The sequence below is a fragment of the Papio anubis genome, chromosome 6, assembly GCF_008728515.1.
Source record: "Papio anubis isolate 15944 chromosome 6, Panubis1.0, whole genome shotgun sequence".
In the NCBI taxonomy this organism is placed as follows: Eukaryota; Metazoa; Chordata; class Mammalia; order Primates; family Cercopithecidae; genus Papio; species Papio anubis.
Window position 1 is genome coordinate 6,931,348 of NC_044981.1, and position 282,271 is coordinate 7,213,618.

The following is a 282,271-nucleotide window of genomic DNA, read 5'->3' on the forward strand; positions in this document are numbered from 1 at the left end:
GGAGCATGGAGATCGCCCTCAAATGAAGTTTGACCAGATAATGAGCAAAGCAACAGAGCAGCCTGACCGCTCAGCAGGAAGAAAAGATAACAGCACTGTGGGGTTTTGTTGGGTGTTTTTTTTTTTTTTTTTTTTGCCCTTGCAGGGGAACTCCCTTCATAGGCAACAGAACAGAGAGAGCAGTTCAAGATAAATGTGTCTCTCTTGGTAAATGCTGAGGAGTGTACATTTCTATCACTTCATCAATCAGGAGGTAGAAGAGAGAGGGTTCTGGTGACCAGTGATGATTTGGGAACAGCAAAAAAAACAAACAAACTCCAAACATAATCCAGTGAAAACCCAACAAATTACATGACATTTCAAACCCAGCAGGAGACAAAACACAGACCCCCAGAGAGGAAGTGATGTATTCACCCCAGCCAAACAAAGAGGGCGACACTTTGAAGAGGAAAAAGAAAAATCAACCTAAATTCCTTAAAAGAGCATGGAGGTTGTGACTGAGATCCCATTCCTGGCCTCTGAATCCCATCTCCCACAACCAGGCAAGCCTGGGGTGACCCATGGACTACCATGTTCTGGAATGAACCAAGAGAAATTAAAGCCTCCTCTTTTCAGAGACAAAACTTCATGCAAATGACATCACCTGAAGTCACCATGGAAAAGAATAGATGGAGTGAGGAGGGGACATCATGGAATGAATAGTGGGAAAGGTGACCAAAAGACCTTGAATGATATTCATTCAAAGATAGGCCTCAAGTTGACAATAAAGATGGAATCTTCCATGTAATGCTGCTTTGCAGTAATCAGATCTCTAATCCCAGTTATCAAGAAGAAATGCAAACATTAATGAGGTATTCCCAATGCCTCTAGGGGAATTCCATTTTCATCCTTCATTTAACTGAGAAACTGAGGTGCAAAGAAATGAAGGAAATCGCCTAAAGGATGACAGTGTGAGTCAGCAGCCCGACCAGGAAGCCGGGGCTGCGACTCCTCGCTTCCTGATTTTCTCTGCAAATATGAAGAGCACATTCCCTTCCTCTCAGAATCAGTTTGTGGCAGCAATTCTCTAGCTTAGAAAGGCAACTTTCCAGGAGAGAAGGCACGGGCATTTGGCTCCTGCTGGGGAGGGGCGAGGTAACCTGACATCAGGTCCACAGGTCCACAGAAACTGAAATTTCTTCCAAGATGAGGCTTTCCCCTTCCTTCGCCTGGAAAACCAATTTGTGCTGATGCCCTGACTCCCTCTCCTTAGAGGAGCGTCCTCCCTGCTCACCATTCTAAAGCAGCAGCTGCACAAATTAGCCACACTCTTTGTCCCTGGAGCTCCAGAATCCGATTGTGTCCCAGTGTGCGCCGCAAGCCTCGATGTGTGCCGTGCATTGTAAAACACTGGCACGTGCTTCTGCAAAGAATTTTCTTCTTCTTAACGGCCACCAGAAAGTTTGTTTGGCCATCCATCCCACTGAAGCAAAAAAGGAGAAGAAAGAGAAGAAAAGGCTGTGCACCGCTTGTTAGAAGCTTCCAAAGCTGAGTGGAAGTTTAACCAATTTCAAGGAAAGCACACACACACTAAACCCCCCACTGTTTGAGGACTTTCCACTTTTGCATACGCTGGAGCTGGACTCCAGAGCAAAGGGCGGCAGTGATTATTCTAGAGGTTATGTCATAGATGGTGTAACATTATCTTCTGCCCACTGGGATCTTATCAGCCATGTGTGCCTGGTCTATTTTGAGACCCATCTGAGCCTGCTACCTGGGACATGGGTAGTGTTAACAAATCAACATATGGCTGACAAGAGTTTAACCTGCCTCGTCTGGTGAGAAACAGTCAGAGCAAACTGTCAGCAGCAGCAACTGAATTTGTGATATGAAATATCGCTTTCGTGCCTAAAAGCAGGACAGAGAAAGAAAAAGAAAAGAGAAGTAAAGAAATACTGCTTTTTCTTCCAAATAAAATTTAGAGGCACAGTATAAACTGCAACTGTGACCCAAATCAACCAAGTAGGTAAAACACATACACACAAAGACACACGCACATCCTTTTACTTAGATAGCTTTGTTATTCAGCAAGAAGACAAATTATTAAAAAGTTACTGGGAACAGTGGCTCACCGTGCTGTAATCCCAGCACTTTGGGAGGCCAAGGTGGGCAGATCACCTGAGGTCAGGAGTTCGAGACCAGCCTAGCCAATATGGCAAAACCCCGTCTCTACTAAAAATATAAAAATTAGCTTGGCGTGGTGGCTGGCGCCTGTAGTCCCAGCTACTCGGGAGGCTGAGGCAGGAGAATCGCTTGAACCCAGGAGGCAGAGGTTGCAATGAGATCCCGCCACTGTACTCCAGTGTGGCAACAGCGTGAGACTCCATCTCAAAATAATAATAATAACAATAATAAAAAGTTGAGCTCTTTCCACGAGTCAGGGCTGATAGCTGGCATCCTGGGCAGGCAGGCCAGACCCAGGCTGTGCAAAGGCCCTGTTTGTTGCCTTGGTCTTATGTATGGAAGACTTTGGCTTCTCTCTTTGCCATTAGCAGGAATCGAATTCTCAGGGCCTAACCTCACGTTCTATTTTCAGCTATTTCCACAAAGCATGCAGTTTCTTAGTCTGCCTGTCTTCCTGCTGTCCCTCATCCTCCAGGCCGGCAGCAGTGCCGGCCACCTGCCTGTAGCACCTGCTCCCTGCCCTGCTGCCTTACTGCTTCCTTGGGTCCAGAAAGCCGTCCCTTCCTCCCAACTCTCAAATAAACATAAGTGGCTTCCAGGCAGGCACAGTGGCTCATACCTGTAATCCCAGCACTTTGGGAAGCCAAAGCAGGAGGATCACTTGAGGCCAGGAGTTCAAGACCAGCCTGGGCAACATAACAAGACCTCATTTCTACTTTTTGAATAACTTTTTCTACTTTTTGAAAACCTTTTTAAGTGTCTTCCTTTTATTTCTCTACCCAGCGAGTGGTGACGATTTACGTAGTGTAGGGGAGATCTCAGAAGCTGTCAGCCTGAAACTCTTGGCTTTTGTCTTCCTAAAGAGAGGGGTTTATTTCTGGCAGACAATCCTACTGGATTTAAAGCTGGGGTGGTTAGAGAGGCTGCTTCTTCATCCATCTCGAAGCGGACATGCTGAGGAAAAAATACACTGAGGAAAATGGCCAAATAAAGACTTCATTATTGGCCAGGCACAGTGGCTCACGCCTGTAATCCCAGCACTTTGGGAGGCCGAGGTGGGCCGAGATCACCCGAGCTCCGGAGTTCAAGATAACCCTGGCCAACATGGTGAAACCCCGTCTCTACTAAAAATACAAAAATTAGCCGGACATGGTGGCAGACACCTGTAATCCCAGCTACTTGGGAGGCTGAGGCCAGAGAATCACTTGTACCGGGAGGCGGAGGTTGCACTGAGCTGAGATTGTGCCACTGCACTCCAACCTGGGCGACAGAGTGAGACTCTGTCCTAAGAAATAAAAATAAATAAAGACTTTAGCTGATGGTAATATGGCTCAGGGTCCTAAAAAGCTCACAGAAAGTGAGAGGTGAGTTCTCTTCAAAGTGCCTAAGAAAGGCTGGGTGGGAAGAGAAACCAAGAAGATTCTCCACTTTTTTAGCCACCATACATGCCAAATAGTGGAATCTTCCAGGGTCCACATGTTACGTATGACTTAAAAGCTATTGTGTGCAATGGCCTCTTCATCGACTGCTCCTCAGACAAGTCATAAATAAATAATCGTCCTTTCTTTCAGGAAAGTTAGAAATTCATTTGCCTTGAAAATAATTTCCTCTTCTTTCAGGTAGAGAGACCTATGTAAGTCTTTCAAAGTCTCCCTTTTTTTGATGACTACTTCTAGAAGTAAAAGCCAGAAAGGGCAGAATAATTAGGTTAAGTCACATCTAGCCCCGTGCCATCTGTGCATGGAGTGTGAGGATGATCTCGGTAGCGGTTAAGCCACTTACTAACCTCCTATCCACTGGGAAGTGATGAAGGAAGAAGTGACTAACGATACTAAGGAGACAGCTGTCCTTATTCGGGCTCAGTTTACAGCAATTCTTGCCTCTGCAAAGATAACCAGGGGTTCAAAGCATTAGTCCTAAGAGCTGGTGAGGAAGCCCCATCTGTGCTAGTTAGGGCTTTGGCGTCACAGACTTGGGTTCTAATTCTAATTCTGTCACTCACTGGATGCATGACCTCAAATTACTTAACCTTGTTAAGTGTCAGATTCCTCATCTGTAAAATATGGAAGAAGAAGATTTGTCTCTTAGGGTTGTTGTGAAGATTAGCATAAAATGCCAGGTGCAGAGTAAGGGCTTAGTAAGTGGCAAATTATTATTGGGGAATAAAATAAATGAAGAGGATTTCATTAATAAACAAGATTCTTCCAACTAATCCCACCTTCAATTATGATTTGGGAGCTCAGTGTATCATCCTTCGCACTAGAACCCTGCTCAGCAATGATGCCATCTGCTTGTTTGCTTGCTGCAATAATCCACGACTAAAGACCCCTAAAAAAAAAAACAGATACCCTGCTGAAGGGAAAATTACACAGGGCAAGTAGAGAAATTCAGAGTAAAAATTTACTTTGTAGTAAAACCTTCTGAGTCACTATGAACACCATTTGTATTTCTGACAAGTACCACTCGATTTTGTTTTCATGACAGTAAAAAGTTCCAGCAGAGACGTATATCTTGAGTATTTCAGGTCTGATAGTGTGCATGGATTGTAAAATCTTTTCTTGGCTTGGGCACCAAAGTAGATTAGGTAATAAAGAAGTTGCAAAGAAGAGATGTTTGGAGCTTCTAGTTTTGATAGCCAAATGATAAAACAAATGTGATGAGAGCATAGAGTTATCCCCAACACCATTATATCCCATAAAGTCAATCAAAAAATTATGTGTTACATAAAATAAGGATAGAAAGAGAAAGAGAGAGAGAGAGACAGAGAATGTCTGCTTTACTAAATTGATTTTCTCTCTCATCAGAGTTGGATCTCCTTTTTTGACCCCCACCATATATATAAAACAATAGTTGTACTTTACTATTCATTAATTTAAAAGATATGTAAAAATTAGCTGGGCGTGATGGCATGCACCTGTAATCCCAGCAACTCAGGAAGCTGAGGCAGAAGAATCACTCGAACCTAGGAGGCAGGGGTTGCAGTGAGCCGAGATCACACCACTGCGCTCCAGCCTGGGTGACAGAGGGAGGCTCTGTTTCAAAAAAATAAATACATAAACAAAAGATACATAACAAAATAATAATGTAAAAATGTATAAATGTAAAAATGCTTCTAAATGAATTTGTGGTTTATTAATTAATGACAAAGACATACATTTGGACAGAGTGCCTTTTTATGCCAGTACTATTATTCCATTTGCAGGAAGTGCTGGGTGCACATAAAGCACCGTTGACCCTTTGCAGTAACTCGGTGTCCCTGAGGGAGTATTTAGCCACCAACTGGGAACCACTGACTTACAGCAGAAATATGATGCGAAAGCAGGAAGGGATGCTCAACACATCCTTAAAGTGTTTTTCTGTAATTTAAGCAAGGTGAAATAAAAATATTTTTCCCCTAAGCATCTGAGTACGTGAAGTTAGTCTCATCTTGCCATTAGTTTCATTTCCATGTGCTTTAGAAACCCCGCCCACGTTACAGTTTTCCAGCTCCCTACAAAACCAGAAGTTTTGCCAATCAAATATTTATTGAATGATAGCGATCTTGCTTATAACCTCAGTGGTGTCTATCCCTTAAATTAACCACATTCATTGTGTTGTCTTTGTGAGATTTTGATCATTTCCAGATGCAGATACACCTTATATGAACAGAAAGGGAAAAAAATCCAAAGTCATTCCAAATAGAACCAGAACTGTAGCTACCACATGTGTTTTAAATATATTACCCATACAATTAAGAATACAGTATTATAAACCAGCTCTATAAATCTTATAATAAAAACAGAAATGCACCAACTCTTCTTAGCCACAAAGAGGCCCTTAATGATACTATAGATTCCATGATGATGTGGCATTGGGACTAACTTAATATTCCATAGGAAGAATGTTAGCTGGCTGAAATAAATAGAGCGTATCCCTTTCTGTGCATAACTAAAATGAAGGGAAAGCATTTTTCTTTCATATAGACAAAAAAGAAGGCCTTTTTATTTTAGAAATTCTTAAAGATACACAAAAGTAGACATAATAGTATAATGAATTCTCACATGCCTACCACACAGTTTCAGCAGATGGCATCTTATTTCATTCATATTTTTCATTTTCTACCCCCAACAACAACAACAACAAAAAAAGCTGTATTATTTTAATACCAGACATCACATCATTTTGGTGTAAATATTTCATGATGGATGTCTAAGACATGAGAACTCTTTGAAAAATATGGTATGATCACAAATTCAGTAATACTCAAACCAGTAACAATAATTCCTTAATAGTCTTTAATATATAGTATTCAAATTTCCCCAAACATCCCATGTTTGTTTACTTTTTAAAATCAACTGTATCTTCAACTTCTAAGGATGGTGGCTGTTTTTAAGGAACTCACACAGCTGAAATCCCCTTACAGTTCCTCTGAGAAATATGTCTTTAAATAAGTGCTTAGTCATGGGATATTTTATCACTGATTCAACAATCACTCTAGGCCTTTATTGAGATGGGCCCAAACACTGCGCAGCAGTGGAAACAGGCTCTATTAAGACTTCTTCTCACTGTCTCTTACTGTAGGGCAGTGCCTTAAAGTGCACAGAGCTGGGGGTGGGGAAGCCTTGATTCTAATCCTAATGTGGTTGTTATATAACTGTATAACCTTGAGAGTATCTCTCTTCTTTGTCTCAGTTTCCAGGCCTGTAAAATGAGTGGGTTAGCCTATGTAATTTCTAAATTTCTTTCTGGCTTTTAAGATTCAACATGTTTGGTTTTATGTCTATGTCAAAAGCTATATCTGCATGGTGTTATTTGCCAAAATGAGAGAATGTCTATTGTGGAAGAGAGTGGGTCTTATGAAATCTTAAGACTAGTTGAATCCTGACTCTAGGTCCCTTGGGTAAGTCATTAACCTTTCTAAGCCTTCATGTCACACTGTATTACAATTATTTATTTTACATATCATCTCTCCTATCAAAACTGAATTTCTAGAGAGTCGGGTTTTCTCATATTTGTCTTTCTGTCATCAAAGTCCGGGGTCCTGTCTGGAGCCTGGTAAGTTCTCAATAAGTGCTTGTTACATAAATGAATGGGAGGGTATGCAATCTGAGGGTAAGTATGGTGGCTCCATCTACCTTACAGGATTACTGTACCGTGAAATGAGCCAATGTACATAAATTCACATTTTATATTTGTATCTTAAACATTCTAAGTAGGATATGTTATTTGCTTATAAAAATCTCTGCTTTACTTCTTACCTTTAGTAAGGGATCAGTGAGGTAGATTTTTCTTTCCTATGCTCAATTTTTTTTTTTTTTTTTTCCAGAGACAAGGTCTCACTCCGTCACTCAGACTGGACTGCAGTGGTGTGATCACAGCTCACTGCAGCCTCAAACTCCTGGGCTTAAGCAATCCTCCCACCTCAGTCTCCTGAGTAGCTGGGACCACAGGCACATGAAAACATGCTCAGCTAATTTTTTGTTTTAAGTTTTTTGTAGAGATGGGTTCTTACATTGTTGCCCCAGGTTGGTCTTATCCTGTCCTCAAGAGATCCTCCTGCCTTGGCCTCCCAAAGTGCTGGGGTTACATGTGTGAACCACCACATCTGGCCCTCTATCTCCAATTTTATTTGTCTTTAGAAAATTGTACCTGCTTCTTGCTCTTTCTTTCTTTTTAATTAGAGTACACTTTTTTTTTTTTTCCTTTTTGAGATGGAGTTTCGCTCTTATTGCCCAGGCTGGAGTGCAATGGTGGGATCTTGGCTCACTGCAACCTCCACCTCCCAGGTTCAAGCGATTCTCCTGCCTCAGCCCTCCAAGTAGCTGGGATTACAGGCATGCGCCACCACGCCTGGCTAATTTTTTCTATTTTTAGTAGAGATGGGGTTCTCCATGTTGGTCAGGCTGGTCTCGAACTCCCTACCTCAGGTGATCCTCCCGCTTTGGCCTCCCAAAGTGCTGGGATTATAGGTGTGAGCCACCGCGCCCAGCCTACAGTACACTTTTATGTGCTCACCAGCCTTTCTTATTTTTCTATAACAATGTTTTGGGGGACTTTTTGTAAGTAATTGGGGAGTAGCTTAGTGCCAGTCTAATTTAAATAAGATATTTTTATTAACTCCTACAAATTAAAATAATGCAGGAGGTAGTGTAACATGGATTAGATATATCAGATACGTGAAATTTCTGACTTACTAAATGTTCCCTGGAACCAATTCCCTAAAGATGGTCCTGATTCAGTTTCTATTACAGCCAAATGTGAACAGTTCTGCCTTTAAATGTTTCCTCAAACGGTCTGTCTCTTTTCGGTAATTATACTAAATTTGGTTTATCAGTTGATGATTCCTAATGACATCATTTTGAAATGTGAACATTTCTCTCAACCCTGTTCAAATCTGCCACAATTCCTAGAAGAGCAGAGCAGCAACACCCAAAAGGAATACGAACCCTAGGCAAAATCCTCACCAAAAACCAAAAACAAAAACGGTGACTGAACAAATATACTTAGGAAAGTTTTCATATTATAAGCGCTTCGTGGTGATTCACAAACACCTTAGCACATCAAAGATTCTGAAAGGCCTTACGCTGCTGTATTTATTTTCTTGTGTAACAAGTACACTTGATTTAACTTGTTTAAGTCAGCATTTCTCAAACTTCCTTATTTTACGGACCACTAAGAAAGAAAATTATTGCCAATTAAACTATGACCCAATGCGAAGACAGCACCAAATATAAGACGTGAGAGATGTTAATATTCAAAACTGTTTGTATCTGGGAATAAATGTGTTGTGATATATGACCTCGGAGCCCTTTTTTCAAATATAACTTAAGGACATACTGAAGATTTAGTTCTTTGGCATGATATTCGGGAAAACTATGCTCTAGCCTAGACTTTCATAATTATTTCAGAGGAAAAAGGTAGAAGGTGATTTTTTTTTTTTTTCATTAAGAAGTAGGAGAAAATAATGTCATGGGATTAGAGAAAAGAGAAAAAGAAGTAAAAGAACCAAAAATGTTGAACAAAAAAGAGAAATACTGTTCACCCGTTCGTGGTGTGAAATTAATTGACCTTATCCAGTTAAAAAGTAATTTCCAGGTACACATCACAAGGTAACTGTCCAGCTGACCTCATGAGCATGCAAATCTCTTTAAATTAAGATGGCATGTAATTAAATCATTCAGCTGGTTGCCAGGCTTCTTCGTGCAGGTAGTTTACTTTCACTTGAAATAACCCCTTTGCATCTGAAGATCCCCACACCCTGAAGTGACTCAACTTTAAAATACCACCATTGAACAACCTCTAGCTTTACAGGCAATAGGCTTGGCCAGAGAGCATCAGTAACTCGGCAGTGAGTCAGATGGTGTGTGAGCTCTGGGAGGAAGGTTGGAGGCTAAGTTTGCTTGCAGGGAATGGGTGCGGTTGAGCGCAGGGGCCTGGCCAGAACCTCCCGGTTTACATCCTGCTTCCCAGTTGCCAATCAGACTCCCGGCAGCCGCCCTGAAAAGGTGTGGGCACGAGTTCGGGGACATCGGGTGCCATCCCAGGTCGTCCCAGGTTCCCAGTCTTTCCCTGTACTCCTGGGTTTAGCCCCACTGAAGCTTCTGAATGTCTGAACTACCTGAATCCACCTTCCGGGACGCGCACCTGGGGTTTCCAGGCTCTCGGGACCAGCGAGACCGGCCAGGGCTTTGCGCAGTCCTTAGGACCCGGAACAAACAGCTGATGACCCCGGGGTCACCTTCACACTCTCCTCTGCCCCACACCTCGTAGCCCTCGCCGGCGGCCTGCTTCCCGGTTGGGGCCTGCCTCTCCAGGCGGCGCCCCCCGAGGGCGGCTGAGGCGCGGAGCCGGGCGGGAGGGCAGAAGCCCTGCGGCGGCTCGGGAAGAACAACTTGTGCAAGCTGGGCCGCGGTTCCCCCGGGCGCTGCATCCGCCCTCCGAGATGCTGGCAGCCCGGGACGGCCTAGCGCGGCCCTCTCCTTATTTATCCACCCAACACAGTTTCCATGGTTCCGCCGCCATCCTTCCGCCCTCTTCCTTGCGCTGAGCCCAGCGGCAGTCGAGGGCCTGGCTGGTGGGGGCCCGGGCGCACTTTCCAAGCCCCGGGGCCGGTGGCTGCGCCCCCCAACTCCTGCCCCCCGAGAGGCTGTGCCACTTCCGCAGCCCCAGCCCAGTCCCCTGCCCACTGGCCCGCACCTCCAGTCTGCCCCCGAAGGCGCCGCGCAGCCCCCGGCCCGGTCCGGTGGCGCGGGGGAGGGGCGCGCGGGGCCGGCAAAGTTGCTGAGTTGCTCTGCACGCTCAGAAGTTGCAGCTGCGACGGCAGCTTCCCTCCCCCTTCCTGCACCGGGCTACCCGGAACGCACACCCACCCGTCACCACCCGCTCGCTACCTGCCCTCGCCCCTGCGGCCCCAGCCCGGACTCCACAGCATCCCCACCCTGCGAGAGCGAGGAGCCCAGGTTTCCAGAGGATTTGGGCTAGGGGCGGGCGCACCCCATCTCCCCGCTCCGCCTCGGGGGAGGCGGGTGATGGGGGGGTTAGTATCCCCTCCACCCAGTCGCCGCTTGGCTCCGGCGCTTTTGCACTTTGCTAAGTTGAACAGCTGTGCAGACGTTGCCCGCCGGCCCCTGCGCCCTCCTAGCAAAGCGGGGTTTGCAGAACGGGAACTGGGCAGTGTTCCCATTCCCTCCCACAGGGGACTTTGCCGTGAGGGTGGAGAGGGGGCGGGGGGGGGGGGCTCGGCTTGGGGCTGAGGTCGCCAACAGGTGCCCGCGGGTCCACGCCACCGAGGAGGGAGCGCGCAGGGAAGCCGGCGGTGGGGGTGGGGGCAGGCTCCCTCGGGGTCCTCCCGGTAGTGCCCGACGCCGGGTGCACCCAGCCGGCAGCGGTCTAGGGAGTGCTCGCGGGTGGCTTCTCGGAGTGCTGGCGCCCTCGCGGCTGGCCGGGGAGCAGGAGGAAGAGGAGGGGGAGGGAGGGGACGCGAAAGTGGGTCAGGAATGTAACTGGATGCTGCACACCCCCAACGCACACCCCGCTGTGGCCGACCGAGGCGGCCAGCTCCTGCCTTGGAAAGCGAGTCATTTGCTGTTGTGGTTCCCCAGCATTATCGGTGGACGGTTACCAGGGGATCCCGAGGGATGTGTTTCCCTGTGACCCTTTGGGAAGGAAAACTTAGTTGCCTCAGTAACTGAGTTTGGCTTGGATGCAATGATGCAGTGAATGTTCTAGGTGAGCCTGGCCGAGAAGGAGGCTGCAGTTGCACTAGGGGGTGGATTAACTTTTCTTATTACCGAACCAAGACGTGAAAGGAAAGCTGGGGAGGAGGTGGAGTTTTGCTCTGTGTTTGTTCTTTACTATTTCAGAGAATACGAACTAAACGTTTTTGCGTTAGGGGTTGAGTCTTCCAGAGGCATGCCCGGGCTGCCATACATTTACCGAAGTTTTACTACTCACCACTTAGTTCATACAAAGGTTTGAAGTTGATATCCTAGTGTTGGAAGGAGCAGGGTACAGTGACAGTTTTGTATTTGAGGAAGGCCTGAGAAACAAACGTGAAAAGGCCTTTATTAAAAGGAAAAGAAAAAAAAACCCGACCCTCCTCAAAGCAGAAGAAGGAGAGCAGCCCAGTTCCCTCATGAGCACAGGGGCACCTCACACGCCAGGCACCTGATGAGGGAAGGGAGGAATGGAGATTTAAAAGGGATGGGCTTGGGTTTGAATGCTAGTGAAACAAGCGAAGTCAAGAAAAAAAAGATGAGACTGCAAAGGGAAATTTCGCTATGTGAGTTTATAGCCCAAACTCTTCTTGAGCACCCTACCTGGGTTTTATCCCATTTTTTTGCATCTGGTTTTGTCCAATGGACCTTAGTCACAAGATGTAGGCAGGGCTGCTGACCCAAGGCCCAAAGAGCAGTGAAGCTGCAAACCCAGAAGCAATGTGCAACTGCTGGGACTTTTTATCCAGAAGCAAAAAAAAGGGTGTGTTGTCCTCTTAAGGGTTATCTGAAAAGCTGACTTAGGAATTAAATTTCTGTATCCAAGGCACTCTAAAATAAAGAAACATACATTGAGATGTGTTTTACTTTAAGGAGTATATAGTATATTCTTAGGAGACAAAAACTGGTCAATTGAATTATATTCTAAATATATAAAAGTAGAAGTTATTTTGTTGTGAAAACTTTTGTGGAGATGTAATTATCCCCAGTCTACTTTATTTTATTTTATTTTTATTGTTTTGGTAACTAGGTAAACCTTGCTGAAGTTGTCGCACTAGTAGAATGAGAATAATAATAACAGTTGGCCTTATTGGCCGGGCACGGTGGCTCATGCCTGTAATCCCAGCGCTTTGGGAGGCCGAGGCAGGTGGATCACGAGGTCAGGAAATGGAGACCATCCTGGCTAACACGGTGAAACTCTGTCTCTACTACAAATAAAAAAAATTAGCCGCGTGTGGTGGCATGCGCCTGTGATCCCAGCTACTCAGGAGGCTGAGGCAGGAGAATCGCTTGAACCTGGAAGGCGGAGGTTACGGTGAGCCGAGACTGCGCTGCTGCACTCCAGCCTAGGCGACAGAGCGAGCCTCCGTCTTTAAAAAAAAACCCCAAAAAACCAGTTTACCTTCTTTGGGGAGGTAGATTGGACTTTTTTAGGTTTTTTTTTTGTTGTTGTTGTTTTAATTTTGTAGCGATGAGGTCTCACCATGTTGCCCAGCTTGGCCTCGAACTCACGGGTGGGCTCAAGCCATCCTCGTCTCCCAATCTCTCAAAGTGCTGGGATTACAGGCGTGAGCCACCGCACCTGGCCTGGATTTTCTACATTATTTTCTGGATAGATAATCTTCAGTTCAATTGGCAAAAGTCATTCTTTTCATTTACGGTGTTTGCTTAAACTGCAGAACAGCTGTCGTTGAAAGATGACAAATTCTATACTTTGAATAGTCTTGCATTCTGAGTGAAAATAGCCGAGTTATACAAAAGTTTTTTTGGAACTTGAAAAGAATTAACACATTCATGATCTCAGGTTGTATCACCCTGTTAAGGAGCAGGATTTCCTTCTATGTAAGATAATTAGACTTTAAAATTTTGGTTCAAACCGAATTGTTGCTATACAAATAAATTAAACATTTAAGTAAAATGAAGTGGCAAACTTCATTTTTCCTCTCATCCTTTTTCCCTTCCCCCATATTTCATCTCTGAATTCATGTGACATTTATATATAGGGTGATGTGCATTTTAGCTATAAATCAGATCAATAAAGCAAGTTAAAGAATGAGCATCTGTTAAGAAAACATTACCAATAGGATTCTTAATATTATGAATGTTCTTGTATATTTAGAATGCTTTATATATACATTTTGGGGCACTTTTCAGGAAATCATCTATGTATAGCAGGTTTTCACATAGATTACTGTGGGCAATGTACTTGGAACCATTTACTCACTGACACCCCCAAAATACTTTTTGAATGTATGTTTTAAACATCAGAGCCACCTACTGTGTGTTCAGATCTATGTCTAACACTTTGAGAGTTACAGAGAAGTAAGTATATGCATGTTCCCTTAACAGTCAAAGGGTGCAACAGCTAGATGACAAATATAAGAAGTTTAACTGTTGAAGAGTTAAATAAAAACACTAGTAAGGCCGGGCACAGTGGCTCACACCTATAATCCCAGCACTCTGGGAGGCTGAGGTGGGTGGATCACTTGAGCTTAGGAGTTGGAGACCAGCCTGGCCAACATGGTGAAACCTCATCTCTCTACTAAAACTACAAAAATTAGCCCAGTGTGGTGGCACAAGCCTGTAATCCCAGGTACTCTGGAGGCTGAGGCAGGAGGATCACTTGAACCTGGGAGGCGGAGGTTGCAGTGAGTGGAGATTGCACCACTGCCCTCCAGCCTGGGCAACAGAGCCAGATCCTGCCTCAGAAAAAAAAAAAAAAAAAAAGGCAGAAAAAAAAAAAGTGCATGAAAAGAGATGATGGGTTTGCATACGAAAGTTTCAATGAGTTAGAAGTGGAATAATAAGAGTTTTTTTAAAGTTTTTTCTTCTTACTTCTATTTAGTCTCTAAAATGTTAGTAATGAACCTGTACTGCTTCTGTATAAGAGATTTGCTCCTTTTAGGGAGACATTGCCAGGAAGCCAGGATATGAATGACTGTCAACAAGGGGTCAGACAAAAAGTGTCCAGGAACTTCCAGAAAGGGCAGAGAGCAAAGCGGGCTGGGCCAAGAGGACTGTGTGGGGTGCTAGGAACCAAGTTCAGCTTTGTCAAAGGTAGAACACAGAGGGAATGAGGGAAGGGAGAGGGGGAGGGGGAAAGGTTCAGGTTCAGATGTTGCGGGGTGCTGGGTGTGTTCTGGGAGGGTGGCTGTTAGGTGGCAGCCATCAGGAAGTGCTTCAAAGGGAGATGGTAGGACTTGAACTTAGGCCATAAAGGCTGTACATGCTTTTATACCTAGCAAGAGAGAGGCATTCCTAGTGGCATGAGCCTAGCGAGGTAAGCCAAGAGGCAGGAAGTTGCGGGGCATTTGGGGAATTTGAGTAGGTCAGCTTTGCTAGAAGAGATGGATCAAGTACGAAATCTGTCATTTAATGATAGATTATAGTGTTAGGCCCTTATATTGCGGGTAACAGGGATTGTGAAAGGATTCTGAGCAGGGGAAATACGTGGTCAAAGTTGGATTTGGGGAAGGTTAATCTTGTAGGTCCAATTGGAGTGGGAGTTTAGGGACCATGAATGGCTATTGCAGGGAACCAAGGGGACCTGGATAAGGATAGTATCAATGGAAATTGCTTGGAACACAATGCTTTGTGAGTTGTTAGGAAAGAAAAATTGTCATCATTTTATAGTGTTTAGATGTGGAATGCAGGAAACTTGAAGAGTACAAGATGACAGAGGATTTAAATCCAGAGAGACCTTGAGAGGTGGGACTATCAACAGAAATGAGAACGGAAGCCCATGTTCAAGGGAGGTTGAAGGGTTGATTTGCATTAAAGGCTAGGAGGGGTAGCTGGGTTTAGGTGAGTTAGGGGCAACAAACGGGTCAGGGCTGAAGGTAGAGCTGTGAGTCCTCTATATAGAGGTGATTATCATTCACAGACGTGAATGAGCACCTACATTTGAACTTGGTGGCAAACGACTAGTTTTAGGGAATATTCACAATCAGAACTTGCCTCAAAATATAATTTTGCAGGCTGGGAGCAGTGGCACATGCTTGTAATCCCAGCACTTTGGGAGGCTGAGGCGGATGGATCAGTTGAGGCCAGGAGTTTGAGACCAGACCTGGGTGATAGAGCGAGACTCTGTCAAAATAATTTTTAAAATATATATATATATAAATTAATATTAATAAATTTACATTTATTAATAAAATTACATATATGTAATTTTGCAGATTGTCCTCCTTCCTCATAGAGTGTAAGTTAGTCATTCCTGTGGCTTTCGTTAGAGCTGATATGCTGACTCAGCACTGTTCCAACCAAAGTGCTTTAACCCAGTGGCTCCCTAACCTGCCTCATCAAATTAAGAGGCTACACCACATAGTTGTTGCACCAGAATCTCCTGGCCAGTAGTCCACTTTTTTTTTTTTTTTTTGAGACGGAGTATCACTCTTTAGCCAGACTGGAGTGCAGTGGCGTGATCTTGGCTCACTGCAACCTCCGCCTCCCACGTTCAAGCGATTCTTCTGCCTCAGCCTCCCGAGTAGCTGGGAGTACAGGCACGTGCCACCATGCCCAGCTAATTTTTGTGTTTTTAGTTTTGTATTTTAGAGACAGGGTTTCGCCATGTTGGCCAGGCTGGTCTTGATCTCTTGACCTCAAGTGATCCGCCCACCTGGGCCTCTCAAAGTGCTACAATTACGGGCGTGAGCCACAGTGTCTGGCCGGTCCGTAGTTTTAATAAGCTTTACAGGTCGCTCTGGTATGGATCATTTTGGGGAACCAATTCCTTAACTAGTTCGTTGTGCAGCCTGAGACCTCCCCATGAGACCTCCTGTGTCTCTCCCAGGGAGAGAAAGAGTTCAAACTTTTTATGAGTTTGTTTCAACCTGTTCATTTGCTTTTGTATGTGATGGACGGTCACTGATAGTGGTGCTCAAAGTTGTTTTTATCCAGATGACCTGCTGCTTTCCAAATTTAGCACTGGTCTCAAAGAGTGGAGGGATGTGTCAGAAGTCCTGTGCCCTGCTGCTAGGCTGGAAGGAGACTCGGGTTGAAGAGCTATGTGGAGAGCGGAGAGTGACTCAAACTTTGTACATTGAAGCTTGTTAGAATGATGCAATCACCCAGGCATTGGACAGACCACTTCCTGTACCTTTGGATATGCAGACCCAGGGTGTGGTATTTGGCAGTACGCTCAGGAGTAGGCTGGCTGATCCTCTTCAAGGGAGCTGAGTAGTCAGAGGTAAGGCCAGGCACGCTGCAGGCTCTAAACCCACAAATGTTTCTAGTTTAGGGATAGATGGATTGTCAGAAACTTGGAGGGGGATTTCTAAAAGGTGATGAGTATGAACACCTTTCTCAAGGGATACCTGGCTCTCTAGCTGTATGTTTCTTTATTGTCAGAAAACAGATGTCTGTCCTGTGGAGCAGCAGTTATACATGTTGTCACAGCCAGCTTTGAGTTAGTTTGATGCTGATGATCTGCCTACAAATTATCATTTGCTCTTCATTTTCCCATTTGGTTTATAAGCTGTAAAGAGACAAATTCACATGTCTATATTATTACATGCCTGGTGAATGAGCAGGCAGAAATGAATGTTTAAAATTGATGATGGAGGGTTTGAGGGGCAGGATCACACCACACCCCACACCCCACACCCCACACGTGACTCCAGCATCACACACACATAACTCAAGCTGTCCACGTTTCTAAGTCTCTAACTGTTGAAGCTAAGCGTGGGTCATTTTGTTATTGCTCCACCCCTACCCAATAAACAGTGGAAGTTGATAGAGTCTAGTGGGGGTTTTTTTGGTTTGTTTTTGTTGTTGTTTGTTTGTTTTGAGGTGGAGTCTCGCTCTGTTGCCCAGTCTGGAGTGCAGTGGTGCGATGTCGGCTCACTGCAAACTCTGCCTCCTGGGTTCATGCCATTCTCCTGCCTCCGCCTCCCAGGTAGCTGGGACTATGGGCGCCTGCCACCATGGCCGGCTAATTTTTTGTATTTTTAGTAGAGACGGGGTTCCACCATGTTAGCCAGGATGGTCTTGATCTCCTGACCTTGTGATCCTCCCGCCTCGGCCTCCCAAAGTGCTGGGGATTATACAGGCGTGAGCCACCGTGCCCAGCTAGTGGGGTTTTTTTAAATTGTGGGAAAATACACATGTAAAATTTATTATCATGCCTTGAAGTCGGGAAGTACAGGTCACAGTGAGACAAGATCACGCCACTGTACTCCAGCCTGGGTGACAAAGCGTGACTCCATCTCAAAAAATAAAATAAAGTAAAGTAAAATAAAATAAAATAATTTACCATCTTAACCATTTTTAAGCACACAGTTCAGTAGTATTAAGTGTATTCACATTGTTGTGCAAGAGAATCTAGATTTTAAAAATCCATTTAGAATATTAAGAAAGTATTCTAAAAATGTCAGAAAATGAAACCTGGGGTAAAAACAAAACAAAACAAAAAAACACTATACATGAAAGAGAATAGTTTTATGTGCAAACACAGCATTTGTATTCTGTCCTAAGAGAAGGCACACAGAATGATTTTCTTATAGGACAGGCTTGCCTGAGTCTGTCCTTTCACAGTAACTCATTGTAATCAGTACAGAGAAAAAGACAATTTGGTCCTTGAGATGGCTTTAAGAAGCCAGAAATAGGCCAGGTGCGGTGGCTAATGCCTATAATCCCAGCACTTTGGGAGGCCAAGGCAGGCAGATCATGAGGTCAGGAGTTCGAGACCAGTCTGCCCAACATGGTGAAAACCTGTCTCTACTAAAAATACAAAAATGAGCCGGGAGTGGTGGTGTGTACCTGTAACCCCAGCTACTGGGGAGGCTGAGGCAGGATAATCGCTTGAACCCGAAAAGTGGAGGTTGCAGTGAGCCGAGATTGCATCACTGCACTCCAACCTGGGCAACAGAGCAAGACTCTGTCAAAAAAAAAAAAAAAAAAAAAAAAAAGCCTGGGCGCAGTGTCTCACACCTGTAATGCCAGCACTTTGAGAGATCAAAGTCTTTAAAAAAAAGCTACAAATAGTGCTAGCATCTTGTTTTGTTGTTGTTTGTTTTTGAGACAGAGTCTTGCTCTGTCACCCAGGCTAGAGTGCAGTGGCATGATCTTGGCTCACTGCAACCTCTGCCTCCCGGGTTCAAGCAATTCTCCTGCCTCAGCCACCTGAGTAGTTGAGATTACAGGCGCCCGCCACCATGCCCAGCTAATTTTTGTACTTTTAGTAGAGATGGGGTTTCACCATGTTGGCCAAGCTGGTCTCAAACGCCTGACCTCAAGTGATCCACCTGCCTTGGCCTCCTGAAGTGCTAGGATTACAGGTGTGAGCCACCAGGTCCAGCTTAGTGCTAGCATCTTGATACAGATGTTCAAGTTTTCTTAAACCTGGGAGTATACAATGAGAGGAGACATCCAGTCAACTGTGAATTTACAGATTTTAATTTACACAATTTAAGAGTTTCCACTTTGTTTTTCTATACTGTAAGAAAATATTTTCTTGACAGACACTGAAAGTAGGTGATATTTGCCAATGTCTTCCTAGTGAAAGACAGCTTATTATTATATTTGAAAATATGGATATCAATGGCCAAAAAAATCCAAATGAGCAGGAATCTTTAAATCTATTATCAGGTAAATGACCACATTGTTAAATGAAACAATTTTTAAAGTTAAATAAATCTTACTTAAGATTCACAAGAAAGATTGGAAACATTATTGCCGTTTGCTGAAGTTCTTAGTCAACCCAAACTGTATTAACAGTTCATTCTTTTTTTTTAATTCACATTAGAAAATTTATTTTCACAACCACTTACTGTTTGCACTCAGTTATTCATAATACCTACAAAACAGGTTTGAAGGCAGTCAGTCCAACAGGATGTGAGCTACAGTTCCAAAGAAGGTGTAGGTTTGTGTTTTACCAAAGGAGAAATGCTTTCCCATATGTATATGTCTCATGGCTTTGGAAATTTATAGCTTATTTAGCAACCCTCCATTTAAAAAGTGCTGCTAGATTTGGGAAAATTTATAGAATAATTCCGAGTTTATCTTATTCAAAACTGCTTCAGTAAACTTTTGCTTATCAGTCTTGAAAAGATGTGTTAAAACCAGTTTGGCAACTTTTTAAATATAGCATGCTGGAAGGCCTTGGGAGAAGAGTTTTGAAGCAATATCAGTGTTGGAACTAAAAGGGAACACATTTATTTATTTATTTATTTATTTATTTATTTATTTATTTATTTTTGAGACGGAGTCTTGCTCTGTCGCCCAGGCTGGGGTGCAGTGGCGCGATCTGGGCTCACTGCAGCCTCTGCCTTCTGGCTTCATGCGATTTTCCTGCCTCAGCCTCCTGAGTATCTGGAACTACAGGCATGCGCCACCACACCCAGCTAATTTTTGTATTTTTAGTAGAGATGGGATTTCACTATGTTGGCCGGGCTGGTCTTGAACCCCTGACCTCAGGTGATCTGCCCACCTTGGCCTCCCAAAGTGTTGGGATTACGGGCGTGAGCCACCTTGCCCGGCCTAAAATGGAACACTTTTAAACAAGAATATCCATGATACACATGTCTCTGTATTTGGAGGGCTCATCTTTTAAAAACCAAGGTTTTGTGATAGGACTGAATTACCAGTGGAAGAGTTCTCAATGGTAGAACCATACCCACCCAGCATAGGCAATTCTAGAGCTTTGTTAAGAACTCAGGAGATTGTTTATTTTGTATGATACTTACATATTCACAACCTTGCCTTCCACTCCATTCCATAAAGCTTACTGGAATCTGTTTAGAAGCAGACTTACCCATGTATTTGAATACTTTGTACTGTAATAGCATAGACATACAGTATTTCAAATGACAGCTCTCTCTAAATGCTTCATTTGGATGCCATAGTTATTTTTAATAAGGCTGGGCATGGAGGCTCACGCCTGTAATCTCAGCACTTTTGGAGGCCAAAATGGGAGGATAACTTGAAGCCAGGAGTTCGAGACCAGCCTGGTCAACATAGTGAGACCCTGTCTCAATTTTTAAAAAAAAGTTTTTTAAAAAATAAGGTACAGTCACTCTAGCAATTTGAAGGGTATGAATCAACTTTTTTGTGTTGCAGTTCTAGAATGTGTTTGTCCTTCCCAGTGCAGTATAGTCACGAGTTTCAGTGGAATTGCTGAAGGAAACGGGCAGCTGGTTCATATTTCCGCATCACAAATCTATACAGAAAAGGCAAGTTGAGATGGCTCTGAGAGTCCAGCATGTCTTAATTTTAACCTTTATTATAAAGCCAAGATCTTACATTTTAATTGAAAATGCTCTCGTTTAAAATCAAAATATTCATCAATCTATGGAAGCCCTATTTTTACAGTGAAATTCTGTGATCACAAACAGGAAATTTAAGTATTGCATGCTGGTACAGAAATACGTCGTTCTAGAGCGACGGCCCTTTGCTTTGTCATGGCTGTGTTTAACAGGACTTTCTGCCTCCTGAAATGTCAGCTTAGCCCTCAAACTCATGTCTATTCTACTTTTGATTACCTTGGTCCTCAGCCAGCCTCATATTTGACACTTTCAGCACGGGCAGTCTAGGTCCTTCTTGATGTTGAGCTGTTAATCTTTTTATTATTTCCTGTCACTTTTCGCCATGATTGATGCTCTTGAGCCAGAGGAGGGAAAAGTGATGAAAATGACTTTGAAAACAGTTTTGAAAAGGAGTATTTTAAATTGGACTTGGGTCTTACCTGAGACCATAAAATGATTGAAAAAGCGCACGGCATGTTTTGTAAGGCACTGCATAGTTCCTTGCAGTGAGGGAGCAAGTGTGCTAATAATGAGTTCTTGGGACTAGGAGTGCTGAGGGCTTTCCTGGTGTTCGTGCAGTGATTCTGGTGGCTCAGGTCTCTGGGTCTGTGGTGTGAGGGATGCTGAGACCTTCCAGATGGGCTGTATTTAGCTCTGCGGAAAGGTTACAGAAAAGGGTCCTCTTTCCTTTACACCTAAAAATAGGATTCTTTTTCAGTTTGAGGCATTACCAAGGCTCAGACATTTTTATCTTCTCCAGTATTCCCTCTACCCCACATCTAATTCATTAATTTGGGGTTTGGCTTTGGAAACTTCCCCTCATCTCCTTGCCCCACATCATGCAGGGTGACCCACTGGAATGTGAGAAGAAAATATTATAACCGCTATTTGTATTTTTACTTTGTCCTTTCTAAAAAACTATTTTATTGTGGCAAAATATATATAACAACATTTGCCATTGTAATCATGGTTTTTTGTTTGTTTGTTTGTTTTGTTTGTTTTTGTTTGTTTTGAGACAGAGTTTCGCTCTTATTGCCCAGGCTGGAGTCCAGTGGCACAATCTCGGCTCACTGCACCCTCTGCCTCCCGGGTCCAAGAGAGTCTTCTGCCTCAGCCTCCCAAGTAGCTGGGATTACAGACACCCGCCACCACGCCTGGCCAATTTTTTGTATTTTTAGTAAAGATGGGGTTTCACCATGTTGGCTAGTCTGGTCTCGAACTCTAGACCTCAGGTGACCCACCCACCTCAGCCTCCCAAAGTGCTGCGATTACAGGTGTGAGCCACTGCGCCCAGCCCCATTTTTTACATATATAATTCAGTGGCACTAATTACATTCACAGTATTGTACAACTATCACCACTATTTCCAAAATTTGTCGTCACTCCAAATAGAAACCCCATACTCATAAAGCAGTAACTTCCTATTTCCTATTCCCCCAGTCCCTGGTAACCTCTAATCTTTCTTTTCTTTTTAAATTTTTTACATAAAAAAGAGACAGGGTTTTGTCATGTTGGCCAGGTTGGTCTCCAGCGATCTACCCGCCTCAGCCTCTCGAAGTGCTGGGATTACAGATGTGAGCCACCATACCCGGCCTTCCGTGTTTAATTTCTTAGGCTCCTCCGTGCTGTTTTCCACAGTGGCTACACTATTTACATTCCCACCAGCAACGAATTAGGGTTCCAGTTTCTCTATACATTGACCAATATTTGTTATTTTTAAATATTTTCCAGTTTTAAAAAATTTTAGCCATCCTATTGGATGTGAATCACATTGTGGTTTTGATTTTCATTTCCTTGATGGCTAATGATGTTGAGCATCTTTTCATGTGCTTACTGGCCATTTGTATATCTTCTTTGGAGAAATGTCTGTTAAGTCCTTTGCATTGGGCTGGGCACAATAGCTCACGCCTGTAATCCAGCACTTTGGGAGGTTGAGAAGGGTGGATCACTTGAGGTCGGAGTTCAAGACCAGGCTAGCCAAGATGGCAAAACCCCCCTCCACTAAAAATACAAAAATTAGCCGAGTGTGGTGGTGCGTGCCTATAGTCACAGCTACTTGGGAGGCTGAGGCAGGAGAATCCCTTGAATGTGGGAGGTAGAGATCGAGGTGAGCTGAGGAAGTGCCACTGCACTCCAGCCTGGGCAACAGCGAGACTCCATCTCAAAAAAAGTCCTTTGCATTGTCCATTTTTGCAGGTTTTATAATATATATGTAACAGCAGGGTGTAATTGTATGCATTACATATAAATAATAAAAACAGGGATATGCTTCAGTATATGCAAATGTTTTGTTTGTTTGTTTTTGTTTGTTTTTTGAGATGGAGTCTCACTCTGTCGCCCAGGCTGGAGTGCAGTGGCGTGACCTCAGCTCACTGCAAACTTCGCCTCCCGGGTTCACGCCATTCTCTTGCCTCAGCCTCCTGAGTAGCTGGGACTACAGGCCCTCCACCACACCCAGCTAATTTTTTGTATTTTTAGTAGAGGCATGGTTTCACTGTGTTAGCCAGGATGGTCTCGATCTCCTGACCTCATGATCTGCCCGCCTTGGCCTCCCAAAGTGCTGGGATTACAGGCATGAGTCACTGCGCCAGGCCGCAAATGTTTTCTAAAGATAGGAGGAATAATTTTTAAAAGTTAGAGACGGAGTCTCACGCCGTTGCCCAGGTTGGAGTGCAATGGCACAATCTCAGCTCACTGCAACCTCCACCTCCCAGGTTCAAGCGATTCTTCTGCCTCAGCCTTCCAAGTAGCTGGGACTACAGGTGCGTGCCACCATGCCCGGCTAATTTTTGTATTTTTTTAAATAGAGACGGGGTTTCACCATCTCGGCCAGGCTGGTCTCGAACTCCTGACCTTGTGATCCACCCGCCTCGGCATCCCAAAGTGCTGGGGTTACAGGCATGAGCCACCGCGCCCGGCCGATCCATGTTATTTCTTAGTGCCTAACATTAGCAAGAAACTATTGATAAGAATCCTTAAGCTTTATCAGGAGAATCTTATTTGGTTAAATATAACACGTTTCTTGGAGCCACCATATGAAATTAACCCTAGGGTCCCAAGGCTGTCTTTTATGATGTTTCCTTTTGGTAGTTAAGAAAGTGAATCTCGGCCGAGCGTGGTAGCTCACGCCTGTAATCCCAGCACTTTGGGAGGCCAAGGCAGGCAGATCACGAGGTCAGGAGATCAAGACCATCCTGGCTAACACAGTAAAACCCATCTCTACTAAAAAAACACACAAAACAATTAGCTGGGCGTGGCGGCAGGCACCTGTAGTCCCAGCTACTCAGGAGGCTGAGGCAGGAGAATGGCGTGAACCTGGAAGGCGGAGCTTGCAGTGGGCTCAGATCACGCCACTGTACTCCAGGCTGGGCGACAGAGCAAGACTCCATCTCAAAAAAATAAAAATAAAAATAAAAATAAAGTGAATCTCCTTGGATGGGTTTTAACATAGACTTGCCACATGCTCAATCGCGTTTTATGGTTAACGGTGGCGTTCCAGGGTGCTAGTATATCTTATTAAGAGATAGAAATGGTTTTTTGTACCGTGTTAAATACGAGAACCAGTAGGTACAGATTAGGGCCAGGCATGGTTGCTCACGCCTGTAGTCCCAGCACTTTGGGAGGCCTAGGCAGGTGGATCACCTGAGGTCAGGAGTTTGAGACCAGCCTGGCCAACATGGTGAAACCCTGTCTCTACTAAAAATACAAAAATTAGCCAGGCATGATGGTGGGTGACTGTAATTCCAGCTACTTCGGAGGCTGAGGCAGGAGAATCGCTTTAACCTGGGGAGGCAGAGGATGCAGTGAGCCAAGATCGTGCAATTACACTCCAGCCTGGGCAACAAGAGCGAAACTCCGTCTCAAAAAATAAAACAAAAACAAGAACAGAAGGCACAGATTAAATATAAAGGAAGAGACTTGATTCTAAAATTATTATTATTGTTATTATTATTATTTTTGAAACAAAATCTCACTCTGTTGCCCAACCTGGAGTACAGTGGTTCGATCTTGGCTCACTGCAAGCTCCACCTCCTGGGTTCAAGAGATTCTCCTGCCTCAGCCTCCCAAGTAGCTGAAACTACAGGCAGGCGCCACCATGCCCGGCTAATTTGTGTATTTTTAGTAGAGACAGGGTTTCACTATGTTGGCCAAGGCTGGTCTTGAACTCCTGACCTCGTGATCCGCCCATGTCGGCCTCCCAAAGTGCTGGGATTACGGGCATAAGCCACCGTGCCCGGCCTCTAAAATAATTATTATTAGAATATCATTTATAAAACTAATTTGATTATATAAAGAATTTAGCTGTGAAGGTATGGAACCAGCTTACCTAATGACCCAGTAAGAGCATTTTAGGCCTTTGAGGTTTAATTTTAATTTTTTTGAGGCAGGGTCTCACTCTGTCACCCAGGCTGGAGTCCAGTGGCTTGAACATGACTCATTGCAGCTTCCACCTTCTGGACTTATGCAATCTTCCCACCTCAGCTTCCCAAGTAGCTGGGACTACAGGCATGTGCCACCATGCCCTGGTTTGTTTTTTTTTTTTTAATTTTTTGTACAGACAGGTCTTGTCATGTTGCCCAGGCTGATCTCGAACTCCTGAGTTCAAGCAGTCCTCCTGCGGGGGCCTCCCAAAGTGCTGGGATTACAGTGCCTGGCCAGGGGTTGAATTTTTTTTTTTTTTTTTGAGACCCGAGTTTCGCACTTGTCCAGGCTGGAGTGCAGTGGCGCACTCTTGGCTCACTGCAACCTCGGCCTCCCGGGTTCAAGTGATTCTCCTACCTCGGCCTCCGGAGTAGCTGGGATTACAGGCATGTGCCACCACGCCCAGTTTATTTTTTGTTTTTAGTAGAGACAAAGTTTCAACATGTTAGCCAGGATGATCTCCCGACCTCCCAGAGTGCTGGGATTACAGGCGTGAGCCACCACGCCCGGCCCAGGGGGTTGAGTTTTTAACAGCTTGATTTTTCCATTGTTGTCCTAGGTCTCTGAAAGAAAACTTTGTGAAGTTGCCCTAAAATGCTAGCTTCTATCAAGGGCGTGACATCACTATCCTGGTATATCCTGGTGTGTTTCTTGGAAAGTGTTCACACTGGCAGGCATTTTCCAAATAAAACATTTGTTTCAGTAAACAAGTGTTTTATCCAGCAGCCCAAGTGGAGAATTTTAAAACCAGTGTTTGTTTTGCCAGCAAACATTTTGTTTCAATCCTTGCAGCTAAACAAGTGGGTAAGATTTAAGTGGCCTCCTAGTAAAAACAAATGTAAAACCATTTTCAGAAAACTCAGGGCTGAGCAGAAATCTATTTGCTGTTACAGGGTGAGTTTAGACCTTCAGGGATATAATTTGTACTTTCTGTATAGTTCTGCGCTTAGCTGCAGTCAGAGTGAAAAGTCTTAGGTTTGGGGAAGAGAACTTAATTATTTTTTTGAGGCAAGAAAGGAAGAACTAGAAAAGAATTATTAAATAAAATGTATTGGCTAAGTGTGGTGGCTCACACTTGGAATCCCAGCACTTTGGGAGGCTGAGGCAGGAGGATCACTTAAGCCCAGGAGTTTGAGACCAGCCTGGCCAACATAAGGAGACCCCTATCTCTATAAATAAAAAATAAAAGTAAGGTATCATCATATTGCCATATTTAAGTTTCATAGCCTACCTTTAAAATATAACTAAAACATCACCAGTTATTTTCTCTGCTCTGAATTTCCTACCTCTTTTCTAATTATTTTTGTGATAATTCCTCCAATGCATAATAGAAGTCAATATCCATGCTAATTTTCAGCCTTCATCTTCTAACTTTTATACAAACAGTAAAATCAAATTTTGGTCAGCTGTTGTTGCTTATATTTAGGGTTTCTTGTCATTGAACATTCTTGCTGTCTTGAATAAAATTTGATTGCGACATACTTCTCTTTTCTTTTTCTTCTTTTGAGACAGAATCTCGCGCTATTACCCAGGCTAGAGTGCAGTGGTGTGATCATGGCTCACTACAGCCTCTGCCTCCCAGGCTCAAGTGATCCTCCCACCTCAGCCTCTCAAGTAGCTGGGTCCACAGGCGTACACCGTCATGCCCAGTTAAGTTTTGTATTTTTTGTAAAGACAAAGTTTTGCTATGTTGCCCAGGCTGGTCTCAAACTTCTGGGCTGAAGCAATCCACCAGCCTCAGCCTCCGAAAGTGCTGGGATTACAGATGTGACCCACCATGTCCAGCCTCTTTTTCTTTGTCTCGTTATTTATTTTTAATTAATTTTTTTTTTTTTTTTTTTTTTTTTTTTGAGATTTGCTCTTTTTGAGTCTTGCTCTTGTCACCCAGGCTGGAGTGCAACGGTACGATCTCAGCTCACTGCAACCTCCACCTCCCGGTTTCAAGCAATTCTCCTGCCTCAGCCTTCTAAGTTGCTGGGATTACAAGTGCCTGCCAGCATGCCCGGCTAATTTTTTGTATTTTTAGTAGAGACGGGGTTTCACCATGTTGCCCAGGCTGGTTTCAAACTCCCGAGCTCAGGCAATCTGCCCGCCTTGGTCTTCCAAAATGCTGGGATTACAGGTGTGAGCCACCACGCCCGGCCTACATCATCGATTTTTGCAATTTTGAACTTCATATAAATTAGAACAGTATCTATTACTTTTTATATGTTTGCTTTTGTCGACAATATGATTGTGAGTCTGGGCCACACTGATGCCAATAGCTATCACTTGTTCATCTTCATTGTTTAGTATTCCTATGTACTACAGCAATGCATTTATCCGTTTTACTATCAATGGACGTTGAACTGTGTCCAACTTTTGACTCTTACGAAAATGGCTGTGAAGGACGTTGTTGTATGCATCTCCTGGTACAGTTACACAAAATTTTGTCCAGAGTATAGGTGAAAGATGGATTGTTGGATTGTAAGATATTTGTATTTTTAGCTTTGTGCTATAACTCCAAACTGTTTTCCAAAGGGTTGGTTCCAGTTTGTACTCCCTCTAACAGTGAATAAGAGACTGGGTTTTTTTGTTGTTTCTTTTTTTAGATGGAGTTTCACTCAGTCATCCAGATTGGAGTGCAGTGGAGCAATCTCAGCTCACTGCAATCTCTGCCTCCTGGGTTCAAGCGATTCTCCTGCCTCAGCCTCCCGAGTAGCCAGCACTACAGGCACGTGCCACCATGCCCGGCTAATTTTTGTATTTTTACTAGAGATGGGGTTTCTCGTTAGTTAGGCTGATCTTGAACTCCTGACCTCAGGTGATTCACCTGCCTCAGCCTCCCACAGTGTTGGGATTAAAGGCCTGAGCCACCTTGCCTGGCCAAGGTTGGGTTTTTAAGAAGGGTTTTTTCTTTTCAGCTTTATTGAAGTATAATTGACAAATAAAATGTTAATGCATATTTAAAATATACAACAGGGGCTGGGCGCGGTGGCTCATGCCTAAAATCCCAGCACTTTTGGGAGGCCGAGGAGGGCGGATCACTTGAGCTTAGGAGTTCGAGACCAGTCTGGGCAACATGATGTAACTGTATCTCTACCAAAAGTACAAAAACTAGCCAGGCGTGGTGGCGCATGCCTGTGGTCCCAGCTACTTGGGAGGCTGAGGTGGGAGGATAGCTTGAGCCTGGGAGGCAGAGGATGCAGTGAGCAGAGATTGTGCCATTGCACTCCAGCCTGGGTGACAGAGTGAGACCCCATCTCAAAGACAGGCAAATAAAATAAAATAAAATATACAACAGGATGATTTTATAAATGCATACACTGTGAAATGATTACCAAAATCAATTTAACACATCTGTCACCTTACATAATTATCTTTAAAAAAAAAAAATTCTTTTGGCTGTGTAGGGTGACTCATGCCTTTAATCCTAGCACTTTAGGAGGTTGAAGTGGGAGGATCACTTGAGGCCAGGAGTTTGAGACTAGCCTAGGCAACATAACAAGACCCCATCTCTACAAAAAATGTTTAAAGATATTAGCTGGGCATGGTGGTTCTTGCCTGTAGTGCTAGCTAGTTGAGAGGCTAAAGTGGGAAGATCTCTTGAGTCCAATCGTTTAAGGTTGCAGTGAGCTATGATTGCACCAATGCACGTCAGCCTGGAAAACAGAGAAACTTTGTCTCTTAAAAGAAAAAAATAGGATGAGCATTTTTATTATTCCTAATTTTCACCAAAACTTGGTATTGTTAGATTTTTATATTTTTGCCAAAGTGGTGACTATGAAATGGTATCTTATTGTGGTTTTAATTTGCTTTTCCCTGATTACTAATAGGTTTGTGGGCCATTTGTATACCTTTCTTTTTTGAGTGTTTATTCAAACTTTTTGCCCATTTTTCTATGGGTTGTCTCTTTTTAAAAAAAACTAATTTGTTACTGATTTGTACGACTCCTTAATATATTCCGGTATGAATCTCTTTTTTTCTTTTTATTTTTCAGTGCCCAGCATCCAAAAATATAGTATGACTCTTTTTGTTGAGTATGTGTGTTGCATATATCTTCTCCGACTTTGTGATTTGTCTCTTTACTCGTTTCTCTTTTTACTTTTTACTGATAGATTCAACAATATTAAAATTAAGAATGTGTATGCATTCAAAGGCATACACTTTTTTTTTTTTTTTTTTTTTTGAGACAGAGTCTCGCTCTGTCACCCAGGCTGGAATGCAGTGGCACAATCTCAGCTCACTGCAGCCTCTGCCTTCTGGGTTCAAGTGATTCTCCTGCCTCAGCCTCCCGAGTAGCTGGGATTATAGGTGTGCGCCACGACGCCAGCCAGTTTTTGTATTTTTAGTAGAGATGGGGTTTCACCATGTTGGCCAGGCTGGTCTCGAACTCCTGACCTCAAGTGATCCACCCACCTCGGCCTCCCAAAGTGCTGAGATTATAGGTGTGAGTCACTGTGCCTGGCTGGCATACACATTCTTAATTTTAATATTGTTAAATGTATCAGTCATTTTCTTTATGGTTAATAATTTTATATCTTAAGAAATTCTTCCCTATTTATGAAGTTGTTCTCCTGTATTCTTCATAGTTTTTTTGAAGATATTCTCCTCTACCTTTATTGTTTTTTTTTCCCCTTTCACATTTTCTTGTATGGTATTTCACTCATCTGGAGTTGATTTTTATGAATGTTGGAAAGTAGAGGTCCATTCTCAGTTTTCATCTAAATAGATACGTGTTTGTCCAGGCACAGCTTATTGCAGCTTCCATCTTTCCCGCACACTCTGGAATGCCACCTGTGTCATGCGTGTGCTCCATCTGTTTCTGTGCTCTCTATGTGCCATCCGGCTCTTTGTCAACCTTAGACCCAGCTCTACATTGTCTTAGTTATGGCAGCCTTTAAGGAGTCATGCTATCTGGGAGGGCATGTTCTTCCACCTTGTTCTTCTTCAAGGATGTCTTGGTGTTATTGGTCTTTTGTGCTTCTATATAAATTTTAGAAACAGTTCAAATTCCTTTACAGAACCTGTTGGAGTTACTAGGACTGCGCTGAATCTGTAGACCAATGTGGGGAGAACCGGCATGTTTACAGTAGGGTGTCTACCACATTGAAAGGCAGTGTGCAGAATCGCTGAAAGGATGGAGCCAGACCTCCTGGGTGCAGATCGTAGCTCCGCTCCTCATTGGCCATGTGACCCTGGAGAATTTGACCTTAGAGTGTCTCAGTTATCTCACTTGTGTAATAGGGATCGTAGTAGTACCTACCTTATAGAGTCATAATAGTACTTACTGTATAGGGTAATTGAGAGGATTAGATGATTACGTCTTGCATACAATATGTGCAAAGTGCTCAGAATAGTGTCAGGCACATAGTAAAATAATATAAGTGCCTGAACACCAATTAAGTATATCTTCTGCAATGCCCCAAGAACATTGTGGTTTTCTTTATAAAACTCTATCTATAGAATATACAACCCGGTCATGTGTCACTTAACAAAGGGGCTGCATCCTGAGAAATGCATCATTAGGTGATTTTGTCATTGTGTGAACACAAACCTAGATGATATAACCCACTACACACCTAGGCTATATGGTATAAAGCTATGGGTCTTAGGCTACAAACCTGTACAGCATGTTATTGTACAGAATACTGTAGGCAACTGTAACACAACAGAAATTATTCGTGTCCTTAAACATATGTAAACATAGAAAAGGTACAGTGAAAATACGGTGTTATAAGGAATGTGTATATACTATCCCTTATGGGACCGCTGTCATATATGCGGTCCATTGTTGACTGAAATGTTGTAACTGTGTATATCCCTACATCTCCCTACATATGTAGAATATATTATATTACGTATGTATTAGTGTATAGTATATATTCCTACATATTGTATAACATATAGGAATATATATAACTTTTAAAATATATTAAAATACTTTAAAACTTTTGATGCTCTTATAAGTGGTATTTTTAAAGTGTTACAGTGTTGTTGTGTTTAGGTAGTGTGTTTTAAGAGCTGATTATGACCATCTTTGATAAATACTTAAGTACTTGTGTTACATGAGATACTGCTTGGAGGCTGGGCACAGTGGCTTATGCTTGTAATCCCAGCACTTTGGAAAGCCGAGGTGGGCGGATCACTTGAGGTCAGGAGTTTGAGACCAGCCTGGCCAATGTGGTGAAACCCCCATCTCTACTAAAAATACAAAAATGAGCCAGGCGTGGTAGTGGGCACCTGTAATCCCAGCTATTAGGGAGGCTGAGGCACGAGAATTGCTTGAACCCGGGAGGCAGAGGTTAAAGTGAGCTGAGATCGTGCTATTGCAATCCAGCCTGGGCTATAAGAGCCAAACTCCATCTCAAAAAAAAAAAAGAGAGATAGAGGGAGAGAGAGAGAGAGAGAGACTGCCTGGGACCAGAAACATGGTCACGATTACTGCTCTATTCTCACGGGGTTGAACATTTTACTCACTTTACATGATTTTAAACCACTGTATCCCATTGACTTCTGTTGTTTAAACTTGCCAGAGGATTTTGGCAACCTGGTTCATTTTCTCTTGTATATCAGGTTGTTTAGGTTCATTGTTTTCTTTTTAATAAGATCATGGTATTTCAGTGTTTACTTATAGCTCACCCACCATTTAGGTTTTATTTTCAGTGCTCTCCTGCTTCCCTAAATCCTGTACAAAAGATGCTATGTCGGGAGGCACAGTGACTCAGGCCTGTTGTCCTGGCACATAAAATGGCGAGGTCAGGTGTTTGAGACCAGCCTGAGCAACATAGGAAGCACTCATCTATATTAAAAAAAAGAAAAAAAGATGCTATGTCCTTGGCTATTCGAGCCACAGCTTTGTGCATTGACACACATCCAGCATCAGCAAGCTTTCTCTAAATGAGAACAAGCGTCATTCATTTTCCCATTTGTCAGACATGTCACATATGTCTCTATGGGATTATAATTTTTTTAAAAAAGAAAAGAAAGTAAAGGGGGAAAGATCTGTAGGTTCCCCTTGCCTGTGTGTTCCTTTGGTTTCAGCTCTTCAGCACAGGCAGTCTCGGTCACATGGCCCTGCTCACGCAGGGCGCAGACCCACGCCGGGAAGCTCTGTATGATTGTGTTTTGGGTTGCAGGAGGCAGAAACTCAAAGTGAAACCAATGAAAAAAACCAATGTGTTCTTAATGGTTTTTACCCAAACCATAAATCCCTCTCTTCGAGGGAGAGGGGAATCACCCAAAATTTGGCCCAGTTCCCTCATTAAGTTCCAGGGCTATATCTGTCTGTATTTTTTCTTTTCTTTTTTTTTTTTGTTTTTGTTCATATGTGTCAGTTCGGTGACCACCTGTGTCCAACTCACTCAAGGAAGATACTTAAAATGCAGATTCCAGGGCCTGATCTAGACTAAGGGAGTAAGACAGTGGGAAGAGGAGGAAGTAGAAGGTTGAGTCTCCTGACTGCCTGGTGGTGCTGGCAGTCAAACGGGACTCACTAACAATGACGAAAGTGTTATGGGCTCAGGATTGTATTGATCACTACACTATCGCTACATTTTTTTTTTTTTTTTTTTTTTTTTTTTTGAGACCACGTCTTACTCTCTCACCCAGGCTGGAGTGCAGTGTGTGATCTTGGCTCACCGCAACCTCCGCCTCCTGGGCTCAAGTGATTCCCATGCCTCAGCCTCCCAAATAGCTGGGACTACAGGCATGAGCCACCACACCCGGCTAATTTTTCTGGGTTTTTTTCCTTTTCTTTTGAGATGGAGTCTCGCCGTGTCGCCAGGCTGGAGTGCAGTGGTGTGATCTCAGCTCACTGCAACCTCCGCCTCCCGGGTTCACGCCATTCTCCTGCCTCAGCCTCCTGAGTAGCTGGGACTACAGGCACGCACCACCGTGCCCAGCTAATTTTTGTATTTTTAGTAGAGACGGGGTTTCACCGTGTTGGCCAGGATAGTCTCGATCTCTTGACCTCGTGATCCGCCCACCTCAGCCTCCCAAAGTGCTGGGATTACAGGTGAGGGCCACTACGCCAGGCTTAATTTTTGTATTTTTAGTAGAGACAGGGTTTCACCATGTTGGCCAGGCTGGCCTTGAACTCCTGACCTCAAGTGATCCACCTGCCTCAGTCTCCCAAAGTGCTGGGATTACAGGCGTGAGCCACTGCGCCTGGCCTAATGGAAATTTTTTTACCAGTTTTAAAATAAGATATCTAATGTGAAATGCTGTGGCGCACACCTGTAGTCCCAGCTGCTTGGGAGGCTAAGGCAGGAGGTTTGCTTGAGTCCGGGAGTTTGAGACCTGCCTGGGCAACATAGTGAAACTGCATGTCTGTATGAATAAAATAAATACATAAATAAATGAAATGAAATAAGATAACTAACATTTATTAAGTGCCATGTGTCAGGCAGGTCCTTCACATGTAAACCTGTGTGTAGGCGCCTATTGTTAGTCCCACTTTACAGAAAAGGAAACTGAGGTACATAGAGGTTAAATGCTTTGCCCTGAATCAAACACCTGATGCAGAATTGTCATGTTCTTCGGCAATCTTCAAAGCAAATTCACGATATTTGTTAATTACAAAATAACGGAGTCTCTGGCACAAATGGGCCCAGAGAGTCTGCTTGCATCATAATCATGCCTTGGTGCTATATTAGGTCCCTTATAAATTAGTCATTCTTTTAGCAAGTCCTTACTGAGCATTTAGAGTCCCCATGGCTTGGGACAGGTATTCCACAAAAGGGAAGGATGTACAGGAAGTTATACAGACAAACTAGAAACTTCTTAGCAGATGCCTGTGCATGAATGAGAGGACTCGGGTTGGGGCTGGGGGTAGCGGTGCTGAGAGAACTACTGTCCAGAGAGCTGTTATCTTGTTATCTGTTAGCTTGGCTGTGTGCTAGATGTCGTAGGTGTATTTTTTTCATTAATTTTTCAAAAGAACCCCCCGGGTTAAATTCTATGAATCATCTATTGAACAGGAAACTGAGGCTTAGAGATGTAAGGAGACTTGCCTGTGGTCATATGGCTTCGGCCTCGTGGTTGTGATATGAAGGCAATGCGTATCTCTCTCTAGACTCTGGCTTTTATCCACTGGATTTTCTGCTTTCAGTCAAACAGGATTTTGTTTTCTAGAAGAGAATTGTCATCCCTCTGATAGTGACCCAGATGGCCCCATCACTAGGATCACTCTGGGCTTTAGAGAGATCGTTGCAGGGGCTTATGATGTCCGTCATTGTTGGCTTGGCCTCTCTATTTTGTCCTCTGGTTCTGGTGTCCTCACCTGGCCCCTAGGGAATCCTTCAGAAACATTAGTATCAAGGCCATGTCCATGGCCTATAACCAGATTGGCAGATGTCTATAGGCTGGAGGAAGCCAAGAACTGTTTTTGAAGGAGCATCATGGCTTCACCCATCCACATTTACTGCTGTGCAGAGGTGAGGGGCCCTCTGTCCCTACTCAGGCTTCTTCATTTTCACAAGAGGATGTTCAAAGTTTTGTATTGTTCCCTGTGCAGATGGATATTCAATATAATTTTTTTTTTTTTTTTGAGATGGAGTCTCGCTCTGTTGCCCAGGCTGGAGTGCAGTGGCACGATCTCGGCTCACAGCAAGCTCCACATCCTGAGTTCATGCCATTCTCCTGCCTCAGCCTCCCCAGCAGCTGGGACTACAGGTGCCCGCCGCCACGCCCAGCTAATTTTTTGTGTTTTCAGTAGAGATGGGGTTTCACCATGTTAGCCAGGATGGTCTCGATCTCCTGACCTCATGATCTGCCTGCCTCGGCCTCCCAAAGTGCTAGGATTACAGGCGTGAGCCACCGTGCCCAGCCTCAATATAATTGTTTTTGAGCCACTTCAGAAGGGTAAAATGGAGGAAACTTTAGAAATTTGATGTCTCCATTTTACTGAAAAAGGAAGGAAAAACCTACATATTAAGTGACTTATTCAAGGTAGCAACTAATTAGTGGCAAAACTGGAATCCAGTTCCTGACGCTCAGTTCAATACCTTCCTTTTACCCCTTTAATCTGATTTTACGCGAGGACTGTCCTAATCAGTCTGAATCTTGTCATGAATAAGCTGTAAAAAATTCAACTTCAAAATGATTCCTATGGTGGGGCTTTGTTTTTAGAGGCAGGTTTACCTTCCTAATTATGAATTATTTAGGTTAATGATAATAAAGTTACTTTACATTTCTAAATAAATGGTGGCAGATGATGGCAGAGGCGCTCCTAAAATAGTATCAGGTCAGCTGGAAAGTTTAATATCCAGTGAAGTAGAAAACCTACTTGTTGATATTACATTTGCTTATACATGTTTTTAATGAGAAAGAAGAAAATCTAACAAAAAGATAATAAAAGATGAGGTACATGTTGTTGTTACCATTATTATTGCATTTCGATCTATTTTCGGCCTGCTCCCTTACTGTGAAGGCCTCAAACACATAAGCACGGGTTATCACTATGTCATCCCTCTGACCCAGTGCAAACTTAATAAAGAATCCATTCATTAGATTTATTTCGTTCATAAAAATAATCCCACCGGCGTTGAATAGTTAAGACAGTAACATCAGCACCATGCCTCTACCTCACTATCGTTGGCCCTCTATGTCCATGGCTTTCCCATCTTAGGATTCAACCAATCAAGGACCCAAAATACTCTAAAACAGAGCTGGACATGGTGGTGTGTACCTGTAATCCCAGCTACTTGGGAGACTGAGGTGACTAGGAGTTCAAGACTGGCCTGGGCAACATAGTGAGACCCTGTCTCTAAAAAAAAAAAAAAAAAAAATGTAAAAATTTATTTGAAAAATAAAAACAACAATGAGACCCTGTCTCTAAAAAAAAAATAAATAATGTAAAAATTTATTTGAAAAATAAAAACAACAAAAATAATACAAATAAACAGCAATACAGTACAACAACTATTTACACAGAATTTACATTGCATTAGGTGTTAGAAGTAATGTAGAGCTGATTTGAAGTATATGAAAAGGCGGGGCACAGTGGCTCATGCCTGTAATCCCAGCATTTTGGGAGGCTAAGGCAGACTGGTCACTTGAGCTCAGGAGTTCAAGATCAACCTGGGCAACATAGACTCTGCCTCTACCAAAAAAAAAAAAAAAACAAAAACAATACACATGAACAAACTGACACTGGAAAAAAAAAAGTAAAAAGTATATGACAAAAAGTATATGAGAGATTGTGCATAGGTTATTTGCACATACTATGCCATTTGACATCAGGGACTTCAACACCCATGGATTTTGATATCAACGGGGGTCCTGGAACCAATCTGCTGGGGCTGCCAAGGGACATGTACCTTGTTCTTCTGCTCTACCTACATCCTTCACTTTCTCATGTTGGCATTGAATTGGGATACATCAGAAGAACCTTTTGACCTTTTTCTTTTCCCATTTTACAGCAGTGTAATGTTCACCCAGAAAAGTGCAGATCGTAAACGAACACTTCCTTGAACTTTCACACGATGAACACACTTTCATGAGCGTTTGAGTGCCAAAGACCTGATTTTCAAATTCTGCCTTTACCATCTGTGTAACTTTGGGAAAATTAACCTTTTGGGGCCTCCATTTTCTCACCTATCAAATGGGGAAGAAATAATAGCATTTCATAGGTGTTTGTGAGCAGTAAAAGATAATACATATCATTTACCTGGCATTTTTCTTCCTTTCCTCTGATTGCAAGAGAGCTTTTGAAAAGAGTCACCCTCAAAGTGCATTAGATGTGTGGTAGTTCAATGTTTGTAATGTTAAAAAACAGCTCATTTGTGTGTGGAAATGTAGTTAATAATATGGACTCTGGAAAACAAATGGCTAAAGGTTTTTCTACTTCCTACTTTACTACAACTGATTTTTGACCATTTATCTCAGGGACTTATCTGAGAACGTCGATTAAAGAAGTAAATTAGTCTGGGAGTGGTGGCTCATGCCTGTAATCCCGGCACTTTGGGAAGCTGAGATGGGAGGATCACTAGCCCAGGAGTTTGAGGCCAGCCTGAGCAACAGAGTGAGAGACACTGTATCAAAAAATGAATGAATGGGAGAAAGAAAAAAGGGAAGGAAGGAAGGAAGGAAAGAAGGAAGGAAGGAAGGAAAGAAGGAAGGAAGGAGGGAAAGAAGGAAGGGAGGGAAGGAAGGAGAAGGAAAGGAGGGAGAGAGGAAGGAAGGAGTAAGAGGGAGGGAGGAAGAGAAAGCGAGTAAAAGGGAAGGGAGGGAAAGAGGGAAGAAAGGATAGGAGAGAGGGAGGAGAGGGGAGGGGAGGGAGCGAGATTAAAATTAAAACTATAAGTAGTAGATTAAAGATTCATTCCAGCCGGGCTTGGTGCCTCATGTCTGTATTCCCAGCATTTTGGGCGGCCGAGACAGGCAGATCGCCTGAGGTCAGGAGTTTGAGACCAGCCTGGCCAACGTTGTGCAACCCCATCTCTACTAAAAACACAAAAATTAGCTGGGCGTGGTGGTGGGCGCCTGTAATTCCAGCTACTTGGGAGGCTGAGGCAGGAGAATCCCTTGAACCTGGGAGGCGGAGGTTACAGTGAGCCGAGATAGCGCCATTGCACTCCAGCCTGGGTGACAGGGCAAGACTCCATCTCAAAATAAATAAATAAATAAATAAATAATTCTACTTATTCATACATACCCTGCCTCATCCCAAAAAGGGATTGTAGAAATACACATACTAAGTATAATAGTATTTATTTCTCCACGGGGAAAAATACTGTAGAAATTAAAATAATGTTAAACTTACGAAGACTCTAATGTGTCTATTTTAACCTTAGCCAGTCTGTTTTAAATAGTGTCATGAATTTCTGGGTCCTGATTCTAGTCTTTTCAGATTTTGTTTGTTTGCTGAAAGTTTCTTTCATTATACCCACAGTTTTTTTCATGTTGTTCCTATTATTATTATTATTATTTTTGAGATAGAGTCTTGCTCTGCCACCCAGGCTAGAGTGTAGTGGTGCAATCTTGGCTCACTGCAACCTCCGCCTCCTGGGTTCAAGTGATTCTTGTGCCTCAGCCTCCTGAGTAGCTAGGATTACAGGCGTCTCCCGCCATGGTAATTTTTGTATTTTTAGTAGAGACAGCGTTTCTCCATGTTGGCCAGGCTGGTCTCAAACTCCTGACCTCAGGTGATCCACTGACCTTGGCATCCCAAAGTGCTGGGATTACAGGCATGAGCCACCGTGCCCGGCCTCATATTATTATTGTCAATTGACACAGAATAATTGTACATATTTTTGGCATTCAGTGTGATTTTCCATTCATGTGTACAATATGCAATGGTCAAATTATGGTAATTAGCATATCCATCACCTCTAACGTTTATCATTTCTTTGTGTTGGAAGCATTCAAAATCTGCTCTTCTAGCTATTTGAAAATATACAATAAATTATTGTTTTAGTGCTATAGAAATATATAATTGAACTATATATAATTGTTGTTACAGTGCTGTAGAACACTGGAACTTACTCCTCCTATCCAGCTAGTATAACAGTATTTAAAATAAGTAAGTGGGTGAACTGAGGCTAAACCTTGAGATACGGTTGATGCACAAAATGTACATCCTGAGATCCAGATCGTCTACTAGATGTGGTCTGCAGAGTTGGCTTTCAGCTTCCTAAAAGCACTCAAAGCAAAAAGGGGAAATGATTAATGATACAATTTGGAAGGTCCTTATAATATGAAAACAAACTGGTGGTGCAGGAGAAACTCAGTTTTTTTCTTGGCCCCAAGACCTTCCTTCCATGGGTCGTCACAAAGAGAATTTAATGTAAACTAGCAGGATTCCCTGTAATAAATAAGAGTATCTGATTTATTACACTGTGCCTCTGTGTAGACAGGTGACACAAAGCCAGTGCTTCATTTAATAAAAACAGTTTGATAAATGACCATAAATAGATTAAAGTATATTCTCTAATATTACAATGGTGCTATGAAAATTAGCACAGACTGGGCCGGGTACGGTGGCTCACACCTGTAATCCCAGCACTTTGGGAGGCCAAGGTGGGCAGATCACCTGAGGGCAGGAGTTGAGCCAGCCTGGCCAACCTGGCGAAACCCCGTCTCTACTAAAAATACAAAATTAGCCGGGTGTGGTGGCGGCCACTTGTAATCACAGCTACTCGGGAGGCTGAGGCAGGAGAATTGCTGGAACCCGGGAGGCAGAGGTTGCAGTGAGCTGAGACGTGCCATTGTACTCCAGCCTGGGTGACAAAGTGGGACTCCATCTCAAAAAAAAAAGAAAAAAGAAGAAAAAAAAAAAGAAAATCAACACAGACTGGTTACACGCAACCTATGACAAATTCATTTATGACATTTTAAACCTACCAAGCAGTGTCATGGTAAATGGAAATTCTATGTGTAGGCCAGATGGAGAAAGAAGCACTTTCTATGACTGTTCTAAAGAAGACCCCAGGGAGGAAGTATGGTCTTGAGGAAGCACTTAAGAAAAAGAGCTTAGGCCAGGCACAGTGGCTCATGCCTGTAATCCCAGCACTTTAGGAGGCCGAGGTGGGTGGATCACAAGGTCAGGAGATCAAGACCATCCTGGCTAACAAAGTGAAACCCTGTCTCTACTAAAAGTACAAAAATTAGTTGGGCGTGGTGGCAGGCGCCTGTAGTCCCAGCTACTCGGGAGGCTGAGGCAGGAGAATGGCATGAACCCGGGAGGCGGAACTTGCAGTGAGACGAGATCGCGCCACTGCACTCCAGCCTGGGCAACACAGCGAGACTCCGTCTCAAAAAAAAAAAAAGAAAGAAAAAGAGCTTAGCACTTTGGGAAGCCAAGGCAGGAGAATCGCTTGAGCCCAGGAGTTTGAGGCTGCAGTGAGCCTAATAAAAAACCTACACATAATAAAACAATTAGCCAAGCATGGTGGCACATACCTGTAGTCCCAGCTGCCCAGGAGGCTGAGGTAGGAGGATCACTTAAGCCCAGGTGGTTGAGGCTGCAGTGAGCCATGATTGCACCACTGCACTCTAGCCTGGGCAACAGAATATCTCAAAAAGAAATAAATAAATCTTTTTTTTTTTTAAAATAACAAGTTTGGGGAGTTAGGAGAAATTTAAAGTAAAAAAAAAAGAAAAAATAAAGGCCAGGCACGTGGCTTACGCCTGTAATCCCAGCACTTTGGGAGGCCGAGGTGGGCGGATCACTTGAGGTCAGGAGTTCAAGACCAGCCTGGCCAACATGGCAAAACCCCGTCTCTAATAAAAATACAAAAATTAGCGAGGTGTGGTCGTTGGCACCTGTCATCCCAGCTACTTGGGAGGCTGGGGCAAGAGAATCGCTTGAACCTGGGTAGCAGAGGTTGCAGTGAGCCAAGATTGCACCACTTCAACTTCACTCCAGCCTCAGCGACAGAGCAAAACTCTGTCTCAAAAAAAAAAAGGGGGGGTGGTGGTTTGGGGCCCTTAGTAATTTTAAGAGTGTAAGGGAGTCCTGAGACCAAAAAGTTTGAGAAGCCCCGTGTTAGGCATATGTATACCATAGACTGTGTTGGTACCGTGCACTAATTATGCTACACAAAGCAGCTGTGGTTCCTAAGATCAAAAACATACTCCCATCACCCACTGGATACACACCTACAAATAAATATCAACAATTATTCCAAAAAGTATTGACATCTCTGTTTATTAATGTGTTTGTACAACAGATACTTATTTAGCACTGAGATTAGGGCTGTTTGATAAAATAGAAAAGGTCTCTGCCCTTATGGAGCTTATTTCTAATAAAAGTGCATCACAAAATCAGAAAAGATCAGTAGATACAGTTGGTATTTGTGACTCTGGAATTGGTAGAAAGAGAGCCTCTGAGGGAATGAATCCTGTTCTTCACCATGGGCCAGGCACTGTGCTGAGTGCATGTGTGCGTTATTTAATGTATATAGTAATCCTGTCTAGTACACAAGGTCGTATATCTTTAAAGGTGAACAAATGGAAACCCATAGAAGTTAGATAATTGGTCTGGGTTGCCAGCTAATAAGAGATAGAACCAGGATTTGTGCATTTTTATAACACCCTTGTTCTAGGTAGCCTTTCTATTTTAAGGAAGCAAATTTCTCATTTAACTCTCCACCATCCATTTTTGAGACAGGGACTGGCCTTGCCATACTCACCTATTGCGAAGTAGCTTTTGGACCATGTTCTTGCAAAGGTGCAGAAACTTCCACATCCAGGTTGGGACTCTTCCATTGCAAAAGCAGCCAGGGGCATCTACAAATGTGTTGTTTATACTGAAGGCACAAGGAGTGTGGTTGGGAACAATGAAGAACCCAGTTAACTGGGAAAGCCCGCCTCCAGGGATGCTGACATGTTACTGAATGCCAAGAAAATATCCATAGCAAGATCTGTATTCTTCCACCATCTTTGTGCCACAACCAGTTAAGATTTCAGATTTTTTCTTTCATTGCCAGGGCAGATGACTGTGAATTATCTCCTAGAGGAGACCTCTCTGGACCTGTAAATGGTTTTGATTTGGACCTTTACAGGGATGGTAGATTCAATCTAAGAGAACCTTTGGATTCAAAGCCATCCAGTCTCCACTGCTTGGGGATTTGTGGATCCTGCCATGGCAGGTATTTCTGTTCCCATAGGAGCCTCTTCTGACCTGTCTGGGCACCACCTCCCCTCCCCTCCCCACCCTCCCAGATAACTTTCTCCATCAACTGCCAGAAAGACATTGTGACTTATGGCTGTGCTTAGTGGTGACAGCTTTGTGTATTAATCCCATCAAAAAACAGTACAATCCTGGAATCTTTCAGAAGTTTGAGGAACTGGAAATAAGTCCTTTTTCTTTTCTTTTCTTTTTTTTTTTTTTTTAGACAGAGTCTCTCTCTGGCACCAGGCTGGAGTGCAGTGACATGATCTCTGCTCACTGCAACTTGTGCCTTCCGGATTCAAGCGACTCTGCTGCCTCGGCCTCCTGAGTAGCTGGGATTACAGGTGCCCGCCACCACACCCGGCTACTTTTTTGTATTTTTAGTGGAGTCGAGGTTTCGCCATGTTGCCTAGGCTGGTTTCGAACTCTCGAACTTAGGCAATCTGCCTGCCTCGGCCTCCCAAAGTGCTGGGATTACAGGTGTGAGCCACCACGCCCAGCCAGAAATTAGTATTTCTAAGTGGAGAGCACACACATACACACTCACAAATAAATTTCATTTTAGGATGGAATTTGGTCCTCTGCTTGGCAGATTTTTGACTTACACCCTGCCTTGACCCATATCATTGTGTTGTTTGAAATACCCAAAATGCACGCAGTGGATGAAGCATAAACTACCTGTTTATGCTGGTGACGGCTGAATATGCAGGAAGGAGCACCATTTATCCTACATATGAGTTCGCAGCGTTCTGCTTCCTCAGCTTCCTCTGGGTGGTTTCTTCTGTTGAAAAGCCCCTTACTTGGCCGGGTGCGGTGGCTCATGCCTATAATCCCAGCACTTTTGGAGGCTGAGGCCTGTGGATCAAGAGGAGGTCAGGAGATCGAGACTGAGACCATCCTGGCTAACACGGTGAAACCCCGTCTCTACTAAAAATATAAAAAATTAGCCGGGTGTGGTGGCTCACGCCTGTAGTCCCAGCTCCTCGGCAGGCTGAGGCAGGAGAATCGCTTGAACCCAGGAGGCAGAGGTTGCAGTGAGCCGAGATCACCCCACTGCACTCCAGCCTGGGCAACAGAGCGAGACTTAGTCTCAAAAATAAAAAAGCCCCTTACTCTACCGGGCATGGTGGCTCACGCCTGTAATCCCAGCACTTTGGGAGGCCGCGGCGGGTGGATCACCTGAAGTCAAGAGTTTGAGACCAGCCTGGCCAACATGGTGAAACCCAGTCTCTACTGAAAATACAAAAATTAGCCAGACGTGGTGGCGGATCCCTCTAATCCCAGGTACTCGGGAGGCTGAAGCAGGAGAATCGCTTGAACCCGGGAGGCCGAGGTTGCAGTGAGCTGAGATCACGCCATTGCACTCCAGCCTGGGCAACAGAGTAAAACTCCATCTCAAAAAAAAAAAAAAAAGCAAAGCCCCTTACTCTAGTTAGCTTGTCACCTCAGCCCTGTCCCTGGGTACGTGATGTTTCTGCCTCTCTTCTTCCTGCATGTGGCTTTGCTTTACAGCATTCAGATAGCTATGGCAGGCTCGGCTGCAAATCTCTTTTCCAGTGATCATCCCCTCTTTCACCTTTGTCTTGTTAGCTGGGTGACATTTTTGTACGTTGGAGGGGCAGGCAGAAAAACAACAGCTCTGTTCTTAGAGCCATTTCTCCATTTCATCCCAAGGTGCTCTTTATCACTCTAGTTTTTGAATAAGAACCTTTCTCTGCCTTTTGCAAATCTAGTGTATTGATGTACATTTAGGAAAAAGAGGAATGGCACTTCCACAGTTTCTCGTGTCCAGCCTGGCGTTCCAGCTGCCCTCTTCTTCCCATCCTCAAGGTGGGGCCCACAGGGAGAGTGGGGTTCAGAGCTGTCTGACCAAATCAAGTTCGATTTGTTGGTCTGTTTTAACCACAACACCTTTTAAGAAAATTAAAATCACTATTTCAAGTAGGGACTAAGTTGGTAGCGGGACCCCTCACTGTTGTGATTTATGGGTGTTGGCAAATGCCACTGAGTCATTTCACTGTCCACAATGGGGACTTAGGATTGGTTCATTCTGGGACCTTGGGTGGTTTAACCTCTCTGAATCTCTTTTCTGTCAGTGGGGGCAGACTATCTGCCTCGAAGGGCAATTGCAAGGGTTAAATGAGGTCACTTGGGCAAACCAGTTGACTCAAAATTGAGTCAGGGCTCTCAGCACATGTTAACTTTTGTTTCCAACTTCATAATCCAGATTTACTGACAATGCAATGTTTTGTTGATCTGAAATTCACTATAAATGGGTTAAGGAAACTGAAGGAGACCAGGTCTACAAGGAGTATCCTTAGCTGCTTGGAAGACAGAAGGGAATGAGAACAGAGAGGTAAATAAAAGCAATGCTGCGAGCAACTTGAGATGCTAGAGCACCTAGAAAGACCCAAGGCGGGTGAAAAGCCCCAAGGGAGATGCAAGCCTGGGAGACCATCTGGGTGGTTTGCATCCTAGCCCGCTGGCCGTGGAGGGGCTTCCTGTCTTTCCCTGATTTCTTTCACTGCTGAAGAGGCTGCCCTCAAAGCTGGAGCACTTGGCAGCGTTCCAGGGATCTGTACCAATGCCACGCCTCCTGATGACAGAGCGGAGGCTGGTGATACTAGCTACAGCCATGTGGCCTTGGCCTTGTCCTGCCTCTCTCTGACAGATGCTAGCATCAGTGGATGCTTTTGGGTTTCACATAGAAGACTGCTGAACTCTCAATTCTTGGGGTCAGGAGGTCTGAATCTAAGTCTCATCTCTGCTTAGCTTCGCTGCTGTGAGTAGCATTGGATCTTCAGCAAGTCACACATCAGCTTTCAGAATCCCAGTTTCCCAATTTATTAAATGACTGTTAGACTCATTTAATAGGTGGGCTCTGGGTCATTCCCCCACTGGCTGGTATGCATTTTGAAGTCACCTCCCCAAGCCTCCTTCAAGGCAGCACCAGCTGTCAGGGTCAGTAACTAAGGCACAGTCCCTAACTACCAGCACCTCTCAGATTCTGATCTGATTTTGAAAAATTGTAGTTTTAGGAGCCTGATGTCCACAACCATGACCGAGGTTTCTCAAATGACTCTGATGAGTTTCCAGCACACCCTACACCCTGGCTGCACCCACAGCGACCCCCTCAGCCCAGCCTTCCTCAGCTTCCACCTGTGCGCCTGCACCGTCTGAGAATCAAAGGCGCATTCTTGAATCTTTCACTTTCAGTGTGTTCTTCCTGAATGAGTCGTAACTTCCATTTTTTTCTAGCTTCGGTCTCTGATCTCAAGGGCCACATCTAACAGAATTCACGTATTCAATACCAACAAACAAACAAAAAGAACGGGAGGTTTCCACATCTTATTAACCAGAATGACTTCAGTTTAAATTAAATGTCCCACACAGAATTCCTTTAGAAGACTAGAGCTGTTCATTAGAAAGTGAAAGTAGCTGATAATCCTTTTTTAAATATGAGGGGGAAAAAAAACTGGCAAGTCATTTAAACATTTTTCCCCCGGTAACTTAGAAAAAATAAGCAAAATACTTTAATTTTGTCACCTTTTCTTTTTCCCTCCTTTTGCCCACAATAAAGATGTCATAGAAGCTTTTCCATTCCACACTCCTGCTGGACTCCTTAGGTCGGAGAAATAATTGGCTTTTCCTTGAGAGAAGGGTAGTGACAGACTGTGTCTGAGCTATTCTCTTGCAAATCCCTGAGGGTACTGAATAACAAAGTCTGTCTAGCTTCCAGTCTGCAACTCTTCTCGCTTTCCTTTGAACAAGGGCAGTAAGTTGCTCTTTTTCTGCCCAGCTCTGGCACTGAAAAAATCCAGTAGGTGGCCAAAGAGCCTTTAGAAGACTAAAGGCAGCTTCAGAGAGCCATTGGACCAGATTTTAAAAAGAAAGTGTGCTTGTATCTTTGTATTGCAAACAATGCTGGAGGAGCTGAATGGTGCTTCAGACCTCGGGCTTAAAGACAGGTGACTTACTTAGGCCCCTTACAAATGGGCATGTTTGACTATAGCTAAATTAAGTTCTCAAAATAATCCCTGAAACTGGAGCTCAGACTGTTGAAGCAAGTACTCAGGGCAGACCTCTCAGGCATACTTCATTTTCACCTTTCATTTATGACATGGTGTCATCCTTCACAGCTCCACAGAAAAGCCCCCCCAGTTATCTGTGGGAACAGGAAAGAGCTCTGTCTGCACCAGATGAGCCAAACCCCTGGAATTCCATGGGCTGAGAACTTTGCCCTTCATAAATTACTTTTGTGAAAAGTTCTAAGCTGAGGAGATGGCAATAAAGAAATTGCTCTGCGTTGTTTTATGGTTCCAGCATTCGGTTTCCTGTGGCGTCCCTGGTCTTTGGTTTGAGTCATGAGAAGAAGGCTGAGAAGCAGGTATCACCCTGCTCTCAGCTAGGTCTGTAGAACTGGCTGTAGTGCCATGGACATCCCGTTTGCCCAGCCACAGCTGTGTGCTGTGTCATTGGGATGCTCTGAATGCAAGATGCATCTTTGAATAAAATACTGGATGTGACTGGTGCCTTCAGCAGTCATGTGGCAATTTTTTAAAAATTGTGGTAAAATATAAATTACATACAAATTGAGCATCTTAACAATTTTTAAGTATATGGTTCAGTGGCATTAAGTATATGCACAGTGTGATACAACCATCATCACCATCCATTTCCAGAACTTTCTCATCTTCCCAAACAAACTCTATACCCATTAGACACAAACTCCCCATTCCCCCACCCCCAGCCCCTGGCAGCTGCCATTCTACTTCCTGTCTTGTTAAATTGGAGTACTCTGGGTACATCATATAAGTAGCATCATACAATGTTTCTCCTCTTGTGACAGGCTTATTTCACTGAGCTAACGTCTTCAAGGTTCATCCACTTGCAGCATGTGTCAGAATTTCCTTTCTTTTTAGGGCTGAATAATACTGTATTGTATGGATAGGCCACATTTTTTGTTTATCCATTCATCTGTTGATGGACACTTGAGTTGCTTCTGCCTTTTGGCTATTGTGAATAGTGCTGCCATGAACATGGGTTTACAGATGTCTCTTCAAGTCCCTGCTTTCAGTTCTTTGGTGTATATATCTAGAAGTGGAATTGCTGAATCATATGGCAATTCTATTTTTAATTTTTGAAGACCTGCCATACTTTCCATAAAGTCTACACCATGTTACAATCCCACCAGCAGTGTTTAAAGGTTTATATTTCTCCAGAGCCTTGCCAACACTTGCTATTTTCTGTTGTTTTTTTTGTTGTTGTTGTTGTTTGTTTGTTTTTTTAATAATAGGCACCTGATAGGTATGAGGTGGGGTCTCTTTTGGCCTTTCTTGCATGCCCCCATACTCTTTTATTATAGATTTATAAGAGTATTAATATCTAGTACTCCTTTCTATAGTTCTTTAGCAAAATTGTATTTGCTATTCTCATCTGCTTGTTTTTCTGAGATGTACTTGGGAATTATTTTTGTTATATTTCTCCCTGTACAATATTTTATCCAGTTAGGGTTTTGATTGGAGTTGCATTTAAGATATAAATTAATGTAGAATGAACATCTTAAAAATAAAATTTTAGTCTTTCTATCTCAATCTTTCTTCATCTCTCTTCTTATATGTATATCTAAGTTTGTTGTTTTTCATTTATTGGTTGTAGACAAACCTTCCTGAATTTGTTGCTTTGTGAATGAGGTATCAAAATAGTATTTTTGTAATGGTTATTGCCTTCATATAGCTGTGTGTGTGTGTGTGTGTGTCTGTGTGTGTTGTAACTGTCTACTTTGCAGAGCAAAGCAATAAGATACTCGAAAGAACACAGTCTTTGTAGTCAGTCAGACTTGGGTTTGAATCCCAGCTCTGCTACTTAACAAATGCATGACACTGAGAAAACTTTAGTATGGTGTTTTACATAAAGGAATTCAATAAATGACGGCTACCACAGTTAGATTTCTTTTTAAATAATTTCCATTAATTTCCTTGAATTTTCTGGTTACACAATGATATAATCTGTAATTAATGATAATATTAACTTTTTCTTTCCAATATTTAAATCTCTCACATCCATTTCATGTTATATTGTATTCACCAGAAAAACTTGTGGGACAATGCTGTACAATTACGTCAACATATTCATTCCAGGGGACTTTTATTCTGATTGTAAAATGAATGCCTCTAGCTTTTTACCATTAAGTATAATATTGACTATAGCTTGAAACTGATACTTTTTATAGGTTGGAGAGTATATTTCAGTTTTTTCTTTTTAAGTGTTTTTAAATTAGAAATCAGTTATCTTGGAAGATTTATACAATTATAACAACTTGATTTGTAAATTATAATATTAATGTTACCTAAGAAGCAAGAGATGTAGGATCAATCCTATCCTGTCTGTGTGAAGTCTTTATTTTAATTTTTTTTGTCACTGACTTCAGGCTCATGAGTGAAGCATTTATTTTTTCTTTTTAGACTGTTCATTATGAAGTGGATTTGTGTGTGTTTGTGTGTGTGCGTGTGCACGCTTCGCTTTCAGACCCTCATGAATTTTTTTTTCATGTGTGAAGTCTTTATAAGTATTTTTTAGGGATTTGAATATGGAAAGGAAATTAATTTAATTTGCCTGGGGGTGAGTTTTAGGTGACATCTTCCTTTTACTGGCCAAACCACCAGTTTCTTTCTGTTATAGAAATTAGTACCTTACTTTTATATCTGGTTAGTGTCCTACAGGCACATTTTTATCTTTGATTCCCATGTATAATGCAAGTATGGAATATTTAAGTTTTAAGTCAGGGCGGCCCAATCCTTTGATGTCCCTGAGCCACATCGGAAGATGAAGAATTGTCTTGGGCCACACATAAAATACACTAACGATAGCTGAGGAGCTTAAAAAACAAAACGCAGAAAAAAAAAAAATCTGATAATGTTTTAAGAAAGTTTACGAATTTGGGGTTTTTGTTGTTGTTGTTGTTGTTTTGAGACGAATCTTGCTCTGTTGCCCAGGTTGGAGTGCAGTGGCACCATCTCGGCTCCCTGCAACCTCCGCCTGCCGGGTTCAAGTGATTCTTCTGCCTCAGCCTCCCAAGTAGCTGAGATTATAGGTGTTCACCACACACTTGGCTAATTTTTGTATTTTTAGTAGAGACTGGGTTTCACCATGTTGGCCAGGCTGGTCTCGAACTACTAAAAATACAATAATAAATGAGGTGTGGTGGTACGTGCCTGTAATCCCAGCTACCCAGGAGGCTGAGGCACGAGAATCACTTGAACTCGGGAGGTGGAGGTTGCAGTGAGCTGAGACTGTGCCACTGCACTCCAACCTGGGCAACAGAGTGAGACTCTCATCTCAAAACAAACAAACAAACAAAACAAAAAAAACAAAAAAAAATCCTGTAATCCCAGCACTTTGGGAGGCTGAGATGGGTGGATCACGCAGTCTGGAGATAGAGACAATCTTGGATAACATGGTGAAACCCTGTCTCTACTAAAAATACAAAATTAGCCAGGCATGGTGGTGAGCACCTTGTAATCCCAGCTCCTCAGGAGACTGAGGCATGATAATTGCTTGAACCAGGGAGGCAGAGGTTGCAGTGAACTGAGATCGCGCCATTGCACTCCAGCCTGGGCGACAGAGTGAGACTCCATCTCAAAAAAAAAAAAAAAAAAAAAAGTGGTAATAATTGTACCTCCCTTATAGGATTATGATGAGATATTTTATGCAAGTGCATAGCATGTCTTATACCTAATAAGGGATCAATAAAGTGAAGCTTTTCTTATACTGAGGCTCTTAATTAATTCTGTCTGTAAATATGTTTTTTCCCAGTTTGTAATTTCCATTTTAATTTAACCTATGGTAGTATATATAGAATTATGTAAATTAAAGTACACACCTTTCCTTTGGGGTTTCTTTTTCCTCAGAAATCCTTCCACGCCCTCAAAGATCAGATAAATATTTACCTACTTTTGTTCTGATTTTTGTTTTGTTTTGTTTTGAGAAGGAGTCTTACTCTGCCTGCCACCCAGGCTGCAGTGCAGTGGTATGGTCTCCGCTCACTGAAACCTTTGCCTCCTGGATTCAAGTGATTCTCCTGCCTCAGCCTCCTGAGTAGCTGGGATTACAGGCACCCGCCACCACGCCCAGCTAATTTTTGTATTTTTAGTAGAGATGGGGTTTCACCATGTTGGCCAGGCTGGTCTGGAACTCCTGACCTCAGGTGATCTGCCTGCCTCGGCCTCCCAAAGTGCGGGAATTACATGCGTGAGCCACCGCACCCGGCCTGTTGCAGTTCTTTAATCATTTCATATTTTATATTTAGCTCTTTAATCCACTTGGAGTAACTGTTTTGTTTTTGTTTTGTTTTTGTGAGAGGGTCTGGTTCTGCCGCCCAGACTGGAATGCAGTGGCACAATCTCAGCTCACTGCAGCCTCCATCTCCTGGCTTAAGACATTCTCCCACGTCAGCCTCCCGAGTAGCTGGGACTACAGGTGTGCGACACCATACTTGGCTAATTCTGTTTTTTTGTTTGTTTGTTTGTTTTTTGAGATGGAGTCTCATGTGACATCCAGGCTGGAGTGCAATGGCCTGATTTTGACTCACTGAAACCTCTGTCTCCCAGGTTCAAGCGATTCTCCTGCCTCAGCCTCCCAAGTAGCTGGGACTACAGGCATGCACCACCATGCCTGGCTAAGTTTTGTATTTTTAGTAGAGACATGGTTTCACCATATCGGCCAGGCTGGTCTCAAACTCTTGATCTCAAGTGATCCACCTGCCTCTGCCTCCCAAAGTGCTGGGATTGTATTTCTGATAGAGATGGGGTTTTGCCATGTGGCCCAGGCAGGTCTCGAACCCATGAGCTCAAGCAGTACTCCCGCCTCAGCTTCCCAAAGTGCTGGGATTACAGGAGTGAGCCACCATGCCTGGTCTGGAGTAAGTTTTTTTGTTTTTTTCTTTTATTCTTTTTGAGATGAAGTTTTGCTCTTGTTGCCCAGGCTGGAGTGCAGTGGCGTGATCTCAGCTCACTGCAACCTCTGCCTCCCAGGTTCAAGTGATTCTCCTGCCTCAGCCTCCGGAGTGGCTGGGATTACAGGTGCCTGCCACCACGCCTGGCTAATTTTTTGTTATTTTAGTAGAGACGGGGTTTCACTATGTTGGCCAGGCTGGTCTCGAACTCCTGACCTAGTGATCCGCCTGCCTTGGCCTCCCGAAGTACTGGGATTACAGGCATGAGCCACCATGCCCAGCCGTAGGTTTTAATCTTTAGTGCAAAGTGGGTATTTTGTGTGAATTGTTCCAAATATATTGTTCCAAGTATATTGACTAATTGTATTCTTTCCCCCACTGATTTGAAGTGCCATTTTACCATACACCAAATACTTCTAGGTTTTCTGTTTGATTCCATTGCTCCATCTGTTGCTGCACCAGCACTGTACCGTCGTATATAGTATGTGCACAATATATCCATTCTAGCTTCATCACAGGATTAATATCTGGAAGCATTCATCCCCTCTCCCCTCAACACCATCTATTGTTTTCAGAATTTACAGACTTGGATTACAGTCTGATGAGGATTTAAATTTTTCTGTCATTCCATACAGTGCACAGAAAGAACCTGGGCTGTAGACTCAGAGGACTTGGATTCCAATCCTGGCTCCACCACTTAGCAGCTGTTTAAATCGGGCATGCTATTCTCTGTAAACCTCAGGTTCTTCATTGAAATAATCCTGTGAAAATCAGCACTTACCCCAAGTTCCTCTGAAATAATGGGACCAAATTGACAAACCATGGAGTCACATCACTCAGGTTTACATATTTCTGCAAAATAAGCCATTGTTGGCCGGGTGCAGTGGCTCAGCCTGTAATCCCAGCACTTTGGGAGGCCAAGGTGGGTGGACTGCTTGAGCTCAGAAGTTTAAGACCAGCCTGGGCAACATAGTGAAACCCTGTCTCTACCAAAAATACAAAAAATTAGCCTGCCATGGTGGCACATTCCTGCGGTCCCAACTACTCGGGAGGCTGAGGCAGGAGAATTGCTTGAACCCGGGAGGCAGAGGTTGCAGTGAGCTGACATTATGCCACTGTACCCCAGCCTGGGTGACAGAGTGAGACCCTGTCTCAAAAAAGAAGAAAGCCATTGTTTTAATGACTAGAAAATTTGTAGCTCTTTTTTTGGTTATAACTATCTTATATGGTCTAATGTCATGTAATGTAACTTTAATAATAAGAAGAAGGATTATGAATAACTTTTTTAAGCACCTTATGTGCATGTAAATGCACACATTTATAAATCCAACTATATAAACATAATCATAAATGAATTATCATCATCATTAGCAGTTTAGAAATAATGACCTTTATTACCCTGGCCAACATGGTAAAACCTTGTCACTACTAAAAATACAAAAATGAGCTGGGCGTGGTGGCTCATTCCTGTAATCCCAGCTACTTGGGAGGCTGAGGCAGGAGAAGAATCACTTGAATCTGGGAGGCAGAGGCTATAGTGAGCTGAGATCAAGCCACCAAGCCTAACTTGGTGACAAACGAGATTCCATCTCAAAAAAAAGGGGGGAAGAAAGAAAAAAAAGAAGGAAGGGAGGGAGGGAAGGAGGAAGGAGGAAGGAAGGAAGGAAGGAAAGAAGGAAGGAAGGAAGGAGGGAAGGAAGGAAGGAAGGAAGGAAGGAAGGAAGGAAGGAAGGAAGGAAGGAAGGAAGGAAGGAAAGAAGGAAGGAAGGAAGGAAGGCCGGCCAGCCAACAGGGTGTAGTGGGGCATGATGGTTGGTTTGGCACGAATCCCAGCACTTTGGGAGGCCGAGGCAGGCAGATCACTTCAGGTCAGGAGTTCAAGACCAGCCTGGCCAACATGGCAAAACCCCATCTCTACTAAAAATATAAAAATTAGCCAGGCATGGTGGTTCATGTCTGTCGTTCCAGCTATACAGGAGGCTGGGGCATGAGAATTGCTTGAATTCAGGAGGCAGAGGTTGCAGTGAGCTGAGATCTTGCCACTGCACTCCAGCCTGGGCAATAGAGTGAAACTTGGTCTCAAAAAAAAAAAAAAAAAAAAGGCAATTTGATGTAACCTTAACACTTTTATTGGCTTAAAGTACATGTATTTGATTGCAAAATATGACTATTAAGCACCTCATTTTCTTTTTCTTCCCTTTTTTTTTCTTTGTATAAATGTAGGGGGTACATACAAGGGCAGTTTTGATATATGGATATATTGCATGGTGGTGAACTCTGGGCTTTTAGTGTAACCATTGCCCAAATAGTGTACATTGTATCCATTAAGGAATTTCTCATTCCTCACTCCCCTCCCACCCTTCTGGGTCTCCAGTATCTATTATTTCACACTTTAGGTTTGTGTATACACGTTATTTAGCTTCCGCTTATAAGTGAGAACAAAACATCTAATTTAAAAATACATAATATGAAGGGCTGGTGCAGTGGTTCACACCTGTAATCCAAGCACTTTGGGAGGCCAAGGTGGGAGGATCACTTGAGGCTAGGAGTTTGAGATCAGCCTGGGCAACATAGCGGGACCCCCTCTCTATAAAATATTTAAAAATTAGCCAGGTGTAGTGGTGCATGCCTGTATTCCTAGCTACTTGGGAGACTGAGGCAGGAGGATCACTTGAGTCCAGGAGTTTGAGACTGTAGTTCGCTATGATCAGGCTACTGCACTACAGCTTGTGTGACAGAGTGGAACCCCATCTCTGAAAAAAATACATATGCACAAGTACATTTTGCATATATATGTACATATATTACATGTATACATATGTATACATTACACATGTATACATATGTATATGTATGTGCATGTTACATACATGTATCTTTCACATGTATACATATTTTATATATATGTATTATACATACACTGTAATACATCTATATGTTTATACAAGCTGTATGTAATTGTATGCATATGTACATAGTATATATACAATTATGTACATAGTATATATACATATTATATACATGCACTGAAAAAGTATATATACAATACTTTGTTTTTTGTTTTTTGTTTTTTGTTTTTTGTTTTTGAGATGGAGTCTCGCTCTGTCGCCAGGCTGGAGTGCAGTGGTGCGATCTCTGCTCGCTGCAACTTCCGCCTTCTGGCTCAAGTGATTCTCCTGCCTCAGCCTCCCGAGTAGCTGGGACTATAGGCGCGTGTCATCACACCCAGCTAATTTTTGTGTTTTTAGTAGAGACGAGGTTTCACCATGTTGGCCAGGATGGTCTCGATCTCTTGACCTCATGATCCACCCGCATCGGCCTCCCAAAGTACTAGGATTACAGGCATGAGCCGCCATGCCCAGCCTTACAATACTTTGTATACTATATATACTATAAAAAAAGTATATACACAATACTATGTATACTATATATACATCTTGCCTGGCCAAACAGCTGAGATTTTATTTCTTCACAGTTCTGGGGGCTGGAAGTCCAAAATCAAGGTGTGGACAGGGTTGTCCATCTCCTGAGGCCTCTCTCTTTGGCTTGCAGATGGTTGTCTTCTGTGCCCTCATGTGGTGTTCCCTTGTTTTATTTATTTATTTATTTTTTGAGATGGAGTCTCGCACTGTCACCTGGGCTGGAGTGCAGTGGCATGATCTCGGCTCGCTGCAACCTCTGCCTCCCGGGTTCAAGCGATTCTTCTGCCTCAGCCTCCTGATTAGCTGGGATTACAGACACACACTGCCACACCCGGCTAATTTTTTGTATTTTTAGTAGAGACAGGGTTTCACCATGTTAGCCAGGATGGTCTTGATCTCCTGACCTCGTGATCCACTCCCCTTGGCCTCCCAAAGTGTTGTGATTACAGGCATAAGCCACTGTTCCTGGCCGTCACTTATTTTTGTATCTGTGTCCTCATCTCCTCTTCTGATAAGGAGACCAGTCACATTGGATCAGGGCCCACCCTAAATACTTCATTTTACCTTAATCCCCTCTTTACAAGCCCTTTCTTGGCCAGGTGCAGTGGCTCACACCTGTAATCCCAGCACTTTGGAAGGCCGAGGCAGGTGGATCACCTGAAGTTAGGTGTTTGAGACCAGCCTGTCCAACATGGCGAAACCCTAGCTGGGCATGGTGGTGGGCACCTGTAATCCCAGCTACTCAGGAGGCTGAGGCAGGAGAATCGCTTGAACCCGGGAGGTGAAGGTTGCAGTGAGCTGAGATCATACCACTGCACTCTGGCCTGGGTGACGGAGCAAGACTCTGTCTTGATCAATCAATCAATCAAGGCCCTCTCGCTAAATACAGTCACTTTCTGAGGTCCTGGGGTTTAGAAGTTCAACATACGGGTTTTGGGGGACACTTCAGCCCATCACACCTACGGTAAAGCTGGGGTCATCTGTTGACTACCTGCCTCTTCCCCTCTTCTGATCTCTAAGACACGCCTCCTTCACAAAAGCCTAAGTGGCTGCTCCATACTTTTCCTCTCACTCCCTCCCCTTCCTCATTTTCAGAGACAGGACCATCTCTGTCAAGGACCAAGTCTATTCTGGCTTCATATCTGCTCTACCTCCTCAGCCCAGTGATTGGGATTTCTGCTCCATCTTAGAGTCATTGGGGTCTGCCCCTCAAGGGCTCTGACCCTGTGTCTCCCACACTCACCCCTCCTGCTTTCCCTGCACCTGCTTCACCCCCCTGCCACCTCTCCAGACACTAAATCTGCCTCCTTCCACATCTTCAGGCCCCTCGACCACTCCCAGTTCTCGAGGTCTCAGCCCCTCCCCGCCTTATCCTCCTGGCTCCATTTGGACCTGGGCATGCCCACTTTGGCACCCAATCACATCCAGAAACCTCTGGACATCTTCTGTGGCTCTTCTGGACACTTTTGTTGTCTGCCTTGCTATCTGAATTCCAGCTGCCAGTCATCATTCCCACTGTAAGTTTCCTCCCCTCTGGGGTGCCCATAGCATTGAAAGGAAGCTGAAACAGCTGGTCTTCCACCGCCCGTTCCTGCCTTCTTCTCTCCTTACCCTCAGCCCTGGGCCCCACCCCTACTCTCCTCTATGCTGCCTTACACAGTCAAGGCCAGCAGATACCAGCTCCCACAACTTGCCTTTTCCCACTAATATTTCTCAGTGTGTTCCTACTATTCTTTTCCCCTTCTCTCTCATCTTGGAAGATGAAGCATCTCTCTTTTCCTTCCTAGGTTGATCTCTGCCTTTCCTCCTGTGCCATAGACTCTCTCACCTCCCTTCCAACATTGTTTCATACATCTCTATATGCTCCCTCTCTGGGTCGGCATTCCTTTCCTGTTGACATAAATCGTCTGGGTGGTTTAACCCTTCTCAAACCCCTTCTCCACATTCTGATACTCATAGAGATAATTTTTTTAATTAATATTTTTTTAAGAGATGGGGTCTTGCTATGTTGTTGCCCAGGCTGGTCTTAAACGCCTGGGCTCAGGGATCCTTCTGCCTCAGCTTCCTAAGCAGCTGGGATTATAGGTGTGCACCACCACACCCAGCTCCTAGAGATAATTTCCAAGGCACTGTGGAGCAGGGCTTCTCAACCCCGACACTATTAACCTTTGCGACCAGATAATTATTTGCTGTGGAGGGCTTTCCCTGTACAGTGTAGTATGTTAAGCAGCATCTCTGGCTTCTACTCACTAAATGCCATTTGCACATTTCCCGCAGCTTGTGACAGCCAAAAAATGTCTCCAGACATTGCCAAACATACCCTAGGGGTCAGAATCACCTGGTTGAGACCCATTGGTGTAGACACTGAAAATGTGGACCCTATTGTGCTAGTTTATCTTTAGCCTTGCTATGCTGGGCATGTTGGAATCTACAAAATACCCAGCGACAGCTTCAGAATTTATTCTGCACATATGGAATGTAATACTTGGAGAACAGAAAGAGATTTGTACCTTATGTTCATGTGAGGGAGGGGTGATTATAAACCAAATTAGCAATACTTAAAAATGTGCACTCACTTATCCTTCTAATTAAACCCTTATAAAACAACTGCACAGACAACAATGGCCCTTCTGCAAAACTGCAGTCAGGAGGGTTTCATTTAGATTAGTCAAGACAATTATGTAGGGTTTTTTTTTGTTTTGTTTTGTTTTGTTTTGTTTTGAGATGGAGTCCTGCTCTGTCGCCCAGGTTGGAGTGCAATGGCGCAATCTTGGCCCACTGCAACCTCCGCCTCCCAGGTTCAAGCAATTCTCCTGCCTCAGCCTCCTGAGTCGCTGGGATTACAGACACATGCCACCATGCCCAGCTAATTTTTGTGGTAGGTATTTTTTAAATTAGTAAACTATTTGATTCTTAATAGGCTAACAACAGCAACCATGACAGCAACAATAAAAAAGTGTAGGCTTCAGGGTCAGGCTACCTGGTGTGCATCTCAGTGCTCCCCCTTCCCAGCTGGGAGATGTTGGGCAGTTGAGGAACCTCTCTGCTTCAGTTTCATCAGCTGCAAAATGGGGATGGTAATGGCACCCACCTGAGTGAGGGTGGAGGGCACAGAGCCAGACTATAAGAGATGGCCCTGGAGCAGGGCCTGGGCAGAGTCAGTCCTTCAATAAATGCTAACTGCTAATGGTCGCTGCTATTGTTATTTTTCTTTCTTTCTCTTCCTTTCTCACCTAAGTTTATGCCAGAGCACAGGGCCTTCACTTCCTCTTCTTCTACTCACTGTTTAACCCCTTGCTTTCTGGCCCCTGCCTACCATACTCACATGAACTCACTTTCTCAGCTCTCAGCCTTTGTTTCTGCCACTTGCCTTGGTTTCTCTTTGTTTGTTTGCTTTTTGCATACGTTTAAGGGGTAGAGGTGCAGTTTTGGTACATGGATATATTGCACAGTGGTGAAGTGTGGCCTTTTAGTGTAACCATCACCCGCATGATGTACATTGTACCATTAAGTACCTTCTCATCTCTTACCCCCTGCCACCCTCTCACCCCTCCAAGTCTCCAATGTCTATTATCCCACATTCTGTGTGATTTCTGTGGTTTAATGCTGTGGGCCACCTTTTCCCTTAGCTGTTCTGCTTCGTTAGAGGCAAAAGAGAAGGAGCTCTTATCACTCCCTCTTCTTTTGCCACTGAATTGCAGGCATTTCCTTGGGTCCTGCCCTAGCCTTTCATTGTCCATAGTCTCTTTACCTAGATGTGTCTTTAGGCCTCCCTCCTGAGTTTCCCTCCTCTCCAATTCCACAACTCGCACCCTCCTCCATGACTCATGCCACTGGAGAATGGACCCACCCTCCATCCAGTTATCCAAGGCCAAGCCCAGAGAATCGGCCTTCTTAACCCCACGACTTCTCACTCCACAACCAATGGGCACCAAGCCTTGCAGACCTGTCCCCTTGACATCTCCTGTCTTTGGTCCTTCCTGCACTGCCATGGGTCACGCTCACTGCTGCGGCAGCTTCACCTCTTTTGTTATCACACACCTTTGTCAGTGCCCCAGATGGATTGTTTCCTTTTCTCTCATAACTCAGTTGGTCAAGTTCTGTTGATTCTATGGCCTAATTATGTCCCAGATGAATCTATTCCTCTCCACCCCTACAGCCAGTGCCTCCCTAGGTCCTTATTCTTGCTTAACTAAATTCTTCTATTACTATTAATTCCTAACTCCCCCTCCTGCCTCGTCCTGCCATCCTCCAGACCATCCTCCACGGTGCCCTCCTCCATGAGCCCTTTCACGGCCTCACCGCTGGATAACGTCCAAGTCCGCTGTGCATAGCGCTCTTGGCGATCTGGCCCACTGGCTACTCCTGCAGCCCCATCTCTGGCTGCCTCCCCTCCTCCCTCCGCTGCTCCAGCTCCAGAGGGTGGTATTTGCAGTTCAGGAAACTGACCTTGTTTTACGCCTCTGTGCCCTTGTGCTTGCAGCTCCCTGCCCACTCTGGCTGGAGTGCCCTGCCCCCTCCTCTCTGCCTGGGGACACCTACACAGCTGTGAGACCTCATCCAAGTGGCCTTCTCCAGCATCCACACCTTTTTTCTTCATGATCCTCTTCCACAGCTTAGCTCTGTTTTCCATTTATTTCTACCTCCAGGCTCAATATCACCTACTCTGTCACCTTCCACCTCAAATGGGCTCCCCTTCTCCCTGACTTGCTCATTTTTGTTCTTCTGTCAGCTACCTAGCTAAGACCCAGACATCATCTTGGCCCTGACTTCTGCACCTCACCCCCCATCCCTTGTTCCCCCTCCATTACAGGTCTACCGGTTGCTTCTCTGTGAGTTCTTCCTCTGAAGTGCTTCTTGACCTCCTCTACCTTCACCCTAGTTCAGGCCCTTGGTACCCAAGCTTTCCCATGGCCAATATTCAGAATTATTCGTGGGACAGGCTCAGCTTATTTACCTTTTAGTCTCATCACCTATAGTACAGTCCTGTAAATGTTATATTCAGCCAAGCTATAACCCTTACTGGTCTCTGAGTGGGACCCGTAATTTGTTACAACTGTGCTCTTGCATCTGCTGCTGTTTTTAATTCCCAATCTTCATCTTCTTCATCTACTGAATTTCTAGTCATTCTCCATGGCCCAAATCCATTACTTTCTCTTCCATGAAGCTTTCCCTGATCACTCTTCTTAGAATTGATCTTGGCTGGGCGCAGTGGCTCACAACTGTAATCCCAGCACTTTGGGAAGCTGAGGTGGGCAGGAGTTCAAGACCCAGCCTGACCAACATGGAGAAACCCCGTCTCTACTAAAAATACAAAATTAGCTGGGCGTGGTGGCACATGCCTGTAATCCCAGCTACTCACAAGGCTGAGACAGGAGAATTGATTGAACCCGAAAGGCAGAGGTTGCGGTGAGCCGAGATCACACCATTGCACTGCAGCCTGGGTAAAAAGAGCGAAACAAACAAACAAAAAGGTCACCCTGGCCAATGTGGTGAAACCCCGTCTCTACAAAAATATAAAACTTAGCTGGGCATGATGATGGGCGCCTGTAATCCAAGCTACGCAGGAGGCTGAGGTGGTAGAATAGCTTGAACCCAGAAGGCAGAGGTTGCAGTGAGCCGAGATCTCGCCATTGTACTCTAGCCTGGGCAACAGAGCGAGACTGTCTCAAAAAAAAAAAGAAAGAAAGAAGTGATCTCTTTGCTCTGAACTCCTAGATTTTGTATGTATTTAATTTTTTTATTATTATATGTTAGACTATGTCTCAAAAAAAGTGATCTTTGCTCTGAACTGAATTTTGTATGTATTTGATATTATATGTTGTTTTGCATTTCATGGATTATATCATGAGGATGCAGAGATTAGATTGCAAGCTCTTTTAAGGCAAGATTATAAATTACTCATTTTTGTATCAGTTCTCCACTACAGAACCTAGCACAATTCCATATATGTCTATACAGCTCAGCTTTATTGGGATATAACTCACATACCATAGAATTCACCCATTTAAAATGTACAATTCAATGGATTTTTAGTATATTTAGAGTTGTGCACCCTAACCACAATCAATTTTAAAACATTTTAATTTTAATTAATTTTAAGTTTAAGTTTTTTGAGACAGGGTCTCACTCTGTCACCCAGTCTGGAATGCAGTGGCACAAGCATAGCTCTCTGTACCCTTGACCTACCAGACTTAAGTGATTCTCCTGCCTCAGACTCCCAAGTAGCTGGGACTATAAGCATGTGCCACCACGTCTGGCTAAGTTTTAAATTTTTTTTTTTTCCCTTGAGACAGTGTCTTGCTCTGTCGCCAGGATGGAGTGCAGTGGCGCCATCCTGGTTCACTGCTGTCTCCGCCTCCGCCTCCTGGGTTCAAGGGATTCCCCTGCCTCACCCTCCCGAGTAGCTGGGACTACAGGCACGCACTACTACGCCCGGCTAATTTTTTTTTTGTATTTTAGTAGAGACGAGGTTTCACCATGTTGGCCAGGATGGTTTTTGTTTGTTTGTTTGTTTGTTGTTTTTTGTGTTTTGGAGTCTCGCTGGAGTGCAATGGCGCCATCTCAGCTCACTACAACCTCCGCCTCCTGGGTTCAAGCGATTCTCCTGCCTCAGGCTCCCAAGTAGCTGGGATTACAGGCACCTGCCACCACGCCAGGCTAATTTTTTCTATTTTTAGTAGAGATGGGGTTTCGCCATGTTGGCCAGGCTGGTCTCAAATCCCTGGCCTTAAGCGATCCTCTGCCTTGACCTCCCAAAGTGCTGGGATTACAGGCAGGAGCCACCTTGCCTGGTCTACGCTGTTGTTGTTTTGTGAAGGGGAAGCAAGATACTTCTTATATGGCAGAGTGAGAGGGAGTGAGAGTGGGAGAGGGGAAAGGGGAAGAGGAGAGGTGGAAAGAGGAGGGAGGAAGGAGGAGTGGGGAGAGGGGTAGTCTGGCCTACTACATTTTTAGCATCCCAAAAAGAAACCCCACATGTTAGCAGTCAATCCCCACTTCTCCCTAGCCCTCAGTTCTAGGCAACCATTAATCTACTTTCTATCTCTATCAATTTGCCTATTCTGAACATTTCATATAAACGGAATCATCCATTATTTGTCCTTTTGGATCTGACTTCTTTCATTTAGAATAATGTTTTCAAGATTCATCCATGTTGTATTATACATCAGTACTTCATTGCTTTTGATGGTGGAATAACAGTCTATGTATGGCTATATCATATTTTGTTTATCCATCCACCAACTGATGAATATTTGAGTTGTTTCCACTTTTTGGCTATTATGAATAGTGCTGCTATGAATATTTGAGTACAAGTTTTTGTGTGGACATATGTTTTCATTTCTTGTTTATGTACCTAAGAGCAGAATTGCTGGGTCATATAGCAACTCTATGTTTAACATTTCGAGGAACTACCAAGCTATTTTTCAAAGTGGCTGCATCATTGTACATTCTCACCAGCAATGTATGAAGGTTTCAGTTTCTCCATACTTTCTTCAACCCTTATTGTCTGTTTTTTTATTATAAACATCCTAGTGGGTGTGAAGTGGCATCTCATAATGGTTTAGAGAGCATGACTCTTGAACAGGTGGTTTGATGGCCATGTTTATTAATTAGCTAGAAATGAGAAACACAGGGCCCAGCATGATACTCCAATTTTTAAAGTATAACTTGGAATAGGCTGGGCACAATGGCTTACACTTATAATCCCAGCAATTTGGGAGGCTGAGGTGGGATAATCACTTGAGCCCTAGAGCCTGAGACCAGCCTGGGCAACATAGCAAGACCTCCTCTCTACTAAAACTTTTAAAATTAACTAGGTGTGGTGACATGCACTGTAGTCCCAGCTACTTGGGAGGCTAAGGGTGGAGGATCACTTGAGACCAGGAATTCAAAGCTGCAGTGAGTCGTGATCCTACCACTGCACTCCAGCCCGGGCAACAGAGTGATGCTCTGTCTCAAAAAAAAAAAAAAAAAAAAATTAAAAAAAGTTGTAGTAAAACTGTTTTCAATCTTTTTTGTTGCCAGTATTTTCTAGATGGCATTATACAGGTGGCAATTTGTCATGAACATTCATATATAGCATTGGAGATTTGCTAAATTATGCATAAATTTCAATTTTGATATTTTTCCTATTCAAAACTTATCCCTGAATGGGGAGACCAGGAAAGGCTAGCTCCTGAATCAGAGGCAAAGTGAGTAAAGTAGCATTCCCCACAGGGCCCTTCCTTCGCCCTCACTGGAACACATTACAACTTAGAAACACGAGACACCTATTCTGTGATGGCTATGTGAACTATCACTCCTGTCTAGAGACATGCCCATGTCCTCCACGACGGGCCTGTCTTCAAAAAACCATTTGATAATACATTTTGGGGCGGCGGAGTTCGGGGAGGCTCAGAAAAATGCAACTGCTGAAATTTCTCTGGATGGAGTTTTCTTCAGTAAACAGTAGACCTTGGGAAACATAACAGGTTCCGAAAACTTAATCTGGATGAAAGTCAGAGAAACAGCCAGCTGAATCAGCTCCTTTTTGGGCAGTGGTTTAGCCTACTTATCTCATATCAGACCTAATGGTCCAGCTGCTTTTCCTTGGTTCCAAAGAGTTCTGTTCTGGCCAGGACCCATCCCGAGTCAGACACTTCTGTCTGCAGCCCTGAAAGCTAGAGGTCAATGGAAGGACTCAAATTAAAGGCCCACAGTTGGGCTTACAACTCTCCATGGTGTTCAAGCCTTCTCAGAGGAGCTGGTGTGGTGGAGCCAGGGTCAAAGGTCATAGTAAATAGAAAGTAGCCAGCTTTCTGCCTGCATAACATCATCTTGCCTAACCAGACCCAAACGCTTAATTCTACTGTAGTATTCTTTGGACATTCTTCTTTAGAACTAGGGGGGCGGGGGGTGTTTATTTTCAACAACCACAATCATCCTTATCTGTCTGAAGATGTTTCCAAAGGCCGAGAACAGACCCCTTTCAGAACCTCGGTAGCAGAAGTATTAACAGTTGGAAACATGTCAGCTGCTTTATGGAGGAAGCACAGCCCAGGCCTGGTTTCTCTGGGCTCCGTGATAACTTGGGGCAAGGCAGCCAGTGCGAAGCGTAGTGGCAGGAGCTAGAGAGATGGAGAGCGGCTCCGAGAAGGGCCCCTGCTTTTCAGAGTTGAAACAGGAGCCCTCTGAGAGAAAGAGATACTGCGTGTGGCTTCTCTGAAGCCTTGGAGGGCGACGTGGATGACACAGCATCAGCCATTCCATCGCGGGGTGGGGACACATTAGCGGCAGGAGCCGTCCTCAGCCCCTGGCGGCCACGCAGTTCCCCGCTGAAGCATCCTTTGTGGGGTGTGGGTAAGGGAAGGGGACCAAAGTCGAGTCGGAGTTGAGTTTGTTAGACGGCGAGCACGCTCAGGGCGGCAGCCCGAGTAAGAAGGATGGCCCCGGGAGAGAAACAGCTCGAAGCCAGGGGCGGGGTGAAGCGCCTGCTCCTTAATCTCCTGCCCCATCATCCACTCGCCCCACCTGGATGCAGAGCGAGGACCGCGTGGAAAGGAAACGGCTCGGGCGGGGCTCCACTTCCCAGATGCCTCGCAGACCCAGAGGGGCGGCGCCAGGCCAGGGACCCCGAGCCCCACGCCCCCCATCCCCCCAACCCCAGCGCCTCCGAGGCGCCCCTCTCGCAATTCCGGGGCATCACCGTGTCTCCCCCGCCTCCGTTAAAATAGTGAAACAAACTGCGGAGTGAAGTGATGGAAAGCCGGGGGCGGGGAGTCGCCCGCGGCGAGGGGCTGCAGGGGAGGGGGCGCGGTGGCCGAAGAAGGTGGCCTGCGAGCAAAGGGACGATTGGGATCGCGCTCAGTCGCGGCCTCCCGGACCCTTACCCTCGGGCAGCCCGGCCCTCCCATGGCCCGGGGCGCCTTGGGAGGGCGTAGGGCAAACCTGGGGCTGCGGTGGGGGGTGGGGAGGGGACTCCACCTCCATCCTTCCCGGGATGGCAACTGCGGTCATCCTGCTAAAGTCGGGGCGGGGGCGGCGGTGGGGACAGGCGGGTACCGCGGTCCTCCCCCTCACCCCCCCAGTCCGAGCGCCGCCGCCGCCGCCGCGGCCGCTCAGTAACACGTCCCCAGGAGACTCGCAGGAGCAACACGTGATGTGTCTACTTATCAGGGTGAGAGGGGGAGAGCGAGACTCCGAGCGTGCGGGCGAGGAAGCTGGGCGGGGGGCCGAGACGGGGGCCGGGACGACGGCTGGGGCGCTGGGGTCGCCAGCTCCTCGCCCACCTCCCTCCCTGTGGGAGAAGAGGAGGAGGGGAAGTGACTGCGGAGTTGATGAACTTTGCACATCCAGAAACGCCATTTTGATTCCTTTTCCGGAACAAGTTTGCATCTCTCCTCGGTCTCTCCCTGAAGCCCACCGGTCCCCAACGCATCATGCCTGGGAGCCAAGCGTCCTGCCCGGCCGTAAGTACGTGCCCCGGGTTCCGACTCGCGGTACTCCGGCGGCAGCGAGACATCTGGGGCACAGCCGGAGCGACCTTTTAAAGAACTTTGGGGATGGGGAGGGTGAAGTCTGCAGAGCGCGTTGTACTTTAGAAACTCGGCGCGTCCCGCAGGCGGGGACCCGCACGCCCCACGCCGCGCAGCGTGCGCTCGGGCTGGCGGGGCGGCCAGGGATGAGCCGGGCAGCCCTCTCCCCTCGGGCTGCGCGCCGGGCCGTTCCTCCTCCTCCTCCTCCTCCTCCTCCTCCTCCTCCTCCTCCTCCTCCCCTTCCTCCGCTCTTTTCCCTTTCCCGAGCCGCTGGCTCTGCCAACCAGCTCCCAGCGCGAGCCGCCGCAGCGCCCCGCCAGCAGGACCTGATGCGCATCCATATTAGCCGTCCGAGCGCAGGAATCCGGCCCGACCCGCGCCGCCGAGTTTATTTTTAACCAGCACCGCCGGGACTCGGATGGTGCGCGCACCGCCGGCCAGAAACATCTTCCCAGCGCTGCTCTCCATCTTCCGCCCTCTCTCCCTCGACATCCTCCCCCCCATGTGGGAGGGGAAACTTTTCTCCTACATACTTTCGAGTCCCTCTCGGGCCGGGAAGCGCGGAGATGACGGCGCCCGCCCTCCCGCCGCCGCCGTAAGGTATCCGAGGGTGCCGGCTTGGGGGTGTCTGCTCGGGGTGCTCGAGCGGGGGTGCCTGCTCGGGGCTGCTTGGTGGGAGCATCCGCCGCGCCCTGCTCTGCGGACTTTGATCCTCCCGGGCGGACGGCGCCGGCCGGGAGGGGGCCGCGGGCAGCCCCGCGCCCTCGCCGGTTCCCGGCTGGAGGTCGTGGTCACGCCGACCACTGCCCCGGGGGACCAGGGGAGGAGGGGACCGGGCCCGAGCCGTGCGGGCACGTATTGTTCCCTCGCCCTTCCGTTGGCGGGGTGCGTTTTTTCGTGGGAGCCCTCGGTGTGGAGCTAGCCTGCCTCGCGGGCGGGGGAGGGGGTGGGGGGCTCGGCGCCGTCACGAGCACAGGAAGGAGGCCGGGAGCATCCGAGGCGGGGCCGGCCGCCGGGGCCCGCTCCACCGCCCAGCTGTGGAGCGCGCTCGGAAACTTTTGTCCGCCGCCCGCTGGACCAGTTTTTTGCGAGTTCTGGGGCTTCCCTTCCTCCTCCCATCCCGGCCCCCAGCGTCTAGCTGGGTGGGGGCAGGGGGCCCGTTGCTGCCCCCCCCCTACTTCCCGCACAAGCCTCGGGCCGGGCCCCCGGCGCCCCCGCCCCGCTCGCGGTCTCTTAGGAAACTGCGACCTTAATGGTTGCTAAGGAGCAGGGGAGGTCCTTCCCGTCGCCGACCCCCTTCCTGGGAAGCGGCGTGTTTTCTGGACCGGGCCAAGGGCGCGTCGAGGATGTGACCTGCTCCGCGGCCGCGCGTGAGTGCGGGGCGCGTCGGCTGAGCCCACGGGTTGGCTAGGCCGCCTTCCTCTCCGGGCGGGGCGGGGAGCTGGGGGACGCGGGGACCCCACGGGGTGCGGGCCCGGGCCGCTTGACAGGCGCCGCGTGCAGCTCGCGCCCCTCGGCCGCCGTGCATCCGTGATGGGTTATAAAAGAGGAGGAAAGTATTTCTCCTTGCTCAGCAGATTTGCCCTCTCTCGCTCCTTACTGGTTAGGAGATAGAACGTGAGCCCAGATCCGGACGAGCAGTTCACATTCCATTACGAAATTCTACACGGCTTCAGAGCCAGCAGCAGCACACATTCGGGGCACTTTGGAGGGGTTTTCGTCTTTTGAGGATGCTCCTGCTGCTGCTGCTTGTGATGGTGGTGGATGTGGAGACAGACAGAAGGGTGAATTAAAAAGTATAACGTTTTGGTATGTTGAAAAACCTGTCCGGGGGTTTTCATTAGTAGAAAATTGAACCCTCTTTTAAGAGTTTAGATTTAAGCTTAGCTCTTTAAAAGCCAGTGGGAATAAAGTTTGCCTGTTGCATGGTGTTGCTGGAAATAGCGAGGAATTTCTGTCTCTGCAATGGCAGAGTTTCTAGTGCATCCCCATTATTTTTGAGACTTTTTTCCCCTTTATATATGTAGTGGACCCTGCATATGTGCGAGTTGATTCTGAAATAAGTTTAATTGAAGTGGAGTGGGGAAAAGAGAACTGCCAAGAAAAGAATGTGGTTTAGTTTTGTTTTTTCACACCCATGAAAATCATCCTCTAGATTTGGTACTTTTTCAAGTAGGCAGGTATAGTTTCTAAGACATATTTCAACCCGGAAGTCTGAGTTAGAGGCCAAAGTGTTGGCTAAAACCTCTTTGAAAAACAAACGTTGAGTTCTGTACTATCTTCAAGAGTCCACAGAACTTTTGAAGGAATGGGTTCGAGCTACTCTACAAGTAATTTATACAAAGACGGATCACTAATTTTAGGGGTGGTGTGTGCGCGCGTGTGTGTATGTATGTGTTTACCTCTGCCCTTTGGAGGGAGCTTTCTGGGTACCCTCTGATGGGTCCTGCTTTGATGTGCTTTGAGCTTTGGTTACACTGATGTATTAAACATTTGAATGACTTTAATCAAGTTTTAAATGTGTTAAAAAAAAATACCTTTCCCCCAGTTTTACAAAAGAAAGGGAGAGAAGAACTCTTTGATTTAGTTATTTACTTAGCTTGTGCTCCATTTTAGGTTAATGAATTTGCATTGTCTTTGTCTTAAAAATACTGCTAAACTGGTTGCATTTTAGAATGTCTTGTTTTAAAAGAGGATTTGCTGGATGTGTAATACTCTTAAGAAATGCTGCTGATGCTTACTGTTATGTGAAATATCATTCTCTGGGTTTTTGTAGATACTGCTTTATTTCTCATCAGAAAATGAGACGCTAAGCTCTTATGGCAGACAAGTGTTTGTTAGGTGGTGGGGAACATGCGTCTTATTGAGCTGGTACAGGTGGTGCATCCATTCCTAACTAGTTACATATTCCAGCAAGCGACCTTTTGATTGAAGGGTCTTTTAAATTTCTTCAGGCAGACTCCCAAGGCCTTATTTGTATCCAACACAGGTACAACACGTTGAAGGAAGAAAAGAAACCTACATTTATTAGTCCAGCATCTGATCAACAGCAGTTTATTGGTTACCTGCTGTGTGCCAGGCACTGTACAGTGTAGCTGCCTTAGGTCGTTTTTGCTCTTCAATTTTGAGCTGTTGTGTTATTCCACTTCTGAGGTCAGTTTGGAAGTCTTTGCTTGCTATCTTATACTCACTTGCTAACATCGTTTATCACCTTCAGCTAAGGAAATGTCCCAGTTAATGAAGTTTTAAAATGCTACCCTTTTAGGATTTTGCACGGCATAATTAATACAAATTTAACTCCTATAAAAATTGGTTAAATATATTCTTTGGAAACAGAAGTGAATTCTTTTGATGTTTCTATTCATTATCCTTCTGAAAAGTAGGTGGTGCTTAGAAGGTCATAGGATAAGGGTTGCTAAGCAGCTAAACAGAAGGATGCTAAAATTAACCGAAGCATTTTTGAAAGGGAATCCTTCCCTGTTTTACATTATTTACTGGGTTTAATTAATTTCTGAATCTTCTATGCCCGGGAAGATAGGATGTTAAGTTTGTTTTGGTTTTGTTATATTTAAATAATCTCTTTCTTTTGTAAGTGTCTTTAATTGAAGTTCAGTACTCTATGACCAGCCTTGTGGTGTTGGATGGCAGCTTGTCTGGTGGACTTCTTGACTATTACCAATGTGTTCAGGTTGAACCTTCCTGAGGATTTGTGTGTATAGTACCCTCTTATTTCTAGTAATAATGACTGATTCCTTGGTTTGTTTTGGAAATTCTACATAATCCATAAAGTTATGTCTTTCTTTTATTCCACATCAAACAGATTTGTGTTCAAAGATAGAAATGCAATTTAGTGTCAATTCAAAGTATGCAATGTAGTCTGTCCTGATAAGGGGACAATAGCTTTCTTTCCCCCTTTACTGAGATTACCATTCCCTTAGATTAGGTTTTGATAGGGCTCCTCCTCCATTTCATTCCACCTCCCTGATGCAGCTTATTCCACCCAGTTCATGGATATCTTTTTAAAAATAATTATATTAGGTTCAGAGTATCTTTGGAAGGACTGGCCAAATGTTAGAAAACAAAAATAGGTATGATGTATATTACATTTCTGCCATAAGTATGTTCAAGTATCTCGAAGTTTTTCAGCGAGATAAAATGGTTGAAATCTAATTGAAGCCATGATTGGTAATTATCATCTCTTGGCTGAATGGTAAGCCTGTTGTAAGCCAAAAGTTTCCCTGCTTCAAGGTTAATTTGTGTACATCTGACCTATTGAACAGGCAGTGTTGAGTCATATTTTTTTATATCCAAATATGATTAAGAAGTTGATAAATGAATTTTCTTTCTGTTTCTTTTCTCTCTTCTTTCCTGATTTAGGGAGTGATTTTTGGGTAGAAGTAGCCATGGCACTTTTCAAAGAGCAAGGGTCAGACAGTGATTTCTACACAGGGTGAGGGTTGCAGGGACCTCGCCTTATGTCAGAGGGAAAAGGTACACTCTATGAAAGCCAGAGGGAAGCATACGGTGTGCTCTCTGAAATGCATCACTTAGTTTTAATTTCCCCCCTCCCATAGAAGGCAGAATACAGAAAAGAAGACTGCTGATGTTTTCATTACCACGGAGGTAAAAGAATGAGGAAGGTGGAGAGGGGTTTTTACTTTTATGTTCCCAGTCCTGTCGGCAGTGTCACCGACTGTGTTCCCCTCAGTTTCTCTTGTCATGTTCCCTGGTGTTCAACGTGGTCTGAACTGCAGCCGAGTGTAGCTGGGGATTGCACTCTGCCGTTGGCAGTGGCGCGTTGGGGTGAAGCGGATGAGGAGGAGGAGACTGGGAGTGACTGGTGCATCTTGCTTTTGGTGGGACTTCAAGGGTATTGAAGTTAGCCAGTCTGCCCACCAATAAAGGTGGCTGCCTGTGAATAGGTGCTTCAGACAAAAGCAGTGGGAGAGGGTGGAGACTGTTTGTTCAGTGTGATTCAAGCAAGTAATGCTAAGAGAATTCGAAAACCTCTGTAAAGTCCGGGGACTGGGTACTGACTGCTCCTGCAGGGATTCACCTGAGGGCTTGCAGACATCATGAGGGTGGGTGGAGAAAGAGAATGAAAACCCCCACAGGCATTGTCAGACAGCCAGACTGAAGAGAAAACGTCTCAGTGGGGGTAATTAGATAAAGCTTTTAAATGCTCTATTTGTTTTTCCCTAGCTTGCTTGGTATTTCATCTCTTTTTCACCCTTTTCAGAGACTATAGGATAGGATTGTTATAAAAGTGTGTGATACTTCTGGTGGTTTAATCACTTTAAAAGTTTTCTTTTTCATTCAGATATGCCTTCTAGGGCTTAGTTAATTTCACCCTACTTATGTGGAGGCCTTTAGCAAAGATTCCATGTTTATGCTTAGAGGAACATTAAGAGAGTTGGGTGGGTATGTTGACCCATTTTACAGCTGCGCTGTGGTCCACCCAGGGACTGATAATAAATCAAACTTGGAACCCAGAACTCCTAACTCCAGCCTAGCCCTGTAGAACAGCTGCTTTTTAGAGTGAGCTTGACCTCAAGAGGACTTAGCAGCATTAAATATATACTGCCTATTTATCTCCTTGTATATGGTGTGTGTGTGTTTTAAATAAGACTAGATCCTTTTCAAAATAAAGCCAATTGAGTTTGAAGGTATAAGGAAATTTTAAAAAGCACTCTTGCTCTTGGTAGCATTTCTGTTGATGAATGTGGTGATACGCATCTTTTTTTTTTTTTTTTGAGACGGAGTCTTGCTCTGTCGCCCAGGCTGGAGTGCCGTGGCCAGATCTCAGCTCACTGCAAGCTCCGCCTCCCAGGTTCATGCCATTCTCCCGCCTCAGCCTCCCGAGTAGCTGGGACTACAGGCGCCTGCCACTTCGCCCGGCTAGTTTTTTGTATTTTTTAGTGGAGACGGGGTTTCACCGTGTTAGCCAGGATGGTCTCGATCTCCTGACCTCGTGATCCACCCGTCTCGGCCTCCCAAAGTGCTGGGATTACAGGCTTGAGCCACCGCGCCCGGCCAGATACGCATCTTTTTAGTAGCCTTTCTACCTCATGAGATTGTTGTAAGAACAAAGTAAATGTTCCAGAAAGTCAAAATCTATAAATGGAAGAAAGTGGTATATTTTGAGCTCAGGAAGCTTTGTGGGTATCCATTCTGGATTTCCTTTCCAGAATTTTGCACACCTCTATTACCTTAGTCAAATTTTGCCTAGGAGTCTATGTTCAAATTGGGGAAACGCAGCACTCTTTGTTTTTAGTGCTGGGAGACTAACTGAACTAGCAAATTCTTAATGTGGTTCACTTAGGTGAGGCGGAGTCTCACTCTCACCCAGGATGGAGTGCAATGGCACAATCTCGGCTGTCTGCAACTCCACCTCCAGGGTTCAAGCGATTCTTCTGCCTCAGTCTCCTGAGCAGGTGGGACTACAGGCACACACCACCAAGCCCAGCTAACTTTTGTATTTTTAGTAGCGACAGGGTTTCACCATGTTGATCAGGCTGAGGGATGAATTTTAAGGAAAAAGCAGATGACAAGCTTGGGGCTTATTCTGAAGCAGTGGTTCTCAACCTGGTGGTTTTGCCCCCAGGAGACTTTTGGCAACATCTGGAGACATTTTTAAGTGTTTCTGGGGAGGGGGGGTGGCAGGGGTGAGTTGCTACTGGCCTTTAGTGCATAGACCCCAGAGATGCTGCTCCACATCTTAGAGTGCACAGAACACCCCCATATGTCAGCAGAGCTGAGGTTGAGAAAGCCTGCTTGAAAGGTATGGTAGTCGTGGCCTGGGTCTCATCTGCAAGTCCACTGGGTGCAGTCCCTGTATTGCATGTGATATATTTATAAATCTGAAATTCCGTAAAGCAAGTAAGCTCTTATTTGTATCTGAGGTACCATGGTTGGCAAGTTCTAATTTTCACAGAAAATTTGGGGTTGAGGAAAACATTAAGTGGCATTAAATGTATTTGAAAATCCCATAGTAAATGAAAATTCTAGAAGTCATCTGCTTCTAAAACAAAACATATTCATTGGCTCTGTGAAGCTGTTCTGGTAGATGGCTCAGCTTTCCCAGGCACCTCTTCAGTTATTTGGGAAACTTGCTCTGGTGCTGTCATCTGTAGCCCTCCTTCATGCTCTAAGGTATGTGGAGTATACTTTTTTTTTTTTTTTTTTTAATGTGTTTGAACTAGCCCTTACTTGCTTGACAGTTAATGTTTTTGCATTCGTAGTCTCCTGTATTTTATTTTCTCAAGTTTTTGCAAAATTCTTACATAACCGTCTGCCGTTTTTATAGGGCAGTGTTTCTGAGCTGGGTCCTCTGTCCATACATCTCCTCTTGAGAGGGTGGATGGCTGCCAGCTGCTGTGGTTGGGAGGGATAGGAAGGGAATGAGGGGATGCAGGGTAGGAAGCAGTGATTATTTTTATGTTAAGGGACTCCAGGCCTCAGACCAGAAATGTCTAATATAGTGACAGGAGTGATCTTTTAGCCAACAAGTGCTACTGATCTGACCCTTGGCCTTCCCACCCCACCCCCTCCAGTCTATCACACAGACAGGAGGTGAGGAAACCATGGAGGGGAGAAGAAAACAGGGAGACAGAGATTGAATTCCAGAGAAGGAAGGGCTGCCAGTGGTAGGCAGAGTCACCCCTAGAGTGGCCTGGCCTCCCACTTACTTTATAGACATGTGCAATACTTGAAGATAGCTCTTTTTACATCTTAAACCAGCAGTTAGTCAGTGTCCCGTTGGTATCAGTCGTACTGATGGTGCTCAGGGCCATTGCTCTGCAGCCACCTTTGCAGTCCCATACCTGGTAATAAGTCCTGTTCCTGCAGAACGCCCCTGCATTCTGGTGCTTTTCTGTCTTCTCATCTAACCTGTAAACTGCCAACTCCCAACTCTGTATCTCCATTTACAACTAACTTCTCCTAAGCTTGAACCTTTTGTCACCCTGATCACCCTGCAAGTACCTTACCCTGCAGGTACTTGTGAAAATGAAAGTCCTCTCCCTTCCTTCTGGAAGGTGATCACCATCCACCCAGCCTTCTAGTCCAGGAGCCTTACTGCCGTCCTGACGCTTGTCTCTCCTGCCCCAATGTTCTGTCAGTCACCAGGCCCTCTGCAAAACCACACTCCAGTCTGGCCCTGGCATTGACTGTTCTATCGTTTCTGACCTAAGGCCCTCATCAAGTCACAAATGCCTCCCAAGTTAATTTCCTGCCACCAGTTTCTCCCTACTGCAGTTCATCCTCCACTCTGCTGCCAGAGTCATCAAAACTAAAGCTGTGCGTGGTGTTTGCCTGCTTAAAAACATCTCTTGGCTTTCTGTTGTCTACAGGAAGAAATCCAAACTCCTTAACTTGGCATACAAGGAACTTTGCTTCCAAGCCGAATTTCTAGTCTCAGCTCTTGTCACTGTCTTCTGCCCCACTGCCACACTGAATTGATTCTTACTGCTTCCTGTTGCCTGGATTGTTCATTCTGTTGCATCCCCATCCCCTTCCTTCAGCAATAAAGATTTCATACTCTTTTTTCAAGACCCAACTTAAATACTACCTCTTCTACGGAGAATTAGCTTTTCTGTTGTGAATAACTTTTAACCCCATCTGTCAAGTCTTGTCTGTTTTATCTGTTAACATGTTTCTCTCACTTCAAGAATATTTTTCCATCTCCTGTACCTGGAACGATTGCATAGTTGGTGCTCACTCACCACTGTGTGTTGATTTCTGATACAAAAATGAGAGTTTTTGAAGATTTTGGAGAATAGCCACATGTAATTTGGAAGCTAAGGCCTAAATAGTGCTACAAATTCAGTGAAGGAAATGGACATGAACTAAAGATCTCAGCATACCCGTCAGGCAGAAGGTGGTGCTAGGTGGGAAATAATTAAGTGCTTTGGTGGGAAAGAATTTTGAATTACAGAAATTCTAAAATAAAAGTTGGCTCAGCTTAATGTAAAAGTGAAAAAAACTCCTTGTTAATGCCTGGTTGCGCTAAAAGCTGTCACACTGGGGCCTTTACTAATTATAACCATTTTTCATGGCTCTTGATTTGAAGTTTACATTAAATAGGAGAGATGGGCACACAGATCAAAGACCAAAATAATTTCAGAGCTCCAATGTGTGGGCCCATTTTCTCTGCTTAGTTAGAGTTTTGTTTCATTAGTGGTATGAGTTAATAGGAGTGTTGGTCTGTGTATAATTTAACTTCTCTTTTTTCCGTTACTCCTGGGATTTAAAACAGAATACCAAGCCAGAAACCTATAGGGCATAAATCTTGCTTTATGTGTTTGTATGTGTGTGTGTATGTGCAATATACACATGTGATAATAGCTGATTTTAGATCATATTTATAAAAAATCCCTTTCACTGTTTTAGGGGAGCTTCCTTTATTCTGACACTTTATTGTAAAAAACAAAACATTTCTCTGAATATACAAAATCAAAATCTTAATTTTCTCATAAAAGAGGTAGATATGTCTTCACAAATAGGGGAGATAACCAGGAAGATGGGGTGGGTGTTCTGAAACACAAAGGTGAACCATGGAATAGGTTTCCTGGTTTTTTTTTTTTTTTTTGAGATGAAGTGTTTCACTCTTGTTAACCAGGCTGGAGTGCAGTGGTGCAGTCTCGGCTCACTGCAACTTCCACCTCCGAGGTTCAAGTGATTCTCTCCCGAGTAGCTGGGATTATAGGCGCCTACCACGACGCCTGGCTAATTTTTGTATTTTTTTTTTTTTTTTTTTTTTTAGTAGAGATAGGGTTTTACCATGTTGGCCAGGCTGGTCTGGAACTCTTGACCTCAGGTGATCTGCCCACCTCGGACTCCCAAAGTGCTGGGATTACAGGCGTGAGCCACCGCACACCGCTAGGTTTCCTTTTTAAACAATAGTTTTTTTTTTTGGAGACAGGGTCTCTCTCTGTTGCTTAGGCTGGTCTCAAATTCCTAAACTCCTGGGATCAAGCAGTCCTACCTTAGCCTCCCAAAGTGTTGAGATTGCAGGTATGAGCCACTGCACCTGACATGAATTTTAAAAAGCAAAAACAAAAAAAGACATAGTGTGTGGAAGTTCTTGGTATTTTTTATACAAGGTGAAATCCTGGTTGATTAAAAATACATTACTGTAAATATTTTTTAATAAGTGCTTACCTGCTAACTAGAGTTTAGGCTCAGATCTGGCAGATACATTCAGATATAATATTCTAACATAGTTTTATTTATCAGGAGGCTTGTATGTTTTCCTCTCCAATACAGAAAATAGATTTTTTTTTTTTTTTTTTTGAGACAGAGTCTAAGAGCACTATCTCCCAGGCTGGAGTCCAGGGGCGGAATCTCAGCTCACCTCAACCTCCACTTCTTGGATTCAAGCGGTTCTCCTACCTCAGCCTCCTGAGTAGCTGGGATTACAGGCGCATGCCACCACACCTGGCTAATTTTTGTATTTTTAGTAGAAACAGGGTTTCACTATGTTGGCCAGGCTGGTCTCAAACTCCCAACCTCAAGTGATCCACCCACCTTGGCCTCCCAAAGTGCTGGGATTACAGGCGTGAGCCACCGCTCCCAGCCCAGAAAATAGATTATTTTAAAGTCAGTTTTTCTTTTGCTTTAGGAATTTTAAATGTTTTGGAGGATAATTTTATAAAACTAGTGAACATCTCAAACAGGTTTTCTATGACTTGGTTAGTTAAATCTGTATGTATTTGGCTGAAGTGTTCTACTTAAAAGTTTAAAACCAAGTATAATTTAAAGGAGGCTTAACGTGCATGTCTCTGAATTTGATTGTATTTAAATCATGAAAATAAGGTTTCTGGGAACCATTTGTTCAGAAACTTAAGAAGGCTTCACAACCTCCTGTCCTGAAGTGTGATTCAGTATCAGATTTAGCCTCCTTTTGGAAACAGGCAATTTTCTACCACCAAATTTGCCAGTCCCATGGTGTTTTTTAATTTTTATTTATTATTTATTTATTTTTATTATTAGAGACAGGGTTTCACCATGTTAACCAGGCTGGTCTCGAACTGCTGACCTCAGTTGGTCCACCCACCTCGGCCTCCCAAAGTGATGGGATTACAGGTGTGAGCGCACCTGGCCTCCCATGGTGTTATTTTTTTTCAACATTTACAGATTTTTATTGATTCAGTACCTATTTGAATATCCACTATGCAAGGCTACTGTGTTAAGCACCAAGCTTACCAGTATGGGAAAGATAGTTGAAAGCCTCATAGAGGATATATTGCATCGAAAGAAATGGCAGGCATGGTGGTTCACGCCTGTAATCCCAGCACTTTGGGAGACCAGCCTGGCTAATATGGTGAAACCCCATCTCTACTAAAAACACAAAAATTAGCCGGGCATGGTGGCAGGCATCTGTAATCCCAGCTGCTCAGGAGGCTGAGGCAGGAGAATCACTTGAACCCTGGAGGCAGAGGTTACAGTGAGCTGAGATCATGCTACTGCGTTACAGCCTGGGTGACAGAGTGAGACTCCATTTCAAAAAAGAAAATAAAGAGACATGTTCAGCAACTAAGAAGTCATTTTTATACTTGTGGTACGTGCTACCAGTTAATCGCATTGGTCTTTGTGTGTATGGGAGGAGTGAAAGATGCTGGGAGGCCGGTCAAGGAAGGCACCTTGTGGAAGTGACATTTGAGCTAATATCTGAGTAGCTTGTACAAAGACCCTGAGGTTGGAGAGAGGTGTGTGTCCAGGGAAATGAGAGAAGCACAGTGTGTTTGGAGGAAGACAAGACACAGAACCAGTGAATTACAGGGATGGTGCGGTAGATAAAGGCTAGAGCAGGCTACTAGGAACTCTGGGAAGCTACGAAAAGTGTTAGGCCAGATTAGCATGATGAGATTTGCATTTTTAAAGATTATTCCTACCCAGAGTTGAGAACAGACCTGGCTAGAAGGAAGCAACTGTTTACCTTCTGTTTGGAAGAATGTCAGTTAGAATGCCAGGTTTTGAAACTTTGAAAACGGGCGGTGGCAGTAGAAAAAGGGAGCTTAGAAGGATTTGATAAAGGTTTAAGAGGTGGGAGGGGCTTGGTGATGAGGCAGGGTCGCAGAAGGGAGGCCTGACTTCCTGGTCTCTAGCTTTTGCAGCTGAGTGGATGATGATGCCTCTGACAGTGAAACACTGGATTAATCAAGGTTTATGAACAAGGTGTGTTCTCTACTTTTTAAAGAGCTACATTTATGTCCCCCCCCCCCCCCCCCCGCCCGCTTCTTTTTTTTTTTTTTTCCCCCCAGCTATTTCTTTACTTACACTGTGTTTTAGTTGATTAAAAATTAAGTGCCTAGGCCGGGCGTGGTGGCTCATGCCTCTAATCCCAGCACTTTGGGAGGCCGAGCCATGCGGATCACTTAAGATTGGGACTTTGAGACTGGCCTGGACAACAAGATAAAAAACCCTGTCTCTACAAAAAAATACAAGACTTAGCCGGGCATGATGGTACACACCTGTAGTCCCAGATACTCAGGAGACTGAGGTGGGAGGATCACTTGAACCCAGGAGATTGAGGCTGCAGTGAGCCGTGAGTGTGCCACTCACTGCATTCCAGCCTGAGCAACAGGGTGAGATCCCTTCTTAAAAAGAAAAAAAAGTGCATGGTATGGATGAAGCATGAATAGTACTTATGTAACAGTGAGAAACAGATGTTATGTTCTTGCTAATGGGAAAAAAAGCAATGGCTGCCTCCTATTCTATCCTCTTTCTTTTTCTTCTTTTAATTTCCTGATGCTAAAAGGAAATGGAAAAATTTCTTATAGATGGTCTGAGCTTTTGAATTATTTTTAGATGAGATGTACACCTAAATTTTTTTTTTTTTTTTTTTTTTTTGAGACAAGGCCTTGCTCTGTCAACAGGGTGGAGTGCAGTGGTGTGATCACGGTTCACTAGAGCCTCGACCTCCTGGGCTCAAGCGATCCTCCCATCTCAGCCTCTTGAGTAGCTGGGACTACAGGCGTGCGCCACCATGCCTGGCTAATTTTTTTTTTTTTTTTTTTTTGAGACAGTCTTGTTCTGTTACCTAGTCTGGAGTGCAGTGGCACGATCTTGGCTCACTGCAGCCTCTGCCTCCTGGGTTCAAGTGATTCTCCCTCCTGCCTCAGCCTCTCGAGTAGCTGGGATTACAGGCGCCTGCCACCACGCCTGGCTAATTTTTGTATTTTTAGTAGAGATGGGGTTTCACCATGTTGGCCAGGCTGGTCTCAAAGTCCCAACCTCAGGTGATCCACCCGCCTCAGCCTCCCATAGTGTTGGGATTATAGGCGTGAGTCACTGGACCTGGCCAATTTTTGTATTTTTTGTAAAGACGGGATTTTACTGTGTTGCCCAGGCTGATACTGAACTCCTAGGCTCAAGTGATCTACCCACCTTGGCCTTCCAAAATGTTGGGATTACAGGTGTGAGCTACCACATCCTGCCTAGACCTAAATCTTAAAAGCACTGAAGTTTGTTTTAGCGATGCTTTATCTGTTTGACGTTAGTACAGGGTTCATGGGTAGGGACCTTTGGGTAGGGACCAAGCTAGGACTCTCACAGTGGCTCAAGCCTTTTACTTAGGAGCATCAGAACTCCTTTCATCACCTGATTTTCCAACTTATTTCTTAGTTGGAACCACATAAAGTACCTCAGTGGTCACCCGATGCCCGTAATATATTAGAGTTACATTAGTATTTTGCTTGACCTGTAATCTGTGTGAAAACATAGTTCATTCAGTCAACAACACTTGTTGTGTATCTAATGCGTTGGGCCCTCCACTAGATCTGTGGGTGCCAAAGGAGAAGATTTATTTGACCCCTTTCACAAGAAGTGGAACTTGTCCCCATGGAGTGATTGTCTAGCTGGTATTTAAATACCTCTGGTGATGGCTGACTTGCTCCCTACCCCCAGGCAGTCCTTTGGTTTTTGTTACGTTAATTAACTTTTTTTTTTTTTTAAATGGCAAACAAAATCTTTTTGGAACAAAACCGACTGTGACATGTTTTCCACTGAGTTGATACACACTAGAAGCTGGAGTGCAGGTGTGCTGCCCTGCTCTATGCAACACGGGGAGGCGGGGTGCAGTCTGACCCTGAAACGTCCATCAAGGTGTGCGCCGGCCGCTCAGCAAGTGGCTGTCTGCTACTGAAGATTTCTGTTTCCCGAGGGAAGGTGCCTGCCTCAGTTGGGCCACCAGCCTTTAAGATGGTTTCACGTGAAGGTCTTATTGGGCTCCCATTTTGGGTAATGCTTTTCTCTAATGTCATCAAATAACTCATCAAAACCTCAGGTGAGCATGCTCCAAGGAAGCTTCTCTTTTATGAGGTATCAACCCTGATGGATATAACCTGAACATTCCTTTGAGCCCCATGTAGTGTTCTCCTATATTGAGGAGAATGTGAATTTCCATCTGTCTCTCTCTTTTTATTTTTTTTCTTTTTGAGACGGAGTCTCGCTGTCTCCCAGGCTGGAGTGCAGTGGCGCGATCTCAGCTCACTGCAAGGTTCACGCCATTCTCCTGCCTCAGCCTCCTGAGTAGCTGGGACTGCTGGCGCCCGCCAGCACGCTCAGCTAATTTTTTGTATTTTTAGTAGAGACAGGGTTTCACCGTGTTAGCCAGGATGGTCTTGATCTCCTGACCTCGTGATCCGCCTGCCTTGGCCTCCCAAAGTGCTGGGAGTGAGCCACCACGCCCGGCCTTTTTTTTTTGTTTTTTAAGGGATGAAGTTTTGTTGTGTCACCCATACTGGAGTCCAGTGTTGTGATCATGGCTCACTGCAGTCTTGACCTCCCAGGTTCAAGTTACCTTCCCACCTCAGCCTCCTGAGTAGCTGGGACAGCAGGCGGACACCACCATGCCCAGCTAATTTTAAAAATTTTTGTAGAGGTGGGGTTTTACTGTGTTGCCTGGTCTGGTGTCGAACTCTTGGATTCAAGTGATTCTCCTGCTTTGGCCTCGCAAAGTGCTGGGATCACAGGCGTGAGCCACCGTGCCTGGCCCAGTCCTGTATTTGATCAGATGAATTGAATAGATGGGAACAAAACTCAATGAAGACCTTCTACTCCTCACTTTTTCTGATTGGAATAGCTTGGTGAGGAGATGGCTGGGAAGAAAACTTTAAAAACTGGACTTAAGTGTATTTTTGAAAATTTAAATTTTAAGGTACTCTATAAACAACTTGGAGTCTTCCACTTCGGTGTGACCTAAGCAGATGTATAGATTTAGAGGTCATATGAGAAGTGTGTTATAAATACAGCATGCTAGATAATTGCCTTGTTATGAATATCCAAAATTGGTGTTGATAGTACATTTAGAAACCAGTTTCTGGTGACAAGCATGTAGCAGCTCACTTTTGGATAACCCATCCACAGCTACTTATTTTGAAGAGTGCTGGATAGTGGTGACCACACATACTCTCTGTTGGGTGATGTGTTTTACCTTAAACATTTGTGTTTTTGCCTCGCGTGGTGTTGCCCCTCGGGGCCCTGGTTTGTTGGTGTCTCTAGGCTGTGGGGTATTGGCATGTCTTACATATGACTGTTTTCTGGATATGTTAGACCATCTGTTGCATCATCTGTGAATGAAGGTTGAATTTATTTATTTATTTATTTATTTATTGGAGACAAAGTCTCGCTCTGTTGCCCAGGCTGGAGTGCAGTGACGCAATCTCGTCTCACTGCAGCTTCCACCTCCTGGGTTCAAGCGATTCTCCTGCCTCAGCCTCCCGAGGAGCCTGGACTCTGTACAGGCGCATGCTGCCATGTCCGGCTAATTTTTTGTATTTTAGTAGAGACAGGGTTTCACTGTGTTACCCAGGCTGGTCTTGAACTCCCGAGCTCAGTCAGTCTGCCCACTTCAGCCTCACAAAGTGCTAGGATTAGAGCCACCACTCTCGGCGGAAAGTTGAACGTACTTTACGTAAGGCTCCTGAGGACCAGAGGAGATCACTGAAATAAGTTAATAAATAAATACGTGTTTTGGAATTTTAGTGAGGTTTTCTCAGAGAAGTTCAGAGTGGCATCAGTTAGGCCAGGCCATGTGATAGGTCTTTTTTTTTTTTTTTTTTGAGACGGAGTCTCACTCTGTCGCTCAGGCTGGAGTGCAGTGGCACAATCTCGGCTCACTGCAAGCTCCGCCTCCCGGGTTCACGCCATTCTCCTGCCTCAGCCTCCCGAGTAGCTGGGACTACAGGCGCCCGCCACCACGCCTGGATAATTTTTTGTATTTTTAGAAGAGACGGAGTTTCACTGTGTTAGCCAGGATGATCTTGATCTCCTGACCTCGTGATCCGCCCGCCTTGGCCTCCCAAAATACTGGGATTACAGTCGTGAGCCACCACGCCTGGCCTCATGTGATATGTCTTAAGGGTATCTGTGATATGTCCCTTCTTTGTGTACTCAAAGGTCTGTCATCTTGCTAAGAATGTGATATTGGGATACATGATATAAAGATTACTTTTTCCTTAAAAGTGGACACTCTGCTTTTGAAAGAGAGTGTACGCGTGTTTGGTCCTGTTGCGGCAGTAAGCTCTGGGACCCGGGTGGTCACCTGTCTGAGAGTTTGTCGTTGATTTTACTTTTTGTTTAAGCAGCTCTTGATGTAGATGTGGCAAACATGGTGGCCTGTGTGTTCTGAGGCTTGCTTTGTGCCTTCGTCCCTCCATTCTGCCCTGGAGAGTAGATGCTGTGTGGTCATGTGTTCCTTTTGTGGTGTGCTCAAGAAAAGGCGGGGAGTATATGTGTATTGGGGAGGTGGTGTGGTTAGCACTGGCCAAATTATTATATTTAGAGATCATGATTTATTTCATTGTTACCTTTGCAGGAAATGGAATTTTGGAAAGGCTCATTTAGCCAGCTTGTCTCTAGAAGTCTCATGGTAGCTAGCATTGCCTCTTATGTCTCTTCAGGAAACAGAGTACACAGAAATCCAGTCCTAAACACCAGAAACTGCAAGTGGTTATATTACAAATTAATCTGTCTAGAGTACTGTTAAATAAGTTCAACCCCCAGCATTCAAGTAACAGACCACCTTTGGTGAAAAACATCCCAGGGCCAGGCCTGCCTGTATTTGCTTTAAATCAGATAAACCAGAAGTTAGGCATTTCAGTTTCTCTTCTGCCCATGCTGGATTACTCCATAGGACTCCATTCTGACATGTCAACAATCTAAAGTTATAATTTAGTTTTCACCCTTTGTTGGTTGTTAGGCTTTTCATGTAGAAATACTCCCAGCATGATGGCAGTAGGAGTAGTAATCATAAGATCTAACATTTATTGAGCCTGTACTAGTTACCAGCGGCCTAAATTCTTTTCATGCATCATCTCATTCATTCATCACAACAATTCTTTGACCCCATGATGTAGATGCAGTTGTTATTGACCCCATGATATAGATTCGGATGAGGAAATGGAGACCCAGAGAAGCAGCTAGCTAGTAGGGCTCAAACTGTGAAGTGTGACTCTGAGCTGTGCTTCTGACCGCTGGCAGACTACCTGTCACAGGGACATGATCCATTCACCAAACAAGAACTCACTGAAAACCTGCTGTGTGCAGAGCCTTCCTTGTGAGGCACATCAAGGGGAAAACTGTCCTGGCTTGTGGAAACAGCAGATTACAGCTTACCAGTGGAACAGCTTATTCTAGCCGGTGTTTGACAACATAAGCTAGATCTTCACTTCTGTGATGGTCAGGAGGGAGAGTCAGTGTTTTGTGGAAGTGAGGGGTTTGCAAAGGTGGTGTTAGTACACAAACCAGCTGACTGGGATTTGGGAGCCCTTACAGAAGGGAGGTCGACAAGACACTAAAGCAGAAGGCCTGGGAAAGACCTGTTGGAGAGGTAGGGTGAAACACTGGACAAATCCTGCCCAGTATGGAATTGTCACCCTGTTCCCCTTGGAAAGGTGAGAGTGTAGAACAGAGATGATCTTTTGCAGGGTGGGAGATGTCCCAGAAGTGGAAGAGTGGGGGCTTCAACTCCAGGCTTCTGCTAGTCCTCCATGTGGTTAATGGTGGTGGTGGGGGGGGCTCTCCTGTCTCTTGAAACCTTTCATGTGGGCACCACTTTTAACCCCCCTGAAGGTACTCAGCCCTGTTTCAGACTCATAGGTTGCCCTCTTTTGAAGAGACTCTAAGCTCTGTAAGCATTTGGGAATTTAGTTTTGCGTTGGGTAGGGCCAGTGCCTTGAGAACAGGTTCATTGTTGTTTTATAATAGTTTATTATTTTACGTAATATGGAAACTCAAGGTTTTGCCTCAAAACTGGTATTGGGGTGATTCTGAGAGGCCCAGTGACATGTGGCACTGCTCAAGTGTGATCGCCTCTGGGAAGTGTTGTCTCTTTGTTTTGCTTTTCAAGCAGGAAGAACTGTGCGGACTGGAGGGCAATGAGAGGAGCCTGTTCTGTCTCTTAGAGTGTATTTGGGATGGGGATCCCCAGTGTGCCTTGCTCCTTTGTGAGGGCATCAGAGCAAGTTATGGAACTGGCAGATCTTGAATTACGATAAGTACTTCAAGGTCTGTTTCCTGCTTCTTCCTGTCTGCGGAGAAGGACTGTTTCTTTTTGTTTGTTTGTTTGTTTGTTTGTTTTGAGATGGAGTCTTGCTCTGTCGCCCAGGCTGGCTTGCAGTGGCACAATCTCGGCTCACTGCAACCTCTGCCTCATGGGTTCAAGCGATTCTTCTGCCTCAGCCTCCTGAGTAGCTGGGATTACAGGTGCGTACCACCACACCCAGCTAATTTTTGTATTTTTAGGGTTTCACCATGTTGGTCAGGCTGGCCTTGAACTCCTGACCTTGTGATCTGCCCGCCTTCGCCTCCCAAAGTGCTAGGATTACAGGTGTGAGCCACTGCGCTTGGCCTTATTCCCCCCGCCCCCACTCTTGTTGCCCAGGCTGGAGTGCACTGCAACCTCTACCTCCCAGGTTCAAGGGATTCTCCTGTCTTAGCCTCCCTAGTAGCTGTGATTACAGGCACATACCACCACGCTTGGCTAATTTTGTATTTTTAGTAGAGATGGGTTTCATCATATTGGTCAGACTGGTCTTGAACTCCTGACATCAGGTGATCCGCCTGCCTCTGCCTCTCAAAGTGCTGGAATTACAGGTATGAGCCACCGTGCTGGCAGAAGGAGTGTTTGGAAACTGGTAACAGAGAATTACGTCTTGTGTGCTACCAGCTCAGTTATAACTGACCTATCTTCTCTATTTACTACTATTATTATCATTGTTATTTTTTTCACGGCAGCTGGGTAGTTTCAGCAAAATAATAGTGAAAAGCAATCTGGATTAGGAGGCCAGCATTCTGTGCTCCTTTTTTCCCATCTGTGGAATATCACCTTCAGCGAGCCTGTATCAAGAACTGTTTCTTGACACCTGCCCCGGGTACCAGACTCTGGAAGCACGAGGATGGGTAAAACATGGTCTCTGCCGTAAAACTCGTCAGTGCCTCATAACCAGCAAGGACTAGTGGAGGGGCCTGCAAGTGGGAAGTGGTTGGGAAAAGAAGAGGAAGTGATGCTCTCAAATGTGCAGGGCTTGTCACGTGGAGGAGGAGGATGTGGGGAAGGAAAACGTCCTTCTAGGCAAAAAGAGCAGTTTAAGTACAGGCCCTGGAGTATGAAAATGCGAGGCTTAGCTGAGGACAGGGTAGGGCAAAATGTGGAATGTGACTGGAGGATAGGGCTTAGGCGTGTTGTGTTGAGTTGGAATGACGAGAGGTGTTGGCCCTGGAAAAATGGATGGGGGCTCGGTGGTGGAGTCTGTTGTGAGCCATCAAATGCTTTGGAGCAGGACTGTGATGTGAGCAGCTCTGTGGTTCAGAGAACTGCTAACCCTTTAGAAAATTTAAGTCGGAGAGAAGGCAAGGTGTTTAGCAAACTGCAGTGTGAACTTGGAATTTGGTACTCTCTTTAACAGAATAACTTCTTCCTTTTTTTTTTTCTTTTACAAGAGATTTTTCAGCCCAGGATATGTGGGCTGCCTTCTGAAGCCTTGTTAAATGATAGTGGAAAGGTGGGAACATTTATTTTCAGCAAATAGAATTCAACAGTGTTTAGACTTCCCTAATTGTGTTGTACTAATTGGTACTTATTGAAGGTCATTAGAGTTTGGAATTCTTTAGAGGAGAGGGACTCATTTCTCAAAAAGACTGAGGATGGATACTGGGAGCCGAACTGGGACAATGTATTTCCTAGTAACCCCAAGTTTGGTGTGTATGTTGGGAGTGACTGCAGGGTGGGACAGGGTGTGAGCAGAGGGCCAGCTAATTTGCTGTCTTGATGACTCTGTGGGTGACGGCTTTAGGGGCTGGCAGCGTCTGGTGGAAATAGAATCTGTTCAAAAGGTGGAGCTGCCTTACAGCAGTTGCCAGCTCGCTGCTCACCTGCAGAGCATGTGCCCTCATCTGGGTCACGGCTCTGCCCCTCAGATGTTCCTGGTCCTCTGCTTGGATCCACCCCCTTCACTGCAGCTGAAACAGCCAACAAAGCAGCATCATGTGTTGGAGGCCTGAAAAGTTAGAGTGAATGTGAAGGAAGTCAGCCTGCAGGCCCCAAAGACAATTAATGGTGTAGTAATTATTGTAGAGGCACAACATTGCCTTGTACTCTCAGGTTTTCAGAGTCCTCTGGGGAAGAAATATGAATTTTTTATAGCCTGACTTTTTACATTTCAAAGCTTGTACTCATGGACTAAGGGACTTGGATGGGAGGGTTGTACAAAATGTGGGTAGACCTCCTGTAAATTTGGTAGGTTGGACAGAACACGTACCTCAATCATTTTCATCACTGAAAACGGATTGTTTCATTTTATGATTTTCCAAATTGTTGGCAAACATTTTTTGTTTAGTTTTGTTTTTTAATGTGTTCTCACATTTGAGCTAGGATTGTGCAGGAGGAAGTAGGATTCTGGTAAGCTGAAATGGAGCTTTGGGGGCACCTGGAGGGGAGCTGGGTTGGGGACAGCGTCTGAAAGTGCTGCCTTTAGTGGGTTCAACCAGGGCACACTACTTAGGGGAAGCAGAGCACCATGTATGTCTCTGTGCATAATCATCTCAACAATCTCATGAGGTGTAGCTATTATTTTCCCCTTTTTAAAGACAGGAAACTGAGGCTTAGCGATGCTCCTGTTTCTGAGATCATGCAGCCAGTGACACATGACCAGGAAGCTTTATGGCAGGCTTTAAGAGGAGTTGTTTTAGATAATCTCAATATACGGTGGTACCTGGAGAGTTTCTACCACTTGACTCAATTTGTTTGTCTTGGGGCTGGGCACGGTGGCTCACACCTGTAATCCCAGCACTTCGGGAGGCCAAGGCGGGCAGATCATCTGAGTTCAGGAGTTCGAGACCAGGCTGGCCAATATGGTGAAACCTCATCTCTACTAAAAATAGAAAAATTAGCCAGCTGTGGTGGTGGGCACCTGTAATTCCAGCAGCTCGGGAAGCTGAGACAGGAAGAATTGCTTGACCCTGGGAGGCGGAGGTTGCAGTGAACTGAGATTGCGCCACTGCGCTTCAGCCTGGGCAACAGAATGAGAGACTCCCATCTCAAAAAAAAAAAAAAAATTTTGTTTGTCTTGATTCTTCTCAGTTTGCTTAGATTTGAGCATAACATGTTATTTGAATACTTCCAGCTTCATCTGAAATATCCTGAATTGAGCAATTGCTGTGTTTAGGATGCTAGGTTTAGGCATGGTGGAGTTTGGTGGTTCTTGCCTTTGGGGAGTTGACATTATGAAAGGAATTCTTATGCCATGTGGACCCTGAGCCAAGTTCCCATGGGAAGGCCAGGCTCACAGAAACTCTCAGGAGTGGGTCTGCACTTCTAGGAAAAGCACAAGTAGGGGCTGAGAGCCCAGCGGGAAAGCAGGTTGGTTTTGAGTTTACAGTGTAATTTGGTGTTAAGGAAGGTGTCTGAGAAGATGGGTTGGAGGGATAGTGGGGTAAGATGGAACGGTGGGGCAGGATTCGACCTTTTCTTCTTTAAGTGGTAAGGAGTCTAAAGTTTTTGAGTAGAGAAGTGACGGCTGGCCTGCGTAGGCCTTGGAGACACCCTCAGCAGTGGGCATGTGGTTTGTGTGTCTGTGCTTTGGGTGGCTGCCGTGGCTTACTTTACTGTTTGCTTTTGGCCTGAGGCAGAGAGCATCCCGTGGCAGCTGGTACAGGATGAACCGAGAGGCAGCACCCAGGATATCTGAATTGCCTAAAGCCACTGCAGTGATGTACACCCATAGGGAAGCTTTATTTCTTTACAGCCATAGACTTGTTGAAAAGCTGAATCACATAACTCTGGCTTAATATTTGACTTCGTGGTTACCAATTCCAGGTGAGCCACCTTCAAGAGGGGTACCATCCTGTTGTCAGAAAGGTGCGGCTGGGCAGCAGGGAACCTGGGTTCCACTTTAGCCCTGACATAGAAGGTTTTGGTTCATGTACCTTAGGTCTGGTAGGCCCCCTTTGGGTGCTTGTTTACTGAACTGATTTATCGTGTTTATAATGTTGGTAGATGGGTATATATATACCAAGACCTGGTTTACTGAAGGTAGGGCCAGGCGCTTTCCAGCAGTCTGTTGAGTGGAGCCACGGGTCAGTCAGGACACCTGGCCCACAGCACCGTGAGCTAGTGGACCGGCTTGTGGTCCCAGGTGTTGCAGTGTGGCACTTGAGCCCACGCTACTGACTCGCCCCTCCCCCACCCAGTTTTGGAGTCATGCTGAGTCTTTGCCTGTTGCTGTTCTCTGCCTCAGCTCAAAAGGAGACAAGGATTGCCTTCACCTGCCCTCATTGGGGGCAAGAGCAAGTCTGGATAAATGACTTTTACTGATAATTCCTCCAAATCATTTTTATCCTCCATAGCCGACACTCCTTCCTCTAAAAACCTGCAAAGTAGTAGTAAATCCCTTTCCATTCCTCCCCTTTGCTCTTTCAGGCTTCTGGTAAAGCTGGAAGCATCTGAAAGAGAGGCAACTGAAGCCAGGGCTGCCGTAATCCACACGCTCTGGACGTCACCCCGGGTGACTCAGATTTGGTTGCATTTGTCATTTCACAACCACCTGCATCTGATCCCACTGTGTGGGCAAACTCTCTGCTGGGAGTCTCTGCCTGGTGCCCGGTCCTGGGAGCATAGCATTCTTCCCTAGAATTGCTTTCCCCAGCTCTTTCTCTGTAGCTTTAGCCATGGGGTTCACTATGAAAGCTGCCATGCCTACCCTCCCCATTCACTTTTGTTAATAGTTATTTCTTTTTTTTTTTTTTTTTTGAGATGGAGTCTTGCTCTGGCAACCTCTGCCTCCCAGGTTCAAGCAATTCTCCTGCCTCAGCCTCCCGAGTAGCTGGGATTATAGGCACCTGCCACCACACCCAGCTACCTTTTGTATTTTTAGTAGAGATGGGGTTTCCCCATGTTGGCCAGGCTGGTCTCGAACTCCTGACCTCATGATCCACCCACCTCGGCCTCCCAAAGTGCTGGGATTACAGGCGTGAGCCACTGTGCCTGACCGTTAATAGTCATTTCTAAGAAGAAAATATGTACCATCATATGCCAGTCATGTTAAATGCTTTCTGTGCATTTTCTTCATAGTCCTCACAACAGTCCTTTTGGTATAATTATCCTCATTTTGCAGATTTGGAAGGTGGCATTTGGGGAGATCACCCTAATCTTTTCAGTTACCTAATGTAATGTACAGGAGGCATTATACCTCTAGCAGTCTGTATTTCATCTCATTTAATCTTTGCATCAATTTATAAGTTCACTGTTATTTCTGTTTACAGATGAGGAAACTGGGGTTTAGTTTAAATAACTTGCCAAAGGTTACTGTGGCTAGTTAGTGATGGAGTCTGAATTCAGACCCAGGCCAGTGTACTCCAGTGCAAGTGCTCTTCATCTTTTCACTTCTGCATTTGTTTAGTAAGTAAAAATAGGGCTGACAAAGCTGATAGCTTGTCGAACTCCTGGCCTCAAGGGATCCTCCCATCTCAGCCTCCCAAAGTGGTAGGATTACAAGTGTAAGCCATCACACCCAGCCAAAGCTGATGGCTTCTATTGGATTTGTTTTCTAATGCTTTGTCCATTTTTAAATGGGGGAAGAGAGGGAGATAATGTACTATAGTTGAAGCACTTTGAGGACTTTTTGTTCTTTTTTTTTTTTTTTTGGAGACAGAGTCTCCAGTGTCACCCAGGCTGGAGTGCAGTGGTGTGATCTTGACTCACTGCGACCTTCACCTCCTGGGTTCCTGTGATTGTCATGCCTCAGCCTCCCAAGTAGCTGGGACTACAGGCGCGCACACCACTCCCAGCTAGTTTTTGTATTTTTAGGAAAGATCGGGGTTTTTGTGTTTGTTTGTTTGTTTGAGATGGAGTTTTGCTCTTGTTGCCCAGGCTGGAGTACAATGGTGTGATCTCAGCTCACTGCAGCGTCCGCCTCCTGGGTTCAAACGAAAATTCTCCTGCCTCAGCTTCCAAAGTAGCCGGGATTGCAGGCATGCGCCACCATGCCCAGCCAATTTTTGTATTTTTAGTAGAGACAGGGTTTCATCATGTTGGTCAGGTTGCACTCGAACTCCTGACCTCAGGTGGTCCACCCGCCTGGGCCTCCCAAAGTGATGGGATTACAGACGTGAGCCACTGCGCCCAGCCAAGATCAGGTTTTACTGTGTTGCCCAGTCTTGTCTCCTGGGCCTCAAGCGATCCATCGACCTGGGCCTTCTAAAGTGGTGGGATTAGAGATGTGAGCCACCACGCCCAGCCACTTTTTGTTCTTTTTAAGCATTTTATTCACTGATGCCTCCCAAGCACTTGCTATAGTGCCCGGCACATGCTAGGTGCTCAGTCAGTATTGGTTGAAGGAATGAATGAGGTACAGGTTATTTGACCTGTTTCACAGGGGGCGATATTGACAGAGCAGTTGGGTATCTTACCCATAGGCATGCACTGTTGTTGAAAGCTTTTGCTCTTCACACACAGATCTTTTCTGTTTTTAAACAGATTTTTTTTTTTACAAGTACAAAATGGAAGTCATTAGATCTAAGTCATGGGATTGTAGACTGTAATATAACACACTATAAATACCCAGTGTCTGGTATACAATGTAAACATTCCGTAAGTGACTCTGTGTTTGTTGTGGTTGGAGTGTCTTTTCTGCATGTGCCCTCATTTTGGGTAGGGTTGCCACACAGATTAGGAAAGTTAAAAATTTGTGAGCCATGGAAACCTTTTAAAAACATGTTTAGTTAATTCAGTGTTTCTATCTTTGCTATACTATCCATCAAGCAATACAAGTAGTCAAATTGGTGAAATGAGTTCACATCTATCCTGGGCAAGTGGACAAGTGGTTATGACTGGCAAGATTTGATTAAATGATATTTGCATTTTCCCTGTTTACAGTTGTAGAGCATGGCAGTGGAAGGGGCCTCAGGGAAGCATGGTTCGTTTCTTTTCCTTATACCCCCTTAACTTACAGGTAAGGAAAGTGAGGCCTGGAGAGATGCAGGGGGCAGGCTGGATGTGAAACTCTGGTCTTGCATGTCACATTCTCTTAGACATCAGCTCACCCTGCCAAATCCAGGTTCCTGGATGGGCTTGTATGAACACTTTAGTGGTGGAGCCACAATTATTCCTACTATGATGTTGTTAGCAGATTATATCAATAATCCACCAAGAGCCAAGAAATCAAAATCAGGACTGTGTAAACATTGTTTTTTACCCATCATAAAATGTTCTTTTTTTCTTTTTTTTTTGAGACGGAGTCTCGCTCTGTCGCCCAGGCTGGAGTGCAGTGGCCGGATCTCAGCTCACTGCAAGCTCCGCCTCCCGGGTTTACGCCATTCTCCTGCCTCAGCCTCCCGAGTAGCTGGGACTACAGGTGCCCGACACCTCGCCCGGCTAGTTTTTTTTGTATTTTTTAGTAGAGACAGGGTTTCACCGTGTTAGCCAGGATGGTCTCGATCTCCTGACCTCGTGATCCGCCGGTCTCGGCCTCCCAAAGTGCTGGGATTACAGGCTTGAGCCACCGCGCCCGGCCCTAAAACTGGATTTTTACTGCACAGGCAGGGAGAATTACCATCATGTGGTGGACCTTGTGAGAGAGGTATCATATGACTAAGCGAGTCAGCTGACCTCAGTTAAAGGGCTATGACCATCTGTACAATGGGACCAGTACCTTCTCCAACTGTTGGTCTCAACTGAATGAGATTCCATGTCTGAGGAGTGATCGGGGTGATGATGACTTTTGATGGAACTGACCTCACACAGGTTTCTGGGGGAAAAACCACCAAATTTTATTTTAAGAATTCCAAAATAATTTTACAATTTTGATTTGGGTAGAAGTTTGATTTGAAAAGGGACTTCATCTGCACCTTCTCTCTTGCCTTTTTTTATAGATGTCAGTAATGCCAGTATTTTAAAAAGTAGAAATGAGTTATAAATTATATCTTAAGGATTTGTTTGTTTTGGAGAACTGTTTAATTGGCTAGGATTTCTCCCCCCTTCAGTAGCTTGAGATCCCCATGACTAGGCAATATGGAGATAATAGTAAACAACTAAGCTCTTTGTAAGAGATGTTATTTATTTATTTATTTTTAAATAGAGAATAAGGTATTGCTATGTTGCCCAGGATGGTCTCCAACTCTTGGGCTCCAGCAATCCTCTAGCGTCAGCTTCCCAAAGTGTTGGGATTACAGGCATGAGCCACTACGCTCAGCCTGAGACATTATTTGAGGAGGAGGTCATGAATACATAATAAACTTAGGAGGAGTACAAATGAAAAGTTTTCTCTTGAACCTACATGTTTGAACAGGAGAAGAGGTGATTTTTAGGTATAATGGTGTGCAAAGTGACAACAGTTTCTAAAGACATTTAAAATAATAAAGTATAAATATCTTTATTCAGGATGAACTGGGTTCTGAAGCCTGATGTTTTCAAGAGTTCTTTATTATCAGGTGGCTTGTGAAAGCCCATCGTTAACCAAACGTGTTGTGTTTGCCTCAGAATTTCATTAAAAAGTATGCGTACGTTCATATCCCCCTTATGTGAGGTGGCAGTGAAACAGAAACTTGATAGAAATATTGAGGAGGGGAAAAGATGAAGCCACCGTGGCACCTGGCCTCCCTCTTTCACTTCCCTTTCCAACTCTGCTCCTTTGAGATGTTCTTCAAGAAGATGGAGGAAGCTTGCTGGGTTTAGGGTCATCACCCAGGATCTGGCGGCGGGAGTAGCTCAGCACTGGGAGTTCCCTTCACAAAGCCCAGAGCTAACTCACACATCCAGCTGCTGTCAGGAGTTGGGCAGTCCTGTCCCCTGGCTTTCCTGGGAAGGCCTGGGTGGAGGAGGCAGGAGCAGGCAAGGGACCAAGAGAGTACCTGGTAGACCTGATGCCTCCCCCTTCCCCCTGGGCCCCCAGGGAAGGAGCTACCTTGTGGACTGGGGTACAGGGAATAGAGGGTTGGAATCCAGAAAAGAGGGTGGAGGGCATGACTGCAGTTACTGCAGTTGTCTCAGGACAGACAGACCAAGCCCTGGTGCAGAAATTGTTTGGCTGTTGGCCTTTTTCTCTTCAGCTGTTTGCATGCAGGAAGTGCCTTTGATAAAGTATGGTTTGCTAACATGAGTATGATATGCATGTGCATTTTTGGATGCCAAACACATAGGCAGATAAAACTAAGAAGCCAAACGCTAAGATAGTTGTTGATGAATTGAAACTAGCCTAACTGGCTCCACTGTTGGAGTCATTCGCTCAGACTACTCCAAAGTTTTGTTTGGTCTACCAAAAACATTAGTTGGAAAGGTACCGCATTAATTTAAGGCAGGGAAGCCTCCAGCACGTGAGAGTCGCGTCTCTCTCGGTGATGCTGGGAGGGAAGGATGGGAGATGAGAGTCATTTCACCGCCGCCTAGCTCCTCCTCTTCCTCTCCCTGCCCTGGAGTTGCAGCCTCAGCTTTCAGAGTCTCTTGCCTGGTGCTAGGCCCGGCGAGCGGTTGGATTTTAAGTATTTCTCAGTTATTTTCAGTATCATCAGTCATCACTTTCAGAGTTCCTTTTCTTTTTCAAGGGTACCCAGTCTAACTGTTTAGCTCCTTTTCAATAGCCCTCCTCACTCACTTATGCCCAGTCAGAAAGATTAATAATGTTAACTGATTTACTATCGCTGCAAAAAGCATTAGTTAATTAGACTTTTACACCTCAGTCAGATGGCATTAGACACCCTTTGTGCACTTTAACTCAAGGATGTTAAAGACCTAAATCTTTCAGAAAAAAAGAAAAGAAAGAAAAAGGACAGGCACTTTTCCAGTTTAAGCTGCATGTTGGTCCATGTTAATTAGGCATTTGTCCTTTAGTCTGGAGGTGATAGAAAATGCCAGTTACTGTGGTATTTAACTGACATCAAACTCCTGTCCAAATAATTCAGTTAGGCCCAGCCTTCTCTCTTAATTGGTGGGAAGGAAAACTTCGGCACACACCCAGAATAGGGAGGAAACTGTTACTTACGTTGAACGTTTTAAAGTTCATTCTGAAGGATCTGAAGGACACTTGGATATTTTTTAAATTAACTATCCATTTGAGCTTTTTAAAAACAGTTACAAAAGAATCTCCCCTAAAACTTGAGCTACCCCAGATGATTAGGTTTTGTAAGTCTTCAGAAAATGAAAGTTTAGTAATTGTTGTTATCCAAGGTCAAAATGGTGGTTGTTATCCAAGGCTCTTATAGATTTATGTATCTGTTTGGCCCTGTTTTAAAAAGTGCTCTAAAAATTGACAGTTTCTAGCTCACACTCATATTTCTTTATTAATACCAGAAATTCACAAATGGGTTAAGGCGCACCCAGCAGTATACACATTTAAAAATCACTATAAGCTAGCATATTGGGACAAAAGTGACATGACTATGATTGTTTCATGGGAGCAATTAGATGACACTTTTTGTTTGTTTTGTTTTTAAAAGCAGCTTGTTCCTAGTTGCTGGAGAAGGTAATCCTCTTTAACAAGAGTATAGTTTACCTTATGAGTTATGTAAAACAATTACAAAAATAATGAAAAGATTTTTTTTCTGATTAGTGGGTAGCCTTATTTGACTTTAAACCTTACTCACTTTTGTGTATGTTTCTAGCCAAAGGTTCACACATTTGAGAGCATTTCACTTTTAGTACTGAACTACTTTTTCGTGCACTGAATGAATACAATATGTTAACACTCCTGTAAGGCCCAGAATTGCTTGGCTGCCCCTTGCCCTGCCTGCCTGGTACTGGCTGAAAAGGTACCATTGTTTGTTCTGCAAACACTGAGTGATGTTTGTTTCCAAGGTGACTGGTTCTATTGCTGCCCTTTAAGCAAAGGTGGGAGGGGGGATGGGGGAGAGAGAAAGTTGGCTTTAAACACCTGAGAGCATCCTGTTCTGGGTACAGTGTGTGTATGTATATGTTTGTAAGTTGAAATTTTATTTTAACTGAGGTAATTGGAGAAAAAGGGATAGTGTAGAAATTAGAGGAAAAGACAGTAAGTTAAAAATATCAGTAGGTTCTGATATTTAACTCAATATACTTTGAGTGAATGTAATGGTAAGAAATGTTAAAATTTAAAGATCTGATTTGACTGAAGTTAACTGTTTACATTTGGAGTTAAGGGGAGAAAAAATATTTTAGATGATAACTGTTGAAATGTTAAATATATTTTTGCATGAAATAGTTCTTCAGCTATAACCTATGTGTAGTAGCTATTTAGAAGAATAAATATTTGACAATATAACTGAAATGGTTATTGGTCAGGTAGTTGGGCCTTCAAAAAAAGTATGAGAGAACATGAAATATAAACAGATTTAAGTTCTGTAAAAACAAAATCTGTAAAACCATTTAGGCATATTTGTGTTCAGAATTTTCCAAAAAGATAAAATAGATTAAAAGTATCTTCTAATTGGTAGTATATATTGACTCAATTCATTAGACTTTGGAAATTTATATTTTATCAGAACTTTTAGATTCAGACTAGAAAAAAAATTCCTTCTTGGTCCATTCCCCCACCCACCTTTTTTATTGTACATAGATGCTGTTAACAGAACTTTGCCTTTTTCATTCCTATCAGGTTTAGTACAGTTCATGCGCAGGTTTCAGTAAACATTAACTACTTTTATCAGAGCTTGCAGTGTGCTGAATGGTTAGCAAAGAGAGTGTACTGCAAGAGACAGATGAAAATGAGAGAGTCCAAGGTCACATGGATGTTGAATTTTTTTTAATTATTGAGAATTTAGGGGAAAGAACATCAGGCTTCACACTTTAAGTCTCTTTATGTGGGCCTGCCACATGGCTTCTTTGCCAGCTTTTGTATGTACTGAAGCTAAAACATTTGTTCTGATGCTGTGAGTGGCAAGGCAAGTGACTTTAAAACGTGGTTTTTTTCTTTCAATTAAACAAAGTTTTATTCAGGGCTGCCTTCTAGGATGAAAGATTCTCGAGGCCCCATCAAAGACGTCATGTAACACTTATCACGGTGATTCTGAAGACTCTTGAATTTTATAGGGATATCCTTTTTTCCCTTTCTCAAATATTTTTCAGGATTGCCTTCTGATAATCTATTTCGTTTCTGGAGTTAGCACAGTAACTCGTAAACCAAATGCTAAGATGAAATCTGAAACACAGACATAGAATAAACATGTTTTGGATATCATGTAATGTTCCCCATCTTTTGCCTGTCATTTTCGAAAACAAGAATGTGATTTGTGCTTATTTTTAGAGAAAAGGACACGAACATGTAAGAAATTACTGACAAAAATTATTTTCCTCCTGCTCCTCCGATCCAATAGGTGTTGAGGCCGCTGGGCCCTCCTTTTACTCCTTAGCTGGACAGCGGATTCGGGCTCTGCCCCTTGACTAAGGCTGAAGTGGAAAGTTGCGGAGCTAGAACAAGAGTTGTTCCTTAGGGTGGTGTCCCTAAACTTGAAAGTGGACTCGGTCCTGCTCGCAGGTGGGCTTGCACGCGCCAGGCTTCGTGTGGTGGCTGGCGCGCGCCGGCCCTCGAGCGCCAGCGTGGGTGACCCGTGCCCCGCCCCGGACGGTCTTTTCACCCTGTTCTGTTTCTGGGGAGGGACGAGGGGAAGACAGCGGGTGCCTTCCCTCAGAGGCGGGCAGCCATTGTGCCTCGGGAACACGGTCTGAGTAGAGTTGTGTTCGCACAGCCGAAGGCGCCCGGCTGCCCTCCCGGGGCCTCGAGGGTCTGTCTGTGCCCTCCTCGTCCGAGTGCGGCAGGCGAGTGCGGGAGGCGGCGAGCGGGCAGCCGACTGCCGGGGCTGGCCTGCGTCAGGGCTCCACTGCCGCGGGGGCCCCCTCGGGCCGCCCCCAGGGCTCCCGCGGTGGGTGTCCGGTGAGCGGGTAGCGAGGCCATCAGTCAGGGCGGCGGGCGCCGATTGGCTGGCGGGGGCCGGGCGGGGCGGGGCTCGGTGTTCGTTCGCGCTGTCGTTCCCCTGTGAGGAGAGCCGCGTCTTCCAGCGGACCTTGCCGCTCTTTCCTCAGCCGCGAAGGGCACGGCCGCTGGGAACACAACCTAATGAACAACCAGAGCTCTTCAGATGCCTTTAGCAACTCAGCTCCTTAAAAATAATAATAAATTCCTGTCAGGGAAAGATTAGAAGATGAGTGTGCTTGGAGCGAATCCATGCCCCCCCCCACCCTCCTTTTTTGGCCAGAGGGCATTTAGCCTGTGACCACTTTTAAATTTTCACAAGATTTGCATAGACATGAGCATGCCTACTCGCATTATGTAATTATTTGCCCAAATAAGTCCCCATTGAAACATTTGGCTTCCCTGATGGCTATTTCAGAATAAAAACATGTAGCAGGGTATTTCATGATGGGTAGCTCCAAAAACTTTTGTTTAAAAGAAAAACCGCGTATCTAGAAAATGCTCCTTAAAGCCTTTTTTGACGAGGAGGAGGGGTGCAGACACTGCTGAGGCAAAGTGGACATGGAAGGAGCGGGGCGTGTGTAGGACAGAGCCCAGGAGAACGGGCAGCCGCGTGGCCGGGCCAGGAGGCAGGGCCTTTCTGGCTCTTTCCGCAGAGGGCTGGATAATTGCCTCTCCTTTCTAAAAGGAGCCGTTTTTCAGGGCCGGGCACGGTGGCCCTCGCCCATAGGCTCACGCCCATAATTCCAGCACTTTGGGAGACCGAGGCTGGCGGATTATCTGAGGTCAGGAGTTCGAGACCAGCCTGGCCAACATGGTGAAATCCCATCTCTACTTTAAAAAATACAAACATTACCTGGGCGTAGTGGCGCGCGCCTGTGATCCCAGCTCCTCAGGAGGCTGAGGCAGGAGAATCGCTCGAACCCGGGAGGTGGAGGTTGCAGTGAGCCAAGATCGCGCCACTGCACTCCAGCCTGGGCAACAAGAGTGAAACTCAGTCTTTAAAAAAAAGGCTATTTTCTGAGAATGGAGGTGGAGGACCACACAAAACCCAGTCAGTTCCTGTGGCTTCCACTTTTACACCGTCCTCCGAGAGCCGGCTCCCGTGCCTTTCCCAGCTGCGCTGCCCTTGGCACCACCGGGTGCCTGTCCCCCGCAAAGCTGGACGCCCTTATCTCTCCCGCCTGCCCTCAGTGTCAAGTCTCCCTCCAGGACGCAGTTTCTCGATGTTCTGTACTGGAAGTACATCACCAGTGAGGGCAGTAGGTCACTGTTTGGTAACCATCAGGCTGTTCTGGGTGGCTAAAGGTTGCCTGCTGCCAGGTGCCTTGCTGAGTGTGCCCTGTCTTCGTCTAAGACAGTTCGTGGGGTCAGGCTTGACCCCCAGCAGGCCCGTTTCATGAGCTGGCTCCTCTGCAGCCATGTGATGGGCAGAACCACGTGGGCCAGCTTACCAAGCCAGGGCACTGACTTCTGCCCCAAGGCCGGGCAGGGAGGACCCCAGCACCAGGCACTCTAGGACCCTAGAACGAGTTCAGTGACTTGACGTGGCACCACTTCTCTCCACTTTGAGACTTACCTCACTTTTGCTTCACCACCTTTGGTGGTTGCTTTTCTCCTAACTGTGATTCTTCATTCTTCATGGGGGGATAGCTTTTCTCTTCTGCACATGCGGGGACCCCACTCCAGGAGGTTCTAGTGGAGCATGAACCATTGACTGGGCCATGGCCATTGGAAGCTTCCCAGGCGATGCAAATACAAAGCCCTAATAAAGCTTTCAAAACTGCTTTAGAAACAGGTCACTTTTATATTTGTGTTGGAAACTTGTCTTGAGACAAATGAATACATTTGAGCCACTGGGATTTTTGGGGAAAATACAGCTAAAAGGGTTAGGAAATGATGCATAAGGAAATTCTCCCATCTGATGCTTGCTTGCCTGCTGCAAACCTGAGTGTTTTCTATTAAGTGAGGCATTGTGGTTCCTGTGCTAGCCCTGATAGACCTTCAGCACCGGCAGGTGTAAATGTGGCTCATTAATTTTTTAAGAAGTTGGAGCTCTGACAGTTTTCAGGGATGCTAGTAGCTGGTACCAGATGTTTCTTTTGTTAAGGGTATGGAGAGGCAGTGTCACAAGTAATCAGGCTATAGTCGTTCACTCCCTTGGTCTGAGACTATGGGTTTTGTGGTGCTGAATATTTTCTTAAACCAAGAAGGGTGTGGGGAGGTGCACGTTCTGGTTTCTAGATGGGCTTTCCCCTGACACTGGCTCATGCAGTAAGTATTATCTTATGTAGAGGTGTTGACTCAATTATCATTAGGCCCAGCTCCTGTTAGAAGAGAGTAAATGGTGCTTGGGGCCTCTTTATCTAGACCGTTTTGCCACAGCTGAAGTGACAGCCTGTGCTTCTAACTGAATTCAGTCCTTTTTTTTTTTCACTCCCTTACTGTGGAACAACAGCAAAGTCGGCCGCTCATCATTCGGGTGCAGACTTTACAGCCTCTGAACAGCCTCTGCTTTTGCAGTTTATGAATGCACCATTTGTTGTTTTGAGCACAACTGTTAGATACAACTGGCCTCCGCAGCCCACTCTGCCGGCGACCAGTGTGCATCACTGCAGCCTTTTTTTCTTTTTCTTTTTTTTTTTCTTTTTTTGCATAGGCCAAATTTTTGCTTTAAATACCACCATTTTGTCCACACTAGAATTTCTTTGACCCAACTTACATTTTTTCAAATGTAAGTTTCAGAAATAAGGTTTTAATTTGCTCAAACTGTTGGTCTAGGGATCCTGAATAAGTGCAAGTATTTTACTTCATTAAAGGGGGAATTGTTTTTGTGGCTTGATTTTGCACACTTTTTAAAAAATTCTCAAACATGTGACTTGCAAATTTTCCTTTAAATTGGGTTGAAGTTAGAAAGTTTCATTATTTTCTAAGTCATTATATTTTTTCTTTTTGAGCTTTACACACGAATAATGTCTTCAGTTTGGAACTTAAGGTAGATCTTAAATGTTTTCATAACAAAAAGTAAGTATATGAGGTTATAGATATGTTAGCTTGATTTAACCATTTCACAATATATACATATATCAAAACCTAACCTGTACACCATATGCATACGATTTTAGTTTGTCAACTATATTATAATGTAAAACTCAACTTTTAAAAAAGAATTTAAGGGAAACTGTGAAAACCACACTTTACAATGTGGTATTGAAGAGTATTTATAAGTAATTGCTTAATTTCTTATTCTTCTGCTCTTGAAACAGGGTCTTATCCAAAGGTGATAGCATTAATGTTAGGATTTTCACTTCTGTTTTGTTTTTCTCACATAGACATTCTTTGACCCTGTGTAATTATGTAGGTGTTGTGTTCTCTGGTTGTCTCAATGTCTCCTTATACATTGACATTATTCCTTTTTTTTTTTTTTTTTAACAAATTCTATTTATTTGTATTTTAGTTAATAAAGTATATTTTAATCTTTTTCTGCTGTGCTTTACATATTCAACAATTGGTTCAAATTGTCAGTTGTAACTGCTTTTAGGCCTTGCTTCGGCCAAGGAGATAAATTTCTGTTAAGGCAGCAGTAAACATCTTATAGCAACCAACTCTGTGTGCTTGGTATCCTGGAGCTTCCAAAAACGAAACAGTAACTTGTTGAAAATGAAGAAGCTTTCTATAGTTGGATTTTGAAGTAGATATGTTTATTTGTTGTCCTTCAGAGAGGTTATGAAGGCCCTGGGTTACATCTGCATTTTTGATAAAATTGTGACATACGAACATAGTTAAGGGGGGAAGTGTAATCTTTTGTGAGAGTCATGCTTTCTTTTTCATCTCACTGTGTAGAGGGGAAGATCTGTCTTTTTATGATTAAAAAAGACACCCACTCTTTCCACTACCTGAAGACTCCTGAAGGTCCATGTGAAGAGTAAGCAGCCATAAACAACGAGTGAGAGGGAAAACGAGCTTGCTTGTGTGGTAGTGCTTCCAAGAGCCGTTTTCTCTGATCTGTTCTAATTTTCAGAGCAGGTTTACATATGTGGTCCCTTCAATTGAGCAAAGTCTCCTTGGACTTTTCTCCTTTTCCCATAGTTTCTTGCTGGTTTCTACCTGTGGTTAATAATGTGTGTTGCTTAAAATGGCAACTGAAACATCGCCAGGAATTTTCACCAGGTAGAAACTGCTTTTCCTGTATCAAAACCACCAGTACAGCTTAGCTGATGCTTCTGTTGCTAAGCAGGTAAATTTCTGGTCTTCAGGCTGCCCTTATTAACCCTATAAATGCCTAATGTCAACCAAAAAAGAAGAAAAGAACTTGATGCCTCCTTCTTACCTAATGCTTTGTTCAAGTGCGTGAAAACTGCACCTAGCTCAGCCTAATCTCGATGTATCTATTTTAGAGGACCCAACCTCGATGTACCTATTTTACAGGGTCAGGAGGAGAGTTGGGAGATGGAGAGAGCCTGTGAGGTTGGTAGTTTCCAGTGAAATGTCAGCCCCAGTAGCTGATAGTGGAGGTGTCACACTAGATGAACAAAATTATGGGTTTATTTCAGTCAGTAATGAGCCCCGTCTTTTTCTTTGGGACTTTTCTCTGCCTGTAACTGCCCCTATGCCTGTGGGGAAAAGAAGAGGGAAGAAAGGGGTTGCTGTTTGCATCTATTTGCCAGAAAGGAGTTAACAGAACATACCGCAGAACAGGTTGGGCAAGACTGTTAAAGCCAGTGATGAAGCTTTCCTCTCTCTCTCTCTCTCTCTCTCTCTCTTTCCCTACGCCGCCTCTCTGTATCCCTCTCCTTCCTGCTCTGCGCGCCACCCCCACCACCGCCAACCCCAGGACTTTAATACATCTTCAGACTATACTCACCCCACCAACACACACACACACACACACACACACACACACACACTCTTCAGTGTCTGGCTTTTCTTCTAGGCAGAGCATTGATGTGAATAAAACACTTTGTGGAGCCTGTGTGAGAAGCAGGCAGCGGCTGTGGGCCTCAGCCTTGCCATCTGTTTCTAGAGCAGTCTATGGCCCGCTTGCCATGCCCTCTGTCATGTAACATAGGCCCCATTCAGCAACAGCATTCTTGAATGTGCATTTATGTCTCTGTGGGACTGTGGGATAGATGGCCTGAGAAGGGGAAGGCAGGAGACGGAGGGGAGGAGGCGACGTGGGGATGGAGAAGGAAGTGTGTGCACACGCAGACAGCCAGGGAGGGCGGTGAGGTGGAGTCACTGCAGCTCGGTGCCAGTAAGTCAGGAGACATTGCCGCTGGAAGTATCCACAGTTAGCTCTGACTTAAGGGGACGTCTTGTGGCCATAAATGTGGAGGAACCGAGCTCTTTAAAAGCCATTTGGGGTCTGATATAAGTTCTGCTTCATGTTTGTGTCCATTCACTCCGTAAACATACCATATATAGTCATGCTTGAGCTCACTATAACACACATTGCAAGGGAGCCGCTCATAGTGCACACATCCTTTGGCTGTTAGAAGCAGACTCACGTAGGCTATTTCTGGTGTGTCGTGGCTTTCTTCTTTCTTTTTTTGGGGGGGGAAGTGGGGGAGGGAGAGGAAAAGGAGCTCTTTTTCCTTCCATCTTCACACTGTTTGGAAGATGTTTCTGATTCTAGTTTGTCTAGCAATGTGAAAGCTAAGGAAGTGTATTGTCATGGCAGAAGAAACAATTCTCTGTGTATATCTGTTTTAGAATGAAACCGTGTTTTTCTTAGTATCTTAACATCACATGGATTTTGTAGTTTATGGTCTCCAGTCTCCAGCTGTTTTTGGAGCACCTTCTAACTTTGAGAGGGTGAACTCTAGCCTGTAACATGGACTGTGGGTGGCTCGTGGAGAAGGTGCCCTGGTGTGCTTTTCTGTGTCCTCTCTGGATTTTCTGTGAGCTGTCCACCTCTGAAGTCTGCTTCACCTTCAAACTGCCAGGGCAAAACAGGCAGCTTCTGCAGAACTCATGGCAGCCGTTTTCCACTTGGCTGAGCTGGGTCTGTGAAGCAGAGAGGAATCAGTAATAGGAAAGAAATGCAGTTTTTCTTTTCCCCTTAGAATACCTACGATACTGCATTTCAGCTTGGAGTGCGCGGCATGAGGCATTTGTGGTTCAGATAAGAGGTCTTCCTTTTTCCTCCTCCTGTTTTCTTTTCCTTCCTTCTCCCCCACTCCCCAAAGGCTTACTGCCTTTCTTCTCAGGCCACGTGTGTAGATAACCTTTGAGGAAAAGATGATTTCTGTGCTGGGATATTTGGATATTATGTAAAGGGACAAGATGAGCCCTTTCTTTGCCTTGTTTTCTTTCACTGGCCTCATCAGAGTGAATTATATCTGACTGTGTGACAGTTAATTGTACCATCCTTGCCGTGTCCTAAGCTGATAAGCCCCTCTCTGTCTGCCTCCATCAAGCTTCTTTGTTTGAGAAGTTCCTAATGCAGTAGAAGAACAAAGTGACAGTTTTCTTATTTACTGAAGTCTCTAAAGCACATTCATAATGCTCTTCATTGTATCTTTCTTATAACTTCATTCCTTCAACTTAGGTAATTGAATTGTTCCCTAGTACCAGTGATTGATAAGTTAAAACTTAGAAACATCAGTGAGTTCAGGAAAAAAAACCCAAACACAGTTTGTTTTTTAAGCTATGTATATTGATTCCAAACTATTAATGGCTTGGTGGATAGTATTCACAGTAAGACACTGGACACTGCTGGAGTGGCAGTTATTACCATTGTGGATATAGCAATTGATTAGCTAGCTGACTCAAAAGTAGTATGTTGCTTATGTAGAGGTCACTTAGTTGGCATTCTTCGATCCAGAATATTCAGCCGATGTGCATGTGAGTGAGAGCCAGCAGGGTATATGTCTGAGGAGAGGTATGTAAAATAAAGTTTTCAAAACCACAAAGGTGTTAGGAAGCCCTGGTACTAACATTCCTACCTTGATTCCCATTGATCCTTTAGGCCTGCACTTTAGCACTATTTATTCTTACTGTAGATACAGCCCTGACCACCTTGTCTCACATTTTCCAGTCAACACTTCTGAGGCCAATGTGAGGGATGGAAAAAAGCCATCAGAAGGAGACACATTGACAGCAAGCAGAAAAGATGTCAGGGGATGAGACAAGAATTCAGACAGCATGGCGGATTCCCATTGGGGGAATTTCACAGACTGGACAGAGGAGCCCTCTGTGTTATTTCTTTCTTTTTTTTTTTTTTTTTGAGACGGAGTCTCGCTCTGTCGCCCAGGCTGGAGTGCAGTGGCCGGATCTCAGCTCACTGCAAGCTCTGCCTCCGGGGTTTACGCCATTCTCCTGCCTCAGCCTCCCGAGTAGCTGGGACTACAGGCGCCCGCCACCTCGCCCGGCTAGTTTTTTTTTTGTATATTTTTAGTAGAGACGGGGTTTCACCGGGTTAGCCAGGATGGTCTCGATCTCCTGACCTAGTGATCCGCCCGTCTCGGCCTCCCAAAGTGCTGGGATTACAGGCTTGAGCCACCACGTCCGGCCCTTCTGTGTTATTTCTTACAACTGCCTGTGTATCCACAATTATCTCAGTAAAATTTTCAATCGAGAAAAACAAGCATGGCCAACAGAGCCATGTGGTATAGTGGCAAAAGTAAAGTAGCAGGGGGGTATGTCACTAGTTTCCAGAGGCAGCCTCGTATAAGTTGTTCATCGTGATGATCCTGAGTCACCCCCACAAAAGGTTGAATTAATCATACATTGATTCACCATGCTATGCTTTAGGAGACGGGGAAGTTTGAAAGATACTTTAGAATGATTTACACCCAGGAGTTTTCTATGGAAAATTAGTTTCTGAATACTTTCCTTCCCCCTCAGTGATGTGCAGCTGCTTCATGAGTTAACATGACGTGTTAGAACAAACCTTTCGGTATAGTCTGACATATACTGAAATATTATTTATTTTGCCCAGATTTGTAGAAAAAAGTTACTCATTAACAGATTCAGATGATGTCCAAATACCATACCAGGTTGTCTGTATTCCCTTTATTTCTTGAGACAGAGTCTTACTCTGTTGCCCAGGATGGAGTGCAATGGCATGATCTCGGCTCACTGCAACCTCTGCCTCCCAGGTTCAAACAATTCTCCTGTCTCAGCCTCCCGAGTAACTGGGACTACAGGCATGTGCTACCACACCCAGCTAATTTTTGTATTTTGTTTGTTTGTTTTTTTGAGGCAGAGTTTTGCTCTGTTGCCCAGGCTGGAGTGCAGCAGTGCGATCTCGGTTCACTGAAAGCTCTGCCTCCCGGGTTCATGCCATTCTCCTGCCTCAGCCTCCCAAGTAGCTGACACTACAGGCACCTGCCACCATGCCCGGCTAATTTTTTGTCTTTTTAGTAGAGACAGTGTTTCACCATGTTAGCCAGGATGGTCTCGATCTCCTGACCTCGTGATCCACCCGCCTCAGCCTCCCAAAGTGCTGGGATTACAGGCGTGAGCCACCGTGCCTGGCCAATTTTTATATTTTTAGTAGAGTCAGGGTTTCACCATATTGGTCAGGCTGGTCTAAAACTCCTGACCTCAGGTGATTTGCCCGCCTTGGCCTCCCAAAGTGCTGTAATTACAGTTGTGAGCCACTGCACCTGGCCATTTGTCTGTATTCCTAATGTGAATTGTGCATATTTATCACCAAAAGAATATATAAAATGTCATGGATTTTTTAAAAGCAAATGATACCGAAGATCCTTAGGTACCAGAGAAGTCATAGACATCATGGAAAACATAGTTTCTGTAGAAAAGGAATCCTGAACTTAAAGGAAGTCTCAAGTTAAATTTAAACCATCAAATGGTGAATTGGAAGGAAGGAGTGCTCTCAACTAAGACATACTGTAAAAACCGTAGAATTTTAGAGTTGGAATGGACTTGAGAGGTGACTTTTTCTATTTTTATGAGTTTGTCTTCATTTTACTTAATTTTCTTCCACAATTCATGTCTGTGCCCAGAATTGAATAAGTCACCTGGAATAGTGTCCACGTGGCTTTTTGGCCAAGAGGAATAATCCTAACTTGAAAAATAAAAGGTATTTACTCAGCAGAAATTATTAGGTTTTGGTTTTTGTTTGTTTTTTTGTTTCTTGTTTTTTGTTGAGATGGAGTTTCACTCTTGTCACCCAGGCTGGAGTCTAGTGGCGCAATCTCGGCTTACTGCAACCTTGCGCCTCCCAGGTTCAAGTGAGTCTCCTGCCTCAGCCTCCCATGTAGCTGGGATTACAGGTGTGCACCACCAAACCTGTCTAATTTTTGTATTTTTAGTAGAGACAGGGTTTCACCATGTTGGCCAGGCTGGTCCCGAACTCCTGACCTCAGGTGATCCACCCTGCCTCTGCCTCCCAAGGTGCTGGGATTACAGGCATGGGCCACTGCGCCTGGCCTGGTTTTTTTTTTTTTTTTTTTTTTTTAAAAAAGGTTATTTGCTAATTTTATTCTTCTCAGTAGTTCCATTTTATAGGTAGAGAACACTTCAGCACTCCATGGTACTATACCAGACTCCTCCTTGGCCTTGTTACGTATTAATGGACATTTTCATGGAAATCCCGGGGTTGAAGACTCCCCAGAGTTGCTAATACCTTCTAATGGTTCTCAAGTGGTTTGATATTATATACGTAAGTATGGAGCATTGCTGGACCCAGGTTTTAATAATCAGACTCACAGATAGATACATTTGAAACGCTGTCATATCAGCTTTTAGTAGTACTGAATTTCTTTAAGTCTTCTGTGCACTTAGGTTTGTTGTAACGCATAGTTAACATAGGTTGGTATACATTTTTCTGTTTCTGATGCAAATAGCATTTTCGTATGTTTTGGGTTTTTTCTCCATAAGATAAATTGTTCTCTTTGAAATTTTAATTAGCTTTGAAATTTGGTCTTGTGCAAATCCATGGCAACTATACCTCCTGATTGCTATGCTGAAGGTGGAAAGTATTCTCTTGTAGTATAGACATCGGTCACACTGTCAGGCAAGGGAAATGCAACTAATTTCTGTTTCTTGAATTGCATACCAGAAATAGGAATTCGTTGTCTGACTGTTAGATGCTCAGGGCAGATGGAAAAGTAAGAAAAACCAGGACTTCCCAAGAAGCAAGTGGCAGGTCTGCGTGCTGACTCTTTGGGGGTGGGGACAGCACAGAGTGGGCTTGCAGGAGAGATGTGGCCGAGGGTGGAAGAGCTTGTCTTCGGTGCCTTGTGAAAACCTGCAGAAGTGACCTGCAGCCTGTTGCGATGGTGACTCCATTTGAGATGATGTGCTTGTAACGTCCACTGGGTAGGCGGAGCCTCAAGGACAATGTTGAGAGGTTGGGTTGGTGGAGCCAGGAGGTGCAGGGAAGGAAGCATCCAGGCGTGGATTTGAATAGCTGCTGGCCGCCCGGAGATCAGCCTCCATGAATCAGTCATAGGCGCAGAGAACTCATCTGTGCGGCTGGAGGCTGAACATGGAGAGGGAAGGAAGGGAGCTGCTTTCAGTTAATACTCTGATGCTTCCAGAGCCCTTTAAAGATATTGCAGAAATTTGTTGGGTGGTTCATTGTTTTAAAAGCTTTGCCCCCTTTACATAATCCTGTCTTTTATTTAATGTAAATGCAATCAGTCTGCTTTAAACACTGACTAAAATTGCTTTTACTAGACATTGTATTATTTATAAGGGGGGAGCTGAGACCCAAAGAGAAGAATTTGATCAATTGATTTAAGGTTGTTGGAGGATTGAAATGTTACTTGATTGCCAGTCTTATCCAGGATTTCAAGATTTCAAGGAAAAGTGGACAATGCCTGCTTGTATCTGAGGGATTTCAGCAGTCATATGATCTGCAAACCAGCCCCCAGGAGCAGCAGCCCTGGCAACTCTGTGCTGTGGAGTCCACACAGAAGAGGGACTTCAAAGTGGTTGGGGTGTGCTGGCTTGGGAGTCATTTAGCTAAGAACTGGTTTTGGTCATGGCCTTAACATCTGCATAGATGTTGCACACTGCAGGCACATGACACTTGAATGGGCTGAGATTTAGGTGCAAGTTGGTAGAGCTTAAAGGGGAGGTAACATTAGTGAGGCCAATGGGCAGCAGCCCCGCTGGGGAGCACAGACTGCAGTTCCCTGCAGGGCCGGGGAGAAGGTGGCCTTGCAGATTGAGGCTGGGGGCAGAGATCATCTTGTTAAGTTCTCACAAATCAATTACTGACACGGGGACAATGTGTAAAAATCTGAAACCACAAATCTCTTTGGACATTTTGGCTGTATAAAGCATACCATGTATAAGCTCCCAGGAATTTACTTATAGTTTGAGTGTCTTTTGTGATGAACAGGACTATGGGAGAAATAAACCAAGCAAGTGAAATCACAGAAACTACGTGAAATCACTTTTAGATGGCTTTGGTTTTCAAAACGTTGGATATTCTTATTATATTTCCCTCGTAAGTACATACACAAGGACATTGATTTGAGGATGCATTATGAGTGTTAGAACATCACTTTGCTAAATAATAGGGAGTTCTGGGGCTTTATGGGAAAGTGATAGTAATAAGTGATGCTGAGCTTTTTAGTTATGTGTATAAGTCCACTTGGTATCTAATTGCACATTATTCCTCTTGTTTCCAGTATCCTAAGGGAATCTCCCCCAGCGTTAGCTCCTTATGAAAAGTAAAGAAATAATCCTGTTTCAGGGTGTACATGACGACTTTCTTGGTCTCCCTAATTTCTTATAAGTGCGATATTATGTGATTTTGAAAAACAGACTTTCACTAATGTTAGATCTTCAGGTTTTCATTATTGTTGATTGACTTTTTTTCATGTCTCCTGAAACCCAAAAAAGGAGAAAATAATCCCCTCACCAAAAAACCCAACAGTTGCTGAATAGCTATGAAAAATATGAAAGAAATTCAGCTTTTAGCATTGGGGCCTTTTTATTATTCTCAACTTTGATTTTACAGATGAGCTATAAATGTGACCAAATGCATCACATGAGTGTTTACCTTTTTTTTCCTTTCCTTTTTGGCCACATGGAAGTACCTAAAGAGATGGAATGTGACACACCCAGAGAATGGGGCACTCGAGGGGCCTATGAACTTGAGAAGGCCAGGAGCAGCAGGGTCCCTTCATCTCAGTGCTTAGCTTTGCCAGTGCTAAGTGGGAAGCAGACGTCACTGAGCTCCTTAGCAAGTGAGTTTTTCAAAAGTGTGTCTACACAAAGGAGTTGTTCCACTGCTCTCTGTAGAAAGTGCTGGGGAGAATTCTAGCAGGAAATTCCACCACCTTTGAGATTGGTTGTCAGTCCCACTAAAAGATAGCCCTCGGAAGAAGTGTTGCTTTGCTCTGTGGACCTGAAAGGTCCTATGCGATTCTCTTACATACTTCTTAGTTCCGTCTCCTCAATTCTTTTAATTTTGTGTATTTCATGAATTTTGTAGTCTTAAGTTGTTAATTGAGGTGTTCTGGATTGTAATGTGTTTTGGGGTGGGGGTGGGGGTGTGGGGGTGTGTGTGTGTGTGAGAGAGAGAGAGAGAGAGGGAGATATTAATCTTTGTGAGAGGAAAATCTTTTTTAACATTTAATTCCACTGTCTGGTAAGTTGTATACTGTTGACAGCTCATTACCTACACGTTAAATTGCAAAATGTTCTTAGGTTAGTAGAACTATTTTTTTTTTTTTTAAATATAGTTTTGTGGCTAAATTCTGATGCTCTTAAAGAGATCACTTTCTCCTATTTTGGCAAAACAGGTTATCAGTCCACACATGATTACATAAATAAAATTGAAACCCTTTACTCTTGCTCCTCCCTACTGAATTAAAGCCAAGGGATTCCAGTAGTGGTATACACACACACAAACATACACACACACACACACACACACAAATCCTCCAGTGTATTTACTTTTCACATTTTTAATACATTTTAGCAGACTGAGCTTTCTAAATTATTAGCAACTAGTGCATAATCATGTTGCAGTAAATATTTTTTTTAGTTAGTGAGAAGCAGACCCAAAATAGGTTAAAAACAATTCATCTGTTTTGATGAATAGAAGTGAATGAGAGTAGGGTAGAAATTCTGGCTGATTTTATAAAACATCTCAGATCTGTTTGATAGGTTGGGCTTAAGACGGATGATGTGTGCATCCTCTTTATAGTGAAGTCAGACTAAGTGAAGCTATGTTGAAGTATCAAACAAACCCTGAAATCCCAGTGGCTCAACCCACAAAATGCCGTTGCTTGTTTGTGTAGAATCCTCTGCAGAGCTGGCAGCTCTCTAGTATAGCTCCCTTGCAAGTGGTAACCCAGGGATCCAGGCTGCTCTTGTCTTACAGCTACTCTCATTACACATGCTTCCAGGTTGCCACCACAAGGAAGGAGCTAGTGGGTTACATACCGACTTTGAAAGGCTGCAGCCTGGAAGTGATGGCTGGCACTTGTGCTCACAGCTTATTGGCCAGGACTAGTCATATGACCTGCCTGACCCCAAAGGTACAGGGCTGCCAGGAAATACGGAAGAATACGTGGATATTCTTTGAGCAGCGAGCATCTTTGCTTTATTCTCCTTTTCCGTTTCATCTCCATAAGGTTCTCTATGCACATAAACTAGATGAAGCTTAGGCCTGAAGCCTAGAACATAATGACACTTTGGTTCTCAAAGTGTGGTCTCCAGACAAGCAGCATTAGCATCACCTGGGAACTTGTTAGAAACACAAATTTGTAGGCCCCACTCCAGCCCTGCTGAATCAAAAATGTGGAGGTGGGGCCCAGAAATCTGTTATAGTAAGCTCTCCAGGTGCATACTAAAGTTTGAAAATGACTGCCCAGTGGGAGTACAATGTTTGTAGCACCTGTTGAACTCATGACTGGGGATGTGAAGGACTAATAGACACTTGCTAATGTGAACGTACAGTATGTGTGCTCAGGTGTGAGTATGTATATGATAATAAAAAGCACTGAGGGACGGTGGTATGTGTCCCGGATAGGTTTTAGCACTTTATAGATTTGACTAAGCTATTTCTCACAACAGTCATATGAATTCAGTATTATTATTGTCTCCACCTCACAGATGAGGAAATTGCAGAACTGAGAGGTTCCCTAACTGTCTAAGGGTCAGGCCACTTACTGCTGCTGGCAAGTGGTAGAGGCAGGTTTTGCGATGTGGCTCCAGAGCCTACTCCTTAACTGCTGTGCAGTTCCACTTGTTCATCTTTGGATGGTAACGCACCAGGCCTTAAGGTAGTCTTTTCATTTTTTCTTGCATGGAGACAGTCTGTCAGAGTTTGCAGGAAGTGTGGTGTGCTGGTGACAGTTCACATTCCAAGTTAAGCCCCCTTACCACGAGCTTCATTCGTTGGTGGTTTACGTGTGTGGGGGGCTGGTGACAGTGTTGGCCAATACTAGAGGGGCCTGGCTAGGCAGCAGCTGCCCAGTCATTTAAAACTGAACAATAAATAGAACGGGGTTGTTAGGGGCGGAACGAAGGGGCCTAGTGGGAAGTGGTTTCTCAGAGGGAGATAGTTCAGTCGCACTAGAAGAATATTTTCTTCAGTTAACCTATGTGTAATTTTCAGGCTTATGAGAAGAAAGGCCCTGTTCTCATCACCCTCCCTTTTGATTCTTCTTTGGTCTTTTTCCATCATCCATCTGCCTGCCCTGAGATGCTCATCTGAGCTGAGGCCTGATTCCATCAGGTGGTCTGAAGAAGGTTTCTATGAAGTCTTTATGAGCTGGACTTCAGTTTTGTTTTGTTTTATTTTGTTTGTTTGAAACAGAGCCTTGCTCTGTTGCCCAGACTGGAGTGCAGTGGCGTGATCTTGGCTCGCTGCAACCTTCGTCTCCCAGGTTTAAGCGATTCTCCTGCCTTACTCAGCCTCCCGAGTGGCTAGGATTACAGGCATGTGCCACCATGGCCAGCTAATTTTCGTATTTTTGGTAGAGACAGCGTTTTACCCTGTTGGCCTGGCTAGTCTCGAACTCCTGACCTCAGGTGATTCGCCTCCCTCGGCCTCCCAAAGTGCTGGGATTACAGGCGTGAGCCACAGCACCCAGCCAGGACTTAAGTTTTAATAGAGAAAATGTGTTTTCCCTTCAAAGAAACCTGATATAATAGTTTCCTCCCCTTGCACTTGGGAAATCCAGATAGAGTTAGATGTGATTTAATCTTTTGAATTTTGAACTGATTGAAAAGGATTTTCCAAGTGACATTAAGAACTGCTTGTTTCCTTGCATCCTTTTAAAATTTTTAATTATTAACTGCATTTTCTTTCCAGATGGGTCTATTATTTGTTGTTGTTTAGGTGTCCTTTGCTGGCCCATGTATTCCCTTGGCTTCTTTGTCTTTTGTGTTCAGCAGACTAGAACTGAGACGGCTCCTTGGCAGCTCTGCCCTGGACAGTACCGGCTTTAACTCTAGGTAGAAGATAAAGATAGCATCACCCCTTTCGGGTTTCATGTTTGCTGGGAACAGCTGCTAAGCTTTGTATAACTCAGAAAGTAACATTTCATTCCAGATTTGCTGAAATTTTTAGTTTTCTGCAAGCCAGGGCTTAACCATGGGGTTTTTTCGCATTCACACTTAAGAGTCTAGACTTTTCCTTTGAGAAGCAGTTGCTTGTCTTGGAGTTTAGTAATTGAAGGGAACAGAGGTGGGAGAAGGAGGAAATTATTTGCATAAGTTGTTTTAAAGCTCCATCCACTTCCTTTCCCTTCACTTTAAATGGTTTAATTTGCTTAGGTACTTCAGCAGAGGTGTAGATAATTGAAGTAAATCTCGAGTCAAATCTAAACAAAAGAAAGAACTGACCTAAAAAAGAGCAACTGAACTCACACTAATTGAATCACAGATTTGCTCAGACCAACTTAACCTGCGTGGAATGCCAGGGAACACTGTGCCCTTGGGGGGCGTTTTGCCTCTTAGGAGGGAGCACCAGCCAGTCCCTTGTGGCTCTCCAGCCACCTTGTGCACCGAGCCACATCTGGGTTGAAGCTGCAAAATTCAGCCTGAAAAGAAATGTGAAAGCCATTTTGGGTTGGGCATATGTAAAACATTTTTTCTCTTTTTGGAGACCTGGTGCCCTTGGTATTTGTATATAGAATCCACTTGTTTATTCTTGAGGAGAGCAGCTATGTGTGTGAATTGGGCATCCGTTGGAAGAAATGTAACAGGCTTGCCTGTCACAGCTGGAATATAAGTTGTAGCCCTTTGAAATAAGACAGTCAGTTTTCCTTCCTTCTCCTTAGCCAGCCATCCAGTGTAGGAAACAGGATGCTGTATGTACCCTGAGTAGGAGGAGAGGGTTCCAGAGTGCCACTTGGCTGCTCCTGTGTACCCATTCTTGTTCAAGAGCACCTTGAGATCACATGGTCTTAAATACCAAAGCTGACCAAGAGCTGCCCCTCTGTTCAGCTTCATCTTCCCTGGCTGTTGGGGAGGCCTTTGTCTGTCTGACTGCCACGGGGCTGTCTTGCCCCAGCTCCCTGGGGTCCTTTGCTCCTTAATCTGACAGCTCTTCTTTTCTCTTCTTCTTACTCATAGCACAGAACCTGACTGCCCATTTTTTGGAGATTACTAATTAATTAGTAAAATATTTGGCTGGGCGCGGTGGCTCACGTCGGAAATCCCAGCACTTTGGGAGGCAGAGGCAGGCAGATGGCTTGAGTTCAGGAAGTTGGAGACCAGCCTAGGCAACATGGTGAAACCCTGTCTCTACCAAAGATACAAAAACTTAGCCAGGTGTGATGGGGCGTGTCTGTAGTCCCAGCCACTTAGGAGGCTGAGGCACAAGCATTGCTTGAACCCGGGAGGCGGAGGTTGTAGTGACCCGAGATCGTGCTGCTGCACTCCAGCCTGGGCAACAGTAAGACTCCATCTCAAAAAAAAATTGAGTGCCTACTGTGTGCACATGTACACTGCGTGATCATGGGCCAGGCGCAGTGGTTCATGCCTGTAATCTGAGTACTTTGAGAGGCTGAAGCGGGTGGATCGCTCGAGCCCAGGAGTTCAAGACCAGCCTGGGCAACATAGTAAGACTCTGTGTCTCCAAAACAAAATAAAGTTAGCAGGGTGTGGTGGTGCGCACCTGTGGTCCCAGTGTTTGAGAAGCTGAGGTTGGAGGGTTGCTTGATCCTGGAAAGTCAGGGCTGCACTGAGCCATACTCCAACCTGAGTGACAAAGCAAGACCCTGTCTCTTAAAAAAAAAAAAAAAAAAATCCGACATACGAGTTTTCTTGTGCTCCCTCTCCACTGTTCCTCTTTGCTCTTTCATCCCTCCTGACTCCAGAAGAGGGCTCTACCACTCGCCGCTAATGCCTTCACATTTATCTGGATTCCTGCCTTCTGGGGACCTCATCCTTGCCAGCCCCTGTTGCTGTGCCTGTGCCCTACCAGGGGTGTCCGACCCCTCTTATCCCTGAATATCATCAGCTGGCTCATGCCTGGCTTCTCTGTGGAGGGATTCGTCCCATGTGCGTTCTTCAGTGTATGAATCCCACAGGACCAAGACCTTCTGGATCCCTTTCCATTTCTTCACATTCAAGAATCTCTACAAAAGAATGTAGCCTAACCCCCCTAACAATCTAAAACTTGTGCCCAAGCACCATTGAGTGCCCCAGGACACCTTGCCGGTGGCCAGAGCGACTGTCTTCCTTTCTGCCCTTTGCATTGTCTACCCCACCTGCCTCCCCTTTGAAAGTTGTTCAGGTTTAACTTTCCCTCCCTATTCCCTTTGTTCCCGTTTCTAGGCAGGTCTCCCTCCCCTGCAGTCCCATACCGTGTTCAAACAGGTTTTCTTAAAACTCTTACATCACCTTTCTCAGCCTATACCCCCTGTTGCCCCAGACCCAACCCCAACTCTCCCAGCTCCTGTAATTTGCCCACTCCACACACACCCTCTGTAATCATGGCCCTGCCCTTCAGCTGGACCTGGCTCCTGGGCTTCTTGTGGTACTTCCTGGGTATCAGCTCCTTCCAGCCTCCACCTCCATACCCTTCCTCTTACACTACCCCAGTCCACTAATTTTTGCTTTTTCTAGACCTAAAATTAGAACTGTATAGACAGCTCTTAATTCTCTTACCTTCCCAAACTTCCTTTTACCTCTCACCAACTGGTAAGCTTATGGAGCCCCCCACCCCAAACTAGTAGTGGATCAGGAGTTAGTAATTGAAGTAACTGACATACATTTTTATCATCAGGAAATATTTGAGGGCCTAAAGTAGAGTATTTCACCCCCAAATCATTTGAAGGTAGATTGTGGGTCCCATTTGTTTATTTTTTTCAGACTTTTTTTTTTTTTTTTTTTTTTAAACCTTGATAGCTTAAAGGCCAGGAAAAAATTGATTAGTTTTCATCTTCAAAGGACACAGGATAAAACAAGGACTGAGCCAGCCCACCCCTACCCTCCAAACAGCTTTTAATCGCAGTCACTTTTCCCACTCCCCTGGTTTGGACTTCTGAATTTTATAGTTGATATAATCCCTCCTTTTATAGCCGATTTACGCATTGCAATTTAAGTAAGCAGAATTGTTCAGTGCATCGAGGGACTCAAATTTAATGATTGTTGGCTTAAATTTAAAAGGCTTACTAAGGCACCTGTACCTCTTACTAATTGCAAAACAAACATTCTCCATAAGACCACCCTCTATTCTGTGACCCCTTTGAGGTTCCTAGGAATTGATAGTTTGTGGGCCATATTTACACCCACAGGAGGACTTCTTTACAGAAAACCTCCCCGGTATCTTTGACGGCCTAGATGTGTTCACAGTCACACTGAGAAAAGTTTTAACCTAATAGTCACCATTCAGAAACTAACTCGAATCCCAACACCATCATTCCTGGAATAACTGGGGAGAGAGGAAAAAACACACACAGAGGCAGCCCAGTAGACGGGGCTCACAAGGAAGTCTCTGCTCTCGTTCCTTTCCAGAGGATGAGTTCTGTTTTAAAATTGTAACTGTTTATTACAAGCATTGGGTGGATTGTTTTAAGAACTGGTTTAACGAATGTTCATTGGGTTATTGCCTTGTGTCAATAATGTTTTGAGTGAAATATCAAAACACTGATGAGATGGTTTATCTCATCTCATCCTTACAAGAAAAGGGAAGTTAGAGGATTTGGCGTTGCCAGTGTTTTTACTTATTGTTGGTGGCCTGCCTGAAACTGATGACAATAGTAAGTAAGGAAAAAGCCTACCAATCTCCTTAACTCTCCAAAGGTAGGATTAAATCTGCTGAGGCTCAGACCACTGCTGTAGTTCCGACCTTTCCTGGAAATCATAGATTCTTTTGAAAGGCTGATCAAATTGATGGACTATTTTCCTAAAGTGGAAAACTATCGACATTTTACTTGTGGTTTCAAGGGTATGACTCTTGCACTTGTCTACAGAACAAGGCTTATCAACCTAAGCATGTCACCTGTTCAGCTCAGCTGGCGCATAGTAGGCTTTCAGTACCTATTTATAGATTGAGAGAAACAATGCCTACTGTGTGCCAGGCACTGAGCTACAGACTAAAGATACATAAATTGGAGGAGCAAGGACAGGGAGCAATTCCATATCTTAAGAAGGACTAAAATTTGATCATTTTCTTTCTTGCTTTTTTTTTTTTTTTTTTAAATGAGACAGAGTTTCCCTCTGCCACCCAGGCTACTTGAGTACAGTGGTACAATTATAGCTCACTACCAAGCAGCAAATTAAAAAAATGTTTTAGACACAGGGGTCTTGCTGTATTGCCCAAGCTGGTCTCAAACTCCTGGCCTCACAAATAGTTGGATCTTTCTGGTATATTTTCAAAAATTATGTTAAGTTTTTTTTTTTTTTTTTTTTAAATAGTGACATCAAATTGTACTTGAAAAAGCACTGTATTCTCATGATACATACATACATCGTTTCAGATTGCCTTTTCTAGACTTTTCCATAAATATAGCGTAGAATCTTAAATGTGCCAGCTTGCTTTTTAAACTTTACCTAACTTTATAAGCATTTTCCCATGTTTTCACACATTGACTTTTTTTTGAGACAGGGTCTCACTTTGTCACCCAGGCTGGAATGCAGTGGCACGATTACCGCTCACTGCAGCCTTGACCTCCTGAGCTCAAACAATCCTGGTTCAGCTTCCTGAGTAGCTGGGATTACAGGCACACACCACCACACCTGGATAACTTTTTTTTCTTTTCTTCTTTTTTTTCTTTTTTTTTTTTTTTTTTTTTGAGATGGAGTCTTACTCTGTCCCCAAGCTAGAGTGCTGTGGCGCAATCTTGGCTCACTGCAATCTCTGACTCCCTGCTTCAAGCTATTCTCCTGCCTCAGCCTCCTGAGTAGCTGGGATTACAGGCACACGCCACCATGCCCAGCTAATTTTTGTATTTTAGTAGAGATGGAGTTTCACTATGTTGGCCAGGATGGTCTCGATCTGCTGACCTTCTGATCCGCCTGCTTCGGCCTCCCAAAGTGCTGGGATTACAGGTGCAAGCCACCACACCCAGCCCACACCTGGATAACTTTTTGTATTCTTTGTCTAGAAAGGGTTTCACCATGTTGCCCAGGCTGATCTCGAACTCCTGGGCCAAACAATCCTCTCGCCTCAGCCTTGCAAAGTGCCGGGATTACAGGTGTGAGGCACAGTGTCCAGCTCACATTGACCTTTATGTTTGAGGTGGGACCAGTTTCAAGCAGGTTTAGGGTAGATGGGGCAGGGTGGGGATGACTCATCTGGGATAGATCAGCTTGTGTAGGACATGTCCCTCTATTGTGGATTTCATGGATTATTTCTCTCTATGAACTGAAACTCTCCTCAGCACTAGGCAAAGTAAGTTACTTCTGAGATCCACTAACTCCCCTCCCATGCCTACAGGTAAAACCATCCCAGATTACCTTTATTTCTGCTTTAGGGTTTAAAAACCCCAGGAGGCAAACAGATTAAAGACTGCAGATGTTCTTAGGATGGTTAAACTTGACACGAAAGAGAAAGAGGTACACTTCAAGTTCAATTCCTTAGTTATATTAGCCACTTTGAAAGAGTCACAGGGGGCCGAGCGCGGTGGCTCAAGCCTGTAATCCGAGCACTTTGGGAGGCCGAGACGGGCGGATCACGAGGTCAGGAGATCGAGACCATCCTGGCTAATACGGTGGAACCCCGTCTCTACTAAAAAATACAAAAAACTAGCCGGGCGAGGCGGCGGGCGCCTGTAGTCCCAGCTACTCGGGAGGCTGAGGCAGGAGAATGGCGTAAACCCAGGAGGCGGAGCTTGCAGTGAGCTGAGATCCGGCCACTGCACCCCAGCCTGGGCGACAGAGCGAGACTCCGTCTCAAAAGAAAAAAAAAAAAAGAGTCACAGGGGTGGATATTATTGTTCTCTTTACGTTTTTGTTTTTGTTTTTTTTTTGAGACGGAGTCCTGCTCTGTCGCCCAGGCTGGAGTGCAGTGGCACAGTCTCAGCTCACTGCAAGCTCCACCTCCTGGGTTCACGTCATTCTCCTGCCTCAGCCTCCCTAGTAGTTGGGACTACAGGCGCCCGCCAACACGCTGGGCTAATTTTTTGTATTTTTAGTAGAGACAGGGTTTTACCTGTGTTAACCAGGATGGTCTCGATCTCCTGACCTCGTGATCCACCCGCCTCAGCCGCCCAAAGTGATGGGATTACAGGCGTGAGCCACCGCACCCGGTCTGTTCCCTTAAGTTTTAAACTTGATGGAGTTTTGTGTAGTCTTTTTAAGCAGCCCTCCCCACTCTGCTCCCCTCCAATCAGCAGTTTATGATGGTCAGTTTTGTTCATAGAGTTCAATTTGATAGTTAACATGTATATTGATATGGCTGCCTGTGTTTTGTGTTACGTTTTGCTGTGTTTCATCTTCCTGTGCCTGGGAGCTCCCGTGCCTTCCTTTCCTATCTCTCTCAAAACGAGCTGTTTTTCCCCATCTGCTGCATTTTGGTTATAGACATTTATTTGTAGGTTTTCTTTAAAACAAAACTCCTCTAAATCATACTTGATAACCATCCATGCTCTTTACTCTCTCCTGTCCTGGGAGCTGTTTTCCTAACTCCTGCCCTTCATTCTCGACGCCTGCCTGGCCTTGTTTTCGTTCCTTTTCTGCAGCATTGCTTCCACCCACCAGCCTCAATGCCCCTGTCCCTTAAGAGTATTGCAGTGCCTCCTAACTGGGTTATATGCCTGTGATTGTCCATTTTTAAATCTGCTACCAAGAGCTTTTTAAGCTGTAGATATGATTATTTCATCCTGGGCTTTAAAAATTGTGAGGTGGGGCCCTTCAGTGGGTTTCCAGAGCAGGATAGAGTTCATGGCTCTTAGATGGAACCTTGAGCCCAGCATCATTCTGCCAGCCGCATCTTTGCCATTTCCCCCACTCCACTCTCCCTACTTTCTCATAACACACTGGTGTACTCTGATGGCTCCCAGGGGTTTTGTTTTCATGGTCAGGACACAAAAAACTTTTGCAGTTAGACACAAGGTTGCCATTTTTTAAATTTTGCTAAGTAAGGGCATTAAAAAATGATCTCCATCACCTACTGTCTTTATCTCATTTTAAAAGATGGCAGTTTACCCTAAAAAAAAAAAAAAAATGAATTCAGCATTGTGAGAAACTCAGCAAATCATCTGCCTTTTCTGCACACTGTGTTCCAGCCTTCTGCATGTGGCTGGGAGGCGAATCTTCTTCTTCAAGCTCAGGTTTGCTTTTGCTCTGCTGCCCTCGCCTCGCACTCAGTGGTGAGCCCTTGCAGCTCTGGAAGTGTTTGACTCATACTCCAGGTTCCCTGGAGTTGAAATTTCTCTCTCTGTTTCTCCTCTGACACAGGTAGCCAGGGCTCTCTGTCTTACAGCTCTTGGTAGTTCTGACACCTGGAATGTTACTAGCCTTGGATGTCTGAGGATGATTGTCGTCATATCCCAGGTTTTCACACAGATCCCAAACCTTGCCCTATGTGTAGGGTATACAAACAGTATAGAATATTTTATGCCACTAATTTTAACAACATGCTGAGAATGCCCACTTTTCTCTGCCTATGGATTGGCTACACTCTGAAAGCAGCAAGGATGGGCCTACAACTCCAGCTGCGGGAAACTGAGTAGACTGCTCCCCTTTATTTCATTTTATTTCTTATTTTTTGGGAGAGGGTCTCACTCTGTTGCCTAAGCTAGAGTGCAGTGTCACGATCAAGGCTCACTGTAGCCTCAACCTCCCTGGGCTCAGGTGATCCTCCCACCTCAGCTGATCCTCCCACCTCAGCTTCCCAAGTAGCTGGGACTACAGGTATCTACCACTACATTTGCATATCTGTCTCATCCATTAAAAGTGAATTTTGACTAGTAGGGTAAGAGAAGCCATCACCATAATTAGCAGTATCTTTTGGGGGAAGCCTTGAAAGGACTATTCTTCCCTTGATGAGAGCAGAGCATTAAAGTTTAACTACACAGAATAAAGAGACAGTGAGTTTTTTCTCACATTTTTACTGTGGCCCGGTAGCCATTTGTATAATCTGTTAAGCCTTTTTTTCCCCCTTAGAAAAATTCTGTTTCCAGATTGGGAACACTCCAGGATGTCATTGGCCTCTGAAATACTTTGTGGAAATGTGTTAGTTCCCATTCTAAATTGGTTTGGTGACTGAGGCTGTTGACTTCAGTGTTTTGTTTTGTTTTGTTTTGTTTTATTTGAGATGGAGTCCCGCTCTGTCACCCAGGCTGGAGTGCAGTGGCGCGATCTCGGCTCACTGCAAGCTCCGCCTCCCGGGTTCACACCATTCTCCTGCCTCAGCCTTCCGAGTAGCTGGGACTACAGGTGCCCGCCACCACGCCCAGCTAATTTTTTGCATTTTTTTAGTAGAGATGGGGTTTCACTGTGTGAGCCAGGATGGTCTCTATCTCCTGACCTTGTGATCCGTCCACCTCGGCCTCCCAAAGTGCTGGGATTACAGGCGTGAGCCACCGCGCCCGGCACTTCAGCATTTTAGTTGTGGGGCTGGCAGAGCATGAAATTGGGTTTGTGTGAGCATGTGTGTGCCTGGGTATAGTTGACTGCATTTTCTTTGCAGAATTATAATGAAGCATCTTCAAGGACTTTGAAAAAGTTTCCTCAGGCATATCCAGTGAGCATGGTAGATGCCATTGTTTCGCAAGTTTTCTATTTTCTTTGTCTGTACAGGTTGTTCCTGACTTCATGGCTGGGAGGAAATTGAGGATGCCGAAGAGTACTTGCCGTTTGGCCAGTGGGGTTGAGCCAGTCAGCTGGCTCCTGTTCTCCCATGGGCCGCTGTCGGGGCTGGGTCCTGTGACTATAGGAGAGGGGCCACATAGAGGCACCGTTCTAAGTTCTGTGTGGGGACAGCACAGTTCCTCTGGTCGCTGCACATGCCCTGTCTGACTCATCTATTATCTAGACTCATAAAAAAAAAGATCCTAAAAAATACTGGCCCCGTTCTGGAGAGTTGGCACAGAAATTCAGATTGTGGACTCATTCTGTAAGCTGGCTTCTGTTCCTCACCTCCCACCCTTTTCTCCCTGGCCTTCCCTACCTACTGTCACCACTCCCCATTGCCCATCTCCTTCTCCCAACCCGGCTCTCTTACCTGTGTGACTGTTAGGGGTTCAATGGTAGGTATTTGGGCAAGGAAATTTCTCCTTTTCTTAATTGATTTCAGGAAGATCTTTTGTATCCCAGAAAGGAACTCCAGGGCGACTGTGGTAAATGTCTGATTTCATCATTTTCTGAATACATTAACCTCACATATGCTGATGGGATGCCAAGAAAATGGAACTCCTACCCTTGGATGGCAGGGAGTCAGGAATTCTATCCACTGGTGTGTGAATTCCCTCAGGGCATCCCATCCAATAAGTGACACGCACAGCCTCACAACCCTCTTGATTGATGCACAAAAGAGTGGATTTTGCTGCTATACTGAGTCCTGGATATTCACAGCAAAGCTCTAAGTGACAGGTATGGAAGTGCTTTTGAGTCTGAACCTAAAAACACCTAGACATCCCCACAGAGTCAAATCTCAGGCAGAGTTAGGGCTGGGAGGAACGTCAAAGACGACGGCCTGGCCTCGCTCCACAGCTGAGGGGTCCAGTGTATTTCAGGCCATTTGCTTGTGCAAGGACATGGTGTTCTGCTTTTAGTTCCAGTGGTTAAAGGATACTATTAAATGCTACTGAATTATTTTAAGAATAGTAGTGTAAACTGCATTTAACTTGAGCTACTATAACTAACTACTGGGGTTTCTGGACTTTGATGAAGATAGCTCTTGTGTTTGCTGCAGACAGAAAGCAAATATCTAAGTGAGCCCTGAAAGTAAGTTCTCTTGGAAGCATTGGCCTCTCCCACACAGAGGCACAAGGAGTGCTATCCGTTGGACTTGAAGGCTGTTAGAGTTGGAGCTGCAATGGATGCCGGGTAGGTGTTGCTTGGGCATTGTTCCAAGAGGCTCTGGAGGCAAGTATTTTAAACAACTCAAACAGCCCCTCTAGGCGAGCTGCAGGAAGTCCAGCCCTTGCCTTCCTGTGGTCAGCAGGAGATAAAAGTGTGGACTGTTGGAGGCTAGGCCCCTCCTATCACTGGATAGCAAACTGTTAAGGGAAGATAAAAGGAAAGAGTAGGGATGTTCTTTTTAAACAGCATGAAGGTGCCTTTGTCACGTGCATTCAAGTAAATTAAGGGTGGTGAGCAAGGCATGCCTCATTTTTACGATCACAAGCGTGTTGAAGAATTCTGAGAAGCAGGACTTGGTTTCACAAGTATGCCAAAACAATTTCATGTCATGAAAATATTGGTAGAGGTAGGCTTTTGATTGAGAATGTTCCCATTACATACTGCTTAGGTTAAATGGGCATCAGCTTGGATTTTCATATCTGAGTGCTACAGAGATTTTCCCTGTTGAAGTGTGCCTGACCCATGGGGACTGGGTGGACGTGTCCAGCTGTCCTTGGACTGAGCAGATGAGCAGGCAGGGCAGCTATGCTTCTCTGAAGTGTGTGCGTCTCCTCTTAGTAGTACTTCTGGTGTTGGCCCAATTATTGCCCAGGTGTGAAAGAGTTTGAAGGAAGAGACCGTCTGCTGGTGTCTGTCTTTCCTTTTCAGTTTTCCTTCCTGTTCTTCATAACATTTGGGGGGAGTTTGGGGGCTTGCAAGGGGGTTATCTGTTTCTCAGGGTGGGGCTTGTAAATGTGAACCCACACTTAAGAGCCTGGGCATGTTCAGTGCCCTGTGTGAGCTCAATCCAAAGCAAATGAACAAGTGTGCTTCGGGGACATGATGCTTGTTTCAGGTCCCGCTGGGCTATGGAGGGGGTGGCCCTTTGTGCAATTAGACCCCCCAGGGAGTGCAGTTGTTGTGAGCTCATCACTGCCTGGAGAGCCTGTGTGCCTCCCACTTCCTCCAGGACTGCATCAATCCCCACTCCCCACCCCCACTGCCAGCCCCTGGCCCTGGCCCCCTCCTTCCAAGGTGCTTCTGCTGGTCCAGGAACATGCCACCTCCTCTCCCAGCTGTACATGGGCTTTCCGAAAAGGCCCATCCTGCCTGCTAGTCATTTTTGGTTTGCTCAGTTTACTTTAAGAAAACCATTTGCTTGCCAGTGTTTTTGGTTGGCTAGCTTGTGATAAACACTTATCAACCACGTGTATCTCAGAGCATTTGTTTTCCTTCATATGCACAGTAGTAAATACTTTTCTTAGAGACGAATTTGGGGGTGAGGGGATAGAAGGTTTTCTGTTATATAGCATAGAGGGCAGCCCATCCAGCTCCTGGGATCTGGGCATGGTCACTTCACCGCACACAGTCATTCCCAGCTGACGGTTTGTAATGTCTGATTACGCACTGTGAAATTTTGACCACAGCTGACCACTTTTCCAATAGGCAAGGAAAGATGTGATCTCCTCCTTCCACTGCCTTCTCTAAGCTAAGCTGTTAGGGGAGAAGCATTTCAAACACTTTCATCTTCCACAAGTCATTTTGGTTTTCTAAGGAGTGTCATCCTGAATTCTGGGAATTCGAAGCCCAGATTTAAGGTAAACCACCTGCCCTGGGATTGCTTAGCTTGCAGCTCGTCCTCTGGGGCAAAGTGGAGAATCCTGTTGCTGCTGCACTCTTTCCCCGAGCATGTCAGAAAGGCCAGTCCCGCGACCTCAGGGCCTGTGAAAGAGTTGCAGGATATTGCCTAAAACTCTATGCAAACTGCTACTGAACTTTACCCTAGCTTCTTAACCAGAAGCTGGAAATGTGACTGAATATACTTAGATTCACTTCAGAGATGTGTCCAGAACACTCCCATTTCTACCATACAGTGTCACGGTGTCAGCCATGCTGTATTCAGGTGCTGCAGTTAGTTGGAAGAGAAGAAGCTTGGTGAATATAGGGAAGAAAGAGCTGCATCCTTCTGGGAGCCAGTAGTGTGTACTTCCGTAATTAACCAGACGTGAAGCTGACCAGGATTGGTTTCAGCAGCAACTGAAGTCAGAGGGGTTTTTATTTCCTGGTGGCCATATAGCATGGCAACTGTGTCAGCAGCTGTTCTCATTGTCCAGGGGATTGCATTTGGGAAAAGCCAAATTATTTTAAATTGTCCAACTTGTGGGCTGGGACAGGAATTCTTTTTTTTTTTTTTTTTTTTTTTTGGAGATGGAGTTTCGCACTTGTTGCCTAGGCTGGAGTGCAATGGCACGATCTTGGTTCACTGCAACCTCTGCCTCTGGGTTCAAGCAATTCTTCTGCCTCAGCCTCCTGAGTAGCTGGGATTACAGGTACCTGCCACCACACCCAGCTAATTTTTTGTATTTTTAGTAGAGATGGGGTTTCACGATGTTGGCCAGGCTGGTCTCGAACTTCTGACCTTAGGCAATCCATCTGCCTCGGCCTCCCAAAGTGCTGGGATTACAGGCGTGAGCCACCGCACCCGGCCGGGGACAGGAATTTTTTTAGAAGACTGTCAAGCTGAGCTCCTGCCTTCAAAGCTTTGGCAATCCAATAGGGGAAGCAGATGGGTGAATTGAGGAGTTGGGAGAATCAGGCCAGGGACTGCCTGGAATGTTGGAGGATAAACAGTGTAGCATCAATAGCTCGCACGCTGGAGGATATCACAATGTTTGTTAAGTATTTTAATAAGCACTCCTTTGAATCTATATTGTAAGGTAAGGAGGGCAGTGTTACCAGCTTCATTTTCCAGCCGGGAGAACTGAGGCTCAGAGTTTGGTGGCTCCATTGATGGCAAGCTGAGTTTCCAGGCCAAGATTTAAGACTCCCCGTGTCAGGCTGAGCACAGTGGCTCACACCTGTGTTCGCAACACTTTGGGAGGCTGAGGCGGGAGGATCACTTGAGTTCAGGAGTTTGAGACCAGCCTGGCCAACACGGTGAAACCCCACCTTTACTAAAAATACAAAATTAGCCAGGTGTGGTGGTGCACGCCTGTAATCCCAGCTACTCAGGACGCTGAGGCAGGAGAATCACTTGAACCCAGGAGGCAGAGGTTGCAGTGAGCCGAAATCACGCCACTGCACTTCAGCCTGGGTGACACAGTGAGACTCCGTCTGAAAAAAAAAAAAAAAAAAAAGATTCCCCATGTCATGTACTTTTTAAGTTATGTTGTAATTATTTATTCTTGCGCATGCTTTTGGAATCTTAAGGTATTATGCAGAGAGGACAAGTGTTATGCAAAATAGATTGTCCCCTTAGAAGTGCGGAATCTGAAAGTCAGAAGAGTCTTCTAACCTGGTCTCCCACCCATTGCTGGACTGGGGTTTTTTGTTTGCTTTTTATTAACCTTCAAGCAGAGGGTTACCTACCCTCTGCTTGAAGACTCCTGGGGACAGCGAGCTCATTACCTTATCTGGCCTCAATCCATCTGAGGGCTTAGTTCAAAACTCTGGTTTAAAGAATTGTGGCGCTCCAGAGTTGCTTGTTTGTGCCTCATTCCTTCCATGGTGGACCCGTGCAATGAGTGTGCCCGTCTTCCACACACCAGTCCTGTAGCTTTTGTAGCTGGCTCTTGTCTTCATTCTGTTAGCCATTTCCAGTTTTCCCCTTGACTTGGTTTCCCAGTCCTCTAGCTTGCTAATGACCCTTCTCTGGATGGTTTTTCAAAGACCCTTCTTGTGGTACAGTGGAAAGTACAAGATTTTTGGAGTCAGACAATCCCAGGCTAGACTCCTGGCTCTGCCCTTTAAAAGCTGTGCTATATCTAGCAAATAGCCTAATCATTACCTTCCAAGATTTGGGGGAGGATTAAATATATGTAAAGTGCCTAGCATATTTCTAGCATGGAGTTTGTGTCACAAGTACCAGTGCCCCAGGTTATCAGGGAAGAGGTGTCTGGAAAAAATAAAATTGGATGCACATTAGATTTCCAGTATACTCTGAGTTGAGTCCCGTTTTCTGTTACTTACAGCAACATTCTTTTCTGTTTTCAAATTCCTCAACCACGGTGGGTTAGGGAGGCCTCTCCCTACCCTTTCTTGTACCTGATAAGCCAGGAGAGCAGATCTTAGGGTGGGACAGGGCAGGGGAGCTGCTCAACTTAATCCCCTGCAGAGTCATCTTTAACCTTGGCCCAGGAGACCCTGCCCTGCCCTAGGGGTAGGTGAGGGTGCCCTGTGGGCCCTCCACCCCTGTGGTCCAGCATGGGTGCTTCCTTATTAGAGCATAGCCCACCTTGGCCACCCAGAGTAGAGGATGATACACGTTTCTGCTAAGTTAGGCAAGAAAGTGATGAAATACCAGGTCCTGGCAGGCAGGCTGAAAAACAATGTTTAGGAAAAGTCTGGCTTTTTTGGGGAAAGGGCCAGGGACTCAACTCTTCCCACAGCTGAGCGCCGAGGGCTGCTGTGTCCCCTCCCAGGGGAGCAGGGTGCTGTGTGACAAATGGCTGCCATTTAGCAGCTGTGTCTTGGCCTTGCAAATCTGGCAGTAGTTAGGTCCTGGCAGGAAGACTTGCTCCCTGGAGAAGAGCTACAAGAAGTGGAGTCAGCTTCTTCATAGTCCTCATGTACTAGCAGGAAAGCTTATCATTGCGACTGTGCCCCATTTCCTTCCCTTAAAGAAGCACAGAGCCTTGCAGAGAGGTGCAGGAAGAAGAATGGGGTACCACAGGATGGTTTTATCTGGCATTGTCCAGAGAATCTCCCCAGCTCTCCCATGGTTCGTGTTTTAAATACTCAATCTGACTGACATAGGTAAGTTTGGTAGGCAGGGACTCTGTCTTCCCAGTCAACGTGTGCCTCCCTGCTGAAGTTATATGTAATGTAGTAATTTAAATGTCCAAGTGATTTTTAAGAGAAGCTGCTTCCTGCATGGAACCTATTACTCTGCACTAAGCTGCTCCCTCCTCCACACTTTACAAAATATTGACGTTTTCCTTTACCTCAGAACAACCGACATTGCTTTTGAAAAGGAGCATCAGTAGCTTGTGTTATTTCTAATAAAATGCTCCAGGTCAAGACCAGCAGAGCATCTGAAACCTAGTCAGAGTAAGGAGCAGACACCCTGGCCTGTGAGAATGACCTCTGATTTTTCTTCTTCCACTCTCTGGTCCCATTAAGAGACAAACTGTAGTAGACAGTGAGCATTTTCTAAGGCTGTAAGAGGGAACCTCAGGGCTGCGTGTCTCCCCTTGAAGTCATCTCCCTAACTGTTCTCCCGTCACCTGCCCCCTGTTGCTCAGTCCTCACTGCCTGGGAGCAGCAAAGAGGCGAGGGAGAGTACCCGGGGCCACCAGGAATCCTGGCTGAAGGGCTCGGGTTTGGAGGTGATTCCACAGCCCCCTCCAAGGAGCTTTTTGGGAAGTAGCACAGGCTTGGCAACTGCTATTTGCTGGAGAGAAGGGCAGGCCCATGTGGCTTTGCCAGCCATGCACTGCAGGCTGGCCTTGCCTGTCTGAAGCCTACCTCTGATGTGTTTTTGTTCCTGAGGAAGCCCTGCATAGATTCATTCCTCCCTATCCCTTACTTATTATTATTTTTTGTTGTGGTAGATAAAGCCAAAGTTAGAAATGGGGATCTTTGTCTCTGATCCAGGGCCTTGGTTTTTGCTCTGGAGGTGTATGATAAGCCAAGCAGCTTCTCCCAAATCTTCACTAAAGGAAGGTTTTCAGGGAGATCCTGGGCTTCTTCATGAGCTGGTTCTCAGGGCTGGATGGAAGCCTCTAGAGAGCTGTTAACTCAGAAACTTACACTGCTGCACCAGCCCCCAGAGGGTTTCTGACTCAGTAGGTCTGGGGTGGGACTGAGAATTTGCATTTCCAATAAAGGGCTGGATGCTTCTGCCCTTGGGGCTTGGTGGAGGGTCTGTAGTAGTTAATTTCTCCCTGCATTATGTTGGTGGATCTTCTCTGCAAGGTCAGCTCATCAGATAGGACTGAACTGTTCAGGATTCAGGCAGAGCCTACCTTGCTTGGCTGCTTCTAGAACACAAGGGTATAGAACGTGAAGTGTCCCATCACTTTGCAGAGCAAGCGTAGTGTTTCCGAACTCTTGCCCGCTGCAGCGAACCTTTCAGACTGAGGTGGAAGTCCAGTTTTGCCTCCTGCCAGGGAGAGGAAGGCAGAGGTGAAGGGGGAGGAGAGCACTCCTCCTTCCTGCCTTGACCGGGACGGAAATGGAAAGCCAGGTGCTGAGCATCTGGAAGGGCAGCAGTGATGCAGAGCGAGATTACTAGAAGTCAGAGAATGTGACTAAGGGAGCGCACCTGTGCTCTCCAGCCATGGGCCAGGAGTCACACACTTTTCCAGAAGAAATTTAACAGAGGTCAGACACTGGATTTATTGCATTGTTCTACCACGCAGCAGCTCTAGGATCTTGGAGACGAGTGTGTGTTTCTCAGCCTTTGTTTTTATGGCTGTACAGTGGGAACAATCCTCATGGTTGTTGTTACGAGGATTAAATGAGACAATGCATGTGGCACGTGGCGCTCAAAAATTGTTAGCCATGATTTTGATGGCAGAATTAGAGGTAAGTGTGTCCTGGAATTTGGAACCAAGAGCCATGGGTCAGTGGGAGTCATGTGGAACATGGCCGTGAGGGATGGGGTCAGGAGAGGAGTGCAGGCAGATATTCTGGGGCAAGGAACTGAGCAGAGAGGGTAACCATGGGGACTGGTGTGCAACGGGGCCAGAAGGTAGACTGAGGCCAGAGCATGGAGACCATTGAATGGCAGGTTAAATAGCCTAATGATTAGTCTTTTTGTTGTTGTTGTTGTTGTTTTTTGAGATAGAGTCTTGCCCTGTTGACCAGGCTTGAGTACGGTGGCATCATTCTAGCTCAGTGCAGCTTCGAACTCCTGGGCTCATGCAATCCTCCTGCCTCAGCCTCCCAAGTAGCTGGGACTGCAGGAGGGTGCTACTATACCTGCCTAATATTTGAATTTCTGGTAGAGATGTGGTTTCACTTCATTGCCCAAGCTGGTCTCAAACTCCTGGTCTTAAGTGATCTTCCCACTCGGCCTCCCAAAGTGGTGGGATTAGAGGCATGAGCCACTGTGCCTGGCTTGCTGTAGTCTTCAGAGGATGAGAGTGAAAGAATGTTCTGGAGCTCAGAAGACACCCAAAGAGGAGGCTGACATATATCTTGGGTCCCAAGTTTGCTGCCCCCCTTCACCTCTGCACTTTTGTCTTGAATGTGCCAAGGGATACATCCCCCGCCCACCTCTTTTTTTTTTTTTTCTTTATCAGAGATGGGTTTTGTGTTTCCCAGGCTGGTCTTGAACTCCTAACCTCAAGTGATTCTCTTGCCTCTCTGTCCCAAAGTGCTGGGATTATAGGCATGAGCCACCACGCCCAGCTCCTCCCAATCTCTTAGGAGCCCCTTCTCACCCAGGAAGAGAAGATCGGAGTTGGCTGAAGCAGCTCCCGGTGCCCCATGGTGTAGGGGCCTGCTTAGATGCTGAGAGGCGCTGTGTGACACGCTAAGGCTCCTGTCTTACCAAAGCCTGTGCCAGCCACGGGTTGGCGGTGGCGGTGGCGGGGGAGTGACTTTCGTGGGTTGCCGCCCTATCCAAGGCATAGCCTGGACCCTAAGCCAAGAAACACATCAACTTTCTGGAACTCAAAGCCGTCATCACAGCTGTCTCAGCCTTCAGAGCACATGTGAGGTGGTGAGAAGGACTGTTTTGCCCTGAGCTTTGCAGGCAGAACAGGCATGGCCCTCGTGGAACATTTAGCCTGGTTTGATTCTGTCCCCAGCCTAGCCAAGACTCGGCCCGTCCTTCAAGAGATGCCTTTGCTATTTGTCAAGCTCCCTCCTGGCTCAGACCATTTTAGTGTCTGAACTGTTAACTCAAACTTTTAGCCTGTCCTGGGCTGGCCTGAACTGGTTAACTAGGCTCTTACACAGCATGCATCCTAAGTATTTGTGGGCATTGTGGAGGCTCTGCACTGCGCCCCTCCTGGTCAAGTGTTGTAAAACCCACTGTTCTGTCATCTGTGGGTACATTTTTTTTCAGGGCCTCAACCATCATCCTAGGCATCTAAACTTATTCCACATTTCCTGGGGGCCTTAGGTCAGAGTTTAGATTTCACTTCAAGAACCCTGAGGAGGCTAGGCGTGGTGGCTCATGCCTGTAATCCCAACACTTTGTGAAGCCAAGGTGGTTGGATCACCTTAGGTCAGGAGTTTGAGACCACCCTGGCAAACATGGCGAAACCCTGTCTCTATTAAAAATACAAAAATTAGCTGGGCATGGTGGTGCACGCCTGAGATATGAGAATCACTTGAACCCAGGAGGCGGAGGTTGCAGTGAGCCAAGATCATGTCACTGCACTCCATCCTGGATGACAGAATCAGACTATCTCAAAAACATGGGGGGGGGGGGGAAACACTTCAGGTTCTTGCCTATAATCCCAGCACTTTGGGAGGCTGAGATGGGTGGATCACTTGAGGCCAGGAGTTCAAGACCAGCCTGGGCAACATGGCGAAACCCTAAAAACCCAATTTTAGTCTCGACTAAAAATGCAAAAACTAAAGTTAGCCGGGCGTGGTGGCACACACGCCTGTAATCCCAGCTACCCGGGAGGCTTGAGGCACAAGAATCGCCTGAACCAGGGAGGCAGAGGTTGCAGATTGTGCCACTGCACTGCAGCCTTGGCGACAGAGTGAGACTACATCTCAAAAAAAAAAAAAAAAAAAAAAAGGAAAGAAACCCTCCAGTTTTTCAGAAGCTGGGATGCAGCCCTTATCTTTCATCTTTTCATTGCTATCTCCTTAGACCTGGAGACCTGCCCCTTAATCTTCTGTTTCTGGCTTTACATAGCATTGTCCCTTATCTCCCCCGGGGCTTGGGGGCTGGCCTTTCCCTCCCCCCACAGAGGGACTTCCACCCTCTCTTAGTCCTCCTGCCTCCATTGGCTTTGCATAAATCTTGTGGGAGTGCAAATCCAGAAATTCAGCAGCCTCCACCAACAACCAGATCCAGCCTTTCTGTCACATTTCACCTACGGGAGTCATCGTTAGGGCGCTACTAGTCTTTCTTTTACTTTTTTTTTTTTCCTGAGGCACTGTTGGTGGAGCTAAGGGGTATCTCAAAGTTTCTTCTAATAACTCTTTTGTACTTTTCCACTCTTCAAGCTCTGCAACTCCCTCAGGCCTAATAGAACCCAAAACAAACAGCCTAGTGAACTCTGGCTTTATATTGCAAGACATTCTCAATATTCAAATCATTTACACCCAAGGGCAAGGGGATGGGTGTTTCAAGGTCAAGACTCTCAGCCTAGCCCTCCTTGTTTAAAACCGTCCTCTCCCCCTTGCTATCCTGTGGCTTCCCGGAAGCTACTCGGTGGACCTTTTTTTGAGATGTCTTTTTAAAATGAAGGGAAATAAAATGGAATGAAGGGGAAGTAGCAGGTGTAAATTTTAATGAAAGTCTTAGCTATATGCTAGAAAGTTTTAATTTCAGACACTTGTTCTGACTTTGAAGTGTGTTTATTGTGTTTATGTGGTTTTTTTGAGACGGATTCTCACTCTGTTGTCCAGGCTGGAGTGCAGAGGCGAAATCTCGGCTCACTGTAACCTCCGCCTCCCGGGTTCAAGTGATTCTCCTGCCTCAGTCTCCCAAGTAGCTGGGATTGCAGGCGTGCGCCATGATGTTCACCTAATTTTTGTATTTTTAGTAGAGATAGGGTTTTGCCATGTTGGCTAGGCTGGTCATGAACTCCTGACCTCAGGTGATCCACCTGCCTCAGCCTCCCTAAGTGCTGGGATTATAGACGTGAGCCACCGCGCCTGGCCTATTTATTTTTTTTAAATTTTTGTTATATCTTTTTATTTTGAAGTGTGTTTTTATTAATTATGAGTAAAACTATGGCTCATGCTATTTATTTGAAGATCTTGGCAGTTTCTAGAAAAAAACCAAAGGGCTATTCCTGTCCGGGCTTTGTTCCTAATAAAATTTATCATTAATTAAAATATGAAAAAAGAACAATAACTTTGCTTTAAAAAAAAAAAAGGCAATATTTAATTTCACCTTAGATGGGTGAAGATAGTCTGAAAGGATGTTTGTGCATTTCTGAAAACTCCATGGGTATTTTTAATAAAATGGACTTGATTCATAGTTTACAAGAGGGCAGGTCATATATCACGCAAAACAGGGATTCTTACCCTGCTGTCCCTGGGTGGGTTTCTAGGGTCCCTGACCCTCCTGGTACTGAATGAAAATGTTGAGTATAGAGTATGTGCATTTTTTCAGTGGGGTGGGGGGCATAATGTTCAGTTTGAGGGTCTCTCCCTTTCTGTGGGACAGGGTCCGCCCCTGTGGGTTAGTACTGAGGTTCATGGTGACAGCTGTGTGGCACAGATGGGCAGCTTGTCTCTAGAAGCTCCAGAAGGGAAATAAACGTGAGAAAATATGCCAAGCAGTTGTTTCTTCCCCGGCGTTGTCCGTGTGGGGTTTATTTTACCTCTGAGTTTTCTCCCAGTTTTGTGCTCTTCACCTTAGCTGAGGGAGGCTGTGTTGAGAGCAGAGAATGTGGCCACATGCTGTAGCTCTGGGAAATGCTGCATTCCAATTTTCTCCCAGCACAGGGCTTTGAAGCCCTTGACACCCCAGAGCAGACTTGCTCAAACTTTTGAAGGGCACGTGTAATTTGAGACGGTTTCTGCATCTTCCCTACAGAAGGAGAAGGTCTGCATTTGGTCCTATTTGACGTGTGTTAGCAACACTTTCTTCTCACACCTGCAAGAGGATGGAATCATCTCTCCTCTACTTTAAGGCACTGTTCAGTTGTATATTTCTTATTATTTATTTTTTGAGACAAAGTCTGGCTCTGTTGCCCAGGCTGGAGTGCAGTGGTGCAATCTCAGCTCACTGCGACCTCTGCCTCCTGGGCTGAAGCCATCCTCCCACCTCAGCTCCAGAGTAGCTGGGACCACAGGCACTGCCACCACACCCAGCCAATGTTTGTGTTTTTTATAGAGACAGGGTTTCACCATGTTGCCCAGGCTGGTCTCGAACTCCTGAGCTAAATGATCTGCCCAGTTTTGGCCTCCCAAAGTGCTGGGATTACAGGCATGAGCCATTGCTAGTTGTATATTTCTTAATTTCTTCGACTGTCTTTTTTTCCCTCTCTGTTTCTGATAGTACTAATTGCTGCCTTGCTTTTCTCTTCTTGTTAAACTGGCAGTCTGTAGGTATCTGCTGTGAACATGCCATTAGGATGCACGAAGCTCCACCTCCACCGGGGAGCCAGTGGTCCGAGCCATTCTCACATTATGCTGCCCTTGACGTTGCTGGAATGTGACTGGGGGAGAGGGGTGTCCTTGTCTGTTCAAGGCACACTCAGCTCCAAGCTCTTACTTGGATGTTGATGGGACAACTCTGGATGGAATCAGCCTGGCTCCTGGCAGCTGGCTTGTAATCGCAGGCAAGGGATGGGAAATGTTTTCTAGTCCTAATTTGTGACTCCCGGTGATGTTGAGCAGAGGACCATTTCTGGTCTTAATCCTCTTTTAACATCATCTTTTCTTGTTTTTGTAGGTTGCTCCGACTGTGTGCTCCAGGAGTGGTGGCTCTGAGGTGTGACCCTGCCCACCTTTGGGCCCAGCCAGGTTCAGCCCCCCAGTAAGGAGGGCAGCTTGATAACACAAAGAAAACAGGTTAGTGAAGTGGTTTTGACTCTCAGTGAGTCACAATAATGCTGAACGTCGAGTCTTCCCATGCTCTCCCCTCCTACCCTCCCCACTTCCCTTTTAATTGTCGTCCCCCTTTCCAGGTCCTCCTGAGGCTTTGGTGCAAAATCATGTTGAAATTGTAACTAGGCCAGGCACGGTGGTTGACACCTATAATTCCAGGACTTTAGGAGGCTGAGGCGGGCAGATCACTTGAGGCCAGGCATTTGAAACCAGCCTGGCCAACATGGCAAAACCCCATCTCTATTAAAAATACAAAAAATTAGCCAGGCGTGGTGGCGTGTGCCTGAAATCCCAGCTACTCAGGAGACTGAGGCATGAGAATCGCTTGAATCTGGGAGGCAGAGATTGCGGTGAGCTGAGATAGTGCCACTGCACTACAATGTGGTCAATAGAGTGAGACTGTCTCACAAAAAAAAAAAAAAGGAAAGAAATTATAACTATAACTTGTTAGTTCTTGATCTGATGGGCCTGAAATGTGGGATGAGAAAGGGTGCCAAGGGTTTGTCTCAGGAAGCAACACTTTGGACATCTCATTTTTTTTTTTTTTTCTTTTCTCTCCCTCTCTCCCCTCCAAATCCAGACCATGTGTGTTAAAAACTGGAACACCAGGTTCATCTGCTTGGTAATGATCATATCTATGACTTGGGAACTTCATCTGGCTTCCCAGTGCTTTCTGATTCCAGTTGGAAGAGATTATATTAGAATATAACCAGTGATACTTATTTTTAAGAGACAGGGTCTCACTCTGTCGCCCAGGCTGGAATGCAATGGTGTGATCATTGCTCACTGCAGCTTTGAACTCCTGGGCTCCTGTGATCTTCCCACTTGGCCTCCCAAGTATCTGGGACTATATGACACATGCTGCCACACCCGGCTTCTCTTCCCCCACCTCCCTCCTCCCCCTTCCTCCCCTCCCCTCCCCTTCCCTTCCCTTCCCTCTTCTTTCTTCTTTCTGTCTGTCTTTCTGTCTTTCTTTCTCTTTCTTTCTGTCTGTCTGTCTGTCTTTCTGTCTTTCTGTCTTTCTTGTCTTTCTTGTCTTTCTTGATGGAGTCCTGCTCTGTCACCCAGGCTGGAGTGTAATGGGGCTATCTCAGCTCACTGCAACCTCTGCCTCCTGTTTTCAAGCGATTCTCCTATCTCAGCCTCCTGAGTAGCTGGGATTACAGGCATGTGCCACTACGCCTGGCTAATTTTTGTAGTTTTAGTAGAGATGGGGTTTTGCCATGTTAGCCAGGCTGATCTCGAACTCCTGACCTTAGGTGATCTGCCCGCCCTGGCCTCCCAAAGTGCTGGGATTACAGGTGTGAGCCACTGTGCCTGCCCCCGGCTGATTTTTATTTTGTATAGATGGGGTCTTGCTGTGTTTCCTAGGCTTGTCTCAAATTCCTGGGCTCAAGCCATCCTCCCACGTCAGCCTTCCAAAGTGCTGGGATTACAGGTGTGAGCCACCACACCTGGCCTTATTTTATAATAATAACATATATTATTATTAATACTGGGGTGATGTCAGAGAGAAGAAATGTTACAGAGGAAAGAATGAAAAGTCTAGGATTGTAAATATCCAGAAAGAAAAAAATGCTTCGTGAATAGACCATAAAAATGTTAGAAATGATCTTTTATTCCCTGAGATTGAGTATCAGAGGGTTTAGGTTGCTTAGTTGGGCTATTGTTCGAAAATTGTCCAGGATGTGGTTATAGGGTAGATAGGACCAACTAATACTGGCCAGCTTGCTCTGGTTAGATGATCATGTAGAAGAGCCCACATGTTATGGTGGGTTTTTTCCAACATAGAACAATGAGCTCCATTGTGCCGTGCACCATCTTCTTCCCCTTATGCCCTGCTCTGTGGTCCTGAAGGAAGAACTCAAATAGAAGACATAAGACCAAACTGAAGTACAATCTTGTCACAGCCCAAGGGGCTGGTTGTTGGTTGCTTCTGGAACAAATTCTCAGGGATGAGGCCAATGACTCTTTTCTTTCTTTCAAACAGTGTAGCTGGGAGTTTCATTTTATTAATTACACTTTCAGATTAGAGATGAGTCTCTATTTTTTAATTGCTATTTACTTAAAATAGGAAAAGGAAGTAAATGTAAGTGATCTCGGTGTCATCAGTGGTTAGTGTCACACTTTATACTTTATCCCCAAGGAAGAAATACATTTAGCAAATATTTTCCTGCCCAGACAAAATGGGAAACAACAAGGCTCTTCTCCTTTTCAAGTGGGATAAGCTTTTGCAATTTTCAGCCCTTACATTGATTGACTATACTGACTGTTGCTAGGTTTTCTGTATTTAAGACACTTAGGTAGTTTGCAAGAATGTATCTTTGATAACATGACTGAGAATAATTCTTACTGGCAGTTTGGCTCTGTTTAGTGAATATATTTTTGTCAGTTTACTTATTATTTCCCTCCTCTCCAGTTTCTTCCCTTATTCAATGATATAATTAGAATTTTTTTTTAATAACTTACAATTTTACATTTAGTCTTAAAGGTGTTTAACCTGTTCCCAGACTTGAGCAAACTCTACCACATTTTTCTTTTCTTTTTCTACACAGACACACACACATACACACACACACACAGATTTTGTTGTTTGTTTGTTTGTTTTTGCTTTTACAATTTGAGATGGGGTCTTGCTGTTTTGCCTAGGCTGGACTTGAACTCCTGGGCTCAAGCAATCCTTCCGCCTCAGCCTCTGAAGTAGCTGGGAGTAGCCCTCTTTTCTAAATGTAGTAATGTGACAAAAGCAAGATCATCTTCAAAACTCATAGTATAAATTGGTGGAAAGTTTGTAACAATTACAGGAAAGATAGATTTCTAGTTAGTTATGTTATAATTTTCTGTACATTAAAATTATGAGGGGCCGGGCGCGGTGGCTCAAGCCTGTAATCCCAGCACTTTGGGAGGCCGAGGCGGGTGGATCACAAGGTCAGGAGATCGAGACCATCCTGGTTAACACGGTGAAACCCCGTCTCTACTAAAAATACAAAAAACTAGCCGGGCGAGGTGGCGGGCGCCTGTAGTCCCAGCTACTCGGGAGGCTGAGGCAGGAGAATGGCGTAAACCCAGGAGGCGGAGCTTGCAGTGAGCCGAGATCGCGCCACTGCACTCCAGCCTGGGGGACAGAGCAAGACTCCGTCTCAAAAAAAAAAAAAAAAGAAAATTATGAGGGAGATACACGTATTTAAAAGAAGGAGGTGAATTCAGTATTGAAGGTATCCATTTATGAATCAAGTACGTAATTACGTGATTGATTACAAAAACTCTAGGGAACTGATGACTCTCTTTTTAGTAGTCCATTAAGAAAAAAGTATGTGTACACACTCGTGTGCACTTTGTGTCTACATGTTTTTTCCCTATAGAGAAATTGCCCAAAGTAAACCTTCAAAGACAGTTAAAAACAGGAAGTTTGAAGCACAGTTCTTTTTTTTTTTTTTTATAAATTTTTAAAAATCATCTGTAGAGATAGGGTCTTGCTGTGTTGCCTAGGCTGGTCTCGAACTCCTGGGCTCGAGTGATCCTCCCACCTTGGCCTCCCGAAGTGCTGAGATTACAGTTGTGAGCAACTGTGTCCGGCCTGAAGCACAATTCTTCATAAATTTAAGGGGTCTGCTGGCATGGGGAAAGGCCATGGAAAGATGAGAGTGTAGATATTTTTTGGCTGTAGCTTTCCTCTCTTTATGGAGAAAGATGGGGGCAAAGAGGCTGGATCCATAGTCTCAAATTGTATGTTTCTGCAGTTAGTCCTTTTACCTACCAGTTGGAAAACCATTTGATTCACATTTTCAAAATGTCTGTTAACAAGGAAGGCACATCTTGTCTCTTTACAAGACAAATACTTTCCCTAAGATTCCCTTTTGCCCGTTTGGTAAGAATTTAGGCCTGGTACCGCACGTTTATAACTGCTCTGGGTGGTACCATTTCTCACATGCTGGGTCATATCCCCTAAAGTTGGAGGAGGAACCCATGAGAAATCATATTCTTTCTTGAGTTGTTCCTACACATTCTCTTTACAGCTGAGATGATGAGCTTGATCTTCAGCTGCTGTTGTGGACTTACATAATTTATTAGCACACATTGTGAGGTAATAGGATATTAATATCCTAATACCTTATGGTAGGGCTTCAGCTAAAGAATATCCTCCTAGATAAAATGAGGGAAGCGTAGACTTCCTACCTACTGACTGGACCTGTAGCCATAATAGTTCTAGTTGCAAGGAACACACATGGCTTGAAGAAGTAAATTGTGATACGGCCATGGGCCATAGTTTTCCCTTTGGTCATTCTTTTCATGTCGCCAGGTTTCTTTTAGGTCTGTCCTGAGAGGGTCTAAACTCAGCCTTTAGTGAATGCCTGAACTGTTGTGTCTTTGGTTACTTTTAGGTGAAGGCATGAGATGGGTCAAGTGGAGCCTGAGCATTCTTGCAAAGGACTGAGGCACAGTGTGAAAGAAAATATGATGTATGGGTATAAATATGAGCTTCAGAAAGTGAAATTTTACTGCAGAGTCCTTTTGGCTGTTGGGAGTGTGCATAACAGGCAGTACTGTAGGGGTTAAGATAAGGTTGAGAAACAGCTACAGAATGTGGTTTTGGAAGAAAGAAAGGCAGACGTTGCCTCTCATTTGTACTCCTTGCAGTGTTGTGAATATAGTGGTCTAAGATTATAGCAAATAAATGATAACAGTTTTTTCTTCACTAAGTGAAAAGATGTTCACTTTGGACCTTTGCTTCCCTTCCAGTGTCAACGAGTACTACCAAGAGAAGAAGAAAAGAGGTCAACACAGACTCATTTTCTACTCCATGTGAATGATAGCTACAGCAGGGGGAAGTTTCATAGTCTATCAATTGGGTCAGAAAATGGAGGTAATCAGCAGTGTGGTGGAGGGGGGTTCTTCTTTCCATTTTCTAGGGTATGTTACCTGCTTTATATATATTTTTTTAAGAAACAGGCTTTTATATGTCAATTTGAAATTTGTAACTCTGATAGTGTTGGCTTCTCAAATCTCTTATAAAATTCAGGCTCCCCATCAAAATCACTGTATTGCAGCAGTGGAGTTTAATGAAACCCGATGTTTCTCATCACTAGTTTTAGGTCTAGAACATTTATGTAGTAGTAAATGAGTCTAGGTTCTTAGGAGGGTGCTGGCAGGGTGGTAGCTTTCTGGGCTTTGTAATTGTTAGCTTGGCCTTTCCCACTTCTGCCTAACCCAGATTAGGAAAGGTAAAGAAACCTGCCTCTCATGAGTTTGAGTCCTGTTGGTAGTGCACACTCAGAAAGGAAGCAAGGTTACTTAGTCCTTGGTGTGCCGAGACTTGGTTTAGATGAAAGCTTCCATCATTCTGGGAGTGAATGTGGCCTTTAACTGGAGAAAGACAGTGTTGGATGTTTTTGACGTGAGTTACAATTAGAGTAGCCATGGCCAGTGCCCCCTGGCAATGACAGAAGCCTAAACTTCCCCATGATCACATCAGCAATTTCCAATTTTCAGTTTTATGGCAGAGGCTTCTTAGAAGCTTAAACCCCTGTCCCAATGACGTCAAGTTCGCCCGTTGGCTTGGAAGGTTCAGACCTGTCTTCCATCAACACCATGATGTCAGCGGTCATGAGTGTAGGGAAGGTCACAGAGAATGGCGGGAGCCCCCAGGGCATCAAGTCCCCCTCGAAGCCTCCAGGACCAAATCGGATTGGCAGAAGGAACCAGGTAAGTGTTCACACCTGGTGGTGACCTCTGGTGGGTTCAATCCATGAGAATATTGGGAGATGTTTCCCAGTTTCCTATGATAAAACCTTGGAAGAATATGGAATAAAACGGATATACCCAGAGGCCTTAATCATTTTTCAAGAGCAAAATTTTCATGACTTATGTTAGTTTCCTTTCGTGGAGAAAGTTTTCTTTGCTGTGGTGTCGATGTTGGTGGAAGTGCCCTTATTTTTGGCCCCACCATTGGATTTTAACTCAAGCTTTCTTCACGTGATGGCCATGGCAGGGAATGTGACTGATTTCTCTGCTGTGATGTGGTTTGTTTCCTCATTCACACAGCTGGCTATTTTTAAGTGTCTTCAGATTAGATAGCAAATAAGTACTGCCTGTGCTGGGGCTGCTGTTTAGCTTTCTATCCTTGAAAAAGCACAGAATTGGCCGGGCGCGGTGGCTCAAGCCTGTAATCCCAGCACTTTGGGAGGCCGAGACGGGCGGATCACGAGGTCAGGAGATCGAGACCATCCTGGCTAACACGGTGAAACCCCGTCTCTATTAAGAAATACAAAAAACTAGCCGGGCGAGGTGGCGGGCGCCTGTAGTCCCAGCTACTCGGGAGGCTGAGGCAGGAGAATGGCGGGAACCTGGGAGGCGGAACTTGCAGTGAGCTGAGATCCGGCCACTGCACTCCAGCCTGGGCGACAGAGCGAGACTCCGTCTCAAAAAAAAAAAAAAAAAAGAAAAGAAAAAGCACAGAATTTGGCTTCAGATAATTGCACTTAAGATGCTGTTTAGTCATCTTGAATTTTCACTGGGCATCAGATCAGGAGAACACGGTAAAGTAAATAGGTGGAATTGAGAAGGGTTAATGCTGTTATGAAAGTTAATGTCTTCGGCCGGGCGCGGTGGCTCAAGCCTGTAATCCCAGCACTTTGGGAGGCCCAGGTGGGTGGATCACGAGGTCAGGAGATCGAGACTATCCTGGCTAACATGGTGAAACCCCGTCTCTACTAAAAATACAAAAAAAAACTAGCCGGGCGTGGTGGCGGGCGCCTGTAATCTCAGCTACTTGGGAGGCTGAGGCGGGAGAATGGCGTGAACCCGGGAGGCGGAGCTTGCAGTGAGCCGAGATCACGCCACTGCATTCCAGCCTGGGAGACACAGTGAGACTCCGTCTCAAAAAAAAAAAAAAAAAAAAGAAAGTTAATGTCTTCTCTACTGGGAAATAAAATGAATCTTCAATGTACAAATGGGACATTTCCTTGAAAAGGTGTTGCTATCTTGGCAACATATTGTTGAACAGAGGGTAGGTGGAGGAAGGAGGCAGAGAGTGAATACTTCTCATTTCATCTCTGGATCCATGTAATATGAACTGACTTCCTCGTGTTTAAGTTTGGTTTAACTGATTTAATGAGGCTATACTAAATCCTTGGAGAGAAGGAGGTCTTGCATTTGTCTAGGAACCAGAGGGATGAGAAAGCAAACCTGCTGGGCTTTTGTGAACTCATTTTCTTTTTTATAAATAATCCTACTGTGGCTGTCCTTATACAGAATTCTCTGAGTATTAATATGATGGTTTTCTATAAATTCTTAGAAGTAGAGCCTTAATTAAAGCTTCTGATACAACTTTCCCTACAAGAAAAGTTGTACCAGCCCCAAACCCTGCCAGCGGTGTGGGGGAGGATGCGTTTCTCCACACCTTGCTGCGGGATGGGGACCTGGCAGAGGTCAGTGATGTTTTAGCATTGGAACATTGATTCCTTTCTCTCTTCTTTTTTCCTTTTCTCCTCGTGCCTCTCTTCCTATGGGTGCCTGAGAAAATACTCAGCCTGTATGACTGTGGCCTGAGTCGAGAAGGAGCACTAGCTCTGAGAAGAAAAGGTTTATTTCCACTCTCATGTGACTGTCCATCTATCCATCTCTCCATCCATCAACCCATTGGACAATATGTACCCAGTTCCTATATCCAGCTAGCTGCTGTACCAGGTGCCAGGCATTTGGGGAAGAATAAGACAGACAAGGTTGTCGTCCTCATCCTTCTGCTCTACCAGGAACAAGTGAAGTAATAGGAAGAGCTTTTCCTCAAATAGCTCCAAGTTGTCCCAAGTCCAGCCTCCAGATCAGAGACCGTGGTTAGGGCCCTGGAGGATGCCCACAGCACCCCCCATGTTTGCATGCTAACTGGAGGCTGTCTCTTCAGGTGTGAGGAGGCAATTGTGCAGGTGGGGCAGGGCCGCCTTTCATCCCCCTCCCTTCTTCTCCAGGGATCTGGTATCCTGAGTTTGCTTTTGAAATGGAGGTTCTGGCTAGAGGTAGCCTGGTAAATATAGTTCTTAATCCAAAAGACAAAAGTCAGTGGGGAGAGAGTATGGGGAAGAGGGAAGCAGACTCCTTACCTGTGGACTAGACAGGGAGGGCTGAGAGAGGGAGCCCAGGGAAAGTCCCATCGATGTGAGCTTCCAGGAGTTCCAGGAGAGATTAGCCACAGCCGGATGCTGACATGGGTGCCAGATTGTTTCATTATGGAATGGTTCGTTATCACATTAGCTGCTAATTTTATCTTTCAACTCAGGAGGTGTGCTCCTTCCACCAGCATGACTGCAATAACTGGATTCAAAATTCTCCCTTAGGGTGCTGGGCGTGGTGTCATGTCTCTAATCCCTGCTACTTGGGAGGCGGAGGTGGGAAGATTGCTTGAGCCCAGGGGTTCAAGGCCAGCCTGGGCAATATTATGAGACCCCCATGTCTTATAAAAAACAAAAACAAAATTCTCCAGGAGGGCCTCTCTTCCAGTATCACAGTGCTTTCTTTTCTTGGAGGTTCATTTTATTATTATTATTTTTTTTTTTTTTTTTTAAATAGAGACAGAATCTCTATTTCTCACCAGAGCATGGTTGATTCCTAGTTTCACAAACTATACAGCTAATGTGTGTAAGCTGCCTTAATTACTGTGATATCTGGCTTTGCTTATTTTTTTAAATTATAAAAAAACTTTTTGTAGAGACAAGGTTTCACTATGTTGCCCAGGCTGGTCTCAAACTCCTGGGCTCGAGCGATCCTCCCACCTCAGCCTCCCAAAGTGCTGGGATTACAGGTGTGAGCCACCATGCTTGACCTGGTTAGTTTTAAAAGATTACATCTAGGTCTGTAGACCTCCTCCCAGGTAACTTGGATTTTGGGGACCTGTATGATGGCTGGCAGCATAGCACTGCCAGCCTCAGAGGTTGGGGTGTCAGTTCATGAGTCACCCCAGAGTCAACACAAGTCAGCCCCACCAGCCACACAGTGTGCCCGCTGTCTATTGTAAGTGAATGCAAGAGGATTTTTAAAAAACATTTGTCTCCCCATGGCTGGTCACTTGGAGGCCTTTAAAAAAAAAGTATTTACATCCTATTGGTGACTTAAAAAATTGTATATATGTAAAATTGCCTATCTACTAATTTGACAACAATACCCCGGAGATGGAAATCATCCCCAACTTTTGGCCTGGCTGTGAGATATCCCTCCTTGTTAAATCTTATTTTGTTGCTGTTGCTTTCGTTTCTCCCCACACCCCTGCCCCATGGGAGTCCTTGGCCAGCTCTACTCCAACTACAGTTGTAGAACTGGGCTGAGAAAGTGTGACACCCCCTCCCCCCATTATACCTCAGAAAGAACTAGAAGTATGATAAATGAGTAAGAACGGGAATTTTTTTCCCACTGTTTCTAGGATGTTCATGTTTTGTAGAATCCATATTCTTAATTCCTTCTGAGAGTGAGAAAATGTGGAGCATACCTAATTCTCAGACCCAATTCCATAGATTAGAAAAAAGTTTTGGCCAGGCACGGTGGCTGATGCCTGTAATCCCAGCACTTGGGGAAACCGAGGCAGGTGGATCACCTGAGGTTGAGAGTTCAAGACCAGCCCGGCCAACATGGCAAAACCCTGTCTCTACTAAAAATACAAAAATTAGCCGGGCATGGTAGCACACACCTGTAGTCCCAGCTACTTGGGAGGTTGAGGCAGGAGAATCGCTTGAACCCGGAAGGCGGAGGTTGCAGTGAGCCACAATCGTGCCACTGCACTCCACCCCGGGCAACAGAGTGAGACTCCATTAAAAAAAAAAAAAAAAGTTCCTATTGCTCAGAATGAGACTTGTTTGTCTTTGAAGAGGAGTGAGAGAGAAGGTGGCTGTGAGTTAGACATCATCATGCCTTCATTCCACCTGTCTGGTTTATGGCGCCATTTGTTTTTATAGTCTTCAGGGTCACTTTTATTTTCATCATCTCTCATAAGCAACCACCAGAGTGTTTCCTTTCTGTGCCTTGGGGTTAATCGTTCTTTTGGTCAGACTTTTATATAGCATAGTGGTTTAGGGCATGGACTGTGGAGCAGCTGACCTGGGTTTTAATGCTATGCCTACCACTTAATAGTTCTCTGACTTGAGGCAGGTTACTCGCCTCTGTGTACCCCAGTTTCCTCGTTCAGAAAATGGGATCCGTAATAATGCTTGTCTATTAGTGGTTGTGAAAAAACCCTGATGGTTCTGTGTAGAGTTGAGCACATGGTAAGTGCTCAATAATTGGTGTTATTTGCAAGGAGCAGAAACTCATTCAAATGAATGCAAGTAAAAAGAGAGGTCTATTGAAAGATGCCCGAGGATAGGAAATGACCCAGAGCCTAGACAGAGTATCCAGCCCTAGGGACAGTGCCCTCCATCCCATTGGGTTAGCGCTGACATCTTCCACACTGCTTTCTCCTGACTGGAGCTTGCCCAGCTGCAAGCCTCCTTGTGTTCAGCTCTACCTCTCCATGAACTTTCGATTCAAGTGCTCATAATCACCCAACTTAGTAACTTAGCCATCCTCAAACCTGGGCACATGTCACCACCATCTGGGGAGCTTGTGAGACAAACAGATTTCTGGGGTTTCTACTCCCCCCAACCCCAGTCTGCCAATGACTCTGATGTGGCATGTCCAGAATCTGGTTAAATGCATAGAAAAAGCCCCCCAGGTGATTCTGCTGATCTTGAGAAATCTCTTGAGCACCGCAACTCCAAATTACTGGGAGAGGCATCCAAGCCTAGGTCCAGTTAGTTTTGGGTATGTAGACAGGAACCCGTGGTGCTTAGGGACTGTGAGGGTGAGGAGGCAATGATGCACACAGCCTAGAACTCTGCATGAATTATTTGGAAAGAGGATCTGTAGCATAGGGTTAGTGAACGACATTGGCTTTTTCTTAAAAAGGCAAAACATACTGCTTGACCTGTGCATTCTGAGGGAACATAAAAGGAGCGCCCTCAGCAAGTAGTGAACTGGTTCTTTTGTCACCTTCTGTGGAAGTCTTCAATTTGGGTTGGCATTCCTATCAAAGTTGTCGTGATGAGGACAGCAATTTTCTGTGTGATGTTTTTGTTGATTATTTATGGGCAGCATTAAGCAGGTGCTAGCAGTGGGCAGAGGAATCACAGCATGCCCACTGGGTGCACAGCTAGGCACTGAGGGCTTCCCTCTCGGTAAGGTGGGCTCTTCTGTTGAGAACCTTATTATCTCTCATGTGTTCTTGGAGACCTTGAAACCTGTTGGAAGATAGCCCAGGTTGGGCTTGGGGATAAATGTTCTTCTTTTCTAGCTCTTCCGTGAGTCAGTGCTTAATTTTTTACCATCACGGATGATGAAGTGGTGTCTGTGTAATTAGAATGCCAGTATTTATTGAGTACTTACTACGATCCCAGCACTCTTCTAGTGTTTGGTGTGTGTTACTTTAACCTGCATCACAGCATGGTGTGGTACTGTTTTTCCCATCTTTCAAATGAGGAAACTGAGGCAGACAGAGCAGTGACTTGCACAAGCTCATACCTGGGCAGGTTCTGGAGCCCATGCTCTCAGCTACATAGACACAAGTGCTTATTACAGAAAGAAAAGGCACTCATTGACTGATTTGAAATTTATCTTCCCTTTTAATCTTTCTTTTTAGGAAACGAAAGAGGAGAAGTCTTCCTATAACTGCCCCCTGTGTGAGAAGATTTGCACTACCCAGCACCAGCTGACCATGCACATTCGCCAGGTAGACTCCCGCTGTTCTTTTTTTTTTTTTTAAGTCAAGTGCAGTAGTGAGAAGAGGGGAAAGAGTAGAACAAGGAGTTAAACACTCACTGTGGGCAGTCAGTTGAGGTAACTCACGACCTTCGGACCAGCCTATTTTTGATTTAAATTATTCTTCCTAAACAGAGGGCAAGGTAATTGGATTTTAATGGATGAGTTGTAGCTGTGCCTAATTTAAATTTAGTATTTTAAATAATTTTGGGAGGTGGTTATGAAATGACTTTTATATGTGCATATTCCTGTGACAAAGTCCTAGGTCAATGCAGAATTCCCTTTTGGTTAGGTGCAGTGGCCCACTCTTGTAATCACAACATTTTGGGAGGCCCAGATGGGCGGATCACTTGAGGTCAGGCGTTTGAGACCAGCCTGGCCAACATGGTCCAGACCAACCTGACCAACCTGTCTCTACCAAAAATGCAAAAATTAGCTGGGCATGGTGGCACACACCCGTAATCCCAGTTACTTGGGAGGCTGAGGCAGGAGAATCACTTGAAAACCTGGGAGCAGAGGTTGCAGTGACCCAAGATTGCGCCACTGCACTCCAGCCTGAGTGACAGACCAGGACTCTGTCTCATAATAAATAAATACATAAAATAAAATAAAATAGAATCACCTTTTTTTTTTTTTTTTGGTGAGACAGAGTCTTGCTCTGTCACCGAGGCTGGAGTGCAGTGGCATGATCTCGGCTCACTGCAACCTCTGCCTCCTGGGTTCAAATGATTCTCCTGCCTTAGCTTCCCAAGTAGCTGGGATTACAGGCACCCGCCACCACGCCCAGCCAATTTTTAAAAATTTTTAGTAGAGATGTCGTTTCGCCACATTGGCCAGGCTGGTCTCAAACTCCTGACCTCGTGATCTGCCTGCCTTGGCCTCCCAAAGTGCTGGGATTACAGGCGTGAGCCACAGCGCCCGGCCTAAAATCCCCTTTTAAATTTGAACAAACATCAAGTTAAAGGACCTTTCGTTGTATGTTGCTTGTCGGTATGAACCAAATCCCTTACAGCATAATGAGATCATAGCTGCAACCCTGTTCCGTAGTGTAAATGTACATCACACAGAAGGAAATCTACTCAGCTTGGGGTCTTTTTTTGCTTTTCTCCTTTATTATAAGATTTATCCTCCTTCTTCTGCTATGGCCAATTCATGACAAAATGTTGATGAGTGTAGAACAGTGAAGGATTGATGACCTAGTATAATCATGACATAGTACTGAATAACATCAGGTCACTAAAGTGACTGGGGTTTGAATAGAAATGTTCCTTTTTACCGTCTTTCAGAGGCCGAAACCGCCCTGTGCAGGTTTCAGTTCTCTTTCTCTGACGGCAGGCCTGAGTCATCAAATTTGAAGATGGGACATCAACTCTTTTAATGGGAGGACATATTTCCTTCGCTGTTGAGAGTCCTTCGGCTCATAGGAGTTAATATATGTGGTCAGTGAATCTGTATGTGATTCAAAGAAAGACCTGGGAAGGCTCTTCTGAGCCTTTCAGTAGAAATAGTTTTCAAAACAATGTGGGAATGGAGGAAGATCATACAAAATATTTGTTTGCCTGTTTTCCTGATACATTGTACCCCTTCAAGAAGATATTTAAAATGAAAGAGAAACACATAGCCAAGAAAGTTCATTGGTTTTTTAATAAAGCTCTGGATCTGCATTTCCTAAGAGCTGAGCTTTTGATGCACTCTGTAAGTGACCGCTGTGATCATTGCTTTCTGCAGCACAACACAGACACTGGAGGAGCCGACCACTCATGCAGCATCTGCGGGAAGTCACTGAGCTCGGCCAGCTCCCTTGATCGCCACATGCTGGTGCACTCTGGCGAGAGGCCTTACAAGTGCACTGTGTGTGGCCAATCATTTACCACCAATGGGAACATGCACAGGTGGGTGAGGGTGCCCTTTGCTTGGGGGGTTGGCTGGTACCTGGAGGTTGGCAGGCAGGACAGTGGCCTCTGAGCCTTCAGAAGACTTGCCTAAAGATACAGAGAGTTCTGGAACTGTGTCCGTTGTATGGAAAAACCAGAGATGCACACTATCTCTGGGGTATTAGAGGTGTCGGATCATGGGAAACGGAAGTACCTTGGCAAGGTCTGTGGCCCTTCAGAGTTCTTCAGTATAAAACACAGTCATTTCCCCTCTGCCAGCTGGAGTTTGTTTGGGTGCAGATTATCACATGTAAAAGAAGAGCCCTCCAAGAGTAACATCCATGTAACCCTGCCATTTAAAAAATATTTGCATATGCCTACCAGATTCCTCATAGACGTTTTCACTGCAAAAATCAAAAAGTCTGGGACCTTTTAATAAATAGTGAAGTGGCCTGGTCCTGGAGCTTCAGGATAAGATAGGATAAAATTAAGAAAAAGAAAGTCTGATGAACGTCAGGACATTACTTCCTGAGAGAGAAAGATGCTCACTCAGGTGGGAGACAGTAGAGTGGTGGACATATTAAAATTGGGGTGAACCTATGGAAAATAGTTTATAGGCTGATCATACATGTTTTGAGGGATTTACTCTTCCATATTCCTGTCTAGTCCTTATTCTGCTTTCTTTTAAAAAAGTTGAGTCACGTTTGTTACATGTTTATTTCAAAAGAAAACTTTATATAATTACTATAAAATGGATATGCTAGTTATATTTGGTTATATAAACACTAAAATGAGATGGGCCAGTTTATTATACATACACATGGGACATACTGATACAGCAGTTAAGTTTCTTGATTTGGAAACTAGGCACCTGAATTCAGGTCTCAGCTGCTACTTGTAAATTTTCTGTCCTCAAGCAAGTTACTTAACCTCTTTGTACTCCAGTTTCTCATCTTTAAAAAAAGATTTTTTTGTTTGATTATTTTCTTTCATGCTATTTTGACCCCCCAAAAATGAGATTTTTAATCATATCTACTTCATTGGATAAGGATGAGGATTAGGTGATAATTAGTTTAGCGTACAGTTCCTGGCACAAACTAAGCACTCGATGTTATTTATTATTATTTGCATTTCTAAGTAATGCTGCAATAATTTAAAGCCTGTGTCTATCTCAGTCTAAACTCTTAGAAGTGAGGTAGAGTATGACTTCATGAAAAGTAGGAATATATTAAGAATTTACAAAGTGTTTTGCTTTTTTGTTTTCTCATAAATTTCAGTCCTGATGGGTTATTCTCTTTGCCCCTCCTCTCTTAGGAGTGTTTTCGGGTATAAAGGAATTAAATAGTGTCACTATTTTACAATACAATATTTTGCATTTTAGCTTTTTATTTTTTTTACCACCGTGTTGGCCTCTTGGTATCATTTATTTTTGCTTTGTGTTTAGGTCTGCTCGTTCTACACCCCACACGCCCAAAAAGTGCTTTGTTCTTTACATATTTGCCCTTCTCAGAATCTGGTCTTAGAGGTATTGCCTGTTCCCCTCTTGGGGATTCCTTCACTTTTTCCTACTGAGCCCCTGCTCAGTGGAACTCCCCATGGGCCAGCTCCAAGTTGGCAGGGGCAGTGGGCACACTGATGAAGAGGACCCTCCTAGTGGCGTTTTGGCCCTAACCACTGACCGCTGTGATCCTCCATGAGACATCTCTTGATAGTAGGCCCAAGCACTCCTGATTCGGAAAATTTCCATTTTGAGACATGATTGAAATAAACACAGCTATAAAAGGCATAGTTATTGTCTTCTACAATAACCTGTGTGGCAGTGTGTTTTACAAATAAATAATCATTGCTGAAGCTATGGTGCTCTGGGTGTCATATCTGTATTACATGAATACATATCTGTATTCACTTTTCATTTGTTTTTTTTTTACATCTTATGGTATAATTCATACATCATACGTTATACCATGTAAAGCGTGTACTTCAGTGGGCTTCAGATTCTTTTTTATTGTTAAATAATAGTTCATTGTAGAAATATGATACCACATTTTAGTTATCCCTTCATCAGCTGATGGACATTTAAGTTGTTTCAACTTTTTGGTTATTATGAACAAAGCTGCTGTTGACATTGTACAACATTTGGTGTGGGCCTATGTTTTTGTTTTTCTTCGTAGACACTTAGGAATGGAATTGCTGGGTCATATGGTAAATCCATGTTTAAGTCGAGGAATTGCTAAACTGTTGTTAAAAGTTCCAATTTGGGGGTATTGCCATTATAACAATAGTAACTTGATCCATGAACTTGGGATGTTTTCCCATTTGTTAAGTCTTAATTTCTTTCAGCGTCTCACAGTTTTCAGAGTACAAGTTAAATTTATTTATATTGGTTAAATTTATTTCTAAGTATTTTATTATTTTTGATACTACTATAAGTAGTTTTCCAATTTAATTTTTTAATTGTTCATGGCTAGTGTATTGATACACAGTTAAAATTTATATATTGATTTTGTTCCCTCCAACCTTACTGACCTCATTTATTCATTCTAGTAGTTACTTAGTGGATTCCTTAGGTTATTCTATATCATGTCTGTATTCATTTTCTCGCCTACTTGCCCTGGCTACAACCTGCAAAACAATGTCGAATAGAAGTAAAGAGAATGAACATTCTTTTCTTGTTTGTGATCTTAAGGAGAAGGCATCCAGTCTTTCCCCATTAAATATGATATTAGTTGTGGGTTTTTAAAATAAATGTTCCTTACCAGTTTGAGAAAGTTTCTTTCCCTAGTTTTTTTAGTGTTTTTATCATGAAAAAGTATTGGATTGTGTCAGATGATTTTTTTTTTTTTTTGCATCTATAGTTGGGTTGTTTTTGTCCTTTATTCTTTTGTTGTTGTTCACTTGTTTTTTTGAGATAGAGTCTCGTTCTGTCGCCCAGGTCGGAGTGCAGTGGCGTGATCTTGGCTCACTGCAACCTGTACCTCTCAGGTTCAAGCGATTCTCCTGCCTCAGCCTCCCGGGTGGCTGGGACTACAGGCGTGCACCACTACGCCTGGCTAATTTTTGTATATTTAGTAGAGATGGGGTTTCACCATGTCAGCCAGTCTGGTCTTGAATTCCCGACCTCAGGTGATCCTCCCTCCTCGGCCTCCCAAAGTGCTGGGATTACAGGTGCGAGCCACCACGCCTGGCCCCAGATTTTGTTTCTTCTTGAGTCAGTTTCAATAGTTTGTATCTTTCTAGGAATTTTGGCGATTTCATCAAGTGATTGGTTGGCATACAATAACTCATAGTATCCTTTTGTAATCCTTTTTATTCTATAAAGTCAGTAGTAATTCCCTTTCTTTCATTCCTAACTATAATAATCTAGCTAAAACATTTGTAAATTTTATTGATCTTTTCAAAGAACCAACTTTTGGTTTCATTGATTTCCCTCTATTCTGTCCTCTATTTCATTAAATTACTGTTCTAAACATTATTATTTCCCCTTTTCTGCTTTCTTTAGGTTTAGTTTGACCTTTTTCCGGTGTTACAGCAAAGTATAAGGCTGGATTATTGACTTGAGAGCTTTTTAAATACAGGCTTTTATAACTATACATTTTCCTATAAGCATTGCTTTAGTTGTTTCCCGTAAGTTTTTGTATGTTGTGTTTTCTTTTTCATTAATCTCAGCATGTTTTCTAATTTCCCTTGTGATTTCTTCTTTGACCCACTGGTTATTTAGAAGTGTGGTGTTCAGTTTTCACAAATTTGTGACTTCTCAAATTTCTTACTAATTTCTGGTTTCATTTCATTATGGTCGGGAAAATTCATTCCATTAATTTGTTACTGATTTCTAGTTTCGTTCCATTATAGTTGGGGAACATACTTTGCATGATTTCAAACTTTGTAAATGTACTGAGGCTCGTTTTATCACCTAGCATATGGTTTATCCTGGAGAATGTTCCATCTGTTTGAGAAGAATGTGTATTCTGCCGCTGTTGGGTGGAGTGTTCTGTAGATTTGCTGTTAGGTCTAGTAGGTTTATAGCATTGTTCAAGTCTTCCATTTCCTTATTGATCTCCGTTTATTTTTATGTACTCTGCCTTGTAAGGATTGTATAATTATTATCCCATTTTGCAAATGAGGAAAGAACTGAAGTAATAGACAGTGATAAGATTTGAATAAAGGATATCTGGCTTCAGAGGCCATGCTTTTAACTACCACAGGTTGAGTACCCCATATTCAAAACGCTTGGCACCAGAAGTGTTTGGGATTTTGATTTGTTGTTGTTTTGTTTTGTTTTTTGGAATATTGGCACATATATAATGAGGTATCTTGAGGATGGGACACAGATGCAAGTCTGCACACAAAATTTATATGTTTCATATACACCTGATACACATAGCCTGAGCATAATTGTATGCAATATTTTTAATATTTGTGCATGAAGCAAAATTTTGACTGGGACCCATTACATGAGGTAAGGTGTGGAATTTTCACTTGTGGCATCATGTCAGCTCTCAAAAAGTTTTCAATATTGAAACTTTCAATGTTTCAGATTTCAGATTTTCTGATTGGGACGCATGGACTGTATGTGAGAAATAATTGATGTAGCTTTTGTGTCACTTTGCATATTAGAAAAAACACTCTTTCACTCTTTTACTCATTCTCAACACTATTCTGTGCTGTTATAGAACGTTATTTTTCAATGTTAAACTATTACTGTCATCCCACTAGCATATTCTATGTATAGTGAGCATGGGATAGTTTTGGGGGCAACCATTTTGACTGAATTTTATTACTCTGTGTTGTCTGGGTTTACTTGGATAGTCTTAGAAATTATTTTGAACTTTTTGTAACATAGCCCTGGGTACTATTCTAAGATACATTTCTCATTTATGGTCATTGTATTTTGGAGTTATTTATAAATATTTTTTTTAAAGCAGGCATTGGCTGGGCACGGTGGATCACACCTGTAATCTCAGCACTTTGGGAGGTTGAGACAAGCCAGTCACTTGAGGCCAGGAGTTTGAGACCAGCCTGGCCAACATCATAATATCATGTGTCTACTAAAAATGCCAAAAATTAGCCAGATGTGGTCATGTGTGCCTGTAGTCCCAGCTACTCAGGAGGCTGAGGCACAAGAATCGCTTGAACCCAGGAGGTGGAAGTTGCAGTGAGCTGAGATCTTGCCACTGCACTCCAGCCTGGGCAACAGAAGAAAAGCAGGCCTTGGGGATACTTGTTTGTGCTAATCTTTGGTTTTCTGGTACTGATTTTACTTATTATGAGGCACCTTGATTCAGAGGAGAGGACTAAATTGGGGCTGAGTTCTAATCTTAGTTCTGTAGAATTTTGTGGAAATCTCTTAATTTTTTGACACTTTAACAGAATGGCTTAGTATTACCTCACATTGAATTTGGACTCAGATTTAATAATGTTTGTAAAAGGTTCTGAAGGTTTACAGTGTACTATGGACATCCCCTGGGTAGAGGGAGTTTCTGAGTCTGTATTGTTAGAGTTGAAACCACCATAATGACAATCTAGGAAAGTGTTCCACTACTAGCTGTGTGATCCCAGACAAGTTACTTGACACCTCTGTGTCCGAATTATTTCATTGTAAAAGGTAGTATTAGCCGTACCTACCTCATGGGAATGCTGTGATGATCAGTAAATAACACATGCAAAGCACTTGGGTAGTGGTTGTTAAATGGTACGTATCAATAATGATTACTACTCTTTTATTGTTGTATGTGCCAGAGAGGGAAAATATATTGAGTAAACATTCTTTTTTTTTTTTTTTTTTTTTTTGAGACGGAGTCTCGCTCTGTCGCCCAGGCTGGAGTGCAGTGGCCGGATCTCAGCTCACTGCAAGCTCCGCCTCCCGGGTTTACGCCATTCTCCTGCCTCAGCCTCCCGAGCAGCTGGGACTACAGGCGCCTGCCACTACGCCCGGCTAGTTTTTTGTATTTTTTAATAGAGACGGGGTTTCACCGGGTTAGCCAGGATGGTCTCGATCTCCTGACCTCGTGATCCGCCCGTCTCGGCCTCCCAAAGTGCTGGGATTACAGGCTTGAGCCACCGCGCCCGGCCTAGTAAACATTCTTATAATGCCAGAAAATAAATTGAGTAAATTGAGAGTGATTTCTTTTAAGTTTGCTTGTTTTGGTTTTTGCTACACTAAATCTGTAATTTAAGTAACTATTTTTGAAATATTGGGGATTATCATACTACATTTATTATGTCTTTGCAGAAAGTTGCAAATAATGAGTTAAAAAAACATTTGGGTTTTGGTAAATCACATAAAAGTCATTACCATTTCATTTGTTGGCGAAACTGTACTTTTGAAAAAAATTATAAAAATGTGAGAACACTTACAAAAATGTGCCAGAGAGAGTGGAGTTAGATTTATTTGCCCCAGTGGATCTGTTCCAGAATCTGAGACTCTAGTAGTGAGCTGTGATCTCTCCCAAGCACATACCTGTGGGCCTGTGTTACATTAATCAGGGGCCAGAACTGCCCTGAGATGTGTGTGCAGGAATTAAAAAGAGTAATGCAACCCAGGTCCTGAGAAGCACGGAAGGCAATCAGTCGACTTGTGAGAGTTTAGTGCTTAAGATCAAAGTTCTTTTTCTTGTTTCCCTTCCGCTATCACTGCTTCCCAAGGTCTGTTGGCACCTGCTGGGATTGGGTAGTGCCCAGGAATTCCCTCATGGGGTCTCCAGAGCCGACACTAAGCTGAGGGATCAGGGAACCTCTGCCTCCGCTTCCCAGGGCACCCACACCCAGGTGCCTCCGTTCCATCTTGTTTATAACCTGCTCGAGGCTCTCCCTCAACTGTGCCAGTTTCGTCCGACATGGCCCTGTGCTCTGATTTTTGGCTCCTCCCCTGAGGGGCACAGATTGGGTGGGGCCTCTGCCGTGGCATGATTCTCTGTAGCATGGATTTCTGGAGTTTCGTTTCTCTGAAGGCTTGATTCCACAAGGCTGGTCTGTGCTGTGCTCCTCAACAGCACAGTTGATGACCACACAGCTTACCCTTCTCCCTCCTTCTGCTCACCCCCTGGTCTGAAGGCTGTCCACACTCACACATGGGGTGCACACCTCCGTGTGTGTGCACACTCTTCCAGATGAGCCCAGCTCTCCAGTTTTGCCTGCTTGAGGCAGATCTGGGCTCCACCCCAAAGTTGTTTTTTTTTTTTTTTTTTTTTTGCTGAAACACTCAGAGGGCCTTACAACACAGACTCTGAGGACTACATCCTTTGAAGTTTCAAGTTACTTTTAGCTGATATTGAGGTATATAGAGCAACTCACTCTATTTCCTTTGGCCTATAGTCATTTTATGAGTATTTGTTATCTGTATTTATAATGCGACTCAGTCTTTTTGTAGAGTTTCCTTTATCTTAGTTTTATAAGAGGACACTCAGAATTGTTATATTGGTCAAATAAAGTAAACTTCACAGAATGAAGGTAGCATATTAAATTATGTGTAGTCGTAGACAGTTGCTTTGTAGCACTGATAAAGCCTATAACTTCTTATACTTTTTACTAGTAAATAAATTTACTTGATCTTTTAAAAGTAATTATATTTTGGCAAGTAGGGAGATGAGAGTGATGCTAATACCAACTTATTTTGAGAAAGGTTAGGATAAAGGCCTTTTTAATTTATTACTTATATTATTTTAATTTGTTTTGAGAAAGGTTAGGGTAAAGACCTTTTTAATTTATTACTATATCTGGTATAGCTTTGTGAGCTGCCACTTCCCTGTATGCAGATTCTCATGTTTTTGAGGTTTGAAAATCCTTTGTCCCAAGCCCTTCTAACCACAGCTCAGTTGCTGAGCAGAAGAGTAGGTTGCCATCAAGTACAAAACATGTATCACGGAAACATCACCGTGGCTCCAGCTTTTAACTTCCCAGAACTCTTTATCAGTTGCTCCCACGTTGAAAATTTGGATTGAGTGGTGCTCGTCTTCCAAAACAAACTTGGGAAACTGAGCCAGAGCACGCCTCTGGGAGAGCTCAATGTAGGAAAAAGGGCATTGAGCTTTGCAATTTGCAAAGCTTGTTCCAGAAAGTGCTGGGCTGCAAAGCTGTGAAGAAATGATACTTGAAACAGAGGATTGAAATGTGCCTCATTTGGAATAAAGCCTGTCTCTAAAACTGGTATTTTCCTTTTAAAATTGCTTTGGGGAAATAGGAAATTAATTTTCACTTTGCTCTGTATTTTACAGACTGTAGACTTTTAATTCTAAAGAGAGTTGTGGAGCATGTGTTACATTTAAGGACATACTTAAGACCCTGGCAGAGGCAAGTTTTCATGACTGACTTCATTTATTCTTTGAAGAGTAGGGATGTGTTCTGATTTCAACTGTCATTAGAATGGTGAAGATGGGCCAGTACTTTGGGAGGCCAAGGTGAGTGGGTCACTTTAGGACAAGAGTTCAAGACCAGCTTGGCCAACATGGCAAAACGCCATCTCTATTTAAAAACAAAAACAAAAATTAACCAGGTGTGGTGGCACTTACCTGTAATCCCGGGTGCCCAGGAGATGGAGTTCACTTGAACTCATGAGGCGGAGGCTGCAGTGAGCCGAGATTGCGCTGCTGCACTCCAACCTGGGCAACAAAGCGAAACTTTGCCTCAAAAAGAAGGGGTAAGATGAAGAAGGGAAATCCTTGGAACATCATCTAGTTGTTGCATTGCAGGCTTTTTTCCTGCGGCCATAGGCATGATTTTTTTCTGTTGCCAAGTGTAGGAGACATAGGACCTGAGGATGCCCCTGGACATCAGGATAGGCTTCAGGAACAGAGGCTTATATGTACCTATTATGCTTGAAGAACATATTAGCTGCACAGAAATGTGACCTGCTCCATGACAAATGAGACCACGAAGGCTCTGAATTTAGCATACTACTCTCAGATGCCTAGGCTAAGCCAGCCGTTGGCACACAACTGCACTTGGGTATCTGGAACAGGTGGCCAGTATTAAATGAGAGAAGGAGCAGAGGTAGCACAGTGTCTCTGAAAGCAGGGGACAGTCATTTCTTTACCCTCGGTGCCCAGGAAGAGGAAGGGTCCTGTGAACTTCCATCATGGTCATATCAAGTTTCTGAGGACACCCTGTAGCTTGTTCTGGCACATGTTGCTTCTCAAGGGTGGAGGTGACCACTCAAAGGTTCAGTCAGTCCCATCTTAAAATTAATCTCGTAATCACAAGGTCCCTGTCCCTCTTGACATATTCTTCTGCAGGAAGGAAGGTATCAGGACAGTTCACATGGAAATAAATTATATATTTATTTGTAGGATAAAACTCTGTGGGTCACCCTGCCCCGGACTGTGTGAACGTTTTGTTTCCCTTGAAATACTTCTATGGAAAAGAAAAACTTAAAAGCATTTCAGTTGTCTACATCCAAGGGGGGAAGACAAATCAAAAGCAAATGTCCTTCAGGGATGCTCAGAGATCTTAACACATTTAACTCCGCTTAGAAGGACATAAATGTTCTGTACAAAGACTGTTGAGGGGTTTGTGTAAATGTGATTTTAATGGGATATTCGTAGTCAGCATAGCTGTATGAACTGTATATATCTCCTGATACATGTTAGGCATTTAGTGAATATTTGGTACTGTAGTTTCATCGTGATAATACTTGGGTATCAAAGCAGTTTTCAGCATATGTTAGTACTCTGAACACTAAAATAGACATACTTCTGGTATAATTTAGAAAGCTTTTCTTTAAGAACGGCTGAAACTTCTCTTTTAACCAGATAAAACAAAATATATGTAAGTGTAATATCCCATTCCATGATCATTCCACTTAATATGCTTTTCCCTCTCTTGAGAGTGCACCTTGGTAAGAGGCCCATAATCTTCCCTCCAGAGTGGAGATTTTCCATTAGATAAGACATGGAGAAAAAGAGCGGATATGTACAAATCTGTTTATTACAGCAGAATGTCTGAGCTACCAGTTCCCCCCAGAAGCATTATTAAGCTTTCACCACATAAGCTTACTGATTGATTAAATAAATTTAGCCTTTCTTTACATGTCGTTGGCTGGATGTGAAACCTGTGTGCTTTTATTTTTACTTCAGTAGTGGTTTAAAGAAGGGTGACATCTTCTGTGGTGCTTCTGAGCCCTGATAGCTCTGCCTAACTTTTCTGGCCAGGGCTGATAAAGGATACTCCCTGGAGTGGTCAAGAACCTCAATTTCTTCATCTTTAGTGGGGGTAATGTTTACTCACAAAATCTGTTAGAAGAATTAAGTGCTGTAACATACTCAAGCCTCTGGCTCATGTTAGGTGCACAACAAATTGTAGTTCAAGGCCTTCCTTTCTCTTCTCTCTTAAGATATTTAACCCAGCAGCTCCTTATACCTACTTGTTCAGCAGATGGATTTACTAAAGTGAGAAAATACACTCCCAGCTTCTTAACAATTGGGGCAACATAGGCTGCATTCTAAGAACCCAAGAGCCTGGTAACAATGCTGTGCAACAGTAGCTGTGTGTCATGCTGAATTTCCGTGGCCAAGTTGTGCAAATCCTTATTATTACCTGAACACTTGCCTTTTTTTTGTTTGATTGCTTGTTCTATGATGTTTACATATGTATGTGTGTATGTGTGTGTGTGCTTGGGTTTTTGTGTGTGTGGTTTTTTGTTTTGAGACAGGGTCTCACTCTGTCTCCCAGACTAGAGTACAGTGGCGCCATCATAGCTCACTGCAGCCTCAACCTCCCAGGCTCAAGCGATCCTCCCACCTTACCCTCCCGAGTAGCTGGGACTACAGGCACACTCCACCATGCCTGGCCTGTTTTTATACTTTTTTAGTGTGGATTTGCATTAATACTATTAGATGAGATTCTGTGGTTCTTTCCAGAATTTTTACTTTGCATTTTAGAAACCTGAATAGTTGAAAGCTACCACTATCCTCTGAGAAAAAAGGTAGGCAAGTGGAATTTGTCACTGAATTTTATTCTTCAAATAAGATAAAAAGTGTAAGAAAGTTATCAAAGCCAAAAGTTGGCCAATTTTAATTGACAGTCTCTCGTATAGCCTGTTTTTTGTTTGCTAGACTTGACCTTCCTCAAAACATTTTCCCTTTTACTTTGTGTTTTTTTCTTTTCTAATACCCTTTAACAATCAGCACAACTTATTTTTTATATATATGTGTATATGTGTGTGTGTATATGTGTTTATTTATATATATGTATTTTTTAATTTTTTGAGATGGGGTTTTGCTCTTGTTGCCCAGGCTGGGATGCCGTGGCGCAATCTCCGCCTCCCGTGTTCAAGCAATTCTCCTGCCTCAGCCTCCTGAGTAGCTGGTATTACAGGCATGTGCCACCATACCCAATTAATTTTGTATTTTTAGTAGAGATGGGGTTTCACCATGTTGGCCAGGCTGGTCTCAAACTCCTGACCTCAGGTGATCCACCCACCTCAGCCTCCCAAAGTGCTGGGATTACAGGCGTGAGCCACCATGCCTGGCTTACTTTGTATTTTTGAAGAAATATTTGAGAAACCTCCTTGTAGCTGATGCTTACTTTTGATTTAGAATTTCTCTCTGAATTGAACTGACCAAGTTCAAGTTCAGTTATGCCAACGAGCATAACAATCATAAAACTGTCCAAGTGGACACTGTCCCCTCAGTGGACATGTTAAGCAACAATCAAGTCTTTTTCATCCTATCACTCGTTCTCAAATTTATGATCTGGTTCATAATTAGTTTTTTATCATTTGGTCAACTGGATGCTAATATTTATAACTTAAGTTTTCTTCTGTTTTAGCAGAGTTGGTGTTCATTAGTTTGTTTTTTGGAAACTAAGGAAATGCAAAATAAATTTTATCTTTAATGCAGGCAGTACAGTATTTTTGACATATCTTGTTATTTCAGCAGCTCAGTCTTACCAGGTAAAACTGGTGGATGGCAGCAGAATCTGGAACATCATGCTTGCCCACACTTGAACAGCAAGCAGGGGTGAGAGTGAGAAATTAGGTTAGGGAAGGTAAGGGATGGACTTGCTGGGGGTAGGATGAGGAGCAGGGAGCTGGCCTCTGCTCTGGAATGCAGCGTGCCCTGGTGTCCTCTCCGACCATGCCCCTCGTCTGATGCGCTGAGGACTTTGAACAGGTCCTGAGTGTGTGTCCAGTTTAGTTTCATAACACGAAAGTGGCAAAGTCAAGTGGGAGCCTGACTTCCAGCATTAGATCACAAAATGAAACCTGCAGGGAGCTGGCAGCAGTTCCACCGTAGCAGTTCACAGGGTTTTATACCTTACATTTTTCCGCCTTTGTTTAAATATCCAACCTGTCCGACCTGTTCGGGCTGAACAAGCTGGTGCTAGCAAACCCCGAAGCGTGCCCACTCACTGTCAACCTTTTTCTGATGTGTTAAGGAAGGTGATTAGTGGCAACATTGCCCCCTCAGCGCCCATCCCACCTTCCCCACTGAAACATGAACAAGAAGCATTGAAGTCTTAGCCTGTGTATTCATGATACGGATTCTCATCTCACCTTTGGCACGTTTGTGTGCCTGTGGGCCGTCCTCAGCTTCTCTTGGGGCTCTGGGATGCTTAATGGAAAGGTTGTTGGCCTTCAGTGGAGAAAGATTTTGTATTTCCTTAAACCAGAGATTCAGTTGCATAATGGGTTCATTGGTCCTGCGGTGTCAGCACTTAATTCTTCCTCTTCATGCTTATATAACCCAGCTTGCTCAAGAGGACTGCTGTTCCAAGTTTATGGGTGGGAAAACTGAGGTCTGCGATGCTGCAGGTTCTTTCAGGGCTCTCCTCTCTGGTTTCTGTTAGTAGACGGTATATTGTTGCTCCCTCGACATCTCTGGAGAACAGGGGCCATGTGTGCACTGTGTCCATCCGTTTTAGATAAAAGTGGCTATAAACGGCCTTGGTCATACAGAAGGACTCTGTCACCTGGTTGGTCTTGGGAGGTGACATTTCTCTTTGGATTCATTTATATTCATCATTCTCTCTCCAATCTTGGTTCCCGTTTCCTTGCCAGCAGTTTCTCAGTGGCCCCTAAGCAATATAACACAACATCTCCAGAGTGGGTGGCTCTCCTTTTTCACTAGGCTTCTTCCTGCACTCGCCCACTGCACCTTCCACTTTCCTCATGGGCGCGTGGCCGACCATCTGGGATGGCCCCGCCCGTGCATTTCTTGTTCCTCTTTTGGAACTGGCTGAGGAGTGGCAGTGACTTCGCACTGCCCTGTCATGAAGATAGTCATCTCTTCCTCCTGCACAGAGTGAGTGACTAGGTCCCGCCTTCTTGAAGACACCTCAAGCGGTCTCCCTTCAAGCTGAAGTGGGAAATGGCCCCTGTGACTTCAGCACTTCCCTCCTCCTACGAAGCTTAGGTGTGGGGTTGGCGTATATGATTTTAGCCGTTGCCCTGGGAAGCTGGTCTCTGTGGTGGCTGGCGATGGCTTCGCTCAGAGGGGACAGCTCTGGGCTCTTGAGGTCACTTTGGGAATGATGACTTAAGTTGGGGCACCATCACCTCACACTGTAATATGAGGATATTCAGCGTCCCTGCTGGGAGAGGCCAGCCATGGGTGTGGGATTTGGACCCCAGGCTGCATGTAAATGTTGAGGAAACCGAGGGAGGTTAGCCTGGGGAAGAAGAAGAGGCCATGACAACACAGCGGCTGCCCTGAGGTATCTAAGGCCTGTCCATGGGAAATGGGAGCCTTCCACTGATGTCTCTGGACTCATCCAGGAAGGGCCTAGCCGGCCGATTGCAGCTCCGTGTTAATGAGAGTTCTCTTTGGGTGAGAGAAACATCAGTTCATCCAACTTCTGAGGTCTTTTGTTTGTTTTTAAGAATGTCTGATTTTGTATGAAAATATGTACTGTGTATTTTTGTGGATTTTGTAAATAGGTATGGGGACCAAATAACATGAACATTTATTTTAGCATAAATAAGCAGGCAAGGGAAAAAGACAAGCACAAGCAGATGTAGGGTGTTACTGATTCAAGGGCAGGGCAGTTCGGAATCATGTCTAGAGTAAAAGATTTTTAAAAGGTTGGTGCTGGTTAATGTGGACTGACTGCCAACACGCCCTACCCGCTACTGGATCTGAAAGTTGAGAGGAGGAAGGAGCTGTAGAGGTAGCAGAGAAGGGGCCTCAGTTTTCTAAGTAGACAGTCATTAGCAAGAGAATGTCATCCCTTGGTGCTGGGCTCAGGAGTTCGAGGCTGCACTGAGCTTGGATCGCACCACTGCACTCTAGCCTGGGTGGTGCAGCAAGATTCTGTTTCCAGAAAGAAAAGAATATATATTCTTCAGGCATTATCATTCTAGCTCAGTTCATCATTAAGGAAGTATCTGTACCAAGAAACCAGAAGGACCAAGATAGAAAAGGAACTGCTGTCTCCAAATACTGCCAAGGAACCTGAGGCAGGAGAGCAGAGATGGTGGTCCAGCCTGGAGAGCCATGACCCCACGCCTGGGGTTGGAGAGAAGCTCTGGGCTGATGAGCAGTGGAGATTGAGAGCCTGCCAAAGCGTTTGCTTACAAGGAACATGAAAATGAACCCCTGGTACACCTGGACTTCAAATTAAATCTCATGAAATTTAACTTTATCCTTACACTGGCTCCATTGGAATGCTATGCTACAGTCAGTAGATGAGAGACGCTCTCTATTTGGGGACATGTTGCCCTAGTATTGCAGGGAAAGGGGGGCTTGTAGAGGAAATCTGTGCTGTGGAGCATGTGGTCTTTACAGACACCTCCCTGAATGAAGGCAGTAGGAATAAACCTCAGTATCAGCCGCAAAGCTTGACTTTGTCACGGCCTCCATGGGCCACATTGCCCACATCAGAGGCTGCGGGATCTAACCGGCCACTGGTGGTGGCTGCAGTGTCCGGTGCATTTCACCAGGAGCATCCCGAGAGCCCTGGGAGCCGCCTGGCTGACGGCATTCCCACAGCGAGCCTACGGACTGCGGGTTTACACTTCATGCCAGGCTGACTTTGGACTTCTCTAAGATGGCTGGCTTTGGGGGTCAGCACAGGTGCTTACGCATTGTCTAACCTTCCTCCACACCCTGGGACAGCTGGTGTGACCTGCCTTCCGGACAGGCATGACTGAACCCAAACAACACCTGAATTACTAGAAGGTGCCTCTGCACTTTACAGGTGGGGCCACACCAGGAATTGCCACCTTGCTGTACTCCCCGCACCCCCTCCCACTCTGTCTGCTCTCCATCCCCCATTTGCTTGCATAGAACTTGATTGGCATTACAAGCATCATCCACAGCCCTGCACACTGAGCTCCTCTCCTAGGCATTTGTTATGAAAGCATACACACATCTTTCTAGAGACGTACTTTGGCCAGAAATGTAGGTTGTGCAGCTGTGGAGGTTCTTAATCTTATTCACTCCCTCTTTGTTTATCACAAGGCTTTTTTGAACAAAAAAAAAGCAAGCACCAGGTACGGATGAGGATGTCTCTATAACCAGCCTGCCAGACCCTGTTTGAACCTGTTGCCTCTGGCTTGGCATGTCTTGGGCCGTGCTGTGTGTGCTTTGTATACAGCGTCCTGTGTCCTGACAGAGTGACTTTCCTCACAGTACCATTCATTCAGAGTATCAAATGAGTCGGCTTCTCCATTAACAGTCCTAGGAGGAAATTGAGACTGAAAAGTTAGCAAATACTGGAAGTGTCTATATTTCTCCTGAGGTTTAACCTTCACATGTAAATTACACACGGAGAGCTTGAAGAATGTCTGAGACCTGCTGTGAGGGCAGCTATGACCAAGTAATCTTTGGTTTGGATCACATTTAAACTCGTCGAGAGTTTCTCAAAGATTTTGCCCCCAAAAGAATTTTAAGAATGTTAAATTTCCCAACTTTCTGGTTAAGCTTTTATGCCTGGTAAACTGATGCAGAGACTGCTGGTATATTGGAAGATGAGTCTGGGAGATGTCTAATGCTGGTATCCAAAAAATGTTAGCGTCCTGGTCAAATGGTTAACCAAACCTGCAAACGGTGCAGAGAGCTGGAGAAGTTCACTGTGATCCTGTGGTTCTCATGCTTAAGCAGGCTTCAGTGTCACCTGCGGGGCTGTGCAAGCCGGACTGCTGGGCCCTGACCCAGTACCTACCAGTCTGCAGGTCTGGGGTGGGACTCAGGGGTTTTTATTTGCATTAAGCTCCCAGATGGTGCCCATGCTGCTGGTCAGAAGCCTACAGAGTGAACACTGGTGTTCTAGGAGACTGACAGGATTGTCCTCATTTTACCAGTGTGGAAACTGAAGCTGAGGGAGCCCAAGATTCTCTGGAGTCTCCATGGTTACTGGTGGCAGAACAAAGATCACACGTCTCAAATGTGTCACTGCTCAGAGACCACCCAAAAGTTTCATTGCATCACATGGTGTCTGTCTACACCATCTTCCCACCCAGATTCCTGATTGCTGCTCAGAGAAAGCCAGTGCTTGAATAGCTAAGAGCTTTACCCCATTCCCGAATCTAATGACTTACATGCCTATAGAAGGTCAGCAGAAAGTTCCTGTATTTGAAACTGGAAAGGAGAACATTCAGGGAGGCAGGGAGGGTCAGGTTTTAGGGATTGTTCTGTCTCCCCGGAGTTACTGATCAGCCTTCAGCCCTTGCACAGGGTGTACTCTTTGGTTTAACTCTGATGTTTTCAATATTGTCACAGATAACCTACCCTACTACAATGGACCATCTCAAATTTTAGAAAGCAAATGATTACACTTGTGGGAGAAAAGCCATTTAAGCTGAAAATCAGCATCTACTCCTAGATTCAAAGTAGGCTCCAGTTGTGCCAAAAAGTGCTCAGATTTGGGGTTGTTTTTTTTTTTTTTCCAAGTTTAAAAAAACATCTGTAATATTTGTGTTCGTTTATCACTGTAAAAGCCTCTTTGGGTGTTATGAATAGGATAAAACTTCTCGACTCCAAAAGTTCTGATAAAATTCCTTCCTTAGACCACAGTGCGGCAGGATTCCTACTATTAAAGTGTCATGCTTCCAAAAGAGAATCACAGAATTTTATGGAAAAGCAGAAATATACTTGGATTTTACATTAACCTCTCTCTATAATGAGTGTAGGTATTGTTTGGAATGAACAAACATATGAATTCCAATAAGAAAAGATTAACATGTCCTCAGTGTTCATAGTTAAGAGTGTTTTCGATTGAAGTCCCTACAATGTTGCACTGTTCACAATCTCATGTCAGGTTTGCTCACACCAAATTCTAGCAAGGCAAGTTGTAAGGTGTCCTGGAACCTGAGAATAAATGTCATAGTAATACTCTGAGTGAAGCAAACATTTTCTACATACACTTCATTCCTTCACTCCTTCATTTGTCCATTCAGGAATTCAACAAATATTTATTTGTTTGTTCTTCCATCCAGCAGTTTAGCAGATACTTACTGACCAACACCTATGTGCCACCAGGGCTCATGCAGAGAACAACAGAGACCAGGTTCTTGCTGTAATGGAACTTACTTTCAATTGAGGGTGAGGGGACAGTCAGACGAGTAAAATACGTGGTATATTCAACTACTGCTGTGTGCTGTGGAGGAAGGAACACTAAATTGTGGGCATGAGAGCATCTGCACAGGTGGGGTGTGGGGCCTCAGGCAAGGCTTTGCAGGAGAGGCACGTGGCACGAAACCTGGACGGCAGGAGCCAGGCTTGGGAAGGTCTGGGGTGCAGTTTTCCAGACAGAAATAGCAAGCACCTGAGTCCCGGAGGTGGGAACTAGTGGATGCGTTTGAGGGACCCACAGGGGCTAGTCTGTCTGAAAGGGCCTTGGGATGGAAGAGGGCAGGGTGCTCCACTGTTGAAGTCTAGCAGATAGGTGGAAGCCAGATTCAGTTTAATTCTAAGAATGGGACTGTCAGAGGAATTTAAGCAGGGAAGTGGTATGATTGGTCCTGTGTTTTAGATGCTCAGTCTGACTGCTGGATAGAAAATGGAAAATAAGAGAGCAAGAGGAAGAGCAGAGTGGCCAGTTTAAGATACTAAGACCAGCTGGTAGGAATTCCTGCCACTGCTAGTGTTTATGCAATGTATCCATTGAAATGTGAATCCTTATATATGGATCTTCACACACTTGTTCAGTTATTAGACCTTAAGACAGATTTCTAGGAGAGGAATTACTGAGGTAAAGATCATACATATTTAAACTTCGTATCTCTAGTGCTCAGCCACTTTGCAGAAAGGCGGTCACTCATTTCTACTCTCACCAATGGTGGGAGAGTACCAGTCTTCTGAACCACACCAGCACCGCATATTGTTAATGTAAGACTTTCTCACCCTCGCCAATCTGGAAGGTGAAAAGATGTACTGCTCAGGTGCAGAATGGAGGAGATGTGGTTTGATAGCAGTAAATGACGTAATCATGGGGGTTGTGATTGACAACAAACTTGGTAGGAACTGAGGGTATAAACACACCCAATGGAACCCACCCAGGCTCCTTTTATGTAGCTTCTGGAGGTCATAGTGCCAGCCATGTGCTCTGAGCTGTCAGATCACATCCAGACTGAATTTGCATCTGGATCCAGCATTTCATGAAGGATACCTGTACACTGGAGAGCATTCCAAGGTTACTTAGGACCAGTATAATTCCACAGACTTGCAAGCAGAGCTTCGGGGGGGCTGTTCGCTTTTGAAAAGAGAACATATTACAGAAGCGCAGTAGTCCTCTTACACTATTGGAAGAGCTGCCACGCGGATGAGAACATACACTGATGCTGTACCACAGCATCTCCCTTGAGGACAGATAGTTAAAGCAAGAACAGAATTTCTGACTCCATGTGAGGGAGATGGTTTTAACAAATAGAACAGCCGGTGAAAATGGAGAAGTCCTTGTTGGTGGAAGTGTCCAAGCAGAACTAAATGGTGATGCCTCCAGTCTGTTGTGGAGAGGGACTTTCTATGCAGAATAGAGGGCTGAATCCCATCCCAGCTCCCGTCCAGTTCATGGGCTCCTTGTCATTTATTGACTCTCAGGATGCATGGAACTTAGACAGATTAGCCCTTGAAATCAACCCTGAGAGAAAGACCCAAGCCTTCTAAGGATTAGAATGTTCTCTTTCCCATCACCCCTAATTTGTTTTGGCTACAGCTTGAGGGGAAGGGGTCATTAGTGTCTCATCATGATGATCCTGGCTCCACTTCCTTTGAGCTTTTGGGAGGAAATGAACAGCGCAAGTTGCCACTCCTGTTGTTGGAGGCCAGGGAAGCAGAGCAGGGGTCAGAGCAGTGGGGAGAATCTCTCACTACATCACATCCATCGTCAGACCTGGCCGGACCCCTCCAACCCTGCAGTTCACCCGTGGGCTGAATTGAGGTTGTCAATGCACCCGTGGCTTTTGCTCATCATGTGGTTTGAAGGACAAAGCAAGAGCTTCCCATGTTGTGCCCAGTAGCTAGGGATTTCACGCTGGAATGGAGCGGTGCTTATGCTTTCGCACCTGGGGTTCTGGGGCTCAGTGGGAGAACTGGAGTGAGCCCCGTCTGTCAGACTGTCTTGGCCTGCTTTTGTCGCTCTGCCGCTTCTAGGAGTGATGCAGTTCAAGGGCAACCCCAGCTTTCCAGACTAGGATAGAGGCTCTGCAGTCCTTGAGCAAAACTGGAGGTGGCAGCGTTCTATGCCTGAGCTGTGGGCTCCTCACCCCCTTCACTCTCCTGTTGAAGTCTGGTAGTAACTGTGCCACCTGTGGCCACAGTCCACCAGAGAGGAAGTGTCCAGGTTCAGGTTGTATCCCTAAGATTCCAGCTGGTGATCCAGAACAGAGTTAACTGACTGGCATGGTCTTGAGAGAGAAGTTGGGGTTGGGGGAAGAGCATGAGCTCAGAGTCGGTGCACATAGGTCAAATCAAGCTCTGAGGCTGTGGGCAGGTTGGCCTCCCTGCACGTCAGCTGCCACATCTGCAAAATGGAAATAATGATCTGTCTAAGGTTCCTACTAGGCCCTCACTAAGTGTTGGCCTCAGTCCCTCCTTTATGAAAACAACTTCTTTCATAAATCCCAAGAACAAAATAATTAAGTATCATTTTGTATTTTTATAAATATTATGTCCTATTATTCAAAAGATACTGCTTGAAATGGGCTCATGAACTGTTTACAGTTGTCAACCTCTTAATTTTTAATATCCTCATATCAACTGTAGAAAAGGGTGTGGGTTCTGTTAATTAAAATTCGCTTTGAGTAATTTATTGTAAGGGCAGGTTTGATGCTAGTTTACATCTCTTATCATACTTTCTCAACTCTGAGATGCTTTCTTTAAAATGAGCATTTCTAAAATTGGAGTGTCAAAAACTTGCCAGCCTTTCTTTTTTGCTCCTAATGCCGATATTGAGCGATGGTGTCCTCAAATCACAATCACTTTGCAATAGAGGTGGTGCTTAGAACAAAGCTATTTATTCCCATTAACTTTCACAAGGCTTTAGGAGGCCAAGAACTAAATAATGTTTGTTTGTGATTCTTTATTATTATTCTATTTCTTTCTTTCTTTTTTTTTTTTTTGAGATCGGTTCTCACTCTGTCTCCCAGGCTAGAGTGCAGTGACATGATCATAGCTCACTGCAACCGTGACCTCCTGAGAGCCAATACCATGCCACTGCACTGCAGCCTGGGCAACAGGCAAGACTCCGTCTCAACAGCAACAAAAAAGGAGAGTACAGCTAAAAAGAGAGCGAAACTTCTTTTCAGAAGGGTGAGAGGATAGCTCATGAAAATTTTGCTGTCTTTCCCTACTCCTGAGAATTTCTCAAGCAAGATAATCCTATAAAATAGTTATTCATAAAAAGCTGTGACTGTGGTCCTAAATCTGACGATGGTCGTGATGATTGTCATTGGCAAAACTAAATCATTTTTATGTTGCAAAATTAGGAAATTAAAACTCACTATTCATTTGTAATGTCATTTGTTTCCTGTATGTCTTGGGACCTTGTTCTTAGAATGTGTGTTTTAGAACTCAATAAAGTAAGGTCACTTAAGTTGAATAACCCATAAGACTCTCTTTTTGGAATAGACATATACATATTTTACGTAATACTTTCTTATTATATGGGTAGCCTAGTCCTGTAGATATTAGAGTTACCACATGTAACTTTTTCATTCTACTGTCCGAGTTAACTCTTGTGATCTATAAATCCACATAATACTACGAACAACAGGGAACTGCTTTCAGGTCTTAAGCACTCTGGACATTTGCTCTGTTAGCATGTCTCGAATTTGACCACCAAAATGCTTCCAAAGCAGAAAAGAGAGATGTGTACAACAGATAGATGGGAGGTGGGTTCTGGGGGCAAGGATAGCATTAGCACTTAGTTTATGAACTAGTGGAACAGTTTAGCATCTGGGAATTCTTTATTCTATAGAATTCCATGTCCTAAAATAGTACTTTTTGTCTGCATGAGTGGATCAGGTCACCAGATAGTTTGTTTTCATCTCGTTAATGCCAGTTAAGTTCATGAATGTCTTCTAGTGAACAGCAAGGCATTGAGCGACACTTTTGGACAGCACTTGGAAGAGCTTTTAGAGAGGTTCAAGGAGATTATAGAGTTTTAGAAAGACAGAAGTCACTGTATAAATTATATCTCATGTCTCTTAACTAAAGAAAATTTAAGTACCAATGCCTAAATATAAAATATTAAAAACATAAATGAACTGACTTCTTTGTTAGATCACATTGTGTGTGTGTTCTTTTCAGACATATGAAGATCCATGAGAAGGACCCTAACAGTGCCACAGCCACAGCCCCTCCATCTCCTCTGAAACGTAGGCGATTGTCCTCCAAGAGGAAACTGAGTCACGATGCCGAGTCAGAGAGAGAAGACCCAGCACCAGCTAAAAAGGTCCTCTTGGCTCCCAGCGCAGATTCACCTGCTTATGGGACTTCTGTCAGAAATACCACTAATCTTTATTTTCTCAGTGTGGAGACTTGGCAGACATCCATCCTAAGCTCTTAAGCTGTGTTTTCCCATACTGTTTCTGTAGAGTGTCTGAGAGAAGAGTGCTAGTGTGCACTTCCTCTTTCGAGCCCCTTTGCTGAGCCCGGAGATGAAATGAAGAGCTTTTACAGTTGTTTCCATGCTTTCTACCTGATTTTTCTAGCTAAAACGCAAGCTTCAAAAGCGTTTGGGACTCCTCTTCTCACTTTTTTATTACCAGTGCTGGCAGATACCAGGTGCTGCATAAGTACTTGTCAGGTGGGTGGGTGGGTGGGTGGATGGATGAATGGTCGTGTTCCGGGAGAATTTGTTGTGTGAATGAATGAATGGTCAGGTCCTTAATAATCAGGATTGGATAATGCAACCCTTGCCTTTTATTATTGTAAATCTCTGAATTTAGCATTGGCCTCTCTTCTGAAGCCGTCCCATGTGGGAGACCTCCCTTCCGAAGCCATCCCATGTGGGAGACCTCCCTCGTGACTTCACTTTTTTCCTTTTCCCTCAGATGGTAGAAGACGGGCAGTCAGGTGACTTGGAGAAGAAGGCTGATGAAGTCTTTCACTGCCCAGTATGTTTCAAGGAGTTTGTTTGCAAGTATGGACTGGAGACCCACATGGAGACCCATTCAGATAACCCACTAAGGTAGGAGAAGGGGTGAACTAGACCTTGTTCATTCCTGTTTCTCCTGGCATGTGACAATGTTCTTAAGTCCTGTTACTCCACACTGGGCTCCAGTGATTGAACTTGTGCACAACATTAGGGAGGCAGTTCAGAAAGTACTGGTGTGAGGAAGAAGTTGGCTGAGAGTTGTCAGAGGGTGGCTGTATCCACAGGGTGTTCACATAGTTCACTGTGCCTTCTTTCTCTCAGCAAAGCCCCTTGAGTAGTCACCAGTGAGTCCCTGAACACTGGGGAGTCTGCTGTCACGGGTGTTCTTGGACAACAGATAGATTTTCTTGGCAAAAGATGTTGCCACTCAAATGACTATTAGCAATGCATGAATATGTGGCCCAAACAGGGACAGCCCGTGTGTTGGATACCCCCGGCACAGCACTGGTGCATCATAGGCACTAAGAAGTGTTTGAACTGAGCTAGACCTCATAGCACAGAAACCTGAGAAGCCATTTTGGGGTAAGAGAAAGTTCTACTTAGTGCAGGACACTTGGCCAAAAATGGAGCCTGATATGTTTCAATAAAAAAGTGAAAGGTGATTGCTCTGCCATCCAGCTTCAATTGTAGGGGCTTCCCAGCTCCGGTGTTTCTGATCCTCAGCCTTGCCAGGCAGAAAACATGGGTAGTGACAGGACTTCCCAGAAGAATTCAGGGGACTCATCTTTCTCTACCTTCTCTCATAACTCATCAGGCAATCAGTCCTGTATTCTTGATGAATTGATAGATTTGGAAGTTTTTCGTAGAGAATTGCCACTTTAAAAATGTTATGTGCCAGAGATTTTAAGCATTGGAAAGAACAAAGAACTACTTAGGAACCCCTGCTGTTGTTGAGAGACTTGAAAGTAGCCCATCCTGGAAGTCACACACAGCTGCAGGGTCACAAGCACAGAGCGGGGCCATACATGCGTGCAGCTTTGGGTTTTAGAAGACAGCTTGGGAATGCAGGAATTTGGGCATCTGTTTGCCTGAATCCCTGCTATATGGACTAGATTTCCTTCTTGAAGACACGTGTTTAGCTGTGACTTAGGAATGGGAAAATCTGAGCAAGCTGAAGACGTATGTTATAGGGAAAAGCCGAATTGTACAGTAACATGATGCCAGGTCAAATATGATTATCCTTAATCACATTAGCCTGACATTTTTCCATTGGTGAGGGAAAAAGGAACTTACAAAGAATTTAAACTGCTGAACAGTTGAAGTGCTATAAAATGTCTTTACGGAACTCCCCAGTCTCAAGAAATTGCCTGATCACTGAGTTGGGCACAGACTGGTTGTCAGGCCTAGACCCCACTCCTGTCTTTGCTCATACAGGACCTCAGCCAGCTACATCTGAACCTGTTTTCTCATCCTTCAAATTGAAGGAGGGCAGGACCAGATAATCTTTGTGTTCCTAAAGCCTTCTTGTTTTTTTGTTTTGTTTTCTTTTGTTTTGTTTTGTTTGTTTTTGAGAAAAGTTTTGCTTTGTCTCCCAGGCTGGAGTACACTGGCGCAATCTTGGCTTACTGCAACCTCTGCCTCCTGGGTTCAAGCGATTCTCCTGCCTCAGCCTCTCAAGTAGCTGGGATTACAGGTGTGTACCACCACACCTGGCTAATTTTTTTGTGTTTTTGGTAGAGATGGGGTTTCACCATTTTGGCCAGGCTTGTCTCAAACTCCTGACCTCTGGTGATCTGCCCCACCTTGGCTTCCTAAAGTGCTGGGATTATACGCATGAACCACCATGCCCAGCCCCAAAGCCTGCTTCTTAACAGTTGTTTTATTCTGTCTACCAGGAAAAAGCATATGGCTCCTCTCTGTGCAGGCCCTCTAGTTCTGAGAGATTTGGGAAACTTCACAGGTTCAGGAATGCCCACAGCATCCCCAGGATATGGACTTGTAGTGGGTGGCAAATACTGAAATAGTTCTCTAGATCAAGGACCTGAGTGCGCAGAGATGACATTATCAGCTGAGCCTCCCAAAGCGAATCATGAGCAGAGGCAGAAACAGCACAGGGGACCCCAGCTCCTGCTCACGTGGCTACCCAGCAGCCTTGAGAGCCGGTGCTGCAGTGAATACAGGCTGTCTCTGAGCCCCTCTGTGTACGTTCTCTCACTTCGTATTATTCTGTGATCAGTTACCACCTTAGAAACTATCATTTACCCCCGTCTAGATAATTCTATTCTGCAGGAAAAATAATGTGGCTCCCACAAGCGATTTCTGAGCAGTCCAAGCCTGCATAGCACGGTGTGTGGCAGCGATAGAGGCAGATCAAGTGACCCCTTCTGAAATGCTGACCTGGGTGAGGGACGAGGTTCTCCTGAAGCAGTCCTCTGAGCAAGGACCTGCTCCAGGGAGGCCAGGCTTCCTCTGCACAGAGGTTGGAGATGGGCGTTGCACTGGATGCTCATCACTTTTTTCATGGTTGGGATGGGCAGGATTTGGTGAGTGATTACTCCACAGTGATGGTAGGGCTGGTGGTGTAGACAGGCTGTGAAGTTGAACCCTCAGTCCCGCATGTCCAGCTAGCTGACCTAGAGGATTTCCTCACCTGTTTACAAATAACGCCCTGTGTTTGGTGAGGGGTTGGCTGAGACAGTTTTGTAGCCTGACAGGGACTTGGCCCCTCTGGGCGGGCTCTCACTTTGCTGGCCCCACAGCTGTGGCTGAGGGGTGGCCCATAAGAAGAGGTTGCCAGGCATTCTTTGTGGGGGCACACAGACCACCCCCTGCCCTGTGCCTCGATCTATAATTGTTGCTAGGTGGGGTGGGGCTGGCATGGAAACCAAAAAGAGTTGATTACAGAACATGGTTAATGTCCCTTTGCTCCTCTCTGCTCTGCCGATCCCCGTAATAGCCTGCTATCAGAGGAGGCCTGGGGCAGCCTGCGCCAGCAGGGACTAGCTGGGCGGTGAACTGGGACAGTAGCTGGTGGCAGAGACAGCTTGTTAACCCAGAACTAAAATAGACACCAGCTCCATTTCAAACCCCAGAGGCAGCAGAACCACAGTGGGATGCTACCCGCTTAGACTGGAGGTTTGTAACTCAAAACAGCTGTTGCCTTCTCACTCTCCTGCATTTGTCTCCCTTCCCCCGCCACCAACACTGGCAACGTGCCCATTGTTCCTTAATAAAAAGTGTTGGAAATCCAAACTCATGTAAATCTTGATTCCATTCCCCTCCACTCCACTGTGTTTCAAATGAATGAAATGTTATCATAGAACAAAAGGAAGATACAAAGCTGCCTTAGAGATGCCAGCTCTTAGGGTCGGGTGTTAGCTTCACCCTGACATGACCAATAGTCAGTCATCCCCCTTCCCCCACGACTCCCCAGATGAGGGAGAGAAGGCAGAGGAGGAAACAGAGTCAGGCTCTGGTGAGCTGGCACTTGGAATTGGAGGTGAGGGACGGAGTGTTCAGAGAGCAGGTGGCTACACAGAGGACATGCTTTGTGTGAGGATGTTGCTGGGCACTGAATGTCCATCAGAATAGAACAGAGCAACTGGCCATACCCTGCTGTGAATGAAGTCAGCTGGGAGGCGCATCCAGGTCAGCAGGAGAATCCGAGCCACGCGTGTCCCTGAAATTTCCTAATAACCACATTTCATTTCATTTCATTTTGACGATCTCCTCTGTCACCCAGGCTGGTGTCCAGTGGCATGATTATTACTCACTGCACCTTGACCTCCCAGGCTTTTAAGTGACCCTTCCACCTCAGCTTCCCAAGTAGCTGGAACCACAGGCATGTGCCACCCCATGCAGCTAATTTTTTTGTATTTTTTGTAGAGACAGAGTCTCCCTATGTTGTCCAGGCTGGTCTTGAACTCCTAGGCTCAAGTGATCCCCCCACCTTAGCCACCCAAAGTGCCGGGATTGTAGGTGTGAGCCACCCTGCCTGGCCCTAGTAGTCGTGTTTTAAAAAGTGAAAAGAAAGAGACAAAATGAATAATGCTTCGAGTATACCAATATCATCAAAATATGTCAACATATAATCAACAGAAAAATTGTGAGTGATGTGGTTCACATTCTTGCTTCCATGTACTATGTACTGACTCTTTGAAATCTGGTGTGTGTGGCACGACACCAGCCCATCTTGACTGCACCACACCAGTCACATTTCAGGTGCTTAACAGTCCACAAAGAGGTTTCAGACAAGCCACCTATGGCAGGGAGGGCTGCAGCTTTGATGCGGAGCCGTGTCTTGTGTGTGAAGGCCCAAGGGCGGCAGCTGGATGGTCACCCTGTTGGCACAGCCACTGCTGAGGGTGAAACTTGGCCAAAGTTATTGTGTAATCTTAGATGGCCCCCTGATGAAAGGAGTTCGGGTAATAAGTAATGTTAACATCATTTCAGTTAAAATGTACCCAGCAAATGATTGAGTTTGTACTGTGCGCCAGGCACTTGCCCAGGCTTGAAGGAAAGAGTGATGTTTGAGACAGGGTACGGGCTAGGCACAAAACAAGCTAGTTGGTTATAAAACAAAGTTCAGAGGTGAGTTCACGGCCCAGGAGGGCACATTTCCCTCAAATTCCAGGCAGAGGGATCTGGTGGATGCAAAGCTTCTCCTTGTTTACATCAGAGGCTGTGGGGCTTCACTTAATTTCCTCTGGGTCAGGGCCCAACTGGGTCTGGTACTTCATTGACCCTGGTCATCTTTGAGTTCAAGGTGATGACATGAAATCTCTGTTGGGAATTAGTATGTAGGGAGCCCAAGGGGGCTCTAGCAGGCACCTCGGCTCCATGAGTAGGGAGGGCAGCTGAGACCACCCTCTGCCTGTATCTTAGTAGTGGGGCCACCAGAGGGAAATGCCTTCTTTTTCCTACATTCTCGACTGTTCCAAGGAATGTTTACCTCCCTTCACTGCACACCTACCACCTACAGAGACCCCAAGACGACTCATCATCTACCCGGTATTGATCCTACCCTTGTCAAATGTCATCCTAAAAACAGGGAGAAGATAAAATATTTGTCAGCATCTTGTATTCAAGAGTCCATGAGTCTGAGGCTTGGGCAGGCAGAAACAGATTTTAAACACTTCTGGGGGCTGTGAACAGAGGTCCCTCCAGGAGGGGAGGACTGCTCCCACCCCTCACCTGACAGGTACAGAAGCCTTGGTCAGGACTACCCTGTCCCCCACCCAAGTGCCAGAGCGAGGAGTGGCCCACCCAGCTTTGGTGCCCACTACACACCCTTCATGAAGTCCCTCAGACTCTGCCCAGTGCTTCACGCCACGCTGGTTTGGTTGAACAATCGGAGTGGGGCATTGGGTTGCCGTGTGCAACCCAGGCGGGTTCCTAGGGCATGGGGAGGGGCGGCTGCCTGGCCAGGGCCCTGTCACAGGGCCATCACTGTTGCTCGAAGCAACTGTGAGAGATTAGTGCAGCTGTTGGATGTCAGTTCTCTGCCCTGAGATGGGCAGGGGAGGGTGGGCTGAGAGGAGAGGAATGTGTGAGTTGGTTGAGACTCTAGAGGAGAGGTTGTTTGCACTTACTCCTTTTGGCCTCTGGAGACAGAACAGGAAAAATGAAGCATGAAATCCCTTTTGAGAAGGAATGCCAGCCTCTCCATTAAAACACAATAATGAGGAAGGAATTCAGTATCTGAAGGAAATGGCCAAGCTGAGTGGCAGCTTCTCGGCAGGTATTTCGCAGGTTCTGCTGATGAGGGTTGCAGGGAGCAGGGAGTGTCAGCGTTAGGAAATGCTCCCAGCTGAGCCAGCGTCCAGGCATTAAGGATGTGTGGGTCACATAAGGAGCCAGGGCATCTGCAAATAGCTGTCCTCTGAACGCACAGTCCGGCGGAGTGGAATGAAGCCAGCCGGCTCCGTCCCAGCCTGCCGCCTGGCAGCTCTGTGACCTCGGACAAGTGGTGACTCGGTTTCCCTATCTGGAAAATAGATTTGAAGACTTGTGAGGATGAAGGGGGGAGATATTCCACAATCCTCAGAGTGTAACAAATACTAAATGCAATTTTTCTTCTGGTACTATTTAGACTGCATGTATTTTTAAATATTTTAAACCTTCCAACATTTACAGTTATAGGTGTTGTCCACTCTATGGCTATCCCATTCCAGCGGAATTGAAAAGGAGTCCAATTCCATGTGTGATTTACTTGGTAGAGAACAGGAAAGCAGTTTGTCCTTTACTCTTGTAAACAGCTGTTTTTATCTAGTTTCACTTTTGTAAAGATTGGGAAATGGAGTGGCTCTTTAAATTTAGTTTGAGTCCTGCTTCCCATGTTTCTTAATCCCACTATGTGGAAAGCAGAGATTTAGAAACGTGAAGGAACTTGAGACCTCTACGTCACAGAACCACACGTCACTTTCCTTAGATTGTTGGGGGATCCCTAGGGTTCTAAGGAAGTGAGTTTCCTGATGTTTGAAATTTGCCAATGCAGCCTTTCAAAAATATGCTTAGCGTAGTTTAAAAAAAAAAAAAATTCACCCTTCTTGCTGATTGTGAGGAGGTCATATGTCCTTCAGCTGTCACAGTGGTAGACTTGATGGAGTTACGTGACAGAGAACAGAGCCCAAGGAAGCACCTGAGCAGTTTTTCATCTCTGGGCCACTCTGTTAAGGCTTGTTTGTTGACTTCGGGATTTTCATCTTGTTCTGGAGAGTTAAGGTCACCAGATGAATAAAGTATTACTGTTAGTGAGCACTGGGGGAACTAATCCCAAAACTGTTAAGCCACAAGGTTAAGAAGTTTAAAAAAAAAAAAGACTTTTGGTGTCCTTGTTTTCCATTTCTGTAAATCACATTGCTGATAAATTTGCCTTTGGGCATGCACCCTACCCATTTTAGGTACTAGGCTCAGTTACTGGCTACAGATTCCACATGCCCTTTTCCGGGCTGATGCTGTTCATGGTGATAGTTATTCCTGATAAGTACCTTAACTCTGCTGTGAGGTATCAAAACTGATGGATCTATTTTTGGCTGCCTCTTTACCATTACTCCTTCTAAAGAATGTGTACACCATAACAACATATTTATCACACTGCATTTCTACCCCAGCTCAGAATTGTGCAACTTTCTTTTAAAAAAAAAAAAGGATGTCCTGTCTTCTTCCAAGGACATTTGCTGTCAGAAGAACAGATATCTCTGCCTTGCCTAAATAGGCAGGCTGTGTAGCACAGACAGCCATCAATTCAATGACTTTTTAGAATTTTAGGGCCTCACGGTGGCTCATGCCTGTAATCTCAGTACTTTGGGAGGCCAAGGCAAGGGGATCGCTTGAGGCCAGGAGTTGGAGACCAGTCTGGCCAACATGGCAAAACTCCATCTCTACTAAAATACAAAAAAAAAAGCCAGGCATGTTGTCTCAGACCTGTAATCCCAGCTACTGGGGAGGCTGAGGCACGAGAATCACATGAATCCAGGAAGTAGAGGTTGCAGTGAGCTGAGATTGCACCACTGCACTGCCGCCTGGGTGACCAAGTGAGACGCTGTCTCAAAAATAAAATAAAATTTTAATTTACTTTTGTTTTCTTAAGACTTAGTGAATCTGAGTGTGAATAAGAACATTATTTGTTGTATTAAAGTCCCCTGAGGATTGAAAGGACAAAACTCCAGCTACCAACTGAGTGTATTTTCTTGACCTGTTGGAGCTGGTTGGTCCCACCCCTTGCCCTATGTACCTCCTGCCTTTAGTGACTCAGGCACGTGGTCAGGCAGTGGCTGGCCGGTTGGGTCTCTGTGACTTCAGGACAGTGTGGAGTTCACCAGCTCTTGTGGGAGTCAGGCTTCTCTGACCATGTTAGCACGGTGCCCTTTCCAGCCCAGCAAGGGTCAGAGTCAGTATACTGTGGGATTTTGCTTGTCTGTTTGATTTTTGGAGAAGGGACAGGAAGGGCTGTGACAGTGCCTGTCTAGTCACTGACAACCACAGGCACTTCTCTAAGCACATATCAAAGAGTCTCTGTGATCATGGTTCCCGGCCCCTGGTGTTGGCAGCCACCTTCCTGTCATCTGTGCCTTTACATACCAGCGGCCATGTAGAAACAGCTTACCTTGTGACCTGGGAGGCATTTCCCTCCACTGGGCCCCGCAGGCCCTCCTCTCTGCTTCACCTACCCAGTGCCACCAGGGACATTACAGTTGATACTAAGGGAGGGAGGAAGGGATGCTTTGAAGAGATAAGTGCAGGCAGCTGCTTCACCTCTGCTGTTCCAGGGAGCTCCACCTCCACATACCTGAACACCACAGCCCCCTCCTACCATCTACCCTAAGAACTGCTAGAGCTCCTCCACCCTATAATGGGAACCTCCACAGTGGAGCGGCCCCACTGGAGGCAGGACCCACATTTCAGGGACTGGAATGTCATACATGGGGTGGGGAATGGTCCAATCTATTCCAGTATTCTAAATTAAAGTTTCTTATCCTCTTACAGAAACATTGGCCAACGTGTGCTAGAATGCAGGTCCCCTGGGGGCCTGGGGGGTGGGTGAAACAGGCTCTTGTGCACTGTCTTGGTACAGAAGCACTTATTTCTGTGAGCACAGTGATTGGGAGTTCACATATGCTAAGCAGCTCCTGTAAGTTGAGGTCAGGCTGAATGTCCATCTTGGATTCCATGTGTAATCTAACCTTAATCTGTCCTTTGGAGATTTTTCCCCTGATGATTTTTTTTTTTCTTCCTGAAAGTAATGTATTTCTGAATGTGATTTTTAAAGAAAAAGTTGTTTTTGAAAGGGTCAGTGGGGTTCTTAATTTCTTTAAATCCTACAAAGAGATACACTTCCCCCAAATACATTTACTTTACTGACAGCAAAGTTAGTTTCCATTTGGAAAAGTTACCCTGTTTCCAACATCGAGTTATCTCTGCTGCCAGAAAATCAAAAGGCAGCCAATCAGATTTGTAAACCTTTCCTCTGGCACATTATCAAGATCTCTTGCAAAATGAAATTGTCCTACAGCCCTCCCCTCTCCTGTGGCTCTGAGTGCAGTTCTGCCCCATCTAAATATTAGTATTTTGCAATCGTGCTCTTTATGAGTCCCTGGCAGAGTGGAGATACACCACAGACGGGGTGAGGAGAGAGTCGTGGGGACCACCTGGCCAGTGACTGTGGTCTTAATGAAGATTGACAAGCCCAAGGGAGGTTTGCAAATACCCTGATGCCTGCAGCCAGCTTTGCATCCAGCAGCTCCATGCACAGATTTACAGTGGCCTCTATTGTCCTTGAAGAGCTGCTTAGAAACAAGGTTGCAAAGCTTGCTCCTTCGGGCCTTGGGAAAGCTGGATGAACCCTCCCGTTTCCACCTGATAGGGCTGATCCAAGTGTTTCTGGGTGGTGGTTTCCACACTGGTTTTATTTAAGGTCTATCAACAGGTGCTGAGTGTGAGGCAGGGAGGCAAGTGGTTTTCTGTGGGTGTTTCTTCCTTTTAACCAACTGCACCACATGCTTCTGATTTCAAAGCAGATTTTTTTTCTCTGCCACTTTCACGTTTTATGTCTTTACACTTCTAGGAGTCCCTTAGTTGAAATTCCATGAAAAGGGTGTGAAGTGTGGATTTAGACCTTGCTTAGATTCTGTTAGGAGGTTGAGTGCTTGTGCAGGCTGGGAGAGCATACACTTCTTTTCAGGAGGCAGGTAAAGGGAGCAGGTGGGATGAGGCAGAAGACTGGTCAGAAAGAACACTTTTCTCCCCATGAGGCTTTCAGTTAGACAGAAGTAGTAAGGACGATTGTGAAGTTCTTGTGAGAAGAGAGAACACTGTTCCTTTGAAATTAAAACTCAATTTTTCCTGATTTTTCATGTTGGCTAAAACAGGCCAGGAAACGGGCTTTTCCTGATTTCTTTTTTCCTGTCGTACAAAAACATAATGATTAAATTTGGAAAAGTACTTTGCGGTTTTCAAGGGACTTTGTTATTCACAGTAACTGCAAAGATCCCCCTGTTTTAGATGAGAAGGGAAACTGAGGTATGGAGAAGGAAAGGAACAGGCGAGAAGTAACAAAGATGAGTCAAGTATTGGTAATTTCTTTTCTCTGGGAGTTCTAACAATCTAACAGGCTTGTACTTTAAGACGTTTCTAGATAGCAGATTCTCACACCTAACTCACTGTATCTTCCAAACTTGTCTATCTATAAGAATCAGCTGGTGTGCTTGTTCATATACAGATTCTTAGGCCCATCCTCTAGTTATTCTGATTTCAGTTGATCTGGGGTGATCTAGGAGTCTGCTTTTTTTAACAAGGTCATGTGGGGATTCTTATCTCTTGGCATGTTTGGGAAATTTTACATAGCCGGCAGCTGAAAGTGCAGATGGAAATAAGTGTCCAAGGTCATACAATCTGAACTCCCTGATCCCCACCTGGTGTCTCTGGTCCCTGAGTCCACATCCCCCTACCACCCACTACTCCACAGCTGCCTTCCCAGGGACACAGAGTTTGTGGTCAATACTGGATAATTCTGCCACGTCTTTATTCTCATGTCTTCATCACCTACTACATATGAAGCTGTCCAGAAACGAGGGATTTTGAGGGTGAGTGAGAGAATGAAGAAGACAGACACAGGCATAAGAGACAAAAAAAACCTCAATGTTATTAAAAATGCAAGTAGGGGTGCACACCTGTAGCCCTAGTTACTAGGGAGGCTGAGACAGGAGGATTGCTTGAGCCCAAGAGTTCAAGGCCAGTCTGGGCAACATAGTGAGCCCACCTCAAAAAAGAGAAAAAATCACTACAACCGTAGAGGTACAGTAAATTCTAAATCTAATTGCCATATTAAGAGGCATTCATTCTCCATTCCCTTCATAAAACCTACTTATTAATGCCAGTCACACTAAATATTCATAACCAATAGGCTATGCACTAGTACAAAAGTCTCAAAAGTGGAGAGTAGCCAAGCACAGTGGCTCACACCTGTTACCCCAACACGTTGGGAGGCCAATTCAGGAGCATTGCTTGAGCCCAGGAGTTTGAGATCAGCCTGGGCAACATGGTGACACCATGTCTCTAAAAAAATTTTAAAAATTAGCCAGGCATGGTAGCACATGCCTATAGTTCCAGCTATGAAGGGAGGCTGAGGTGGGAGGATCACTTGAGCCCGGGAGTTCAAGGCTGCAGTGAGCTATGATCATGCCACTGCACTCCAGCCTGGGCGACAGAGCCAGACTTTTTTTTTTTTTTTAAAAGAAAAAAAAAAAGGCTGGGCACAGTGGCTCACCCCTGTAATCCCAGCACTTTGGGAGGCCTTCGTGGGCAGATCAGCAGGCAGTTCGAGGCCAGTCTGGCCAACATGGAGAAACCCCGTCTCTACTAAAAATACAAAAATTAGCTGGGCGTGGTGACGCATGCCTGTAATCCCAGCTACTCAGGAGACTGAGGCGGGAGAATCACTTGAACCGGGGAGGTGGAGGTTGCAGTGCGCCGAGATCGCGCCATTGCACTCCAGCCTGGGCAACAAGAGCAAAACTCTGTCTCAAAAAAAAAAATGAAGAGTATTCAGTAAGATCTCTAGGATACAAGGAAAAAAAAAATATTTTTTATCTCACCGCTTTAAAATTTCTATTTGGTAATATACCTGGCACATTACATATATGCAAATATATATGTATATAAATACATATACATACTACCTGTGTACACACATACATATTCTCAGCTAAACAACAAACACATATGGACCACATACGAAAATCTTTTTTATAGGAGTGGTGTACATTTCAGAAAGTTTGCAGCCACCTCTCAGTCCTACCTGCCTGCCTTTTGCAATTGATTTGCATGCTACCTAAAGTCTCTTCCCAACCTGTTTATGTCTGTAATACTTGTAATCATTTATTATAATTTAATTAAATTTTATATAACCTGATGGAATGTTGTTTTAATAAAAGAATAGTCTCTGCAGAAACTTACGTTGCAAAGGCTTATTTGCAGTGCAGATTGGACAGAGTGTTTTTTTTTAGTTGCTGTCACATTTAGGCTAGGTAAGATACCTGTGCACAGTTGAATGCCATAATTGTAAAAATCTAGGATTCTGCTTTAGTTTGGCTTGCAAAAATCTGGTATAATAAACTCCCATGTACCCTTATCCAGTTTCAGGGATTATCAGCTCACAGCCAATTTTGTTTCCTCTCTTCCCCAACTGAGGTAATTTCAAAACAAATCCCAGATATCCTATGTTTTATTTATAAGCATTTCATTGTATATCTTTTTTTAAAAGGGACCTTTTTAAAAAGCATAGCCAAAATAATATCATAACTGAAACATTCAGTCACTTGTGAATATATCAAATATCTCTGATCAGAGTTAGATTTCCCCAATTCAGACATTTCTCTTAGCCTTTCAGTCCAATATAGATCTTTCAGCCAACTGGTGGCGAGGTGATGGATTAGTGACCATGGGGAGGGTGCAGTTGAACTTGAGCATGGGGAGAATGAACTGGGGGTGGGAGAAGGAAGGAGCTCCATCTCCAGGACAGAGGCTCTTGTTGCCTCCAAGGGTCACCGTCCTCCCTGTGTGCACAGCTCAGAGCTTGAACGTGTTTCAGCCAGAAAGAACCTCACCCAGAGGGGCTGCATCCATTCTGCTTCCCCGCAGGATGTGTCTCGTGGCCTGTGATTTAGACCGCTGGGTACTTTGACGTCTGGGCCCGCAGTGTGAGGACTTCCAGCCCCTAAAGGTGTTCTTCATTATCCAGACCCATCCCTTCCCTGGGCCTTGACCACAGTGGTGAGCTCAGCAGAATTCCCTCAAAAGGAACGCTGTGTTTTGAGTGGTTCATGGGAACCCAGGGTTGGGGTTCCAAAGGTAGCTGAGCAGTGACAGGAGAGTGCTCAGGAGAGGCCCTGCCTGAACAGGGGAGCCAGGGGAGGAGCATGCACAGCAGGACCGGGTTCTGCTGTGCCCGCTACAGCGCGATAAGGCAAGCAGGGCAGCCCATACTGACACTTCTTCCTTTCAGTGCTTCCTGAAAGTGAGTGCAGCTGCTTCGTGGCTGACTTCGTTATCTGTTTATTTCCAGGGAAGACTCTCTCTCAAAAAAGTTTTCACTGAGGTGCATGCAGTATGGACACAAGCAAGTGGCTTTGCCTGGCTGAAACAGTGATAAAAGGAGCTAGCTACCTTAGAGGGGGTGAGGGTCAGCTACGCTTGCACACGTAAATACATGGAATGATGCTTGGTATACAGCGTTGTCTAATAGAATATCCTGTGATCGTGCAAACATATTGTGTCTGTGCTTCCCGATGCAGTTGAGCCCTTAAAAGAAGGCTGAAGTGACTGAGGAAACTAATTTAAATTTGAACAGCCACATATGGCTTTGGTGGCTACTACATTCCGTGCAAGTCTAGGGGATGTTGATAATACCATAACGATGGTATTTTGTTTTTATCCACCCATCTGCACACTGATGTAAAACTTTTAATATGGTTCTCAGTGAAGACCTAGAAGACAATACTGGTATGAAAAGCAGAGACAATATTATAAAGTGGTGTTTGCTATGCATCTGTGTGGCCCGGAACATTTAGGATGTCAAAGATCATCTCTGAAATGAAGAGTCAGATTTTGAAGTGGACTGCATCTGTGGGAGTCTTTCAAGGAAGGAGAGGCAGCCTTGTGATAGGCATGGGTGGGAGCAGGAACTCAGGCTGACATTTCATGTGTGCTTCTTACTGGCTATGTGGCATGAGTCACATTGCTTCGTATTTTTGATCACCAGTGTTCATCTGGAAGATGAGAGTCATGATACGCACCTGCCTGCTGGGGTTGTCATATGTGCTGTGGTGTCAGGGTGCCTAAGCTCCATCCGTTGAGGACCGTGGTTATCATTCAGATGATGATGATGCTAATACCACAACTTAATGCACAATCACTGTCACTTCTAATTAGATTGGAAAGTTTAATAATTTTTATCCCTGTCAGATGCCAGGGATGCCGATTGATTGCTCAGCTACTACTTAAATGTATATGCTCTTTTGACTTTTAAACATTTACTCTCTAGACTTTTAAGCATTAGAATCCAGTGAACTGAGGGAGAGAGAAACCTCTGACATGATCCCTAATGCCTGATCGAGGTGAGAGCGAGCAGGTCTGCCACGGTGACTTCAGGTTCCCAGCTGTCTTCTTCTTGTGCCCAGACTGTGGGTGTTCAAGTCGTATGTACATCTTATGCTGCCTGCAAAGATTTGGTATCCAGAAGTTGATAGAATACAGTGTTTTTTAAAGGAAGAGGTTTTTGGTGCTAACCATGCAGCCTGGCTTCTTGACATCGTATCATTTTTATTTTACTCAATTGAAATGAGTCAACAAAAACATAAGGCCGGAAGAGTAGCAACTCTGACTTAACTGCTTCTTCATATGTTCTCCCTTTCTGCCTCCTCATATGTTCTCCGTTTCCTTTCCTAGATGTGATATTTGCTGCGTCACCTTTCGAACACATCGAGGACTGCTGCGTCACAACGCGCTTGTCCACAAACAACTTCCCAGGGATGCAATGGGCAGGCCTTTCATACAGAACAACCCTTCGATTCCCGCTGGCTTCCACGACTTAGGATTCACGGACTTCTCCTGTAGGAAGTTTCCTCGCATTTCTCAGGTATTCTGATCAGCCCATGGAAGCAACCAGCAACTGCCTTCCATGGTCCACGCAGTTAGACTAAACTTCCTCTCCCTGAGGTTTCTTTCCTTAAAATGTCAGTTGGGCTTTGTCTTTTTTATAACACCTTTTTTCTTAAAATTATCGTTGGCCCTTTCAGTCTTCCTTGGGTTGTTGGGTTGAGAAGGGTGCATAGTCTTGTTTGGGGTTGAATATCCTAAGAACTTGTGCATCAGTCTAGCTGTTCTGTGCCTTTTGCCCATTCTTGGGTCTTTGAGGTTTAAGATGTCAACCCTTGTAGGCCAGGCCCCAGTGACTCACACCTGTAATGCCAGCACTTTGTGAGGCCAAGGCAGGAGGATCGTTTGAGGTCAGGAGTTTGAGACCTGCCTGGACAGCATAGCAAGACTTTATCTCTACAAAAAATTTAAAAATTAGCCAGGCATGGTGGTGTGCACCTAGTAGTCCCAGCTACTTGGGAGGCTGAAGTGGGAGGATACTTGAGCCCAGCAGGTTGAGGCTGCATTGAGCCATGATCGCACCACTGCCCTCCAGCCTGGGTGGCAGAGAGAGATTGTCTCAAAAATAAAATTTTAGGGCCGGGCACGGTGGCTCATGCCTGTAATCCCAGCACTTTGGGAGGCCACGGTGGTCAGATCACAAGGTTAGGAGTTCAAGACCAGCCTGACCAACATGGTGAAACCTCGTCTCTACTAAAAATACAAAAATTAGCCAGATGTGGTGGCACGCTCCTGTAATCCCAGCTACTCGGGAGGCTGAGGCAGGAGAATCACTTGAACCCAGGAGGCTGAGGTTGTAGTGAGCCGAGATTGTACCATTGCACTCCAGCCTGGGCAACAGAGCAAGACTCCATCTCAAAAAAAAAAAAAAAAATTTTTTTTTTAATAAAATAAAAGTTGTGAATTGTAAAACACCCCAGCCCTATAATAATTGGAATTTGTGGGCTTTTAAAAAAATCTTTACTATCTGCGTTGCAGCTAAATATTCTAAATATTGTGGTTTCTATTAAAAACAGTTTGGGTCATTATTGACCTGAATAAGAAAAGAGCCATATATATTCCCGCTAATAAAGCACCTGCTAAAACTACTTTGAAATCGGCTGGGCACAATGGCTTGTGCCTGTAACCCCAGCGCTTTGGGAGGCCAAGGTGGGTGGAGCACTTGAGGCCAGGAGTTTAAGACCAGCCTGGCCAACACAGTGAAACCCCGTCTCTACTAAAAATATAAAAAATTAGCTGGGCATGGTGGCACATGCCTATAATCCCAGCTGCCGGGGAGGCTTAGGCATGACAATCTCTTGAACCTGAGAGGTGGAAGTTGCAGTGAACCGAGATCATGCCTGGGTGACACAGCGAGACTCAGTCTCAAAAATAAATAAATAAAACTAAAACTACTTTGAAATTATTTTTCCCCCATTTAAAGAAGTTCAGATAGAAGTCATCAACAGTGTTGTTCTTCAAGTGTATAAGGTACAAACTCAATGGATTGTTCTATATGCACACCACCCATGTTAACCCCCCAGGTGACATTCCTCATAGTCCCTCCTAGGCAGTGTCCCCCTTCCACAATCATAGAGGGGTAGGGTAGCTGATTCTCCAACATCTCCCACCCTCAGTTTTGCAAGGCACCTATTTTTTAAAAGAATTAATTCTACCCTTGTGGTATTGTTACTTAACTATGCTTCAGAATCTCTCATGAGATATCTTGTGGGGTTGATATCATTTATCATGCAAACATGATTCTTAAGATGCTTTGTGGATTTCCTTATTCAGTCTAGTGTGTTAGCAAGCAGGAGAAGATCAACTTTTTTTTTTTTTTTTAAGGCAGAGTCTTGTTCTGTTGCCCAGGTTACAGTGCAGTGTGGCATAGTCATGTCTCACTGCAGACTCAACCTCCTTAGGCTCAGGTGCTTTTCCTGCCTCAGCTTCCCAATAGCTAGGACACAGGCATGTACCACCATATCTGGCTAATTTTCTTGCTTTTTATAGAGACGAGGTCTTGCTATGTTGCCCAGGCTAGTCACAAACTCCTGGCCTCAAGCGATCCTCCCACTTCGGTCTCTGGAGTAGCTGGGACTAGAGGCATGAGCCAACACACCTGGCAAATTTTTTTTTTTTCTTTTTTTGTAGAGATATGGGATCTTGCTATGTTGCCCAGACTGGGAACTCTTTTTATATTATGGGGGAAGATTGTGGGATAAATGTACAACAAATACTTTGTGCATCTCCGTTTAGTGATTATTTTTTCAATCTTCACGTGTGTTCCCTTGCTTTTACCGGTGGGTTCTATATAGGCCTGGTGCGAAACAAACCTGCGGAGGTGCATCAGCGAGCAGCACCGTTTTGTCTGCGACACCTGTGACAAGGCGTTCCCCATGCTCTGCTCACTGGCCCTGCACAAGCAGACCCACATGGCGGCAGACCAGGGTCAAGAAAAGCTGCAGGCCACGCCCCTGCCTGCTGACGCCCTGGACCAGAAGGGCTTCCTGGCCTTGCTTGGCCTGCAGCACACCAAAGACGTCAGGCCTGTCCCCGCCGAGGAGCCCCTGCCGGATGACAACCAGGCAATTCAGCTCCAGACACTCAAGTGTCAGCTACCTCAGGACCCCGGCTGCACCAACCTGCTGAGCCTGTCTCCTTTTGAAGCTGCTTCCCTAGGCGGTTCTCTCACAGTTCTCCCCGCGACCAAGGACAGCATAAAGCACCTGTCCCTGCAGCCCTTCCAGAAGGGCTTCATCATCCAGCCTGACAGCAGCATTGTGGTCAAGCCCATCTCTGGCGAGTCGGCCATTGAGCTGGCAGACATCCAGCAGATTCTGAAGATGGCGGCCTCGGCTCCCCCTCAGATCAGTCTTCCGCCCTTCTCCAAGGCCCCCGCCGCCCCACTGCAGGCGATCTTCAAGCACATGCCCCCTCTGAAGCCAAAGCCCCTGGTCACACCACGGACGGTGGTGGCCACCTCCACGCCCCCGCCTCTCATCAACGCCCAGCAGGCTTCCCCAGGCTGTATCAGCCCCAGCCTGCCGCTGCCGCCCCTGAAGCTCCTCAAAGGCTCAGTGGAGGCGCCCTCCAACGCCCACCTGCTGCAGCCCAAGTCCGGGACCCAGCCCAGCGTGGCCACGCGGCTCTCCCTGCAGCAGCCGCGGGCGGAGCTACCGGGCCAGCCCGAGATGAAGACGCAGCTGGAGCAGGACAGCATCATCGAGGCCCTGCTGCCGCTGAGCATGGAGGCCAAGATCAAGCAGGAGATCACAGAGGGGGAGCTCAAGGCCTTCATGACAGCGCCCAGCGGCAAGAAGGCGCCAGCCATGCGCAAGGTGCTCTACCCCTGTCGCTTCTGCAACCAGGTGTTTGCCTTCTCGGGGGTCTTGCGTGCCCATGTGCGCTCCCACCTGGGCATCTCGCCATACCAGTGCAACATCTGCGACTACATCGCCGCCGACAAGGCCGCGCTCATCCGCCACCTGCGCACGCACAGTGGGGAGCGGCCCTACATTTGCAAGATCTGCCACTATCCCTTCACTGTCAAAGCCAACTGCGAGCGGCACCTGCGCAAGAAGCACCTCAAGGCAACCCGCAAGGATATCGAGAAGAACATCGAGTATGTGAGTAGCAGCGCGGCCGAGCTGGTGGACGCCTTCTGTGCCCCGGACACCGTGTGCCGGCTGTGCGGCGAGGACCTCAAGCACTACCGTGCCCTGCGCATCCACATGCGCACGCACTGCGGCCGCGGCCTGGGCGGGGGCCACAAGGGCCGCAAGCCCTTCGAGTGCAAGGAGTGCAGCGCCGCATTCGCGGCCAAGCGCAACTGCATCCACCACATCCTCAAGCAGCACCTGCACGTGCCCGAGCAGGACATCGAGAGCTACGTGCTGGCCGCCGACAGCCTGGGGCCCGCGGAGGCGCCAGCCACTGAGGCCTCGGGGCGCGGGGAGGACAGTGGCTGCGCTGCCCTTGGTGACTGCAAGCCCCTCACCACCTTCCTGGAGCCCCAGAACGGCTTTCTTCACAGGAGCCCCACCCAGCCTCCGCCTCCCCATGTCTCGATCAAGTTGGAGCCCGCCAGTAGCTTTGCAGTGGACTTCAATGAGCCCCTGGACTTTTCTCAGAAGGGCCTGGCGCTGGTCCAAGTGAAGCAGGAAAACACCTCCTTCCAGAGCCCTTCCTCCCTGGCCCCCTACGACTGCTCCATGGAGCCCATCGACCTGTCCATCCCCAAGAACTTCAGGAAAGGGGACAAGGATTTGGCCACTCCCAGCGAAGCCAAGAAGCCTGAGCAGGAGGCGGGGAGCAGCGGGCAGCCCTCTCCCTGTCCAGCACCCGGCCCTTCTCTTCCCGTGACTTTGGGGCCCAGCGGGATCTTGGAAAGCCCCATGGCCCCTGCGCCGGCGGCCACCCCGGAGCCCCCAGCGCAGCCCCTGCAGGGCCCCGTTCAGCTGGCGGTCCCAATCTACTCCTCAGCCCTGGTCAACAGCCCTCCCCTCGTGGGCAGCTCAGCCCTCCTGAGTGGCACAGCCTTGCTGCGGCCACTGCGGCCCAAGCCCCCCTTGCTTTTGCCAAAGCCCCCCGTGACAGAAGAGCTGCCCCCGCTGGCCTCCATTGCCCAGATCATCTCATCTGTATCCTCGGCCCCCACCCTCCTGAAAACCAAGGTGGCGGATCCAGGGCCAGCAAGCACTGGCAGTAACACCACGGCTTCAGACAGCTTAGGAGGCTGTGTCCCCAAAGCCGCCACCACTGCCACCCCTGCTGCCACCACCAGCCCAAAAGAGTCTAGTGAGCCTCCCGCTCCAGCCAGCAGCCCAGAGGCTGCCTCTCCCACCGAGCAGGGCCCAGCAGGCACTTTGAAGAAGAGGGGCCGGAAAAGGGGGGTGAGGAGCCGGCCCCGCGCCAACAGCGTTGGGGTGGACCTGGACTCCAGCGGGGAGTTTGCGAGCATCGAGAAGATGCTGGCCACCACGGACACCAACAAGTTCAGTCCGTTTCTGCAGACAGCGGAGGACAACACTCAGGATGAGGTGGCCGGAGCCCCCGCCGACCACCACGGGCCCAGTGATGAAGAGCAGGGCAGTCCCCCAGAAGACAAGCTGCTGAGGGCCAAGCGGAACTCGTACACCAACTGCCTGCAGAAGATCACCTGTCCCCACTGTCCCCGGGTTTTCCCTTGGGCCAGCTCCCTACAGAGGCACATGCTCACACACACTGGTAAGAGGGCCACCGGGCTCCCAGGCGGTGAGTCCTACGTCGTGGCAGGGGGAGCCACGGGTGGGGGTCATAAGCAAGATGAATCTCCCACAGCTCCAGTTATTCCTAGCTTGCCGCCTTCCCCTGTCTGCGAAGCCCCGGGCTTGTCTGGTGGTGCTGTATTTCCTGTGTGCTCTCAGTACCCACATGGCCTGTGTGCAGGGGCTGAGCCCTCCAAGGGCAGCATTCTAGTGAGTGTTCACCCAGGGCGTTTTGAGGTGAAAGTGGTCACGGACCCTCAGATCACTCATGGCGTTGCCTCATCCCTTCCGGAGGCGGTAGCCAGATTATCTACTGGGTTAAGCAGGGAGGCAGCTCCTGAGAAGTGAGACTTTGAAGGTATTGGGGCATAATGAGCTCGGTGCTTTGACACTAGACATTCCATTCCAGTGTCCTCAGTGCAGCGTTTTAAATTTTGAAAATTTTGTGAAGTTTTTTTGGATGCCGTGTATTCTTAAATCTTACAAATTGTGATGTTGGCCGTTTTCTTTCGGTTCACTAAGTCACATCTTCCGCTGTTGATTGTGAAAATCAGCAATGAGTGGTGGTAGAATGTTTTGACATTTCTGTTTCTGCTACAATTGTAAGCCTTTCTGAGAAACTTCTCTCAGAAGGGCCTGGCGCTGGTCCAGGTGAAGCAGGAAAACGTCTTCCTGAGCCCTTCTTCCCTGGCCCCTACGACTGGTCCCTGGAGCCCATCGACCTGTCCATCCCCAAGAACTCACACCCAAGTGTGAAAAGATTCTAAGTAATAGACTTAAATTGTCAAAATGATACCCCCAAAACTATTTTCCTTTTTTCTTTTTTTTTTTTTAAAGACAAAGTCTCACTGCATTGCTCTGGCTGATCTCAAACTCCTGGGCTCAAGCAGTTTTCTTGCCTCTGCCTCAGAAAGTTCTGGGATTACAAGCGTGAGCCCCCGCACCTGGCCCCAAAAGTATTTTTCTTTGTTTGAGAGGAGTCTCGCTCTGTTACCCAGGCTGGAGTGGAGTAGTGTGATCTCAGCTCACTGCAACCTCTGCCTCCCCAGTTCAAGCAGTTCCTCCTGCCTCAGCCTCCCAAGTGGCTGGGATTACAGGCATGCGCTACCATGCCTGGCTAATTTTTGTATTTTTAGTAGAGATGGCGTTTCACCATGTTGGCCAGGCTGGTCTCGAACTCCTGACCTCAGGTGATCTGCCTACCTCAGCCTCTCAAAATGCTGGGATTACAGGCGTGAGCCACCATGCCCGGCCTGCCCAAAAGTATTTTTCAAATGTTAATTTCTAGAAGTTGATTTTTAAAGAGAAGTTTAGGATAGGAATATACTTTAAATAATTTTGTATCAGGTGCTTCTAGTATATAAATGGCCATACAACTCTCATCTGAATTACAATTTTCTGAATTTTCTCAGTGAACAGCCTCAGTATTCAATGATTTATGTTATTGAACTAAGGGCAAATTAGTGAGATTCTATCTTTTTGGGGTTTACAGCCAAAATATTAATAAATAGATAGGCCCTAAAACCAAATGGTACTGGATTGGCGAATAAAATACAGAACACCAGTTAAATTTGAATTTCAGATAGACAACAAATAATTTTTAGTATAAGTATTTTTATGCAGTTCTTGGGATTTACTAAAAAATTATTTGTTTATCCAAAATTCAAATTTAGCTCTGGGCATCCTGGTTTTTTTGTGGGTTTTTCTTTTTGCGCTAAATATGGTAACCCAAGGTAGTCGGGAGGTTTATGACAGGATGTTGAGGGTGGGTTGTGGGAATTGGTGTGAGCTGTGCTCTGTATCTTGGTGGAAATGTATTACATAGAGTTGATCATCCCACAAAGCTTTGGAGAAGCTCGTGGAAGGCTGTTTCTCCTAGATGAGGTGGAACAGCAGGAGGGAGGTCATGGAGCCACCGCTGGATACCTGAACAGTGTGCAGAATGGAGCCTGGGGAGGGAGACGAAGCTGGAAGCCAGAGGGAGTTGTGGCTGGGAGCGATAGGTCTCTCAGAGGCCGCACTGGTCACCAGAGCTTGCCACACAGACACGGCATTTCTTTCTGCTGTGGTGGGTCCTTGAATCCAGGGATTGAGGAGTAGCAAGTCAGGAATGCCTATCCAGGGAAGACTCAAGGAGAACCAGGATTTCTAGATTTGTAAAGTATGCACTGCCCTTTCATACCATTGTCTTCCTGTTAAAATAGTTTAAGCCTGACAAGTAAAGCAGCCATTCTAATGATGATAGCAGTTCAGGGAAGAAAATGCATCTTCAAGAGAAGGTGCCCCTTATAGCAGTCTCTTTTGCTACCCTTTTTGGGTATCACCTGTTTATCGCCTACTGAGAGTCTATGGAGAAGTGAGTCTTTCTGTTACCACTTTTCAGAAAGCAGATGGTCTGGATCTGATGATTGGCTTGGCTCGCGCCCTTCCTCAGTGCTCTCACCTCCCCCTGCTGTCACCCAGCCTCCCCATCTTCCTCCTCCAGTATTTCCTTTTTTAAGAGTTGTGCCCATGTCTTTGCAGGTGCATGATATGTGTTCCCACTTGTGAATCCAGTCATGATTGCCTGGACTTTGAATGCCAAAATACCAGTGTTGATTTAAAATTTAGTAACATCTAAAACTGAGCAAGAAAGCAGGAGGTTTGTTTAAGATAGGATGGGGTAGATATAAATACAAACATTCTGCCTCTTGTCCCTTAAAAGTTACTGATAACCTCGATAGATGTGTCTGTTTTGGCACAGTCCCTGTATCCTATCATAATATGTTCTTGGTAGAGCTAGTGTTCATGACAACCTTGGGAGGGTGATGTCATCTGTGTGTTGCCACAAGGAAATCGAGGTTTACTTAAGGAGCTAAGTAACTTGCCTACAGCCATATGGGGAATAAGAGATGGAGCTACTGTTCCAAGCCAGGGTCAGGTTCTGTGCAGCTGCCCCCTGGCCAGGGTGTGTGTGCCAAGTGTGTCCTCTGTGTGAAGGTAGAAAGCGAGCAGGGTGCACCTTCCATGCTTCCCTGTGTTCCCACGTGTCTACATGCAGAAGATTGGGAAGTAGTTTGAGATAAGGGGGGACACCACTGTGGATCAGAATGTTATTAACTAATTTGAGACTTAATGACTACGGAATCGTGTTAGCCACCTGCATAGACACCATATGAAGGTTGGTGCCCATTGAGCTCCATTAACTTCCTTTGCTGTGCTTCACTCTCAGCTTCCAGGGATGTTCAGCATCACCACTGCTAAATCATGTTATATGGAGCACTTGGCTACATCCAGTGTTGTGTTAGAGCATTTTCCATTCATGGAGCATTAGAGCTGGAAGGAGCCTGGGAAGTCATCTGATGGGCCCCCTCTCCCCACAGACCTGATCTTTTTCCTGGTAGGCAGCTCTGCTGTCACTCAGAGCCACATGGATCCTTGGCTTCCTAGGCTTCTGTGAGGTGCTGTCTCCAAAACTTTGAAAAAAGTCTTAAGCGTACACATGTTAAACATTGACTCTGCAGCCACCCTGCAAACAAAGGTGTTATTCAGAGAAGATGTTTTGTGCGATATTTTTGGTTTTTTAGTTTTTTGCTTTTGTACAGACAAGGTCTCACCAAGTTACCCAGGCTGTTCTCGAACTCCTCGGCTTTGCAAAGCGCTGGGATTACAGGCGTGAGTCACCGTGCCTGGCCATTTTGTGTTTTTGAGTATCCTGTTAAAATCTAGCTGAGTTCCAGCCAGAAACATTGAGCAGCATCCGGTTTTGGACTGCATTTAAACAAACTGTCTACACCTTGAATGCTGGCCTCCTCCTACCCCCTCAGCAAATTACTGTACTGTCTCTACTTTGTCTCAAAACACGTGTTCTCCAGTCCTCCCATTCCTCACAGGGGCAGCAAGAAGCAGATCTGGTGTTCAGTGTCCAACGAGGGGTATACCTGCTGGCTGCTGGCAAGGAGCATGTGGCCTCAGCCTTTTCTTGCTCCCGGCTCAGGTTCCAGGAACTGTGTCTGATGAGGAAGCTGGCAGGGCTGTCATTTTTCATACCCCTGGCACAGTCTCCACACACACCTGCCTTTCCTCCTTCCTTCCACTCCTCTCCAGCTCTCTCCCAGCCCATAGTTTCCTGCTGATGAGGACAGTTCCTGGTTCCTTACCTTTCTCCACCTAAACGTGCCACTCCATAGGACACAAGAGTGCACTGTTCCTGCCTTTGCCCCTCGGGAGCATCTCGTGTGTTTTTAGGCCACAGGTGGAGGAGAGGGTGCCAGAAAACACAGCCAGTCTGTTCTTGCCTGTCCTCGTTTTCTTCCCCCTTCCGTTTGCTCCGGTTCCTTGTCCCACAGCGGTGGGCTTGGGACTATGGGATGTCCATTTTGGGCTTCCCTGGCTCACTGCCTTTCTCATGGGTGCTTTGAGCACCTTTTTTGAGCCGGCTCAGGCTTTCCCCCGACACCCTTTCCTCCCTGCTTCCACCCGGCAGTGAGGGTCAGAGCTTCAGTTAGTGAGTCATCCTAACCTGGGTGTGGAAAGCACCTGGGACACCACTTGTATTTGGCTACTTTTAGCTTTCTTAAAAGACAGCTTTGGCCATTTTTACCCAGTTCTGTGTACACTTCTGCCAAATACAGAGAGAAAATACCAAAAGAAAGCATGCCTTCACGCAGGGGTGGAGGAGCAATGGAGAGAAGGCTGGGCTGCTCAGGCCCATCTTGTTACAAAAAGAAAAGCAGCTGCAAGGTTTTCCATGCTAGTTAGACCCCACCTTTCTAATTCTGATTGTCTTTGAAAAATGAACAGAAATGTTTTCAGTTCTGTTTTTTTGATCTTGGAGGCCAAGGTGCCAATCTCCTCATCAAACTATTCTCACTGTTCACCCTTCTCTTGCCCCAATGCCCTTCTTCATTTCCTGACTGTTCTGGGAGAGTAAACATTGGCTAATTTTTGGGGGGTTTTTTTTGGAGTTTTTTGTTTTTGTTTTTGTTTTGAGACAGGCTCTCGCCCTGTCACCCAGCACCCCGGCTAGAGTACAGTGGCATGATCACAGCTCACTGCAGCCTTGAACTCCTGGCTGAGCGTAAGTGATCCTCCTGCCTCAGCTTCCCAAGTCGCTGGGACTACAGGTACACACCACCATGCCTGGCTAATTTTTTTACTATTTTATTTTATTTTATTTTATTTTTTGAGACAAAGTCTTGTTCTGTAGCCGAGGCTGGAGTGCAGTGGTGTGATCTCGGCTCACCACAACCTCTGCCTCCCAGGTTCAAGTGATTCTCCTGCCTCAGCCTCCAGAGTAGCTGGGATTACAGGCCCGCACCACTGCACCCAACTAATTTTTTGTATTTTTACTAGAGACGGGGTTTCACCACATTGGCCAGGCTGGTCTTGAACTCCCAACCTCGGGTAATCTACCAGCCTCAACCTCCCAAAGTACTAGGATTACAGGTGTGAGCCACCGCGCCCGGTCTTTTTATTTTTTTGTAGAGACAAGGTCTCACTGTGTTGCCCAAGTTGGTCTGGAACTCCTGGGCTCAAGCGATCCACCTCTCTTGGCCTCCCAAAGTGCTGGGATTATAGGCATGAGCCACTCTGCCTAGCTGGCTGATGGTTTCCGCGCTCGTGTTGGGGCTTGCAGAATGCTGTAGGTCCTGAGTGTGCAGGTACTCCCTGTGGTTACAGGTGCTTTTACAAATACCCCCCTAAAGCAGTTATTCGTGGCAGCTACCAAACAGATAAAATCATATGCTACTTTCTATATAGATGACTGGCCAGCAAGTGTTTTTGAAACCTGTGTTACTATAAAATACTAAACGGGCCCGTTTTCCTGCATCCCTGCAATCCAGAAAGCCCACTGCTATGTGCAAATGTCAGACTTACGCAGTGAAATGTGAGCTTTTAATGACTCGTGTGAGTTGTTATGTCACTTTGGGAGCCTTCATAGTTTGATGCAATACTTTGGCATCATGGACTGTTTTTTGAATTTAGCATTAATAGGGACCTTCTCATGGGGACGTCAGCCTGGCAGTCCTAACCAACTGTAAAGGTGACGCACTTACCAGTGTGAAAATTAGAGTAAACCATGTGATAGGGGGAGCGAGAAGCCGATCGTTTTCTTTGAAATCAAGAATCCTATCATAATAGCTTCTTACTTGTTTTCCTCTTGGCCCAGTTATTTTCTCAATCTGGCCAGACTCAGAAGCAGCAGTGTTACCTTTTGACAATAAAATATTAAAAGTACTTTATTTTTACTTGAAATTATTAAATACTGTGTTCAATTTTAAATGAAAAACAAGAAGTAATTTTTTTCATTTTATTTTATTTTTAAGACAGAGTCTCTCTGTCGCCCAGGCTAGGGTGCAGTGGTACAATCTCTGCTCACTGCAACCTCTGCCTCCCAGGCTCAAGTGCTCCTCCCACCTCAGCCTCCCCAGTAGCTGGGATTACGGGCACGCACCACCATGCCTAGCTAATTTTTGTATTTTTAGTAGAGATGGGGTTTCACCATGTTGGCCAGGCTGGTCTTGAACTCCTGGCCTCAAGTGATCCACCCGCCTCGGCCTCCCACAGTGTTGGGATTACAGGCATGCACCACCATGCATGGCTGCAAGAAGTAATTTGGAAGATGCACCATAAACACTGAGATACTGTACAACTAGTCATACTTTTTTTTTTTTTAATGTGGATGTTTTAAAAATAAATTTTGCATAAAACACCCACAGAATGATATGAGGAGACCTGAAAACAGTCAGTGGGTTCTCCACTTCTGTTCAGGTTGCCTGTGGAGCTCCTCAGAAGCACGCAGGCCGGGTTTCTGGGTTTCTGATTCTGCCCTTTCCAGGTTTCTAATTCTGTTGTCTTTGATTGTTGCGAGCATCTTTATCTTAAAAGCTCCTGAGGAGATTTGTAAGCATCATCTTAAAGGGTCTTTTAGCTCAGGATGGAATCAGTGTCGCCTGTCTCTGATTATTGCTGCTGATGTAAATTTGTGGCCATGCTGTCACAGGGGCGGCGCCAGGTCCACACCTTCACGCTCTGTACAAATGGCGCCCCCTGGAGTCGTGTGACACAGCCATGCCGGTCAAGGCTAGTCCCTCCTTCCTCTGGGAAAACACGTGGCCCCTCTGGCTGGTCCCCAGGTGCCAGGCCCTTGCTGTGCATTCGCAGGGGAGTGTGTGGCCTTGGGCACCTGCGCTAGTTCAGGTTTCTATCAACATTAATCTAAACGAACGCCAGAGGCCCCTGTGATCTGTGTTTCCAGGGAGCTATGTTTAATTGTGGCAATCCCACGGTTATGAGACAAAAGTACTAGGCCTCAGCTCTGAAGTCAGGTTGGTTAACACATAAAACCTTTTACCCTGTAACATTAGCAACTGGGACCTTGGACACCAGCGACTTGGGGGAAAGGGAGGAATGTAGTGATACACAAATGATGCACCACCAACTTCCATCTCTTGAAGGTTCCTGATCCCCTCCCTCCTCCTCTCTTTTCCTCTCCACCTCCCTTTTCCCTTGTGCTTTCTTTCTCCCTCACATGCATCCACACAAACCCAGGACAAGTTGTAGAGGAGCTTCGATTGCATTTTCAAACATGACATTTACAGCACAAAAGGAATCCAAGTAAAAGGAGAGGTAGGCAGACCAAAGCAGGAGGGTACTGTGCCTCTCTCAGTGGCTCACCCATCTGTGCATTTGAGATGGGTCTAGCGGCGAGGCAGGGCCGCCAAAATGTCCTCTTCACGTGCACATCTGTTGAATGGAGCACATGATCAAATGCAGACATAGTTACATATTGGTCACTCATTTGCAACCAAGCTTGGAGCAGGGGGAAGAAAGAACCTTTAATGTAATGAGAAGATCTCCTGACTCTTGCCACCTAGGACCACAGTGAACTTGAGGAGAAGTCACTGCAGGATCTCTCAGCAAGTCAGACAGGAGTTGTCCTGGGAAGTCAGAACTCACTGCTCCCATTCCCCGGTGGGAGGGGTACAGCCACCAAGGCCAGGAAGGGGGACTGGCCACCCTGGCCGGGGGGCTGTCCCTGACTTCATGGCCCCCCAAAGATACCCAGGGGGTTCCCCAATGGATTTCCTAGTGTCCATATTATGGTGTCCTTGCCACACTAGAACTTGTTAGAGGGCATCTTTCTCTTTGTGATAGAATATAGGTGTTTTCTTGCTGTGCTCTAAAATCTCTTCATTCACTTTTATTTTGTGTTGTCATTATTTAATATTTTAATTGTAATAGCATTGTTTTACTTTAAATGTATGTTTTTCAGTTTCATTTATTTTAGTATTTTGAAAACAAAAATTCATATTCCATTCAACTTAGGAAAAGGGAGAATGATCGTTGTAGTCACTGATGTTCTCTTTTTTTTTTTTTTTTTTTTTTTTTTAAATGTGTTTTGTTAATTTTCTTGAAGGGGTGGAGGAGGGGGGAACAACTGCCAGTGATCCCAGAAGAATAAACAAAAGCGACTTTTGTTTTTCATTGCAGTAGAAAGCCAGATAAATATATATTTTTTTTCCTGCTTCAGGTCAGAAACCCTTCCCTTGTCAAAAATGCGATGCCTTCTTTTCTACCAAATCTAACTGTGAACGCCACCAGTTGCGCAAACACGGAGTTACCACCTGTTCCCTGAGAAGAAACGGGCTTATCCCCCAGTCAAAAGAGAGTGATGTTGGATCCCATGATAGCACAGGTAGTGCCGCCAGGTGAACAAGAACCCAGAGAGAGGGAGACAGAGGAGTTCGGTTGAGAGTTGTATCTAACTCCGGTCCGAGCTGTGGAGGGGCTGCTTGTTCACTTCCCTGTAGGATTCAGAGCCTATTAGTAGAAAGGCGGGCCCTACTGATGATTGGGAGGGAGCATAACTCCTGGGTCAGATCGCCTAGACATACGGCAGGAAACAGTGACAGTGCCCCTCAGTGACTCTCGGGGCTGCTAGGGAAGATCTGTCACCCTCTTGGCAGAAGAGGCCTTTGTTCCCAATGTTGGGAGGTGGGATGTATGGGAAGGCCTACAACTTTAGCCCTGGGTATGAACTCATCTAAAGGGGATGTGAAACCTTAAAGGTTTGGGGAGCCCTGGCCTCTGCAGCCTCCTCGGGAGCAGGCCTGGGCTCCCTGGGATGTCAGGGTATTGAAGGAACGAGGGGTGCGGTGTTCTTCTTTTCAATAACTCTCTTCCCGGTGTAAGACTGTCCTTGTTTGAAAAAGCACTGTGCATGTCCTTTCTTTAATCACATCTCTGCTTGACCTGAATCCGAGTATTATTCTCCTGTGCTGATGTGTGCTTCCTCCCTCCAGCACCCACAGAGCAATTAACGGCTGCCCGATACGTCTTCTGCCACCTTTTTTCCCTTATAGTTTCTGAATTTACTCATGTCCTCTATCGGTACGCTCCATCCGCTCGGACTGCTGGGGTTCTCCATCCTCACCCCCAAGAGCAAACAAAACAAAAGCCAGCCTGCTGCAGGCCACTTAGACACCCCACCAGTTGGCACTGGTTAGCAACAGGGACAGCATCATGGTGCTGGGTCCAGTTCTGCAAGTCTTGAAAACCTGACACTATCTCGTGGCTGCGAAGAGATCCCCCCAGCTATGTTTTTCTAGGGTTGTAATTGCGTCCTGTGGCTTCTGTTCCTTAGATAGGGTGGAGATGGGGTGCTCTAGAGTTAGGAGGCACCCCTGCCTCAGGAGTCAGTGTGGACAGAGGGTTGGGCATTAGCCCCCTTGTCCTTACCTTGGTTATAGCGATGTGGGGGCGCATCTGGAGAGGCCACCCTTTGCCCCTCTCTACGCCTCCCACTGAGCCCCGTGAAACCAACTGTGAGTGCTCTTGACTGCCCAACCGCCAGTCCAGATCAGATCCTCTGAGGGTATGAAAGTGTAAGCTGCTTTGCTCACTGCTTCCCCAGCTTCCACTTCCACATAACTCACCAGTATCTTTGAGTGAAGAAAGATGTGGGTGCCCACGGAATCTTCCCCTAACTTGGACCCCTGTGAGCCAAGGATGACCTGCAGTTCAGCCCACGGGAAGTACACACCAGTGCTGGCAGGCACGCACTTGCTGCAGACCATTCTGTTAATGTTTAACCATCGGCCGCCACGTTACCTGTTGGTCTGGAACATTTTCTTTCAGCCTGGTTTTGAAAGCTACCCTGTGATCTTCCCATAGTGGTTCCACAGTAGCGAAAGCAGCCAGTAACTGAGGGAGCTGAGGGGGAGCCCTTGGGTTTCCATGTTTACAAATAAGTCTTAGTAACTCTGTGCTGGATATGCATTTTGCATTCAGCTTCTTTATCATAAGGGAGGAACAAGGGCTGGGGCTCCTGCTGACGTCTGCAGACACAAAGCTGAGTCGGAATTTATGGTCTTAGCTTCGGTTCAGCACCAAGTGTATTTATAAGTTTGTACTCATAAGTTTTGTTTTCCAAATCCCAGCAAAGCCCTTTCCCACCTCCACCCCACCCCGGAAGTTATATAGGTTTTCTTGAAGGGATAAAACCTCTAGAAAAGGAAAAGTTACTGAAAGCTGTAATGTGAAACTAGCAAAGAGAAAATATATGTTTGGTTTAGTTGTGGTCCCAGTCCATGGTGAGAAAAGGGACTGAGATTTAAGTGGGAGAGAAAGGAGGTTAGGGAGGCAGAGTTTAGTGATTTCAAGGGGGATTTTAAAAACCAGATGAGCATGATGGGCATGGGGTAAAGCCTTCATTCTGGGCTCCCCCCAGTGAAGTTAAAAAAGTGAGGCTTTGAAGGAAGACCACTTAAAAAAGGGGAGGCTGGGGGAGGAAATGACCAAGGAGGTCCTTGAGGGGTTTTCTAGGCTTATATGCTTAGGTGGCATTTTCTTAAAATTCCTACACATGTTTTATAATGCAGGTCTGACTTTTTTCAACATAAAGTCCCCCAAAAGAATGCTTAAAATGCCACAGTGGGGGCAGTTCTCCCTTCAAAGGTCCATTTTGAATATTCAGATTTCAACTGAAATTCTTCATTCACTGTCCTCGACAGAGAGGTGCCCTGGCCCCCTCTGCCCTTGAAGGGCATGCCCTTGGTCCTTCCTCCGATGATGCCGCGTCTTCGTGTTTGTAGGCACCTACATAGGGCTGTTTTTAATTCATATAAACATGAAAGTGTTTAAACTCTCCCTTAATGGTGACCACCTTTACCAGCCCAGAAGTCCCACATGTCAGCATGGACTGCACCCCAGGAAACCCTCTCAGTCCTCCGATGCTTTGGGTAGAGTGCAGACAGTGGCTTCCCTGCAGACGCACCCCTGCCAGGTCAGATGATTACTTCGGTTGGTAGTCTGTCGCATCGGTTGAGGCGCATTTAATTTTTAGGAAGCAATAGATCATTAATTGTTGAGCTGACTAGGGCCGTCTCCACTGTCCTGTAGGAGGAGCTGTGGGTTTATTATCTATCAGGATTCCTTCTGCTTCCTCTGGCAGTTTTCTTAGTTGTTGAACACAAACCGAGGGACTGATGGGGAGAGGGAAGAACTGCATATTTTTAAGGTAGCATTGCTTATATAAAAAGTCATCAGCTCAGCTACCTCATTTGGGAGTCTGGGTGGTTGAGGGCGGGGATTTATACAGCACCTGGCCTTGTAAGTTGACTGTTCATGATAGGTTTAGAGGCGAAGTGTTTGTTCATGAGAATCACTAATGAAAATCAGTTGTTGCTTAGAATGTGAAGGGCACAGCCTGCACTGCTAAAACACTCCCCCTAGTGGGAGTTTGGTAGAATACAACCAAGCCTCCTGTGTCCCAAGAGGGCGTTGGCCTTTCATTGTACTCTGGGTGATCTGTCTCCATTATCCACACAAAGGAAGGTCCCAACAGCAGGAACAATTTGATCTTAGTATATTTATTTGGGTTTCATTTCAAAATTTATTTTATTTTTTTCAAGCTTTATCATGTTAAATATGTTCTGTGCAGTTAAAATAATGCATGTTCTTTGCTGAAAAAAAATAATAGAAGTAGCCTAGGATATACTGGGGACAAAGGGGAAGTAACCAGAGATTAAATCTTTTAAAAATAACCGGTTGGGCGTGGTGGCTCATGCCTGTAATCCTAGCCCTTTTAGAGGGCGTGGAGGGTGGATCACCTGAGGTCAGGAGTTCCGAGACCAGCCTGGCCAACATGGTGAAACCCTGTCTCCACTAAAAATACAAAAATTAGCCGGGCATGGTGGCTCACACCTGTAATCCCAGCTTCTTGGGAGGCTGAGGCAGGAGAATCACTTGAACCCAGGAAGCAGAGGTTACAGTGAGCTGAGATTGCACCACTGCACTCCAGCCCAGGTGACAGAGCAAGACTCTATCTCAAAAAAAAAAAAAGAAAGAAAAAAAAACCTACAAAGGCCAGCCACAGTTGCTTATGCCTGTAACCTTAGTACTTTGGCAGGCCAAGGCAGGAGGACCCCTTGAGCCAGGAGTTCGAGACCAGCCTGGGCAACATAGGGAGACCCTGACTCTAGGGAGGGAAATTACCCACAAAGCCAGCAAACAAATTGAGCAGTTTGTATTTTTATTGTAGAGTTTATACCAATATCCATTCTATAGCTGCTCTCTGTTGAAATGATTCAAGAAAACGAATATCTTGTTTTTCCTTGGAATGTGGCCCAGACATTGGTGTGCATATCTCAGGATTCATATTCTTTAAGCTTTTGGATAATTTTGCAAAATCATTTCTTCTTTAAAATTTTATATTCACACCGTAATATTTCCTTCTGAAACCTCTTGAGATACTCAGACAGTGAGTGGCTGCCAAAAAGTGCAGTCAGTGTAAAACTAATGAAATGAAATGATGGAAGTGGACACGTTATGCAGATGGCTGTGGGTAAGCCTAAAGCCCCAAGCAGGTGTGAGCAGTAGGTACTGTCTCTTCAGACCTCGGGATGGGGCAGGACCAGCTCCTTACCCCAGCCCTCCTGACCGCCTTGATGGCCAAATAATGGAGCATGTGATGTTGAGGAGAAGTGATAGATGCAGGTTGACACTGTAGTTACGCCTGATCACACCAAGTGAGAATCCAGGTTAGGTGCGTGAATCTGCTGGCTCAAGGACTGCACTCACATCTGGCCTGTTGAGGGAGGCGCATCTCATACTTGTGCCATAAAACAATGACTTTCATCCACCTAATTCTCAGAGGAACTTCTGAATCCCTACAGTAATAAGTCAGACAGTGGCCAGGCATGGTGGCTCACGCCTGTAATCCCAGCACTTTGGGAGGCCAAGGTCGGCAGATTACCTGAGGTCAGGAGTTCGAGACCAACCTGGCCAACGTGATGAAACCCCGTCTCCACTAAAAATACAGAAATTAGCCGGGCGTGGTGGTGGGTGCCTGTAATCCCAGCTACTCGAGAGGCTGAGGCAGGAGAATTGCTTGAACCCGGGAGGCAGAGGTTGCAGTGAGCCAAGATCACACCATTGCACTCTAGCCTGGGCGACAAGGAGAAACTCCGTCTTGAATAATAAAAAATCAGACATAGGATCTGCAGCTAAATAATAGGTTCCACCAGCTTCCAATGCACTGTTGTAGTGCATAATTTTAAGAAGTTATTAAGTCCTCTTTCAGCCTTAGGAAAGAGAAGGCCTTTTGACACTGTTTGATGCTGTGAATGTTGCAACCGTGCCATCCCTTAAAAGGACTTGAAAACTGGTAGGCTTTCCACATACAGTTTTACTGGGTGGAATGGACAGATAGGAACAAATCAAAAGGCAGGAAGTCAGGGTAGGTGAGATGCCCGGAACCCAGAACCCCTTGTCTTCCCAGGCACCCACAGCCCTTCACAGTCCGCTCCCCTCACTGTCTGCTGTTGCCAAGCCTGGCATCAAGGGTGCCCTTCCTTTGAAAGATTTCCACCACCCCTGGGAGGCTGACAGCTAGGAAGCCTACAAGCTTGCCTGCACCCCCTTGGGTCTCTGCAGCCTCCACCTGGAGATGAGCGTCAGGCAAGAGTGCATACCATACACACAGAATGCAGGCTTGGGGTCGTTTCCTGTGAAACTCATCAAGACCATGCTTTGGGGGATTAGGGGTGGGGGTGGTCCTGTGTATGTTGCATGTTTGTATGATCTCTTTGCACTGGAAAAATAACTTATAACTCAAGCTTCCTCAACCTCCCTGGCGCTGCGAGTCTCTGGAATGCACCCCTCTCCTATCTCGCAGCCCCTGTCTGCCCTGCCTGAGTCACTCACACCTTCCTGGGGGCGGGAGCAGTGGAAGCCGGGGGTTCGGGGGCACAGCCAGCTCTGGGAACACACCTCAGGTGATGTGGAGGCTGCTTTTGCCTTTCTTACCTCCCCGGGGTCATCTTGGTCCTCCTGGGGGAATGTAACAGGTGGTGAGGATTTGGGCCGAAAGAAGTCCTCACTGGTTTGGGGTTCAGGCTGCTGGCGTGGGTCTAGCCCATTCCCGGCGACGTCCCTGGCATGAGCGTACCTGGTGGTGCCCCTCTGAGCCCTCCCCGCTGTGCTTGCCCCACAGACAGCCAGTCGGATGCGGAGACTGCAGCCACCGCGGGCGAAGTGCTAGACCTCACCTCACGGGACAGAGAGCAGCCGTCGGAGGGCGCCACTGAGCTCCGCCAGGTCACAGGGGATGCCCCTGCGGAGCCGGCCAAGGCGGAAACCGCCTCGCCTGTGCACGGAGAAGAGCACGGGCCTGGGGAGAGCCATGAGCCGGAGGAGGAGCGTGGCGCTGAGGAGAGTGCGGGTGACGCCGACGGCGCTGAAGAGGACGCGTCGAGCAACCAGAGCCTGGACCTGGACTTCGCCACCAAGCTCATGGACTTCAAGCTGGCCGAGGGCGAGGGCGAGGCAGGCGCCGGGGGCGCGGCCTCGCAGGAGCAGAAGCTCGCCTGCGACACCTGTGGGAAGAGCTTCAAGTTCCTGGGCACCCTGAGCCGCCACCGGAAGGCGCACGGCCGCCAGGAGCCCAAGGACGAGAAGGGAGATGGCGCCAGCACTGCGGAGGAGGGGCCCCCGCCCGCCCCTGAGCAGGAGGAGAAGCCCCCCGAGACCCCGGTGGAGGTGGTGGAGTCGGCCCCGGGCGCCGGGGAGGCCCCGGCGGAAAAGCCTGCAGAGGAGACTGAGGGCCCCTCCGACGGGGAGAGCGCGGCCGAGAAGAGGTCCTCGGAGAAGAGCGACGATGACAAGAAACCAAAGACAGACTCCCCCAAAAGCGTGGTCAGCAAGGCAGACAAGAGGAAGAAGGTCTGCAGCGTGTGCAACAAGCGGTTCTGGTCGCTGCAGGACCTGACCCGGCACATGCGCTCCCACACAGGTAACCAGGGCAGGCCAGGTCCCCAGCCCAACAAGAGGCGGCGAGTTGGGCACCTTTGTCCTAGGAGCTGCCTTGAAGCGGCGCTGGAGGCCGCCGAGAGAACGTTTGCTTACGTTGCGGGTGTGCTCTTTAAGCCCGTGAACTAGGAGTTTTAAGGAGTTGTCCTCTTAGCCCTTGAAGACCGTGCAGGCCTGCAGCCAGGCAGGAGAGGGTCCTTGGCCATTGTGTTTTTGAGAACGCTGTGATCCGCCTCTTAGCGCTGCTGAGCCTCCGTCTTCCCATCTGTAGAGCTGGGGTGACAGCTGCCCTGTTTCAAAGAGGTATCTAGGAGAGGGTGCTTGTGCTGGCCATTTGGGGCCACTTGGTCCTGTCTAGTCCTGTGGCCGGGACGACAGGCGCTGCCCCAGGCCACTGTGAGGCGGCAGGCACCCTGGGTGATCCGTTAGGGCCAGGAGGGTCTTTTCGTTTCTTAGCCGTGCAGCCGGCTGAGGTGACTGGGATAGGACTCTTAGCCACTGCCCTGCACACTGCTCCTAGAGTTCACCCACCAGCCACAGGGTGGAGGCTGCAGACCCCAGAGCAGGGGCGCTTGCTTTGAGACCTAGACCTGGATATGCTCATGGAGTCCAGAGATACATCCTCCTTCCTTCCAAAATAACCTGTCCCTCCTCTCAGCCGCAGCTTCCCTCCCTGTCACAGCTACAGCCCGCAGTGAACACGTGTGCCCCAACCCAGCGCAGTCCGCTGTTCGCTGCGCTTGCCGGTGTGAAGGACCAGGGGCCTTGGCTCTCACAAGAAGAGGGATATTCTTGGGCTCCCAGAAAGCGTGGTGGGCCCTGCCCCGGGCCTGGCGTGTGAGCATCAGGAAAGCGCCCGCTGCGCCACATCGCAATGCAGAGGGTACCTGGTGCCTCCGACTTAGGTGCTGCTGTCCATACAGATCCCTGAGAGGGTCCACTCCCGTCCCCCTCTAGATTCCTTCCTAGGCTCTGGTCTAGGCCAGTCTGCATGTCTCCTGAGGCTTCTGCTTCTGGGACTTGGGTTTTCTGGATCAGTATGTAGAGTGCCTGGACTGGGAGAGGAAGGAGAGGGAACATCTCAAACTGATAGCTTGAACCAGCAAACAGAGCTTGTCCGTGCTGTTTGCTGGTTCAAGGAAGAGGCCTCTGGCTGAGTAGGAAGGAGTCCTGGTCCCTCACACATAGCCTGGGAGCCCCGTTCTTCCTGTGCAGAGCAGGGTGCGGTGGGTACTGGTGCCTTTTGGTTAATGGAAATTCTTTCTTTCTTCCGTTGTTCCAGGGGAAAGGCCATACAAATGTCAGACCTGCGAGCGAACCTTCACCTTGAAGCACAGCCTGGTTCGCCACCAGCGGATCCACCAGAAAGCCAGGCATGCCAAACACCATGGGAAGGACAGCGACAAGGATGAGCGGGGTGAGGAAGACAGCGAGAACGAGTCCACCCACAGTGGCAACAACCCCGTCTCAGAGAACGAGGCGGAGCTGGCTCCCAGCACCAGCAGCCACATGGCCGTCACCCGGAGCCGGAAGGAGGGCTTGGCCAGTGCCACAAAGGACTGCAGCCACAGGGAGGAGAAGGTCACGGCAGGGCGGCCGTCTGAGCCTGGCCAGGGTGACCTTAACCCAGAGAGCCCAGTGGCCCTGGGGCAGGACCTGCTGGAACCTCGCAGCAAGAGGCCCACCCACCCCACCCTGGCCACAGCTGACAGCGCCTCGCAGCTCCCGGGGATGGAGTGACAGCCTCAGTCCCCCTCAGCACAGACAGAAGCCAGCAGAGCAAAGCGTCATGGGGTTTCCTCAGTGCCCTTCGGCTGTTGGGGAGTAAGAGAGAGAGAGAGAGAGAGAGAGAGAGTGAGTGCGAGAGACAAGCAGGAGCGTGGCTGCTCGCTCAGTGCCATAGCCTTACCGCAGCCTGCGCGGGAGGCCACAGCCCGTGCCGATTCCAGTGCCTTAACTACTTACCGGATCCCTCCATATTATCGTGGGTGTTGTATTTTTCCAAAATGACTTCTTAAACAAAACAAATATTATAATGAATTGTCTGGAGAGGACCTCTTCATTTGAGCATTAGCGTTATTTTTTATTGGTGTGTGTGAGCTTGTTTTTGTGAATCTGTGATAGCACCGTTTGTTCTGTGAGCTGGAAACAGAAGGAAAAAACATACCCCTGGGTACCCAAAGCCAATAACTGGAAGAAAATGATGTGAATTTCGTGTAAATGACCAGAGGAAAGATGAATAAGATGATAATTTCTTAAATAGACATTTTCCTTTTTTCTGTGTGCTTCATGGTGGAGCTGTCATCTGGTCCTTGGTATTACAGGATGTGGTTGATGAAGGTTTCCAATATGGTTTCAGGCCAAAACCAGGAAAGATTCTAGCTTCAGCCTCATGTCCGTTTCCACTCTGTCAGCATTAGACATGGTCACCGTTCAAGTTTCAAGACATCCATTCTTAACTATAGAGAAGAGTTACTCCCCTGGCGTCTAAACCTATGGAAAACATGCACGGATAGCATATATTTGATTGCCTCCTCTTCCCTTTCAGTATCTATATTATTAATATTATTATTATTATTATTATTGTTAGTTCATCAGTTTGCTGTTCTCTGCAGTGAGCAGAATCAAATGGGCAATATTTGTCCTGAGAGACCTGTGCCGCACCCGGGTCCCCGTGTAAACGTGTGCCTGCGGCTGTGGTTGGCACCCTCGGGTGGTAGCTCTTCTACTGTAATGAGACAAGCCTTTCTTCTGTCACTGCAGAATTTAGCAGGGCCGTGAGCAGTCTTCCCAGGCGTGGCCCAGGAGCAGCTCAGAGAGGGTGGAGTGAGGGTGCGTGCATCCAGGAAACAGGCGTCAAGAAGCCAGGGCCGTGCCTGGAGCACTGCAGAGATGACTGTGGAGAAAGCAAAGCAGTGACCCAGTGACCAGGCACGTTACTCGTGAGCGAGGTATTCCCAGTCTTCCTGCTAAGCCTAATCCACGCCTTACCCAGCTGTGCTACTGTCATTTGCAAAGCGAGGAAATACTACTACTGGTAATAAAACTACACATGCAAGATGTCAGATGAGAAATAGGTTTATATTTACCTTCCTGTGATGTGGAGTTGGTGCTTGAAGATAAATGTGCTGTTTGTAGTTTCTTAAATAGCCCAAACCCCTGGGTGCAAAAAGGCAGGATTCTTTTTACCCATAAGCATCTTTGGCAGGCAATAGACTTCCCTCACTGTCCCCGCCTGCAGGGAGGAGAATGTACCCCACTGCACCTGAGCTCCTGGTCCCTCAGCCAAGACCTCAGGGGCCCCCAGCCAGCCTGCTGCTGGGGACCCCTGTGCTTGCGGCAGTGTGTGGAGCCTCTTGCCTTCCCCTGGGGAGGCACCCCTGTACCCCAGCTGCTTTCCCCTGCCTTTTTCTGGCCCCAGTGCCCCTCCTTTACATAGACTTGTTCGCACAGAAACATGCACACCCCCTTTTCTCCACTGCTTCACCAGTTTCTGAAATCCAACCTCCCAGACTTCAAAGGAAGATAGATATTCTTGAGATAATGAAAAGTGATATCTTCGCATATGAAAGGAAAAAAGGTTGAGGTATATATGATTTTTAACTGTATTAGGGATGTATGAACCAGTTTAAAAATGAGGTTTTATTTACTGTAGAGATGAATGCAAATCAGAACCAATGATTCCTTGGTCTACTTAGTTAAAACCAGTTCATACATCCCTTAGGTTTCTTTTTTTATTATTACAGTTGTTATTGTTATTTTTGTTGTTATTATTTGGGGTTTCTTGTGTTTTTTCTCTGCGACTCTCCACACTAAACTCGCAATATTGTGGGGAGAAGCTGTGAGTAAACTCTACGCTGCGGTGAGATGTAGCAGTAATCAGCTCCCAGCGACGTGAGTAGCCGGGGCTGCCGCTCGCAATAATCACTATTGATTTAAAGCTTTACTTAGCCTTGATCTGTACCCTCGTAGTCAATAAGGTCTTGCCACATTTTATTAGTGAGGTGGAGAAACGTATTATTTGTTTGTTGTTTTTGCCCTTCCCCCACCCCCCAATATTAAACTGTGAAATTTGTGATTTGTTTAAACTCTGGGTGAATCATAGCTTAGTTTGCATGTCCAGCTAATTTGTTTCTATACATTTTGTTTGATTCTCTTTCTCCTTCTCTCAGGGCTTTTACAAAAATATATATATATATGGATCTTCTGAAAAGTTTTTTGAGGTGCAAGTTTTTTCTTTTTTTTTTTTTTTCCTCATTGATTAATGGACATGATGCTGAGATTCAATCACTACATGAAACACCTGGCTGTGAAAACAGAACAACCCAGAGGGCTGTTTTCCAAGCAGCGCTGGGGAAGCTACAGAACAGCCGGATGCCAGTTTCGGGAGGATTCACCGTACGTTCTGACCCTCTGTTCGTCTCTTTCCTCTCCTCTTTCTTCAAGAAGGAAATTGATCCTAGTGATTTCAGCCCATGCATTAAACAGGAAACAATAATAAATTTGTAGAATGCATATTTTTCTAAAGGGAACTTAAAAACTGCTGCTACATGTTATGTACAAAACTGGTTTATGCCACATGAACAGAATCACAAGTTTGGTTTTGGTACTTTTTGTTCCTCTTTGTATTCAGTTGTATAGAACTTCCAAATTCAGAATGAGAAGAAAGCTGTTCTGTATCAAACCATCTAAGCAATAAATGTTATATTTTAAAAGCGGCAGATTGCCGGTCACGTGGCCGTCCTGTGATTTGTTGTGATCCCATCCCCAAACCCACAGCCCACTTGGGGCAGCCCCCAGGTGTGCGGTACCGTTGGAGGGAATCACAGGTGCCCAGGAAAGCTCTTGTCATCCAGGCAGCATTTTTCTTCGCTCTGGAGGCTGGGGCCGTGACTCTTGCCTATAATCCCAGCACTTTGGGAAGCCAAGGCGGAAGAATCACTTGAAACCGGAAGTTCAAGACCAGCCTGGGCAAAATAGTGAGACCCATATTTCTACAAAAAAATAAGTTCAAGAACTATCTGGGCATGGTGGTACACGCCTGTAGTCCCAGCTATTTGGGTGTTTGAGGTAGGAGGATGGCTTGAGCCCAGGAGTTTGAGGTTGCAGTGAGCTATGATCGTGCCTCTGCACTCCAGCCTGGGGGACACAGCAAGACCCTGCTGTATAGAAAAGCACTCGGCCGCACTTGTGAGAGCTACTTTGAGAGCATGTGGAAAGTTAAGTGGGTGGCCACTGTCAGAGCTTCAGAGTGGAGACCTTGGTGTTGGGTGCACAGGGCCAGGAGACTGGACCCAATGGGGCACCACGGTGCAGGCCACTGTCATTGGCTAAAGCCAGCATTTTTGTTTCCTGTGCAATAATGCCTAAGAAGTCTGCCTCACCTCTTCTTCCCCCAACCCAGTTGTAAGTGATTTAGTCAGCACCTAGTGGAGAGAGAACAAAGTCTGTTAGTGTGACCAGATTTTGGTGAGACGGGAGGGGACAGCAACCCTAGGGCTGGGGACGGTGCAGGATAAAACTCACATTTGGGTAAAATAGCAATCAGCAGAGCTTCAACTCCTGTAACTAGGGAGTGGCTCTCAAAAAGCAACACTGGGGGCCGGGCACGGTGGCTCACACCTGTAATCCCAGCACTTTGGGAGGCCGAGGCAGGCAGATCACGAGGTCAGGAGATCGAGACCATCCTGGCTAACCTGGTGAAACCCTGTCTCTACTAAAAATACAAAAATTAGCCGGGAGTGGTGGTGGGCGCCTGTAGTCCCAGCTACTTGGGAGGCTGAGGCAGGAGAACGGTGTGAACCCGGAAGGCGGAGCTCGTACTGAGCCGAGATCACGCCACTGCACTCCAGCCTGGGCAACAGAGCGAGACTCCGACTCAAGAAAAAAAAAAACAACACTGGGCCAGGAGTGGTGGTTCACACCTGTAATGCCAGCACTTTAGGAGACCAAGGTGGGAGTATCACTTGAGGTCAGGAGTTTGAGACCAGCCTGGTCAACATGGTGAAACTCCATCTCTACTAAAACTACAAAAAAGTTTAGGTGTGGTGTGTGCCTGTAATCCCAGCTACTCAGGAGGCTGAGGCACGAGACTCCCTTGAACCTGGGAGGCAGAGGTTGAGTGAGCTAAGATGGCCCCCATTGCACTCCAGCCTGGGCAACACAGTGAGACTGTCTCAAAAAAAAAAAAAAAAAAAAAAAAGCAACACTGAAAGAAGTTGGTTTTGGAGGCGGCTGATGGTGGATAATGCTAAAATGCATTGAGTGTACTTGTACTATACACTACTAAGTGCCACCTCACTGCAGGACCAGAGCTGTGGCTGTGGTCCTTAAGCTTTTTCAGGCCCCTCTGTTGAAAGGCGGAGAATTTAACACACATTTATATGTGGGAGCTTGGGGGATCCGCATGCCTGCGTGGGCGGTGGCTGGTGGAGTAGGCGGAGTACTAGCCCTGGGTAAGCGGATCTCAGACCTCAGATCCTCCAGCCCAAAGACATAGCCAACCACCTGCCCTGTGTTAGGGATCCAGGGCAAAGAAGTGGCCATGAGCGTGCCGCTGGGGACAGGCTGGCTGGCATGAAAATCCCAGCTCTGCCTCTTGGGGCTGGTGAATGGCCTTGTGCCTCAATTTCTTCATTCCTAAGAAGGGGATAGCAATAGTACCTGCCTCATGGGCATTGTTGTGTGGATGCCATGAGTTAATTATATAAGGTGCATGTTAGGGGCTCTCATTATTGTTTCTACAGAGTCTTCTCATAGGAATGCTTCGCTGGTTCCCTGGTGAAGTAGTGGGTAGAACTTCACCACACACATTCATGGCACACTGCGGGGAACGGCCAGTGGAGGGCCTCGTGGGAGATCGCCAAGACGCACTATCCTCAAACTCTGGGGAGTCTTGCCGCCTTCTCCTACCTGGCCTCCTCTGGCCCTGTAATCCCACTACCTTCCCGCTCAGCCTGTGGCCTCCCCATGGCCCCAGGACTCTGCCTGCGTCTTGGTGCTTATCCAGCATCCCCACCCTGCACCAAAGCCTATTCCACTGGAGGAGGGCATGGGGCATGGGGATGCGGGAGCTGGTGGCATAGACCTAGCACCCAGGATGAGGCCTAGTCCCTTGCTACCTTACTGCTCAGATTGTCATCTGAAGACCCAAAGCATCAGCATCCCTAGGAGCTTGTTAGAAATGGCAACCTCAGCTTGACCTGGCGCAGTGGTGCACGCCTGTGGTCCCAGCACTTTGGGAGGTTGAGGCAAGAGAATCGCTTGAGGCCAGGAGCTCAAGGCTGCAGTGAGCTATGTTCACACTCAAGCCTGATTGACAGAGCAAGATCGCATCTTCACAAAAATAAAAACACAAACCAAAAAATAACAGAAATGAGAACCTCTGGCCCACCCAGACCTGCTGAGTCAGAATCTGCATGTGAACAAGGGCCGCAGTGGATATGTGCACACATTAAGGTTTGAGAAGCTCCGGTCTAGACCCCAAAGCTTGGTTCAGAATAAGGTGGATGGTGGACCCAGCAGCTGGCTGCAGAGACGACTGTGGATTCTTCCTCCCAACCAAAGACAGAATCCATCTCAGAAGGAGTGGGCAGAACCCAGATATGGCTTTAGAGAGTGCCGATCTTGGCCCTCCAGAGCTTCCTTCTATGGATCCTACTCCAGCCCCAGCACAGACTCAGCCACTGCCTAAACCCGAGTGCCCCGAGAGTCTTGTTTGGGGTTTCTGCCTGTTTGCCGTCCTTGTGGATTCCAAAGTCTACTTTGAAAGGGCCGAGGAGCAAGCAGGACCTCCAACCACTGGCCAACAGCGCCAGCTACCTGCTTGCCTGTCCTGGTGTCAAGCCTTGGGCCTGGAATATTCAGGCCTCTCCCCTTCATAACCACCTCTCTGAGGAGGCCAGGAGTGAGGGAGGATGACTAGGCTTATTTTAAGCTTGTAATTGAAGGTTGCTCTTTAGCAACAAAAGAGTCCCCTCCAATTCTGGGCTGCCAGAGTCAGTGTCCTAAATAAGAAACAAGCGGTCACTCCTTTCCCGTTTTACTGTTAGGGGAAGGAAGTCACAGCCCAGTAGGAAAGTGACATCCCTGGCCCTTGCCGTTCACTGCTTCAAGTCTCACCTGGCTGTCAGGGCAGGAATTCATGTCCCCACGGTGGCATCTGCTTCCCAGGCTGTGAGGCCAGCAAGGGGCTCGCTCAGCTGCTCCCCAGCCCTGCCTTCCTCCATGGATCTGACATGACTCTTTTATGGGAATTTACATAAAAGTAACGCCTTGCTCAGTGTGGAAAATTTAGGAGCTGCAGGAAAATATAAAGAAAATAAAGGAAGTCATCTCACTTCTCAAACGCCGTTTTAACTTGGTGAGTGTTGCTCTTTTCATTGGGCCTCACTTTTCCCTTCCTCATTCTAAGATGTGTTTGTACAGGACTTTGCACACTGCAGTGTTTTCCTGTGGTTTTTGTTTCTTGTCTTCACCCAAGTCCAGTCAGCTGTGAAGGAAAAAAATCCTCATTCCTTCAGAGCAGGGATGAGCATTGAAATGATTTGCCCAGGTCAGCTGGCTATTGAGTACTTTGGTACGGATGAAATTCTCCACCAGCAAAATCCTAAAACACAAGTCCCCAAGAATGGGTGGTGTGTGTTGTCCACTGAAAAGGGAGTTACTGAAAACTAGGAATGCGTGGCCTCTAGGAAACATGGCACTGATGCAATTTGGCACATAGATATTTGGCATACCCAGGGTCACTGAGTAAATTCTCAACTGTTCCAGTTCTCTTTTTCTGTATGACAACACCAAAACTTTGGGTCAGGATTCAGTGGGTTGGGCAGGGTTCTGCAGGGATGGCTCATCTGTCCTCCATGAGGCATCAGCTGGGGCAGAGCCTTCAAGACCAACCATTTTTTCTCACTCATATCAGGTGCCTCTGTGTGTACAACCCACCCACTCACCTACCCACTAAAAGAAAATTATCTGGGTTGCTTGTTAAAAATTGCATTTCAGGCTGGGTGCAGTGGCTCAACCTATAATCCCAGCACTTTGGGAGGCCAAGGTGGGCAGATCACCTGAGGTCAGGAGTTCAAGACCAGCCTGGCCAACATGGTGAAACCCCATCTCTACTAAAAATACAAATATTAGGCAGGCAAGGTGGCAGGCGTCTGTAATCCTAGCTACTCGGGAGGCTGAGGCAGGAGAACGGCTTGAACTCGGGAGGTGGAGGTTACCATGAGCCAAGATCACGCCTCTGCATTCCAGCCTGGGTGACAAGAGTGACACTCTGTCTCAAAAAAAAAAAAAGAAAAAAATTGCATTTCAGATCTACTGATTCAGGATCTCGGGAGGAGGACCCAGCCATGTACATTTTTAGCAAATTCCTGGAGAATTTGCTAAAGCCCATAAAAGTTTGCAAACCAGGGCTCTGTTAAAGATTGTTCCAGATTCCTGCCCCTCAGATGTACCTCTAGTTGCCCCTCAGGCTAACACCAAGGCAAATTGTTTGCAATGGAGCTGTTGTTTGGTCTGGGGTAACTCTCTGATATCTAGGATATGTACCAGAACCTTCCTTCAAGTCTCCTGTCTGGCCTCTTTCCCTGCTTTTGCAGCCACTCCTCTACCTATATTGGCACAGGTGCTCCCACCCAACTTTGGGATCACCTACCCCCAAAAGGGAACTTCTAAGAACCTGTGGCTGGGCTCAACCTTAGCACTGAGTCTAGGAGCAGTTGCCTCCACCTGACTCACCTCCCTGGAGCTCTGGGTCCCTAGTCTCCTGATACACACTTGTCAGGGCTGGCTCATAATGGTGGGATCCATATGGATAAATGAAAATGTGGGGCCCTGCTCTGTTGCCCGGACTTGAGTGCAATGGCACAATCTCAGCTCACTGCAGACTCCACCTCCTGGGTTCAAGCAATTCTCGTGATTCAGTCTCCCGAGTAGCTGGGACTATACGCACACACCGCCACACCTGGCTAATTTTTTTTTTTTTTTTTTTTTTTGTATTTTTAGTAGAGACAAGGTTTTACCATTTGCCCAGGCTGGTCTCGAACTTCTGGTGGCCTCAAGTGATGTGCCTTCTTGGTCTCCCAAAGTGCTGGGATTACAGATGTGAGCCACTGTGCCCGTCTTGTGTTTTTGTTTTGTTTTGTTTTGTTTTTTTAAGAGACACGGTTTCACTCTGTCACCCAGGGTGGAGTGCAGCAACGCAATCTCAGCTCACTGCAGCCTCAATCTCTCAGGCTCAAGTGATCCTCCTGCCTCAGCTTCTCAAGTAGCTGGGACCAAGGTGCACACCACCACACCTGGTGTTCTTGCCATGTCACCCAGTCTGGTCTCAAATTCCTGGGCTCAAGCAATCCTCCCACCGCGGCCTTCCAAGTGTTGGGATTACAGCATGAGCCACCGTACCCGGCCAATGGGTTCTCCAAGGCCACATTACCTTAGGCATTGGGATACTTACATGCAGGTGCCCACAGGTGCCTGAGGTCTCACATCTACCCAACCCTCTCTACCTCCACACCCAGGCCTCCACCAGGGGCCAAGGGGGCTGCAATCACTAGGCAAGGGCAGGGGGTTGAGTGGCCAAGAACCTGTCCCAGGGAGGCAGGAGAGAGAGGCAGGCAGGACCACATAGGAGCTGGGGCTCCCGGTACCCAGTGCACACTCCATTGTCCCATCAGAGTTCACTGACAAATCCCAGTTCGAAGATAATATCATAAAGAGTTTCATGATGGGGCCCTGGAAGCATTGAACTCCAAGCACAGTCCCTTGCCTGAGTGTGGGGCTCTGGCCCCACAGGGGTCGCACTGCAGGAAGCCATCCCTGCCCACCTCCCTCAGCTCCTTGGTCCTGTCGGGTCTCCCTGCTGACCCCATGGCACCACTGCACCCTCCTGTCTGTGGGGCCCCCCCTGTCCCCACCTAGAATTCTGTTTCCATACCAAGGCGTGACCAATGGCCCCCAACCCATTCAGTGTTTCAGGCCAGCCACTCCTGTTTTTGGTGGCCTTGCCCTCCCACGAACCTTACATCCACGCCTGCCCTCGGATCTGGACACGGTTGCACTTGTTATCTAGTATCAGCACTAGGGAGGCTCAGTCAAGCCAGCGCTAATGGTGGGTTTGGTGTCCTTGGGACTTCTCCACCTAGGGCCTGTGCCAAGGCTGGTCCTCAGTGCTTGGTCAAGAGTGGCTCTGGCGGCTCTGGGGTGGTGGCCCCTGCAGCTCAGTGCCCCTGCCCCTCACGGTCACTGGATGGGGGACGACACCCTTCCTCTCAGCTCAGGGTGGATGGACCCCAGAGCGCCGCCCAGCCAGCCAAGTCTCCCTGCCCCTGCCCTGCCCTCCAAATGGCCCAGATCATACCCACTGCCTTTCTTTCCTAGCTCACTGCCTCCACCCAAGTCACCTTCTGTCCTGACTCCCGAGGGCTTGGGTCCCACTGGGGAAGTCGGGAGGAAATGGGAAGCCTTCCTGACTGTGAGTGAGGGCAGGAGGGGAGGTGGGGTCAGAGAGGGCACCTGGAGGGTGGCAGGAGAGAGCAGGAGGGTGTGAGAGAGGTGGCAGAGGAGGGGGTACAAATAAGAAGAGAACACCATCATTGTTTACCAAAACTGAATTACACCACGCCAAGTTTTCCTGTTATGTATATATTTACTTATTTATGTATTTTAGTGTGTTTAGTTGAGGTAAAAAAAAGAAGCAAGAAAAGTGTTTGCAGATCGGCTTTATGGCGGTGAGCTTTGCAATCATCTCTGAAAAAGTTGGGATAGCCTGGCAGGCAGATGAAAATCCAGGCTTGCTGGCGTATCCAGATGACTCGGAAGGAAGACCCCAGACGGGGAGTGGCGGCACTGGGAGCAGGAGGCTCCTGGTCAGGCTGTCGGTCCATGTTTACCCAGCAAATATTTGCAGGCCCTGAGCTCAGCAGGGGAGGAAATCTCAGGCAAATGAGACACAGACTCTGCCCTCCAGCCGCTTAGGAGAAAAAAGCTGAGAAGGACATTGTTAAATGGAGTGGCAAGCCCAGAGCATCAAGGGCATTTGGAGGTGGGAGGTACTGCTGGTTGGGGACGTGTAGACTGAATTTACAGAGTGAGGCCCCTGGAAGGATTTCGGCAGGTTGCAGCAGGCTGGAGGAGCGGCAGGCTGGAGGAGCGTCACTGGCCCGGGGCCAGGGAGAAGCTCAGGGCACAGGGAGGCTGGCCACGGGGTGTCCCATCACATCAGAGTGGTGTGGGCTGTGGCTGGAAGGGCAGGCGGTCCACTGGCTGACATGCCGCACAGCGGACCGTGAATAGATGCAGGAGCGAGTTGGAGTCAGGAGAGCTCTGAATACTTGAGTTCATTTCCTGCTGGAGGTGGGAGCCATTGAAGGTTCTTGAGGGCATCTGTGAGTGCATCAGAACTGCAGTCTAGAAATGTCCTAGCAACAGTGTGAGATGGGGAGCCAGCAGAGAAATTATCAAAATAGTCTAGGCAAAGGTAATGAGGGCCAGATGTGGTAGTGTGCACCTGTTATCCCAGCTACGTGGGAGGCTGAGGCAGGAGGATCACTTGAGCTCAGGAGTTTGAGACCAACCTGGACAATGTAGCAAGGGCCTGTCAAAAAAAAAAAAAGGAGTTGGGGAGAGAAAGAAAAGGTATGAGTGTTTGAAGTGGGCTGTGGAGGAGAAGAGCAATGGAGAGATCACATTTGGCTCTACTTAAGGAAGGAAGATTGCAATGAGGACGCAGTCAAGCTTTCAACATTGTCACTGGAAATCGGGGGAGGTGGTGCCATGAAGGATGCCAGGGAAGCCAGGGGGAGAAGGCGGTTTGATGGAACACAGAGATCATGGGTTCTGTCTTGTTGGAGGTGTCTCTCAGAGGTCTTCAAGTGACAAAAATTCAACTCAGAGGCTGGGTGCATTGACTTATGCCTGTGATTTCCAACACTTTGGGAGGCCGAGACAGGAGGATCACTTGAATCCAGGAGTTCAAGACCACCCTGGGCAACAAAGTCAGACCTCCATCTCTAAAATAAATAAATAAGCTAGGTGTGGTGGCACATGCCTGTATCCCAGCTACTTGAGAGGCTGAGGTGGGAGGACCACTTGGGCCTGGGAGGTTGAGGCTACAGTGAGCCATGATGGCATCACTGCACTCCAGCCTGGGCGACAGAGCGAGACCCTGTCTCAAAACTAAATAAATAAATAAACAAATAAATAAATAAATAACTCAGATCAGCTTCTACAAAAATGAGAATGGGTTAGCCCACATTGACAAAAAGTCCAGAAAGTGACTTTGGTTAGATGCAGGTCCACCAAGGCTAGTGTTCAAGCCCACTGTGTTCCATTTCCTGGTTCTGCTTTATTTCTCAGGGAGGGCCCCTGCCAGGCAGCAGAGTCGCTCAGCTTATGTGCAGCCAGCTTGGCGACTACAGCTGCTCGTCCCAACAAGAAACCAGGACTTCAGGCTGGTCTGAGGCAGGTGCCCACCTCTGGGTCACATGCCATTCTTGAAGCAGTGGGCAAGTCAAATATCCCCACCCCTCCTGCACAGAAAAGGGGAGGATCCCAAGAGGGGAACGTGGGGGCTGCCTCCAGGAGGAGAAGAAAGACTTGTGGGTCCACTGCAGACATCCAGGTGGAGATATCTGAAGCCCAGGGGTCGGGTAAGAGCTACAGCCAGGTTTGGGTTATTGTGGGAAGAGCCATAGGAGTGAATGAGATCAGGAAAGGTGGCGGGGGCAGGGGAGCCCTAGAGACCTAGGAAAGAGACAGACAGGCTGGGGAAGAGTCAGGGGACAGTGGTGAGACGCTCAAAGAGGAAGTGGGCGAAAACAATGTTGCCTAAGAAGAGGGAGCCCAGTTCCCTGAAGGCGTGGGTGAAGACAGGCCATTGGGCTGAGACGATGGGCAAAGGGCAGGGTGTGGGCAGAACTGGTTTGGGACCCAGGGCAGTGGAAGAGCAGAGCAGTCCTTGCCGAGACCAAGGGACAGCAGAGCTGAATGACCGCAATGCATTACCCGCTGCGCTTTGCAAATAAAATGCGGACTGTACAAGAAAGCGTGACTTTCAGTGTCTATTCGTGTCCAGGAACAGCGACCAGGGCAAGTGCTGGAGTGCGCCAGGCGGGGCGAGGCAGGGAGGGACTGAGGGCTGGGTCCGGGGGAGAGGAGTGGCCAGGGAGGAGGGGCGACCCAAAGGCCTCCGGAGATACGCTGACAGAAGGTAGAAACAAGGAACAAAGCGAAACCACACACAAGACAGCAGCATGGAGTCCAGGCCCTGCCCTCTGCAGCAGCTGCAGCGCAGGGGCTCTGGGGCTCTCCCTGCTGTCTGTGGAATTTCCAGGCCAGCGCATCTGACTGGCCTGGCCTGGGGCAGTGGGTGGGGATTTGGATGTTTCCAGAGAAGGGAAGATCGCGGTGAGCTCCGCAGCTCCAGAGGGGTCGATCCCCCGACAGAGGGAGGGGTCGTGGGCGCCACGTGGCAGCGCTGAGGCTTGAGTGCTGGACCGGCCCAGCGAGGAAGGTCCCAAAGGCAGCTCTTCTCCCCAAAGACAGGCCTTGCGTTTGCTGGGCGGGCTCCACTCCCAGTCCTGCTTCAGGTAGAAAAGGGAGGAAGGTGCCGGACCAGCTTGACCCGGTCTCCGCAGGGGCAGAGCGAGCAGCACTCCTTACCTTCGGCCTGCAGAGCCCCCTCAGGCAGCAGGGAACCACACATTCTCCTGCCCTTGGAAAAAGTTGACCCGCTTCACAGTGAAGCCTGAGAAGCGAGGTGAGGGCGGCGGGGGGATTTCGATGGGACTTGCAGACGCCTGTCTTCTTCCCAGCGCCCACCGAGGGATGGTGACGCTAGGACAGCTGAAGCTGGCACACCACATCTGATCAGTGTTCCTCAAGCACCTATTTGTCCATGCACTCTCCCTGCCCAACACCTCCACCGGCCTCTAAGTCTTGGAGAATGACATCCAAGCTCTGCTTCGCGAACAGGCCGAAGTCCACCCTGCCTCCCAATTGATCCGACCATGCCCACCGTCTGTCACCCTGTGCAGCTACGCCCTGTGGTGACCACGCCCACAGACGACCTCAGCCCTGGTGACCACGCCCACGGATGGGCACGACCTTGAATGGCTCTGCTCTTGATAGTCACACCCCTTGTAGCCCTGTCCTGTGATGGCCACGCCCACAGTGAGCATGCCTTTGGGTGACCACTCTCAGACACCCTAGGATCCAGCTGCCCTCACACCCCCAGGGCATGCCTGGGCACACCTGTCCTCTCTTTGGTCCTCCCCTAAAATGCCCTCCACATCCTAAATCCTTCTTCCAAACCCCGTTCTGCTCCTTCAGCCTCACCACCTCCTTGAGGCCCCCCGTGACTACCCCAGCTCTCTGGTGTTCACTCGCTTGGTGTTCACTCACCATACATCGGATGGAGTACATTTGCCTTTTTAAAAATAAGCTGCGCTGTCTCCACGGCTAGATTTTCAGATCCTGAAGGATAGGATGGAGGCAATTATTCTTTTTTGCATACCATCCAAAACTTAGCCCAGCACCAAATACCTTTTAGCTATTCAGTCTATGTCTCTCTCTCTCTTTTTTTTTTTGAAATGGATTTTCTTGTTCTGTCGCCCAGGCTGGAGTGCAGTGGGGTGATCTTGGCTCACTGCAACCTCCGGCTCCTGGATTCAAGCGATTCTCCTCCCTCAGCCTTCCCAGCAGCTGAGATTACAGGCACCCGCCACCACGCCCAGCTAATTTTTTTGTATTTTTAGTAGAGACGGGGTTTCACCACGTTGGCCAGGCTGGTCTTGAACTCTTGAGCTCAGATGATCCACCCGCCTCAGCCTCCCAAAGTGCTGGGATTTCAGGTTTGAGCCATTGCGCCCAGCCTGGCTCCCAAGAGCTTTCTAATGTGCAAGGAGGGCTGGGACTGGCTGATCTAAGGGTACCCCGGGAGTGCCATTGTGTGGTCAGCTTCTGGGATTGGGAGCCAAACAGTTCCAGTCCAAGTTCTCACCCCACTCTCTGTGTGCGATCCGGCAGCCCTGGGCCTCAGTCATCTTCATCTCCCACATGGGTTTAAAATGCCCACTGCCCAGAACATACAGTCCCCGCAGAGCTGTAGATGAGTTGGAGCCCTTAAAGCCATAGCCCCCAATCCTCCCTCAGCACTTAAGGCCTTCACTGAGACACACCCTCAGTCTGGGTCTCAGGCTGAGCCACTGTGCTCAGCCAAACATTTCTTTCTCTTTCTGTCTTTCTTTCCTCCCTCCCTCCTTCCTTCCTTCCTTCCTGCCTGCCTGCCTGCCTTCCCTCCCTCCCTCCCTCCCTCCTTCCTTCCTTCCTTCCTTCCTTCCTTCCTTCCTTCCTTCCTTCCTTCCTTTTCTTCTTATTTTTTTTCAGATGGAGTGTCACTCTTGTTGCCCAGGCTGGAGTGCAGTGGCACAATCTCAGCTCACTGCAACCTCCGTCTCCTGAGTTCAAGTGATTCTCCTGCCTCAGCCTCCCAAGTCTCTGGGATTACAGGCGCCTGCCACCATGTCCAACTAATTTTTGTTATTTTTAGTAGAGACGGGGTTTCGCCATGTTAGCCAGGCTGGTCTTGAACTCCTGACCTCAGGTGATCCACCCGCCTCGGCCTCCCAAAGTGCTGGGATTACAGGTGTGAGCAACCGCGCCCGGCCCAAACATTTCCTTTTCTAAGAGGCCGTGGGGTGTCCTGGATCTGGGCAAAAAGGGCAGTTCAGGGCATGGGGCCCTTTGAGGCGACGTCCTTGTTGGCTGGTCTTGGTACTGCTGCTCACCTGAGCCTGGAGAGTGGACCCCAGTCTTGCAACATTCCTCCAGCCCGCTGTCCACGACAGGAGTGCTGCCTGTGAAAGCCGTGGGTCCCGTTTGTGTCCCAGAGTGTTGAACAAGATCCTCGTATACACCATCATCACACTACATGCCGGGAAGGCCGCAGGATTCTGGGACTGGAGCTCAGTTTTTTTGTTTTTGTTTTTTTTATTGATACTAGAGAGAGGCTTAGACACTTTTCTAATTCTAAGAACCTGCTTAGAATTATAAAAACTAAAGGGGAAGGGGCTTCGCGTATTTTCAGGAGCTTGGGGGTTGCAAGTGTTCCATGTTTATCTGAAGATGAAGTTAACAGGATCATGAGGTAAGGAAGCGCAGTTTCAACTTCAGATGGCATCTCTGACGTAGTGTGCGAAGCCTTTCTCCACACAGACAGTCAAGTCCACAGGAAATCCTGTCTGCCATACGCTGAACTGAGTCTCCCCAAAATCCACATGGGGAAGCCCTCACTACCTCAGAATGTGGCCATATCTGAGACAGGGCCCTTACAAAGGTAATTCAGCTTCAGTGAGGCTATCAGGCTGGGTCCTAATTCAGTTTGACAGGTGTCCTTATAAGAGGAGCTTGGAACACAGACTTGGAGGATGCGGCAGGAGGAGACGCCTGCAAACGGAGGAGAGGCCTGGGGGAAACCAGCCCTGTCGAAGCCTCCCTCTCAGGCTTCCAGCCCCCGGACTGCAAGGCAATCTGTCCGTACTGTGTAAGCCCCCAGACGGAGGGCTTTCTTGTGGCATCCGGCCCTGACCAGTGCACTGCCCTGGTGGACTTTCTGCATGTTCCTGATACGGCTGACAGACAGGTGGATGATGACGGGGCTTCTTCATTATGGAGTCTCATGAGATGCTGCGGGCACAGCACACAGGACAGTCTCCATCAGCACTAGGGACCGGCACAACCATCGCAACGACAACCCTTCTTTTAATGCTCACAGGAGAATGGATGACCCCAGGTCCAAGGCCTGTGCTGGACAAGTTATAAACCAAATCCACAAATCTTCGCTGGGCTCCTGCAGTACCATACCAGGTGTGGAAAGCGCTGCCTTAGTCATGCTGGCTGCCGCTCACATTTCTTATTTACTTATTTATTTATTTATGTAGAGACTGAGTCTTGCTCTGTCGTCCAGGCTGAAGTGCAGTGGTGCAATCTCGACTGTCTGCAACCTCCGCCTCCCAGGTTCAAATGATTCTGGTGCCCCAGCCTCCCGAGTAGCTGGGATGACAGGCACCCGCCATCATGCCTGGCTAATTTTTGTATTTTTAGTAGAGACGGGGTTTCACAATGTTGGTCATGCTGGTCTCGAACTCCTGACCCCAAGTGATTCGCCCACCTCCGCCTCCCAAAGTGCTGGGATAACGGGCTTGATGAGCCACTGTGCCCAGTGTGGTTCCCACATTTCATTAAAATGTCTTTATAGAATTCAGAGAAACAAGAAAAGTTATGGAGTTTTTTTGGGGAAAGCCAGGAAATTCCGCTGTCCTAGAACTGGACAATGTGTCTTGAGTTCTCTTTGGGAATATTTATTCATCTAACGGGGGTTTCTCAACTCTGGGTGCCTATCTGTAAAATGGATGCTACCAGTTTATCTGTCCAATTTAACGGCAAAATGCCTATGAAAGACAGAGTACGAGGGCAGAAGGAGAACAAGGTGGCACAGTCCCTCTCTCCCACCCACTAAGCTCTGTGACCTTGCTTAGAGGGTTGGTATTGCATTGGGAGTGGTGAGGGGCTGGACAGAGGAGCTCTTGAGGCCCCTTCCAATTCCCCTGTTCCTCTGATCAAATAATAGGTTTGCCAAGTTCCCACACCCTGGACTCTCCTGTCAAGGACCAGAGAGTCTGGGAGCTGTGCCGCTTATCAATTTAGTGCCATGCGGCTCCAAGTTCATCCTTCATTGCCTGCTTTGAGCAAATGGACCTGGCCCCTTTAGACATTTCCTTTGTGTGCTGACACGGTGTTAGGTTTTGTCAGAGGCAGCAGTGGTAGGACATGGCCAGAAGGTTTTTCTTCCTGCCCTGTGTGCCCACTTGGCTGACTCCTGCCATGCTGGCGGACCCTCCAGCTCCAGGCTCCTGCAGTGCATGGTGGTCAGCAGCACCCAGCAGCTTCCTCCATCCTCTTCTGTGGCCGACTTCCTCCAGGAAGGCACTTCCGTTACAGGAACAGCTTAACTCTGGCCACCCAGAGCTGGATATCCAGCAAGTCCCACTGCTGTGGCACCAACAGCAACTTCTCAGCCCTCCGGTGAGTCTGGGCAGTGCTCTCTCAAATGAGGGCTCAAGGTGGGAGGAGCGGTTGGATGAGAGGCTGTTTCTTATAGCTGCTCTTCCTGGATGATTGGAGTTGACGTCTTACTAGCCAACCCCTCACTTCTCTAAACCTGTTACAGTTATGTCAAATTTCCCCCATTCAAATTCATATGTGGTTTCCTCTCTTGATTGGCACAGCATTGGTACCATGTGCAGCTGCAGCCATAGACCTGTGAAGATGGAATTTGGAAGCTGGTTGTGCCTTCGGGCTTGAGCACAGTGCTGAGCTCCTTGCTGGTGGGACATTGGGTTCCTACTGTGAACAGACTTACCATCCTGTGTAGTCTGCTGATACATGATCACCCCTAGATCCAGGACATGACCAAGCCCCAAGGGTGATGGCAGCACAGCCTTCCAAGAGACATCTGGGGTTTCCACCTGTGACCTTGGGAACACCGGAAGCATTTCTGGGTGCTGGAATCAAGGCACTGCATGGATGCCCAGAAATGCTCCTAAGTGGCCTCAGAGTCATGGGTCTCTGCCGCACCGTTTAGGAGACGGCATCACCCTGAGCAAGGGACCCTGCCGGGGACCACTGGGCATCGTGGCCCAGGCTCACCCATCTTCAGATCGGGGCACTGGGCATCTGTCACATGTCCAGAATACCATACCATTGTCGCAGAAGGCTTGAAACCAACGACGGGCACAGAGAAGAGAAAGGCACATCTGGTCAAATCAAAGCGCTTCAAATATTGCGACTGTCCCAGCACCTCAGTCTCAGGAGAGCCAGTGGGGGCTTCCTTCAGTCTGGCTGATTCCTCACCTCTCTTCAATCCATCTCTTTCTCAGAGGTCCCTGTACCGGCATCACCCATCGGGGAACTGATCAGCAAAGCAGTTCTGGGCCCTATTCCAGGCCGACTGACTCAGAATTTCGGGGCTGGAGCCCAGTAGTCTGTATGTGGACAGGTCCTGCAGGTGACTGTGCTGTGCAGTGAAGTGCAACAATGACTCACTTATGTGCCAGGGGCGAATCCTGGCAGGCCCAGCCTGCAAATCACTGAATGCACCCCCATCCCCCCCGCTGGCTGACAGGGGCTCACCACCCGCCCCCAACACACACAGTGTTAATCTTTGAATTCACATGTAGAGCTTGTTTTAAAACGCAGGTTCCTGGGTCAGCTCCCTGAGATTCTGCTGGAGTAGGCATGTGGGTGCGTTCCGGGTGGTTCTGATGCGTGTGGCTCACAGGTTGAGGGTTCGATGCCTCTCTCCGCCTGTGACTGTGTGTGCACGTGTGTGTGCCTCTATCAGGTGGCAAGTGAGCACCACGTCTCCGCCCTCTCCCATCTTCACCTCAGATGCGGTGCGCCTCTGCTCCTGCTGCCTCCCAGGTCCCCTGTGTCCTTCTTACCTTTACCTTGTTTCAAAATCCCCACTCCCATTCTCAAAGGCTCAAGATTCAAAGATCCCTCCTCCTGAAGCCTCTCGCCCTCCCCCCACTCTCACCCACCACCCGAAACGTGCTCTTGCTGCAAGTCCACAGTATTAGTTATGGGCCCGGCTCGTGTGAAGACAGGCAGGGGCTGTCTTATTCAGCTGTGACTCCCCAGAGCCTGGCACTCAGCAAGAGATTCATACTTATTTGTAGGCCTTTCAATTCAATTTATTTCCGTCTAATTTGATTCAGGGCAATTCAACTCCATTCACGTCAGCACAAGGAAAGAGCGCTGCAGAGCCCACAATGGGCACCAGCACACAGACAGCGGCCTCAGGCAGCCCGGCTGGAAGGAGCCCACTGGTCTCACAGAGTGGCACTGCTCGGCCTGGGCACCGAGCACTCCCCGCGCCTCAAGCCTCTCCAGACATGCCCCCTCCACCGCCCCTCCTGAGGACGCTCATCTTTGAAAATGTCCTAAGACGGAACTGGAAGCTCTAAGGTATGCGTTGCAACCATCACATGGCAGGGGCTGGCGGGCTTCACGCAGAGCCCCCTGTCTTGTGGCCTCAGTCACCATCAGCATAGTGGGTGGGGGCAGCTGACCCAAGGGGCCGACTGCATGGGTCTCACGGTTCAGCCAGTCCTTGCTGGTGGGACCTGCATCCCCATCCTACTGGCTAGGAGTAGGACTGGTTTCCTGGGAAATCACCCGTAAACAGCACACAACAGCTGTTCTTCAGCCACAAAACCCTCGTGACACAGCCATGCCCAGGGGTGACTTCCCAGAGCCATGGGTGGAGCACCCGGTTGAGTGGGCTGCTGCTGTCCTAAGTTTCACAAATTGCAAAACGATGCAGAAAAGATGGCGGGTCTCCAGGAACAGCTGCTCTGGGGGATGTCCTGAAGCAGCCACGGTGGAAGCGCTGGCCTTGCACCTGGAGACCGCGAGGCGCCCGAGCTGCAGGAGCGGCCAGATGTCATCAGTGCGTCTCCCTCCTCCGGCGTCTGAAAGAGCAAAGGGAGACAGTGACCTCCTGCGAGGCTTCCGGACGCCCCTCCAGGCACTTCCTTACTGGTGCGCGAAGCGTGTGGCTGGACAGAAGCAGCAAGGCGCGGGGCCCAAGACTCTCTGCTACTCTGTCCGGGCCAAAGAGTTCCCACGATCAAAGACCCAGAGACTCTCCCCTCACACCCACGCACCCTCCCATGAAGAAACACATGGAAAAATCGAGGATGGGGTTCAAAGTTTCTACAACAGGTCCATTTTGTGATTCCCCAAAGGAAGGACAAATACCATGCTTTTTTCTTGGGATTTGATCAGACTTGCATGCTTTCAGTGAGAATCTGGCATAAAAAGAAACCCCAACATTTCGCCATGCTTCACGAGTAAAGCAGTGAAAGCCGCACACGAAGACTCATCTGGAGAGATTTGGCGGGTTCTGCTTTGTAACTCAGTCAGCTCCCAAATCTCACTCATTCTTTCTTTCACTCAACGAATCTTTATGAAGTGCCTACTATGTGCCAGGCCCATAGGAGCTGGGGCACCGTCGTGAACAAGATGAGGTCCCCTGAGCCTTGCAGTCGAGCGGGGGAAGAGACACACACCAGGATGGCTTGGTCAGTGCAGGTGAGGCACTGTAGCCAGGACTCGGGTGAGGGGACAGACACCTACCCTAACTGCGGGTGCCTGCGGGGGTCTACACAAGCTTTCTTAGAAGAGGGGTCATGAATATGGAGGTTGTAAAAAATAAATAAGACCCCACCATTCCCAAGTCATCAGTATCCACATCACCAGTCACAGGCCAACCCAGCAGCACCATGTGGCCCTGGAGATGCTGAGCTAGGAAGGCCAGAGCATTGCTGCAGGGCTATTCTTGCCAAAAAGGCAGAATCTGAATGTGATCCAGGGGAAGGATCCCACAAACTCTCACTGGGGTACTCTCTGCAAAACAACTAGCCTGCATTCTTTAAAAATGCCAGGGACGCTGAAAGAGAGCCTGTTCCAGAACAACGGAGACCAAGACATGACAACTAAACATACTACGTGATCCCAAACCAGGAAACAAAATAGCCGTCAAGAGGATTACTGAGACAATTAGTGAAGTCTGAACACAGCCTATAGTTTAGAAACCATTGCATAAATGTTAAATTTCCTGACTTTTATAACCGTAGTTTAGTTATATAAGAGAATGTTTGGGCCGGGCGCAGTGGCTCACACCTGTAATCCCAGCATTTTGGGAGGCCAAGGCGGGTGGATCACCTGAGGTCCGGAGTTCAAGACCAGCCTGACCAACATGGAGAAATCCCATCTCTACTAAAAATACGAAATTAGCTGGGTGTGACAGCACATGCCTGTAATCCCAGCTACGGGAGGCTGAGACAGGAGAATCGCTTGAACCTGGGAAGCAGAGGTTGCGGTGAGCCAAGATCACGCCATTGCACTCCAGCCTGGACAAGAGAGCGAAACTCCGACTCAAAAAAAAAAAAAAAAGAGAGAGAATGTTTGTTGTTAGAAGGTAAACACTGGTGTTTCTGGGGGAAAGGGGACGTGGTATGCCTGCAATTTACTCCCAAAGAGCTCAGAAAAAAATACATATGGGGGGTGTGTGCATTTGTGTGTGGTGAAATGCTAAGCACGATCTGGGTGAAGGTGAAGGGTATAGGGAGTTTCTTTATACTATTTTGAAACTTTTGTGTAAGTTTGAAGGTGGCAGAGTGTCTGGGAGAGAGGGCAGCCTGGGCAGGCAGGAGGTGGCACCAGTGTGGTGCGCACAGGGAGGGAGCTGCCGGGCTGGAGTACAAATTCACAGGAGGACCAGTGAGACAGAAGGGCCAAAGGGCAGGCAGAAGCTAATGGTGGAGAACTTTGTCCTGATGGCTGTGGGGAACCTTTAGGGGCAGGAGAGAGCAACAGGATCAGAATGCCATTTGACAATGACCACAGAAGCAACTCAGGTGGTGGGCTGGAAGGGGACCAGACTGGCAGCTGGGAGAGTGGGGCAGGGCTCTCGCAGCACTGCAGGCAAAGGCAGCACCGCACCCACAGGGGCAGCATATGGGAACCAAGAGCTTGCCACATATTCCCAAGGCCCAGAGCAGGGTAGGGCCACAGAAGAGCTGGATATAAGAGACTGTTAAGAGGCAGGAGGATGGAGGGGGTCTGCAAAAAGGGAGTTTCTTCTGGAAGTGATGGCACCAACGGAGACAGGAAATACTGCAGGAGAAAGTGGTTTAGGGGGCTGGGCGCGGGGGCTCACGCCTGTAATCCCAACACTTTGGGAGACCGTGGCGGGTGGATCACCTGAGGTCAGGAGTTCGAGACCAGCCTGACCAACATGGAGAAACCCAGTCTCGACTAAAAATACAAAAAATTAGCTAAGCGTAGTGGTACATGCCTGTAATTGCAGCTACTCGAAAGGCTGAGGCAGGAGAATCCCCCGGGAGGTGGAGGTTGCAGTGAGCCAAGATTGCGCCATTGCACTCCAGCCTGGGCAACAAGAGCAAAACTCCGTCTCAAAAAATGAAAAATTAAAAAAAAAAGAGAGAAAAAAAGTGGTTCAGGGAAGGAAAATGATTGATCCCCATATGGCGTTCCGGGTGCCTCTGGGGTACGCGTGTTTGGCTGGATACGTCTGCCGCTCACTGGAGAGAGTGGGAGCACTCCTGGGGCCAGCCTACCCACGTCCATATCCTGGCTACCTTGCTCACTAGCGGGGCGGCCTTACCGGTCTACATATACCTCAATCTGCTCAGCTCTAGAATGATATTATAACCTATCTCAAATCGAGAGCGGTATGAGTGCACACAAGCCAAATGCTTTGAGGAGTCTCAGGTCAGAGCTCAGCGCTCAGTAAGGGGCAGCACCCCCCACCCATTTCAGGTGGCCTTGCAGCTATCAAAGGGTGAGAAGTACCAGGAAGGGGGCCCGGAACACGGCCCTGGGCAACAGGAGCCTCATCAGTGACAAGCTCCCCCCGCCCTCAGTGTGCTTGTACCGTCCGGCCACATGGCTGCTCAGGGACATCGTGGCTGTGAGCCACGGCTTGTCCTGGATGACGGTGTGCAGCATGGTGTGGGAGAACCAGCAGCACCTGCTAAAATGCAGACTCCTGGGCCCCAGCCCAGTGTCAGAGCCTCTCTGGGGAAGGCATCCTGAGCCTTGCACTTCAAGGAAGCCCCACCCTTTACTAAACCCCCAGTCTCAGGAGCAATTCAGCCTGCAAGTGCCGAAGAGCAGGAAGGAATTGCTGAAGGAATGTGTTTTTGGAGGGAGAGAGCTAATGGCAATCATTTCCATCTTTTATCTCAGGTCATCACTTGGACCCTTTAATTTACATAACTCAATAGACTCTGTAAGGTTTCAAGGAGTTAATTATCATCTTAATAAAGGCAGTGTTTCCTTGAAAACAAAATTGCTCTATGGAAATATATTTCCATATATATATTTTTTTTTTTTGTCTTTTTTTTTTTTTTTTTCCTTTTTGTGGAGAACGGGGTCTCGCTATATTACCCAGGCAGGTCTTGAACTCCTGGGCTCAAGCTATCCTCCCGCCTCTGCCTCCCTGAGAGCTGGGATTACAGGCATGAGCCACTGTGCACGGCCCAGGAATGTATTTTTCAAAAGACCCATGTAGGTTGCAGGATGTTTTACCTTGGCCTGGATAACATGATTTTTGACAAAGAAAGAAGTGATAGCTCTCTTCCAACATTTCAGATGCAAGGCCACCTGAAATGAGTGGGTGGTGCTGCCCCTTACTGTTGTAAGGGACAGAAAGCAGATTTTTTTTTTTTTTTTTTTTCTAAGAAGATCTGCAGAGCAGAACTAGGACATCAACAGGGAAGCTGATTTAGGTTCAAGGAGGAACTAGTATTTGAGCTGTCCAAAGGCTGGTCACCTGGCCAGGCAGAGGTGCTCATACAGGTGGTTATAGAAGAGGGTCCTGCATTAGGTAAAGAGCTGGAGGAGATGACTCTTAAGATTCTTTCCAACTCGAACATTAAGTAGAAGATGAGAGGCCTCTACCAGAAGTTCACAGGGAGGAGTAAGTTGCTGACAGTGGTTTTCAGTTGGCTGACAAATAAACACGGCTTATGTAATGAGGAAATAAATACTCTTAGTGGTGAAAATTTGAAGGCTACTCTGTGCCAGGCATCGGGATCAGCTTTTTCTTAACATGTAGAAACTTTAAGAAGTCAAAACCCTTGACATACAGCAAGGACTTTATAAATATTCCTAGGATAACTAATAACTGTAGTTACTATTATCCCCATTTTACAGATGAAGAGACAGACTGAGACAAGTGACTTGCCCAAGGTAATCTAGCCATTGAGTGGGTAAGTTTTGATTCAAACAAGGGCTAATTCCAAGAGCTATTTTTTTAAATACATAAAAAACTAATTTTTAAATTTTTTTGTAGAGATGGGGTCTTACTATATTGCCCAGGCTGGTCTCAAACTCCTTGCGTCAAGTGATCCTCCTGCCTTGGCCTCCCAAAGCGCTGGGATTACAGGCTAGGATTACTGTTGGAGCTACCGTGCCTGGCCTCCAACCACTATTCACCATCATACTATACTACTGACTGTCCAGCCACTGAAAATACTTGATTTGTTCATCTGAAACATCCTGTGTGTATACGTGTGTGGACACGACAGAGGCAAAGTCGAGGGGTGGCCAGCTTTGTCTGTCCTCAAAGACTGCTTCATTTGGGAGGCAAGGTGAATCTGGACAGCACATGTTGGGCGTGGTCAGGCAGCTCTACAGGTGACCCGCGGGCTTGCCTCACTGCATTCATCTTTCTACCAACACAAACCATTCAAATTACTTTAAAAATCCGAGATTATTTCATTGATGTCTTAGCAAAAGCAGCATTTTTCGTTTTCATTTTAGTTCTGGGGTAGGGGTGGAGCACAGACTGTTAGGCTGGTTGGAGTAGGGGGTTGGCTTTAGGAGAGAATGGTTCCTAACAATCTTGCCTTCTTCCCAGGCTTCTCCAGCTTTCTGGCAATACCAAGGGGCAGACCCGGGAATGGGTTGTTCAGTCACTGCTGTACCGTCCGTGAGCGGCAGAGGGCAGCAAAACACACTCATCTGACGGGCATCAAGGGAGCCTGGGGATAACCAGGTATGCTTTAAAATGTTTTCACATCATTTAGGGAACTTTTGCAGAGGAGAAATACTACAGATTTAAAATTATGAAACCAAAAAAACACAGACATGAGTAATTACTTATTCCCTTATGAGAAACTTAGAACCAGGTGTGGTGGTTCACACCTGTAATCTCAGCACTTTGGGAGGCTGAGTTGGGAGGATCACCTGAGGCCATGAATTTGAGACCAGCCTGGGCAGCATGGCGAGACCCTGTCTCTACTAAAAATACCAAAAAATTAGCTGGGCATGGGGGTGTGTGCCTGTAATCACAGCTACTTGGGTGGCTGAGGCACAAGAATTCCTTGAACCTGGGAAGCAGAGGTTGCAGTGAGCTAAGATGGTGCCACAGCACTCCACTCCAGCCTGGGCAACAGAGCGGGACTCTGACTCAAAAAACATAGAAGTGGGCTGGGCGCGGTAGCTCACACCTGTAATCCCAGCACTTTGGGAGGGTGAGGTGGGTGGATCACGAGGTCAGGAGTTCTAGACCAGCCTGGCCAATATGGTGAAACCCCCGTCTCCACTAAAAATACAAAAATCAGCTGGGTGTAGTGGCACCTGCCTGTAGTCCCAGCTACTCAGGAGGCTAAGGCAGAAGAATCACTTGAACCCGGGAGGCGGAGGTTGCAGTGAGCCGAGACTGTGCCACTGCACTCCAGCCTGGGTGACAGAGCAAGACACCGTCTCAAAAAAGAAACAAAGAAACAAACAAAAAACACATAGAAGTATACTTTCACAAATTCTTTTTAAAAAATACCTACATATAATTTAAAATAGAGATGGGGGTCTCACTATGTCAACCAGGCTGGTCTCAAAATCTTGGGCTCAAGTGATCCTCCCACCTTGGCCTCCAAAGTGCTGAGATTACAGGCATGAGCCACTCTGCCCAGCCAACTTTTACAAATTCTTTTTTTTTTTTTTTGGAGACGGAGTCTTGCTCTCTCACCCAGGGTGAGTGCAGTGCCACACTCTCGGCTCACTGCAACCTCCACCTCCTGAGTTCAAGCAATTTTCCTGCCTCAGCCTCCCAAGCAGCTGGGACCATAGGCGCCCACCACCACGCCTGGCTAATTTTTGTATATTTAGTAGAGACGGGATTTCACCACGTTGGCCAGGCTGGTCTCAAACTCCTGACCTCAAGTGATCCACCTGCCTTGGCCTCCCAAAGTGCTGGGATTACAGGTATGAGCAACCATGCCCAGCCTACTTTTATAAATTCTTAAAGACATAGTTAGTCTCCTGACGTGAGGCACTACTCAAAGGGAGCCTGAGCAAATAGTTTTCCTTTGGTCTCTTTCCTCACAGTGTTCCTGTGGCAGCTTTTGTGTGCCTGTGATGTTATGGAGTTGTTTCCACTGGGAATTTGGCAACTTTGTCATGCGATTAAGGAGAAAATAGTTAAGGTTACAATTCACTCAATTTAGGAACCAACTTTTTATTTTGAAGCTACAGCTGTGATCTACTGTTTCACTTCCCTTTATGGAAGTCACCTAATGGAATTTCACAGAAACCATCTCTAGCAACGCCTATGCACTTGCTTGCCAGTTTCCGTTAAGTTTTTGTTTTAGTAAACGCTTCCTGGTTGAGCTGCAATGTACAACCAAGATGCCATTTCAACTTCTCAAGGTGCAGCAGTCTGATCCATAACCCCGCAAGTTCCCAGCCAGAGACGCATGCATCTGTGAACCCAAAGCATGCCAATTCAACCTCTTATCTTCTCCCGGCTGTCCAGTGAATGGTGCCCTGGAGAAAGAACCTCAGTAAATGAGGGAGATGGCATCATCACATGAAGGCTCTGGACACAAACCTGCGTCCAGCTCTGCCACTTAATGGTTGAGGAATTTCTGGCAAGTTATTTCACCTGTGTTCAATTTCCTTATTAGAAAAATGGAGACATACCTACTTCACAGTGTGATAATTAAATAATTCACATGAAACACCTACCATGTGTGCCAGGTCCTGTTTTAAGACTTGGTGAGCTGGTGACAAAATTCTTGCTGTCATAAGCTTACATTCACAAGGGGTGAGTGACGGGCAATGGAAGGACAAGGTAACTTCTCTCTGTGTCTGTGTGTGTGTGTGTGTGTGAGAGAGAGAGTCTCGCTCTGTTGCCCAGGCTGAGACAGAGAGAGAGAGAGAGTGTCTCTCGCTCTGTCGCCTAGACTGGAGTGCAGTGGCACGATCTTGGCTCACTGCAACCTCCGACTCCTGGGTTCAAGTGATTCTCCTGCATCAGCATCCCGAGTAGCTGGGATTACAGGTGCGCACTACCACACCCGGCTAATTTTTGTATTTTTAGTAGAGATGGGGTTTCACCATATTGGCCAGGCTGGTCTTGAACTCCTCACCTCAAGTGATCTGCCCACCTCAGCCTCCCAAAGGGCTGGGATTACAAGCGTGAGCCACCATGTCAGGCCCAAGGTAACTTCTGATAGTGGTGAAGATAATGAGAACAGAGCAGGGTGTGTGGGGCCTTCCATGAGGGGAGTTGTCAGGAAGACTAAGAGCAGGGAAGATGGGGGCTGAGACCTGGGCAGAGGGGATTACTGCCAAGGCCCTGATCCTGGACAAGCCTGGCAGGGTAGAGGATGTGGAGGTGGCTGGCCAGGAAGCCTGGAGGGCAGCACAGGAGGGGCAAGACAGGGAGGGAGAGATCCTGGAGAGCCCTGCAGGCAGTGGTGGAGCACCGATGGTCACCTAAATGTCAGTGGAAGCCAGAGGAGAGTTTCCGGAAGGGAAGAGTCAGGATCTGACCGAGTGGCTTGGACTCTTGTGGGCATAAAGCCGGAGAGGCAAGGGAGTGCGGCAGGAGTGGCTGCACTGAGCACTGACTGGCACCAACTCGGCAGCAGAGAGGAACTCATGACTTTACAAATAGCAAAGAGAAAGGTTGAGTCCCTGAAAAGGAGAAATACTTTCAAGGATTTTCTATTAAGAATCTTGGGGCCAGGCACAGTGGCTCATGCCTGTAATCCCAGCACTTTGGGAGGCCGAGGTGGGCAGATCACGAGGTCAGGAGATTGACACCACCCTGGCTAACACAGTGAAACCCCGTCTCTATTAAAAATACAAAAAAATTAGCCGGGCGTGGTGGTGAGCGCCTGTAGACCCAGCTACTCGGGAGGCTGAGACAGGAGAATGGCTTGAACCTGGGAGACAGAGTTTGCAGTGAGCCCAGATCGCGCCACTGCACTCCAGCCTGGGCGACAGAGCGAGACTCCGTGTCAAAAAAAACAAAAACAGAAAAAGAATCTATCTTGTGCTGGGCACGGTGGCTCATGCCTATAATCCCAGCACTTTGGGAGGCCAAGGCGGGCAGATCATCTGAGGTTGGGAGTTTGAAACCACCCTGACCAACATGGTGAAACCCCGTCTCTACTAAAAATACAAAAATTAGCTGGGTGTGGTGGCACATGCCTGTTATCCCAGCTACTAAGGAAGCTGGGGCAGGAGAATCACTTGCACCCGGGAGGTGGAGGTTGTGGTGAGCTGAGATCATGCCATTGCACTCCAGCCTGGGCAACAAGAGTGAGACTCTGTCTCAAAAAAAAAAATCTATCTTGACAGGGCACAGCGGTTCACACCTGTAATCCCAGCACAGCACTTTGGGAGGCTGAGGTGGGCAGATCACAAGGTCAGGAGTTCAAGACCAGTGTAGCCAATATGGTGAAACCCCATCTCTACTAAAAATACAACAATTAGTCAGGTGTGGTGGTGGGCACCTGCAGTCCCAGCTACTTGGGAGGCTGAGGCAGGAGAATCGCTTGAACTTGGGAGGCAGGGGTTGCAGTGAGCCAAGATCGCGCCATTGCACTCCAGCTAGGCGACAGAGATACTGTTTAAAAAAAAAGAAAAAAAGAGTATCTTGATTTTCTTTCACTATGTAGTGACAATGCATCCAAGTTAAAAAGTGGCTCAGTTTCTTTTGGGGCCACAAATAAGCTGTCCACAACCACTGGGATTATTAGACTCATTGTAGGAGGCTCAGATAAATTTCACAGTTGCATTTATTGCTTCCATTATATATAGGCACATTACAAACATTCTGAAAAAGAAAAAAAAAAGCCCACCATCCTAACCAAAAACAGCTTTAGCATTTTGGTATATTTCTTTTCAGACTTTGGATTAATCCAAAGTTTAATACTGAATGTTTCAAGCATGGCAGAGAAGACATAATACTGGTTCTTACTGCCCTAATATATTTTTTTCCTAACTCCTCAAGCTTGTTATGCTGTAGTATTTTTTATTCTTCAAAGCATTTTTTCCTCTCAGCAGAAAAGGCTAAAAACATTATTAACTGGTAACAAAAACTGATTCTCCAGAGTTTGCACAGCCTCTAATCAAAACTTACTTTTTCTGTGAAGGACACGTTTAATTCTACTGCTTAGAATAAAATCTTGAAGGGAAAGAAATCTTAGGTGCTACTGACTTATTGGGTGGGTACACAGATGAGAAAATTAAATGAAGGATCCATCTCAGCTTCCTTAGAAATAAGCAATTAGAGTATGCAGTCTGTGCAATTATTGGGAATCGAAACTCAGTATGGGAGTGGGGGTGGGGGAGACCTTACTTACTCATACCTGTGTGGTGGGGAGTGTCTTTACGATCATCATCTGAAAAGCAAACTAGCTGACAGCCCAAGAGTGCCTGTAAAACTAATCTTAAACCACCTTTATTCTAAAACATCATTCTGTTACTTGAAATGTCAAAAATGTGTGAACTTTTTGTTTGTTTTTATTTTTGAGACAGAGTCACCGAGGCTGGAGTGCAGTGGTGCAATCTCAGCTCACTGCAACCTCCGCCTCCCGGGTTCAAGTGATTCTCCTGCCTCAGTCTCCTAAGTAGCTGGGATTACAGGTGCCTGCCACCATGCCCAGCTAATTTTTGTATTTTTTAGTAGAGACGAGGTTTTACCATATTGGTCAGGGTAGTCTCGAACTCCTGACCTCATGATCCATCCACCTCGGCCTCCCAAAGTGCTGGGATTACAGGCGTGAGCCACCGTGCCTGACCAAACTTTTAAATAATTTCCAGGAGGAAATTATGATCGAAATTGTGATATATATTTTTTTTTTGGCTTCTATTTTATATTCCTCATGCATCCTGAGACCAAGCAGGAATATGCACTGGTACTTTAGAAAACATGTTGCACACAAATATTTTCATGATCAGCTTTAATTTAAGGGACATGTAAATCAAAAGATGCATTTGACAGGACAGCAGACTAGTTCAAGCAGGAGGTTAGACCAGTAAGAACAACCAAGACAGCAAAGTGCTCGTTGGCTTTACCGCACTTAAGAACTGACCCCCAAATAACAGAAACGTTTCTCAAATCTGCACAAGAATTTTAAGGATTCATGACCCCACTTTCATTAAATAGTCCCAGAAGATAACTAAATAACATTTTCAGATAGAACTTCACACTGCAGAAGTTTCATAATAAACAAACCTGACTAAGATACGCTGACAGAAATCACATTGAGTTTGCAAGCACTAGAACTCAAATAGAAAACCCAAGACCTCCTGCAATAAATTAGAAAATATAAACAGAAATATTTTAAACGACAAGTATTTTGCCCCAACTAAATTCAGATTTCTTCAATGTTCTCTGACTTGTTAGATTTCAAAGTGAAGAGAACTGAAATCTCGTTTTATTCACAGCAGAGCCAAAATTGGAAGTCACTTATTAAATACTTATGTACAAAGCACCATACTTGGGGCTCTATGCAATTTCAGGTTGGATAAACAAGTCATAATGACAAAAAGTTAGACTGGGGAGACTGACGGAGAGAAGCAAGCACCTGTGATTTGTTGGTTTGGCGTTACAATAAACACGGTAAGTGAAAATGAGTCACAGGCAGTTACAATGGCATTAAGGAAACCATTTAGGTCTAAAACTCAGGACTGAAGTGATCAACAGTTAACAGATGAAGCCATGAGAACCGGCACGCTCTGGAAAGGCTGCTGCAGAGAGCGGGATGGAGTCAGTCAACAGATTCCTCAACAGAAAAGGAGTGAGGAGCAGGGCCAAAGAAATGAAGGTGAACTTGGGGGGTGGTGTTCAATGGGTTAAATACACAAGTTGATGCTGGGGAACTGAGGCTGAAGAAGGTTCTGGCAAGTGGGGAACCATGAGATCCTGACAGAGCAGGCTTTTGTGGGCAGAAGCCATATTAGAAGAACAGTTAAAGGAAAGCCTGAAATCCTGGCAACGAAAAGGAAGCCAAGAACATAGGAGATATTTTGACAAAGGGGAGAAGCAACAGAACAGGAAGTGAGGCAGGAGAACCACAGAGATGGAAGCTGGGAGGGTGTCCATGGAGACGGGCACAAGAGAAAATCAACCAGAGACTGAGAAAGCGGCGGGAAGGAAAAGTTTCATCTGGAGAGAAAAGCCTCTCAAGGCTGGGAGGGACAGGAGCTGGTGACCATGAAGCAGTTCAGACTCAGCTCTGAGCCCCTTGTGGAGACCACAGGCGGCGCAGCAAAGTCCTCGCCGCAGAGCGAAGACCACGCGGCAGAGCAAAGACCATGGGCGCACAGACCGGGTTATCCCTTGAAACCAGATCCGGGAGGCCATCAGTCAACAAGCCTGTGTGGTCACAGATGCTTACTGGTGGTTCCTGAAATGAGTATTTCTAGGCAGGGGGCTTCAGTATAAACCAGATGTGTGCTATTCGGGTGGACTTCAAGTAAGGAGTCGAGATAAAACACTTAGAGTGACCCTTTGGCCACTGCCCTATCTGCAGGCTCAGCCTGCTCTACATCTGATTCCCACAGTGGAGGGACAGATGAGAAAAATACATAATCATTATGTTTTAGCCAGGAAAAGGCAACTTATGAACTGGATGACATATCAAATGCAAGGCCTTAACATGCATTCACTCTACTAAACTGCTCTGAAGAATTCAAAGGAAAGAAATTCGGTTCTCATGCGTACCAAGGACCAACTGCTTTGAATCTTCCACTGTTGATGGTGGCAACCGGTCCTTTTAGGAGAGCCATTTTCCAGACAGTCTGTACTTTTTTTTGTTGTTGTTAGTAGCTTTTACTTGTTATTTACGTGTTTATTTTTTGAGACAGTCTCACTCTGTCACCCAGGCTGGAGTGCAGTGGCGCAACCTTGGCTCACTGCAACCTCCACCTCCTGGGTTCAAGTGATTCTCATGCCTCAGCCTCGCGAGCAGCTGGGATTACACGCATGTGCCACCACACTCGGCTAATTTTTATTTTTTTTTTGAGATCGAATCTCGCCCTATCTCCCAGGCTGGAGTGCAGTGGCACGATCTTGGCTCACTGTAATCTCTGCCTCCCGGGTTTAAGCAATTCTCCTGCCTCAGCCTCCCAAGTAGCTGGGATTACAGGCATGCACCACCGCACCCAGCTAATTTTTATATTTTTAGTAGAGATGGGGTTTCCCTATGTTAGGCAGGCTGGTCTTGAACTCCTGACCTCAGGTGATCTGCCTGCCTTGGCCTCCCAAAGTGTTGGGATTACAGGAGTGAGCTACCACACCCGGCCTTTTTTTTGTATTTTTTAGTAGAGATGGGCTTTCAACATGTGGCCAGGCTGGTCTCGAACTCCTGACCTAAAGTGGTCCACCCACCTCGGCCTCCCAAAGTGCTGGGATTACAGGAGTGAGGCACCATGCCCTGCCCAGACAGTCTTTATAAATGTGGCTTGACTCTGGAGTGTGATAGCAGAAAAAAATACAGGCAGTGTGTAGTCCCAGCTACTCGGGAGGCTGAAGTAGCAGAATGGCGTGAACCCGGGAGGTGGAGCTTGCAGTGAGCTGAGATCGCACCACTGCCCTCCAGCCTGGATGGCAGAGAGAGAGGCTATGTCTAAAAAAAATAAAATTTAATTTAAAAATAAAAAAAAACAGGCAGTGCCTCAGAGAATATAAAATATCAAGCAAATCCTAAGTGTTGAAGCTAGAACCCAGGTGAGTGCACTCTGCACTACTGAGAACATGCTCCCTGCCGAAGGGCTCGTACACCTTATTCCAACCAAGCCGGAAACAGCAGCAGACCAAACCTGAGGAGTGGGTGCCTCCGCACTCCTTGAGGCTGTTTCACTACAGATAACAAGGTTACCCAGGGCAGTTGTGAAGATGAAATGAGGATGTGTGTGACAGAGCAGAGCAGATGCTTGATGTACTCAATCTGAACACTACTCTTGACTACAGTATTTCTCACTCTTTCTAAAATGCCTTTAGGCCTTAAGCTCCTATTTCTATAAATGTTGGGTTGATGAGACTGAAATGGTTTCTGAAAAAACTGTTCAGAAATAGACCGATTTTCTTTGGGTGGTTCAGTCTGATGCTGAAATAAATTCCAAGATGATTTTCAAAAATAACAAGAACCCCAACAACTTCACTGGGAAATATGGAGTCTCTTCAAACATGTTCTAAAAAAGAACTGGATGTGCAGGTGTAAGAGATTTATGACAAAACAAAGACTCCCCTTGCCAGCCTTATTACTCTGGTTCATCATTAAATCCAGTGCTAGCCATATTACATGCCCATCTTGAAATTTTCATCCTTTAGTTAAAAAAAGAACACTATTTAGCTTACATATGCAGAATTTAACTACTACCCCACCACATCAAAGTCCATAAGGTACCATATACTCTTCCCCATCCCATGCTTCATGGGATGTTACTACAGTATGGTGCTTTACAGCGAAAATGAGAGCAGTCACTTACGTGGCTTACTGAGAGCCAGGCAAATATTCTAAGCAGCTACACACAGTAACTCCTAACAACCTTAGGAGGCAGGCACCAAAACCTGAAGCATCATACAACTAAGAGGGGATCTGGGATTCAAACCCAGGCAGCCTGACATGAGCGTTTCCTTTTTTTTTTCTTTTGCTAAATAAAAACTAGGTTTAAGGGAAGAATCATTTATAACAACATTTAATTAAATAAGGGTTTGTAGGTCAAATAATTAAGACTGTTTAGGGCAGACACTTCAAGCATCTCTCAATTCACAAAAGAGCACACCGAGACTCCAAGGATGAGCTGCCTTTGGTTAGTGGCTAGGGTACCATCAAGACCCAGAGGTCTCCTAACTCGCATGCTAGCACACCACACCACCCCTTTGTTCAACCTCACAGAACTGCCAATGATACTAGCGTATCACCAGGAATACTTATGAATCATACTAACTCACATGGAAGAATGGCAAATGAAAACTGGCCCACATTTTCTTGTTCCTTCTTCAAACAGTAACAGGGTTCTACATAATTGTGAACTAGAAGCTGGGTATGAAAAACAAGCCAGATACAGAGCTCACAGTCCAGAGGGAGACATGTCAACAAGGTGACAGACAGGCTGCTATGTCTACTGACAGAAGTCTACATATGGGATAGCAGGGGAACCAAAAAAAGGCACAGTCAAAACATCTTTGACTGCAATTTGGAGACTTTAAATAAGGATTATCCTTTCTACAGGTATACTGAACTTTCTTTTTAATGCCTCACTGTGCCTATTAAGCAAAATCCATAACATAACACACCAGACAGAAGCCTTACCCTGTGGGCCAGGCGCAGTGGCTCACACCTGTAAGCCAACACTTTGGGAGGCCAAGGTGGGTGAATCACTTGAGCTCAGGAGTTCGAGACCAGCCTGGCAACATGGTGAAACCCTGTCTCTACCAAAAATACAACAAAAAAATTAGCCAGGCCTCTGGTGCGTGCCTGTGGTCCCAACTACTTGGAAAGCCGAAACAGGAGAATCGCTTGAGCCCAAGAGGCAGAGGCTGCCGTGAGCTGAGATCATGCCACTGCACTCCACTCTGGGCAATACAGTGAGACCCCATGTCAAAAAAAAAAAAAAAAAAAAAGATAAAACATAAAAGCAGCCTCACCCTGTAATCTTAGTTCTATACTATCTGGTTCTATAACCCAAGAGCAGATACTTCACTCTCACCTTCAACGTGAAGACAGATCTTTCAATCCTTTAGAGCTTGAAAATGCAATCAACCCATTAAAATGTTTTAAAGACCATGATCCTGTTCATCAAGGAGACTTTAAAGATATGTGATTAACAGAAATTTAAAAGGGTATTGTGGGTAACTGAATTATCATAGATACAGTACAGCAAGTATATATGGTGTATTCATTACTGAGATGATTTGAACTTTCCATATTCTATATGTAACCTTGAGCAAGCTACTTAAATTCAGGTTTTGTCTATTCCATCTATAAAATGGGAACAGTATCACCTTCCTTCAGTGAGCTGTCGTAAAGGTGTGTGATATGATGACTAGAAAACCAACAAAACACAGCCCATGACTGATGTTTAATAAATGAGTTCCCTTCCCACTTTCTTAAAATGCAGCAAAGTGGTACCCAAACCTAAGAGCTATTATCCCTAAATAATTTCAAAATCTAAAAAAAGAAAAACCTTAGAACCTCAGATGATATAATTAATATAAAAGCCCAGGTTTTTGTATAAATGAAAAGGGATACAAATTCATACAGAATCCATTAGTAACATTCATAAGCGCCCTAAATAAATGACTGAGATGTTTGCAAGTCAGCTGCAAGGTGTTCTTCCTCCTCAAATATCCTCTAAGGATGAGCTTATAGACAGATAAACTTAACAATGAAACCTAATATTTTATCAGTAAGAATCTTGTTCCTGTGTTAAGCTGCTCTTTACTAAGTTGGAGGTAGGAGTTCAAAGTAGAGTTTTACTTAAGAAAATTGGGGGCTGGGCGTGGTGGCTCAAGCCTGTAATCCCAGCACTTTGGGAGGCTGAGACGGGCGGATCACCAGGTCAGGAAATCGAGACCATCCTCGCTAACCGGGTGAAACCCCGTCTCTACTAAAAAATACAAAAAACTAGCCGGGCGGGGTAGCGGCGCCTGTAGTCCCAGCTACTCGGGAGGCTGAGGCAGGACAATGGCGGGAACCCGGGAGGCGGAGCTTGCAGTGAGCCGAGATAGTGCCACTGCAGTCCAGCCTGGGCGACAGAGCGAGACTCCGCCTCAAAAAAAAAAAAAAAAAAAAAATGGGGCAAACATTCATTTTAGTTCTACAGCTATAAAATGATGCCATTGAAAACGCGAACAGTGGGCCAGGAGCAGTGGCTCACGCCTGTAATCCCAGCACTTTGGGAGGCCGAGGCAGGCGGATCACCTGAGGTCAGGAGTTCAAGACCAGCCTGGCCAAAATGGCGAAACCCCATCTCTACTAAATATACAAAAATTAGCCGGGTGCAGTGACGGGCGCATGTAATCCAAGTTACTCGGGAGGCTGAGACAGGGAGAACTGCTTGAGCCCGGGAGGCAGAAGTTGCAGTGAGCTGAGATTGCACCACTGCACTCCAGCCTGGGTGACACAAACACTCCGTCTCAAGGGGAAAAGAAAAAGTGAACAGTGTATGTTCCATCTGTTTTATATATGAAAAAAAGAAAAGTACTGTGGAAGTACTTAAGTACGTCTGAAAATGTTTTTAAATTTAAACATCTAATTTAGGAACTAAAATATGGGGTCTAGTCTTGGCAAGAGATGGTATGTGTCACTGAGTTTTAAAAAATTATTTCATTATTCAAATGCACAAACCAAGTCAATTTTCCTTCGTATCAAGGGTACGGATACCATTGTACTACAAGATGAATGTTATATATGAGGCTCGCCTATTATTATACTTATCTACTGTACCTCAAAAATAACACGTCATTAAGTAAAGGTTGCAATGTTACATTACCACCATTTACTTCTCCCCAGCACAGCCATGATACTGTGCTGATGTGCTACGAATGCATGATACTAGGCTGATGTGCTACAAATGCACTTGTAAGGCAGTAGCTCTTCCCTATTTTTTAAGGTCTAAATTTTCCCTTTCTTCTTATCAAAATCACATTTTCTGAAGTTACTTAAAAACCTCATTACTATCAAGTGAAGCTTCTTTTCTTCTGATTTCTACTTTACTCCTTCCCTGAGGCTTCTACTTCTGAGGTCCCATTTCCCTTTTCCTCTCCTGGGACAATGCTTTAGAGGGCGGATTAGCCCCGAAAGTCAACAGGGGCTTGAAGACCATGAAGTAAATGAGGAAGCTATACAACCAAAGCGAGATCCATGCTTTATGAACATATTATTCTCACACATCTGGGGACAGGTTTGATACACAAGATCCTTAAAGTCATTTTACATATTCTGAAACCAAGTTGTTCAAAAGATGAATTCTGAAAACATAGTTGGTGTAGCAAATGAATATATCAAAACAAAGAAAAACTTCATCCAAATATTTACATTTTAAAAAGACATTTAAAAAATAGGCTACTTATTAAGTGTGCTTGAACAAACCATGTGTGGAATTGAATTCCATTCATTACGGAGTTAGTTTCTGCTAAATACTTACTGATGCTAGAGCAGACCCCTGGCATCTGAGGATTTAAGAGTTCAACTGTTCTCAATCTATGCTAAAAAAAAAAATAAAACATGACAAATAATAAATTCTACATTTCCGAGGCACTAATTTGAACTTCAGAAGTGGGAGGGCTGGTATGTAAGGCAATGAGGAGGGCTGGCAGTTGTAACTCAGTGTGGTTTTGCAACTGCCTACGTTATTACCAGGTATTCCATAAAACTCTCTAGAGGCCATTTACATTTTGTAAATTCTGTAATTACACCTTACTGTATCATGCTGTAGTAGTTTCACAAACTTAGATATTCACAAAAATGTTTTGGAATATATTCCTTGAGAATGTGAAGGGTGTCCTATATTACATGAAACAAAAAACCATGCAGTTACTTAGAGCTCATAGAGCTTTTTCAAAATAAACTACTCATCTTAACAGCCCAATTAAAAACTCAAACACTTTATATTACAGATATAGAGTTTGTAATTCAGCAATGCCAATATAGGTAATTTGATATCTTCGCCCCTATTTGCAAAGTGATTAACAATTATACAATAACTTCTATTCTATTGTCATCGGCTTTGGCTCAGATGTTTAAATACTTAAACAGTCTGGAAAGACTTTTTCTGTGTGTATTTCGTTTTGTTTTTTGTCTGTGTGGGCATGAGTGTAGGGGAGATTATACTGAAAAGGAGAATGAAGAGGTCAGGAATTAAAGAACCACTAAAATTTGACTTAACATTTTCTTATAAAATACATGTGGGAGAATATGGCTTAAAGACAAGAAGGGGAGAGCCTCTTAACTGTTCATACTATTTTACTTCACCCTCCATCCAGTCTGACAATAATGCCAAACTTAATTTACAATCTAGGGCAAGAGTAACTCTGTAAGAGGATTTTATGAAGTACAATTTAATTTTGGTTTCAGTCTTAAACACTTAAGAACAATTTCTGGAATCTTTCAGATTAACTAAAAAGGTTGTATCAACAAGCAAAACTCCCAAAAGATTAGATAAGAAACAATTAGTTAACTGCTTTAAAAATATCCAACTCACTTTCTTCATTGATTAGGAGTTAATTGGGAAATATCTCTGTCCTGATAACTTGATTTTCTGCTTAGTCTGTGGACCAAGGCAACTTTTCTTTAAAAAGGATGCTTTTATTAAGGAGAGAAAAATTCTCTCAAAACAAAACAAAAAAACCTACACACAACTGAGTGAGTAGGTCTAAAATCACTCCAGAGCTATCTCTGGGTCAGAACTAGAGCAACAACGGACAACACAACACAGTTTTCACAAATATACTAGTTTCTTTTTGTTAAAAAAGGGGGTAGGATTAGGTTTCATATATTAAAGTCAGCAGAAATTTTGTGTTCACAATTTGTTGCCAGAGAGATCCCCAAATTCCTTGAATCCACTGGGAAGTTTTCTGAAAGTGTGCATTAAACAGCAGCAAAATACCAAAACAATTCTATTGCTAAAAAGCAGCTACTTCTGCTTCTGCCTTTAGAATACTAACTGTAATACAGCAACAACAACGAAATGTTAATTTGTGCCATCAATTGAAATTTGAGCTATTCCAACAATTGTTTTCTTTAAAACTGTTCAAGGCAGGACATCAATAATCATAGTGGGTAAATATTAACTGAGGTTTGGGGGAAAAATCAGAAAATGTCAAAAAGGAAGAGACAACTGCATTATATTTAGTATTCTAAAGACTTGTTTCAGGTAGTTCAACAATGATTCTGGTAAGACCAACTGCTCACATACATACACACGCACACACATAGATTTTAATGGTTTAAAAAAAAACCAAATTTGTTACTTTAGAAAAATGAATGCAGTGCATTTTCAGCAATATTATCGCCACAGACTCTGATTGCTCAGTCCACACATAAGTAGTAGTTGCCTTCTATGGTGATATGGCTTCTCTGCACTAATTCCCATCAGGCCGAAAAATATTAGGGCAGGTTAAGTAAAGACCGAATTGTTGCACAAAGGAACATTTACTCATCAGATCCCACTGATCTCTTCTGTGCCCGTTTCCTGGGCAACCTTCTTGGTGAAGCTTTATCTGGAAGAAAAGAGAAAGTTTTAAGCTTGCTATTACAAGTATACTGAATCCAAAAGACCTGTAAAGAGTATCTGCCTTCAACTTTCCCACTAAGTTACACACATGCATGAATACCATCTAATAATAAATGCCTCCTATCTAGCTCTAGGTTTTAAAAACAATCTTTAACACAATCCTTCAAGAGGTAATTCCAATTAAAATGAAACTGTTTTGCAATTAGGGTGGGTAAAAGATTAAAACTTGGTAATGTACTGCTGAAGATACCATGCAAAATCTTGAATTCTGTAACTTAACCAAGTTTACACATGCGTAAGTAAACACTTAAAAACTGCTTAAAAGGTATGATAGTGACAGCTCAAAGAGACATGCTGGTTACAAATGAAAGATTTTGTATTTACAAATGCAGTCATGCAGTTTGCATAATTTTTCAATGTCATAAATTTACCTGGAATAAGCAGCAGAATAAAGGAAATTAGTATTTCAATGCTAAAACCATTCTATGCACACAAGCTGTATCTCCTATGTTAGATTCTTAGTAGGGTCTATTTAACAGAAAATAAATTTGTGGTGGGTTTTTCTACTTCCATTCGGTAACAGGTGTCATTTATAAGTTTCTCCAAAAAGTGAAAGGCTGGATGTATATCTTCCCTCTATTATTGTCTTGTCTTACTTTCTAGGGGGTACTTTACATATTAGGAAGATTTTAGAATAAGTTAGAAATTACTTGCATAATTGTTTTTGTATTGATTTTGCATTCATTGATTTCATATTGATTTTTTGGTACTGATTTTTTTTGTATGTTTGTATATTGTAGAATAAGTAGAAATAAAAATCATTTTTTCCAATTAAAAAAAGTGAAGGGCTAGAAAGTGATTTTCACCAAAGTACGGGGCTTATTTGTAAGCATTTCATAAAACGGAAAAAAAAAAATCTGTTCAAAAGATCTCCCACCTCCAAAATTGTGAGATCACCATACCTAGAAAATGTGTAAATGTCTATCAAGAATTTTTTTTTTTTTTTTGAGACAGAGTCTCACTCTGTCCCCCAGGCTGGAGTGCAGTGGCACAATCTCGGCTCACTGCAACCTCCACCTTCTGGGTTTAAGCAATTCTCGTGCCTCAGCCTCCCAAGTAGCTGGGATTACAGGCATACGGCATCACACCTGGCCCAGCCAAGAATATTTAAAGACTACAAATTTTGCTTCAAAGAAATCTCCTTAAGATTAAGGGCTAAGGCCAGGCACAGTGGCTCATACCTGTAATCCCAGCACTTTGGGAGGCTGAGGCAGGCAGATCACTTGAGGTCAGGAGTTCAAGACCAGCCTGGCCAACATGGTGAACTCCCGTCTCTATTAAAACCACAAAAATTAGCCAGGTGTGGTAGCACACACCTGTGATCCCAGCTGCTTGGGAGGCTGAGGTAGGAGAATCACTTGAACCCAGGGGCTGGAGGTTGCAGTGAGCTGAGATCACACCTCTGTGCTCCAGCCTGGGCAACAGAGCAAGACTGTCTCGGTGGGGGGGAAAAAAAAAAAAAGGTTAAGGGCTAAAATATTAAGACAGAGCCTCACTTTTCAAGTGTGAAAAAAAATCCGGAAAACTGCTCTCACTGCTTCATTAAATAGGTTACTAATGGATGGTTTCAGGGGCTCTTCAACTTACCTAAAACTGAGTTATGAGTACAGACACATGTTTCTGATGAAGATAGTCTACAACTTTTATCAGATTTTCAAAAAGGTTAGACTAGGAACTACTGCCCTTACAGCTGACCAATCTCTAAATAATTCTTCTAAATACGTAAAATGCTGAACATACAGTCTTTGAGAATTCAAAAAGTACTCTAGGATTTAACAGCCATCTGTGTGAGCAGCAGTATTATATGCAGATGTGAGCTGGGCATGGTGGCTCACGACTGTAATCCCAGCACTTTGGGAAGCTGAGGTGGACAGATCACTTGAGCCCGTAAATTCAAGACCAGCCTGAGCAACATGGTAAAATCCCCTCCCTACAACAAATATAAAAATTCAGCTGGGTATGGTGGCATGCGTCTGTAGTCCCAGTTATTTCGGAGGCTGAGGCAGGCGGACTGAGCCCAGGAGGTCGAGGATGCAGTGAGCCATGATCACGTAACTGCACTCCAGCCTGGGTGACAGAGTGAGACCCTGCCTCAGAAGAAAAAAAACAGATGTATAGCTCCCATGACTTGAGCTACCACCGATGCTCTATGTCCCAGGGTTTCCAAATCTTGATTCACTTGTGCTCTGAAACAGAACTTTCAGATGTTTCCTGGACATCCTTATCTGGGAGTCCCAAAGGTTTTTCATACTCAGTATAGCTAATCGAAACACATCTCCCCTCATCCTTCATGCTTCTCTTTCCTAGATTATGGGATATTAATGGGATCACCTTCCACCCAGTTGCCTAAGTTCAGAATGCTCTTTCATTCCTCCCTCACTAACACATCCAGTCATAAGAAACCCCATCCACTCCACCTATGAAACATCCTTCTACTCCCATCACTACTGCCTCAGCTTAGGCCCCAGTGACTTCTGTGCTTTACTGAAATCACGGAACTGGTAACCCTGCTTCCAACGGCTCCTTTGCAGTCCTTCACAAAGTGATCCTAATTTTTCCTTTTTTTTCTTGTTTTTTTTCTCTTAGAGATGGGAGTCTCGCTATGTGGCCGAGGCTGGATTCGAACTCCTGGGCTCAAGCGATCCTCCTGCCTTACCATTTCCAGTAGCTGAGACTACATGTGCACACCACCATGCCCAGCTTACCATAATTTTCAAAACACAAAATTGTAATTCCTCTCCTTTAAAGTGGCTCTCTTTGACCTAGGAGTCAAAAGTTGTTAGCATAGCTCATAAAACCTTAAAGACTCCTCACCCAACCGTTCACGACTCAGGTCTAGTGCTGACCTCCTCCTGTGCTCTTGTTACTTTGTACCCACCTTCATAAAGCAACTGCCATACTGTAATTATGTTTCAAATAGACAGCTAGCTCACAGAAAGCAATAAAGAAAACAATTTAAAAATGGAAAAGGAGGCCGGGTGCGGTGGCTCAAGCCTGTAATCCCAGCACTTTGGGAGGCCGAGGCGGGCGGATCACGAGGTCGTGAGATCGACCATCCTGGCTAATATGGTGTGAACCCTCTGTCTCTACTAAAAAATACAAAAACTAGCTTCGGCGCGGGTGGCGGCTGTAGTCCCAGCTACTGGGAGGCTGAGGCAGGAGAATGGCGTGAACCTGGGAGGCGGAGCTTGGAGGAGCCTGGGACCGCCGCCCACCGCACTCCAGCCTGGGTGATACAGCGCGACCTCGGTCTCTCAAAAAGGAAAAAGGACCTGAACAGCCAATTCACAGGAAAAGAAACACTAGCCAATACAGTCATCTCTGTTATCTGCAGGAAATTAATTCCAGGACTACTCCCCCACTGCAACCCCACCCAAATCCAGGCATACTGAAGTCTCGCTGTTAGCACTGAGGAACCAGCTGGATACAAAAACCCTTCCCTGTACTTCGGTTTGGTATCCTGCAAAAACTGTGATTTCCTTTTTTTTTTTTTGAAATTTATTTTACTATTATTTCAACAGTTTTGAGGGACAGATGGTGTTTGGTTACATGGGTAAGTTCTTTAGTGGTGATTTCTGAGATTCTGGTGCACCCATCACCCAAGCAGTGTACACTATCACCAATGTGTAGTCTTTTATCCCTCACTCTCCTCCTACCCTTCCCCCAAGTCCTCAAAGTCCATTATATCATTCTTATGCTTTTGCGTCCTCAGAGATTAGCTCCTCAATGATTTCCTTTCCTCTCCACCCCCACCTTTTTTTTTTTTTGAGACAGAGTCTCACTGTCACCCAGGCTGGAGTGCAGTGGCACCATCATGGAGCAATCACGGACCTACCAGGCTCAAGCAATCCTCCCACCTCAGCCTAGGCGCATGTCAACACATGTATTTTTTTCTCATTCTTTGTAGAGATGGGGTCTCCCTATGTTGCCAAGGCTAGTCTCAAACTCCTGGGCTCAGGTGATCCTCCTGCCTCAGCCTCCCAAAGTGCTGTGATTACAGGTGCAAACCACCACGCCTGGCCAAATACTCTATTTTAATCTGCTTTTGGTTGCAGATGTGGAACCCACCAATATACCAAGGGTCAACTATATTGAAAAAATCTGTATATAAAGTGAAACCTGAGCAGTTCAAACCTGTGTCTTTCAAGGGCCAACTATGAATATGTGTAAAGGAGCTGAACCTCATTCTTAAAGAAATGCAAATGAAACAGTAAGACATTCATTTTGCATCATACCGACTGATTAAATAGGCAATATTGTGCATGGCTGAGAACATAAATTGGCACTACCTTTTTTTTTTTCCCTTTTAGGAGGGAAATGGGGTCCCTTCCATAAAAAGTCAGTGTATTTAATCTTAGACTCAGTTATTCTAACTTTAAGAAATTATCCTATAAATTAAATATAACAATATTCATTACGGTATTACCTGTAGGAGTGAAAAACTAAAAGTTACTTTCCAATACAGAACAGGTTTAATCTATCATGACATATATACATAAAAGAATATTGTCTAGTTGTTACCAACAGTTAAGTAAATATATGCAGCTACTGTAAAGAGACATCCAAGGTATGAAAACTGAAGTTGTAGATCCGTGTAGACAGCATGATGCAATCTGAACTAAATACATAAAAACAGTAGGCGTATACGCTTACACATGTATAGAAAACTCATAGAAAATATAAACATAATACCATTTATGAAAAATAGGGCCAGGTGTGGTGGCTCATGCCTGTAATCCCAGGACTTTGGGAGGCCGAGGCTAGCAGATCACTTGAGGTCAGGAGGTCAGAGCCAGCCAGGCCAACATGGTGAAACCCTGTCTCTACTAAAAATACAAAAAAATTAGCTGGGCATGGTGGCGTGTGCCTGTAATCCCAGCTACTCGGGAAGTTGAGGCAGGAGAAACGCTTGAACCCAGGAGGCAGAGGTTGCAGTGAGCCAAGATCGCACCACTGCACTCCAGCCTGGGCGACAGAGCAAGACTGTGTCTTAAATAAATAAATAAATAGGATTAATGAAGCCAGGAACTGACTTATTTTTTTCACTTCTGTACTCTTCTGTACTATTTAATTTTTCATAATGAGGCTGCATTGCTTTTATAATAAACGTTTTTAAAACGTCCTTCTACAATTGAAGAAAAATTTCTGTATTCCTTTATAAAGATTAGTATTTTAACAAACTGAATATGTAATACAACTGAAATATATCTGTAAATTATCAGATAATATTTTAGTTTTATTCTTTCAAGTTACAGTGGGTAGTTTTTCTAACAAAATGTAGTAAGCAAAACTGTTCCGTTACTCATTAAACTTGATGTAAACTATTTACGTGCTATTTGAGAGCCCCCAATACTCTAGCAAAAACCGTTAAAAAAATTAAATGCCTCACCTCTTCTACTCTGCACTGAAGCAACAGAAAGAAAAGAGATAGGAAATGGATTAGGAACACAGAAAATTCACACATTCGTAAATAAGCTGCAGATTTGGAAGAATTTCCAAATTAAAGACTACACACTGAATAAACCTTTAAGGTCTTCATTAATCACTATACTAGATTCTACACAAGTAATGGAAAAGATGAATGTTGAATAGCACTGAAAAAGCTTTTTTTTTTTTAAACTAAATCTAAGATATTTAATTTCCAATTAAGAGAAAAACTTCCCAGCCAAGTCTGTTAAGAATACTTACTGATTTGATTCAATGTTTCCTGAGGAATCCAGCTCATGTCAACATCGTTCTGACTTGATGTACCCATTTCTACTTTCTGTATGGGTCTCTTACGCTATAAGAACATAAAGACATATTTTAAAGAAGTTCCATTATATCATTTACTTAATATTTTTTAAAAAAGAATTGAGGTCTTGCTATGTTGCCCAGGCTGCCTGGAACTCCTGGGCTCAAGCAATCCTCCTGCCTGAGCCTCCCAAGTAGCTGGGACTACAGCCACATACTATCATGATCAGCTGTTTACTTTAATTTTTAAAACACCTATCAAATTACTTAATGTAAATATCTTAGTAAACAAGTTATATTCTCTTCTAGTCTTCCTAGAACACACTTCCACTCAAATACTTTATTAAAGGGAAGGAGAAAATCACGTCTAGTGCTCATTATAAAGAATAAATCTTCATCACATTTATTTTTGGGCTTTAAAGACCTTTCCCCTTGCTATAAAGGTTCATGTTATAGGACCATTGGTGGATCAAATAAGAGTAGCTATTTATACAATGACTTTCTTTCCCTTTAGGAATCAAATTGTAATCAAAGAATAAATGTATTTCCATATTCAATAAAATTCAGGACAACTGCTGATATGTTACATGCAGGCAGTTCCTGCATCGTAAGCTAAATACAATTAAACAGTTGGCACAGATAAAACAAAATGAAACCATAAAATCTCATTAAGCTAACCACCTCAATTTAAGAACTTCAAACTTTCTTCCTAGAGTATTTACAGCAAATCTGCTAGAAAGTAAAAATGAATCATCATTTAGCCTTGCTTTAAAAAAAACCCCCAAGAAACCAACAAACCTGTTATCTACATAAGAAACAGTATTAATTATATAATCTGTAAGTTAGAACCTAAGTACATGGAGAGATAACTTAAAAATGGTTTCATTTAAATGGAAGAAAAATGGAGATGCAGTCATACCTAATATACAAATTTACCGCAAAAATTCCAACCGTTATGACAATGAGGCACAGCAAGTTTTAGAAATTAATATTTAAACACAAAGTATTTCTCTTTTAAAGAGAGAGCTTATTAACAACATTCATCGTTAATTTTAACATAGATTTGACTGCCTGACTTAAGGCTTAATAAATAATCGCCAAAATGACTAGCGACTGCTGAGGGTCTAATGGAATATACTAACATATCTGATAAAATTGCTTATACTTTCCCACTGACAGAAACAGTGTAGGTTTTGTTTTTGTAGGCTGGAGGGAAGGAGAGGAGGAGGGTAAGTGAGGGAATGGGGAAGAGGAGGGAAATAAGGATACGGTAGGGAATGAATCCAGAGTGAGAACCATGATCGTGGTAGACCCCAGGTGTTACCATTTTACTACTCTAACTAATCATTTTATTACTCTAACTACAAAAACGGAATTTTGACTGACAGAACAAAATTTATTCGTTCTTTTTCCAATGAAAGGACTCGTTTATTAATTAAGGATTATTTCTATAACTAAAGAGTATTAATGCAGGCTGGGTGTGGGTGGCTCATGCCTACAATTCCAACACTTTGGGAAGCCAACGTGAGAGGATAGCTTGAGCGCAGGAGTTGAAGACTAGCCTAGGCAACATGGCGAAACCCCGTCTCCACAAAACATACAAAAATTAGCTGGCTGTGGTGGTGTGCACCTGTAGTTCTAGCTACTCGGGAAGATGAGGTGGGAGGATGACTTGAGCCTGGAAGGTTGAGGTTGCAGTAAGCCAAGATTGTGCCACTGCACTCCATCCTGGATGGCAGAGCCAGACTTCAGTCTCAAATAAATAAATAAATAAATAATAAAGAAAATATAAAAGCTAGGTTAGTTGCAGATAAAATAGCATACCCATTAAAAAGTATAGTAAATAGAATAATAAAACCTGAGTTTAGGGAATAAAAACACTAGCATTAAGAGCTACAATACCAATCCAAAGGTAAAGATCACTCTGGAGGGCACAAAGGACACTAATTGTATGGGTGTATGAAAGTCTAAATGAGGCCAGGCGTGGTGGCTCAAACCTGTAATCCCAACACTTTGGGAGGCCAAGGTGGGCAGATTGCTTGAGTTCAGGAGTTTGTGACCAGCCTGGGCAATACGGCAAAACCCTGCCTCTACAAAAAATTTTAAAAATTAGCTGGGGGTGGTGGCATACACTTAAGGTCCCAGCTAACCAGGAGGCTAAGTTGAGGGGATCACTTGAGCCCAGGAAGTCGAGGCTGAAATGAGCCAAGATCACACCACTGCACACTCCAGCCTGGGTAACAAAGTAATACTCTGTGTCCAGAAAAAAAAAAGAAAGTCTAAATGAATCAATTTACATATCCAAGGCTTCAGGTTTTATTTTAAAAAGGTACTCCAAAGTTCTAAGTATACAAACCCACAGTGACAGTCTGAGGCCGAAGAACTAGATTGTGCTTAACTTAGTACTTAACAACTTTTGAAAGACGGCTGTAAGAGGTGTTCATCCATAATTACCTTTCTAGATTCTAGGAGTTGATGAAGGCCAACAATAACCAGAAGCCCAAGACCAGCAAGGAACATATACATAAAGATTCTGGTACAAAAGGAGAAAATATGAACTGTCTTTAATTCAGAGGAAATACCACAGCTAATGACAACTATAATTATAACACATGATAGAAGCTTTCCAAATAACTTGTGGGGAAAAGGAATAAAATACTTTGTATTTAACTTAAATCCAAGCAGTTAAGTTTTATAAATTACCTTTAAGAGCAATTAGTCAACAAAAAAAACTCTATGATTGAAAACAGAATTACTATTTATGCTCTATTCAAAAGCTTGGTTTATATAATAATTGCATTAGCATTCATCTGCCTGGAACATTACATTATTTTGCACAATCCAATTTAAAAATTACCTTAAGTGAATTATATATAAGTTTAGAGTAAAAAAAGATCCATCATTCAGAAAGAACACTTACATTTTTCAAGATAAAATCTTCTAACTTATGTTTTCAATAGTCATTTCAGAGGCACGAAATAGGCTGGTGAACAGTTTATAAGCATGGGGTAGAAAATTTAGATGAGGAAGGACATAAAGCCAATACTAACTTTTAAAGAGATTCTTCTGTCAGTTTCAACTATCTTTCCTAATTTGACTTTAATAGTTGTATGAATATCTGAAGTATGAATGAATGTTGGAAGGATCTCACCAAATCTATACAGTCCATTCCATTTTCAATATCTAAAAAATGCTGCTACAGGAGCAAGCTTTCCAGTCTTACTTTACGAGCAAGATCAAGATCTACATACTACAACTTTCACTTACGTTTCTCCATCTAACCCATCCTCTCTTTCAATAACTGTAACTGTTTGATTGAAGACTGCATCTTGGAATACATTGCCCTGTTTAAAAAAATAAAATAATCAGAAAAATCTAAATGCAATAAAGGAAGGAAAACATGTAACATTACTTAAAATGGTTACTCTAACACATTGAATATAGTCTTCCCATCACTTAGAAGACTCACTCATATGTAACTGCAATACTGTGTGTCAGGGACTCAACATTGTTATTTTCTCACATAAAATAAGAAGTCTCTGGGCCAGGTGAGGTGGCGTATGCCTGTGGTCCCAGCTACTCGGGGAGCTGAGACAGGAGGGTTGCCTGAACCCAGGAGTTTTGAGTCTAGCATAGCAAACATAGCGAGATCCACACCCCTTAAAAAAAAGTTACCAATTTTGCCAAAGTTGTCCCCGAACTTTCTTTTGGGGTAGGGGTGGTGGTGTGAGGACCCAGAAAGTAAAATAGAGATAAAATGTGCAGAAAGAAACAAAGCTCACAGCATTCTTACGTCAACAACTTTACCTTTCGTTGTCTGTAATCCTTCAAAACAAGGAAGGAAGGAAAAGTACAGCAGCAGCTACAACAGGAGGTCATTTTAAGAACCAGATTGAACAAAACTTAAATTCATATTCTAAAATGACAGTCGTGCCAGGTGTGCTGGCTCACACCTGTAATTCCAGCACTTTGGGAGGCCAAGGTAGATCACCTGAGGTCAGGAGTTCGAGACCATCCTGGCCAACATGGAGAAACCCCCTCTCTACTAAAAATACAAATTTAGCCGGGTATGGTGGCGCATGCCTGTAATCCCAGTTACTTGGGAGGCTGAGGCAGAAGAACTGCTTGAACCCGGGAGGCAGAGGTTGCAGTGAGCCAAGATCACACCATTGCACTCCAGCCTGGGCAACAAGAGCAAAACTCTATCTCAAAAAAAAAAAAAAAAAAAAAAGACAGTGGGCTGGAAACCAATTTCTTCATAATAAATGGGATGGTCACTTTAGGTATGAAAATATTTTTATGTTGTGGTCTTGAAATAATTTTATCAGTTCACAATTTGTTTTCAAATGCATTAGACTCACTGGGGCAATACATAGCTATTCTTCACAAAGGTAGTACGTTGTCAAAACTGTCACTTATTGCTAAACTCTAATTATGTAAGTTTTACTTCAAGATCCTTCAATTTGCATTCCTCTATTGACAATTTCAGGAATAATACACAGATTAAAAAAAAAAAGTGGTAGAGGTGAATTTAAAAGAAGGAACTAAAACTACACATATACCTGTTGGATCAAATTTTATTCTACTCACAAACAAGGTAAAATCAGTAATTCTTTAAGCTACTTAACTATAGAGTTGAGGATGCTTAATACATTATTTTGAGGACAGGATGAAAATACTTCCTTCTCTCTACTAAGTAATCAGAAAAAGGAAAATCTGATTGCAGCACTAGAAATTTAACTCAGACATAAGGTATGCATGTTAACACCAGGGTAATGAAAAGGTTGAATTAATTTCCAAGAGAAAATAACATTTCCTTCTCTGAAAACTTTTTGACAAAGGAATGGTTTAGATGTGCTTTCATTTAAACAAGGCCCTACTTCTACTAGGTTTCTCTCATTCAGTCATTGATGACTGATATATAATATACATAGTAAAAATCATAAGGCATCAGAGCTTATATTAGGACATTTGGTTCTCCTAAATCAAAAACTAAATGATAAAACTTGCTGCTAAAACTACACTGAAAATATATGGTTCTATATTACCTATGAGTATATAAAATGATGGGAAAACAGTTACAGACAGTCTTTAAATTTACAAATAGAAGTAGTAAAATGGGCAAAATGCAAGCAACAACAGGAGGTACAAAACAAATTATTTGACAGATGTTTTTTTCTTTTTTTGAGATGGAGTCTCACTCTGTCGCCCAGACTGGAATGCAATGGTGTGATCTCGGCTCACTGCAACCTCCGCCTCCCAGGTTCAAGTGATTCTCCTGCCTCAGCCTCCCGAATAGCTGGGATTACAGGTGCCTGCCACCATGCCCAGCTAATTTTTGTATTTTTAGTAGAGACAGGGCTTCACCAGGTTGGCCAGGCTGGTCTCGAACTCCTGACCTCAGGTGATCCACCCACCTCAGCTTCCCAAAGTGCTAGGATTACAGGTGTGAGCCACCGTGCCCAGAGACAGATCTTAACATCTGAATAAGCAGCAGACTCCATTGTGTGTCTTACTGCTCCTTTTCCCGTTAAGATCCGGCTCATAGCTTTACTTACATCTCCATTTTCACTTCCACCCCCACACAATAGCATGTTATTCCCTTTATCTCTAGTATGCAGCACTTATCAGCATGCTCTAGTGCCTGTTTTCATCTACCTCCCCCACTGGATTACAGACTTGAAGAAGAAATGTGCAATTTATCTTTGCTTCCCTGGTGGCTATCACAGGTTCAACCACAAAACAGGCACCTGAATGAATAGATGAATTCTATTAAACAACATCGCCGTCCCCATCCATCTCTAACTTAAACAAAAAGGTTTACAGGATCTTACGTTCAAATCTTTGTAGTTCAGATTGATGACCAAACCAAAGGGTCGTCCGCCCATGGGCTCTGCAGGAATGAAAGAATACTCAAAAGTTGCCTGTCTCTGGGGTGGCACTACAGTGTTCAGAGGGAGAGCTGTGAAATTCTGGATATAAAACTGGTAGTCCTGAGGATAACGGAATGAGGCATCTAAGGATTCAACGATAAAATCTTCTGTACCCTTGTTGGTAAAGCCTACCAGGAACTTCACAATGTTATTTGCTGGAAAATCTGAGAAACAAAATAGAGACAAGAAAATTAGAACACATGGAAAGAGCATAAAATTTTTAAAAAGGCATTACTAATGGATTCTGGCACCCTTTTGTGTAGACTTTGGTGTCAGAATCCCTTCCAACAGAGCACTCCAGTCACCCGCTAACTAGAAATTGATTCCAGTTGCTGTATAGGCTGAAACTCTTTTGTCTGTATGCTAGCACTCCCACATAAGCATTCAAATAAGTGTCTCGATTTCAGACCAGATCACATCCAAATCATGTGGTAAAAAAGAGTTGTATATTTTTGGCAGTGAAATAATCAAGCAGCAGGGTTACATGTGTTGGTGAAGTCACCTTCACCTCCAGCTTAGTGTTATCTGTGCAAATAAACAGAAGAATGAAGAAAATATAAAGTCCAAGACTTTCATCTGAAAACTAGTATCTATTAGAACATAAATATTAATCAGGCAATCCCTATCCACGTTAAGCAATTAATCAAAATGCAAATCTGAAGGTTAAGACCCAAGGATGTAGCTACAAAAATAGAAGAAAAAAAGCATAATAAAATTATACTTCCTATAGGCGTAAAGTTCGAAAGCCCATGGGAATAAAACCGAAAATGTGAGAAGACCAAGAAAATTCCTAACTTTCAATATTAAGTCTTCAATAATTACACTGTAGTCTACAAAGCTGAGTTTCTCTGAGTACAGCACAGGCTGTGGGGTCAACAGATCTAGGTCTGGATCCTGTGTTCTCAAATCTACTTATGAACTGGGAGCACTGACTCCAGTTCTTAACTTCTCCAAACCTCAGTTCAACAATGACTACGCTCAGTGGGCTTGTTAGAACTAAGTAATACATGCCAAGTATTGAGAATAGCGTCTACCGTATAGAACTCAATAAATTATCAGCCATAATTATTTTCTTTTAATAAAACCTAGGCTCTGGCTGGGTGTGGTGGCTCACACCCGTAATCCCAGTACTCTGGGAGGCAGAGGTGGGCAGATCATGAGGTGGTGATCAAGACCATCCTGGCCAACATGGTGAAACCCCGTCTCTACTAAAAACACAAAAATTAGCTGGGCATGGTGGAGCACGCCTGTAGTCTTGGCTAGTTGGGAGGCTGAGGCAGGAGAATCGCTTGAACCTGGAAGGCAGAGGTTGCAGTGAGCCGAGATCACACCACTGCACTGCAGCCTTGCGACAGAGCAAGACTCTATCTCAGAAAACAAACAACAAAAAAACCTAGGCTCTAACCAAGACCATACTGGAAAAATTAAGTATTTCATTAATGGTTAACACTCAAAATATGACAAAGGGCTGGGCGTGGTGGCTCAAGCCTGTAATCCCAGCATCTTGGGAGGCCAAGGTGGGTGGATCACAAGGTCAGGAGATAGAGACTGCCTGGCTAACATGGTGAAACCCCATCTCTACTAAAAATACAAAAAATTAGCCAGGCGTGGTGGCACGCGCCTGTAATCCCAGCTACTAGGGAGGCCGAGGCAGGAGAATCGCTTGAAACTGGGAGGCAGAGGTTGCAGTGAGCTGAGATCATACCACTGCACTCCAGCCTGGGTGACAGAGTGAGACTCCATCTCAAAAAAAAAATAAAAAATAAAAAAGACAAAGTTACTTTGCTGTGGCAGTTTTAAAAAGTTTTAAAACATGATCTTTCTCAGGAGGCTGAGGCAGGAAAATCGATTAAACCTGGGAGGTGAAGGTTACAGTGAGTCAAGAGGGGGCCACTGCACTCCAGCCTGGGTGACAGAGTGAGACCCTGTCTCAAAAACAAAATCTTTGAAAAGGACAGTCAATTTCTAGTTAAACTAGATAGTATTTATTTTATTTTTTCCCCTTAGTTTATTTATTTTTCACTCTATCATCTGCATATTCCCTTTAAATGCCAACGATATTACTTTACAGATATGGGTATTCAGATATATATGAATAAGTTCATCATTTTAAAATTCCTACATCTGAATTAAAACTAATACTTCCGTACTACCTTCTCCTTTTACAAAGAGTATAGTTGTATCTGCACTTGGTGAAGCTTCAGGTTCACCAGACACATCTTCTTCCTCTTTATCTTCTACCTAAGAAAAAGAACAATTAAGAGGAGATTACTATGGGAGAGAAAAAAGATCATTATTTAACAATAAAGATTTGACTGGGCATGGAGGCTCACGTTTATAATCCCAGCACTTTAAGAGGCCGAGGTAGGCAGATCACCTGAGGTCAGGAGCTCGAGACCAGCCTGGCCAACATGGTGAAACCGTCTCTACTAAAAAATATAAAAATTAGCCAGGTGTGGTGGCACGTGCCTGTAATCCCAGCTACTTGGGAGGCTGAGGCAGGAGAATCGCTTGAACCCAAGAGGTAGAGGTTATAGTGAGCTGAGATTGCCCCAATGCAAGACTCCGACTCAAAAAAAAAATAAATAAAAGAAAGAAATAAAGACTTCACTTTATGTTAGGACGAAATACTGCTTCTCTACAGCTTGCTGGGATTAGTAATAAGAATTTCATCATACCTCATTAATTAAAATAGAACTTTTGGAGCAGTGCATCTTGAGCAGTAATGTGCATACCAATTCTTTGGGGATGTTACAGATCTAATTCAGGCCTAGGGCAAAGCCTATCATTCTCCTTCTAACAAGCACCCAGAAAATGCCAAAGCTGCTGGTATTCAGACCATATTGTGAACTCCAAGGTTCTAGAACAGAGCTTGGTAAACTTTTTCTATAAATGGCCAAATAGCAAATACGGCCTTGCAGACCATAAAGTCTCTCTTGCAACGACTCAACTCAACTATGGGGCTACGGTGTGAAAGCAGCCCCAGGCAATAAGTCAATGAATGGGGATAGCTAGATGTGGCTTGCAACCAGTTTGCCCACCCCTGCCCTCAAGTACCTTGTTAACAGCCTACAGAGATTTCCATTCTAATTAACCAAATTTTCCTGTGAGGATCAGTCACATAATTTTGAAGGAAAAAAAAAAAAAGAGTGTGACCAGAGATCTTCCTGGGGTGACAGAAACATCCTAAAACTGAATTTGTGTTGCAGAACTTGGTAAATTTACTAAGTGTATGTTTAAAACAGATGAATTTTATGATACATAAACTGTATCTCAACAGTTTTTAAAAAATGTGAACAAATTTTATTTAAAACTTTAAACACAGTGCAGCATCATTTCTCCAAGCATCAATATGGATTAGAGACAGTCACATCTTTGAAGTATCCAGACTCTTAATAAATTGAGATGCTTCAGGATGCCATTGTTTACTGGCATTTAACTTTTCACGTATATAAAAACTACTTCCCCCAACAGATAAAACTTGTCAAGAGCAAAGATTGTCTCATAATTGTAAAATCCTCCATATCCAGCTCATGTACTTAAGAGAGGATGCACTCAAACACTTGTTCAACGACTGTGAAACTGTGTTGTAAGCTATATTTTAAGCATCTTTAATGATTTCATTCATTTAGCAAGAATAAGTTTCTACTTCTGAGAAAAGAGATTCATAAGTAGGAAAAGAGACCAGAGACAGAGAGGCCGAAACCATAAATGACAGGGATAGAGAGGAAAAGAGTATATTTCAGAAAGAGTTAAGAGAAATCCCTGATATCTGATTGATGGGTTTTGGAATAAAAATAAACAGAAGAAGTAACAAGGCAACAGCTTGAATCACTGGAGCCGTATCAAAACAACAAAGAGTTTATGGCGATAGGACACATGGCAAATGATATGGACATTTACAATGTGAGTACTTATGGAGCATTCAGATGAAACTATCCTGAGAAGAGCTGGAAAAGAGCTACAACAGGATAACAACGGAAAACAAGGAATTAGGCAATTAGGTTGCTGGTGACCTTAGCAATACTAGTTTTACTAGATACATGGGACCAGATCATGATAGAGAATAAACGTGAAGTGAGCAGAAGAGAAAAGCTGCCCAAGTTTCTCTTTCAAGAAGTCACTGGCGTTGGTAAAGATAAGTGGGTGCAGCAAATATGGACGAACAGTATAAGCACATATGTGGCTTAACAGAATCCAATCACTGAGGAGGATTAATGCTTGATGTTACAAAATGAAAGAATAATGTAACAAAATTCTGCAGGAAGAGATGGGGACATGAACACAGGTGGAAGGGTTAGCCTTAGAAGAGAACAAGGACAACTCATTATTAAGGAGAAAACGCAGAACAATGGGTGAATAATATATTTGGAAGTAGAAAATACAAAATCTGATAGAGTTCATGCTTGATGGCCTTCTTCACTTTCTGACACTGAAGGCAATGTTGCTGCCAAGACTGAAAACTCATTTACGGATTTAAACACGGTAAATGTTTGGAATACTGATTGTGGAAAACTAAGTAACTCATTTACCTTACAGCTATTCAGCATATAAGGTGTATAATGCTTAGTATCTGCTACCTGGTAAAACTCCAAAGTATTTCAGCTATTGAAAACAATCTCCAGAGGAGAGTATAGAAATTGGTGGCATTGGTCGCCCACAGGGAGATGACTTTATGGCTGGAAGGCACACAAGGGAAACTTTTCATCATATACTCTGTACCTTATAAGTTCTAAGCCATTTGAATATATCATCTATTTTAAATATACATATATCTATTTTTGAGACAGGAGTCTCACTCTGTCACCTAGGCTGGAGTGTAGTGGCGCGATCTCAGCTCACTGTAAACTCTGCCTCCCAGGTTCACGCCATTCTCCTGCCTCAGCCTCCCAAGAAGCTGGGACTACAGGTGCCCGCCACCACACCCGGCTAACTTTGTTTTGTATTTTTAGTAGAGACGGTGTTTCACCGTGTTAGCCAGGATGGTCTCGATCTCCTGACCTCGTGATCCACCCGCCTCGGCCTCCCAAAGTGCTGGGATTACAGGCGTGAGCCTCTGCTCCCAGCTAAATAATTTTTTTAAAGTTAGCTAGTGTTATTACTACTACAGCTCTTGTTTTAATAAAAATAAAACCAAAAACCTCTATCATTTCTATGGGGAGGACAAAAAAAACCTTTCAGGAATGATGGTAAGGTCCATTACAACCCAGTTTTATACAGTAAAAGAATAATCAATGGGGTAGAAAAGCCCCAGGTGACTAGTCTGGGCGCGGTGGCTCATGCCTCTAATTCCAGCACTTTGGGAGGCCGAGGAAGGTGGATTACAAGGTCAGGAGATGGGGACCATCCTGGCTAACACAGTGAAGCCCTGTCTCTACCAAAAATACAAAAAATTAGCCGGGCATGGTGGCGGGCGCCTGTAATCCCAGCTACTCGGGAGGCTGAGGCGGGAGAATGGTGTGAACCCAGGAGGTGGAGCTTGCAGTGAGCCGAGATTGCGCCACTGCACTCCAGCCTGGGCAACAGAGCGAGACTCTGTTTCGGGGGTGGGGAAGGTTTGCCCTCAAAAATTCTAAACCAATAACCTGCGTCTAAACCAGCTGTTGATATCTTAGATCTTATGAAAAACCCTCTTTTCCCTCACTTGACTCCAGGATACTTCCATATCTCCCAGTTCCTTGATGCCTTGGCAGCTGAGTATAAGGTGATAAAGAAATCTTGGGAACAACAGCAGTAGGTGAACTTTCTAGCTCATTCAGTTCTGGAGGTGACTTCTGTAGCAGCCTTGGCTTTGAGGGATCCTGCTCCTGCTGGCATGGTCTAGTCCAATGGAAGGTAATACTTCTCCTGCCTTTCTATTTCAATCTACCTTAATTATTTTCTGATTTGAGATAAGTAACAAAGCAGAGGGTACTAACACTTTTGTACTAATAGGCCAGGGTAGAAAGTGGATAATCAGAGTTGTTCTTTTTCCTCTAATGGTTCTCAAGGCAGGAGAAATTAAGATATGGAAAAGGTCTGGCCAACGACACAAGTCTATCAAAGATCTAACAGTTCCCTTCTCTACCCCCTATCCTCTACTTATTTAACAGGGTCTGACTCTGTCACCCAGCCTGGAGTGCAGTGGCACACTCATAGCTCACTGTAACCCTGAACTCCTGGGCTCAAGTGATCCTCCTGCTTCCAATAGTTAGGATTACAGGCACAAGCCACCAGGCTCAGTTAATTTTTTTAGTAGAGATGGTGTCACGCTATGTTGGCCAGGCGGTCTCAAACTCCTGGACTCAAGTGATTCTCCTGTCCTGGCCTCCCAAAGTGCTGGGATTACAGGTATGCCTCATGGCATTCAGCATCTCTCTTCTACCCTCCTCCTCCACAGTAAGTACATTCCAGTGCCACAGAGCACAAGTAATTTCATATAATTGGTAACAACGATATAATCCATCACTAAATTTCAATACATGCCCAAATTTCAGTGCCCCAAATACCATCTTTAATCCTAAATTCCTAGATGGATTCCCTTCCAACCATCACTCTAAGTTATCTACCACAACTGGTCAAATATTCATTAACAACAACGCAGCAGAAATGTATTAATCTAGTTAAAGCTGTTCACCTAATGCAGGCTGGGTTGAAGATGCAGTCTTAACATAAACCCTAAAGGTATCTGTATACATACGTATGAAACGCTTGACTCATAGATAATCAGTAAGGCGTTCCTAAAGAGGGGAAATTAGGAGAGTTCACGAATTACTAGGGACATCCTATCCAGATAAAATAGCAGGTGCAGAAGCATAAAAATGATAACTCAAAAACACCAATAAAATAGCAACAGATTTGCTTAGTTGGAAGACATACTCCATAAAAATGAAGGTAAGTCAAAAAAGCAGCAGATATCTACATATAAGTCTAAATATTTTGACACTGAAATAGGAAAATAGGGAACTAGTGGTTTAATTTTGAAGGAAATGACAAAATCTGGAATCATGAGAGGTTCCAGGTTCAAGTATGACATGAAAATAGAAAGAAAAAAAAACTGTGTAGGATGGATTACAGTCATTCCAGAGAGGAAATAAAATTAGCTAGATGCATGTTGCAAAGATCCCAATTCCAGCCCAATATTCTTACTGTTGTATTACATAGTAAACATTTCAGACCTGAACAACTTTGAAGAGATCTTCTCTAACCCCCTTATTCTTCACAGGATATATTTTATACACTGTTTGTTGTCTGCTTCTCACCCCCTGCCATTAAAACACATATAACTGCCCCAAAAACAGTCTAAAAGAGCAGAGAAAATATCTAGTTTGCTCACCCAGCACCAAGAAGAGTGCCTGGCACATAAGGATTCAGAAATAAAACAAGTAAGCAAAAAGAATAAAAACAGAGTAAAAGCAAGCAAGCAAAAAAGAAACTGAGACCCACAGAGATAAGTCAGAAAACTAAGCAGCAGGTATACCAAATCTATGAAGCCCTGGTCCAGTGCTATTTCTACTATGCTGTTACCCTTCTAGACTCATGTCACCACAATCCTGAATTGTTAACTATTTCATGTCTCCTTCCCTGTTCCAGAAAATACGCTCTACTCTCAATGACTGGTGCCTATTCTCCCAATTTCAATTCACTTTGATCACATTAACAAACCTCTAAAAGCTGGGATTTTAAATTTTTGTATAAGGATAAGCTCTAGGCCAGGTGTGGTGGCTCATGCCCATAATCCCAGAGCCTTGAGAGTTGGAGGCATGAGGATCATCACTTGAGCCCAGAAGTTTGAGACTGGCCTGGGTAACATAGCAAGACCCTGTCTCTACAAAAAAAAATTACGAAAATTAGCTGGGCTTGTTGGGGCATGACTGTAGTCCTAGCTACTCAGGAGAATGAGGCAAGAGGATCACTTGAGCCCAGGAGTTCGAGGGTGCAGTGAGCTATGCTCATGCCACCACACACCAGCCTGGGCAACAGAGCAAGTCTCTGTCTCCAAAAATAAACAAGTAAGGATAAATTCTAGATGTATTATTGATATGGTTTCGCTGTGTCCCCAGCCAAATCTCATCTTGAAGTGTAGTTCCCATAATCCCCACATTGTGGGAGGAACCTGGTGGGAGGTAAATGAATCATGGGGGATGGTTACCTCCATGCTGTTCTTGTGATAGTGAGTTCTCACAAGATCTGATGGTTTTTACAAGGGGCTTTCCCCACCCTTTGATCTGCACTTCTCCTTGCTGGCACCATGTGAAGAAGGACATGTTTGCTTCCACTTCTGCCATGATGGTAAGTTTCCTGAGGCCTCCCCAGTCATGCTGAACTATGGATCAATTAAACCTCTTTCCTTTGTAAATTACCCAGTCTTGGGTATGTCTTTATTAGCAGCATGAGAACAGATTAATACAATTACATACATTTTACATATATTAAATAGTATATAACACTAACCAAATCTGTGGGTTCATCTTCTTCTACCTCGGCTTCATCATCTTCATCCTCAATTATAGAATCTTCTACTGTTTCTTCATCCTCTGTAAGATCTTGTGCCACTGCTAATGAGCCTAATGATAAAATACAGAAAAAGCAGTTAACCTTTACTCTGGAATACTACTTTTTTTTTTTTTTTTTACTATCAGGTATAGGCAAAAAAAATCTTCCCTTGGACTAACAGAATCTCCCAGTTACCTGAATGATGCCAAATTACAATGCATCTAAGAATATCTGTATTTTATTTTACTAGAATTCTGAACAACTTTATTTTTTTTTTTTTTTTTTTTTTTTTTTTTTGAGACAGGGTCTTGCTCTGATGCCTAGGTGGGAATACAGTTGTGCAGTTATAGCTTTCACTGCAGCCTCGAACTCCTGGGCCCAAGTGATCCCTCCACCTCAGCTTCCTGGGTAGCTAGGACTTCCTGGGTAGCTAGGGAGGTAGGCATGAACCACTGTTCCCTGCCTGCACATTTTTAAAGGAAAATGTGGTTTAATTTCAAAAAGTGCCCAACAGATGGAAAAATGAATGGCACAAACTAAAGATGCCTTGAAGCACAAAGAACTTCAAGCAATTTTGTTAAGCAAATTAAGGAAAATAATTTTTTTGCAAAGGTAAGAAACTTCTAAATGTAATCCCGGTCATTAATGACATAAAGCAAACTAAACAACCCCTACCTTTAAAAGAAAATAGCATTCTTGGTCAGGCGCGGTGGCTCACGCCTGTAATCTCAGCACTTTAGAAGGCTGAAGCAGGTGAATTACTTGAGGTCAGGAGTTCGAGACCAGCCTGACCAGTATAGTGAAACCCCGTCTCTACTAAAAATACAAAAATTAGCCCGGTGTGGTGGCATACACCTGTGGTCCCAGCTACTCCAGAGGCTGAGGCAGGAGAATTGCTTGAACCTGGGAGGCAGAAGTTGCAGTGAGCGGAAATCGCACCACTGCACTCCAGCCTGGGCGACACAGCAAGACGTCTCAAAAAAAAAAAAAAAAAAAAAAGCATTCTTAAGTTCTATGTAGGAAACACTGTTATCAGAGGTGACTACAGCTGAAACTCTTAGAACTTGACAGCCTGTGAGTCCAAGAAACAAATATCTATATCATATCCGTGGTAAAAACTGGCTTGCACGAAAAACATTGTTTAGTAAAAACGGTACGGGCAGCTTCAGGGTTGATAGCAAAGAAAGAATCCAATTATTTTTGCATGTGGCTTCAAACATGTTTTATGGCATTTTATTTTTCTCAAACTTACTGTTACAAAGTAGAGTTATAATGCAAAAAAAAAAAAAGTAAATTACAGTTTTATAGATAACAGTACTCTAAATAAATCACATTCTATCTATTTCAGGCAAAACCCTAAAAAGAATTTCAAAGTTCTAGTGTCTTCCAACATCTCTCAGACAAAATGATGATGTGGCAATTCTGTGGAGGAAAAACATGGGAAGGGAAGCGTGTTTTTACCCAGGAGAAACAGCTTACATCAAGGACCATGCATTTTCAGTCTTTTCCATGTCTTTGAGTTCTCACTGGTCGCTAAGATTTATTGCAAAATATTAAAGAACACTGAACCATGCATTATGAACTGAAGAGATTTCACTGCCTGCTAAACAAAGACTAAAAATAGTGCATTCATAACTTATAAGTCCTTTTCAAAAACCAGTAAGAAAAATATCCATGTCTGACATAGTAATTTCAAGTTGTAAATTTGAGCACTTTGGAATATAAAGGTCTTTCGTGGATATTAAACAATTTTATTATTTTAATGTTAACCAATAACTATTTTGTCCCTATGAAGTCTAACAGTCTTCATTAACAGTGTTCAGCTGGAAAAAACTGAACAAACATTTTCTTTAAAAGAAAAACCGTTACTCACAAAAAATGTTTACAAGATAGTAATTCAGTTTAGATAATGAATTGATGCTTCTTGAAAGTTTTTACAACTTGAAAATAGTTCTAAATAGTTCTAAAACGAAACCTACATTTGTCAAGTTTTTTTAAAAATAAGCTTAAAGAGAACCAGCAAACGACTCCCAAAGGAAAAGAATCTTGTTAAACCTGCAGATGAACGCATTAACAGTTGTTTCATTCTCCCACTTGGTTTTCTAGCCATTAAACAGAAGCCAGTCACTTCACTTTTCATTGCAAAACAACTCCTGGATACCTGTCACTACCGTTAAGACACACAGCTTGCTTAAACTTACAGAATGAAAGGGAATTCTAGTGCTTAGTCAGACTAATTATTTCACTTTGCAAATTAGAAAGTCGAAGTTCATGACAAAACCCGGGCAGGAAGTCAAGTTGCCTCATTTTTATATTCTGCTAAGTTACTTTCACACTTAACTGCTGGGTTAATTGTTGGAAAGAATAAATCTATATATTAAAAACACTCGAAGTAGGCTACATTTTTTCAGCACAACACGATGCTTCCACAAACAAAAAACTGCTCCATGAAAAGAAAAGGAGAGGAAGAAGGCAGAAGTAAGGGAGACATCCCAAAGGGATTCTTCAGTCCGCTTGGCAGCAGGGGCCGATAACGGGGGTGACGACGAGGTAGTTTTTCTGAAATCATAGTAACACATACGGGTCAAGCAGGGGGTGAACGAGGCAGGTGACCATTAAAAAAGGCACTCTGATGGCTTAGATGTGTCGAAAACAAGAGTTTTAGCAAATGAATGAAGACGGACTCGCGGCGTGGAAGCTAAAGACACGTCAGCCCTGAGCACGAGGGGCTGGGGGTGGAGCGGAGCCGGAGGCGGCCAAAAGAAACAGCCCGGCTGCAGCGCGCTCGGAGCGCAGCCGTGGCCAGAGCCCCCTCGCCTCCTCCTGCAGCCGAGGACCCTTCAGTTCTGGACGCTCCTGCAGGCGCGGGTCCAGGGCCAGAGAAGCAAGCCCAGCCCTCGGCCGGCCACGAAGCAAGGTCGCCCGGACACGGCCCCGCACTCCGCGTGCAAGGGACAGGCCACAGCGGGGTCTCCAGCGCCCGCGGGGGCCCCTGCTGCTACGAGCCTAGGCTTGGGGAGAGGGCGGAGAGAGGCCAGCGGAGTGGACACGGACCCCGGGACCCGGAGCGGCCACCGCCTCCAACTTCAAACTTGCCGTCACTGGCATCTCCTTCCTGGCCATCCCCCTCCGCACACTCTCCTTAGCCTCACCTCTGGGGCCGCCTCGGAACAAGACAGTGGCAGGGAACACGAGCAGGAGAAGCAGCAGCAAGCGGGGGAGGAGTCTCATGGCGCTGCCGGTCCAGTGTCCAGTCTCCGTCCGGGAGGGCTCTCGGCTGCTCCAGCGGTAATGGCGTTACTCTTCATCCGGGCTCCGGGCGGCGAGGGGCGGGACACGTACCACGCACGGGCCTTCGCCACGCCCCTCCCCTGAACGCGAAACGCCGCCGACGTGGCTGCTCAGCGCGGAGACTTAGGGAGAGCCGGCCGCCCGGAAGTCACGTGGCCGGCTGCTGGCCTCTCTGTGGCTCCCGCGAGAGTCCGCCTTCCGCCGCAGTTGCTGGCCGGCAGCCTGCGGTTGGCCGATCTTTCCGCCCAGTCCTTTACTCCCAATTAGTTAGCATTGTCAGTGGTTAGTGTATTTGAATGACGATCCTCTTGATAACGGCGATGTAAAGAACATGAGCTGCCTTTATGTGGCATTTAAAAGCAAAAAAAAAATTTTGGAAGAGAGGACATCGTTCAAAGGCAAAACCATGAAAATACACAGTGGAGAATCTTTGTCTGCCCACACCCTCTCCCATGGTTAAGTAATGACAATTCTTAAAATTATTATTTTTATTTTTTTGAGACGAAGTCTTGCTCTGTCGCCCAGGCTCGAGTTCAGTGGCGCAATCTTGGTTCATTGCAACCTCCACCTGCCAGGTTCAAGCGATTCTCCTGCGTCAGCCTCCTAAGCAGCTGGGACTGCAGGCACGCGCCACCATGCCCGGCTAATTTTTACATTTTTATATTTTTACTAGAGATGGGGTTTCACCATGTTGGCCAGACTAATCTTGAACTCCTGACCTCAGGTGATCCACCCGCCTGGGCCTCTCAAAGTGCTGGGATTACAGGCGTGAGCCACTGCGCCTGGTCAGCAATTCTTAAATTTGTATGTGACATTCTAGAATTATAAGTCACCTAAACAGTGCCTGGTATGTAGTCAGCATTTGTAACTACACAATAGGTCCAGCAATGGCTGTCCAATTTTCTTTAGTTTCTTTCTCATCTATTTCGGATTTGAGTTGCTGGAGTAATATAGCAGTTCATGAAATTAATCTGAATATTAGGTAGTCTTGGACTGGACCAGTGTGAGATGTCATAAAGATGAGGAAATAAATCATGTGCTTACTATTGTGTCACCTCCTTAAACTGTGCTTTTTCATTTAATTTTCTAAACATCTCTATGAGCTGGATATTATTTACTGAGGAGAAAACAGACCCAGAGAGGTTAGTAATTTACTCAAGGCTTCAAAAAGCTAGCAAATGGCAGATGCAAGATTTGATCAAGGCTATCTGTTTCCAGATTCCATACACTACTGGTCTAGGACATCTGCTGTTCTACTCCTGCATTGTTTCTGCTTCAGGTCTCCTTGTCCTGGTGCTGTAAATGCAGTTGGGAGCCACTGCCACCACTACCTACTTCTGTCTGCTAAAGTCACAGCCTGAAGGTGCTGGGCTGAATCAACCCAATTCCACTCTGCCAGGCCACCAGTGGCACCACTGCTGTGTTGCTGCTGCTACTAGGGCGCCCAGCAGAAGTGGAGGGCCTCCTCTCACTTTGTTGCTGCCTCTGCTCCTGTGCATGCTACCAAAGCTGCCACTCTATGTCAGGACTACCAGGGCTGCTGACCCTGTTTTGAGATGACTGAACCTTGCTGAGTTCTCCACTGACTCAGAATAATCTCCCTCCCGTACTCTGAGGCACCGTTTCATGAGTTTCAAATGCGACCTGCTCTGAGGTTGTTGACGTCTGACAGGTGTTTTGACAAATACATCTTTAACTTGCTACTCTCTCCTAACACCAAATTGATGGGGACTGTAATAGATGGTGAAGTTACAGACCTCATGCTGTACTCAAAATCACAGCTGCTCTCCATCATGGCACCACCGTGTCTTACTGGCTTGCTTTCCTCATTCAGAGGACTGATTACGGAAGGGGACAACGTCTCATTCTTTATGGTAAAGAGATTCCTAGTAGATCTGTCTCACGGGTTCTCAGATGTTTAGATGTAGCCTGAACATGTAAGGATAATTTAGTGTAGGCTTAACCTGGGACTTCCACTCCAATGATGATGTCATCAATCGATTACTAACAGATTTTATTTGGGACTTGAATTTTACACAACCAGCTACAACTGGTGCAGCAGGAAAAATAAAGTGTGCCTACTCTAGATATTACTGATGTGATGAATTTAGGCAAAATAAGAACATGTAAACGGAAAACAGACCTGTGTGACTGTCCAATTAATATTTAAAAACGACAGCTGTGCTGGGTGCAGTGGCTCACACCTATAATCCCAGAACTTTGGGAGGCCGAGGCGGGTGGATCATGAGGTCAGGAGATCCAGACTATCTTGGCTAACACAGTGAAAACCCGTCTCCACTTAAAAAAATACAAAAAAATCAGCCAGGCGCGGTGGCGGACACCTGTAGTCCCAGCTACTCGGGAGGCTGAGGCAGGAAAATGGCGTGAACCTGGGAGGCGGAGTTTGCAGTGAGTCGAGGTTGCGCCACTGCACTCCAGCCTGGGCGACAGAGTGAGACTCCGTTTCAAAAACAAAAACAAAAACAAAACAGGCAGCTGTGATGAAGGACGTAAGGGGCTAGCCCTGACCAGTGTGCTCACCAATTCTGCATCACTGTGATCCACATTCTCCCTATAAGCTGCAGCTTTTCCTTGGTGTCCACCCAGAGCTCTCTGCCCTAATTGGTTCCAATCCTTAATTTATGGAATTATGAATTCCACCTACTAATTTAACTCTTTCCAAATCTTTCCCCATGTCTACACTAATCTCTTTGAAGGAATTTATTTTCAGGGGATAGTCCATATCCTGGTGACTCTCCTTCATAGTGAGAGGTGACAACGTGCTAGCAGCCCTTGCTCTCGGCGCCTCCTCCGCCTCGGCGTCCACTCTGGCGGGGCTTGAGGAGCCCTTCAGCACGCCACAGCACTGTGGGAGTCCCTCTCTGGGCTGGCCGAGGCCGGAGCCTCCTCCCTCTGCTTGCGTGGAGGTGTGGAGGGAGAGGCGCAGTCGGGAACAGGGACTGCGCGCGGCGCTCACGGGCCAGCGCGAGTTCCGGCGGGCGCGGGCTTAGTGGGCCCCGCACACGGAGCGGCAGGGGGGCGCCGCCGCCCAGGGCAGTGAGGAGCTTAGCACCCGGGTCAGCAGCTGCGGAGGTTGCGCCAGGTCCCCCAGCACTGCCGGCCCGCATGCACCACGCTCGAATTCTCCCCAGGACTCAGCCGCCTCCCCGGGGGCAGGGTTCGGGACCTGCAGCCCGCCGTGTCCGAGACCCCCTCTACGGTGGGCTCCTGCACCGCCCGAGTCTCCCCGACGGGCGCCGCCCCCTGCTCCGTGGCGCCTAGTCCCATCGACCGCCCAAGGGCTGAGAAGCGCTGCCGCGGGTCGCGACTGGCGTGCAGCTCTGCCTGCAGCCCTGATGCAGGCTCCATTAGCTGAAGCCAGCTGGTCTCATGACTCCTCTGGGGCCTTGGAGAACCTTTATGTCTAGCTAGGGGATTGTAAATACACCAATCAGCACTCTGTGTCTAGCTCAGGGTTTGTAAATACACCAATCAGTACTCTGTGTCTAGCTCAAGGTTTGTAAATACACCAATTGGCATTCAGTATCTAGCTAACCTAGTGGGGACTTGGAGAACTTTTCCATCTAGCACTCTGAATCTAGCTCAAGGATTGTAAACACACCAATCAGCACTCTGTCAAAACAGACCAATCAGCTCTCTGTAAAATGGACCAATCAGTGCTCTGTAAAATAGACCAATCAGCTCTCTGTAAAGTGGACCAATCAGCAGGATGTGGGTGGGGTCAGATAAGGGAATAAAAGCAGGCTGCTGGCACCCACAGTGGTGATGTGTTTGGGTTTTCTGAAGTAGTTGAGGCAGTTTTGTTGCCTGTTTGGTTCCACGTTGCCATTGAGCTGTGGTACCGTGAAGGTCTGTAGCTTTTCTCGTGAGGCTCCGGAGCCCTTGTACCCACCAGAAGTGAGACTACAAACACATCTGAAATGAATAAATCCTAGATTACCGTTTTTAAGAACTGTAGAACACTCAGCCTGAGGGTCTGTGGCTTTATTCTTGAAGTCAGTGAGACCAAGAACCCACTAATTCTAGACGCAATAGAGCTCGGACAAATCCTGTAGTTGATTCTACACATCTGTCATTTGAGCAGAGCATTCTTTCTCTTTGATTACTTATAATTTCTCTTAAGTACTTACACACTCACAAATGTAAGCACTCCTGTGTTCTTTTATACCCCCACGAAGTAACTGTGGCCAAGAAACTTCCCTCATGTTTATTTTTTTGAGATGGGAGTCCTGCTCTGTCACCCACGTTGGAGTGCAGTGGCATGATCTTGGCTCGTGGCAACCTCTGTCTTGTGGGTTCAAGCGATTCTCCTGCCTCAGCTTCCAGAGTAGCTGGGATTACAGGTACACATCACCACGCCCAGTTAATTTTTGTATTTTCAGCAGACGACGTTTTACCATGTTAAGCTGGTCTTGAACTCCTAATCTCAAGTGATCCACCCCCCTTTGGCCTCCCAAAGTGCTGGGATTACATGTGTGGGACACTACACCCAGCCGCTCATGTCCTTTAAATCTTTGCTCAATTGTCACCTCCGTGAGGCTTATCATGAGCTCTGCTTTAAAATTCCAACCCTCCTGCCCCCACATTCTGCATTTTCTTCTGTTCTCTTGTTCATAGCACTGATTATCTTTTCTCACAATATAGTTCAGCCTGTCTCCTGTTGGACGTGAACATCTTGTGGCCAGGGAGTTTGGGTCTTAATGTTATAGAAGGGTGCCTGATACCCAGTGTGAACTCAGTATTTGTTAAATCAATGAAGGTACAGTGTTGTTACAAGTCACATCTTTCCTCCGTAAGTTTGAACCCAGGTTTGATTGTAAACCTAATAAGAAATGAAAAAACATTGAGCAAAGAACCCCAAAAACGTTACATTTATTATAGATAAGCAAAGGCTTAAGCATTCTTTCATGTAGCAAGGGCAAAAAAAAAAAAAAAAAAAAAAAAAAAAAAAATTGGCTTTTGTGTACTATACCTTCATGGAAAAAAATTCCTTTATAATCCTTATGAAAAGAGGGTACTCATGGGAAAGGAAACAAGAAGTAAGAACGACTTTAAAGGGAGTGCTGGCTCTCCAGCCCACCTCCTTGCTTAGGAAGGCTTCCAGTCCTTCCCCAGCACATACTTCATAGAAAAGAACAGATGAAGTCATAACTACCTGATCACTCACCACAAAATCCCCCACTTTCATTGTTATGCTCAGGCTGTGCTTTTTTTTTTTTTTTTTTTTTTGGAGATAGGGTCTGGCTCTGTCTCCCAGGCTGGAGTGCAGTAAAACAATCATAGCTCATTGTAACCTTGAACTCCTGGGTTCAAGTAAATTGTCCTGCCTCAGTCTCCCAAGCAGCTAAGACTACAGGCACACCACCATGCCCAGTTAATTTTTTTTTTTTTTTTTTAGAGGTGGGGTCTTGCTATGTTGTCCAGGCTGGTCTCCAATTCCTGGCCTCTAGCAATCCTCCCACCTTGGCCTCCCAAAGTGCTGGGATTACAGGTGTGAGCCATCAGTCCTTTCAGTTACAATAAAACGACGTTTAGAGGCCCATCAAAGGCCAACCACCATTTGTGGTTTAGATCCCATCTCCTGCTCAAGGACATGTGATTCTGAAAATAACCCCCTCTTTTCTCCCTCCTTTCTCCCTCACAATACATTTCTAGTTCTCTAATTCATTATTTGAACATCAACATACAAATATAATATTCCCTGTCTTAAAAAAACAAACTCTCTCGGCCTCGGTTCCCCTTCAGCAATAGTCTAATTTCTCTGCTCCCTGACACAGTAAAGCATCAGTATTTTACCCCTCCATTTTCTTCTCAGCCTATTCCAACTGTGTTCTTATTTGTAACACTTCACTAAAATTTGTTAGGTCTAATGGCCCTCATGTGAGCCTTTCCTCCTCTCATTCTTGAGCAGTTGTTTCTCTAGGCTCAACGACATCCATGCGCTGCTGGTTTTCCTTTCACCTCAGCGACCCCTCCTCCTCCTCTGCTCGGCATCTAAATATAGGCCTTCTAGAATGGGCACACCGTCTACTCTCTGTGTCTACAGGTTCTGTATTCTTGGATTCAACCGACTGCAGATCAAAAATATGGGAAAACAAATAAAAATCAATAAAGATACAAAAAATATAGTGTCACAATTTACATAGCATTGATGCTATGTTAGGTATTATAAGTAATCTAGAGATGATTTAAAGTATATGGAAGGGTGTGTGTAGGTTATGTGCAAATAGTATGTCATTTTTTTTTTTTTTTGAGATGGAACCTCGCTGTCACTCAGGCTGGAGTGCACTGGCCCCATCTTGGCTCACTGCAAGCTCCGCCTCCCGGTTTCACACCATTCTCCTGCCTCAGCCTCCCGAGTAGCTGGGACTACAGACACCCGCCACCACACCAGGCTAATTTTTATATTTTTAGTAGAGACGGGGTTTCACCGTGTTAGCCAGGATGGTCTCGATCTCCTGACCTTGTGATCCACCCATCTCGGCCTCCTAAAGTGCTGGGATTACAAGCGTGAGCCACCGTGCCCCGCCAAACAGTATGTCATTTTAAGGAACTTGAGAACCCGCAGATTTGGGTATACATTGGGGGTCTTGGAACCAGTCCCCCTTGGATACTGAGGGATAACTGTACTACATAAGACTGGGAAACTCACCTGCTTATATTCTGTAAGAGGCCTTAGAGGAGACTCCATTTACCCAAGCGATGAGAAATGCACCTGGTGACAGGGGCTGAGAAGACCATTGGTCAGCTCTGGAGGTCTGGGCTCAGGGCAAGAGATGCTGTTATGGAACTGCACTGATAGCAGTGGGAGTGAGGATGGGAATGGAGGCCAGATGGCGTCACCTAATGGCCAGCAACAATGTGGGCACACTGCTCACAATGAGCTGCAGGGTCAGAATAGGGGAGAGGGGCTGGGGAATGGGCAAGGGGAGTAACCTGTAGAGAGCTATGATAACAGCTGATAAAACACCTTCCTAGAGGCAAGACAAATGGGCACCCAATGAGAGCATTGCTTAGTTTATACAATTAAATAAATCAAGAGGCCGGACGCAGTGGCTCACATCTGTAATCTCAGCACTTTGGGAGGCCAAGGCAGGTGGATCACGAGGTCAGGAGATTGAGACCATTCTGGCCAACATGGTGAAACCGCGTCTCTACTAAAAATACAAAAATTAGCGGGGCGTGGTGGTGCGTGCCTGTAGCCCCAGCTACTCAGGAGGCTGAGGCAGGAGAATCGCTTGAACCTAGGAGGTGGAGGTTCCAGTGAGCCGAGATCACGCCACTGTAGTCCAGCCTGGGCAACAGAGCGAGACTCCATCTAAAAAAAAAAAAAGAAAAAATGAAATCAAGAAAAACCAGGAGGCTGAGGGCAGTCACCCCAATAAAAAGTTTTGATACTGCTGTGGTCTGAATGTGTCCCCTAAAACTCACATGTTGAAATTTAGAGCCCAATGTGATAACATTAAGAGGAGGAGCCTTTCGGAGGTGATTGTCTTGAAGTCAGAGCCCTCATGAATGAGGTTAGCAACCACATAAAAGGTCTGGAGAGAACTAGCTAGGCCCTTTTTGTCATTCTTTTTATTTTTTATTATATTATTTTTTGAGACAGAGTCTCAGTCTGCCGACCAGGCTGGAGTACAGTGGTACAATCTCAGTTCACTGCAACCTCCGCCTCCCAGGTTCAAGTGATTCTTGTGCCTCAGCCTCCTGAGTAACTGGAATTACAGGCATGCGCCACCATAGCCAGCTAATTTTTGTATTTTTAGTAGAGACAAGGTTTCACCATGTTGGCCATGCTGGTCTTGAACTCCTGACTTCAAGTGATCCACCCACCTCAGCCTCCTGAAGTGCTGGGATTACAGGCACGAGCTACTGCACCCGGCCTGCCATTCTTTCTGCCATGTGAGGACACAGCATCCATCACCTCTGGTGGCCACAGCAATAAGGCACCATCTTGGAAGCAGAGAGCTGCCTTTACCAGACTCTGAACCTACTGGCACCTCGGTCTCAGATTTCTAACCTCTGAGACTGTGAGAAATAAATTTCTGTTCTTTTTGTTTGTTTGTTTTGAGACGGAGTCTCACTCTATAGCCAGGCTGGAATGCAGTGGCTCAATCTTGGCTCACTGCAACCTCTGCCTCCCGGCTTCAAGTGATTCTCCTGCCTCAGCCTCCTGTGTAGCTGGGACTACAGGCATGCGCCACTATGCCCAGCTAATTTTTGTATTTTTAGTAGAGATGGAGTTTCATCATGTTGGCCAGGATGGTCTCGATCTCTTGACCTCGTGATCTGCTTGCTTTGGCCTCCCAAAGTGCTGGCGTGAGCCACTGCACCTGGCCTAAATTTCTGTTCTTTATAAGTTACCCAGTCTCAGGTATTTTGTTGCAGCAGCAGGAACGAATTTAGACAGATCCCCTTTCTCCACTGGGCCTGACCCAATTATCCAATTATCAATCCCAGAACTGAAGCAGAAGTCAGGCTCCTATGACAAAGAGCCCTGAAGCACCACCACAACTGCCATTCAGTACTGAATATCTCATCCTTCCTCAAAGGGATCTATGGTCATTGACACACAATCATCATATATTGAGGAAGGCGGAACCTGCAGACCTTTTGAGGATTGTTAGGCACAGAGTGGAACTGACATTTTATCTAGGACCCAAAGTGCCAACACAGCCCCTTTTAGAGTAGGAGCATTTGGAGCCAGGTAATAAGTAGAGCCCCAGCCCAGATCCAGCTAACAGTGGGTTTTTCAGTCATCAGATCCATTCAAAGCTGGTCCCCAAGTGCAGATAGGATAAATGGACATACTTGGTGGTTGAACGAACCCTCACATTAGTTCCCTGGTCTGTGGGGTAAGAACCAATAAGAGTATGAAAGGTGAAGCGGGAAGCTTCTGAAATTGCCACCACTACTCCCCTCCCCAGCCAAAATTAAAAAGTAAAAATACAACCCAATCGCATCAACGGGGAATGGTAGAGGTGTGTGTCACCTTCAAAAGGGTGGTGGTCTGTGTTAAATCCTGGTTTAATTTGCCAGCTCGTCCCTGCAAAAACTAGATAGTTCATGGGAGATGACAGCAGAATACGAAAACTTTTCCAGGTAGTAGCCCCGATGCCTCAAGCTCAAACACAGGAGTTGATCACAGTTTGTCCTACTAACCCTTCTCTTGCATGTTCCCCAGGAAGAAGGTTGATTGGAATCCTTGAGAAACATGGGGTGGGAGCAGTGACGGACTGCGAATACCATGGAGGAAATTTGGGGGCACGGGTGATGGAAATATTCTAAAACTAGGTTGTGGTGATTATTGCATGACTCTATAAATTTGCTAAAAATCACTGAATTGTATACTTAAAATAGTTGAATTTTACAGCACATAAATCATCTCTCAATAAAGGGAAGAGCATATGAAATATATTAGTTATAATAACTTGTGTACTTATGTACTATGGTTTTTATGCCTCTTCTTCCAGTTACCAACACTCTTTCATTAGGGCTGATCAAATCCTCCCATCAAACAAGTGAAGACGGTGAAGACATGCCCAGTGGAGTAGCTTTGCTGTGAAATTTTGAAAATTGGAAACTCTTCTCCCAGCACCTTCTTCGGTCCTTGGCCCCATTTATAAGAATCCTCCACTGTATTATAGTGTTGAATTTTTACCATATTGTGCTCACTAGACTTTTATAAAAATATATTCTAACTCTTCTTCATGCACGCTTAACCTTGCTAAATACAGGATGAGCTTTGTCCAGTTTCACAACTTACCCCTAAGGTGCAATCATAATTCATACTAATTCCCAAAGTCCTTCGCAGTTTTTTTTCAGACTGAATCTGCTAGATTTGAATTATATATGTGGCTCACTCTTACCAAGAGTTGCATTTATGTAGGCAAATGTTAACAATCTTTGAAAGATAGAACATAATATAGAAAACATTTATATCCTTAAACAATATTAGCACAGTCCTGTAACTGTTCTTAAACTAGAGTTACTATGAACTTGATTTCCTAAAACAGATGTTATGAAGGAGCCAGGGCTTGAATCTGAATCTTATGATTCCCTGTCGAGTGCTCTTTTTCCTATTCCATACTATCTCCCCTGCGCTATAATTTAGGGAAGAATGTGCTAAGTGCCATTAAAAAGTCAGATAAAACAGAGGAAAGAGGCATTTCAGATGAGGATGAGGGTGATATCTGAATTAGACCTCAAAGGGTACAAATGTTTTAAATATGAGGTACTGCATGGTGGATGTGAAGAAAGGAGGACATTTAGTGGGCAAGGAAAGTGCATTCCCAAAAAAGGAAACAATATGGGGAAAGGCACAGAAGTTTGGGCCTAGAGCACGGAAGGCAATGAACACTGACTATGGAGTAAGGATTTGAAAACCTGTCCATAAAATAGATTTAAGTGAATTATGACATATATCCATGAAATAGCATACAACCTTTAAAAATCAGAGTTATGAAGACTGGAGATATCGGACAATAGTTATCAGAAACACTATGAGTTCAGATAACCTACTTAGGATAGTACATGAAAGTGCCTTGCAAACTGCAAATAACAATCTTTTGGAAGGTTTATAATGGGGAGTGAAAAGAGAGGAACCATGATAGCTTTAGAAAAGAAAAGGGTTGCAGGAAGGGCTTTTTTAAAGGCTAGAGTAGGGTTCAATGAAGAGTTATAAAGTAAGGTGTGAGAAGATATAAATGAGTGACAGAGGAAATCCTCAAGGAGATGGGATGGGCCAGAGTCAAGAGGACAAGAGATCAAACAGACCAAAGAAAAGAGGAAAGTGTGTAAGTCCACAGATGGGGGAGGAAACTGCGTCCCCACGCAATCTCCTGTGGTGAGATCCAACAGTTTACTCCGTGAAGGCAGAAGCTGTGGCTATTTCCAACTTTCACTTCTCTCTTTTATTCCCCTACTACAAGAAGAGAGTGACACTCCCAGCCATGAGCTCCCTGAACTTACCACGCCACGGCTTATGTTTGCCCTGAACATGCCTGTCCTGATTTCAGAGGAAGAGATGTCCCTGTCCCTAGGCTGTGCTGTGGAGCCTAGTCCCTCTTTTCTCCTCTGACACCTTGCTTTATCAATGATCCCTGCTCTCTGGAGCCTTCTCAGCATATACATAACTGTTTATTAAATACCTCCACTCAGATGCTTCACAGCTACCTCAAACTCAGGGTATCTCTCCCTACAAACCAGCTATCCCTCTTGTCTTCTCTACATCACTCATCAGAGCTCTGCTAGGCTTCCTAGACCCTTCTCTCTCCACTCCAACAGCTAACTAATAACCCCATCCTTTCCGTTTTACCTTTGAAATCACTCAGCATGCACATCTTCCTCTTTATTTCCACTGACACTATTTTAGTTACTAGTCTGTTTTTCTTGACTGTAGCACCGTATCAGTAGTTTAACTGGTACTCCTGATTCTAGCTTCATCCACCATCAACCTACCCTTTCTATCATTATTAGGGCAATCTTTCAAAAATGCACACCCCAACCACATCACTTCTCTACTTAAAACCTTTCAGAGTCTCTCATCAGAATAAAGTTCAAATTAATTATTTCCTTTTTTTTTTTTTTTTTTGAGACAAGGTGCCACTCTGTTGCCCAGGCTACAGTACAGAGTGCAATTCCAGCTCACTGCAGCCTTCCCAGCCTTGACTTCCTGGTGTCAAGTGATCCTCCTGCTTCAGCCTCCCGAGTAGCTGGGACTACAGGTGTGCACCAACATGTCCAGCTAGTTTTTAAAAATTTTTTGTAGAGATAAGGGTCTCACTATGTTGCCCAGGCTGATCTCAAATTCCTGGGCTCAAGTGATCTTCCTGCCTCAACTTCCGAAAGTGTTGGAATTACAGTTGTGACCACTGTGCCTGGCTAAGTTCAAATTTCTTAGTACAGCACAAAATGCTCCTCATGATCTTCTTCATCTCTGACCCTCTGAAGAGCTTGAGTTTTGGACATTAACTGTACTTCAGGGAATGTAACCGGCATCTCAGGCCTTCATGCTCTGAGCGTGCTCTTGCTTTCCTGTTGTCTTGAGATACCTCATCGGCTGTGAACATCTGGCTCAAGTGCCATCATTTCTGTAAAATCTTCCCTGAGGTTTTCTCACACAGTCCAGAGCCATTTCCTCCCACCATTACATCTTACATTGTTCTAGAATACTTTACTTATTTATCACCTCCTTAGGATCTTCATTTTTCTTTGTATCCTTGGAATCTGACACAGAGCCTGTCCCAGTGCTTATTGAAAGTCATTAAATGTTTATTGAAAGAAAGATGGGCTTAAATGCCACATCCTTGTGCCACACACCAAGGCAGGCACGTTCATTCTCAGACAACCTCTAGGTAAAACCCCATAGGTGTCTCATAATACACACATTGCATACAGCACTTATGCACACAGTCCTCTTCACAATGTGTTAGTGCTTCCTTTCTACCTGTTTCATCACATTTGTGTGCAGATTTCTGGGGCTGCATTAGCCATCCTTCTCCTATCATATTTTCTCATTTTCCCTAGAAGATTCCGTGAAACTAATAATAATATCTTTTTAAAATGAGTAACTTCCAAAGCTTTCAATGCTTCACTTTCTAAAATGAAACTACACTATTAGAGCTGCAACCCACTGTGCATTTCTCATGGTTTAATTTGTCATTCTAAGTTTTAGAATTTGAAAAATTAAATATTTTTGTTTCAACATTCATATAAGACCTCTCTTATAGAATTCCTCAATAAAAATGACAACAATAATAATAGCTTTTATTTATTCACCACTTCCTTCAGGGCCAGATATATACTCTACATAAATTTTCGTCTTGTATTTATCTAATTTAAGTACAAAACTAACTTTAGTGAGATAAAATAATTTTTCTCTTCCACCTAAGGTGTGTATATATATATATACATATATATATATATATACACATATATATATATATATATATATAAAATATTTATTTATTGAGACAGGGTCTCACTCTGTTGCCCAGGCTGGAGTGCAGTGGTGAGATCTTGGTTCACTGCAGTCTCCGCCTCCCGGATTCAAGCAATTCTCCTGCCTCAGCCTCCCAAGTAGCTGGGACTACAGGCACTCACCATGCCCAGCTAATTTTTGTATATTCTTAGTAGAGACAGGGTTTCAACATGTTGACCAGGCTGGTCTGGAACTCCTGACCTCAAGTGATCCACCTGCCTTGACCTCCCAAGGTGCTGGGATTACAGGCGTGAGTCACCGTGCCCAGTCGTAAGGCATATTTTGATCAATAGCTATACCTCCAGTCTGGTTTTGGGATTCATCAAAAGGATAATATGTATGTTAAATACATTTATTTTTCTAGTG

The 282,271-nt window shown here is 45.4% G+C and overlaps 3 protein-coding genes across 19 annotated transcripts; 1 reads left to right on the plus strand and 2 right to left on the minus strand.

Annotated features, from left to right (window-relative positions):
* Positions 1-10,489: 10,489 nt before the first annotated feature.
* Positions 10,490-209,007, plus strand: RREB1 (ras responsive element binding protein 1). Of its 14 annotated transcripts, none has more exons than XM_009204396.4 (14): positions 90,431-93,918; positions 107,907-108,059; positions 132,827-132,945; positions 137,722-137,845; positions 138,472-138,684; positions 144,638-144,727; positions 146,485-146,648; positions 168,311-168,455; positions 169,057-169,193; positions 183,546-183,735; positions 186,050-188,960; positions 197,496-197,660; positions 203,460-204,257; positions 205,557-209,007. In XM_009204396.4, the coding sequence occupies exons 5-14, from the start codon at positions 138,514-138,516 to the stop codon at positions 206,012-206,014; spliced, it is 5,229 nt and encodes a 1,742-aa protein (XP_009202660.2). In that variant the 5' UTR covers positions 90,431-93,918; positions 107,907-108,059; positions 132,827-132,945; positions 137,722-137,845; positions 138,472-138,513; the 3' UTR covers positions 206,015-209,007. The 14 variants fall into 14 exon arrangements, with proteins under 14 accessions (XP_017813036.2, XP_003897062.2, XP_009202669.2 ...); XM_021936973.2 differs by having other exon boundaries at positions 90,431-93,904; XM_017957547.3 differs by lacking the exons at positions 90,431-93,918; positions 107,907-108,059 and adding an exon at positions 10,490-10,601.
* Positions 94,515-130,302, minus strand: LOC116275315 (serine/arginine repetitive matrix protein 3-like). The gene is made up of 7 exons (XM_031667244.1): positions 130,294-130,302; positions 128,783-128,872; positions 126,569-126,676; positions 125,671-125,815; positions 120,072-120,151; positions 95,255-95,947; positions 94,515-95,115 (listed from the first exon to the last, which is right to left on the minus strand). The coding sequence occupies exons 1-7, from the start codon at positions 130,300-130,302 to the stop codon at positions 95,104-95,106; spliced, it is 1,137 nt and encodes a 378-aa protein (XP_031523104.1). The 3' UTR covers positions 94,515-95,103.
* A 16,001-nt stretch (positions 209,008-225,008) lies between the features above and the next one.
* On the minus strand, positions 225,009-269,040 carry SSR1 (signal sequence receptor subunit 1). Of its 4 annotated transcripts, XM_009204411.2 has the most exons (10): positions 268,764-269,040; positions 265,570-265,682; positions 259,290-259,377; positions 257,038-257,300; positions 254,471-254,547; positions 253,658-253,736; positions 251,159-251,252; positions 250,860-250,874; positions 245,333-245,396; positions 225,009-225,810 (listed from the first exon to the last, which is right to left on the minus strand). In XM_009204411.2, the coding sequence occupies exons 1-10, from the start codon at positions 268,840-268,842 to the stop codon at positions 225,786-225,788; spliced, it is 897 nt and encodes a 298-aa protein (XP_009202675.1). In that variant the 5' UTR covers positions 268,843-269,040; the 3' UTR covers positions 225,009-225,785. The 4 variants fall into 4 exon arrangements, with proteins under 4 accessions (XP_009202675.1, XP_009202676.1, XP_003897067.1 ...); XM_009204412.2 differs by lacking the exon at positions 250,860-250,874; XM_003897018.3 differs by lacking the exon at positions 225,009-225,810 and having other exon boundaries at positions 243,031-245,396.
* Between the last annotated feature and the right edge of the window lie 13,231 nt (positions 269,041-282,271).

Excerpts from the sequence above, each read along its gene's own strand:
- RREB1 (XM_017957547.3), top strand. The coding sequence starts at position 138,514 with ATGACGTCAAGTTCGCCCGTTGGCTTGGAAGGTTCAGACCTGTCTTCC. Across the intron at positions 138,685-144,637 it reads GGATTGGCAGAAGGAACCAG|GAAACGAAAGAGGAGAAGTC; the intron begins GTAAGTGTTCAC and ends CTTTCTTTTTAG. Across the intron at positions 169,194-183,545 it reads CATTCAGATAACCCACTAAG|ATGTGATATTTGCTGCGTCA; the intron begins GTAGGAGAAGGG and ends TTCCTTTCCTAG.
- LOC116275315 (XM_031667244.1), bottom strand. Across the intron at positions 126,677-128,782 it reads CGTGGCTGGCACAGGCTTTG|CAAATAGCAGTTGCCAAGCC; the intron begins GTAAGACAGGAG and ends CCTTCTCTCCAG. Across the intron at positions 95,948-120,071 it reads CCCCACTGGCCAAACGGCAA|GGGAACGACAGCGCGAACGA; the intron begins GTACTCTTCGGC and ends CTCTCCTCACAG.
- SSR1 (XM_009204411.2), bottom strand. The coding sequence starts at position 268,842 with ATGAGACTCCTCCCCCGCTTGCTGCTGCTTCTCCTGCTCGTGTTCCCT. Across the intron at positions 265,683-268,763 it reads GTTCCGAGGCGGCCCCAGAG|GCTCATTAGCAGTGGCACAA; the intron begins GTGAGGCTAAGG and ends TTTTATCATTAG. Across the intron at positions 225,811-245,332 it reads AGATCAGTGGGATCTGATGA|ACGCCGGAGGAGGGAGACGC; the intron begins GTAAATGTTCCT and ends TTGCTCTTTCAG.